Raw genomic sequence first — 245,057 nt, 5'->3', positions numbered from 1 at the left:
ATTTCAAACAGTCAATTTGAATCAATTTCCTTCCAAAAAATCCAACCACTAAATACAGGGAAACTGAGATCTTTAGACTACCTCAAATGAGATACTTTAGATTAAAGTGAACTACCTTTTCTTAACTATTCTCTACTCTTTAAAAACTAGTTTTCGCTTCTTCTTCTGCTTCTGTTTTTTTTTTCGGCTCAGCTTTCTCGCATACTCCACTATCCGCCTGTTAACTCGCAACTTCGACGCTGCCGTTTCTTGCACGCGTCCACACGGATCATTAGTCAAATGTCTGCAGTTGTGTATTGTAAAAAAAAACGAGAAAACGGAAGATGTGACTTTGACATTGAGATTGTAAGTGTGTACTCGACTTTGCTATTCCTGGCAGAGATACCAAAAGAAGTTCTGTAGCGATGTAATGGCGCCTATAAGGAATATCTCCATTGCCAGAAAATTCACATCCATAGCCGTTGCTTGTCGTACGATATTCATAGTCTCGCCATGCACACAGCTGCTCCAAAGCGAACGAATCGTCGGAAGCAGCGCTGTTCGCTAAGACGAAAATCCTTTCGACGAGAAACTCGTTCTACACCGATAGGCGTCGCATCGCAATGACGTCACTTCCGCCGACTCCGTCCGCTACCATTCATCTTTGTGTTTCCCTGAAGAGCAATTTAGCAACAAGGCGGTGGTTCAACTGAATGCCTCTATATGTTGATCCCGTATGTAAATTGTCCCTACTTTATGGAAGCTACTATTGCGCTCGCATCAACCATCTGCAAAAAAGATCTTCGACGAATAGGAAAATTGTGGTAACTAGGAAAAGGTGTCGGTAGTACTTTAGCCACCTTATTCCTCATTTCCACGCCCTTGAATTAATTTTTGACTAGTGAAAAAATTTAAATTTAATTTTAGTCAGAAAAAGCAATTAGAATTATTTAGTTGCTTTTTGTGACTAAAATTTGCACAACCCGTCCACTTTTTAACACCTAAATTAAGGACATAAAGTAAAATAGCCACAAAGAGCAGAAGAGAGGCGAATGACACGGGTCAATCACAGCTCAACTCCGCCTCTTTCACTGCGTAAGTGGTTTAAAGTGAAATTTTCAAAGGCTGTAATCAAATTTTCTGTACGTCCCGCGATGATTTCTTTTTTGATCCACATTTCTTGCATTCGCACATTTCCACGTGCTAAATGTGTTTTTCTCGGCGGTGGCACCTAACGCTTCCCACAGGCCAACTACTCAACTCAATTCACCTCCTATTAGCGGTGCGAAGGTTGATCTCTTCATCGGAAGGCGATCACTATCTCGGACAGCGCCACGCCGCCGCCGCCGCAGCCGCCTCCTTCACCGACTGCACGCGAACTCTCGACCATTACCGCTCATTTTATGGTGATCCATAATTAGTCATTTCTCTTATGTCTTGGTTTAGTGTCGCTTTTGATTGCCTTCAAATTCCTCAAATCGTTCTGTCCTGCTGTTGAACGCTACCCTAGTTTTTGCAGGATTTGACGAGGATTTTCGCCTTTTGCTCGTATCTTTGCACTTAAGCTGCATTCGAGCAGCTTTTTCCTTTAAACATTGATATCAAAAATCTCCAGTTGTTAACTTTTCAGTAAATTTTCCACTAACAAGATCGGCTACTACGATACTTTTAGCACCGATGTTCTTCTCCTGTCTATAGGCATGACGGATGCATCATTTTTGCATCATTCTTGAACTATCTCTGAAATAACGCCGGGTTCTTTCGGTCACATTCCACCCTTGAGCTGCATAGAGGAACGAGTTATGAGTGCAGTATTAGCATCACTTTAATGGCCTTACATTTCCTTTTGTTTCTTTCTGAATACGAGAACGATTCCAGCATTCCTATGACACTACCTTACGACTTTTACAGCATCTCTGACAGCATTTTTTCCCCTGCCACTCGCTATGATTTCTTACTACGTGCATAGGTTATAAATATTCTAACTTCAATGACGGATATAGCCTCCAATCGCATCTTGTGGACCTTCTTATTGCTGTAATAAACGAGTTCCGCCTGTGCGGAGCTTGATTTAAACTAATGAATTGAATTGTTCTTACAACGTTGTCGCATCATTATCGCATCATTCCTAACGCGGGACAAAAATCGGCAATGAAAGGTGAAATTGGGTGCGATTTTTGCGAATTTGTCAAACGATATAGTATAAACAAAGGATGTAGGATCTAAGTAAAAACGAAAAAATGTAGAAATGGAAAACCTTTATAAAACGGGGGGATCGGGAACAAATTTCGCCGTTTTTGATCTCTAAAAAATTAATGTCATTTTACAATGGAAACGGTTCCAAGAACACTCGAAAACTAACGTCACGCCAACACCACAACATTTTGCCGAGTTTTGCGCCAACTTCCTCTGAATGGCTCCATTTATCAAACAACAACGACCTTGAATCGTTATTAATTGTAGATTTTGAACCAGTTTGCAATGTTTGTGCTCTTCTGGTAACGGTAAGAATCACCTTTTGCTGCTTTATTTAGCAGAAAAGATTCCAGTTCCATTATATACCAGTTACTGGCAACTAAATCAAGTGTTTGAGAGATACGTATGTACAAGTTACTTGAAGTACAAGATACTTGAAAGCTCAACGATTTTTCCGAAGAGCTAAAATTTCACCAAAACAGGATCAAACAGTTTTAAATTTTCGCCGCTCTCTTCCGTGGGCGAGATAATTCTTCAAGGAGAAAGCACAGCACGCTTTTCGACATAATCGAATTTTCTTTCTTGGCACACGACTTTATTATGTACATACCCATTGTTTCTTGGCTATATCTCGGTAATTCTTTCACATCCATACATAGATCGCGAAAAGAATTTAGAACATTAAAAAAATGAAATCAGTTATAAATAAGTGTTCTGTTATGTTTAAAAAGTCTCTTAAAAAGTAAGTAAAAAAGGTCAGTCTGGAAACTTCAGTATTTTTCAAATTTTAAAGATTGGATTAGAATTAATTAAATTAGAATTTACTAGTGACTTTTACGATAAAAAATGGTTCTTGATTTACGTTTTGTTTCATTCTGACGAATGAACTGGAAATAAATCTAGTTTGCTGCAAAAGTGATTTGTTAGTTAAAATTAAGTTAATTAAATTTTTAACGGTTCTAGTATGATGTTTGTATAATTTGTTTCACTTTCACGGTCACCTCGTCCACTTGTTGGGAGTGTGAGGTCCGCAGAGGCAGAGATCACCTACCTTTAAACTCCTCGTTTGACCATCAAACTATTGGAATCAGACTCAATCAGAAATCAATCAGAAGAGACTGTTGTTACACTTCTTTGTTTAATTGGACGAATAACAGTATCTCCATTTCGCTGCTTCTTTCAGTTTATTAGCTACCTCATTCCATTTTTATTGTAACCACTTCACCTATGGACTTTTTAACATGATTTTTTACACAGAATACCTCTTATCCTAAAAGTTAACTTATTTTTCGACCACGCTTTAATGAGAAATGTTCTGAAAACTTGATTTCCTTTCCTTCCTTTGGGTTCTTCTAGATGACTTCTCTTATTCGTTCATCTTCGGTTGCAAATACCTAAGTTGTCCGGAAAAATAAGAGCTGAACGCGAAAATGATCTCTTGACGTGAAGTAAAAAGATCACTGGCTACCGATAGGACTGAACCTGCGGCTACCGCGATTACTAACGTCATTTTCGTGTTCCTCATCTAATTTTTCATCTTATCAAGGTATTTTTCACGTTACTTTCTGCCTTCGTATTCCCCTATCAGGACACTGCAAAAAATAGACCAGTAAATTAATGTTACCTGTACAATTTACGATGATCCAGGGATCTTATTCTAGGCAGTCACAGTCTTAGGTTAGGTTATGAATGACCAAAGGGAATGAAACCACGCACTCTTTTTAGGGTTTTGAATGTGATCGCTGTCTTTAAGTTGAACGAATTCTATTGTTTTTATATTTTTTATATATTTTATTTTTTATACTTATATTTTTTCTTTGTCTCTCTCTTGCTCCTCATTTGAAAAACTATGCATACTTGCTAGCTGTCCACTAATTTTATGGAATTTTAGAAAATGATTGTTTCCTTAACTGTTGCAAAAACTTTCTTTATTTCTTTTGAGATCCTTTGGAGATCTGTTGACATCAAACTACAAAAAATTCTTTAGTAAGATTTTAGTTCAGCGGAGATGCCTCTAAGAAATTCAGCGAATATTTCCAGGAGCACAAGGACTTCCACGCGGAAAAAAGCTTCCTATAATTGATTGACGAAATTAATTAAAACCCTGATTTGTTGGAGGTGCCATTTCATGTTTAGAATTGAATTCCCTCGGAGATACGTATTTAAAAAAAATTACCTGCAAATTTTTATAGATATAGAGAATATGTAGAGATGAGGAGAAAAAGAAATTCATCAACTCTAGATGGAGGTTTTCTTTTACTTTGCTGAGAATTTTCCTTCTTATTTACCTCGAAACCCCATAGATAAGTCCGCTTTCATTTTTTTGCGGAAAGATGCGGCTTTTTTTGTTATCCCCGCCTTTTTTTCCTATCTCCGCAGGTTTCAGGTGGAGTATTCGTATGCGGGGTCGTAGATTATGGAGAGGAGGGTGATTCCTCTATTTTTTCTTTATTCCCGTGAAAACGGCCCGGTAGATGTGGCTACAAGCGTTCCGGGGCTCTAATTTCGACAACAAGTTCGATTGGAGCGCGCCAGCTTTGTGCATGCACTACATCTTTCTTTTTTTACTGCAGTTAGGAATAAATGGGCGGAATCACCCTCCTTCCTATAACCTACGATCCCGTATAGGGATAACCCAGCTGAAACCCGCAGCACCCCAAATTCGTGGGGTGATGCCTTTAACAATGGTTTTCTAACAAGTTTCTTATTTTAAACAACTAAGGTAAACAGTTCACTGGTAGCGATAATGATACTGATAGCGCTCACATTGGGATTTCAGGGCAAATATTTTAGTTCATTTATTTTGGCAGATATAAATTTCTCCCCTTTCAGTCCCAGCTGTTGGAATTATTGACATGTCTTCTTTTTTTTTCTTTTTTATTCCGGTGATCTGGTAATAATGTAAGTTCCAATAATTTACCAAAGCATCCGAGTACAACTTCTCCGAATACTAACTATCTTGAACGACGAATGTATAGTTCTCTCATTTCTCTTTTTTCCTCCCCACCTTCCTTTCAGTCCATTAGTCGCACTCTCTCCTGTCAATCTTTTTCGCCGCGGGACTCATTAAGTGGTGGCGTCGATCGTCAGGTTTGATTATGGGCGGGCCCGCGGACTGGACCTGTTTGTTATTCTAGTAGTATGTCGCTCTATAAACATACCGTATAAGCAGATCATTAACGACTCGGCGCAGTGTTCGTATGAAATGACGTAACGAAAAAAATTCGACTGCCATGCGCGCGAGCGCCGCATAAAAGGATCGAGCGAGCGAGCGAGCGACGCGTCGTTGTCGTCTCGTATTTCTTGATGACCGATCCCTATCACCATTAATTATGTCAATTGTCATTCACTTTCCGCTATCACTTTATTTAGTAAATTTCTTGTGAAACGTGATGTTCGCGTTCAGTTTTGTCTACATTCATTCCAGATTCGTGGTATTCAAGGCTGGATTACCTGAGACGATTCGCACATTGTTTAGCTTCTGGGAGTGGAACTTTTTAGAAAATCGATAAGGATAAGGGATAAAGTCCTTGGTGTTGATCCGCTTGGGATGCGCCCCACGTTCACTTCAGTTCAGAATCGTTTGGCGTTCACGAACGTGTAACTGTCCCATACGTGTAACGTGTTCCATACAATGACTTGCGGGGCCAGCCGATCTGTCAACTCAGTGTTTTTATCCTCCCAGATAAGTCTGGTACCAAGTTATCGACCCCGGAGGGAGGAAAGGCTTAGTGAGCACTAGGCGGATTCGAACCTCCGATCGATCGTGCAGGAAGCGGAAGCTCTAACCGCTACACTACACTGGCCCCTTGAAAATCGACGAGTAAGTCAATGGTTATAGCATCATCTGAGAAATATTGCCGAAATGACGCCAAAGACACTTCAAGTTCTGCATAATCTGCTCGGTTCAATCTTAATGCTTTTAAGCAGATTGCTCACCTTGGGGATCCTTACTTACCTGACATTGTAAAAACAAGCAAATATTGTAGATTTTTCCCACATTATTTCATGCATTGTATGTATGTTTACATTTATTCGCTATCCTCAAAAATAGGAAAAGAAGACCTTATTTAAGCCCCATTCCTGTAGGAATTTCCTCAATCTTCCTTTCTACATATGTAACAAAAACCCTGACTATAAGGGTCATACTAATACTACCAATATTACCCTTATTACGAACATTTATTTGTTCAAATAATAATTTATGTTCATGGGTGAAAAAGGGCTATTCAGTTTAGTTATCAAGGAAAAACTAGGGAAAAAGGATTATATTTTCGGCTTCACATCTCGGAAATGCATAGAAAGGTCGTTAATTTTTGTCGAATATCTTTCATTTGTGTGGCCGTATTCATAGATGAATTTCTTTCCGAATAATGTTAACAACACCGCAATGATTAATTCTTCGTAATCGTAGGAACTGAGTCCAGTGAATGGTTTTATTTTTCTTCGAAGATTGCTTGAAATGATCATTATGGCCATTCGATAGAAATACGGTAGTGATGTGATGCAAATCCATGTATTTATATGGAAGGAAGCTAAGAAGATGGTAAGAGAAGTAATTTAGTCTCGGCCGACGAAGCAAGCACTTTTCCTTTTCGAGCAGAAAGAAAGGTTTTTTAGGGGAACCCCCCTGAGTTATTCTTCTCATTTTATGCGAGTAATCGATATTGGAATATCTTTATCTTCTTCGTTTTCTTTTTCCGGTGAAATTATTCAAAAACAATGAACTTCACGCGATATCTCTACGGTTTTTGTCGAATTCAAAAATTGCGTCTGTGCACTCCTTATTTCTTTGAATCATTTGACCGTAATGTTTGTGGTGAAATTTTTGGATTTTTCGTCATTCGTCGCTAAAGTAGGTGTGAAAATTATCATCATCATCATCATAAATTATCATTATTATAATTGAAATTATCTGCCTAGATCTTAATTACTTGTTGAAACAGTTTAGAAAACTTATGCATTGACAAGCAATGTAATGAATAAAAAGGAGTGAAACAAGTGCAAAAGTTTCTAAAAATAACAAACCTCAATTGAACGGTTTCTTCGAGGGATTATTTTTTCCAATAATAATATTTATATTCTCAACAAGCTTTGTTTTTCAGGAAAAAACTTTTTCTTTCGCTCACTTGCCCTTTCAATTCTCTTCTTGACTCGTTTCTTCTTGAGATAAATTTGGCTGCTCGATTTCGTCTCATCAGAAAAAAAATCCGGTATTTTAAGTGCTTGGACTGCAGATCTTGTCGAAATCCTCTTCAGAGCACTTGAAAACACGCGCTAATCTCTGTATCCGTTGTGTTTTCTTAGTGTCTGTATTCATTTGGATTTGCTCGAGGTTTCCACGGAGGAATCAGGAGGCATTCCTATCTTCATACTTCTTGTGAACCGGTTTTTTTGCAAATGGTGAAAATGTCTTTGTGTGATTAGGCAAGAGTGGGTTTTTCGACAGATATTTCCTGCAATTCTTGTTCTGTTTCCTAAAAAACTTAAAAAAAAAACTCATTTCTATATTTTTCTCTAATTTTCAATTCCCTTAGATAAATGACCTAGAATTTGCCTCCTTAGAAATGGAATTTATTTCGTCTAAATCAAAATTACATCACTATTTCTATACTAATGTAACACACTGCTTTACTCAATTAAACTTACAGGTTCTGCAGTGCATCTTTGTTTATTTTTTAAAAACCAAACGTTGTAGTTCAAGGAATTAGCCACAATTTTCGCCCACCTACACACCTCTGCGTACCTACAGACACGAAACAGTTAGACAGGTACGCAAGTGCCCTCGCACTACTCGTTCTAGTTAAGAAAAAGCCTGGGACACTGTCCTGCTTTCCTCCCCTTCCTCATCCTCCTCTTCTCTGCATTCTGATCTAAAACGTATCTATATGGAAGTATATAGTAGAATCTTATCTTCTAATTCAAATAAATCTAATAGAATGAGTCTATGCTACTTTGAAGGTTTCTTAAGTTTTAATTTTTCCGGAAAGCAAGCAGTGATCAAGCAGCAAGTCTTTTTGTTCTCCTTGCGACTAGGAACATGCATAGTGTCTAGAAGTCACACCCAACTATTCATCTGTCTGAAATAATTTGAATATCCTCCACTCTATTGTGTATTGTTTTTTTTTTCATGGCGATATATGTTTTGTTTCAATTCTTCTCATTTTTTCTCCCGTTCGTCATCGTCATATATCAGGTCCACAGCGGGAGCGAGGTTATGACAAGTTGAGGTATCATAGTTAGATCACTATGCATAAGTAGGTACTGTAGGTATGTGCATTCCAGTGGTTTCTTTCTCTTGAAATCTCCTCAGAATTTGCGTCGAGGGTGATTTCAGGTGCTAATAGCGTATATGACGTTTATTTTTCACTAAGACCAAGGATCGTAGTTATATCATAGCACCGAGTATCCTGGGTACTGTACCGAGATTGCGAATACTGAAACCGCATTAATTGATGATAGCATGCAAAGAAAATACCATAATTGTTGGCAGCGCGAGGCTCACGTTGTAGTTTGGTTGGTCCCTTATGCAAAATAGAGCTGGATACCCGTAATCGGATGCCGGCACTGCAAATGGTAGTCTACATAGGCATGGCCGGATCGAGCGAATTTCGGTGCAGCGGCTGCTCTCCGGTGCGGTGGAGCAACGCAGTTAGGATCGAAGGGACCCTCGCTCGCACCACTCAACGCTGCAGTTCACAACGGTCCCACCTCGATTCCAAATTCACCGCCAGATTATGCACCATTTCCGTTGACCTCCATGCTTCCTAATTTTGCGATTCACCGGTCCCATTTCATGTTTCAACTAATTTCTGTCTGCTTTTCTAATCCGCAAATTCTGTGACATTACTGACTGATGTAGTAATTTCAAGATCCTCAGCTTTTTCCACAATTCAGGAATCTTTATTAATTGTTTCTATTCATGGCTTCTAATATATATATTTGCCGTCGTCTTTGTCTTACGTCGTTGATTGATTGGTGCACGATTTTCGAGGTATATTCATTGCAGGCGATCGATAATGAAGTGATCAATCGTTTGTAGATGAGGAAATGGCGTTCGCCCCGCTAGGGACCGTAAAAATTATACCAGCCACTGCATTTAGGGATCAGCAGTTTTGGCATGACTTCGCTATGGCTCAGGTATTAATTTGTGATTTTTTTAAAAACTAGCTCATAGTTTTTCCCGAATAATTCCAGTTTGTGATGTCGATGTTTTGTCATTTTATCAGATGCGTTGGTCAAATATTAACATATTACCTTGAATGGAATAATATTATCATTGCAGGCTTGAAAAGAATACTATAGCTATGCTTGTTTCATTTCCTTCGTTTTTATACACGGCGGAGCCAATGCTGGGCTTCCTGTTACTGCCTTAATTGCCTTAATTTTTTTTCTTGTGGTTTCGGATTTCTTTGTAAACGTTGGACTACTCTTCGTAGCAATGATACACAGCTTATTTTATACACTATTGAGTTAATCAAATTAGACATTTTGAGTGAGTTATTAATAGGTTTTTAAGACTTCCTTTTCTTCAAAAAGTGCGTCAAGAATAAAATTTTAGCTGAATACCTAAATAGCAGCATGTGTTCTCGTGAAATATCCCCTCGATTTGAAGGTCCTTCGGTCCCACTTCATTGGCTAATAGTCTTCTGGACGTTTTTTAAAATGGATGATCTTTTTATTGGATCTACATCTTCACTCCTTCGTTATAACACTGTAGACTTTTACATGAAATTTCCTTTCTAGTTTCTCATATGTCTCTATATTATATGTGTTCATCTTTTTTTCTTCGTTTCTTCTTGACACTGCGTTACCCACCACATCTTCACCGACAGCAAACTTACCATGTTCCCAGGCTCACTTGCTTGGTCCTAGTTTCCTAGAAGGATTTTTAGAGGATCTATGCGATTGTTTTGCTGAACGTGGTGTTGAAGTCGAATAAGATTTAGCGAACTAAGTTCATCCTTTAGCCTTTTTCTCGCCATCAAACATGCACTTTCGGAATCGTCAGCTTTCGAAGAAAAGTTGCTCCCAGCATGGAATACTGCAGGTTATCACTATAGTATGTATTACACATATCGTTCCAACAAAATAGCGCTCTTTAATCCTTTCTACTTGACACTTATTCTCCTCCCTAGGTTTATTTTTCGACCTTCAGAATCCTTTGTTTGTTTTTTTTTTCAAATTTACAGGGTTTTTGTATTGTTTACAGCGCTAACAGACTTGCAGACTGTTGTCTTTTCTTTTCAAAAACTCCCTACTAGAACTCTTCACTTCTTTACCCAAAATCTACTGTTTTGAGTTGAGGCGAGCACAGGGTCGTTATAATCTTTCTAAAAAAAATCTGTTGTTACAATTTCTCTTCAAAAAAAAACGAAATCAAAAATGATTTTTCAGGACATAGAAAAAGAAAAGAGAATCCCGATAAAGAAAACCCCTAACCTACTTTTTGATCTCGTGACTAGAAATGGGAGCTTAAACCATAACATAGGATAAGAGGGTAAGAGGGTACGTACTACTGCCCTTACCAGATAACCGAGGTGAGGTGACTAAAGAATAAGGGACGAGGTGCACGGCGTTGATGAATCTCTGTGGGGATTCGCCTACACGTCCGACTTCAACTCAGAATCTTTGAGGTTTATAAACGTGTGTACAGTCTCAATGCCTCAGGGGGTAGCCGATGCATCAGGTCGGCGCTTGTGTCCTCCCAGACCAGTCTAGTACCAATTTATCAATCCCTAAAGGGATGAAGGCTTGGTTGGCACTAAAACGACTTCGAACCACCGACCGTGTGGCCACAACGGACCTCTTACCGATTGCGCCAAAACCGCCCTTCCCCGTCACACAAATACCTTCACCAAATTGTCGAATTTTACTGAGAATTCTGAAGTATCCAGAATTTAACAACAAAAGAAGTCCAATCACTTTGCGTAGCAATCCCCGCCGGAAATGCGACCCTCCAGAACCTAGCTAGCTATGGACCCCTGTCATATGCACCATAATCAGCGAACCCTTCGCTCATCGACTAGAATTTCTCTAAGCATCTCGACAAATTTTTTTCGAAGAAGTGCATCAAAAACGACCTTGAATGAGTCTATAATCCTCAGAATTATACATAGATTTTCATGCGAGTGTATAAACAAACGTGTGTGTCGTTAGTGATATTTCGATGTTAGTGGTTTCTGCTACGATTAATCCAGTTTCGCTTGAGTTAGCGTACGCTCAATTGAAGTTCGCGGTTAAAAACCTTTGTAATACCTTCGTACACAAATTTATGGGAAGTTAAAAGTACTAGTTAAAAGTTCTCTCGATGACTGCAACTTTTCTCGTCAAAGATGTAATTAATTTAATAAAATGGCACCTTCTCATCAACGGAACCTGCTTCTCTCCAGAAGTTACAGTGCTACAGTAAAAATTGAGATAGAGTTCCTGACCTGGCAGCTATCAATCTCCAACTTTCTCGTAGCTTTGAGAAGAACTCGACCATTGAACAACAGTTTGTTGTCCGAACACAGAAAAGGAATGGCAAGGCAAGGTGTGGGGTGCAGGAACCGAAAACTATTGCTTTTTATCCTCCATTCCTACAAATTTCAACTTCATACAACCATGGCGTGGCCTCATCGAAAAAAGAAAACCGAACACATAAACTGCCCCAGGGATGAAGGGGTTTAAGGTAGTTTCGAACCATATATCAATCGTAACGTAACAATGTCAATTCGAATCTTTTACCGCATCGCACATGTCCACGAGGTGAGATGACTGGTGCAGTGACATCTAATTCCTCAATATCTAAAAGCTTAGACGGTCTTAGCATGTTGGTCAAATCAAAGCAACAAGGTCATGGCAGTGTCTTCAATGATTTTCTTTTCCGAAAAATGAGAAGGAACAAAATTCTTGCGATTTATAAGCATATCTATGTTCTTCTATGTTCTAGATTTCCTTTGCATTTTTTGAAATTTTTCCTAGTGAACACAAAAAAGGAAATGTTACAAAGGAAAGTGAAAAGCCAGGTTTAACAACTGCGAGTTTATGCACAGTTAATCTTATATCTGTGAGTTTTTAGGAAATTGCTTAGGAAAGAAGTAGGAAAAAAGAGAATCTGGAATGTGATCTACTTGAGCTAATCACATCAGTCTTCATGCCTCTTCTAGAGGAAAAAAGACCATACGTTTCCGGCGGATTGGGAACCTGAAAACAGAAGAATCTTCAAAAACTTGATTAGTGCTGGAGAACAGGAAGAACGACGAAAATCTCCACAGCAAATTGTGGTCATTTCACTGTAATGATACTTAATAGTTCGTGTTTTGATATATGCACTATTCAATTCTATTTCTGGATTGCTTGTTCCTCGTTCCATTCTGAACGGTTACAAATGGAATCGGGACTATATGGGTATCCTAGTGATAACAAAGTCGTGGGACTTGAGAATCAGGTTTATTTTGATCGTCATTGATTTTCTAGCGTGTCCTTTTCTTCTTTAATTCACTTCCATAAAGTGGTAAGAAGGATATGCGTGGCTAGAATGCTGACTTCATTTCTTCCGTTTTGGGTTTTTTAACCTGTGTCGATTGAGGGGATATAGAATAAGGTTTTTAGTCAGATTCAATAAAAGTGGCTAGGAATCCAGAATTTGCCCAGCTGGTGAAGGTAACCAAAAACTGAAAGTGAAGAAAAATGGAGCGTTGGGAGTGCATTTTACGCACAACTTATACTTTTTTTGCGTACTTCGCCTAATTTATGCGTACCTAGCATATTCGCGCGTTTTGAGGCGAATTATTTTATCTGTGACGTTGACCATCTCCCGTCGAATGACGTCATCGAGATTAATTCTATGAAGAAGAAGAAATATTTATAGTGTAGTGACTTACCACATGAACGACAATATGACCTGAAAAGGAATATGGGTTATTGTGCCCTCTAGAGACAATATCCCCTATAGTGGGTCGTAGTGTAAAATAAATACACATTTTTCTTCCTTCATAAGACACTTTTTCGATATTTTTCGAAGAGAGTTCAGTTAGTTAGAATAAATTTCAATAATGCTATGGTAAGCGCTTGGAGCTGAAGGAGTAAATTTGACTCCGGATGAAAATGAGCGAAATCTTTTACGTCTAAACACGCCCTTTTCACAAAACCAGATGAGAATAATCCCTTGTACTTAGGTCGTAAACAAAAAAAGAACACCTTCTAGTCATTTTGTTAAATTCTGGGACTTTCAGGGGGCAGGTAGGAAATCACTTTGTAAATAGTTGCCTTTATTTAAGTATTGTTGTACCAGAATAAGGATAGGCTAGTTTTTATGGGGTCATTCATAGATCCTCTTTTTTGTCTTCTGTCGGAGAATTAGCGATTCTACTGTACATGCTTTCTCTATTTTTTCTAATGAAGAGGAACGAGACCTTTTTTCTGAAGTATACTCTCCTTCATTTACCTTCACCGGTAGTTGAACAACAATATTATTTTTACCGCATGACCAAGTACTGGCACTAAAGACAGGTCAATCCGTTCATCCCCAAGGTGCCAACTGCTCGTATTCTCAGAAAACCAAAACGTACTCCCTCGCTCTCGAACATTTTCGTTTGATTTTTTGTCGCCACCGTTGAGCTGTGTTGGTGGATTGGCCCCGGCCATTCGGCTGGCCGGTCGGACGGACGGACGGACTGGCAGACTCGACAAGGTCGTCACCGTCATCGGCTGAACAGAGTACACGCGCAATTTGTGCGCGCACACGCTTCTCTCACACACAGAGAAGCGCCGCCGCCGCCGTCGCCGCCACTATCTTACTACGCAGTAATACGCGCACAGCACTACGGTTCACACATAATTGTCGTATGTACGCATCGATGCACCCGGTTGATTGACCGCACACTACGTAGAGTTCATTGCGTTTTTCCCCTTTACTTTTTTTTCTGCTTTTACCTTGAGCTGTATAAGTTCTTTTGAGGTTTCTTTTCAAAGATTCATCCCCATTCATTTCGAATAAGTTTCTTTTTTCATGCAATAGGAAAGCACAGTTCCATCCAGAGGCGCATTACATGTGCTTCGTTTTCTTTCTTAGCTTTTTCTAGTCCTACTGTATCTGCTGAAAGCCTGCAATTGCGGCAATGCTAACTATTGTATTTACGTATCACATTTATCAGCCGTTCTATCCACACAACCCCGTTGTCGTTTGTTGTTTTTGGGCCTTTGTTTTACCTCTACAAAAATAAGAATTTCTTATCTATAAAAAACCGCTTAATAGATTTTTTCCTAGGTTTCATATCACCGAGCCGGAGAGTGCACTCTGTCACCTTTTTTGTTGTTAAATGTCTTCATCAACGTGAATCTTTCGAAAACAACAAAGCAAATAAAGCACTGTTCAGTCGCAACAAAAAAATTTATGATTTGTTCGGAGACATAATGAAAGTCAATAAGCGCCAATGCTGGTTTGGAAAATTTTCCAACGGTGATTTTGACTTGTCTGATAGCGTTCGAAGTGGACGCCCTGTTGACTTGGATAATGACGCATCTTAATCACTTATGGACACTGGCTCTTTTCTTTTTTGATTCTTTTCTGAACTTCAACTGAGCGTTCAGAAAATAGCAAAGACTCCTCAGTCTACTTGGTTCAAAAACATCTTCAAGAAATTGGAAAGGGCATACAGCTCCAATACATGGGAGCAATTTTTGTTCACCGAAAAAAGGGGTTATCAACGGGTGAATTCGTCATTGGTTAAAAACGAATAACCAAAACTGCCTTCACACTCTTTGAAGTGTGATTCAAGCAACCTCCGTAGAGTAAGAGTTGGTGCTTTCGTTTGTTCTGCGTAAATTATTATAGTATTCGCTGGTTTGTAAAATTTTGTGAAATTCCAAAATTTTAGAAATCTTACCAGGAAGATGGCAAATGATTACTTATAGGTACCCCTATTATATATAAATATTTCGAAGAGAAAATAACAGAATCATTTCTGTAGTTTTTGTTGTTTTGTGAAACTTATTCTCAACAGATGAACTCTTCACTGATCTCGCTTTCACAAAAACTGCTGAATCTGAAATTACTGCTTGCTCGTCATTCTTCAGCTAATTGCAGTTTTTTTTTCGTACACAACACAAATGTCTCGTTACGCTTTGGCAGCTTTTTCTCCTGGATTGAAGTCGGAAGGAAGGACGAAATCCTCGTTCTTGTCACCTTCTGAGCGCAATTAAATCCATAAAAACGACGAAAATGGGCATGTAATAAAACAAAGCAACTTCTTTTGAGGGCGCATGGCAGCTCGCCAGAAGCGAGGAGACAAACATGAAAAAGTTGCGCATGAAGAGATGGACGAAATCTATTCCTCTACATAATGCGTTGACCAATAGGTAACAGCTGATAGATAAATTGATCAAAGTGTCCCTTGTGACACTAACAGGAATCGGTTTTTCCATGTGAGAATGTGGATGATCATTTTTTTGGAGAATGGCTCTCTCGTGGTACCATAGGTGGGATAGCCCGAGCAAATCGCTAGCTCCACTTTCATTTTGACTGCCACTTTGGGAAAGACCTTCCCATTTCCCCGCCACTCAGATTCAGGTACTTACTGGGAAGCTGGAAGACACTTTCCCAGTAGGTGCCCGAACTCAGCAAGGATATCAACCATCGACTGCTCATTTGAAAACCTCATACGTTGTAGCTAGTTCGGGTAAACAGTTATTTATCATTTGTTCACTTATCAAATTATGTATTTATTTATTCACGTATGCCAAAGGCACACTGGAAAAAAGAGGAGAAGAATTTTATATCCAAAAAGAATATCCAAAAATTGAAATGTTTGATGATCAAGAGCTTCTTTTATTCCTCCTTTTTCGCCAATCTTTGTTTGACCCGTGAATTTCCCGTGAGATTTCCTTTAATTTCCATGCCGGTTCCACCTCTGCGCTTACGAGGTTCGGAAGTTCTCAGCGCATAGATCCCTAGAGGCTACAAATTGGACAAGAGAGTAATCAAAATACTCAACTTCATTTTTTCGAGAAGTGAGCACATCGCTGCATCATTTTTGTCCGTCCTACCGCTTTCAAGGCGGAGAGCTTCACTCCAGATTTATTGTCGTTCGATCCTGCACAACGAATTCGCTTCTGAGTGTGGAGAACTAGATTTTACTCAGTTAACGCTACAAATTCCCTAATGAGTTCTTCTCATCCATGAGATCCATAAATGTTTGGATATCATTCTCTTTCATAATCAGGGGGGCTATTTGCTTTGACAGCTGTTGAATCTGGGAAACGTGCGTGATAACTGTATTAAAAGCGGACAGAATTATTGGTTTTCTGGTGTATTCATTTATTCATATATTTATTTATGTATCTGTCTGATTACATGCATCGAAGGTGCACCGAAAAAGAAAACGACATTTTATAGACAAAATAGAGAAACTCCGCTTTTAATATTTTTCGTAGTAAAACGGGCGCAGTACTTCTCGTGACGGTCCGTTAACAGGCCATTCTCCTTCTACAGAAGGTAAAGATCCTCTTATTGTTTTCCTAATGCATTTCTTTGTTTCCAACATCCAACAATTTCTTGTTGTTGTTTATTTTACTGTTTTGCTTTGCTTATTGTGCAATTGCATCCAACAATTATCCCAGGCTCTTTTGTTGGTGTCTCCCTCTCTTCTAATCAGGAGTTACCACAATAGTCATTGTTTTCTGAAAAATTCATCTCGAGCACCACCCACCTTTCAAAAAAATGCGGAAGCATTTACAGAAAAATGAGCCTGGATGAACTCATGCCCTTCGGCGATTAGCTCTACTCGTTTCTGCAGGTACAGGAGGACAGGAGCGTCGACTAAATAAGATCTGGGTTTCTGTACTTATTAACGAATTCATCATTCGACATCGTAGGTCAATAATTCCGCACTCGCATCCAGCAAATCTCTTCGGATGAATTCGCTCTCTCGGAAAATTATGCTTATGATGAACGATCTACTGCTGTTTAATAAAAATTTGTATGCAAATTAACACATCACGCGGCGGAAACTCGTCTCCACTCGCTCTGGCAGTGGCGATGCTTCCGCCACAGATGGCTAGGTCCCACAGTGAAGTGTCGTTGCACCGAGTTTGCGCCAACAAACCAAAAGCAACATTGGGGAGCGCGATTGGAAAAAAAGCCGCTGATGGTTTCCTTTCCATCGTCTTTGTCGTCCTAAGAATAGGTACATGGGACCTGGGCCCTAAATGAGTTCTGCGCCGTGAAAGCGATAGAGGGAAGTGACGTCGTGGTGCGATGTGTCGCGAATATCGGTCAGAAGCTAAATGAAGTCAACTTTTTCGATTGCCCTCTCCTTCGGTTTGTGTATCCTGATGTCTGATGTTTATCGTTTGCATCATCACCAATCAGAATATTCGAATGAATACAAAAAAAGCTGTCCAAAGTTGAGCTGGGGTCGTGGCCATTCCATGGCGCTTCGATTTCTTTACGTTCCATATTATGGAGGAAAGGCGTACGTAGTGGTAGAAGACAGGAGCGGCCGATAGCTATCTGGTGCGTAGTTATAATAGTGTGGGCCAGGTTTTGAATTCTCACTCCTCAAATGTCCTATCCACGACCTACGACGTGCGCACATCTGGAACATTTTCGAAAGCAAAGCGGCAGACTACCAAAATTAAGGGTTTCCTTCGTTGAGATTTTTCAAATGTTTTTGCCCACTAATTAAAACTTGCATTTGGATCGTTCTCAATCTTCCTTTCTTATCAATATTTTGTTGAAATTTGCATTAAAAGAGTCAAGTTCATCTCCAATTTCAACTATCGGTAAACTGGTTTATAATTGCTTTCTTTGATTACTTTGATCATTCAATTTTGGACATAATTTTCTTAGGCATGGGAATCGACAAGCTACCATGATCCGTAGATGGATAGGAATTTCCGCGTTTATTCCATGAACTTCTGCTTTAATTAGCTAATTAACCAATTAATTGATGTGTTTTCATATCGAGTTTCTAACGCTTTATTTTATGCGCACCGTTTAAAATTTGCTTGTGGTCAGTCTTGAAACGATCAATTTCTTTAGATTAGACACGAATAGAGCCATCAATACTACGTGAACACTTACGCATAACGTCTGATTCTTACATTCCTTTCCATGACACATTATTACTCCTCCCACATGGCTAACAAATCCCATTATCATCTGAAAAAATAAATATTATTGGGAAATTGTAGACAAAATGAATGCAAACCATCAGCAAGTACATCGGATGCAGCATAGAACGACTAATTTTCTTGTTTTCTACAAAAAATCCTTGATTATTTTCGCTGCAAAATTCTAGGTGTATTTACATATTCATGAGAAAATAAATAAGAATAAGAGAAACGGATGACGATGAAGTTATTTCGAAAAATTTGCACATTCAAACGGAGCTTAAAGCGTTGCAGATGCATGAAGAAACGTTTGTCTTGCATTTCTATATGACTGCCAACGAATTTACATGTGTATGTACATTTAAATGTCCTAAATGTGTGCCATCTTTCATTATGGATCGTATAAATTATCTGTCGATGACTTCTGACATCAATGAATAACAACAGCGGAGAAACTACTACTAAAATCACACCGTAATATAATTCTCACGTGTTTGTCGTAATTTACAGACGCTTATCTCTAATAATTGATTAATTAGTTAAATTACTATTTCAAACAGAAAGTCCATAGAGTAAACGCACACATTCCTATTCCCCTACAGGTCACAGCAACTTGTTGATGTCCATGCCGAAGGAAATTATTTACAAAACCAGTCTGAATTTCCGGCTAAAGCCGGGCTTTAGACTTTCGGTGGTTTTAGCTTCGCCCCCTTCACTGATCAATGAAAGTTAATAGTAGCGGTGTTTTCTGTAAAATTAGATTTGTGTTTTTTTTAACAACACTTTCCTTCTCTTCTTTATATTATAAATTAAAGCGAAAGATTACGGAGTTTTCCTTCTAAACGCGTCAATTCTACATTTGGAGAATATTCCACCATCAGCTACAAACACTCCTTCGATGAAAGAATAATATAGATACAATTTGAAAACATTACTCGAAGTATGAGTATTCCTCCTGATTTCCCTCAATGGTTATCATAGAATGATGTTTTAACATAAAATTACGTGAAAGACATCATCCTACTGATAAAGATAACGTTCCACGTCAGATCACGTAATCATCTTGCTACTATTTAAGCAGCTGTTTGCATGAGTGTTTCCACTTTCTGAGAACGGCACGCTACAAACTTGAGGCGAACAAAGAAGGAAATATGCACACGGAGCAGTCATGACGGTGAAGAGCGGAGCGCCCAGTGGTCACGGTTTTGAAACGGCTGCACTATTTAGCTTTTACGTAATGCACCCTGAGTTATTGCGCACCAATGACCGGGTTCGCCGACGCCGGTGGATCCGTCGCACCTCATATTATGGATATCTAGCGCTGGCGCACCAATGTGATGCCGTTGGACCCGTCAAACCCCCTTCTATTGGTATCTGGCGCCGGTGGACACGTCGCATTCCCTCCTATAGGCATCTGGCGCCGGTGGACCCGTCGCACCCCCTCTATAGGTATCTGGCGCTGGCGCACCAATCTGGCGCCGGTGGACCCGTCGCACCCGCTTCTATAGGCATCTGGCGCCGGTGGATTCGTCGAACCCCTTCTATAGGTATCTGGCGCCCGTGGACCCGTCGCACCCCCTCTGTAGGTATCCGGCGCCGGCGCACCAATCTGGCGCTGGTGGACCCGTCGCACCAATCTGGCGCCGGTGGACCCGTCGCACCCCCTTCCATAGGCATCTGGCGCCGGTAGACCTGTCACACCCCATTTTATAGCCTTCTAGCGTCGAGGCACCAACTCGACGCCGGTGGATTCGTCGCACCCATATTATGGATATCTGGCGCCGGCGCACCAACTTGACGCCGTTGGACCCGCCGCGCCCCCCTTTTTGAATTTCGTGACTGACACACACACACGTTACAGAATAAGCCCGTTATTATATATCATGATCATGATAGAATAATCAAGTGTAATCAAAGAAGGCCATTCTGAACTAGTATGTATATCGATGGGTCGAACTAGGAATATAATACATTTAGATGTTATATTGCACTACAATGCAATTTCCACGAAAAGTAGTATGTATGCAGGGCTGAGAACGATCCCGATGCGAATTTTAATTACCGGACAAGTATATTCGCGAAAACCTCGAGGAAATCTCTTGACTTTGGTCGAGGGGTGTTTTGCATTCGAACCAATTTTGAATGTGCAAAGATCAGCATGGATAGGACTTGTGAAGTGTGGTAATCCGAAGCCTGAGTTACGCTTACGCTGTCATAAGCGGGGTCAACTGTGTAGTTGGGGACAAAACCCTCCCGGAAACGAACCCCACGAAAGTTCTCAGCGTGTACTTGACAACACAGTTTTACTCTTTCACTGTAATTACAGACTTCCAGTACTTCTATCCTACCGAAATTTTGTTTCTGCAGAATAAAAAAAAAGAACTACCGAGAAGAAAACTTTGCCGGTAACTTTCCAAAAAAAAACATATTATTACAGATATATTAACATATTGTGATACTATTAGATTAACGCGCGATTCCAAGATGATTTCAGCTACGAAGCTACTGACGTTGACTGGAAATGACTGCTATAATGGTTTTGTTAGATTCCTTGATCACCTTGGCTCCCGTTGATCTTCGAACTGGTCGAGCGGGCGCCAGTAATTCTTCCATTTGTCGCGTGCCAGAGTAGTCCAGTGGTTCCTCCTTTCGCGTGGGACACGAGGAGCATCATATTTTTCTTTGAAGGACTTCTTGAAGAAATCTGACCGGGTCGGCGGTCTTCCTGTAGTGCGCTTAGTATCGCGGGGAACCCAGTCGCCCACGGCTCCGGTCCAACTGTTGTCATTAAAGCGCATCACGTGTCCGGCCCACCTTATTTTACTTTCCTTGGCAAACGCGGCGGCGTCTCTAATCTTCGATCGCTGACGTAGGAGAGGACGTCGAATCCCGTCCCTCATTTGCGTGAAACGGGATACTCTTAGCATCACTCTCTCAATTGCGCGTTCAATGACGCTCACATCCGAGGAGGAGACCGCTCGTCTCCTCCTCGGAGGTCAGGTCGTTCATCATGTTCAGTTCCCGACCCAGATAAACGTAGCTGGTGCATTCGGATAAGTTCGTTCCGTTGAGCGTGAATGGGGCATCTGAGACCCATCCGTTCCGCATGAACATCGTCTTTTGTAGATTCAGCTGAAGACCGATGCATCCATATGTTTCGTCGAATTCTCAGCATTCGTTCCGCTTGGCTGATGCTAGGTGTTATCAGTACGATGTCATCAGCAAAGCACAAATGGTGTGGCTGCCGACCATCAACCTTCACTCCCATGTAGTCCCATTCCAACTTTCGCATTGCGTTCTCGAGGGTGGCTGTGAATATTTTGGATGGGATTGTATCACCCTGTCGGACCCCCTCTTCACGTCAATGATGATGTTCTTGTAGAATGGCGAAATTCCGGTCGTGAAGTTACTGTACAACTCTCGAAGTACCTTTATGTACTGAGTATGGACGCTTTGGTTGTCCAAGGCTTCCACGACCGCTTCCGTCTCAACTGAGTCGAAGGCCTTTTTCAAGTCGATGAAGGTGAGACAGAGCGGCATCTTGTACTCTCGTGATACCTCGATGAGTTTCGAAACAATGTGAATGTGGTCAATCGTGCTGAATCCTTTTCGAAACCCTGCTTGCTCGCATGGCTGTCCTTCATCCAAGACTTTTTCAATCCTATTAAGGATTACTCTTGTAAAGAGCTTGTAGATGACGGACAGTAAGCAGATTGGACGATAGTTGCTGATGTCATGTGGATCTCCTTTTTTATACAGCAACACGGTCTTGCTGGTCTTCCACTGTAGAGGAACCTTGCATTCCGACAGATAACGTGTAAAGAGTTGATTCGCTCGGGTGGTCACTCGCTAGGGTGTTGATGAGTACTGGCTGAAGGCTCTTCAGCTGTTCTGGTCTTATTCTGTCGGGACCGGGTGCCGTACGATTTCTTACTAACATGATAGTATGTCGCATTTCGGACGGGAGAACCTCTGGAATGACATGTCCGTCTTCCCTCAGATGGTGAGGAGGCAAGTGGACATGGCTGTCGAAGAGATCAGAGTAGAAGTCGTAGATGATTTTCTCCATCCCCCTTCTCGATGCAATGGATTCCGGAAAGCACTCATCCTCGTCTTGCGACTGGCGAAGTCTCGACGGGCACAGCGGATGCTTTTCCCCGCCTCTGCAGCTTCAGCCAGCACTTCTCTTCTCTATTTAAGGTCTTCCTTTATCGCCTCTCTGCAAAGCCTTGCGAGTTCGGACGTGAGTTCTTGGTTCCCTGCGGCTCGTGCTGCTCCACGCTGGCGTATCAGCTCAAGAGTTTCAAGAGACAGGCGCCTCTTGGTGGTCTTAAAACTCTCAGGCTTCTTCGCGCAGTCGTGAAGGTGTTCGACGAGCCGGTCACATTCCTCGTCGATGTTGTTAATTGCGGAATCTTCCCAAAAGCCGACTAGCGTAGTGAAGAGATCTCAGTTGATGGTAGTCCTGAGATTTCTCTCTCTGAACTTGGCGGCTTTCTCTGCTCTCCTTGTGAAGGGAAATCTTCCTCGGAGGAGGCGATGGTCCGATCCCACATAGAACTTTGGTACAACACCGACGTCCGTCAAGCAGAACCTTTTATTGACGATGATGTGGTCTATTTCATTACGGTACCCTCCACCGGGTGACTCCCACGTCCAGCGTAGAGAGGAGGGCTTCTGGAATTGCGAGTTCCCATGTATGGTCTTAGTCGTCATGATGAACTCGGAGAGCCTCTCCCCCTCGTCGTTCCATTGTAGGCCGTGGGTTCCCATGTGAAGTTCCTCCGGCGTTTTTCTTGGGCCAACTTTGGCATTGAAATCGCCAATTATGACCTTGTAGAAGGCATGATCTTCTCTTCTCCAGGTCCATATAGAAAGCTTCGACTTCTTCTTCTTCGTAGCTTGATGTTGGAGCGTGAGCGACGAAGATAGTCAAAGCTGGTGTTGGGCCACATCTTCTCATCCGCAGTCGTCCGACTCGGGTCGTAAGTTGTTCAAAAGAGTCGATGTTCTTTGCCATACTCGTGTTGACGAGGACGCCAACTCCACCAACACCTCTACTGCCGCATGTTCCTCAGAACAGTTCTTCTCCAGTTTCATATATGGCGTTGAGAGGGTGACGTCGTCTTGTCTCGGTCAGTCCGATGACGTCGTACTTGATCTTCTTGGCTTGCATCATCAGATCTTCGATGGCCGCTTCCGATGCAAGCGTACTTGCGTTATAAGTACAGATCACCATTCTAGTCCTTTTCCGTTTTGGTAGCTTATATAACTCCTGCAACCGCGTCCTACTTGGCCCTACCGTACCAGGCTTTCCTCCGGAATCAGGAGACTCTTTCCTACTACTGTGTTTTGCATAAAAATTTTAAAAACCCATGGGCAGGTTGCAAGCCTCTAATCCCATGAGTTTCTGGGAGAACTTTCGTTCTCCCGGAGTGGACATGTGGAGCTAATTTGTTGGAGGCGACTCCAAACCGCCTCCCTTGCACCTCCCAGTCACTTGATTGCAGGCTTTTGGCCGGACCGACATGCGGGATACAAGGATGTCATGAGTCAGTCCTGGCTCGCAGAAACAGGGAGTCCATCCCCTGAATCCACCTGCGTCTCCGGGCAAGCACAAGGTCGCTTTTGGTCCGCGATTAGCCCCCTATCCGCCACCCAGGACGCGCCTCGTAGCCTCGCGACTAACCGGCTGTGATCACTCTAGTGAGGGAGACCCGTGAACGTGTCATATTAACCAATAATAATCAACATCTTGAAATACCTTGTTGACCGCTAATAGGCGTGTGCTCTATTTATTTACCAGGAAATTCTTTCCATATTTCGGAGCTGCTGTGAATTTAATTTGTAGCTAGGTTTCGAAACTATCTCATTGATCGGCAGACTACATCAAAAAGTAAATACACTCTGTTTAAATGCTTCATTTCATTTCACAATCGCTATTGCAATTGGTTCACTCTAAATTCAGTACATTTTATTCCCGAAAGCTCCACAGAAAGCATCTATTCGTCACTGTTCCGCAGCGTTTGAGACTTGGCGACTTGCCGGCCATCGACACTGAGCGTTCCAGGTATCCTAAGAACGACAAAGTGAGGCAACTCGGAGTAACGAAATGGAGAGTTGTTACCAGGAATTCCACTCTCTCTGTTGACCCATTAGAGTTGTGTTGTGGCACCCTCCTTCAAAGTCTGGGTAAATTCTGCCTTATAACTAAGCGATGCCGTACGTGTTCAGAACACATGCTCAAACGTCTGATTACATTACGATTACATTTTGGTACAAGCAGAGCCATTGCGAACAGATGCAAATCGAACTCTTTTCCCTCTCCAATCTCTTTTCCAGTATTTAAAAAAGTTGTGTTTGACCACTTAAATTTATTCTCAATTTTTTGATGATCGATGTATTAGTTTGTAATGTTAAGTTAGTCAAGAGCTAATTAGTTTCTCTTGATTATTCAATTTTGTAAATAATTTTCTTTGGACATCAACAAAATGTTATCGTGACCCGGAGAAGAATAGGAATTTTTTGTTCATCTTTGAGATTTATTTTTGAACTCGTTAATTAACCAATTAACTGATAAGCATTCGTATCGAGTTTGCAACGTTTTATTTTATGGGTACCGTTTAACATTCGCTTCTGGTCCTGACGCTGTCGATGACTGTAGATTTCTAACGGTCGCCTAAATGCTACCCTTTACTAGACTGGGTCACATCTGACTCTAGCAGCTTACGATGATCATCTGTAGAACACCGAGCGCGAGAGTTTTTCTGTTAAAGAATTGTGAACAAAAGTGAACGCATATGTACCACCCGATGAACATTGTGGTATCCTACAACACGTCAGGTTTCTTCTAATTTTTTTTCTTGGCTGACTATCCAGAGCGAAACATAAATGGTAGCATTTAACTTCAAAATTTTTCCGTTCCTTTGAAAGTTATAGGATAGAGCTGCTAGGTTAGAGATGTGGTGGAATGCATCGGTGCATGGAATGCATTGTTCATTTTTAAGGACTCTTTGAACGCTAAGATTAACCGTTGGCCCATCCCGTTCTTACAGGTGCTAGCAATTCTCCAAACAGTTTTCATTCCTGCTTTCCAGTGCCACGGATCTTGAAAGGAAAATGGCTTAGGGTTTTTTCTCTTTTGCTCTATTGTTGAGTCCGCATCCTTGTCCGCGAAATGGCGGACATGAAATTTTGCATAAGCACAGATTCTTGGATTTTTTTTGATTTGGAATCCTTAAATTAAGGATTTTCTGTATAGTTACTAATTAGCCTTTCGGATGGCTTTGTAGTCCGTGGTTTTAGGAGTCCTCATCAACCTTGTCATCAATCAGATAGAATTATTTCAAAATGCATGATTTTTCCATGTGCTCGGAACGATTGGGTCTTTCCAGTTCTCCGCGACGAGCGAATTTCTTCGCCTAAAAACCATCGAGAATGTTGCAGTGCTGCTAGAGCGCACTTCTATTTTCTATCGGCCGCAGTTCTCGATGAACAGCTTGAACCACTGCATTGTTAAGATCGGTGAGATATGAGCAATGAGGATCCGTGGAGAGAATTTCTTTCTTGCTCATTCTGCAGATTCTCAATGGGGTTCATGTCCGGGTCATCCATACTAGAGGAGTCCTCGAGTGGATCCCGTCAATAGATTTAAAGCGCTTAATCACTTTTCAAGTGTTCGGAGGATTAGTGATGCACAAAAGCTCATTGGAAACCTGTTTGCCGAAAAAGAATTCGAAGTTCACATTGTTTCACATCGCACATCTCATTTCATTGCGTTGATCGTTCTCAGATGCAGAACGTGTGCGCCTTGTACTTTCGTCTCCTATTTGCATATTTTCCTAAACTGTAAAGTTTTCCAGAGCATTGGGCATTGCAGTTTTCCTATTTAAGCTTTGTACTCAAAATATGAGGGGCGGCTGTGGCGCAGTCGGATAGAGGCCCGCTGTGGTCCCAATGTGTAGTGAATCCCTCCCAGTGCTCAGCAAACCTTTCATCCCCCGGGATGGATAAATTGGTACCAGAATCGTCTGGGAGTATAAAAACACTGACTTGATCACCAGTTGGCCCCCACAAGTCATTGACTGGGACAACACGCGTTCCAAAAACCTCAATGATTACGAATTGCAGTAAAAGGCGTTGGCGCATCCCAAGTGGATTGATACGTCAGTGACTTTATCCTTTACTTCTATCCTTTATTCAAAATTGGAGTTCCTGTGGTGACTAAAAAACTCGTGGTGAAAAACTAGCAAAATTTGGCCTACTCAACAGAAAATGCTTAAACTGAGATCGAATTTAAGGGATCAACAGAAAATATCTCCTGCATTTATTGACCAGCAATTTCCACAATCCTTCCGTTTGATTTAATTTTGACTATTTATTCGAAGCTCAGGGTTAAACGAGACCCCTTATGTTTCCGGATGAAACGCTTTTCTGAACATTAGTAAATATTGCTTGCTAAACATCGATATAGTTCTCGTTGACTGCTGTAAAATTTCTGAGAAATGGTATCTAGAAATATATAAGGATGAATGTGGACGGTGTTCGGGACGTACATATTCCATTCGCTGTTCCATTTTTAGAACAAAATGTTCACTGCTGAAATTTTTAAAGTGTTTCGTCTTCCTCCTATCTCTGCTTCAACAACGTTTCTGTCCAAAATTCTACTATTTTCCACAAGTCCTAGAATATTTCCACTAGATCCTTGTTATGAAAGTTTGGATACAATTGGGTACCAGTTCTCGCAGTGTGAAGTTTGTTTCATTATTTGCTAGTGTCTCACGAACAAATATTGTTCGGCTGCTCTGGTGGTACTTACGAAAAGAATTGAACGGGTACTGTATTGTACTCGATGTACTGTATCGATAGTCCTTTCCAGGTCAGAAAGAGTAGAGCTGCTGTAACGTTGGCTGCAACTTTATCCGTTTAGAAACGTAACATCCATCTAAAAGGAAATAATGAAAAATTGGGAGAGGGCACGGAGGGGGCAGAACTTGGAAATATAGCGAAGGAAAAAAGTAGCTATCTTGTACAAGTCAAAAGTTAAAAAAGGATGAAGTCACTGGCGTACTGGCGGTGTATCAATCCACTTGGGATGCGCCAACGCGTTTTACTGCGATTCGTAATCGTTGAGGTTTTGGAACGCGTGTTGGCCTGCACAAGACTTGCGGGGCTAGCCGATGCATCAGGTCGGCGCTTGTATCCTCCCAGACCAGTCTAGTACCAGTTTATCGATCCCTGAAGGGATGAAGGCTTGGTTGGCACTACAGCGACTTCGAACCACCGGCCGTGTGGCCACAACGAACCTCTCACCGACTGCGCCACACCCGCCTAAGCCTAAAACTTATCATTAAAACAAAGCAAAACAACAAATTGGAAATTTTCAAAGGTTTATAGCACACTGATTATTTTAACATATTGATGATCAAGTGCTTTTTTACTTTTCGCGCCCTTGCGACTATATTTTTGATCTCTCGCGTCAAAATGCAATACGACAGGATCTGTACATCCGTCGTACTGTCCACAGTACCGGACGGCCTTTTCTGCATCAAGTATGTGCTTCATGTTTTTTTTCTTGTAGGTGTGAAAATTAGGTCATATTGTCGTCAACCTGCTGATTGGGATGTGTTCGCTTTATCATGTATTTTTCGAAAAAAAAGAGGGGAATGAGACAGGAGGACGTAGAACTAGTCTTTGTAGATGATTTTGAACCCGTTTTTTATTTTCCTCTTTATTCCGAAGTTTTTATTTCTTCCAACTCTACACTTTGTAATGTTTGTTTTGTTATAATCATTAGTTTATTCTCTACACCCATAGCTCCGTAACAGCTGCAATTTCTTCAAGTTCTCTTCTTCTTTCTTCTTTTCTCCAAGTTCTCCGCTTTCCAATCCATTTCCTCCAACATTTTTCATTATTTTTCAAAGTGGATATTATCCTCGAGCACATTATCGTGAGACGTAATAAAAGCCGTATATAATTCATGCTAACATAAAATCAGGGCAAAATTTATGAGACAGGAGTAAATAAAGCAATTTATGGCTACCCGCTCATTACTGCGTCCTATGTAGTGGCATCTTTTCTTTAATTCGTCTATTTTCTTCTCTTTTCGATTCGTAGTTCTTACTCTTTAAATTATTAATTATACTCTTTAAATTTATCTAAGCATAAACCTAAACGAAATCTTTGGTTTTACATCATAAATTAGAGATAGATAAATCTCAGCTTCGGCTTTGTGAAAGAAAAGACGATAGAAGCGTACAAGATTTTGCATTCTGTCAAGTTAAAGGCTGCATACCACGAAGCTGACAAGGTGAAGGAATCTGCGGGAAAACCCAGAGATGAGGTTGCAGACTGCGGAATCTCTCATGAATCAATTCTGCTCATCTCTGCTAATCGTCGCAAAGAAAACTTCAAACTTCAATCTTAAAGCTTAAAGTTCTTAATCTTAAATTAAAAAGCTTTAGTTCCTACGAAGTACTTTGAAGCGAGCCCACCGGTACACTCTCTGGTGCCCTCAGCAGCCTTTTCACCCGAATAGGCTTCGACCGCTCGCACGTGAACGCGGCGCGTGCATGAGGGTAGCGATCGTCGTAGCGATCGCGTAGAAGACGCCGTTTTTAGAGGAGACGATTGGGGAGAGATGAGCGGGACCACCCTGGATTCCATAATCTACAACCCCTTCGCTGGCTTTTCTCGCAGATTTCCTTACCACGGTATGCTGCCTTCAAGAAGGCGACATTGGAGTGAAAATCCATGAGATCCATCTCTGGATCATACCCTTTCTTGTTTCAAGAAAATTCGACGGTGACGCCAGCCAATGTCGACACTGGACACTTGATGTTAATCACCTTGGCACTTGGTTTACGGGTATATTGACATAGCTGCTCTGGCGCTGCGCGCTAGCGCCGGATCAGTTTGACCGCACACACACACGCTTGTTCAAAGCCTTTGGCGGTGTTTGACGCAAGCGCTTCTTCCAGCCACATAATTTCCGGTCTATTCACCTAAAGTGCTCCTTCACTCATTCACTCGTTCGTTCATTCATACGCTCATACGTTCAATGAATCAACCACTCATTTGTCTATCCATTCCTTTATTCGCTCATTCATTCATCCATTCGTTTATTCACTTATTAATTCAAACATTAATTTACTCTTTCATGAATCTCATTCCTTGCCACTCTCGAATTTCTCAATTTCCCACTCTCGAGTTAGTTGTCAAGGAAAGAATACGTCAGAAGAAACAGCACGTTTCTTCCATGAAATTTCCCTTCTTTTTTCCTGTCTGCGCTCTTAGTTGATTTCATAGGCTTTTCCGATCGTTCAGTTCTCTTCCTGGTCAGTGGCTTTGTGTCTGGAAAATGGGTAAGTTGGCGTCATCCTCGCAAAATGTAATTCAACTTGCGCACGTGGTTTCCAATGAACATGTTATTACGCATAGTTTAGTTATCTAGTCTTCTAAAGCAGAAATTCGCAACTTAGAAAGATTCTAAGGCTGATAATTATTTTCAATGCGAGATTTCGGCACTCTATCGTCCTAGGTATAAGTATCATGGATATTCTAGGAGAAATCCGGTGAACAATCTACAAAATGTCCCAGGAAATTCCTTCTTGAAACGCATACAAAAGGATCACACGATGCCTGAATTTGTTGACAAACGGTTCTTTTTTCTCTGAAAATAGTTCAAGGATCAGGGTCGGGAAAGGATTTGCTCATGTACACTATGCGACTTTACGATTTCAGTGAGACTTGAATCTTGTTCTGGATCTTGTTAGTATTGAAGTTGTCCTGGAATTTAAATGTGGAGGTTATTTGAGATGCGGATTAATACAAACTATCAGAGAGTCAATAAAACGCTTTCGAGAGGAAAGTAATGGAATCAAAATATGAGTTTACGAGCATGGCTTTTTCCTAAAAAGAAATACGTTTTCTTTTCTAAACCATGCAAATGATGAAGGACTTTCTTCTGAAGAGTTGCGGATTTGCATCGTTTGGAAAGATTATTGATAGGGTTTTCGTACTTGAGGAAGTCCAAACTCACTGTAGGACTGCTCACGCAACAGTAATTTTTTTGAAATTGTTGAGAAGAATTTGAAACTTCCTAAATCTTCTTCTTCATGCCTTCTTTATAGTTCACTACATATTTCTATGGATAATAATAATAATAATAATAATCATAAATTATTATTAACATCACTGTCATTCACTGGCAACTGAATACTCCTTGATTGGAAATAGAAGTAAATACATAAGAGACTGGAAAACGTTTTTGCCCTGATGGTTCTCCACCGCCGTCTATGTTTAGCCGAACCAATTGTTTCTGCTTCTAAGACTAGTTCGTGTTCAAACTTCTTTGACGATTTGAAAACTATATCACGACATGGAGCTGTTGGCCAATTCTGGAGAACACGATAAAATCGACAGCAGTACACGTAATGAGATAAGTTGGGGTATTTTCGAAGGTAAAAACTGTCCGAATTTGAGAAAATGATCTATGAGCAGAGAACTTTTGTAGAAAAGTCTGTTTTCAACTTTTTTTCTTCTTGACGTTAGAAAAGGTGTATCTTTTTTATTACAACGCTTTGCATGAACCCCTCAAATCGATTACAATTAATACAGAATTATGATCATTCGAAATTCTAGTAAACTCCGTTAAAATTCTTTGAAGCAGTGTACGTGGAGTTTGAATAAAGTCAGAATGTTTCTAAGTACAGCAAAATATCTTCATGTATCGTTCCAAGTAAAATTTCCCCGTCAATTTGTTGTCTTCTCTGGATTTGATCCTAATCCAAGATACTGTTGTTTTTGCGTGCTTTTTCGCCTGTATAATAGAGCCTTAGGATTTCTTAGCAATTTGTTTACTTCAGCATGCCGCTCATACTCCTTGCAACACCACCAATAGGCCTACGATATCGCGAAACGTCGCTTCCGCACGAGCTCACACCGCTGCTGGGAAATATCTTCTCTCCCTTCTTTCCTTTCGTCATATTTTCTCTTTTCTCTACACATTAAAGATGGATTCCTCAAGCCAAACTCTATTTGTCCTATCGCTCGCGTAACGTCAATGGGCGCGGACGCGTGCGTCCATTTGTTTGTGTTCTTGCTAAGTTCTCAACAAGCCACTTCACTATTGGCATCAGTTCACATATTATTCCCTTTACTATGACCGGACCTCATCGACTATTATCGACCGATTAGTTTCTTCTCGCCGTTGGTTCGATCTGAATCTTCGGCACTCACTTCGCAGTCACTTCAACGCTTGTTGTGCAGTTCTGCTGCTCGTCTGCTCCCCGTAATATTGAGGTGGACAGCGGCAGCAGGCAACAAATTATAGATTGTGCAGCTTTGTGCGGATTCAAGTGCTACTGGTCGCCTCTTTTCTACTTTTATTTCTGGGAAAAGTAAAAATAGCAGCGGTTCAACACACTTCTGGGCTTGTGGCAACCAGTCTCTCGCTCTGCTTTGGTTCGCCAAGTGGATTTCCAGTGCAGTTTTGTGATCTCTAGACTCCGAGTTAAATATCGGCCCATAACATTTATCCGCATCTCTGCTTAATTTCTGCCAGCTCTTTACACTGTACTGTGGTAGTGTAAAGAACTTACGAATTACGTTTTGTATGATTTTCGGGTCTTTCATTTTTCTCTCTGTACACTGGTATTCCTTCCTTTCTGCATGTCCAAATCTCACAATTTACAGAACGCTTATTTTCTACCTATTTTTATTGAATGGCTGGAGGTGTTCATTGACATATGGATAAATTGAATCTTAACCACGAGACGATTAATACGAACTGACGCTAATCAGTTGACGTCCATTCGGACAAGGAGTTCCCCTCCGAACGCATTGTATTTAATTAACCTCCTCCAATGTCCACTTGAATTTCGTTTGCCTACGCGCATTTCAACAATGCTTCGAGCTGCTGAGTCGAGTTCGTTAACGACACGAACACATTTATACTATAACTGCACTGAAATCACTAACCACTGTACGTACACGTGAACACTTCCATGCTACATTCTATTGCGATTCTATCCTTTCAATTTATTGCGTATCTGTAATTACACTCAAAGTGATTAGTATCACTGATCACTCTTCTTTGAAAATGGCAATTGATCACTCTTTACATTGGAAGCATATTCACTCTGACTAATTGACTTCTTCAGAACCTGAGGATAGTCATGACGGAATGAAACACAGTGCGAGAATAATCCTATGGAAATTAGTGTTTAGATTCATCCACTGAGCCAAGTTTACAGAATCACAACTCTGTGTAAATGCGACCGAAACCGTTATTTTCCGCCCTACATCTTCCGAATTTGTCGCTTAATTCCGAATTTTCTCTCCAAATATTCTAATTTTATCTGCACATTTCTTTTTCCTTCTGTCTTTGAATTGTTACTCATCTCATTCGAGTTGCTCCAAACACTCCAGTTAACTTTATTTTGATATTAGAATTTTTTTACATTAACGTGAAGTTATAGTTGAGCTACGTCCATACAAAACTTGGATTAGGCGAAAGCACTGGACGTAGTACTGAGCCAATGTTCTTTTAAGCATCTGATTTTGGAAAGGACACGATCGATCTATTGAAACCAATTCAAAGGACCAAATGATTTGATTCAGAGAACTATTAGGTAAATGTATAAGTTTCCTGCCACAACCATTTCGTAAACAGTTTAAAAACGGCCTTGAGATCAGAGGTGTGTATCATCCCCGTCTGACACTCGACGCCAACGCTAGCACAGCTTTTCGAATCCCTCCTCCCAAAAGGAGGAGGAGAGGACCTAAATTTGGCGTCGAGTGTTGAAAAATTTGGCGGGAAACCAAACCATCAACCAAATTCCTAAGTACGGTTGATCTCCTTCGCATGGTTTGCACTAAACGTGAAGCTGTGTGCTATTGAACTTACAGCTGGTTTTGTAGATTGTATTATTTTATTAAGGGCGGATGTGGTGTAGCGGTTAGAGGTTCCGCTTCCTGCACGATCAATCGGAGGTTCGAATCCGCCCTAGTGCTCACCAACCCTTTGATCCCTCCGGGGTCGATAAATTGGTACCAGACTTGTCTGGGAGGATAAAAACACTGAGTTGACAGATCGGCTGGCCCCGCAAGTCATTATGCAGGCCAGTTACACGTTCGTAAACCTCAAACGATTCTGAATTAAAGTGAGCGTGGGGGCGCATCCCAAGCGGATTGATTAACGCCAGACCCGTTATCTTTTTATCCTTATTATTTTATTAGTTTTAGAAAAAAATGTTCGGAATTTTGAGCATTTTCCATAGTTGGTGTATATTTATTACTGCAGTACATTAGAAGATCTTTATATATGTTTATTATCTGTCCATCTATTTTTTGTGACTGCTCTGCTCAATTTCTTTCTTCATTTCGTGTGAATTTCTGTTCTATTTTAATCATTACCAGTTTTCTATGTAGCTGTAGATAGCAGCACAATGACAGCATGAAAAGCGGAAGAGCATCTGTTTCTACTTATTAACAAGACTTTATCTGAGCGAAATGAAAAGGGAGCATTTTATGACCATTGCAATTAACTTATTTGTATTGTTTATATTAATAAATTGTGTATTACTCATCGCACTCTTACACTATTTGTATTATTTATTATTTGCTTGTTTTTATTTACCTAAATATTTGAAAATTTTAAAAGAATGAAAATGTTATATTAAGTGCCTTGAATTTGAACCTCGAAGAGGTCCAATAAAAAAATCGAAAAATAAATAGAGTGATAATCCTGCCCGTTTTCTCAAGCGAAAATCAAATCTCTTCGGTGGAAATTTAATAATACAAAAATTGGATCCTGTCTTCAAAAGTAGATGAAGATCTTTCGAAAAAAATCAATAACGGGGTTCAATGTCTATACAAATATTTAAATGATTAACGGTAGCTGCGATTAGCGTTATATCCAAAAAAAAAACTAACAGAAAAACTAGCTAAAGGACCTTTCGTTGCTTCCCCGATCAGTTGCTAATGGCCTGAAAAAAAGATGTGCCCATCTATATTTTGCCCACATGGAAATTGAAATTGCTCGATGAAAATCGCAGCACAATAGCGGTACAATAACAGCACATGCGTAGTTCGGGTATTCTACCATTTACATAGCACGGGCTCTCTGTAATCCACTTTAACTCCATTTATCTCGCTTGTTCAGACTATTCAGCCTCCTTCTACCAAGTAATGATTATTGACTTCACTACTTTTAATGGTTAAGCTGTTGAAAACACTAATACCTACGATGTACACCCATAAAAAATTTTCAGCTGCGGCAATTTCACGAGAATTTCCCTTTTTCGTCTTTAGATGCGTTGAATATGGCGAAATTTCTGTGAGAGTGCTGATCCCGCACCTTTCCCTCTTCGAACTTTGTGGCGGCGCTTCCCGCAGTCTCTTCCATGGCTGAACTCGTTCCCTTATCCGATTATCCTAAGCAGCATTTTTGGAAACTGTTCTTTGGCTCTGTCCAAGGGCGGCTCTATTGAGCTACCAATGTTTACATATCCTATCCTGAGACCGGATTAGTTTTGTCCCTCCGATGTCGGGTTGTGCAGTTGTTGGGGTGTGTGCGCGCGGGTTTTTTTTCGGCGGGGTGCGTCCAAGATGTCCTAAGAAGAGCACTTGGTGTCCACTAGATAGTGCTAGCTTAGGTTGCCAGTCCTCACTATTGACATATCCGCGAATTTTCCGCACATGAGGCCATTTCGGTTATTGATCCTATTGTCGTATCAGTTCGTCAGTCTTCGACCCACATAAGCACGGCTAGAGAATTTTTCTTCCCTAGAGTTCGCCCTTTTCTTTTCCTTCTACAGGCTGATCTGTTCAGTTCAGTCTATTGGTGGAAGCGCTTTAGAATTTTTACGAGTCCTTTGCAGATAAGAAAATACGAGATTGGAGACGAATATGATTAATGTGACCTTGCTGACTTTTTCTTCAGTGGACTTTTCGAGGTTGCTCTAGCACTTTCTATGGTGATGCCGTATTCTCTACTGGTAATATCCGTGTGTTTTCCAACAAATCTCCCAACAAAATCTACCCCTCCCTCGACGAAAAGAGTTTTATTTTTCTCTCACAGCTGTCTTTCTTCATGTAGTCATTTTCGTCCGTCAGTCATCCCACATTTATAACTGAGTGCAGCATTGGCGCTGAACTCTATCGAGTCGAATCGAGGCAATCTTTGGATATCCGTCGAATCACTCTAGTCGATCCTTCAAATAATAACACCAATTTTTTTCAATTGGCTACTTTTCTCTGAACATAAATAGATAGCGCTTGCGCATCTGTTCGTATCGTTTTCATCGTTTGGTTCGGTTTTCCTCTTTTTAAATCATTCTTTTTTCTCTCCCTTCCTATCTCACATTACGCATCTTCTGTGTGCATCCTTTGTAAACTACCTAAACTTCTCCACTTCATTTTCTCTTGTCCCCTTTTTTCTAACTGTTTGTCTGTCCTCTTTTTCAGAACTGCGTTTCGATCATCGTTTTTTTCTCTGTTCATCCAAATCCTCTTTTTTTGTTTGTTATTTCCTTTTTTTGCTGCTGGTTTTTCTTCTCTGTTGACCTTTTCTGTCCACTTTTCTGGCGATCCCGCTGTCCTGCTATTCTTCCTCATCTGCTCAATTGGGCCTCATTTTTCGTAACGTTTAGTGCCGATCCACATTCCCAACTTAGTCACTCACTTTTCTTTTTTTTTCAGTCACTCATTATTTTTATTTCGGCACTAATGCAGGTTTTCGGAAACTCTAACATTAAAGAAGGTGACAGTTTACGTCTGGATATGGGTCCGTTTTTGTCGTGACACCTCTTGAACTTAATGCAGTAATCTATCCCAGTATGATAAGCCGAGTCAAGATACAAATAAATATTTGGCTTGTGAGTAGATAGTAATTTTCATCTTTTACAATCCCTTTTTTACAGTCGCTATTGGCATTGAATGCTAAAACTAAAAAATAGTCGATTAATGAGTAAAGTATGGAGAATAAAGTGCACAGCGTTGATCAACCCTTGTAGGGATGCGACTATGCGTTCGACTTCCATTCAATTTCATTTTAATTTTTTTCGTTTCAATTTTTTTTCAATTGAGCAGCCTTTCAACGACTTACTTGTACTAGTCGATGTGTCAAGTCAGAGTATTTTCAAATCTGTGCAAGTGCAGCTGAACCTCTTCCACTGCCCGCTACACCAGCCCGATTAATAAATACCGTAATCAATACTATAGACCTATTAATGTTAATATAGCATACATTAACTCTGTGGGCGATCGATGGTTCAAAACCGCCTAGCGCCAACAAAACCGTTCCACCCTCTAGGATCGATAAATTGTTACTAGACTTGTCTGTGAGCATGAAAACGCCGAGTTTCTACATCGGATTGCCCTCGCAAGTCATTGTAGAGGCTGGCACTCATTCCTAAAACGCACATCTCACCGACTCCGAATCGCAGTTCAAAGCGTTAGAGCATCCCAAGCGGATTGGGCAGCCAGGTATTTTATTCAATATATTCAAAAATTATTATCAGAAGACCTCTCATGTTCTAGCAAATATACTTTCTGTTATGGGTGACCTTCAATGCGTTCCATTTTTGCTGTTGGTGCTTCTGGTGATGACTCGTCCGTAAATGTGGCCCGGGCTCTTTAAAAACCACCCGAAGTAGGCCCCTGGGTGAAGAAATGAGTGAATTGGCCGCAGAAATGCGTAAGTGGTGTAAATTTTCACTGGCAGACGACGTGCAGTCGTCTCATCACACAAAAGTCAACTGCCACACCCAATGTAAATACAGTATCCTTGGGAAGGGCGATGATCAGCGTTGATAGTGCTTCAATCGAATCACGTCACAGTTTATCCGGAGTGGATTTGTTCTGTACTATGGATATCACTTGTCATTGTTTAAGCAAATCTACGAATGAAGTTCTTTTCTAGAATTTTCTTCTCTTAAAAGATTTTTGCTCAAAACTCTTTCTTACAGATTTTTTTGAATGAAGTAATTTAGAAATTTCTGCTTAAAACTCTTTTTTACAGATTTTTTTTTTATGAAGTAAGTTAGAAAACTGAGCTGCAAGTAACCAAAATTGTAAGTGATTCGCCTTTAAAAATGCCTTTAAAAAAGTAAAAAAGGTGGCACGTTATCACAAACTTTAGAAACCTGTTCATTTTATACTGTTATTTACTCGAAATTTCGAGTTCTTTAGGTTGTTTTAAAATAATATTTGAACCCTTTCTGTTTGTTCACCTAATTACTTCCAAAGTATATTGCGTCTTATGTTTACTTTCATATCTTATCTCCAACGGTACTTTTTTGTTGCTTTTTTCAAATATATATATATATATTGTGGGTTTTTTGATACTATTATTTATTTTGTACAGGTTCAAGCCTTCCGGTGCCCAGGATTTGTAGAACTGCTATAGGATGAGTTCGGCTCATCCACGATTACTTAACATAACAGACTAGCTAAGCTAAGAAATGATTTTCGGCTGCATTGAAAACTGAGAAATGAAAAATGTGATGAATGGAGGTGTAAACGTTACGTTAGAAATAAGTTGTCAACACGCGACCAACAAAAATTCTAAATATATTCTTTTAAAAAGAGAGGGAAAGGTGGTGTAGTTCCTCGCTCTCTCGAAAATTTATTGAACCTCTAGGAAAATGTGTACTGGCGCTAGTTCTCCGTTTGGATTGCTCTTACTGACTTTTTCCTTTAGTACTTTCTTCCTTTAGTACTTTTTCCTTCTGAGTACTGCGTTAGTCATTGGAAGTACATACATACATGTACGCGATCCATCACTGTTACTTGCTAATGTTATTGCCCAATTTCAACAGCCGCTGTTTGTTCTTCTCTGATGTCAGATTCTATTTACTGCAGAGCTACTGCAAGTTCATATAAACTATTTCGCATTGTTACTAATTTTCTTAGAGCAGTTTAAAACTCTTTCCATGGGTGTCCTATTGTTAATTGTCGAGATAATTTTCTTTTTTTTCGCAACGAAATTAAATAGAAATTTCGCAAATGATTAATATTTCAAGTAGATACAAATAATGTGAAAAAATGTCTGTGTACGATAATGGCCTTAAAAGAAAATTTGAAACATCGCAAAAAGTTACCATGTTGAACAAATTACAACCCTAACTGCGCCAAACTCTCCTCGGAAAAGTCAATGCTTTCTTCCCTTCTCAAATCGTTTTTCTATTTTCTTTATAGATATCACACCTTCTCAGTTTCCGTACTTAAATTGTACTTTGTCGCGTTTCATCTGCCCAAGACGTGTACTTTCAGGATCCTTTTTGCGGGTACACGGCGCAACCGATCAACGCCGCCTACTATATGCCTGGCGTGTACAATGGCGGCTATAGTCATGAGCCGTACGGACAAAACGCTTACATAGGTTCAGGCTTCACTTCAGTTAATAATTGTTTTCCGAAAAAAGTTTAACAAATCTAAAATTTAGATGGCGCTTACGGCGATGCGCAACAATATCCGTACTATGGAGGTGGCTACACCTACACACCCTACTACGGTAATGGTCAGGCCTATCACAATCACGCCTATCAGCCAAGTAGTCAGGCTTATCCGGGCGCGTATGGGCCTTATCCCGGTGCATCCGGCGCTTACCGACCGTATCCGCAACCACAGCCTTCACCACCGCGACGGTCTCGGTGAGTTTCATCGCTTTTCACATGACTGGCTTTGGCTTCTTAGCCGTGTCGTTCTCGTTTTTGTGGCACACCCATGCTGTCCCAGATTGGATATCTGGCATTCATGTCGTACCGTCGCACAATAAATGCTGATATCAAACAATAAAAGGATAAAACTTCTGGCATTAATCAACCCGCTTGGGATGTGCGTCCACGTTCACTTCAACTCAGAATCGTTTGAGGTTTATGAACATGTAACTGGCCTCTACAATGATTTGCGGTAATGTATAGGCCGCCGATGTGTCAAGTCAGTGTTTTATCCTCCCAGGCAAGTCTGGTACCAATCTATCGACCCCAAAGGGATGGAAAGCCTGGTGAGCACTAGGGCGGATTCGGACCTCAGATGGAACCTCTAACTGCCACACTACACCCGCCCTCTCAAACAAACAAACGATATCAAACAATTGATGTCAATGATCTACTTATGAATAGAAATGCACAAGTTGATCTGTGAGCGAACATGGCGAAAGAGCGTGGGAATACAGTGATAGACGACCGAAAAAAAAGCGAGAAAGTGTTGAGGGCATTGCACTCTCAGTTGTGGCAATGTGCCAGAATTTCTAAGAAGAAAAACAGAGGGGCTTTCTTCAGCATTTTGAAACGATATTTTCGAACTGTGCTAACGACAGAACAAAAGTAGTGATTTTCTTGAAACTGCAATAGCGTTTTTTTTTCTGAATACCTGTCAGTTAATTAATTCATTTAAATTATTTTAGGACTGCACCCGGTCGTGCACCAGCCAATGTGCGAACAACAGCGACATCTAGGAAGTCGCGCGGAATATCCGCTGATCCATACGAAAAGCGACAATTTAAGGTAGCAACCGCTGGAATTTGCACTTAAAACATCTGTCTAAGCATTGGTTTTTTGAATAAATTTCATTTCTTAGAACTTGACGTCTTGCTTTTACTCTATTCTTTTTATTCTAATGCTGCTTAGATCAAATTCATGATGTTTAGTCTTAACTCACGAGTCTAAGTCGTTTTATATTTCATTATCAGTCGTCTTATCCTGGTGAAAAAATATCGTTTGAGGCATTCTCGGGTCCGACCAAGAAACCATCACCTGTATATAGAAAGAGTCGTGATCCTTACACATATCGAATATCACAGTATCAGGTATTTTTCTGGTATTTTTGCTTTCCTCCCTAAACAATTTACAAATGGTCGCCGCCTTGTTAGGAAACTGATTTTGGTGGAGCGCCACTCGACTACAACTCACAGTTTCAACGAGCTTACGTCAATGAGGTCAGGTGACAAAAAAAATTAAGTTATCTCACCCTTTTAACTCACGCGCGGCTTCTCTGAGTCCCCAAACACCTGGATTTCTCCAGGCCCCAACAACGTTACGACGGTTACGACCATTCTACGCACCATCCTACACCACCTATCCTCCGTCTACAATGTTACGAACGGATAAGAAGTTGGATACGAAAAAATATCCTATGTATGCACGAGTGGGGGTCAAAGCTGCGGAACTGGCAAGTGTTATTTATTTGTTGTTTTTCGTTTCGTATGATTTATTAGACGTTTGAAAATCTACGAAAGACCTTTGTTCCTAAATATTTCCTCAGATTTTTAGCACCGTTTCATCTACCATGTAGTGTCGGTTACGTCTTACTCCATTTAGAGCGCAAACATCTGGTCACGGTCACCACATCACCGCTGGGGACCTAACAGATGTCCTGCTGCTGGTAGGTCCCCATGGCGAAGTGGTGAGCTGGCAATTCCGTTGTGACTGAGCTCGGTCAAAGCTTTTGACTCACTGTTTTGCTTCGCTGCAACACCTTCGTTAAAGCTTGATTGAGGCGGGATACCAGGAAATTGACGATGTTTGGATCTCTGCACGAAAAGATAACATTTGCAGCGTAAAGCACTTTCACGCTCAAATCCTTCTATGTAATCGTCCTGAAAGAATCCGTGTGATTTTTTTTCTTTCTGTACGAATTCTCCTTCGAGGCCCTTACGCCCCTCCCCTCCCCTTGCACACGCATCAATCCTCCCAGCAGTGTGTCCACTGGTTTTGCTTGACCAAGCTGCTGGAGAAACCTCATTGATAATCCAGACGCGGCCCGCGTACAGAGGTGGATGCAGACATATCGTGGAAAAACTCGTAGAAAGTCGTACAGGAAGACTGTTTCCCACGTCGTTTCCCAGGACTTTCGTGGTGTACCCCCTTTGAGAAGTCTATTTAGAAAAGAAACTAGTGATGTAGCCAATAATAGGCGATTTTTTGACAAACTAGTCTACTCGTAACTCCTATTTCAGATCTTGGGAGCAGCTATATTAGGATTAGTGCTTGGTCCAATGCGAGGCACTTCATTCCATGATTTTGTGATCCGAACAAACACGGAATGGCAGGGTAATGTTAATGTTCCATGTGTTCGAACACGTATGATAGTAACACACTGAAGCGTCGAAGTATAAACGCGATGATTTTGTAGGAGCCGTTGTTGGAATAGTGGCAACGTGGGCGATATTCACTGCTGTACTGCTACTAACAAGTTTCTTAGCGAATACTGTGCATATGTGGCGAAAAGTTGTGAGTTCTTCTTGTTTGTCTACGATTTTTATTTGACTTTCACAAATGTGTGATGACTCATTCACTGAGCAAGTAAGAACGACACGTTCAGGATGCTCACGTGACATTGATCGCGATCCTAGCTTATTTATTAGCGTCGTGCTTGGAAGCATATTACGCGGCATGTTATCCACCGAACGGGCCTCGAATAAACTTAGTTTGTCACAGAGCCGAGTGGATCATAGCAACGGTGAGTGAAAGCCGAAATTTCCATCAGAGGTTTTTTTGTTGAGTCAAAATCCACGCATTCAACATAGAAATCAACACTCTATGCTTTGGTATCAGGATCGGGCGCAAGATTTTTTGAATCTACAACACGGAATGTAATGACCTCGTGCGCTAGAAATGATCAGAAAGGTAGTTCAGAGCAAAGTTGTAAGTCTAGCATTGGAAAAACTAAGCTTTTTTCATCAAGTCAGAAATCTAGTGTTTGAATTTTTCTCAAGAACACAAAGAACAAGTACATAGTTCAACGAGAGATTTTCCGAGTAACTTTCCTACCCACAAATAATGATAATGACGCATAGATTTGAAGATGACAATCAATAATAATCCGTACTTTTCTTACTTACTTTCGATGTAGCACTTTCGCCAACTTCCGAAGACAATGGATATCTCGTGGTACATGTGATGTTGGGTAGCAAAATGTTTCGAATGACTTCCTGATTATGAATACGTCAAATATTTGTCCAATTTTTGGGAAACAAATACAAAACCCAAGAATGTCGTTTTTGTTCATCGAAGATATTTCCGCGGGATACGCCAATGGTCGAGGTGTCAATCATAAGAGGAAATTCCGCCTGTTTTTAGGACACACTTGATAAAACAAAATTCTGTGAGCATATTCGAAACTAGCACTTTCTATGCTTTCGAACGATGTATTCAAAAATTCATTTCGTCCATTACTAAGAATTCTGACTGAGACCGGCGGATTAAAAAAAAACAGTAAAAAGTCGAAAACAGATTCTAGAGTACAAGATAGAGGCCATGTGCTGTGTATGTCTAACCTTACTGGGCGGAGAAATCCAAACTTCAAAGATTTTCCCCGACGGTTCTCTCAAGCAACTCGGACCTACATCACGCTATGTTTCATTCCCTCAAACTACTGAACTTATTTCAGATACTCTGCTTCATCAACACTGCCCTTTACGTTCTCGATTTTGCCATGTCATGGCTTTCTGGAGTGAATATGTTATAGGAATTTTGATATATATGTATATCTGCTGTTTCTTTGAGTCTCATGTAGTCATATCAAAATTCACGTTCCTCTCACTTCCCCGCCTTAATCGATATCTATACTTGTAATTATTCATTCACGAGGCAGTCTTTCCGTATATATCCTGCCGTAAGAAGAAAAGGAAAAATTGTTTTGTCTTCTCAATGTGCAATGTATATGTCCCGTTGACCATAGGTTCTATCTGTGATATAATCACTATTGATTTTTTAAAATGTGATTTTACCAAAGGCGACTACGAATTTATTGTATGCATACTGATCGGTGGACCACTTTTGTTGGGTGCTCAGCGTCTAGAGAGGATTCCTTTTGTTACTGTTCTGAATAAGATAAGATAGCGTGTGTCTAGATATTTTGGTTTGTTGCAAAGTTCTGAACTGTTAGAGATCCTGAACGTGAAGAAAAAGAAAAGATTGTGAACAAGAAGAATCCTCAGGATCTCTGATGAAGGAACTGAACAGCACGGCAAAGATCAGACTGGAAGCTAACGTTCGTGACAGCTCTAAATCCGAGATACAACTGGTTGCGGTTGTCTTTTTCGTTAATTTTTGATACCTTGGAGGGTTATTCTTTGAATAACCCGCTAAGGTTGAATGAATATAGTAATCGAATCGCCAACGTTGAGCTCCTACAGAAAAGCCCTCATTGCTCCACAGATATCAGTAACAAATCTAGCGATTGTTGCTATTTTTAAATCTAACCATAGTCATAGGGCAGAAGGTGTGTTACTTGGCTGCCTACGATCCTTCTGAAATTCTCGTAGAAACTCAGAGGAAGCCTTTATTTATGAAGGTGTATCAGCTAAGTTCCATTCCCTGGACTATGCAAAAAGCTTTAATCGAATCCGATTGCTTACTGGAGTAAGCGAAATTTGTGCCTTTATGGTCCCACAGTGAAGCCATTACATACTTAGCACTAACAAATGCTCAATTATTCTTCTTTTTGTTGTTCATGACAAAGTTCTATGTTATATTTAATTTTATGTATGGTTTAATAATGAAGCATTTATTCAAGAGTTGGTTGTTACATATCGAATCGATTCAGACTTCCACAAGCAAACCCTTGCGAACTTACTTACTTAGATACTTAGATGGCCCGTCTTCACTGGACGTGGCGGGCCCCTAGCCATTGTCATCCAAGATGTTCGCAAGTTTCGTGAGTGACGTTGACGAGGTCCTTGAGCCGTATCCAGCTGAGCTCTCAGCTGGTCCATCCGTCTAGCGAACACGTCACCCCATCTCGTTGGCGGTCTCCCTCGAGGGCGTTTAGTATCACTTGGGATCCACTCTAGCGTTCTTTTAGTCCATCTATCGTCGATTCTTCTCATGATGGAACCGGCCCATCCATGTTTTGCTTTCGATACATATTCTGCTGGGTCACGAAGACGGGACATTCCTCTTAAGTCGGAGCTGTGAAGATAGGCCGTAGCTTCCCTGACGACTGCGAATGCTGCCCATGATGCTCTCATTCTTCTATTCAGTTCTCCCTTCAAGTCGTTTTCCATGTTCATAGAACGTCCGAGGTATACGTATGACGAAGTTCCCACGATTTTTGAGCCATCAGGTTGTACTCCTCCGTCCTCGCAGTAGGCGTTCTTCATGAACTGTGTCTTCTTTCTGTTTATTCGCAGTTCTATTCTTTTCCCTACTTCGTTCAATTCGTTGAGCATCGTTTCTGCTTCACTGGTACTGCTCGAAAAGAGAACGATGTCGTCCGCGAAACGAAGGTTCGAAAGAAATCTTTCATCAACACGTATGCCCCTTTCTTCCCAAGAAAATGATTACGTTATCCATTCGATTGCATTAGATTGATTGAATAGCTTCGGCGATATGGTATCGCCTTGTCGTACCCCTTTTCCAATGGGTATGGTGAGAGGGCGGTGGAAAAGCTGTATCCTAGTCGTGCATCGATCGTAGCAATTGGCTAATGTCCTCACATACGACGCGTCCACGCCTTGATCGACCAGCGCTGACAGTATTTCATTCGTTTCTACGCTGTCAAAGGCTTTCTCAGAGTCGACGAAGCTTGAAAGGGGCAGGCGGTATTCCCGGAAACCTCTATGACTCTCGACACGGTGTGGATGTGGTCCAAGCAGCTGAACCCCTGACGGAATCCAGCTTGTTCTTGAAGCTGGGATTCATGAATACTTTGTATAACACGCTCAGCAAGCATGTCGGACAGTAGTTCCGAAGGTCCCCTCGGTCACCTTTCTTATGGATAAGAACGGTTTGCAAGGTCTTCCATGGTCTGAGATCCTTTCTTTCTGAAGGTAGATGTCATGTGCGCTGCTAAGATTACATGAAGTGGATGGCGACCAGCCCGAAGAAAGTGTGCTGATACAAAATCAGGTCTGGGGGATGTGCCAGGTTTCACGCTCTTGATAGCGACTCGTAATTCCGAAGGTAGAACCAGTGGTGGAAATTCACCAAAAGGGATGATCGGTCTTGACACAGGAGTTGATTAACGGAAAAGGTTCGAGAAGAACCTCTCCGCAATGATTTCCATCTCACGACGAGAAGACGTGCGAGTCCCGTCTTCGCTCAGCAAGGCTGCTAGCGGAATATTATATTCGCGGAGATCCCTGCGGCACTTCTTTAGACTCGTTCTTCTTTGTACTGCTCCCAGAATCTTCTTCTGCCTGTATTTCAAAAGATCCTCCTGCAACGCTTTTCAGTACTTGCTACTAACCGATCAATTTGCGATGCATTCGGATCAAACCTCAAAGTCATTCTTCTTTCCAACAATTCCTTGGTGGTCTTCGAAATTCGATCCAAGTTTGTCGTGTGCGGCTTTGAGGCACGCTCAGCACAGGCTCGTAATCCTCTGAGCAGCATATCGTAGTCCACGTTTGGGTACTCCTCGATGCTTCAGTCACCTTGGGACAAGGAGTCCTCGTGTACGCAATCGTCGTAGACGACTTCTTTTCTCCTTCGTTGCCGATAGCAGATGTTCTTTTCCATCGTGTGGCTAAGTCGTGTTTTCGCACGAAGGAGACGATGATCAGAACCACTACAAAAGGATGGTACTACTGAGACATCAAGTAGACACCACCTCCGGTTGCTGAGTATGTGGTCGATCTCCGCACGAGTCGACAACAGCCCCGCGAGACGATTGCCATTTTCATTCCGGTCCCCTAGTCCAAATCTTCCAATCCTGTATTCCTCTTCTGTAGCCTTTCCTAGTTTTGCGTTGAAGTCTCCGACAACGAATTTGTAGAAGGACTTCTCGTTGCGGATTACTTCCTCCAGCTCCTCGTAAAACGCGTTCATATCGGATTCATCAGCTGCTGATGTTGGTGAGTAGCAGTTGATGATACCGATGGGTTTTTGGCGCAGAGGGCGGAGGCGAAGAATAGCCAGACGAAGTGACAGGATCTCGTGAGAATCGACAAGATAGACGACAGATGGGTGCACAGCAAAACCAACACCGCCTACATTTCGCGACGGAACGAACGACCGGTGAGAGGCGATCAAATCTCAGGTTGCTCAGGACGTCATTGATTCTGGACCAAGGCGACACACGCATGGCTCGCCATGGAGGCTGTCTCAGACTGTGTACTTACAACGCGAGAACAGTGTCTACAGACGCTGACCTGCATGCCCTTCTCGGAGCTGCAGAGCGTATCAAATTTCACGTGATTGCTCTGCAGGAGACTAAGTGCAGAAGGAGCGACGAGCGACAGATGAATGACGGTACACTCGTCATTCGTGGAGAGAAAGTTGTAGGAGCTGGAGGAAGTAATCCGCAACGAGAAGTCCTTCTACAAATTCGTTGTCGGAGACTTCAACGCAAAACTAGGAAAGGCTACAGAAGAGGAATACAGGATTGGAAGATTTGGACTAGGGGACCGGAATGAAAATGGCAATCGTCTCGCGGGGCTGTTGTCGACTCGTGCGGAGATCGACCACATACTCACCAACCGGAGGTGGTGTCTACTTGACGTCTCCTTTTGTAGTGGTTCTGATCACCGTCTCCTTCGTGCGAAAACACGACTTAGCCACACGATGGAGAAGAACATCTGCTATGGGCAACGAAGGAGAAAAGAAGTCGTCTACGACGACTGCGTACTCGAGGACTCCTTGTCCCAAGGTGACTGAAGCATCGAGGAGGACCCAAACGTGGACTCAATGCAAAAATCTAAAATTCTATACGGGCAGGCATCCACGGAGTTCTCAGGCAGAGCGAAACTAGTTGCAGTTGATGATCTAGGGTTATAGAAGATTTGAACCTTCGGACGTTCGAAAAGAAACGGGATCCACAGGGGCTTCGCATTGAACCAATTATAACGGAGGGATATCAGCTCCGAATGTGCTAATTTTTTACGGGCTGGTACGAACGTTGCTGTGCGGGGATAGAACCCTCGACCATTCAACCAGCGACAGCAGTCACAAGCACAGCTCCATTCACCATAAATGTAATCTCATCCCAGTTACAAATGTACCAAGTTCTTATTTAAAAACGTATTTTTCTTCCTTTTTTTTCTTGCCATTGGTACAAAAATTCTGGGTTGAGAAACAGAGCCCTCAGTAACACGACCAGCTGCGGCAAAGAAAGACAGGTACTACGTCATGTGTCCATATGACTAGTTTACTATATCCAGTATCGATCCCGCTTAGAAGTGATTCCTCGACCACTGGTTCATAGTTCAGTTCACAGCCTTCACGGTCACTGGACAACGATTCCGCTGTGTTGATCTCGGGCAGAGGTAAATCAATTTTCCCTGCGTCGAAACAAAATTTTTAGCAAGAGGATCCATCGAGGACCACACGATTTTCAGCAGCGATCCCCTGCTATCCCCTGGGTTCCGTCATGACTGCGGCTCGATTCTGTTGACTTTCGGCAGCGGGAGTGAGCAGCCGAAAAGCCTTATCACAATCCCCAAGTTGTACAGCCGCATGTACATACAACGGAACACGGAAGCGAAGGCATCAGAGTCACCACACCCACTGGGCCATTCCAGCGGGTGTGACTTCTGCTGGCCGTCGTATATCATTGATCATTCTGGGATGCAAGTCCACGGCCGAAGTTACGGATGGATCTACAGAGCCGTGGGATTCCACTAATAGGTCCTGCACCGTATGTGGTAGACGACCAAGCCGTAGACCTGTACGGCTACGCCTACAAGGACATCTTCAGGTCGCGCTGAGCAAAACTCAAGAAAATGTAGCGCTGGTCAGCCTCCCTGTCATTTCTGCTACCATCTTCCACGTTCCACCAAAACCACACCTGTGAATAAACCTGTACCCAGCATTGGGTCGACCTCATCGGAAATCCCAGTATGTTAGGATGAGACTGAGTATTGAGATTAACAACGAGGGACGTCCACTCTTTCCTATTTATATTAGTTGTTTAGTTAGGATAACTGTGTTGATGACGCTGTCATTATCTTTAAATTCGACACTTCTTAAAGTCACAGCAGGTTTTGTGGTGAAGGTTCCTCAGTTCTCGTGAAAACAACGTATTTGATGGACTAAAACCAGACGAGAATCACGTGACTACCAGTTGCTTGTAGATGCTTTGCTACCATATTTGGAGAAAGCAAGGATTCCCTCTCAGAACCTTTCGTTGCCTTCTCCGTCCTAAGTCACTGCTCCACAACCAGCAGTTTTTATGTTCTTGTTCCGGACCGAATCTTTCCTCTTATTGCATCTGCGACCAACGTTTGAGTGTCCTCATTAGCCGGCTATGTTACCATCGTCAAGCTAAGTCTTGCACGTACAGGAACCTTTATCTTCTCAGTTCAGAACTTCTCAGCGAACCACCTATTTCCACAAACCTCCAGAATGGTCCACGATGAAACCGCCCACGTTACATCACGACATCATGTGATGGCAATCAACGCTTTCCAGTTTTCTCCACTGACAACTGTATCGTATATCATGCGAGTTATCTTTCCGTAATCATCTCCGGGATTTTTCACTATATGTTGTTTCCCCTTTGTTCTTATTTATGTAAGGGAGATTCCGCGCAACGTCAAGAGAAGAGTGGCAGGCAGGGTCAAGCGTGTGTTGAGAATTTCTCAACAGGGGGTCGTAAGAGGGGTGTTGGATCAGAGGGGGTCGTAAGAGGGGGGCGGAAAATTAAGAAAAAATTTAAGTAGGGGTTGGAAAATCAGAAAAAATAAAAGGAGCAAAGAGAAAGGGAAGACGGGGTTGTCGTTTTCAAACAAACGCATATTAAGGTGTACAAAATGAAATGTAATTTAGGTATGCGACATCCAGCAGAAAAACATGAGTGAAAACTGCTTCTTTTCAGACGTAATGCTGAAACTTGAAGGATGATGAGCAGTGAATGGCATGTTTTTATCGCATATCAGAAGATATTCACAACTGAAACGTATTCTAAGGCTTTTTTTCAGGTCCCCATATCTGCGACTAAAAAATGGAAGAGTTGTCTCAAAAAAGAAAAAACGTCAATAAAAATAAATTATATAGAATAAATAAATTTTTTTAATATCCGAATAAACGATTGAAGAAGACTCGCGGTTGCAGTTGAGGAAGACTATTGTAGCATAAAAAGTTAGGATAAAAAGAGGGTACACAAACCAAAAAATGATTTTTAAAAATTTATTCCTCATAATTCTAGTAATAAAACTACTGCGCTTTTCGAGCCAATCTTGAAGATGGACGATTAGCATTTTTTGCTGCTCTAACTGATGCTTGATGACGCTTCGGTGGCACAAACCAAAACAATTGAAATCTTGAATAGATGTGATGCATAATAAATAAAGTGATAATGTTGTGATGTGATAAAATGAGAAACCAATTATTTTAAATGCAATTAACTACCTGAAAGTCTTTGTTTTTTCAAAAATCGACTTTTTGCCAAGCCCATCAAGTCTAAGCACTACAAAATTACAGTTCTACAAAACAAAATTACAAAATTACAGTCTACACAACAAAATTGTGTGTTACTAATTTATATGAAAGAAATGAAACTAACCAGAGGTTACTTCGTATTGAGTACCATAAAAGGCAAACTTCATAGCTTGCACAGTGCTTTGGCACTCTTCGTCACAGCCAATTGAATATCAGAAGCTAACAGAAGTGTAAGAGCACTAAGTAAAAGTAGAAAGATAGCTGCAATGAAAAGCAAGTACGCTGGCTCAAGTTGGTAAGTATAATACAGACTTATTTATGCGTGATTACAAAGACTTCGATAAGGACATCTGTTAATTGGCCTTTACACGCTCTGTTGAAATAGGGCTGGTGCTGGTGATTTAGCAAGGTTGGATGGCTCAACGAGATGCCGCGGTGTTTTCATTGAGAAGGTCAGGGATCAATCCCTGCCGACGTGCTCTTTCTGCACTTGGCGTGAAAGAATTCAAAGAGCACATTTCTCATCCTACAGTGACGAACTTCTTACTTTCAGTCGAAAAAGCAATTCTGATGCTGCTACTGAGCGCAAAAAAAAACATCTACAGGCGTAATTAGGGTTAAAATTAGTACAAAGTGGGCTCCACGAGTTTCTGAATATCTACGCTCAAAGTGAATTTCATGCAATAAAGATGGCTGCGATCGGTAGAGAGAGATTTCTCCTATATTTCTACAAAGTTTGGTGCCTCTAGCTTTCCTAGTCTTTTTGAAACCTAGTTGAGAAAAATCCCAATTTTTGCCTCAAATTTTCGAGTTTTTCTCAACTAGCTTTTGAGAAAACCAGAACACTTACAGGGACCAAAATTTGCAGTTAAGGGTTCTCCTTGATGCTCTATCCAAATATGGAGTCGAATTTTTTAACGGCGCTACCGTATCCTCGCAACGGGAAAAAGAGCGAAATCTCGGATTTTCGGCAACGCGCCAAAATCTGTGTGACTTCAAACAAATTTCCATAACTCAGCTCATTGTTTATAAAAACGAATTCGGTTTGGAGTTTGTTGTAGAGGAAGATTTTTGCTATCACAGTTTTCTTTTACTTTTTTGCAGGTAGTTTTCGTCTTTAAAAAAGCTAGTTGAGAAAAAGTTGAGAAAAATGCCTAATTTCTCAACTTTTTCTCAACTAGGTTTCAAAAAAACCAGAGGGTCCCCGCAAAAGATTTTTTGACTATTTTGTAGCGCAAATCCTCCTCTACACAACGCAGCCAGCTACATTTTCTTATGTCTCTTCATTAGTGAGTTATTCATGTTTATTTCAAGGTAACGAAACCCGACCTGTCCAGCAGTAATTTCCAATTAAGACCTGGTTTTAATCGCTAAAATAACCTCTATATAACACTTGTATGTGGCAAACAGTGCTCTAAATACAATTTCAAAACATTGCTGGTGAAATGTTCTCCTTAGTGATTTTTTTTCGGTTTTGCAAAAATCTAGATTCCGGCGGGGATCGAACTCTTATCCGTTCATTTCCGTTGTCGATGAGTGGAATTGTTTGGTAATAGTCGGAAATAGTGTGAAAATTGTTTTAAAAGGTGTTCTCCTTCTTTTCCAGCAGTTTTTTCGTTTTGCAAAAATAATGGTTCCGGCGGGGATCGAACTTTTGTTTATTGTTTAAAACTTTTATTTTTCTTGACCTTCTTCTATCTGACACACGTCACGCGGCATCTTGAACATATAATTAACGTGAACATATAATTTCTAGTTATTATTTATTCCATTAATATCGCTGCATTACAATATGTATTTTGTTTTACTTGTAGCAATACTATTTTTTGAAATAACTTATTATTCGTTTATTACATCGTATTATTTTAATTTATTTATTAGGCGCTTATTTGTTTTTTAAATTTTTTTTATTATACCCGAATTTTGATTGCTCTGTGGGCAGCTATACTGGCAGGAACGAGATGAGGGGGTCGTTTTTGGGAGGGTCTGCGAAGGGGGGTCGTTTTTAGGAGGGATTTTTCCCAACTATACGCTTGACCCTGGTGGCGGGTGCGGTGATGAAATGCACCCAAAGCTGTTAGTTGATTTAATTGACGAACGTTTCGGCAAATCGTCTTCTCATGAGCCTGAAATAGGCGAATCAATCCACAAATTAAGCTCAGCAGGAGTTAATACATCACCTTACCATGTCGAGTTCGTCAAAAGTCGATCTTTCTAGCTTATTTCCGTTGATCCAACTGTAAAGCACAACCTTCTTTTCTTCTTATGCCCGCAAGATTTTGCTTGAGGTTTGAATCGATTCGACATAAAACAGCCAACTCTCGAGCAAATACTTCAGTATTAAACCATGAATAAAATTAAATTTAACATGGAATTTTGTCTGAACGTTGTTTGTTTGGAACAAAAAGATGAATAATGGAGCATCTTTTAGTGCTAAGCATATGACGGCCTCATTATCTTGGGATCACAAAGGCTTCGCTTACTCCAGTAAGCCATCGGATTCGGTGAAAGTTTTTTGCATACTCACTCGTTCCTTTTCTTCTGAATTTACGTAACTCCCACATAAATACGAGAACTGAAAAGGGAACAACAAGAACAAGATTATTTGTGAACTAACTAGCGTAATCGGTCAGTAACTTATTAGTGACTCTGCGCTGAATCCCATATGATTCATCTCGTTAACGTCAGAGAGGGGGTGTTATAAGAGAGATCGGAATACCAACTGTGAGCGTAAAAACGAAATGAAAATCATATTTTACGGAGAAAAAAATTGGAATCGGAAACATGAAATTCGGAAAAAGAATTTGTCATTCTGTAGCATACTGCCGAAGAAGAAGCATTTCAGATTGTTCTAAAGTAATAAATTCTACTTTTATGGTGAGAAAGAGAAACTATTCACAGAAAACAACTGAGCTTAAAGCATTGAAAAAATCCAGTTAATTATGACTCCAATGAAGAGCAACTAAACTAGAATTGTTTTTTTTTTTAAGTTAGAATTTTGGGCCTTTTATGAACACGATCAGGACGAGACGAGCTGTTTCCTGGATTTTCACGGCTTACATCGAGTAAATATCATTTCCGCCATAGATACTCAACTTTCTTGTTTCCATAGGAGCTCACCAATAACACTTGGTTGCTCTGCTGGCGCAAATTCGGTGCGATGGCATTTCGTAGTGGGACCAACCGCTCGCCGGGGCGACATTTTCAGTGGTAAACGCGTGGATAAACATAATCGCATTGCGTGGTGCATTTATCATTGGGACTTATTGTTATTGGATAGCACTAAAATCCAATCCAGGTCCATTTCTATGCCAGAGCAGGTTTATCCACTTAAGTAAACAATGCTTATGAATGTGGGCCCTCATCTAGACCACTACTCGCAACAGTACGGGCAGTATGGAAGGATGGAGGTTATGCTCCGAGTGCATTCCACTGAGGATTGTTTTCACCCAAGTTCCTCGCTCATTGACTAAACTGGATTTCAAAAAGAGACCCTAAATGAAACAGGTTTTTCTAATGTAAATGAGTGGAAGAAGAACCAGCTGGGCCGACAATGGACTGACACAACTCAATCAATTTGCCTCCGTGCCTCTTCATCTGGTCGTCTTGCTCCCTGTGTTCAATCATCTCGTCCACAAGAACAGCAGAAATGAACCGAAACACATGCGCAGACTTTGCTAGATTTATAATAAATAAATAAATAAGTAAAAGAGTATCTTACGTACCTTTTATGCGGACTTTTGCCGTTTCGAACACGTATGCGAGAAGTCAATTTTTAGGATGAAGTAGAACTCCTCTCTAGCTTTTAGAAAAGAAAAGAACTCGAAAAGCCTCGAAATTGATTGAAAAATTGAATTGACTTGAAATATTGATCTAAGCACCTCAAACTTCAGCTTCTAATTTGCACGAGAGTTGAACTCAATAAAATCACCTAAGTCGCGATTCATGTAAAAATTCGGGACGAGACTAGGCAAAGCACTTATTTTATTGCATGTAAAAAGTCGAGCACACATTTTCGGCAATTCAAGGTGGCGAGTAGTTACATACGCGTGACACATGACTCGTTTTTGAGCATTGCATAAGAAAAGGTTCTCAAGAAAGCTGCTGAGCCATGGAAGCGAAATTATCTCAATTTTATCTTTCAACAAAATTGGGATCCAGTCTGTACAGCCAAAACAACTATTCACTTCCTCGAGAGCAAAATCAGCTCTTTTTCGACGAAGGATTTGTGGCCTACAAACAGCCCGGTTCTCTATCGACAAGGCTTTGGCGATTTGTGGAAGAGCAACCAAGGAGTAGAGACGAAAAGAATTTAGTAGCTTAACCACTTCCGCCGCACCTCTGATTCGATAAAGAAACTAATGCCTGTCTCAAAGAATGGCGGCCACTTTGAAAATCTTTTGTGATTATAAAATCTTCAGAATGTTGTGGTTTGTTGTTGCATAAGAATAAGTTTTTAAGTACTTGCGTTGCAATAAGCGAAGCTTGAGCATCATGAAACATGCAATATTTCTCCACTCTGCGCATGCGTTTAGGAATAAAACAATTTTTCCTCCTTCCTCTTGAATTTTCTGATCGCTTAATTTTTGTGCACTTTCAAATGAAAATATATTATGTCACAAGAGAAAAAAAAACGAATTAGGAACAGAACATTATATTTTGAATCTAGAATTTCAGGTTCACTTAGTACTTCTTGAGGAAATCGAAAAGAAAATGGAAGTATAAATATGAGCGCGTTGGGTGTGGAATTATCGTCTGCAATGAATCGTTTCTGCATTGTTTTCCTGCTCGCCTACGTACAGTGGTGAGTTAATATGAGCATGGTAGACTACTTTATAACTATTAACAAAAGTGTGGACTGGTGTGCTTCATACATAGTGTATGCGTGTTCGATGGTTCAAAATCCCCTGGAGGCAACCAAGTTTTTTTCACTCTTTCGGGATGGGTGGTACAAAATGGTAGAGGCTTGTCTGTGACCATTTTATCTGCTTTGTGGGATGAACGCATTGAAAAGTTGGTTTTATACATTCATTAACCTCTACGATCATAAAAAGAGAACTGATCAAGGTGAACCACGTTATTCTTTTCAAAAAGTAAAATAAAACATATGAATTTTCCAAAAACTTCACCATAACGACGAGTTTGATGAGGCAGTGAGCTTTTTTGTTCCAGAATTTCCACTTCATGAAAGACGTGGAATAAGTATTACGTATGTTGATGTGTTCTCGCCATACACATGTTCCAATTATTGTAAATTCTCTGAATTCCTATAATATTATACATTATGGAATTTTGTATTAAATCATTAGGATATAAATTAAATATGTGGTTCTATACCTTAATTAAAGTCGTACAGAATGGAAATAATAAACTTAAACTATAAGTATGTATGTATCTCTGGGGTGATTTGAATCGAATACGTCTTCACGAAGAGCGAATTCGCTTCACGAAGAGAAGTAGGCTGCCCATGGATAAACCACACACAGTAATATATAATTTTGTAATTCAATCAATAAACTGAACATGCAGAACTTCAGGGGATGTTTTGCAACGGACTGTTACTTCTGCGTTAACCTCACAAAATCCTCCAAAATCAACTAAGCCATGCCGTAAGAATTTCTCGCAGACCTCCGCTGAAATCTGATTGGAAAAAACCAGGCACTGAGCCGCCGCAATCCTTTTGCCACAATCTATGGAAATGCATCCGGCTAAAAACATCCATCATCATGATACAAAAACACCAAATGAATGCGAACTCTATGTGAAAAGGTATCAGTAACAAACAATTATAAAAACCATAATTAAACCAGTATCAGGTGCAACGCAAGCTACCATGGCAATGGAAATGGAAATAATCACGGGCACAATCACAATCACAATCACAATGGATACGGACATGAATTTCGTGAGTTGTTCAATCCTTTATGCTTCAGTTGAATCCAGATCCAAATTGACATATTTTCTAAGAATTTCGGAGAACTGAAAACGAAATGGGTTTTGTGGATTCTCGTATGGTTCATCTGAATCGATACATGCCCCGAGCTAGCTATGAGTTACAAGAATCAAGAGATCAGCAGCAGAACCAAATGCTGAGTCAAATGCGCATACCGCGTGTAGCAGATTATTGAGTCATATAGATCCTCTACAGGAATCCATGTATAAATATGTTTAAAATCATAGCTAAATCTGCACTTACATCTACAAACATTATCAAAAATTGGGGTGGCTGTGGCGCAGGTAGGAGGCCCGGCTGTGACTGTAGAATGGATCGGGGGTTCGAACTAAGCCCTTCATACCTTCAGGCGTCGATAAATTGGTACTAGACTTGTCTGGGAGGATAAAAGACATAGACTTCACCCATCGGCTAGCCCCCGCAAGTCATTGTACAGTAAAGCAACACACATTCATAAACCTCAACAGTTCCGAATTGAAGTGAACGTGTTGGCGCATCCCTTGTGGATTGATATTCTGTTCACAAAAACATAGCTTAGTAGATAAGGTTGCCCGAAAAAATAATCACAAAATGTTCTTCCCACATTTTTTAAAAGAACGAGTTTAGAGGAAATTTGCACCATGAGCTCAGGAAAGGATCACCATTCTTGCTTTTTTTCAGCTGTTGCTCATATCCATGCGATAGCGGCGGCAGCCCCTCTGTACTATGCGGTGAGTTTTGGTGTTCCACGCAGAGACACCACTATCAACTTTACTCCTAAAGATGTGTTGAATAATGCTATTGTTGTACTATTTTCTTTCAAACACACAATATGATCTTCTGAATGGAGTGATTTTCACTGAAAGTGTATGTTCTATATCTTAACTACCCTTCTAACACATTATTTTTCAGTACGCGTTCCCGTTCTCCTATGGTAAGCACCTACTCCTTTATTTCACGCACCGATGCTCCTGTAACAACTGCTGCTTTCAGGACTTATCCCGTTCAAGAATCGCAAGAAGGCAGCCCATAAAAGAAAGAACACCCGCAAGCAGTAGGAGTGCCTCCCAACTCAGCGCTGACCTTAATCGCTTCCACTGTATTCCTCGACACCGTTCGTGCCTATTTAGTATGGTAGCCTGAATAAAGCTCTCTAGGATTATTTTATTAGACGATTCTAAGGATAAGAGCGGGACTTCCAAAGATCCCAAGTCTCAATCTCAACCATGGAAAGAGATTGTTTCAACCTTGCTAATCATTTACTTTACCTCCAATAAAATAGACGTCTCTAATCTTCTTTCTTATAGTTCATCTCATTTCTCTATAGTTTGCTTTTATTTCATTTTAGTGCTCCGCAGGGATTTTTTAAAACCTAAAAGGTCTTGAAGTACTCATTTCACAAATTGTTTTGAAGAGCAAGGAAACACAGTCAAAACAATTTTCGTGCTTTTATTAGGAGTAAGAAAAGAGCCCACGGATCTCCCTCACTAGAGAGATCACAGCCGGTTAGTCACGAGGCTACATGGCGCGTCCCCGGGTGGCGGATAGGGGGCTAATCGCTGAGCAAAAGCGACCTTGTGCCTGCCCAGAGACGCAGGTGGATTCAGGGGATAGACTCCCTGTTTCTGCTGAGCCAGGACTGACTCATGACATTCTTGCATCCCGCACGTCGGTCCGGCCAAAAGCCTGCAATCAAGTGACTGGGAGGTGCAAGGGAGGCGGTTTGGAGTCGCCTCCAACAAATAAGCTCCACATGTCCACTCCGGGAGAACGGAAGTTCTCCCAAAAACTCATGGGACTAGAGGCTTGCAACCTGCCCATGGGTTTTAAAATTTTAAGCAAAACACAGTAATAGAAAAGAGTTTCCTGATTCCGGTGGAAAGCCTGGTACGGTAGGGCCAAGTAGGACGCGGTTGCAGGAGTTATATAAGCTACCAAAACGGAAAAGGACTAGAATGGTGATCTGTACTTATAACGCACGTACGCTTGCATCGTGGAAGCGGCCATCGAAGATCTGATGATGCAAGCCAAGAAGATCAAGTACGACGTCATCGGACTGACCGAGACAAGACGACGTCACCCTCTCAACGCCATATATGAAACTGGAGAAGAGCTGTTCTTAGGAACATGTGACAGTAGAGGTGTTGGTGGAGTTGGCGTCCTCGTCAACACGAGTATGGCAAAGAACATCAACTCTTTCGAACAACTTACGACCCGAATCGGACGTCTGCGGATGAGAAGATGTGGTCCAACACCAGCTTTGACTATCATCGTCGCTTACGCTCCAACATCAAGCTACGATGAAGAAGAAGTCGAAGCTTTCTATATGGACCTGGAGAAGAGAAGATCATGCCTTCTACAAGGTCATAATTGGCGATTTCAACGCCAAAGTTGGCCCAAGAAAAACGCCGGAGGAACTTCACATCGGAACCCACGGCCTACAATGGAATGACCAGGGGGAGAGGCTCTCCGAGATCATCATGACGACTAAGACCATCCATGGGAACTCGCAATTCCAGAAGCCCTCCTCTCTACGCTGGAGGTGGGAGTACCGTAATGAAATAGACCACATCATCGTCAATAAAAGGTTCTGCCTGACGGACGTCGCTGTTGTACCAAAGTTCTATACGGGATCGGACCATCGCCTCCTCCGAGGAAGATTGTCTTTCACAAGGAGAGCAGAAAAAGCCGCCAAGTTCAGAGGGAGAAATCCCAGAACTGTCATCAACTGGGATCTCTTCACTACGCTAGTCGGCTTTTGGGAAGATTTCGCAATGGACAACATCGACGAGGAATGTGACCGGCTCGTTGAACACCTTCACGACTGCGCGAAGAAGGCTGAGAGTTTTAAGACCACCAAGAGGCGCCTGTCTCTTGAAACTCTTGAGCTGATACGCCAGCGTGGAGCAGCACGACCCGCAGGGAACCAAGAACTCACGTCCTTGCTCGCAAGGCTTTGCAGAGAGGCGATAAAGGAAGACCTTAAATAGAGAAGAGAAGTGCTGGCTGAAGCTGCAGAGGCGGGGAAAAGCATCCGCTGTGCCCGTCAAGACTTCGCCAGTCGCAAGACGAGGATGAGTGCTTTCCGGAACCCAAAAGGAACAGCCATTGCATCGAGAAGAAGATGGAGAAAATCATCTACGACTTCTACTCTGATATCTTCGACGGCCATGTCCACTTGCCTCCTCACCATCTGAGGGAAGACGGACATGTCATTCCAAAGGTTCTCCCGCCCGAAATGCGACATACTATCATGTTGGTAAGAAATCTAACGGCACCCGGTCCCGACAGAATAAGACCAGAACACCTGAAGAGCCTTCCGCCAGTACTCACCAACACACTGGCGAGGCTCTTTACACGTTATCTGTCGGAATGCAAGGTTCTTATACAGTGGAAGACCAGAAAGACCGTGTTGCTGTATAAAAAGGGAGATCCACATGACATCGGCAACTATCGCCCAATCTGCTTACTGTCCGTCATCTACAAGCTCTTCACAAGAGTGGTCCTTAATAGGATTGAAAAAGTCTTGGATGAAGGACAGCCATGTGAGCAAGCAGGGTTTCGAAAAGGATTCAGCACTATTGACTACATTCACACTGTTTCGAAACTCATCGAGGTATCACGAGAGTACAAGATGCCGCTCTGTCTCACCTCCATCAACTTAAAGAAGGCCTTCGACTCAGTTGAGACAGAAGCGGTCGTGGAAGCCTTGGACAACCAAGACGTCCCTACTCAGTACATAAAGGTACTTCGAGAGTTGTACAGTAACTTCACGACCGGAATTTCGCCATTCTACAAGAACATCATCATTGACGTGAAGAGGGGGATCCGACAGGGTGATACAATCCCACCCAAAATATTCACAGCCACCCTCGAGAAGGCAATGCGAAAGTTGGAATGAGACTACATGGGAGTGAAGGTTGATGGTCGGCAGCTACACCATTTGCGCTTTGCTGATGACATCGTACTGATAACACCTAGCATCAGCCAAGCGGAACGAATGCTGACCGAATTCGACGAAACATGTGGATGCATCGGTCTTCAGCTGAATCTACAAAAGAAGATGTTCATGCGGAACGGATGGGTCTCGGATGCCCCATTCACGCTCAGCGGAACGAACCTATCCGAATGCACCAGCTACGTTTATCTGGGTCGGGAACTGAACAAGATGAACGACCTGACCCCCGAGCTGGGCAGGAGGAAACGATCGGCTTGGGGAGCGTACAAGAGCATCGAGGATGTAGTGAAGAAGACCAGGAACACCTGGCTCCGTGCTCACCTCTTCAACACCACCGTACTTCCTGCTTTGACCTGTGCTTCGGAAACCTGGACATTTCGCAAGCAGGAAGAAAACGCAGTGAGCGTCATTGAACGCGCAGTTGAGAGAGTGATGCTAGGAGTATCCCGTTTCACGCAAGTGAGGGACGGGATTCGAAGTTCTCTCCTACGTCAGCGATCGAAGATTAGAAACGCCGCCGCGTTTGCCAAGGAAAGTAAAATAAGGTGGGCCGGACACGTGATGCGCTTTAATGACAACCGTTGGACCGGAGCTGTGAGCGACTGGGTTCCCCGCGATACTAAGCGCACTACAGGAAGACCGCCGACCCGATGGTCAGATTTCTTCACGAAGTCCTTCAAAGAAAAATATGATGCTCTTCGTGTCCCACGCGAAAGGAGGAACCACTGGGCTACTCTGGCACGCGACCGGGGCTAATGGAAGAATTACTGGCGCCCGAAGATCAACGGGAGTTAAGGTGGTCAAGGTGATCAAGAAAAGAGCGGAGTGATCCCTTAGTTCCTCTTCTTATGAAGATTCTTTTTCTGTGAACAGCCTTCTTCTTGTGAAGACTCTTGCGCATACGAGCAGCTGCCAGTTTTCGAGCTTTGAAAGGGAGTAGTATGTCCGAATCGGACATGTGACCCGTTTCTGTAAAATTTATAAGACTTCTGTATAAGTAAGGTAGAAGTTAGCAGAAACTCATTTTTGCACCTCTGTGGAAGGAGTACACATGATTGTAAACTTCGGCTGGGTGAATGATAGTGGTGATCATGCTGAAATGTACTACAGTCATTTAAAAAAATTCTCGAGAAGTTATTTAGGTCCCAACACCATGCAAGAGATGACCGAAATGGAACTCACCACTTCGTACTGGATAGCGGGGGCTGCTGCAATCACTGGAGCAGCCGCTAAAACGCGTTCATGATGTTCCACGGGGATTTCTGGAAAGTTGGCGAGTTATTATCGGTCGCATTGGCTCGCACTGAAGCTACTGGCGGGATAACAAAAAATCCAATTCCTTCAAGAAATCCCCAATTTATGGGAAACAAAGTCATTCTTTTTTTTTTTGAATAATACATGTTTCAATAGCAAATTTCGTTATCGCGGGCATGTTTTAGTGTTGAAATGGCACGAAGATTACGAAAAAATCTTTTTCAGTTTTGCGTAGATTTTAAAAATGAATGTTTGTACTAGGAATTCTTTCGACGGAACCAAAGTTCATCTTTATAGATACCAACGTTTTAAACCTAGAGACAGAATACGCTGCACGTAAACAATTGATATGGCGCTTCCTGAACGAGACTTCCCAAGTTCAGAACTCTGTTCTCAAAAAGAACCTGTTTCATCGTCGCCAAATGTAAAACTTCACAAGTTTCTGTCAGGTGCTACACAATGATCGCAACTCTTCCTCCTTCCAGTTTCTTTTTTCTTGGATTGTTAGAATTGTCATAAACCACTTTTAATCTCGGCACATATCACTAGTCGGAGAAAAACAAACCTTCAAATCCATGGAAATGATCCAAGCTGGCGTCGCACCTGAAATTCTACTTTATTACGTGAAAACTTACAATTAGCGTTAGTTTCCTCAGATACTTAGATTCAGTTGAAAGTGATGGTTACTGTATTAAAGATGAATACGGTATCAAACAATAAGAGTATGAAGTAATTTCTAACTTTCGCTATCGACCATTTCTACATGAGCAAATTCTAGAAATACCTGTAACCGAACACACGAAAGAGCACAAGGAAGGCGTAGGTTCTAGCCATGGTGGTTTGCTGGTGATGTTACTTCTCCGATGATCCCAACATTTATACAGTTACACCTGCTCCCCACCTTTTTTTACGAACATTCAAGAACTACAAACGAACTCGTAGTACTTGTAGTGTTTTGAAAGGGTGCTTAGCAGAGGTTTTTTCTGCGCAGAGATTGCTATGAAAATTGATGAACTTCACTCAGGGAGAAGCGTAGAAAATTATCAATAACTGAGGAATGTTCTGCTTGGAGTAGTTCCGCTTGGTCGAAATTAATCTCCAACTCCAACTCTTCGATGAGTTGGTATTAAGTTGGTTGTGCTGGACCTTATATAATAATGGATTTATATGTACTTACTATAATGTACTGTACTGCGCTATACTGTATCGTATAATGGAACAAATACTGTAAATTTGATGATACAATGCTACCTCAGGAGGAAATCGATTTTCGATCGCAGTCATCCCTTTCGAGCGTGTGAAAGTGAGAACTGATCTTTCGAGTCATAACTGACTCCGGAAATCATCCTCCCACCTTGACTTTCACCTCTACTTTTCAGTTCTAGCTTCCAAGCTGAACAAAGCAGAAGGATAATCCATTCAAAATCTATCACTGAACGATTGAATCAGAAGTTCAATAAGTATTTTTGTCCAACGTGTTGGCCATCAATTACTATTTCTGATCTAGATGGTTACATGTGCGCGAATACGCAGAGAGATTATTTCAGAAAAAAAATCAGGATGAGGAAAGAAGAAAAAGCGAGGATAAAACTGTATCAGTAACACATAGCAGCTGGAAGTACCACTAATAAACACACATGATCAAGCATAATGTAGACAATACCGGGAATGAGCATCTTCAATGAGCCACCTGAGAAAAAATCAAAGGACCTCTCTTTGAATTTTCAAATAGTTTTTACGTTAGGAGCAAGTGCTACCTTTTCGACCGCAAATTATGCAAACCGGGGTGGATCCAACTTTTTTGTGTTGTTTTGCCGAATTTGCAACCGAACACTCAGCAAATTTTTGAACAACACAACAACACCGGTGTCGAGATCAACACATCATGATTTCTCATCTCAGGGTTGGACTAACGTAAAAAACAACCCAGTAGTAAGTCCACAATACGAAGGATGATCTGGATACAGCTATGATTGGCCTGACACCGACCTACTAGATCGGAAGATCTGATCTATTATGAATATCCATGTACGTTTATTAGCTCAACAAGCATCTTTGTCTCCCAGGATACTCTCGTTTATTTATTTTTTGTTCCATTTTGTTCATTTCATCTGCAGGCAAAAATATCAGCAGCACTTTTCGTTTGTTTCAATATGTGGGGACGCAAAAATGACACGCGAAGCTTTTCCACGCAACGTCCAGCAAAATTCTGCAGAACCTGTTCTCTCTAATAGGAAGCACATGTCGTGACTGTAATTGCACAAAAGTACTGTGAAACTGCTAGAGATGAGTTAAGAGCACCAGATTCGCCCAACAAAGCTGCTCACTACACCCGTATGAGCGATGAAATCCATTGATATCATATTCACATCTTTCTTGAAAGGAATCATTACATCTTAGTAAATTAGGACAGTGATTTCACCGGTTTCTTGCCATCTTCGTAGGGAAGCAATTACGTATGAATTACTGGTCAGAGCATGTCTTTCGATGCCTTTCTCAGTGTCTCCATTATGGCTTGGCAATTTCACACTTTTTCACAGCAAAAAGTGCTTCAAATCGACCACAATCAATTTTCAACTACGCGCTAACAAACCATGCAGCCATCAACACCTTCTAGTTTACTTCGGGTTGTTTTGTGCAGTTATTTGCAAATAACATCGATGGCAGGAGTATAAATGGGGAGCTTGTGGAGCACAGGACATTTCGACACGACAATGCGCCTTTCCTACGTTCTCTTTGCACTACTTGTCTTCATCACTCTGAGGTATGAATCGTGCAGGTATTGAGACCTCTTTTGAATTAAAGCTCACAAACTTGGCACCTCAGCAATTGGAATCTTATGATCACAGAAGATTATTTTATGTCAAAATGTCAAAAATATCAAAATGTTCAGCTGAGACTACGCGCACGATTGTTTGGAATCTCCTCAAAACCAGTCAAGCATCTCATCTCCTCGGAGTTTACAAATTAGTGCCAGAGTTGTCCGGGGGGATAAGAGAGCACCGACTGGACCCACCGACACCACCCACCGACGTTGGCCAGCCTACGAAAGCCATTCTATAAGTCACACACCCATTCTTAACCACACTTGGTCCTGTACTGATTTCGAACGCGTTCCATTGATCTGATCTTAAGCGAGCTGATTCATGCCTGATTTTTTTTTATAATCATGATCATGATCATGATCATGATATATAATAACGAGCTTAGTCCGTGTGTGTGTGTGTGTGTGTGTGTGTGTGTGTGTGTGTGTGTGTGTGTGTGTGTGTGTGTGTGTGTGTGTGTGTGTGTGTGTGTGTGTGTGTGTGTGTGTGTGTGTGTGTGTGTGTGTGTGTGTGTGTGTGTGTGTGTGTGTGTGTGTGTGTGTGTGTGTGTGTGTGTGTGTGTGTGTGTGTGTGTGTGTGTGTGTGTGTGTGTGTGTGTGTGTGTGTGTGTGTGTGTGTGTGTGTGTGTGTGTGTGTGTGTGTGTGTGTGTGTGTGTGTGTGTGTGTGTGTGTGTGTGTGTGTGTGTGTGTGTGTGTGTGTGTGTGTGTGTGTGTGTGTGTGTGTGTGTGTGTGTGTGTGTGTGTGTGTGTGTGTGTGTGTGTGTGTGTGTGTGTGTGTGTGTGTGTGTGTGTGTGTGTGTGTGTGTGTGTGTGTGTGTGTGTGTGTGTGTGTGTGTGTGTGTGTGTGTGTGTGTGTGTGTGTGTGTGTGTGTGTGTGTGTGTGTGTGTGTGTGTGTGTGTGTGTGTGTGTGTGTGTGTGTGTGTGTGTGTGTGTGTGTGTGTGTGTGTGTGTGTGTGTGTGTGTGTGTGTGTGTGTGTGTGTTTGTGTGTGTGTCACGAAATTAGAAAAAGGGGAGGGACCCGGCGTCGATTGGATGGTCATATAGCTATAAAATGGGTTGCGACGGGTCCTGCGGTGTCGGATTGGTGCGCCGGCGCCAGATACCCATAGAAGAGGTGCGACGGGTCCACCGGCAGCCGATACCTATGGAAGGGGGTGCGACGGGTCCACTGGCGCCAGATACCTGTAGAAAGGGTGCGACCGGTCCACCGGCACCTTATAGCCATAATATGGGGTGCGACGGGTCCACCGGCGCCAGATACCCAGAGAAGGGGTGCGACGGGTCCACCGGCGCCAGATACCCATAATATGGGGTGAGACGGGTCCCGCGGAATCGAAATGGTGCGCAATAACTTCGCGTGCATGTCGCAAAAGATGAATGGTTAAAGCCGTTTCATAGCCGTGGCCATTGCGCGCGTTGCTTTTCACCTTAATGACTCCTCCGCGTATCTATTTCTTTCTTCGTTCGCCTCAGACTGGTAGCATGCCGTACTCAGAAAGTGGAAACGCGCATGAAAACGGCTGCTTAAATAGTAGCAGGATGTTTATGTGATCTGACGTGGAACGTTATCTTTATCAGTGGGAAGGTGTCTTTCACGACATTTTATGTTAAAACATTATTCTGTGATAACTATTGGGGGAAATCAAGAGGAATACCCATACTTCGAGTAATGCTTTCAAATCGTATCTATATTATTCTGGCATCGAAGGAGTGTTTGCAGCTGATGGTCGAATATTCTCCAAATGTAGAATTGACGCATTTAGAAGGAAAGCTCCGTAATCTTTAATCCGTAATTTATAATATAAAGAAGAGAAAATATAATTATATTTATAATATAAAGCGTTGTTAAAAGCAACGCAAATCTGATTTTACAGAAAACACCACTACTATCAACTTTCATTGATCAGTGAAGGGGAGCGAAGCTAAAACCAACGAAAATCTGAAGTCTAAAGTTTTATAATTAGACCAGTCTGAAGTCCGGCTTTAGCCGGACATTCAGACTGGTCTAATTATAAAAGAAGAACAAAAAATCCTCGAATGTTCAATTTTTAAACGGATTTCTAAAAAGCTTTGTAGTTACGATGATACTATCTAACTATTGAACCTGGTACTGTCTGAGAGGATACAAAGACTGACTTGATCCTCGGATGGCCCCCGCAAGTCATTGACTGGGCCAACAAGCAAACCAAAAACCTCAATAATTACGAATTGCAGTAAAACGCGTTGGCGCATCCCAAGTGGATTGATACGCCAGTGACTTTATCTTTATCCTTTTATCTAACTGTTTCCTTCCTTTGAGAGAGCAAATTTTTCAGAGTCGAGGCTAGCTTCTTCGGCCACCATCATCATGGATTCGGTTCGTAACATTATAATTTCTCAAATGAAAATGGTTAGATATTTTACTAGAATTGCAGACGAAAAACACTAACCATCCTTTCAAACAAAGTCATGTTTTTGAAATTATTCTTGCAATATAGCGCATATTCTGTCTTCTGTCTTCTATACTATCGCATAGAAAACTCTTCAAGGAATAATGCACTTATCTCCCGTGCATCAAAAATTTTATTTAAAAAATAAAATGCGCGATTAAAACAAGGATAGAACACTGCGGTATAGTTTAAAAAAAGGGACATAATCGATCACCTGAGAAGCTTCTGAGAGCTGTGTCAAAAAAAGCGAACGAATAAATGAAATTTTTCAGGATACTATCCAGTCATAGCTGCAGCAGCTCCTTTTTACTATGCAGTGAGTTTCACTTGTATCTGCAAGAGACTTTATTTTCCAAACTTTTTGTAAATGTGTTTTATACGTGATAATTCCAGCATTACCCTCTCTACTCCTACCACGGTAAGTGTTTGGGAAATCATTAAGATCGGTTCCCAATTTTTGCGTGCATCCACAAGAACCTTTTTTAGGATTTGGCTATGGCGGTTTGATTCCATTTAAGAATAGAAGGACAGCTGCTAAACACAGGAAACTTGAATAAGGAAAAAGAACAACTGCTCTCCCATACATTATGAGTATGGCACAATTGAGACGTGTACCGTACTTCACTTCCATGCCTGTCCTACCACTAGAAAATAAAGCTTTTGAAGCATTCGTACTATTTAAGCTGGACATCTTCACATCTCACCAAAGGAACATCTGAGAACTATAGTTGGGTGAAAACAAATGAAGCTCGGTTCAGTTAAGTAAGCGGCCACGCTCGAAGCAGCGCGGTACTAGCGGTTGGGACCGAGGAGCGAACCTCGCGAATCGCAGTCACAGACGAGTCGTGCTGCCAATGGTCTCCGCACGATAATAACCAGTATGCTCCTTAAGCGCTTCAAGCGCCGCAATGCATTTGCGCCGTGGGTTACGTCGCTTTCACCCAATTGTACTTCATTCTCTATGCTCTGTTTCTCCTTAGTCCGCCACAGAGTAATTGTAGCGAAGGCTCGCGCAAGGCTGAAGGTCTATGAGTCGATTTATGCTCTTAGTTCTTGACAAGTGATTTGAAGGAGGGGGGTTCGACGGGTCCACCGGCGTCGGATCGGTGCGCACTAACCTCGTGTGGATCTCGCGTAAGGTAAACCAGACGTTGCAACCGTTTCATATCCATGGTCACTACACGTGTTGCATTGCACCTCTATCAATCCTCCACATATCTATTTCCTTTCCACGTTTGCCTCAATTTGGTAGCATGCCTTCTTCAGAAAGTGGAAACACCCACACAACCGGCTGCTTAAGTAGTATCCAACTGTTTACATGATCTGATGTGGAACTTATCTTTATCAGTATGATGATATTGTTTTCGTCACTTTATGTTAAAACATCATTCTGTGACGACTGTTGGGGAAAATCAGGAGAAACACCCATACTTCAAGTAATGCTTTCAAATTGCACCTATATTATATTGGTACTGAAGGATTGTTTGAAGCTGATGGTTGAATATTCTCCAAATGTAGAGTGACGCGTTTAGGAGGAAAACTCTGTAATTTTTCGCCTTAATTTATAACAAAAAAAAGAGAAGGAAACCAGAAAACACAAATGTTTTTTGTGTTTTTAACAAAAACACAAATCTACAACACCGCTACTAACTCGTGTCCCAAAATCCGACGCCGACGGACTAATCCGTTGCAAACCGTCGGAATTCTTGGAAGTGGTCAAAATTAAATTTTGAAAGTACCATTCGAAAGTAAATGAGCTGCTCATTCCAAATATACTTCGAGAATTTACTTTTGACAAATGTGTGGCCTGAAAGCGGGCAAAGTTTCCTCAAGCCCCGTTAATTACTTTCACACCTCCGCAATCCTGCCATTGGCATATCCCGCGGATACATCACCATGGAAGGAAGGGGTGTTCATCGGATTTCCGCTTATTTCTCGAAATTGGACAAAATGTTTATTACATCCGTAATCAGGAGGTTATTTAGAGCATTTTGGTACCCCACATCATATGTTGGTTCGAAATTTCCATTCTCTTCAGAAATTCACGAAAGTGCTTCATCAAAGATTAATAAAAAGCCATACTTTCCAAGCTGTGAAAAATCTCCTCGGAAATTTATCAGCAAACAACTTGTACTTGACAATAGTTTATATTGTAAGTTTCTAGCTTTGAAAATGTCTAGTTTTTCCAGTGTCAAACTTACAACATTACTCTATTTCGCTATTTGGTCCAATTTTTGAACAGCTGTCAACAGCTTAGAATGAACGCTTAAGTCTCGCGATTCGGTACTTGCCTAGAACTCTCCTTCCCTTACGAGAAGTGAATAAAGCGCTAACTTTGGATGAGAGCTAGACGTGGTTTTCGAGTCACCAAATTGGAGAAAATTTCGTCTCTTTTCACAAAACAGAAATTTTTGCAGCCTCTATGAATTTTTTCAGTACCTCAAATACCCGGTTCTTCTCACAAAAGACGCTCTTTCGAATGATGTTGAATTCACTTTTATTTACAAACTTCAAAATTTCAACACTGACTCCGCCCTCTTATAGGACAGGCGATATTCTATAGCTGGAATGGTTATCGCGGCCCAGGCACGGTCTGCCAGGCATCTCACACCTTCGATAGGTGACTCTAGGTGAGGGTGAATTCTCGTCACCGTTCATTTATGTTGGAACATTATTGTCTTTCTGTGACGCCGAATCGCCAGAGGAGTCACCTAGCGAAGGTGGCAGATGCCTGGCAGACCGTGCCTGGGCCGCGATAACCATTCCAGCTATAGAATATCGCCTGCCTTATAAGAGGGCGGAGTCAGTGTTGAAATTCTGAAGTTTGTAAATAAAAGTAAATTCAACATCATTCGAAAGAGCGTCTTTTTGTGAGAAGAACCGGGTATTTGAGGTGCTGAAAAAATTCATAGAGGCTGCAAAAATTTCTGTTTTGTGAAAAGAGACGAAATTTTCTCCAATTTGGTGACTCGAAAACCACGTCTAGCTCTCATCCAAAGTTAGCGCCTTATTCACTTCTCGTAAGGGAAGGAGAGTTCTAGGCAAGTACCGAATCGCGAGACTTAAGCGTTCATTCTAAGCTGTTGACAGCTGTTCAAAAATTGGACCAAATAGCGAAATAGAGTAATGTTGTAAGTTTGACACTGGAAAAACTAGACATTTTCAAAGCTAGAAACTTACAATATAAACTATTGTCAAGTACAAGTTGTTTGCTGATAAATTTCGAAGATTTTTCACAGCTTGGAAAGTATGGCTTTTTATTAATCTTTGATGAAGCACTTTCGTGAATTTCTGAAGAGAATGGAAATTTCGAACCAACATATGATGTGGGGTACCAAAATGCTCTAAATAACCTCCTGATTACGGATGTAATAAACATTTTGTCCAATTTCGAGAAATAAGCGGAAATCCGATGAACACCCCTTCCTTCCATGGTGATTATCCGCGGGATATGCCAATGGCAGGATTGCGGAGGTGTGAAAGTAATTAACGGGGCTTGAGGAAACTTTGCCCGCTTTCAGGCCACACATTTGTCAAAAGTAAATTCTCGAAGTATATTTGGAATGAGCAGCTCATTTACTTTCGAATGGTACTTGCAAAATTTAATTTTGGCCACTTCCAAGAATTCCGACGGTTTGCGACGGATTAATCCGTCGGCGACGGATTTTGGGACACAAGTTAGTAGCGGTGTTGTAATTCTACAGAAAAAGCCACTACTATGAATTTTCTTCGATGAATTTATCAAGGGGAGCGAAGCGAACACCACAGAAAGTCTGAAGTACGGCTTTAGCCTTTTAGATAATATATAACATGTATTGATGTCGGTTAATGCCTATAATTGTTATCAAAAACGTTTTGCATCCAATCTAGTTGGAAAATCTTCGATAAGCTAAACGTTTCAAAAAAGTACTGCCGTAAGACAAACAAATTTGAGTTTCCTCAGAACTTTTTCTTTCTTATAAATTAGAAATTTACTAGAAGATTCGTAGACAGCTTCGAAGTGATTCTCGGTATCAATTCTCGTGAGTTCTTCACAGGAACAAAGTTGGATCGCAACAAAGCTGAGAGTGCGTGCATAATGTTGTCGCATGTCACATCGAATGTGAACGTACAACGAATAGCGGGCATACGTTTTGCGCTAATGCACAGAGTTATTCAAATATCTCAATTAGAAGACACCTAATATAATGGAAATCAGGTACAGTGCATACCAAAACGGAGTTCGATAAATTCGCTTGCATGCTTCGAGGCAACATAACACACAGGCGACGTCACTGTATCCTCGTAACATCTTCGACTTCTCGATGCTAACACGTGGTGTAAAGTGTAAATTGGCATAAACAACATTACTCTAACCAACCTCACCAGATGTTACAAAGGTTATGACCGGGATGTCACAACCATCAGGGAGATCAAGCATGGAGAACATAATCCGCTGAAAAGTTTACAGAGCAGAGCCTCTTGTCCACTAAATCATTCTTTTTAGACTACTTATACGCAACAATCACAGGACACGCAATTGGTTCAATCTCTGATGGAACTGAAATTTTTTCACAGCAAAAGAAAACTGTAAACAGCATTGAACACACCAACTACTCAACATTATCTAGTTTCTGCCGACATACACGTGATTTTAATGACGGCAACATGAACGACCAAACTGCTCAATTGGTGTGAATTTCGTTAGGTTGAGAAGAACGTAAACAGCCTCAATGTGTACTTTGGAGAAAAATTATCCTTTTCTCGACACAAGAAGGGTTATTCTACTTCAAAACTCTCAGACAATTCTCATGTAACTTTTGGAAGAATGGAAATGTTCTCAACAGTGACAATAAGAATTCTGACTGAGAAAATTTCTTCCTCCTCCCCACTACACAATGCTAGAAACCAGAAGTATGCAAAGTCTTGTCCAGAAGTCAAAATTTCAGAAAGTTCTCTTCTAGCAGGAGTTGAACGATTGAAATCAGCTAACATTTTTTGAATAATGGCTCAAGAAAACAAGCGTACACTTAAACCTTTACGTATGATTTGGTCTCCCACTTAATCTGGATCCAAGAAAATTCTTAGTAAAGTTTGCAATTTTTGTGAAACACGAGAAAAAATGCAGTAAATATAATGAAAATGACAAATATCAGATGCAAGGGGATCTGTTTCTCTGAGAATGCAAAATTCCGTAGTTTCGAACTCACTTCTGGGATCGACTCTTCTTGCAAGAATTGATCTCACTATAGATTTGTTGAAAGGGTTAAGTAGAGGGAAAATGGTTAAAAGAACTATAATTGAGTAGGCTTCCCAGTGTTTCATTAAATTCATAGAATCTGCAAAAGAAAAAAGGCATCACTCATCATTACAACTCTGGTTTATTTTTCTGTTCCATAATATCATCATATGTACATGATTACATCCTTATTTCAAACCCTTATTCTGAGTCTTAAATCTGAATCATGGAAGAAAAAGTTTTTTTTTAAATCTTAAATCTTGAAAATAATTTAGTAAAAGTTTCATTTTTAGGAATATATGTACATATTTGGATCGAAAAAGCACCGTGCTCTCAACTCTGTCCGATTATTTATTTTTTGGAGAAATCAGCAAGCGAGGAATAGCACTGGTGTCACGACACAAGCGAAATTTCCTAAGCAGATTATTCCAGAACCAAATCTATCTGCTCATTGCTCCTCGAACTGTTTTCCAGTTGATTTTTGTCCACTTCAGAATGAAAACGTATACCCACAAAATAAAAAATGACTTAGAGTGGGAAAATCACATATTAAATCTAGAATTTCAGGTTTTCCTATAACTTTTTGTAGGAAAAATTAGACAGAAAATGATTATGAGAAGGGAGTATAAATATGAGCTCATTTTGCATTCGAAGCCATCAAACTCACGATGAACCGCTTGTACATTCTTATTGCCGTACTACTCACCATTGCGCAGTGGTAGGTTGATGTGAAAAATATGAACTTTTGAATAGATGTTCACACAAATGCGTGCCTAACCTCTGGAGTGCTTGCCCTTCAAAACGCATGTACTTGTCATTTTATCTTACCCTTAATCCTCACCATCCATTTAGACATCATTCAGTCACTTATACTGAATCCACTGAATCAAAAATATTAAAGTTTCTAGGCTGGAATTTTATTGATGATTGACATCGGGTAAAGCTAGTATAATGAATTTCTTATTAATGTTATTATGATATAAATATTTGTCCAACAAGAGATTACAATAGCAAAATTTTTAAATATATTAACCTAGTGGTGTATACAAACGAATCGACCCGAACAAAATCTAAATACCTAACTGAATTTCTCACTAGAAATTCAAACTGAATTTCACGTGCTTCCGAGGGTCAAACCCCCTTATACGCAGCGTAGCTTCCACTTGAATAGACGACCCAAATGTCAATGTAATCCAGTGGAAAAGAAAATGATCATTTTGTAAATTACCAGGATGAGCCACTCAGTTCTCGTTTAGTGCATAAACCTTACATCTATGTCAAACGAAGTGAGTATTCCTTTAGCAATATAGTGGGAACTCAATGAAGATGTGATAGAAATAATTCTGTACTCTTCTTTTCTTTATTTTTTGGCCAGAAGAGCAAGTTGGATTAGTAGATCAAACCTCAATTCAAACGATAATAACATTCAGGACGACACAACAATTATTCACGCTTGGTACGAGCAATGTTACCTTGTTATGCAAACTTTAGTCGCACAGTCTCGTGAGCATTGCTGGCATATATCCGCGAGCATCCAAAAAAACCGTAAAAAGTTCAATGGTCTCAAATCAGATGTCCACAATGTAAAAAAGAAAATCCTTAAGAAGTTTCTTATTCAAGAGATTAAAACTCAGGTGCAAAGCAAGCAGTGAGAGTGAATTTGACCATGAACAGGAACACGGTGGACACGGAAACGGACATCACTTTCGTGAGTCGCAAAGTTTCATCTAAATCCATCACAATACTCATTTTCTTGGAATGCTGAAAGATGAAAGGAAAATAAAAAAAGTCACGCTCACAAACACATTGAGCAACTCAACAAAGAAGCAAAAATAGGTTCCGTTCCTCTTTTGTTACTCTTATCAACACACAATCTTTAGGGCTGCCAAAGGAATACTTTATGATAGAGTAACGCAAATCTATGCTCAAATCTGTTATGCGGCCTATCTTTGTGATACCTTGAGTTCTATGCTTTATAAGGAACAATAAGAACATCGTATCCCTGGTCATCATCGTTTTTCAGCTGCTAAACGTTTTCCCGCAGTGGCAGCAGCAGCTCCTCTGTTCTACTACGGGGTGAGCATTGGTATTCCATTCTGAGATCTCAGATCATAATAAGAATGTCGTTCTGACTTTTCTAACACAGCTTTTTTCAGTACGGGTACCCATACTACGGTGAGTGCATATTGCTTTATTTCAGCCTCGATACTAAAAATAAAACCATAAAATAAGTTCTGCTTTCAGGCTATGGTCTTATCCCATTTAAGAATCGCAAGAGGGCAGCACGCAGAAGGAAGGGCTCGCACAAGATTTAGGAGCACCTCCTACCTCAGTGGTGACACGAATCGCTTCTTAGACGTAAACAAATGCGTTTTCATGTCTGTCTGTCAATGTAGTCTTGAATGAAACTCCATTGAAATCGTGTGCTCACCTTTCCAACTCACTGAGTTATATGCTCGACTAGCAAGACTTGCATTCTCAGTTCCTTTCATATTCATATTTTTTTCATCCATTTTATTTGCCACATTTTCATATCATAATTTCATTCGTATTTCCTCATATTCGAAAAAGGATATCGGTGTCTGCTTCTTTCACCCCGCGCTCCTGCTCTATAACGCTGCTCCCAAAATGTGGACGAACCCAAATCTTACAAACCGCACCTGATCTCTGTAATAGTCATCATACAATTATGTCTAAGAGACTCTGCATCAGTGTTTTTATCCCAGATATTTCATTAGTAGTGAAACAAACATATTCGTGGCTTAGAAAGACTATTTCAATCAGAGAGTAAAAAATCTTCGATGCTCTCGAGTTACATGAACTGCAACATGAGATTGAGCAAGTGAGCCATTCTTTCGTTCCGACAAATTGAAAATGGAGCTGGTGCCATTCACTTTAATGCAAAAAAGTGCTAGTAAAAGAAACAAATCCAAGAAAGCGAGCTTCAAGGCGAACTGTTGTGCCGTTTCCTTCAGTTTCGTCTAACATGCTTGAAGAAAACCTTGCGGCGGATAACGTAGCAGGAACGTAAGGAATCTGACACATAAAACGCCGCTTTTACACTCATACAAACGGAAGTAACGGGAAAACGTCCTGCAAATAAACATCTGTCCAGTGCACTAAGTCGCTTCATTTTCATCCCACCATGTCAAATCGGACGGGACGTGATTGATGAAAAATCATCTTAGACAGTGTGAACAGTCGTTGGATACTTTATCATTCAATGAGTGCAGGATCTCACAATAGATAGAAGAAATCCTTCAGGTTACATTTTACTTCTCATCTAGAAACAAAAGAATATGATTTTAATATTTTATAGAGTCGAAAGCGACTAAAAGCCCAAGAAAACCAATTGCGTTGGCTTTAACTTTGTTTGAGTACCGCTGACACATTTCAATCAATTTCCCGATGATGAGCACCCAGTCAATAGTAGATCGGCCAGAACGACAACTAGCTTGCTCGTCTCGTGTGGTTTCTTCCCATGTTTGAATAACCTGTCCGGGATAATCCTCTTCTCCTCCAAAACGAAAGGAGTCAGGTATCCTTTCGTCTATCCATATCGAACGGATGATCTTCGTCATCCGTCATCTCACGAATACAAGACGGAAGAAGATATTTCAGCATTTCTGCGCTAATTCCGTCGCCCCCGCCAGATCTCAAAATTTTCGTCTTTAGATTCGGATCAGAACCTCCGACTCGGTCGCTGGTTACTCGTTAACCGCATATGTCGGTCTATTAACCTGGTAAAGTTGAGAAGCTCACAGCGCTTGCCGGTTCAACAAGGTCTTGAAATGATCCCTCGGACATGGGAGGGTTGGTCATCCATCGGCAGTTTGAGGACAGGAGAACATCTTTTCATCTTGCCGCTATACTGTTTCAGTAAGGCGTAGGCTTTCCGCCGGTTTTTGCCCACCCACGCCTTATTAAACTCCTTCGCTCTTGACGTCCAATTGTTTTGCGGTCTCTTTGCAGTTGTCGACGCAACTTATTTCTAAGACGCTTTTTTCTGCTCTAGTCGCCAGTACTGCGAGCGACACATAAAGAATTATATGTGGATTTTGTTTCCGCAGATACAAAGGCAAGCTTCTTTCGCGGCAATAGTACCTGGAGCGTTTCCCTTGCAGCGTTCTGGATCCACTTTGGAAGAAACCTGGTTTCCAAAGATTCTTTCTGGTCCGTATTTTAACACGAGCAGACACACGTTGGGGGAATTTCGTTGGATATCCTTCGTCTTTTAGACCTGCCATGTTGATTTTCGGTTGGAGAGGAATTCTTCGGTTTCTATAGTAGAACCGTATTCTGAAGATGAGAAGAAGTGGACGCTGGTTGGAGTCGGAAGCGACGTTCCAAGCAGCTCTAGATTTCCGAATATCTGACTGAGATATGTTCTTTGTCAGGACGTAGTTGAGCTGAAGTTCGAGAGTTCTCATCTTTTGCTTGTGCTGCTCTTTTGATAACACGTGTTGCGTCGATGATTGCTCTTAGATGATGATGTCCGTCTGTTCACATAGAGCGACCACTCAGTTACCGACGTGCGTTCCTCTGGACAGTCCCATTTTCCTAGCACATTGGACTCTCACTCAAATCCCATCTTCGCATTCTTGTCAGTTCTGACAATGACCACTTGTTTGCTGGGTATCTTAGACATCATTGAGTTCATCATAGAAAGCGTCCTTATTGTTGTTGTCAGCGGTTGTAGCTGCCTACGAACTCACGAACCGGAGTTCACGTCCTCTGCATGTGAACGGTTGCGGTGTAGTGTAACGGTTAGAGGTTCCGCTTCCTGTACGATCGATCGGAGGTTCGAATCCGTCCTAGTGCTCACCAAGCCCTTCATCCCTCCGGGTTCGATAAACTGGTACCAGACTTGTCTGAGAGGATAAAAACACTGACTTGACACATCGGCTAGCCACCGCAAGTCATTGTATAGGCCAGTCACACACCTCAAACAATTCTGAATTAAAGTGAACGTGGGGGCGTATCCAAAGCGGGTTGATTAAAGCCAGATACCCTTTATCCTTTCCATCGTTTAGAAGTACCACACAATTACGTTAAATAAGCGTCCGATGTCTCATATGTTCACCTGCTCGGGTACAAAACAACTTCGATTGATGCAGAGCGAACAAAAGATGAAGTACGTGCTGAAAAGAGAAAGAACGTATGTACCAAACGCATAACGTGTATCCGATTGAAATCACTCGAACCTGGCCGCCAATGAGATTCATTCCGCTGAGAAGAAAAGATATTAGGAGAGCCTAGGGATGTTATATTGCTATAAGTTACTGTTACTTGGCTTAAGACTATTTGAAGACTACTTATCAAACGGGTACTGATTTTATCTCCGGAGACCTCCATCGGTAAACAAAGATCTCCGATACAAAGCGGAAGAATCTCAAATTCCGCTGACGAACTCTGTTTGATTTCTTTTCCATATCCCTTCAAGTTTCATTGCCGTTAGTTTCATTTAATAACCCCATTGCCAAGGCTAAACTCTAAAAGAGATTTCAAAAAATGCTATCTCCATTCCGGTCTGCTCTATTATTTATTTCTGATCCCAAAGAGAAAACTATAGACGGATCCTTCATTTGAAAATGCAAACAAACATTTTCAGCGAGATTTTTTCGAACAACACCACTTCTGCTCTCTGTTCTTCGATGTGTTGTTCTCTTAATTTTTGTGCACTTTATGGCTAGAACTTATTTCGACACAATGAAAAGTGACTTATAATGAAGGCGTCATATTTTAAATCCAGAATTTCAGGTCTACTTAGGACTTTTTAAGGACCTCACCTTATAAATCGAAAATGAGGTGGAAGTATATATATGAGCGCATTGGGCAGAAGTCATCAAGTTCGTGATGAATCGCTTGTACATCCTTTTCGCCTTCCTATTCGCTTCTGCGCAGTGGTGAGTCAATGTGAAAAATATGGGACCTTGTTAAACTTTCATTAAGTCAGTTCGAGCAACCAGACTTATCGTTGCGCCTAAGTTTGATGAATGTGCAATGGATAGCCAACAGTGCAAGTTAAATTAGCAGACCAAACATGAACGGCTGGCTTCGCTCACACAATCGCAAAGCATTTGTAAACATTTGCAAGATACACAGATTCATACATCAGGTCCGAGGCGAGCAGTGAATTTTACCACGAACATGGACATGGTCACGGACACGGGCATGAATTTCGTGAGTGGATGCTTCATCTTAGTTCACAATAATATCTAGTGTTCAGAAAATGCCGAACCACAAAGGTTAATCTGAAAATAGAGACATCAATACAAAAAATGTAATACACACAAAATAAATTTCATGCATTGAGTAACTATTGTGTCTTCAAAGCGAACATATGCCCCTTTCTTTTGTTATTCCTACCAGCATATCATTTTTAAAATGATGTTATCGAAAAACACTGCTAGTGGAGAGAATCAACCCTTGGCTTGGATGTCTTTCTTTTCTCCTCTTTCTTCTTCCTTTTTTTTGTTTCGTGGACTATGTTTTGACAACAAGAAGAAATGCATCCTATCACTGATTGCTACCATTTTTCAGCTGGTGGGCATTTTCCTGCAGTTGCAGCGGCAGCTCCTCTATTCTATGGGGTGAGTTTTGGCGCTTCATTAAGAAAGCTCAAAATCCAACAAAAGTAGTGTTTCACATTCCTCTGACCTTTCTAATACACATTTTTCAGTACGGGTATCCATACGCCTACGGTGAGTGTGCACTGCTTTATTCTTAGTGCACTCGTAAGACAACTACTTTCAGGACTCATCCCATTCAAGAACCGCAAGAAGGCAGCGCAGAAGAAGAAGAGTTCTCACAAGGTCTAGGAGTTTCTCCTACTTCAAGGGTGACACGAGTAGCTCCTAACATATGTAGATACGCAAAAATACGCCAAGTTTTCATGTCCACTTATCATGTAGACTTAAATAAAGCTTTTGGATTTGCCTTGCAATCTTTTTACACTTCAGAACTGCATGTTCGACTTTTCACTGACATCTCTATTGGTATGAAAGTAGAAATTTTTCCAAGGATTTCAAAAATAGAATGTGTAAGAGAGAGCAACAAGGGCTTCCCAACACACGGTGCCACTCCTTGTATTTTTGAATTACATAAATTGCGAGATATATGTATGTGCTGTCTGGACTATAGAGACACCCCGGACACAAAATGAATCCCGGCGATCTCGTTTTAATGGGATCCATCTGTACCTATTCATGAATAATATTGCGTACTGTGCAGACCGCGGAAAAGAAAAAACACCGCAAATCTTGGCAAGAAATGAGTTCTATCGACCTTATCTCATCGTAATCTCATCGCAGTGTTCCACGAAACTCGAAATATGACAGGAAAATTGGATAAGCCTTCTAATGTGAAAGAAAAACTGGAAGATTCGTTTGGAATTTCGAAAACGTGGTAATAGTAATCGAGGATTTGAATTTTCGAAAATTCAAAAAATTCGGAAGTAGAACTCATGTATAAACTTGCAGAAATTATGCTTTTTATTTTTCTGTCTATCTATGTCTTGTTTCCTTCTTAAACTTATAAACTTTCTCAACCTAACGTCTGGAATGGTAAAGGACAAACATTTTTCATGAGATTTCATTACAGATGTGTCATTTCAACCATAACTAAAAAAGAGTCCTGACGGGGTCTTTACAGTCTCCACTATCTCAGAACACCTAGTGTTCATCAAGGACCGTTTCCCAGTAGAATTTTCAACTGCGAAAATTTCTTTTCCTTGAGATCCTAAAGCGAATTAGTGTCCTATGCCGAATTTTGCAGCGATCGATGAGAATTCATGCTGATCCCCGCTTGTCATTTTAACGCAAAGGCATAGCGGTACTTCGACTCTCATCATCTCTCTCATCTTTTATCTCTTCTTCTTTAATTTTTGTACAGAGCGCCCCCTCACTGTACTCATTCCACATATTAAACATAATTACCCTATAACTACCATAGTTGGAGATATATTATAATTATGAAATCAAGAATTGCTTTCGCATAACGTCATTCCCCTTCCTCATTTAAACGTTCCTACGGGATGGGGACTATGGAGCGGGGGTTCCTCCTTTTTTTTTATGTAAAAAATTAAATTAATCTGTTTTGCCAAAACAAATGAAGCCGTATTTCGCCTTTACTTACTGAATTAGACGTCCCGTATACGAATACTACACCTGAAATCCGTACCACCTCAGATTCGTGAAATGATGCCTTTAAACGTTCCTACACAGCGGTGAAATAAATTAATCTGTTTTGCGTGCGTACTCTGAACGTCCTCTGAATCTTAGAAAAAACGGCTGAAGCCCATCTGGGCTCGTCGAAGATCCTATTGTTCCCCGTTCTTGCGCAAAAACTACTGCATTGTGGTTCCGCAAAAACTACTGCACTGTGATTTTAATGAAGAAATGGAACTATTAGCATTGAGTGCTGCGATATTAGTGTAGAGATAAAAATTACTGCTTTCACATGCAACAGATAGCTTTCATTAACCATAAGTGCTTGGAAAAAGCCTAATAAATAAACGAAGGAATTTTCAGGAATGTCCAGATGATCTATCTCGAAAAGATCCCGCTTAACACAGTTTCCTGATAACAACCTCAAGAATCAAATTCACATGGCGTACAGACAAGATATTGCTGCACTCCTCGGTCAGCAAAACGGGATACTAACTAAAAACTGGATGCATGGATGTGTTTTTTCACACAAACTTTGGCACAAATGTTTTAAGAATGATACCGATGGCTACCCAAACGAACACACGTACGGTTACTGTAACATAATCGTTGAATTGTGGGATTCATTGCTAAAAAATGAACGGCACTCCAGTCGGGTTGCGGATCGTCAGCTTCTGGTGCTTGAAATAGAGAGCTGAATCGACTGTTGACCCCAACACTTGGTCACTCTTCTGAATCTCAGTCTTTGTCGAGAGAACATAGTCAATGTGCGGCGCACCAGCGGCGGAGGAGTACTGTAAATGGCACAGGTGCTCTATCCGTGCTCATGCTGCTTACATATCAGGCGTGTATGGACCGCTTCCAGCTAGTTCCTGAATGTGTCTCAAAATATCTCGGCTGGTCTTAAAGGCTTTGTTCTCGTCATTCTAACGCTTTTCCATCGATTATAAGAAAACGTTTTGAATGAGAATTATGTGAATCTGAAATTCCAGAACACAAAAAATTAATCGTCTTCTAAAGTAACATACGTCTCAAAGGTATCAAAAAGAATTATAGTGTTCAAATGTGCACTTTCTTTCTAGACATCCCATTATGACATGCCATTATTTTTTTCTCTTTAGCTAACAATTTATTTCTTTCTTGTTTTTAGACTTCAATCTTGGCAATTTTAATTTTTTCGACAAAGACAGCATCTCACGAACCTAACAAGATGAAAGAATTCGCGAGAAAAGCTAGAGATGGGGTTGTATATTGTAGGATTGGCTCCGCTGGTTCCGTTCCGATGGTTCCGCTTATGTCTCCTTGATCATCTTGAAAGAACGTTGTGGAAGCCACTTTTATTCCTACGACGTATGTTAGAACGCTCTTCTGTGTAAACGTTTCGGTCTGCTCAGCAGCTTATTCATTGGTTTTACTTAAATAACCGGAAGAAAAGACATTAGGATCTTCGACCAGTCGCATGTGGACGCGGCACGTGCCCAAGGGTGGCACGTTAAAGTGCAATCGTCGCTAGAAAAAACGTCGTCATCCACGCCGCTTATTACGACGATTAGGGAGAGATGAGAGGAACCACCTCAGACCCTACAATCTACAACCCCAACTCTACCTTTTCCCTCGGATTCATCACGTCAGATTTGTGGTATGCTACCTTTAGTTGTTGTCGCTAGGAAGTTACGCAATCGGGACAAAAATGAATAATTCACTCCGTCGGTGAGCTCCGAAGGAAAACACAAAGAACAATTTCTCAAGGAAGCTTTGAAAGAAAACTGTTGCAATCACACGTTTAATCTTATTTTAAAAGAATGTTACTGAAAACAGTTGAATAAGTCAAAATTCGAGTTCTGATCCAACTTTCCAAATAAATGCGAGCGAAGAATTTGATGATTAAAGGAAGATTTTGTCAAAGTTCTATGATCTGAAGACGAATTGGTCTTATACAGAATTGTTAATATATAGGTGACAGTACTTATGTTTGCTCGGACGACCGCTCGCGCATTCGATTAGAGTAGGACAGAAGATGGAGTGGGCACTGAAGGATGGAATTGCGCTTTTCCATGTCTGGTGACGGTCAAAAAATAGCACGCTTCAAAACTGTTCCACTCGGATAAAATATGTATTACTTACGAAATTCTATTTCGGTTTCTTATTCGTTTTGTCTTTTTATGTTATTACGTAGGTTTTCTGGAATGCGTCATTATTGCGTCGAGTGCGAATGAAATTTATGAGAAATACACTGTAATAGATTCAACAAAGAAGAATTACTTCTGGTACCGCACTCTCCCAATTCTATTAGGTGCTCTTTCTTCACGATGGAATACAGTGCGAATTCCGAAAAAAGATTCATCTCTTTTCAAGTTTAATATATAGCAAATATTGCCCTCTGGGGAGAAAAAAGACGATAACAGTTCCCGAACGATACATTTCTTCAGGTGCTGGGGCGCTCATAAGAACGGAAACCGTACAAATTTGAAAAATTCTTTCCTCTCAAAGATTTTCTATTACATTCCTAGCACTAGCTAACTGCTCGGCTGTCAGAATGGCTAGCAAGTGTTTTTCCTAAGTGTGCATATTTAACGAAGATTTCTTCAAACGAGCGAAGATACCTTTAAACGAGCCGTCCATGCACTTTCCGAGGTTGCGCAGTAGTCTGCTTTCGGTGCGAAATTGCATCACTTTTGCTGTTTGTCGTAAATCTGAGGGGAGAATTGCCCCTCTTGCCTAGTCTCGATACCGTACACCAAATGTTTGGCTCGTGGATGATGGTGGATTTTGGTTTGTCTTTAGTAACATTTCGAACCTTCTGAGACTTCACCTGCTGTGTCCGTTTTTTGGATTTCAGTAAAACAATATATGCATTAAATCTCCAAGTTTCCTAGATAGTATTAGATTTTCTTTAATTTTTTTGAGGGAGGAGTTCTTGATAAGATTTTTGTTAGAGCCTTATTCCTCCACCACATTAAAAGGTTTTCTTCAGATAGGTTTTTTTAGACGACAGCTAAATGGCTCGTTTTCCAATTTCTTCTATCAGATGGCACTCAATCCAAACGAGACTGTCGTGGAAAATTACCCTCGGAACTGTTAACTATCAAACTTTCAGCTATTTACCAGTATTTTCTGGTCGATTTTACCCTTATTCTCACCAGCATCTCCAGCAAAGGAAGAGAACATTCTGCTTCAAAGTGGGGCAATGCAATAAACTGTTCACGAACGAACAACACGAAGGAAGTCCTTAATGCTCGAAGCTAACGAGTTCCTCGTCTGTAGCCTGGCTATCATCGCGTAAAAGAACACCCAAAATCCTACACGCATTCATCCCATACCCAGCGCTGCTCATGTCCACACTTGTCACGCTCAGCTTCGAAAAAAAAGCTAAAAAGAATACCGCGAAACCCTCAATCCATAAGTGAGCCGGTGCCGTACGTGAGGCGCCAGCAGTATTTCCGTAATGTAATTCTAAGTGTCATTAATTCGTTAGAATATAAATTGGAGCGTTTCCAATCTCTCCCCGTCATTTCGTTTGCGATGCCGTGCTCTTTTCCCAGTAATCAGACCATTTTGAATAATTGATTGATTTGATTTTGAATAAACTAGTATAAAATCGGATCTTTTAGCTACTTTTCTCTAAGTGACTGAGTCGCTCTAGAGGATAAATAAGAAAATGTGCACATATTTGCAACATATAACACTACGTACATACACAATGCCACACTACCATACAATATACACACGTACTGCACAAATATTAAAAATGTGCACATACATATAACAAAAACGCAACGCGAATGCACACATAAAACCTGTTTTCACCACATTGCGTGCAATTTTTTCATCCTTCTTTTTGCCAATCGCCGATATGCCCTGTGCTTTTAAGGAATTAAACGACACGATTCTGCTTAAGAAGTGCGATTAGGAAAAAGGTGGATCCATACAACTCAGATCGCAGTTGGTCGCCTACGAAAACAAATCTTCGCTGCTTTACATTTCAACATTTTTCGTTTTACCATTGCTATCCATGGTCATCTCTTGAAATCCTTGCCGTCGTTAGAAACAACAACTCTTACCGTGATGCAAGGAGACGTAAGAACGTAGTTAGACTTGTTTCACAAAGATGATTTCGGTGTTCTCGACAAAGTTGTCCATTATTTCTTCTAGAATCGTTCGCAAATCTTCGCCAGTCTTGCGAAGAATAGCTGAAGAGCGGTAAAGAAAGAATTATTCCATTTAATCTAATTAATTACCTCAGCAAAAAAGATCTCATGAAACAAGCACCAAGCAAGATGCAGTAAGGATTACTTAGTGAGGACATCTATTTCCTATCTCTATCTCACTGCTATTTTTCGGCTTGGGAAAACGTTTCGATTTCTGAGCAAATTTCCGACTCAGTGAGTTACCCTTATATTTATTCACTGAACCTTATCAAAAAAAAAATCAAGCAACAAGCTCTTTAGGAAACCCATCAAACGCAAGAACTTAAGAGAAAAAGGACTTTATCCTTTCCAAGCATAATATTAGACTACGAAAGTAACCAGAAAGCTTAATGGGCACCTAATAGGTTCGATTATTAAAATTACAGCAAAACCACGTGCACATAGGCCCCGACAGACCCTAAAAATGTTGTGAGTTAAAAGTTTTCGGAATATGATGAGATCCATTAGAGGAGCTCTGCCTATATGTAGACGTCCCTGACTTCAATCGAAATTCTTTAACTTTTAACTTTTAACTCTTTAACTTTAATAAACATGAACTTTTAAGTTGTTAGCAGGTATAGCAGGGATACAGTGGAAAAGTGATTCAGCTGATTCTGCACAGTCGTTGGATCGAGACCGATTTGATAAAAGATGATGCGAGATTTCTTTGGGAGGTAAACAAAAAACTGAATTGCCACATCGCCTAGCCCTCGCAATTCATTGTCAACCTGCACACACGTTCATAAATTTTAAGCGATTCTAAATTGAAATAGAACGCATTAGAGCATCTCAAATAGATTGAACAACGCTGTGTACTCTGTCCTTCTTCAAAGCTGGCAGCCTTTGACACTAGGAGAAAACCTTCGAACAGGATTTCGAACCGCTTTCATTTCTCTGCCTTCTTCTTTTTCTTTTGTTATTTCTTTGGTCTTCCCCTTCTTTCCTTTCTATTTGCTTTTTAAATGTTTAAAGATCGATACCTCCTTCTGAAGAGATATTATCGTATTATGAGTTCAGGAACTCGTTCACAGGGATTCGACGTCGCGCGTATTCACGTCTCCGTCAAAATTGAAAATTGGTGGAATACTCGGGCAGTAAAGGGCATATTTCTTCTTTATCTGTATTTCCACTAAACATAAAAGTGCTACGCTTGCATTCTCATGAAATCACTGCCTCAAAAATATCCATCGCTCTTCTCCAATGTAAGAATAGTGTCGTGCTCCACATATTGCTCCCACTTTCAAGGAGTGGGTTAATGGGATTTCCCTACAAAAAACCTCAACATACTAAATTCGTGAACCAAAAAACTAAACAAACCAAAATTAACAACTCTCTCTGCATAGAGCTGATAAATAGTAAGTAGCGGAACCTGAGCAATTTCCTAAATGTTATTCAGTCACTAATTTAATTGACACTGACATTAACTCTTGATTAATCTGTTTTCCAACAGTGCTTTACTCTTATGCTGTTTTCTCAGATGCTCTTTTCTTCACTTTTTCACTTTTGTCTTACTCAAACTTGTTTCGTGTATCACATACCTGTCATAAATGAGCGCAAAAACAGTGGTAACTAAGAATGTTTCAAGGTAGCTTAATAGGATTAGTACTTCAGTAGAAATGAACGAAGTAAGTGAATTCAGTAGAAGTTCAGTAAGCTGAAATGACATTAAAGGGTTCGAACGCAATCACATCTACTTCTCTACCACATGCTTCCCTGGAAATTTTATAAACATAGGGATTTATACTGGATTGGCCTCAAGAGACCATTGGATTGTCTATGATAACTTCGTATCCTGTTCTCAAATAATAAATATGCCTTCTCTTTGTGTGCAAACGCGGCAGATATGTGTTAAAGTCTAAGAACCCCTTCTTCTGGCCATTTCCCAGCTGAGTTCCCGCTTTCTCAAATGTTCCTCGCTCTCATTTTCAGCTAGCAATTGACTACGGTTCTGTAATTGAGAAATTTCAGACGATAGTGCATAAAATACCCTCAGAAAAAGATGGTTCTTCAGAAATCTATGCAAAATTCATATTTCTCATTCAAAAGCTTTCCAACCTCTATATGACGTTTTTTAATGGCCTACTATAGATCAGTTTGCTGTACATGGTCAAAAGTTTATGAAGTAGGAGGCGAAATTACATCTGAACTATATCTACAATGAATAGGACACCCAACTTCTGTTCATATATCTAGGGGCTACTGCTTGCCACTTTAGATGAAATATTTGAAATACTCTTCTAGATTTTCTTACAGTAATCGCTCAAAGTTCTTGTTAATGTGAATATTTGCAATTAGCATAAGCACATAGAATATTTGATTAATAAGGAAGAAGGCCCAAGCACTCAAGCTGCACGGATTTCCCGTTTGTAGGAGTACTAGGAGTAAAATAATAATAAGAATAAGAAATACAACAGTATAATACAAGAAAAATGATTTCTTGTAAATGCAAGATAGAGATGAGCACAGAATTTTGAACAACATCCCTCTTCCGCTCCTTCTTTGCTTTGCATAACTTCTGATGGAGTACTGATAAACCGCATTTCGTTGCATTGTGATCACTCCATGGAGAAACACTTCTCATTTTACCGAAAAATATGTCAAAAGTGGGTGGAGCTGTACTGCGTGAATTCTATCATGTAGAAGCTAAACTGGGCGTGGTCACAGCCACAGCTCATACACGCACATTCACGTATCGATTCCAGAGCAAGCTCGAGCTCACACTCATTCCGAATGAAAGCCGGAGGAATGCTGGGCCTTTGGTCGGCCCTGCTCGCTCTGGTCGTCGCCGACGAAACGCAGTTGCTTATGCCTGGCGTCGTACCGCAGGTATGTGTCAGATTTTTCGTCATGAACTCTTCCACAACAAAGCTCAATTTTGAGCCCGCTTTTAAAAATGAAATGAAATGAAATGCATGTCTTCAATTTATCAGGAAGGCATTCGGCAAAACGCAAGCCATCCTGAAAATTTCGTTTCGTTAAAGCAGCAGCAATCAAAATAGCTAGTCGTTGTCAACATCACCGAGTTATTTTTTATTTTATGGAAATCAGCGCTGTGGACTCTCACTCATCTGCCTGAACAATCAGCTAATTAGGCTCCAAATAGCCATTCGTGTGAGAAACCTTTACCGTAGCCGTTTAAACTACCATAGTTCAATGAGATATATTCTTCAAAACACCTGCTGCAATCAAAGTACTTCGACTTCACCTCTATCTTTTCAGCTTTACTATGGTCCAAGGAGATCAAACTTTATTCAAAAAATATTCGACTGCTGACAATAAAAATTCTTTGGGAGCTCACTCAACTTTCTTAAATTTGTAAGAAGTCCAAACGTTCAATGTTTTCCGGTGATAGGTTGTGTATTAATAATCACAGAGCTGTATGGACCTCACTGGGTACTCTGTATGAGAATTCAGATGCACTGCGATACATCGAAATCGTGAGCCCATCCTCAGACTAGGGAATTGTTCCAAATTTACATTTCTGAAAAAATGGGTAGAGCAGGGCTCATTAGTTGTGGTGGATTTTTTCCAAACTCAAAATTTTCCTTCTAACTCTGCTTGTTCACTTAAAAACAGTTGTTTGCATAAAATAATCGGTTTTACTCCTGATTTGAAGGCTCATAACATGACCGCACCAATTGCTTTCTAGAAATCACTAGGGATTTCTGTGGCGAAGTGTTGGTCTCAGGACGATAGTGTTAGTCTCAGGAGATTGAGCAACATAGACAAAATTTCACCTCTAAATTTCGAACACAAGCTTTTTCTGCTCGACGTCGATTTGGTTGGTAGGCGCACTAAAATGCTTGCACTAAGATAGTTTCAAAGTCATTAGAAGTGTTGAATAGCTGTGATTGATGCCGATCTTTGTCAGAGAGCGGCGTAAGGACATTCTTGTATAAGGAAATAAATCACAAAAGTGAACGCTTATGTTTGCCGGTTCCAACGTTGCTACTTGTTTCTAAAAAGCTCACGTCTAGACGGTGACGGAACCCAAGCAAAGTATGATAATAAATATGCCTATAAAAATAAGCTAGAATATGCGTATGAGATTATGGTCTTCCTTCTTGACATTGTCTACGTAGGACTGAAGTAAACATTTCCGTTCAAATATATTTTCCTATTCCAAGAAAAAAAACTCATTTTCATTTTTTTCGGGATTGATTCGAAAATACATCAGAAGGAGTAATGCAACAAATCATTCTCTATCAGATTAAGAACCATGTGCACGTGCGATATTTCATAGCCTTCGGATCATTATGATGCCGCCTCACTCAAGACCATGACTGAGTTAATTTATCGTGACGTTTTACAAAGGTGTCTTCTTTGTTACTAGGAAGGGAGGATCAAAATATTTTGGAGACTGTGCGCTCCATTCCAGTAATTTCTAAACTGTCGACGACTTAGACTTCACAACAGATTTAATCTTGAAAGGAAACGAAAGTTGTGGCTGCGTGAAGCTCGTTACATAAATATTGGGGCATGTAACTGCAAATATATTAACTAGTGAAAAAAGCAACCGTATTTATATCCTTTGGTTTCGTGAGATTCAGTGTCTAAAAACCTAGAACAATCGTTAAATCTGTAGTGGTTTTGACGTAGTTCGAAATCTCAATCTAAATTTTCTCAATCTCACTAGCACTTTTAGAGCCAATTGTTTATCATTAAATAAAACTTCATTAGAACTACTATGAGAACTACTATGATCCAGATACAGCTTAGCTTAGAAGATTACATAAGCTTTTATATGACTTTGGCGACAGTTTTGAGATTTGTGCTAGTATGCGATCTTGTTACCTCTTACCATTTTCATTTCTAAAAAAAAGTGGGTACAAAGTCACTAATCTAAAATTTTTTTCCAAAGAATGATTTCCTTTACAGTATTTCTAAAAAATGCACTATTTTTGGATTACGAAAAAAGAAGGAAGGGATGATTAGGGGTCGCGCTCGGTTCCACTAATTAGACTGAGGATTATCCCACAGGTTATACAAATATTGGACAGCAGTATCTCAGGTTTTCTTAGTGAATGCACAGTATTGAGCTTCTGAAAATTCTTTACTTCTTCCCACTTTTACATAGCGTTGAGTTGAGAAATTCTCGCCTTTTTGAGAATCAACAGTTTTTTTCTTTCAGAAGAACAGAACCATCGCAAAATCAAGGGCAAAGTCCTCGATCTGCTGAAATTTCCCGAGCAACTTTTCTCTCTCATCAACAAAGTTGAGAAAGAAGTTTCTTTCCGGCTGTATGACTAACAGAGTTTTCATCGGGCGAGTCGGTCCAAGCGCTTAGGAGCTCCTTTAATGACCATGGGATTTTTTTATACGCTCAGCATTTTGGTTGAACGCATGACGTCATTTCGTGCACATTGATTTCGCTGTATCGATTTATTTACTGAAGCGCGCACTTTATAAAGTCGTCGAGAAAAATGCACATATACGACCATTCTCGTCTTTTTTCATCGGACGGTTTGCGCAAATGACCACATATCCACGGACATACTAGATGTTCTTTGTTCGTGTTTGCGCCACCTCTTCACGCTGGCGACATGGGACGTCCACTTCCCCACACAGATGCCGGATCGATGCACGTCATCTGTGAGGCTCATCCCCGGCGTCGAACTAATCGATGTGGCGCCACTTCTCCAACTGAGACGCTCACGTCATCTGTGTGCTTTCGACGTTGCCCTTTTCAGAGCCGGGGGCGGTGTTGACGTGCTGACAACGGGAGCACGTTCTTACTTGGCAATTATATGTGCTTACAGGGGTCTCGGTGAGCGTTTTCTGATACGTGTCAAAGAGGAAAAAACCAACGGAGTAAAGGAAGATTAACCAGCAGGCAGCAATCGACGACTCTAATAAGATCCATAAAGCCCTAGTCATTTCGTACGTGAATTCTGCTGCAATTTTGTTCGTTGTGCTGCGATTCGCATGTTCTTAGATATCGAATAAAGTCCATAGATTGTTTATAACAGTCTACGGAGGAAAACTTCATCAAAAAAAACTTGAAAACAGTCCCTCTGTCGTCTATTAGCACAATTATGGACACAAACAGTTTGAGTGTTTCAAATCAAAATCAAAGCTATCAAAAAACAATGACGCTGCCTGTCTAACCCATCCTCCGACTTCCTCTCAAAATCCAAACAGAAAAAATCGATCCTCGCATAGTACTGCTGTATCCGATTGTTTCGCCGTGGTGCGTCTTTCTTTCTTATCGGTTTTCTGCGAGAGCTTGCACGGAATCGTTCCGTCGCTATTCCATATCCTGCGAAACCTTATGTTTTAAAGGCATCACCCCATGCATCTGAGGTGGTACGGATTTCAGGTGGAGTACTCGTATACGGGATCGCAGATTATGGAGAGGGGGGGGAGGGGTGATTCCGTCCATTTTTTCCTAGTTGCCGTAAAAAACGGCTGGAAAATACGGCTGCGAGCGTTCCGGCGCACTATTTTCTACAACGAGTTCGACTGCAGCGCGCCACCTTTGTGTACGTGCCGCATCTTTCGGACCGTTTTTACGACAATTAGGAAGAAATGGACGGAATCACTCCCTCTCCATTATCTAATATCCCGTAAAAGCGTACTCCACCTGAAATCCGTACCACCTCAGATTCGTGGGGAGATGCCTTTAACTGAACTGGCTATCCGCGCCGAGTTTCCTCAGGTCCTCCTTCACCACCTCAGTCCAGAACTTCCGCTTTTTCTTCCACTTCCATGTGACCTCTTCCAGCTTGAACTCGACAAACTCCTCAAAACACGTTGAACAACGCGAACTGCTGGTCTCTTTGATGTCTGACGATTTTCTGTAACCACTTTCGATGGTGGTGCAAGATGTTGATATATTCCCGTGTCGTCCGGCGTTACACCAGATCGACTTCCGAGTAAAGCTCCTCATTGCGGCATGCCCTAGGCCAAAAGAAGCCGAGTATTCGTCTAAGCAGCTTCCTTTCTGTGCATTCGGACCCCTCCATCACCGTAGACAGTGCTGTCCAAGTCTCCGATCCGTACTTCGTAATAGGGCGAATTGCGGATAGGTAGGCTCGCAGCTCGTTAGTGATGGGGGTCAACCACAGGCATTTCGTTAACGAGTTGAATGCGGAGATGACCGTAGCGCATCTTTGCTGGCTATCTTTCTCGTAGCGGCCGTTGTTCCTCAGCGTACGGCCCAGGTAGCAGAACCATCGACAAGTTCAATTGGTTCTCCGTCCACTCTGATTCCCGTTCCAGGTCTCGAAGAGACGCACATCCACTTGCATTCATCAGTGCGTAGACGTAATCCATATGCTGCAGCCATCTTCGATACAAGGTTGGCAAAACGGTGAAGTTTTGTAGTGCTTTCCGCGAATATAACAACACTGGAGATGAGTCAAGGGGCACCGTGATGGTGCTAGGACGATGTCGGCAGGACACTAATCGATCAGGTCTTTGCATGATGTTGTTGATAGCGAAGTTGAACAGGAATGACCCTGCCACTGCCTTTTGTTTTACTCCAGTTACAACCGAATGGTGTTGTATACCCGCCTGGTGTTCGAACTGCAGCAGTTGTTCGTTGATTCATGTCATCAAGCAAGCGAAGGAACTTTCCTGGTACTCCGTTGAGAAGACAGCCTCAATGAGGGGAGTCGAAAGCGGATTGAAAGTCCAGAAAGGCTAGGTCAGGTAACCTTTCGTCTATATGTCGAACGGTGTCGATCTTCGTCGTTTCACGAACCCCAGACGGAAGAAAATATTTCAGCATTTCAGCGCTAATCCCGTCGTCTCTACCAGATTTTTCATTTCTCATCTCTTGGATACAGACCAGAACCTCCGACTCGGTCGGTGGTTCCTATAACTGTGGTCCGTTTAACCGCATATGTCAGTCTATGAACCTGCTCCACTTGAAGAGTTCACAGCGCTTGCCGGTTCAACAAGGTCTTGACGTGATCCCTTCCGTCAACTAAAAGGGTTGCTTCACCAACAACCTTTCCACTGGCAATGTCGAGGACTGGAGAACATCTTTTCATCTTGCCGCTGTACCGTTTGAGTAAGGCATAGGCTTTCCGCGGGTTCTTGTCCTCTCACGCCTTTTGAAACTCCTCCGCTCTCGGCGTCCTCTCGTTATAGCGGTCTTGTTGCAACTCAACTTCCTTCTCAGACGCTTTTCTCGTCTCTAGTCGCCAATGCTGCGAGCGGCGCATAAAGAATTATATGTGAATGTTGCTTCCGCAGATGCAAACGCAAACTTCTTTCGTGGCAATAGAACCTGGAGCGTTTCCCCTGCAGCGTTCTGCATGCACTTGTAAAGGAACCCACATCGGAAAGTTTCTTCCTGGTCCGTTCTCCAACATGAATAGACACACGTTGGCGGAAGTTCGTTCTGCATTCTTCGTCTATCAGACCTGCAATGTCGATTTTCGGTTGAGAAGGAACTCCTCGGTTTCTCTAGTGGAACTGTATCTTGAAGCTGTGAAGAACTGGGCGGAGGTCAGAGTCGAACGCAACGTCCCAAACAACTCTAGATTTTCGAATATTTGACTGAAGAATGTTTCTCGTCAGAACGTAGTCACGCTGACGTTTGCAGGCACGGCCAGAGAGATATAGTAGAAAAAGAAAAATTAAAATTTGGAAAAATTTCTGTTCGATTCGTAGCATTTTGCTACGTCACCATATACGTTTCTCTCTACAATCTTTAACGCTTCAATCACCAACAACCTGAGTCCTAGGCCAATCCTAGGCCGAATTAACAATCTACCACATCGCTGAACGAAGACTATTGACCATTCTGTTGACTGCATTGTTGATCTGAATATATTTATCGTTGAATTAAAAAATAAATAAATAAAAATATCAGAAAAGAAGAAAGCACAATTATGGGACAATCTAATGTACTGTATAACTATTGTTTATTATCTCCTGTTAATTTTTAAAAGAAAAAGAGCAGTCATAGGCAGGGTCAAGCGAGTGATGGGATTCTCCTATCAGACGGTCATAATGAGAGGGGATTGCAAGGGAAGAGAATCTTGAGAGAGTGTGCAGTAGGCAATAGTGAATGAAGGATAACATGATAACCAAGACGAAGTGTTACGTAGTATTAAATAATTACATCATGCTATCATGCTATATAATAACGCGCTTAGTCCGTGTGTGTATGTGTTTGTGTGTTTGCCTGTGTGACACGAAAATACTCCATAAAAATGCAAAAACTGTGCACCGGTGAAGTGCCAAACCATCGCCATGCACCTGATAGACGAGCATTCTACCTTGTCACCATTGTCCCAAACTGCCCAGCCATGTATGTTGGTTTTGATAAAGAAAGTTAGTTTCTCTCATATGTTAGTGAGGATAATAAACTTTAATGTTAATGTATACTTCCAAATTTGCTAGCTATAGCTGTATAATAAGGGCTTACTCTGTCGAGTGTGTGCATCTCTGTATGTGTGTATCTTAATCAAGAAATTCCAAAAAGAGAGGGAGACGAATACTATGGCGTCGGTTTGGTGCGCTGGAACCTCAACGCAGTAAAATTAGGTGAGACGGGTAATACGGCGAATTCGTGTCCCGGAGCCAGATAGCTGTAAAATGGGGTGGGTTGAAATGGTGCGCCGGTGCCAGAACGCTATAGAGTGGGGAGAGACGGGTTCCACTGCGTCGTTTTGGTGGGCGGGAGCCCCAACGCGGTAGAATGGGTTCCTATGGCCCTTTCGCATATCTATTTCCTAGCATATCTCATGATGCTGCGGACGTCCTTCAAAAAGAGGAAACACACGTGCGAACGTCCGATCAAATGCAATACATAGTAGCCAACAGTTTACGCGATCTGACGTAGGACGTTATTTTTATCACTACGATGGTGATATTCGCGTCATTCCATGTTAGCACATCATTCTTTGCTAATAGTTGAGAACGGAGGAGACCCATACTTTGAGTAATGTTTCCAAATTGTGGAGATTTAATTTTTGAAAAAAACATAGATGTAAAATAAGTTTGACTGTTCTCCAAATATAGAACTGACTCATTTAGGGGAAAACCATAAAATCTTTCATCTATGCTTAAATTTTCGGGTAAAAAAATTGAAGAGAGCGTCGATAGAAAAAGCAATTCTAATTTTACAAAAATGTCGCTAATGTTATTTCTTATTGATCGGTGAAAGCGAGCGAAGCGAACACCAATAGAAAAAATTCTTGAAGTCCGACTTTAGCCGGACATCCAGGCTGGTATAATCACCTTCACCTTGATCACCTTGACTCCCGTTGATCTTCGAACTGGTCGAGCGGGCGCCAGTAATTCTTCCACTTGTCCCGATCGCGTGCCAGAGTAGCCCAGTGGTTCCTCCTTTCGCAAAAAAATTGAAAGAAAAAAGCAATTATAATTTCCCAAAAAATGTCGCTACTGTTATTTCTGTTATTTCTTATTGATCGGTGAAGGCGAGCGAAACTAACATCAAAATGAAACACCAAAATAAGACTGAAGTCCGGCTTTAGCCGGACGTTCAGCTCGTAATTGGATGATGTATGTTCGACACGTCGCTGAATTAAACTTTTGCAAAAGAGCTAGAAACTTGGGACTCTTTCTAAAGAATGTGATTTTACGTAATGTTCATCCGTTTGAAGTGGATTTAAGGGCATGGGTGGTGGGGTTTCAGGTGGGTTATTCCTATACAGGGCCATAGATTGTGTGGAAGAGAATGGTTCCGTCCGTTTCTCCCAGTATCAGTGGAAACTAACGACACCGAAATGTTGTTTCTTATGACGTCTTATGTTGCAATGCGGAACATTTGCGCTCCGCCCAACCGAGCACCCCTTGCCATTCGTCGAAAGCCCATTCGGACGAATCGCAGGCTGAGGCAGCGCAAGGTTGGCGCGCTGCAATTGAGACGTCGTAGAGAACAGCGTTCCGGGGTTTTCCGTTTCCACAGTGAGAAATGAACGGAATCACCCCCTTCTGCATAATCTACGACCCTATATATATATATATATATATATATATATATATATATATATATATATATATATATATTTCAACAATATATATATATATATGTTATCATTCGTATCGTACTCTATATATATATATATATATATATATATATATATATATATATATAGTACGATACATAGATCGATACGAATGCTCCACCTGAAATCCGTATCACTTCAGATTCGTGACTACTTTAATCTGCTGTTGCTGTGCTTTAATCAGCATTTAAAAATATTTCATATATTCTAGTATAAGTAGAATGAAAATAGAAATATTTCAACAATATTTCAGCAAATTTTATGTTTATTCTACTTCTTGGTGTTTTTTCGCTTCTATCAGCTACCGAATTTCACATTTACCATTTGTTCCACGGCTAATTTTCGATTTTAGTTTATCGAAACACACGAACTTTCCAATATATTGAATTATTGGCGACAGCCGAGAACTGGCGCAGAAACGTTGCAAGAAGAGAAGTAGAAAAAAGAGGAGTATTCGAGAGGATTGTGTGCCACCACTCTTGACCCTGATACTAAGAGTTGTTGCCGATAGCGAGATGTAATAGCGCTAATTTCGGTCATTTCTAACAGGAATACCGTAGTGTGCTGGACATGATCAGCTCCTAGTAGTCAGTCTTCAACACTGTCATGGACAACCAGTAAGCGTACAATAAACGAACTAATGACAATGCCTGGGGCCACGTATACAAGTCTTCATGCTACTTGTTTGTGGTGGCCCTGCTTTAACTAAACGCAATCAGACGTACGAGTGTACGCATGGGGACCCATGAGCTATATAACCTGCACTGTTATATGGCAAAAGCATCCCATACATTGCAAAAAGGTGCTGTCATCCAGCACCATTCCAGAGCCCATGCCCTGACAGGTCGAATACCTGAGGTAGAAATGCGGTCTTTGGTGAAAAACATCCGTCTCGTTACACTGAACTGCCGTTCGCTGTCAAGTGAACTCCAACAGGCATCTATCCAGACTACTTCTGCGATATCTGCATGCACCGTTTGCTGCATCACAGGAAACACGCACCTGGGATCGTCCTCTCATCAGTATCGACAATTACACCATCAGTAGACGATATTAATGAGAGGACGATCCCTAATCCTGATGAAAGGAAAGTAGGAGGCTGCGCAATAGCAGTTATTAACGGTGGAGGAGTTTGGATTAACGTCGTCAAGATGCGCCTTTGTACAATTGCGGGGTCGCAGAGGACTCAAACTCTGGATTGTAAGTGCTCACGCACCTACGGAGACCGGAGAGGACCACAGCGAGGACACGTTTCATGAAGAACTCAATATGTTGATATCCAAGATTTCAAGCCAGCAGGCGGTAAATGTCGGAATTGATGCGGATGCAAAGATGGGACCTGAGCAACAATCCGATGTGATTGGAAAATAATTTTATCCCATGGAGCAGACATTGGACAACGGGAATCATCTGATAGACCTTTGCGAGCGAACGAATCATTGCACCCACGTTTAAGAGAAATTATCGACACTATCAGCTTACCTGGCAAGGGACAACCTCATTAACGCCAGAGGAGCAGCAAAAGCGGAAGACGCCAACTCTTAAGCTTAAGCTCAATTACGTTCTGACGAAGAACATACCTTTGTCAGATATCCGAAAATCTAGAGCTGTCTGGGACGTCGCATTCAATTCCGACCACCGCCCAGTTCCTCACAACTTTATGGTACGGTTCCAGAAAATGTATGGGGGAGCTCAACATCAGCCGAAGTTCGATTTGGCAGGTCTGAAAAACGAGGAATGCAGAAAGAAGTTCCGCCAACGCGTGTTTATCAATACTGGATAACGGAGCAGGAAGAGAGTGGACGACGCTGATTCTTTCACTAAATGCATTCAGGATGCTGCAAAAAAAAAACGCTCCGCTTTAAGCACCGAGAAGGAAGTTCGCCTTTGCACATGCGGAGACAATATCCACGTACGATTTTGTATGTGTTGCCCGTATTTCTGGTGACTTCAGCCAGGAAAAGCGTCTGAAAAGGAGGTTGCGTCGTCAGCTGAACGTGATCGTGAGAACAAATGAACGTCAGGAGCGAAGGAGTTTGAGAGAGTGTGGGAGGACAAGAACCCAAGAAAAGCCTACACTCTGCTAAGGCAGTATAGCGGCAAAATGAATTGGTGCTCGCCTGCCCTGAACGCAGCCTACAGAGTCACTGTCGGGGAGGCAACCGTGCCTATCTGAAGGGAGCATTTTAACACTTTGCTGAACCGACAAGCGCTGTCAGTCCCTGAACTCGTGCACACCCAAAGACAGAAATACACCAAAGACAAAACAAAAAGCCACCTACGGAGTCGGAGGTTTTAGTCTGCATTCGCGATTGCATTCTGCACTGCGAAGAGTGGAAAACCTGGCAGAGACGATGGAATTAGCGTAGAAATTCTGCAATCTCTTTCTCCTTCTGGGATTCGTGAGACGACGGATGACGAAGATCATCTGTTCAATATGGATTGACGAAAGGTTTCCTTACTCGTGGAAACACGCTTGTAATTTCTTTCCACAAGAAGCTATCCGGCAAGGAACGCAGTAATTACCGAGGAATAACACTGCTGATTGTTATGTACAAGATTTTGGAGCGGATCATCCTGGATCGATTAATAAGACATCGCGAAGAAACCACCCGTGACGAGCAAGCCGACTTTCGCTTCTTTGGACTTCGGAGCCGCTTTCGACTCTCCTCAAAAAGGCCGTTTTCTCACTGCGCTCCGCGAAGATAGAGTTCCAGGAAAATTCGTGCGCCTAATAAACGACATGAATAGAAGAACAGCTGCTGCGGTCTGAACACCAGCTGGATGTGTTTCACCGTTCTTGGAAGTGGAAACTGGAGTGAAACAAGGTCTGTTCAGCCTTGCCGTTGATGACATAATGCGGAGAACAGTTGAGCAGCGTCCCCCTGATGCCATTTTAACATCTTCTGCACGTCCCTTCGTGGATCTCGATTTCGCCAACGATGTATTGATATTCACTTCCTGCAGCGCAAAATTACAACATGTTGTTAACGTTGTATTGAAATTAGTTGCAGCCTACGGACTGCGACTCTGCCCTGATGAATGCAAGCAGATGTAGGTCTCCTCGAGACCCTCAACGGGAGTCAGGGTAGATGGCCAACCCATCGAACTCGTGGATGAGCCCTGTTTTTGTTTCTGAACTTTACTTGGAAGTGGACATGGTGCACCGACGGATGACACGTGGAAAAAGTCAAGATCTTGCCCGGCCTTCTGAATTACTCATGAAAAACCGTTTTCACTTCTTTGGTCAGGTTATGAGGAGACCGTCTAACCGTCTTGTCCAGGTAGTCCTGAGGATGCTTTCAGATCCTAATTGGAAAAGGCCTACTGGTCGTAAAAGAAAGTTCTGGAAGGAGCTGATGAAGGAAGATCTGAGGACACTTGGCGTTGACAGGCAGTTCAGTTGAGACGTGAAATTCCACCGTTTGTGGAATAGCGACGGACATGCGGACTCTAACTGAGGATTGAACAGCGTGGGCTCGGATACGTTCAGGGACACACATCCCGGCGAAGATGCGGATAGCCGCGTTAGGCAGGATACCAGCCCGCCGATTAAGTCAAGGCAATAACAATGACTGAAGTTGTTAGGTAAACGAAGAACGTACTATGGAATGCTACGGTCTCCTACTTGACTGCTCATTTTAACAACTTCATTTGATTTGCAATACTATCTTCTAATGATTTTCTCTCCTTTATAAAAAGAAATAAAGAGAGAGAGGAAGAGAGAGGGGTACAACGAAAGAAAGAAGCAAAGAAGTTAAATCACACCAAAAATTGTAGTAAAAGCCCAACCTTACTACCTTCACTCTCATTCTTCAGATTTCTCAAAACAAAATTTTTTTCTCGTCCTATACCAAAACGAAGTTCCTTTCAGACCGAGACCTATATCTGCACATCTGTACCGCTTGACCCCGAAGCTGAACATTACCTAAGTATGTTGACGTCCTTCAAAACATTGCAAATTTTACGAAGCAAATTGAATAATCTCAAAATTTTCTAGCCGGATACAAGGCTAATGTTGCATCTCACAACGCTCACCATATCTTGCTGTTCGGTTGTGAAGAACCCGGAAGTGACGATGAAGTTTGGTGCGTGCAATTCATTCATTCATTTACTCGGTTCAATTCCTTCATTCCGTCTTTTTTAAGGGATTGTGGAGAGATGACCGCGCCTAGCGATGGACTACAACGTGCTCCCACCTGCAAGACCAAGCCATCCATTCTCTACGCGTGGGCAAAGGAAGCACCCGAACTGAAGCTACCAAAAGGTGAGCCTGAACGAAATCAGTATATCGATTTGTTCTGCAGTGATTCGTTTAAGGTGTCGCATTCCGCGTTGGTGGAAATTCTGGCATCAACTATCTTGTTATGCAGGTAAGATCAAGCAACAGTTCTTAATGGAGATAATGCTCATAGTGGGGTTGAAAGGATCGCACACATCCCTTTTTTTATATTTTTCTTGAGTGAAATAACCTCACGGTTGCAAACAATGCAACTACATCTCTGGACATAATTCAAATTTTCGCACACTAATGGGAACTAACTCTCTCTAAATAACACAAATCAGCGTGTTTGCTGATTTTTTACGCCACTGCTGTAAAATAGCTGTGTCGCCGCCAGGCGGGCAAACATAAGTATCGAGACTATACAAATCTATACATGTATATCTATACATCTCTGGGTTTCTGGAGCTAGATTTTTAGAACTGTTTAGCCATTGTTCTCATTTTTCGACAAATACTTTTACTAGGTATTCGTCAAGGAACTCTAGTCCTCTGGATAAATATTCTATACTGTTGACTGTTAACTTTTCAAGAATTCATGACAATTCTACTGTTCCACGTATTAATATCCGCAGCCTCATTAATAGTGTCTTTCAAGATGTTTACGGCTCCAACAGCAGGAATCAACAGTAATCGAATCAATTAAGAGAGTTGAAAAAAGACTCGGAAAGAGATGATCAAGATAGAATCAGATCTATCAATTTTAGCAACGCTCGTTCTGAAACACATACCTATATTAAAACCGTTAACTAGTCCACTCCGTTCAAAACATATGTGATCTCACTTTGGCAGTCATTTTTGAGGGATCCGTTAATGTTGAGAAGTATACGGCCCTAATTTAGCCTAACCTACCAGATACAGAGATCTTCGGAGGAGTCATTTCCATGACTGTTTTTGTAAGCCGTATTCAGCATATCTTTTCATTAAACGAAAGCTACGTAAACACTACCTCCTGAATGTTGAACTGCTCTTATTTTATTATCCATGCGATAGATGATCACGGAACGCTGAGTTCAGCGTGAGGGATCCGAATTGTCTTTCCATCTTAAACGAATTTTTGCCATTGCTGTCCACTGAACAAATGCTAATGAACTCAGAAGAGTACATGATCTTAATAACATTCCAAAAAGAAAAGAAGTAAAGGATAGAGCAACACAACAGAATCCAGTGCTTGCCAGAGTATTATGAAACAGTGTTTAGCACAAAGGAGCTCTATTTAGGTTCATTATATGGAAGATCGTAATGAACTGGATCACAGCGGTATCACTATCCAACATACCGAAGAACCACAACCAAAGACCGCTGCTACCATGCTACTTGTGACTGGAGGGATATTGCCACCTAAGACTACCGGTAACGTAGTTTTTCTTACGGGACTTAGCTAGATAGTCGACGGCGAGAAGAATGTCTTAAAACACTAGGACTTCAATTTATTCCTCTAGAAAAGGACTCGATAAGTCAAAAGACTTTAAAGGCATCACCCCACAAATCTGGGATCTGAGATTTCAGGTGGGTTATACCTACACGGGGTCGTAGATTGTAAGGAAAAGCGTGAATCCGATCATCTCTCCCGGCATCACTGTAAACAGACGAGTTAGGAATGCGGTTCTTTACGACGTCCTCTATTGCAACGCGCCGCCTTTACACCCCGCCACCGCCTGCGATTCGTCGAAAGTCCACTTGGACGCCTCGAAAGGCAATTTATTCGATTTGCCGAATCGCAGGCGGAGCAGGACATAAAGGTGGCGTTGTAATAGAGGATGTCGTGAGAAACAACGTTCTGGGGTCGTCCATTTACACTGATGCACAGAGAAATGAGCGGAATCATCCTTTTCTCCACACGACGTCCTTACAACCCCGTATAGGTATAGGTATAACCCACTTGAAACTCCGCACCACCCCAGATTCGTGGGGTGATGCCTTTAAAGGGAGCAATAACACAGAAATATTTTTCGGTGGAGAGTCGTTTCTGCATAATTCATTCCTGTAATCAATAAAACAAATTTCTAACATGGAAGAGTCGTTTCATAGTTCGCTGTTGCCGGAATAAGTTGCCAACAAAATTTTCTTCGCTTTGGTCCACTTTGCTCTTGCATCGCATGTGATGCTCTGCCTCAGTTCAGAAACTGCCTGCGATCTTTTTTATATGGATCGAAACACTGGGAGGTTTAACTGATACGTCGTTGTTTTTTTTTTTCCTTTGTTTTTTTTTTCTTCTTTCCATTATTAACAACCTTTCACTTGAATAAGTGACTTCATCTGTTAAAATGCTTTTTGTCCCAAACATTAAATTGTTTCCTGGTTGTTTTGATGGAATTTGTGGCTGTCTTTGCATTAAGAGTTTCTTAAATTTCAGGAAAAAACATCTAATTGTCATCCATGCGCACATATAGATTGCAAACGATCTCGGCCGCCAAACCCACCTTTAGGGAGTCGTAATAGTATTTTGTAGCTCACATTTTTACTTTTTATTATACATATTTTTATATTCCGGATAACTCGGCAGTGTCCTGGTTGCGTTTTATAGGATGGGTGTGGAGCAGTTGGTTAGAGGTCCGTTGTACCCACACAGTCAATGGTTTGAAGTAGCCGTAGTGCACAACAATCCTTTCTTCCATCTGTGGTCGATAAATTGGTAGCAGACTTGTCTGGGAGGATAAAAATACTCACCGTATCTTCGGCTGGTCCCCGCAAGTCATTGTAAAGGGTAACACGCGTTCCAAATCCTCAACGATTACGAATTCCAGTAAAACGCGTTGGTGAATCCGAAGTGGATAGATACGCTAGTAAATCCTTCTATCATTTTATTCTTCTATCATTTTGTTTTATATTTTGGACTTTATTTAAGTTTTTTTAATGCTCGTATTAATATTAAAAACAATAGAAAAGCTGTTGCTTAAATTGTTGCACACTGCGCATTCAACGCTAATCTAGAGGCGCTTTACTGGAATTCGTAATCGTTGAGGATTTGGAAATTCAACGCTGATCTAGAGGCATTCTAAGCAATCTTAATTTCATCCCTGTTACTAGTACAAAATAAAATCAAACAATTTCTCGAGGGTAAGTGCTGCAATCAAGAAGAGATTACAGACAGCAAAAATAAGACTCGTTCGCATTAAAAGATCCTGCATCTTTAAAATTCCATGAAATCATAGTGTGCGAAGCATATATATGGCAGCATCACATGCGTTGTGCGGCAAATTTAAATAACTTATGGATTCCCAATTCCAGATCTGAAGGATAAAATAAGAGCAATCCTATAACGTCGCGGATTGATGGTGGAATAACCGGCTTTTGCTTGAGATATGTGTCATCGTGTGTCAACGGTGCATAATTAGTCGGTGGTCAAAAAAACTGGCAGTAAAACGCAACTTTGACACAACTTTTATGTAATCAAGTTTACGATAGTCAATTCAGTGTCGGTAAACTGAATTAAACATCCAGGCAGGAAAATGCCATCTGCGTGCGCTATGCAAAGGTCAATCAGACGTTTCTCCTGCAGTTCCTGAAACTCAATACAACACTACGAAATTGATAGCGTCGTTAAATGACAGTGGTGGATGGAGTCCCCTGGACAGGAAAAAACATCTGCAGCACTTTTATTTGTACATCTTAGCTGTAAGTAAAGTAATCATAGCCGTATATGTACTGGGTCGCCTCCTCCAGCCACAGTTCATATACATTTATAATGAGTGAATTTGTGCAACTATGAGTTAAACTGTTCGCAATTCATTTGCCACAAAAACTAAGCTCTAATTTCTTACAAAAGATGCAATGCATTCGTAGTATTGTGCAACACCAATTACAGTCGCCAAAGTTCATACCTTAAAATCAACTCCTTGCTGGTTTCTCTCTTGAGAACACTCAGATTTTATGATATAATTTTTTTTCTGACCATTAGTTTTGTAGAGATGAGCCGAAGAGGGGACTCACATCCTCTTCACCTCAGCTCTAAAAGACTCTAATGGTCAGAAAAAAAAATTCTAGAGCTGAGTTGAAGAGGGTACTAGAGCTCTTACTGCAATTATAAGAGACACGCTAGGAGTACGGTAGTAAGGATGAATGTACAGTTATCTGCATGTCACAAATAAAGCCACATCTGTGTTCAACTTGTTCAGTAGATCATTATTTATAGATTAACTGGAAGTAGAAGAGCTGCCATCGCCTAATGAGTCTCCCGAAATGCTTCATCAACCAACATCTCGTTTTAGAATCGTTTGAAACTGCATGCGTCATCGAAGAGGATGTGACGATTCACCCGTTCGCGTTCCGCACTCACGCCCATCGTCATGGTGTCGAGGTTTCTGGATGGGTCGTCAATGAAGTGAGTTCAGTAGGATCAGGCTAGAAACCGAGGGGATATGAAGCCTAAGGGCGGGATTGGGGATAACCAAAGGCAGTGTGAGAGATTTTTGCTCATATATAAGACCTCATCCACAGCGAGAATTTCCCTAACTAAACTATATAAATCCTGATTTTAGGATAAGAATGGTGATGACCAATGGTTCCTGATCGGAAGACGTGATCCACAACTCCCACAGATGTTCGCACCAGTTCAAAACTCATCACTTGTAGTTCGCCAAGGAGACATTCTGGCCGCTAGGTAAGCGATTGTATAAATTTATCAGATTGATAGAGCTACTGTAATAACGAGAACTAAGTATCTACAGATGCATTCTTAAGAACGACGAGAATCGTGTGATCAGAATGGGACCAACTGGAAACGATGAGATGTGCAATTTTTACATGATGTACTGGGCAGACGGTGATCAGGTAGTCAAGTCTAAAACTCTTTTCCTCTTGACTGAAGTCCAATTGCACTTTCTTTGCCAAATATTTGATCCTTGAACATAGAAATGCTTGTACACTCTTCCAAGCACTGAGTTAAGTTAGCAGCAAGTTTCGTTAACAGAAAAACAAAGAGTATTGTTTTCAATAAGTGCATCATTTGAGTTACCACACAAGATAATACGATAGACTAAACACATGATGTTCTCAGCACCTGTGACAGAATTACAACTAGTTGTTACTTCAGGTGCTCAAGGATAACACATGCTTCTCGCCGGGTGCTCCTCTTTATCACTGGAGCTCGGAAGCTGGCCTTAACCATATTCCAAAGTAAAGCTGCTATTTAACGTCACGACATCGTCGAATCGAGACGCGGGCTGAGATGAGTGGGTTGAGATCGAGGGGGCGTGTGAGAGACAGGGACAACAATCTATCATCTATCCGTTCTTTTGTATAAACATGTTGCACGTTACGCAAACAGCATTGCATCTTCATTGTTGATTATGGTAGAAACTATTACGGTATTAGCTTGAATGAATGGGTTTTTGCTGGGTTTGCAGTTAAATAATGAGAGACCTCCATCCTCAACAAAGGGGTGCGGGACAAGAGGAACCCGTGAAAACCGGCTGACCGCTCCTGTCCTCCCTTCGGCACCGCGCGCTTCCGCGTAATTACGGCTGCCGCTCCACCAGCTAGACATTCTCCACGACCGCCTGAGATCATCTACACTCCGCCTCCCTATTGCTCTCTAATCAACGCCGCGCGCGACGTTCGCGCCGCGACGAAGCGGTGGATAGTGCAAATTTTGAAGGGGAGAGTGAAGAACGAATTGCCGAGGCGAATTCTGATGTACGGATATAGTAAACTAAGCGCATATTATTGGGAATAAAGGAGGAGAATAAGTAAAAATTCAAAAATTCATAAAAGTTCAAAAAGATGCTCCAGGGAAAAGAATAACACGCATATATTTTCAAACATCTCATAATTTAACACATTTCATGCCCTAAGTTTTCTATATAAACTAGCAGTGCATAAGTATGTGTTTGTCACGATGTCATTCAACGAATTCGTGTTCAACTTTCAACTGCGGCAGTTATAATAACAGCAACTTTATGCGCTTATTACTTTGTATACATTCTTTAAACTCCTTTCTACATTTTACCTTTTCAAAATTTCACATAGATATAATGTTTATGTAGAACAAGTATTGAAATATGCCAATATTTGACATATTTCAATACTTGCTTGTACGTCTTATACAGTTTTATATAATAGAACTTTGTATGGCTATTCAAACTTCTTTCGTTTTGTCGCTCCATTTCTATCTATTCTCTGCATAAAATCAATATGACAGGTTAGCTGTATTAATGGCGAACAGAGACCTTTGTATCTTCGAGATATACCTTTAGGTACAGTGTATGTCTGCGAGGTATTATTCGCGCCCCATTAATCGTTGGATGCCAGTTTTACCCAGCTAGATAAACAAAAAGAAATCATTAGAGAAAAAAAAGTAAAAAAAATAGCAAAACACCGATCAGTTTGAAACATATCTCGCATTCCCAGAAATGGATGAGTGTTTTCCAACTAACAAGTCGAAACAGGATAATTTCATTTTCACTCGCATTTCTAAATGGCATATCACTTATACGAACCTATTTCATTCTTCCTCTCTTTTATATTAATTTACAAGCACACTTTATGTAGACCTTCAAACAACATCTAATACCAGGTACTTTCCTTTCCGCTCGTCTTTAAAAGGCATCATAAGAGCTGTAAGCGCGGCGGAAAAAAATCGTCGTAAGATTGGCAGACGCGGCGAAATGAGTGGAGAGGGTGGCGTGGGCGGGGCGTCTTGAAGACGTAACACAAAAGGAGCAACCAGGCTACTGTAGCGATCATGACGGTATCAGGAGACGCGCGGTGCAATTAATGACGCTCATTAGCCTCCTAGATACGCGGCGGCACATCATACGGGTACCTCTTGACCGTTCCCCTCAACAAAGTCACTACACGCACTTTCAGGAGAATACTGGGCAGAACGGCTTAACTGCTGGCATGAAAAAAACAGGGTTGAAATCAGCAATTGCTCTTTCTGGTCGCTCTATAGGTGAAAAAGAAAATTCATTAGGTTGTGTAGTAGCAAAGTTGCCTCTAGAAAGATCTAACTCTTCGAATGCATATAAAAAAGACCAAGTATTGCACGAGTAAGTGCCCTACAACATTGTTGTGGGCTACAATATCCGTTCTTTAGAGCTCTCGACTGAGATGAAGGGAGAAATCCGGGAAATAACCGAAGGACAAACTAAAATAAATTTATCAAAACCAAAGCTGAACCAAACGAAATCGAGTCGAGTAGAAGATATCTGAGAAATTGTCGAAACAGCAATTTCATGAAGCGAGAGGGATTTCTTCCACTTATCTACGAAAGTCGGCCACTAGAAACGCTGTTAACACAGTTACTGCTATGGTTGTTTGTTTATAAAGTGTCTTAAAGGCAGCATACCACGAATCTGAGGTGGTGCGGATTTCAGGTGGAGTATCTGTATATGGGGTCGTAGATTATGGAGACGGGGGTAGTTCCGCTCATCTTTCCCTGCATCATTGCAAAAAGCCGCTTCCAGAATGTTGTATTGCACGACGCCATCTATTGCAACGCTCCACCCCTTGCACCACCTCCACCCTGTGATTCGTCGAAAATCAATTCAATCTGCCCCGATGGGCAGTAAGGGACGCTACGCGTGCAAAGGTGGCGCGCTGCAACAGAAGGCATCGTACAAAACAGCATTCAGAGGCCGGCTGCTTGCAGTGATTCAGGGAGAGATGAGCGGAACCACCCGGTCTCCATAATCTACGACCTCGTATACGGATACTCTACCTGAAATTCGTACCACCCCAGATTCGTGGTATGCTGCCTTTAAATGGGAGTACTACAGGGGCCCGCTCAAGAAAATCGATGAACAATGGGCGCACAGATTTTAGAGGTTATAAGGCGCGTAAAAGGCTCCGAATAGCTCTGGTTTGCTTTAATCACACATTGCAAGCACCTAGCACATACTAAATACAAAAAACAATCGCTAATATTGTATCTTACAAACTATGGACCATACACATCGATATATCATATCTCACAGTAAGATATTCGAGACTATAGTAGGGTCAAAACGACATGAAAAATGTACGCAATTGCTTACGCGGGTTGTCTCGAGCGACGGTGCCATCTAAATCTACTTAAAGGTATCACCCCACGAATCTGAAGTGGTACGGATTTCAGGTGGAGTATTCGTATACGGGATCGCAGATTAAGGAAAGGGGGGGGGGGTGATTCCGTCCATTTCTTCCTAATTGCCGCCAAAAACGAATTCGAGCATTCCGGCGCACTGTTTTCTACAACGAGATCGACTGGAGCGCGCCAGCCGTGTGCACACGCCGCATCTTCCGGGGCGTTTTTTACGTCAGTTAGCAAGAAATGGACCGAATCCATAATCTACTATCCTGTATACGAATACTCCACCTGAAATCCCTACCACTCAGATTCGTGAGGCGATGCCTTTAAGTAGTCTTTATTTCTTGACATGTGTGGAGTTGATTTTGGCAGGAACGTTAGTGATTCGTGGCTTCTCCAACTCACGGCTGGCACAATCCTCTCTGTTAACGCATTCTTTATGTAGTTGAAAATTGGGTTTCTTTTACAAGGTGTAGCCATATGTCCCACACATTTCCAATGTTGTGACTTCTTTCTCACTTAAGTAGTCTTTATTTCTTGACATGGACTAGTATGACGGGATCACTCTTCTCTCCATAATCTAGGATCCCGTGCACAATCCACCTGAAATCCGTACCACCTCAGATTCGTGGGGTGATGCCTTTAAAACTAGAATAGGCGATGTAGCAGATATAGCGAAGGTAGAAGCTATCACTTTCACCTTTGACCACAGGTCGCATAGCTACGAGTGCCTTTTAACACTAAAGGCCCTCACGATTTGGCAGAAGTGGCATCGAGCCACCGCGCCGCGACGCGACCGCGCAGCCGTTTAAGTAGATTTAGATGAAACCGCGTGGCGGTCAGGAGCGTGGTGAAACCCTTGCTGCAGCACCCGTCGCTACAGTTTGGAACGGTCCCAACTCGGTCCCACTGTGCCGTTTTGAAAGCGTACGCAAATGCACCGCAACCACACTCGTGATCCATGCCGTTTTGACCCGACTCTACCTACCTATGCACAGACCACCGCGAACAGAAGTTTAGTTCTTTAGAAGGTAGTAGTAAAAACTGTACGACTTGCTGACTTGGATAAAACATCACCCTTACTCTATGGAGGCGAGAGACAGCGAGGGTCATATGCTGTGTTCATGCTTCCACAACAAGAAATGCAGATTCTAAGGGAAAATAGTGCAGGCGCAAGTACTTACGTTCGCCCGCACGCCCACAACCCAGAAGCAGAGAGAACGCAAGGGTTGCAAAGAATGTAAACGTTACGGTCACCTGCGAAAACATACGTATCGGCGCCTGTAAGAGTTTACTTCGATTCCTACTCATCAAAACAAGTTGTGCGTTTTGCAGCAAAACAAATTAACATTAAAAGTCGTGGAACTCGATATCTCCAAAGAACATTGCAGCGTAGAGAACAAATGCGAAAGGAAAACTAGTGTTGACACAAAATGTTTTTTTGTAATAATAAAAGGATAAAGTTTCTGGCGTTAATCAATCCGCTTGGGATGCGCCCCCACGTTCACTTCAATTCAGAATCGTTTGAGGTTTACGAACGTGTATCTGGCCCATACAATGACCTGCGGTGGCTAGCCGATGGATCAAGTCAGTGTTTTATCCTCCCAGACAAGTTTGGTACCAATTTATCGATCCCTGAGGGATGAAAGGCTTCGTGAGCACTAGGGCAGATTCGAATCTCCGATCGATCGTGCAGGAAACGGAACCTCTAATCACTACACCACACCCGCCCCTTTCGTAATAATATATTCATATAATATATTGAAGATCACATAAGTAACAGACAACTCAGTTGTGACCTTGAGTCGATACTTTCTGTGAACGTTGCGCCTGCTCGTGCAGAGCCTCACCACTGTGCTTTTTTGCAAGAAGGGAATGAGAGGGCTGTAGTTAAATGTTCTATATCCAAGCCAAAATTGTATAGCGGACTATTGGCAAAATTGTGGACAACCACAGCGAAGCAGATTTCAAACATCCTTGGAAATTTATGGGTGGTGGAAGCGTTCCAAAAATAAACGTGCTCATTAGCACTGTACTGTAAGCAAGTAGCACGAATTCCGTTAAGAAACCTCGTTAGGATCCTAAAACAGTATTTCCTCGAAAGCAAAGCAGTTCTCGCTGGTGCAGTCATCAAAAGTAGCTGTTCGATCTCAAAAAGCTTTCAATTTTTTTTTCATGTTTTCAAACTTCACTTACCTGAGGTGTAAAGAATATGAACAATTTAAATATAAAACAAAGATTTATGAGTATGGGTAGAATCGTTGAATGAAGAAGTGTCCCAGTAACTAGATATGTAACCACACATCGTTTCACGCAGATTTGACAAGTCAATTACAATTCAGATAAAATAATTTAAAAAGAAGAAAAACATGCACATCTGAATATCACTAATCAATGGGATGATTTGTACACAAAAGGTAGGTACAAATCCACCATTTGGATGACACGGAATTTCAAATCCCTTCCTCTCTCATAGCGATCAGAAGATCTAAGGCAACCTCAACATTTCCATCTGTTGACTCAAGCACAGATAGATTTGCCGCCTCGTCAGTGAACCCAAACTCGTTCAGCTGCACCAGCTGTGACGCAAAACGAGATCGCAATTGCAAAATATGGCCTGATGCTCCTGGATTTGGTGATTCCGAAGCGACGACTGGTACAGGAATAGGAACCGGCGGCGGTGTTGGAACCGAAGATGCAGGGTGAGAGCTGGTGCTCGCACCACTACGTCCAGATCCAGTAGGTACTGTACCGCCAAAAGCCAACGCCATCGCCTAAAAGTAAGAAGATGACGTTCATCTCTTTGTGGTGGAAAGGGATTAATTAACAAGAGTATTCAGCAAACAGCTCAAAACAAAACAAAGTTACATGAACTACAAATGCACCACTCCGAACGTCCGGCTAAAGCCGGACTTCAGACTTTTTGTGTTGTTCTTTTCACTTGTCTCCATCGATAAATAAAAATTAACAGTAGTGACACTTTCTGTGAAATTAAAATTGTTATTTTTTTATCAACGCCTTCTTCAATTCTTTTTTCTCAAAAATTTAGGTATAGATGAAAGACTTCATAGTTTTCTTTCTAAACACGTCAGTTCTACATCTGAAGACCAAACTTGATTGCACATGTATATTTCTTTGAAACTTCCACAATTTAGAAACATCATTCAAAGAATAAGTTTTCTTCTTCTTTCAAATTAATTAACTCAGGACGATGCCTAATATGAAAATGACATCAATATCTTTATCGTACTGATAGGGATAACGTTCTACGTCAGATCACGTAAACTGTTGGCTACTACTTAAGGTGCCGTTAGCATGTGTGTTTACACTTTCTGAAGAACGCATATTACCAACGCAAATGTGCAGGGAAGTAGATACGCGGAGAAGTCATAGATTTAAAACACAACACGTACAGTGCCCGTGGCTAAACAACGGACACGAATCACATGCAACTAGACCCGTCCCAACCCAACTTACCATTTTGCGGTGCAGGCGCACCAATCCCAAAGCGTGGGAGTAGTTCAAGACAATTTCATAGCTTTCTGGTGCCTATGCAACAATCCGATGGGACCAATCGCATCCTATTCGATGGCTTTCCGGCGCCGGGGCACCAATCCGACGCCCTGGGGCGTTTCTTTCTTCGTTTTTGGAATTTCGTGACTGACACACACACATGACAGAATAAGCCCGTTGTTATATGGTATGATAACGCCAAAAAATAACGAGTTTGATTTTAGCATAACTAAGATTTGAAAGACTTAAATTCATAGCATGTGAAAGCAGATACTTCAAGAACCTAGCACTTCTACAAATGCCATGAACACGCTTTTCAAATGCCAAGAGTTGGCCATTCTCGCGGAGAAACCTTAACAGTATTCAGCGAAGAACTATCTAAACGCCATAAGGTTAGAAAATTTGATTTATGATGTGCTACATGCCAAATACTTGCAGTGTATCATAAATCCAGAGCTTCTAACTGCTCGTGGACCAGTGCGTGCTCTGGTAAAAAATGAAGCCGCCAGTTGCTGACTTTCAGCGAGACGCAGTGGGGAGTTCGCAGATTTTTTCCAAATTATACACTGCGCATACACTCTGTAAGACCAAACAAACAGAAAAAGACAGAACTGAACAAAAATGTAAGCTAAAAATCACTTGTCTCAACATTTCCTGAGTAATTTGAGGTGGTTCGGCTGGCGAAGGCGACTCATCCGCATGAACTCTTGGAGTCCGCTAAAAAATACCACCAGAAATCAATATAAAATTCAAGGTCAACGAGTGAATGCAGCAAATAATTTCAACAGGAACTGACTTCACAAATACGAGAAGAGCTGATTTAAAGAAATAATATCAAAATATTAGACTGATACATAAGTTTTTTGGAGTTCCGAATTTCGGAGCTTGATAAGGTTCCTACTTGATCAAGTACTTCTTAATTCCGTTAAGCACTATTATCGACTACCAGATAGAGGGAATATACTACTGGAGAAGACTTCCATTGCAAAAAAATCACGTTAATGAGATAGATACCAGAGAATTTTCACTCTTAGGACAAGCAAAAAAGACGTGCAAAAGAGAAGCGCGAATGAAATATACCTGAGATGATCCTCGTCCTCTTTGTGCATTCTTTTTTAGCAACCAGTTAATCGCTGGCAACAAAACCGGGTGTTGCGCATGAAATTTTCGTAGCTGAAATGAAATAAGCAAATCAATCCAAACAAAATATTTATTTCAATTAACAGTTACCTTATCCAATGACCCCTCATCACTTGGCAACGTTACCATAGCTTTGAGTACATAATAATCATTGAGAATATGACATGCAATCGGATCTTTGCGAAGTTCGGGGAACATGTCGATGAATATTTTGAGATAATCCGGCATAGTGACGTCCGCAATTAAGCGGAGATGCATCTGCAACTATGCCGAATTTAAAAACGGGGAGAAACCTAGGTTCTAAACTAAGAAAATATTCTTCGACGCAAATGGTATTTATTGTGCTAGCCAAACACCGGTCAGACTCACATATCCAGATTCCTCCTTCTGCACGAAATCAAACAGCCGATCACATTCCCGAAGCAGTGTGTTGTCGCACGGCTAGAAGGTAATAGCAAAGATGGTACTAGGTATAAGCAGAAAAATGACAATTATTTTCAGGAACACCAGTATGACAATGAACAAAAATTACCTTGTTCACTTTAAGTTCGCCGTCGTTTTGTAGAATTCTTAGTATGTCGTTCTCATGGATGTTATGAGAGCTTAAAAGCTCGTCAGGAGTAAGAAATCTACCAGTATGTGAAAGTACTGTAATATGAATTGCAGAAAAACTGAATGTAAATAGTACAGTGATATGTGTATATATGCTGAGTCAGCAAAACAGTCAATTAATAGAAAGGGAGTAGACAAAAATGAAAATTAATGTCACAGTAGATTGAGGGAAAGAGAAGGGAGAAAACATGAAAGCTAGAAAGAAAAGAAAACGAAAAATACTGGAAAGAATTAACAATGAGGGATAGGTGAATAACAGGAACCTGAGCAGCATAGGTGACAGACTACACTGCAGAAAAAAAAAGAAACTTGTATGGTAAGAAAAAAGAAGAGGAGAAGAAGACAATTAGTGGGACTGCAAGTTTCTTCTAAGGAAAAGTTCTAAGTTTCTTCTAAGATCGAAAATGAGCAGAAATGATGTGACAAGATTGAGAATCAATGAAAAGATCAGTGACAAAATTGATACAGTTCTAGAATTTCTAGAATCTAAAAAACGGCCTCACTGCTTGCGCCAATTAATAATTCCAGTATAGTGATCGAATTTCTAGAAATAACTTGCGTTTAGAAAGTGAACCTGATCAATGGAATCCTCATCACCAGTGCCCCCTTGTCCACCGCTCATGGCGATGAAGTACTAGCAGCCAACCATTCAGGAAAAACCATTTCGTTCAAAGAGAAAAAAAAAACATATTGAAGATTTCGAAGGCAGAAGGGGTTAATGAAAGACAACGTGCATAGAGTATGAGGAAAGTAACCTAGCCAAAAAAGCTGAAATTCGGGGATAAATGGATAGACTCACACACTTAATGCGAAAGGAACGAAACAGAAAACCGAAGATGCAATACAAACCCGAACGATCCAGATCCTTGTGAACAATACTTTTAATAACATCTCGTGCGGTAAGCGACTTCAACTCATCGAGAGTGTACTCCGACACCTCTCTGCCGAAATAAACCTTGACCATCTAAAAGCTAACATTTGCATACTTTCGTGCCCACAGTAGGTGAACTATAACTGAGGTCTGCGAACCAGGAAACAATCGTGCAATTCAACTTCATTTGAATGCTTTCATTTTGAAAGGTTCTCCAATAAAAATGAATTGGTGTATGCCTAATATTATCACAAACATCATGAGAAGCATATACATCTATTGACAACTGACATCCTTCATACACACCGAGAAGAGAAATTTCTGATTTCAGATTTCACAGCACTCAACACTTACAAACAAACAATCGCATCATAAAAATAAATAATTACGAATTGCTTATTGGTGTTAAAGACCCGTTTATTTGGCGGAAAGTGCCATGAGTTTGGCGTTCAATGGGTTCTCAGGTGACTTCTGCCATTCTTTCTTGAGAAGCTGTTTCAGCTGAGAAAGTCGGTACGTTGGATGTTCCTGCTTCATTTTCGGCAGCATAGCTTCCTCGAAAGCCTATAAAATTCAGTTCGATAGTCAAAAATCAATCGAATTAACCGGAATAATGACTTCTGGAGCAACATATTTTCAATCTACAATGATATTAATTTGATAGATATCTTACAAATGCAATAAAAATCTTACTATAGCTAACTTTTTGACTTCAATAAAATGGGAAAGATACAGAGTTCAACAGTAATCGTCCTTAGCAGAAGGTAAAAACGAAAATTTGTTAAGACTCTCCCATCGTATTGAATCATATTCGAATTGTTACGTAAAGGAATAAAAGTTAAAATATAGAATTCATAAAGTGTGATTACTCACAAGGTAAGCGGCTCGCATTCGCTTTTCAGGGTGCTTATCAATCTCTTCATTGCTTCCTCCGAGTATTTGAATAGCTTCAGAAACTGTTCGAGCTGATTCCGTGCCCACCTCTAACTGGTTCAGGTTCTCTTCGAGATGGTCGACCACCTTTAAAACAAGTAATACTGAATCAATTACTGGATAAGGGCGATAGCCTGGGCGCACTGTAAAATACTGTGCAAGTGCGAAAGTTCGACCTTCCTTGAATCTTGGCATAGAGATTGCAACTTGTCAGTAGTCAAATTGAAGCAAGAGCCAAGATTGTTAGCGTGTAAATACAGTGGTCCAACAGTGGAAGACACCCTGGTTTAGAAAACCTAGTAGTAAAAACATATTAGTTCACCGTCTTTCCGCTCACTCTTAGAAAACTAAGAAATCATTTATTTTAGGTTACAACATTCATTGTCATTCTAGGTCGGAACATGTTTGGGACAGCCGTAAGGGTGACATCTGATGTCCAGGAGCGGATCGATGCGGTTAACGTAGCGCATCGGATCGCAACTTCTACTGGTTACATTGCTGATGTACCTCGAAGGCCAGGTCTTATTGCGCAGCGAGATTATGCCACAGTGGATGACTCAGAAAAGATCAATTTCTGCTTACCTTTCGTGACCGACGACGAAGGCGATAAGGGTCAGTCTGATTAGAAGTGGTCTCGATGACCAAGTTATAGTTGTAGAAATACCTCCCACAAATCTCAAGAAGAAGTTAGTCCGAAACAGAATGTACTATTACATTTGCCTGGCTCAAAGCTGTGTAATATGCCAATTTGGTGAGGCAGGCGACTGCATAGTCTCTGGTGTAGTTTATTTGATTTCGTGCAAAACATGCGGCGAGCAATATATTGGCGAAACAAGGCGACGTCTTTGTGTTCGTATTAAAGAACATCTATATGGGATGAAACATTCAAACGTAGCAACCCTCTCGGAACCCATCGCAGAAAACGTCATGAAAATGAAATGCTCCTTTCTGTATAGCTGCCACGATCCTATCTTACGAAACTGTGGCTCGCAGAACTTTGGAGGTGTTTTGGATAAGCCCTAAAAGTCTAAAAATGAATAGAAAGGAAGAGTGCATAGCCGTGACCAACGAGCTAGCTCTGTATCGAGACCTTTGCCGGTTTTGGTCCACAGGGTCATATGCAGGTGGCATCCTAATTAGTATTAATTCGCGTGATAAAATCACTCCGCAAATTAATATTAGCGGAGCCATTTTATCACCCGGAGGTCCGCTAATATCACGGCAACGCGGCTACCTAGGTGATTTAGACTCTTGGTTTCGATTTTGAATGCAGCATTTTAGGGAATGATGACTTGTTCTGGATTAGGATATGTTACATCGAGTATATATTAATGATCTGACTTTCCAGCCTCTGACGCCGAAACGTTAGCTGTAATAAAGTTTCTTAGCAATCACTCACTCTTGCTTCACTTTGACTATCGACGACTTCGCAAGTCCTTTGGAAAAAAAATTATGCTGGTCAGAGCGCAGATGCGATAGCCGGCGTCCCTTCAGTTATGGACAGTTGGCGAAGGGATCCCTTTATTTCTGGACGGTTGGTGAAAAGACCGCCTTCACATTTTAATGGTTGGCAAAGCGTTCCTTACCAAACTTCCTAAGCTTGATTTCTATATGAGAACGCCATTAACCAGAGTCGAGGGTCTATACAAAGGAAGTGGAACTAGATATGAACAAAAAGAACTTTGAGCGTTAGAAATGGCTACAAGTGGCAATTTAATTCGAAACCTATACAGAACAGCTGGCTAAAAAGGAGCACCTCAATTTTCTCTGCGGCGAGTTTCAGTCGCTTCTCCTCTTCCATCCGCAAACGAAGCTCAAGCTCCTTTCTCGAATCGATTGTAGCTCTGAACAAAACAAACCCTATTCCTGAAACTTAAAATTATTAAATTAAATTCCTGAAATTAAACTTATGGAGAGAGGATATCACAAAACAAAAATATCTAATACTTCGTACCTTGTAACCTTTTGAGGCTGAGACCCAGCTGCCTTCGAAGAAAGCTCGCTCATCTCCGCCTCAGCGAGTTTTCGGTTTTCTTCTTTGCGTCTCAATGCTTCCGCACGCTTCCTTTCCTCTTCATCCTGAAGAAGAAATCATAATGAATTGAAAAGAAATACGCATGAGATACGAAGTTACCAACTTTGCGCTGCAACTTTCTATTCACCAACTTGTCGTCGTCTGCCCAATATGCATCTTCAACTGCCTGAAAAGCAACAAATTCGATAAACAACAGAAACACTAGAAAAAACCACAGAACCTTTTGCTTCCGCTCTTGTTCGTCTTTTTTAGCTGCAGCTTTCCGTTCTCGGGCTGCCGTCGCCTTTGTGTTTTCGGTAGCGAACTTTTTAGGCATATCCAATGTCCTCGATCCTGTCTACGTTTTCTCTTTCCAAAAGCAGGAATCGTATCCAGACGGAAAAACAATTCCTACGTAGATAAAACGGTAGAATTAGAAATTCTATAGGAGTTCCGTGGCGGTAAAGTACTCTTTTGAAAAGCAGAAAGCAATACAAAACCCCTGCCGCAATGAGCTAATAACAAACAAAAGCTAAACGAATTTTGAAGCTACAACTCCTACAAAAGGAAGCGTCCTGAGAGAACGACAGAACCCACACAAGCTTATAGAATCCGCACCTGCGAAACTTCCGTTAAGAGGCGTCGAGTATGTTGTGAAGTGTGCAGACCACACACCACGCAATGACTTGCAAAATAAGAGTTCCTGATTTTACTGCCTGCGTCCATTTAGTATTAAGGATCAAGCAGGTTAGTTTTCTTTTTTTATGATTTCTATCGTTATGATTGCTTCATACATATTAGTGGTGTGCGATTACTGTTTTTTTATCCCGTTGTACAATTTGTTCTCTAATGCAAGCTAATACGCTGCGATAACAAGATGATTTAACCTCCCAAGCCGCCACCGTAGTCGCATTTAGGCGTCGAATAAAACGCCCCACGTGGGATTTGACGGCAAGGTGGATAATTCCTTACGCTTATCACGCTTATCATGCTACCAGCCTGAACGTTCGGCTAAAACCGGACTTCAGGCTTATTTTGGTGTTCACTTCGCTCGCTTTCACCGATCAGTAAGAAAAAAAAACAGTAGATTTTTTGGGAAATTAGAATTCCTTTTTTATCAACCCTTTCTTCAATTTTTTACCCGAAAATTTAAGCATAGATGTAAGATTTTATGGTTTTTCCCTAAATGCGCCGGTTCTATACTTAGAGAGCAATATAACTTATTATATAGCATGATTGTAAAGTTTATTTACTCCACTAACATATGAGAGAAACTAACATGCCTTATCAAAGCCAACATACAAAGTTATATAACTTCAGACAATGGTGAAAAGGTAGAGTGCTCGCCTATCAGATGCATGGCAATGACACACACACACACACACACACACACACACACACACACACACACACACACACACACACACACACACACACACACACACACACACACACACACACACACACACACACACACACACACACACACACACACACACACACACACACACACACACACACACACACACACACACACACACACACACACACACACACACACACACACACACACACACACACACACACACACACACACACACACACACACACACACACACACACACACACACACACACACACACACACACACACACACACACACACACACACACACACACACACACACACACACACACACACACACACACACACACACACACACACACACACACACAACGCGCGTTATTATATAGCATGATATAATAACGCGCGCGTGTATGTGTATGTATATGTATATGTATATATGTGTATGTATATGTACATCTATGTGTGTGTGACCACATAACAAAAATATATAGCTATGTATGTTAACCTTGATAAGGCAAGTTTGTTTCTCTCATATGTTAGTGAGGGTCAATATATACTTCCAAATTTGCATACTATAATGCTATGTAATAACGAGCTTATTTTGTCACGCGTTTGCGTCTGTGTATGCGTGTCTCAGTCAAGAAGTTCCAAAAAGAGGGAGACCGACACCGTGGCGTCGGTTTGGTGCGCTGGAGCCTCAACGCAGTAAAAATGGGTGAGACGGGTCCTGCGGCGTTGAATTCGTGCCCCTGAGTCAGATAGGTGTAAAATGGGGTTTGAAGGGACCCATGGGGTCGGAATGGTGTTTCTATGGTCCCTTCGCATATCTATATTTCCCAGTATGTCTCCTGATGCTGTTGGCATCCTTTCTTCAAAAAGAGAAAACACACGTGCGAACGCCTGATCAAATACAATTTATAGTAGCTAACAGTTCACGCGATCTGAGGTAGAACGTTACTTTTATCACTACGACAGTGATGTTCATATCATTCCATGTTAGCACATCATTCTGTGCTAATAGTTGAGAACGGAGGAGACCCATACTTTGAGTAATGTTTCCAAATTGTGGAGATTTAATTTTTGAAAAAACATAGATGTAAAATAAGTTTGACTGTTCTCCAAATATAGAACTGACTCATTTAGGGGAAAACCATAAAATCTTTCATCTGTGCTTAAATTTTCGGGTAAAAAAATTGAAGAGAGCGTCGATAGAAAAAAGCAATTCTAATTTTACAAAAATGTCGCTGCTGTTATTTCTTATTGATCGGTGAAAGCGAGCGAAGCGAACACCAAAGAAAAAATTCTTGAAGTCCGACTTTAGCCGGACGTCCAGGCTGGTATAATCACCTTCACCTTGATCACCTTGACTCCCGTTGATCTTCGAACTGGTCGAGCGGACGCCAGTAATTCTTCCATTAGCCCCGGTCGCGTGCCAGAGTAGCCCAGTGGTTCCTCCTTTCGCGTGGGACACGAAGAGCATCATATTTTTCTTTGAAGGACTTCGTGAAGAAATCTGACCATCGGGTCGGCGGTCTTCCTGTAGTGCGCTTAGTATCGCGGGGAACACAGTCGCTCACAGCTCCGGTCCAACGGTTGTCATTAAAGCGCATCACGTGTCCGGCCCACCTTATTTTACTTTCCTTGGCAAACGCGGCGGCGTCTCTAATCTTCGATCGCTGACGTAGGAGAGAACTTCGAATCCCGTCCCTCACTTGCGTGAAACGGGATACTCCTAGCATCACTCTCTCAACTGCGCGTTCAATGACGCTCACTGCGTTTTCTTTCTGCTTGCGAAATGCTCAGGTTTCCGAAGCATTGGTCAAAGCAGGAAGTACGGTGGTGTTGAAGAGGTGAGCACGGAGCCGGGTGTTCCTGGTCTTCTTCACTACATCCTCGATGCGCTTGTACGCTCCCCAAGCCGCTCGTCTGCTCAGGCTCGGGGGTCAGGTCGTTGATCATTTTCAATTCCCGACAGAGGTAAACATAGTTGGTGCATTCGGATATGTTCGTTCCGTTGAGCGTGAGTGGGGCATCCGAGACCCATCCGTTCCTCATGAACATCGTTTTTTGTAGATTCAGCTGAAGACCGATGCATCCACATGTTTCGTCGAATTCGGTCAGCATTCGTTCCGCTTGGCTGATGCTAGGTGTTATCAGTACGATGTCATCAACAAAGCGCAAATGGTGTAGACGGGCCGACCATCAACCTCCACTCCCATGTAGTCTCATTCCAACTTTCGCATTGCCTTCTCGAGGGTGGCTGTGAATATTTTGGGTGAGATTGTATCACCCTGTCGGATCCCCCTCTTCACGTCAATGATGATGTTCTTGTAGAATGGCGAAATTTCGGTCATGAAGTTACTGTACAACTCTCGAAGTACCTTTATGTACTGAGTAGGGACGCCTTGGTTGTCCAAGGCTTCCACGACCGCCTCCGTCTCAACTGAGTCGAAGGTCTTCTTTAAGTCGATGAAGGTGATACAGAGCGGCATCTTGTACTCTCGTGATACCTCGATGAGTTTCGAAACAGTGTGAATGTAGTCAATAGTGCTGAATCTTTTTCGAAACCCTGCTTGCTCACATGGCTGTCCTTCATCCAAGACTTTTTCAATCCTATTAAGGATTACTCTTGTAAAGAGCTTGTAGATGACGGACAGTAGGTAGATTGGACGATAGTTGCCGATGTCATGTGGATCTCCCTTTTTATACAACAACACGGTCTGGCTGGTCTTCCACTGCTTAGGAACCTTGCATTCCGACAGGTAACGTGTGAAGATCCTCGCCAGGGTGTTGATGAGTACTGGCGGAAGGTTCTTCAGGTGTTCTGGTTTTATTCTGTCGGAACCGGGTGCCGTTAGATTTCTTACCAACATGATAGTATGTCGTATTTCAGGCGGGAGAACCTTTGGAATGACATGTCCGTCTTCCCTCAGATGGTGAGGAGGCAAGTGGACATGGCTGTCGAAGAGATCAGAGTAGAAGTCGTAGATGATTTTTTCCATTCTCCTTCTCGATGCGATGGTTGTTCCCTTCCCGTTCCGGAGAGCAGTCATCCTCGTCTTGGGACTGGCGAAGTCTCGACAGGCTCAGCGGATGCTTTTTCCCGCCTCTGCAGCTTCAGCTAGCACTTCTGTTCTTCTCTCTTTAAAGTCTTCCTTTATCGCCTCTCTGCAAAGCGTTGCGAGCACGGACGTGAGTTCTTGGTTCCCTGCGACTCTCAGCCTTCTTCGCACAGTCGTGAAGGTGTTCAACGAGCCGGTCACATTCCTCGTCGATGTTGTCCATTGCGGAATCTTTCCAAAAGCCGGCTAGCGTAGCGAAGAGATCCCAGTTGCTAATAGTTCTGGGATTTCTCCCTCTGAACTTGGCGGCTTTTTCTGCTCTCCTTGTGAAGGGAAATCCTCCTCAGAGAAGGCGATGGTCCGATCCCGCATAGAACTTTGATAAAACAGCGACGTCCGTCAGGCAGTACCTTTTATTGACGATGATGTGGTCTATTTCATTACGGTACCCTCCACCGGGTGACTCCCACGTCCAGCGTAGAGAGGAGGGCTTCTGGAATTGCGAGTTCCCATGGATGGTCTTAGTCGTCATGATGATCTCGGAGAGCCTCTCCCCCTGGTCATTCCATTGTAGGCCGTGGGTCCCGATGTGAAGTTTCTCCGGCATTTTTCTTGGGCCAACCTTAGCGTTGAAATCGCCAATTATGACCTTGTAGAAGGCATGATCTTCTTGGTAGAACTTCTCCAGGTCCATATAGAAAGCTTCGACTTCTTCGTAGCTTGATGTTGGAGCGTAAGCGACGAAGATAGTCAAAGCTGGTATTGGGCCACATCTTCTCATCCGCAGACGTCCGATTCGGGTCGTAAGTTGTTCGAAAGAGTCGATGTTCTTTTCCATATTCGTGTTGACGAGGACGCCAACTCCACCAACACCTCTACTGTCACATGTTCCTAAGAACAGCTCTTCTCCAGTTTCATATATGGCGTTGAGAGGGGGACGTCGTCTCGTCGCTATGACGTCGTACTTGATCTTCTTGGCTTGCATCATCAGATCTTCGATGACCGCTTCCAATGCAATCGTAGGTGCCTTTTAAGTACAGATCGCCATCCTAGTCCTTTTCCGTTTCGGTAGCCTATATGATTCCTGCAACTCCGTCCTACCTGGCGCTACCGTGCCAAGCTTTCCTCCGAAATTAAGAGACGGTTTTCTATTACTGTGACATGCAAAAGAATTTCAAAACCCATGGGCAGATTGAAAGCCTCTAGCCCCATGAGTTTCCCGGAGTGGACATGTGGAGCTTATTTGTTGGAGGCGACTCCAAACCGCCTTCCTTGCACCTCGCAGAGGCTTTTGGCCGGACCGACATGCTGGATACAAGGATGTCGTGAGTCAGTCCTGGCTCAGCAGAAACAGGGACTCCATCCCCTGAATCCACCCGCTTCTCCGGGCAAGCACAAAGTCGCTTTTGGTCCGCGATTAGCCCCCTATCCGCCACCCGGGGACTCGCCACGTAGCCTCGCGACTAACCGGCTGTGATCCCTCTAGTGAGGGAGATCCGTGGCTGGTATAATAATGGTATAATATTACGCTTTTATGATATCCTTACCTAGCTTCTGACGTTTAATGACCGTTTTTCCTCTTCAGGGCGTTTGGATCTGAAATTTCTGGTTCTTTTCATTCATATGTATTTGTCACGTTTGCACGTACATTTATTACACAAAGTAACAAACACAACAAAGTACACAACAACTACAAGTCAACAACTTCACGAACTGAAATGACACCCTGAAACGTGCATAGTCAAAGACATCAGATAATAACCGTAAGAAATCATTGGTTTCACAGGTAGATGTTGTCGGCAACAACACGAAAAATCTGATAACTATAACTTGATAACAATTAGAGCAAAAATCACAACACTACAAAAACAACAATAGCTACATCATGAATCAGGCTGCAGTGAAATACTCCTTCTTTATATAGGCAGGAAAACCCCTCTCCTCTCCTCGTTTACAACAATTCAAAAAAAAAAAAAACTACAGCCGCTCAGTGCAACATTTTTAATGCTATTCTTGGTTGTTCTGATACTATAACTAAGAACAATATCAGAACAACAAAGAACAGCAGAGATAATACGGCAGGATCTGAGTGACATCATTAAAAAATACCCTGTGTTTTTGCAAGTACCTGTGCATAGTGTGATAAGATCATTAGTAAGTAAACCTCATGATAACCGCGAACAATCAGTAAAAACCAAACTGAACCTTTGTCATGAGCGGTGTGAAGAGAGAAGTCAGCTACCGCAGTTGCACAAGAGATTCCGTAAGGAATGTATACGGCAATGTCGTGACTCTCTAGACCAACTGTGTGCACTGACAAAATAAATGGAATGTAGATAAGATGTTCCTCCTCAAAATGCACCTAACAATAAACGAAGAGTGGAAACGGAATGAAAAGTTTTAACGTGCACATATGCGTGCCGCGTGCTTGTAGTTCATCACTCAAAATGTGGATATGCCACAAGCCAATTAAAAATCCGCCTTCGAAAATACAATATTTGTCATACATGTTTTGAAAACCATATTCTTCTGCGCTGAAAAAGCGAATGAAAACTGGTTTCTTTTTTTTTCATTTTTACTTCGTACGAATTCGCAGAAGGAAAACCCATGAGGACATCTCAACATATACTAGTCGAGTAAAAAGTAGAATAAAAGTGTGGTGAAAGGGAAAACCTTGGCGAAACCTTGATATGAGTCTAGTTGTTTGATCATAAAATAAAAAAGTAAAAGATACATACAAGATACAAATATAAAAGTAAAAGGTCGGAAGAACGACCTTTTACTTTTATCTTTGTAGCCAAACAACTTGCTATTTTATTTTAAGGAAAGGTGTTAATTTTTCGAATTCTGCCCTCAGAACAAGTACTTTTTTCACATGTAGTTGCTCTCAGTTCGAAAAAGCCATCGAAAAATTAAGGTTTAAACAGTCTTTGATGGTTAGCGTGACTTTATTTTCAAGAATTTTAATCATTTTTATTTTTAGCTCTAGTTTTTCAGTGATGATAATTGACTTGAATTGCTTAACTAACACAATTTACGACGTTGACTGAAGAAACCCAGAATCTGACAAAACAATGAGCTTCCTTCAAAAGAATGAAAAGAAAGTGGAACAACGATAACCAAGGACCACTATTCTCGATTCCTGAAGTAAAAATACCTAATAAAACACACTTGAGCTGTGCCAAGTTATCGCATTCGGTTCATTTGCCTGCTGGAATCGATCTCTTCAGAAGTATAGTTGGGTCAAAACGACATGAAGCACAGACCGTTACGTAAGCGACCGCAGTGCGGTCGAGAAGCGGTTGCAATCGAGGTGGGACCATGGCGAACAGCAGAGGTGAGTGGCGGCAGTGAGGGTCCTTACGCGATCCCAACCGTTACGCTCCACCGCTCCGCTTCGAGCGCAGCCGCTTGCGCAAATGTCCGTGCTTCATGTCGTATTGACCTGACTACAGTTATCCACCTTGCCGTCAAATCCCATGTGTAGGGGGGCACATTTTACTTGAGGCCTAAATGTGGTTCCGGTGGCGGCCTGGCGGGTTAAACGGCTGCACTGACGGTCGCGCAGTAGCCGCTCTAGTGGGTTTGGAGTGCGCTAGGTGGTGGCCGTTCTACCGCTTTTCTGGCTCTTTAGCGGACTTGGAGCTCCGCTTGGTTGAAGGCATGTGTGCGAATTCATTTTGATTTGAATGAAAATAATTTAGAACTTGAATAACGAACAGGGCATGACCGCTTCTGTTGTTTACTGTCACCTAGCACATCTTCATTAAGCTGTTGTTTCCAGAAGTACTTATTCCACTGTGAGCAAAGCTAGCGCGTCTGCACTAGCTGCTAACGTTCATCTAATAGTTTGCACTTTGCATTGTAAGTTACTTCTGGAGATATCTGTAAAGCTGACAGTGTTGGTTAGAACGTGACGTTATGACATGTGCTAGTGTGGATTTGGCAGGGACTTAGGTGACTCTTACTTCCGCAATTTTCAGCCTATCCCTTTTGCTACATCTAAAAGTTGTTTGCTCGCAGCTACCCCTTCAATCTCGGTCTTAGAAACACTTTTTTCTTGGGTTTCTTTTTCGTCTATCTTTTCAAAAATATGTGGACTTGGGTTGTGCAGACGTCTGAAAGATGCTTGCTGAACGGCTATCTGTGATATACTTTTATGGACAAACATGTCTCTTACGGCCTATAATGATTCGAGGGTGAATCATCTAAAACAAGCTGAATGAAAAAGATGGTGGGCGTTAACACAAATATGAAGGAAAACTTATTTAAAGTGGTCATCAGATAGTATCTGAAAAACAAAAATAAATGACTTGGTATTAGGATTTCAACGTCAAACACCAGTCAAGTCGTACGCTCTGTGAAGGTTCACGGAAATTAATCATGAGGATTTAGATACTTGAGAACAGGCAATAGAGATGAAGGCTTTCAGAGATTCTCGAACTTTTCCCTGGTTCTTAGCAGCGATATCCTTTTTTCGTTTTTCGTAAGCAAACATAACATGAGCAGGTGTTGGTAATTTCTATCCGCTTATGCTAGCATAGTACCTTTAGAAACATTCTTTCGTTTCATACTACCACCATTTTTTAATGTAGAGATCTGCTCTGTTGTCGAACTCACAAGTAGCAGAAGGAAGATTCCTTCGGTTGCCTTGATAGAAGTTAGAAGCCTTCTATATTCGAGACGATTTCACGACCAATTCTCGCAATCATAGGCTCTCAGCATGTGATGGAGCCGCAGATACATAAGAGCTAGCAGCGAGCAAGCCTGCCGCTACGCGATCGCCCGCGCAGCCGTTTAAGTCGATTTAGATGGGCCCTGGCGGGTTAAAGGCATCACCCCACGAACCTGAGGTGGTACGGATTTCAGGCGGAGTATTCGTATACAGCATAGTAGATTATGGAGAGGGGGTGATTCCGTCCATTTCTTCCTAATTGCCTTATAAAACGGCTCGGAAGATGCGGCGCGTGCACAAGGCTGGCACGCTCCAATCGAGTCGAACTCGTTGTAGAAAGTAGCACGCCGGAACGCTTGAAGCCGTATCTTCCGGGCTGTTTTTTACGGCAATTAGGAAGAGATGGACGGAATCACAATTCTCTCCATAGTCTGCGATCCCGTATACGAATATTCTACCTAAAATCCGTATCTCAGTTTCGCAGGGTGATACCTTTTAATAAACTTGTCACTGCGACATCCTATCTTCAATTCCACTTTTTCACGTTTCGTTTGACACAGTGTGCAGTAGCTTCTGTCATCCTTCGTTTGTGTCGCATGTACATAATTATGCGAACCATTGGATACTGCGGAAGAAACGATAACTCATGTGTTATACAAATTTTATACATATGCGCTTACAAACGTTGGTGTTAAGGCAGTTGAGTGGGACAGCCCTGCCGCGCTAGGATCTACCTGTGCTCGCGTAGACGCGCTGTACTTTTACGGAGTGCTAACTGACCATACAACAAGAAATCGTTTCTGAGCGGGAAATGGCTTTCCCGTTCGAAAAGCATTTGAGAAGGCATCATCAGTCGACAGATCATTACTTTAAATGAATGGCTCAGTCAGTCGGGGCCCTATGACCTCATGATTCTCATCACCACATTCGACATTTGTACCACAGCTATGACTGGAGTAATAACTTCGACAACACGGAGGCTACAGTGGAAGGTGATGACTATGCAAGCTAAGCGTCGCTACTGGTTATTCATGGTTATGAAACATTTTTTAGTCTTGACGTCGCTTGCAAACTGCGCCACTTATCCATACTCAGTCATTTTGCCACTCGGCAAAGATTCACCGAATTCCCCGCATTCGAAATTTCTTTTGATGAGTACCTACAACTCTCGAAGTACCTTTATGTACCGAGTAGAAACATAAAGGTATTTCGAGAGTGTCCATTGCTTCTATGACCACTTCCGCCTCAACTAAGTCCAGGGTCTTCTTTAAGTCGGTGAAGCATCAGCATGATTCATAGCCGCATCTTGTACTGTAGCGATTTCTCGATGACTTTTGAAACAACGTGAATGTGATCAGTGTCTAGCTTGTTTAAACAGGAATTGTAAATTTTGTGGGCATACATTGTTGATTGTACTTTGTTGATTGTTATATTTGATCCTACCGTTCTAAATAAAATCACACGAACTCTTGATCTCTGATGCTACTGTACGATCGTGCATGACTCTGATAAAAAGGTACATAGAAGTTTGACAAATGCATATAATCAAAAAACATAAAAAGTACCTGCAAACAAGTGGCAGCCCACATAACTGTGAAAGATAGGTGAGAAAAGCAAACAATAACCCAGAAAATCAGCAACCACTCCCAGGAATAATAAATTATTATTTTCCCGCTTTGCTGTGAAATTGCAAGTATTAACAGTGCACACATTTCACGCTTTAGCAAGCAACTACCTGTAGCGTGTACTGGAGGCCTCACCGCAGATTTCGTCACGTGGTGAAAAAAAAAACAAAGCCAGATATCGTAACTGTTGAATATCTCCGGAATTTGATGCGGAAGTGTTAAGCTTCAACTGGATATTCTGGTGCGACTGTAACTGTATGTAATTGGTCAGTAGGGAGATTTTGTAACTACCCTTGATTCTTTGACGAAGAATATGAAATGAACAGCAGAGGAATTGTTCTCGATGCAAAGCACTTTTAACCTTATAAACTGTTTGTAAACTTGCCACAACGATGACTTTCATTTCATGGATCTCGGCTGGTAGAATCTGCATCATGTTATCTTAGACCGCACTTTTGACGTAAATGTCGCACATAAATTATTAATAACTGATTTGTTTACGTATGTAATTGGGTTACTCACGCAGGTTCTGCAAAATAGCTCACAATATAGAGGATCCAAGATCTCTATATATCTATTAATGTTGGCGTATAATACTCCATTTGCTTGTAACGTTTTACTCGCTCTGTAGTTCATGATTTGCTCATGTTTCATTTGAAAGCTAGCTTAATGTTATCTTTCGGCCGATCTTACTCACATACCTAGATGGCCCGTCTTTACTCGACGTGATGGCCCTAGCATCTCTTCCACTTTGTTCCTTTGCCATTGTATTGTGCCATGTTCTCAAGTTTCATGAGTGACGCTGACGAGGTCCTTGAGCCCTATCCAGCTGAGCTCACAGCTGGTCCACCCGTGTATCGAACACATCACCCCATCTCGTCGGCGGTCTCCCTCGAGGGCATTTAGCATCTCTTTGTATCCACTCTAGCATTTTTATGGTCCATTTATCGTCGATACTTCTCAAAATATGACCGGCCCATCTATGCTTTGCTTTCGATATATATTCCGCTGGGTCGCGAAGGCGGGATATCGCTCGTAAGTCGGAGCTGCAAAGACCAGCTAGGTCAGGAACCGGTTTGAGCGCCGGTTAGACTTAAGAAGACATCTCTCAAGGTCTCTGTGAATAGTGAGTAGCTTCCTAGACCTGGCAGCGGTGTCTGAGCACGCTGCGTAACAGAGCGCTGGAAGAACTGTCGAGTCAAACAGATGGGCACGGAGATTTTGATCGGTCAGTTGGTCCGTGGCTTTCCCTATGGGTGCGAATGCTGCCCAAGCTGTTCCCGTCCTTCTATTCATTTCTTACTTCAAGTCGTTCTCCACATTCACAGAACGTCCGAGGTATACGTATTGCGATGTTTCCTCGATTTTCTTCAAGTTGAGTTGGGACCCTTCAAGTTGTACTCCTCCGTCCTCGCAGTACGCGTTTTTTATGAACTGTGTCTTCTTTCTTTTTATTCGCAGTCTTGTTCTCTTCAATGCTTCGTTCACTTCCTTGATCATCGTTTCTGCTTCATTGGTAGTTCTCGAAAGAAGAACGATGCAGTCTGCAAAATGGAGGTTGGAATGGAATCTTTCATCAACACGTATGCCCTTTTCTTCCCAAGAAAATGATTACATTATTCATTCGATTGCATTAGATTGATTGAATAGCTTCGGCGATATAGTATCGCCCTTTCCGGTGAGCGAGCGGTGGAAAAGCTGTATCTTAGTAGTGGATCGGTCGTAGCAATTGGTTAGTGTCCTCACATACGATCCGTCCAAGCCTTGACCGACCAGCGCTGACAGTATTGCATTCGTTTCTGCGCTTTCGAAAGCTTTCTCATAGTCGACGAAGCTTGAAAGGGGCAGGCGGTATTCCCGGAAACCTCTATGACCCTAGACACGGTGTGGATGCGGTCCAAGCAGCTGAACCCCTGACCGAATCCAGCTTATTCTTGAGGCTGGGCTTCATCCAGCGTCCTAGATATGGGCGTGGGGATGAGCTTGGTGAATACTTTGTACAACCCGCTCAGCAAGCATGTCGGACAGTAGTTCCGAAGGTTCCCTCGGTTACCTTTCTTATGGATAAGAACGGTTTGCAAGGTCTTCCACTGGTCTGAGATCCTTTCTTTCTGTTCGGAGATTCTTTTGACACAGGAGTTGATGAACGGAAAAGGTTCGAGAAGAACCTCTCCGCAATGATTTCCATCTCACGACGAGAAGAAGTGCAAGTCCCGTCTTCGCTCAGCAAGACTGCTAGCGGAATATTACTTTTGCGGAGATCCCTGCGGTACTCCTTTGGACTTGTTCTTCAATGTGCGATGCATTCGGATCAAAACTCAAAGTCCTACTTCTTTCCAACAATTCCCCGGTGGTCTTCGGAAATCGATCCAAGTTTGTCGTGCGTGGTTTCGAGGTACGTTCAGCACAGGCTCGTGATCCTCTGAGCAGCACTGCATAGTCTATGCTTGAGTCCTCCTCGATGTGTCAGTAACCTTGGAACAAGGAGTCCTCGAGTACGCAATCGTCGTAGACGACTTCTTTTCCCCTTCGTTGCCGATAGCAGACGTTGTTTTCTATCGTGTGGATGAGTCCTATTTTGGATTTTTTCAAAGGAGACGGTGATCAGAACCACTACAAAAGCCTGATACTACTAAGAAATCAAGCGCACACCACCTCCGGTTGGTGAGTATGTGGTCGATCTCCGCAGAGTCCCGCCATTGGGCGATTTTCATGTCCACCGACGCTGATCCTTCTTCATGAGAAGAGAATTTCCATGAAAGAGGCGAGCGACGGATAACAGCCTTGTGAGATGATTGCCATTTACATTCCAGTCTCCTATTCCAGATCTTCCGACCCCATATTTCTCTTCTGTAGCCTTTCTTAATTTTGCGTTGAAGTCCCCTTCAACGAATTTGTAGAAGGACTTTTCGTTGCGGATCATTTCCTCCTCATAAAACGCGTCCAATTTGGATTCATCAGCTGCTGAGGTTGCTGAGTAGCAGTTGATGATGCTGCTGGGTTTTAGGCGCGGAGGGCGAAGGCGAAGAATGGCCAAACGAGGTGACAGGATCTCGTGAGAATCGGCAAGATGGATGGGTGTACAACAAAACCAACACCGCCTACATTTCGCGACGGAATTTTCTCTCCACGAGTAACGAGTGTGCGGTCATTCATCTGTCGTACGTCGCTCCTTCTGCACTTGGTCTCCTGCAGAGGAATCACGTGAAACTTGGTAGCTCCGAGAAGAGCATGCAGGTCAGTGTCTGTGGACACTATTCTCGCGTTGTAAGTACATAGTCTGAGACAGTCTCCATGCCGAGTCGTGCGTGTGTCACCTTGGTCCGTCTTGGGCAACCTGAGATTTCATCGCCTCTCACCGGTCGCCTTACCGTCCGACGTCTGAGACGGCAGGGGCCAGTGTACAGGGTACTGAGGCAGTGATTTTGGTGGTGTGGCAAAAGACTTTTTTTCCAAACTAAGCAGCGTTGCCAGCTTTCACCACAGGTCATATGGATCAGGTAGCCACCCTGCGACATTCTGCTGAGACGGTGCTTAATCTTAGCAGTAGTTTTGCTCTAGCTAGGCTTCCGATTCGAAAGCCTACGTAAGAGTAAAGTCGGAATGTCGGATGTGTCGAACACAACTTTGGAGACGCTGCCGGATGACGAACCTCCGCTGTGCATCGTAGTTCGGCGCCCGTAGTCACCTGCACTATGAGGCAGTAAACCGTTGTGGAGGTCAGCTAGTCAGTGGTCTAGAAATACAACATAATCATTGACAGTAAGCTTCATCTACAGTAGGTAGTAGGCTCAAAACGACATGAAACACGACACATTTGCGTATACGGCTTCTCTCGAAGCTGTTCAATGGAGCCTAACGGTTATGAGCGTGCTGGAACCCTTGCTGGCACCACCCATAGCTGCAGTTTGCGGTGATCCCACATTGGTTCCAACTGCTGTCTCCACCGCACTGTTTAGAGCGCGTACGCAAATGCACCGTGCTTCATGTCGTTTTAACCCGACTATACCACAATTGGCTCCGCCTACTAACCTCATACATAGGACGCCAACTGCTCGCTGTAGATAGTTAGATTTCCATTATATATTTGCCGTAGTGCGTGCTTTCCTTATTCTATGATTTATTGTAAGGGCTACAATCACCAAAGTTTGAGGTGGCAAGAGGTCCTACGTGGCAACTTATCGAGGATCCCTAACGACCCAAATTAGGCAATCACCGGGGCTCTAGCCTACCTGCAGAAGAAGTTATTTTTCAACTTGGAGTCGCCATCAGGCGAACAAAGGGAGCAATGATATCATGAAAGAGACATGTGTACACTCGTCAAGCCATCGCCTTCCACACATTCTGAGGAGCAAGCAGGACCAGCATCTTCAAGTATGCAAGGGCCACTAAGCACAATCTCCTTTGTCCAAGGTCAACTCATATGCTCTAGATGTTTATGCTCGCCAGACCTCTACTAAATGTACGTGCTTAAGGACTTCTCACAAGCCTTACTAAAGTGTCTGGATATGGAATTTTTTCTCACCAAAAAGAATGGACTTTGATTCGAATGAGATCTACCTTCATTCAGTTGAACCGCTGTTTTTGTCATCATTTCTAGACAGTTACGATATTTTTGTTAATCACTAACTTGACTATGGGATTAGGTTTTGTATTCAATCTCGTGTGGCTGTTGTTGAGTATTCATTGAGTATTCAAAGAACTTATCTAGTAGCCCTTGTATCGTGAGCCTAGGAGTTTCTAAAAACCCCCACTTTAGTAGTATGTCAGCGGACTGTTTTGCTAGTTGACATTCCAACTATAGGGACAAATCTCTTAGTAGACTTACGTATTCTGCATTATAATTGCATTCGACCTATATAATGTCATCAGTCTGAACGTCCGGCTAAAGCCGGACTTCAGAGTTTCTGTGATGTTCGCTTCGCTCTGCTTCACTGATCAGTGAAACCTAATAGTAATGGCATTTTCTGTGAGATTAAATTCATGTTCTTCTAACAACGCTCTCTTCCTATTGTAAATAAAGGCGAAGGATTTCATAATTTTCTTACTAAACGCGTCAGTTCTACATTTGTAGTATATTCAAACTTCAGCTTCAAACACTCCTTTGATTCAAATATAATATAGATACAATTTGAAGGCATTACTCGAAGTATGAATGTTCCGCCTTATTTCCCCCAACAGATATCACAGAATGATGTTTTAACATAAAATGACGTGAACAACACGCGTACTAATAAAAATAAAATTTCATGTCGGGTCATGTGAACTACAGGTTACTATTTAATAAGCCGGTTTCATTCGTGTTTCCACTTTCTGAGAAAGGCATGCTACCAACCTGATGCAAACGTGGGAGGAATTAGAAGTCCGAAAAAGTCATAGAGGTGAAAAGCAACGCGGGGAGTGGCCATGTCTATGATATGATGCTACTGCGATACTATTGCGCTATGCCGCAGCAGTTCTACGCCGTGAGACCTGTCCCACTCCATTTTATTGCTTTCTGACGCTGGTGGACCCGTTGGACCTCCCTGGACCTCTTTGGAATTTCCATACGCACAAATACACACATACACACATACACACATACAAATACACACATGCACACACGTACACAGACATACACACACGCACACACACGCGACAGACTAGGCCCGTTATTATATAGCATGATTTCTCATGTTTTTTCATGATCATTGTCGTTATCAGTTTGTTGATAGATTTTTAGGTTTTTTACACAACTTAACTGCCATCGAAACAGGTGTCGGTGCAAACAAGCATAACTTAGGGAGCATCGGCTGGCAATCTAACACGAGCTATCCGCATGACAGGATCTACTACTAACCCGCTCGAATTACAGAAACTTCTAGAGAAGTTTGGGAAATGTCAGTCTTCTGATTTGCATTTCGATATGAGTTCTGCAATTAAGTGAACTACACATAGTGTAGCGCTCTATCTACAACCTTACACTGCAACTTCTCAGAAAAGGTCACTTCAATCCAATCTCTCCCAACTTATCTCAGCAACACTATGCCGACTTCACTTCGCATGCTGCTCAAAACGACAGAGGGACTCCTGAAAGACAGCATGGAGAATTTTCTTTTTGATATTATGGTAGTCAAGGAAAGCACCGGAAGAGCTTCTCTGTGGTTCTTTCTGTTATATGAACTGCCTATCTCAGTTACCAATATTCTTTTTTTTTACGGTTTTTAATCACCTATGGAGAAAACAGCAATGACCGCTGCCACAGACAAAAGCACAAAAGTTTTTGTGTCAAGTCTCACATTTACTGCATTGAGTGCCTACGAGTTCCAAAGTCAAGAAAACACATACCAAGCTGTGAAAATTTCCAGTGAAACCGACGACAAGCTAGTGCTCAGTTGCAACTACACAGTCATCAACAGACAACACAAGTCGTTTTTGGTGTACTCAATCTCATCTAATTGAAATCTTTCACACAAGAACAGTCGTGTATTTTTCCATGCTTTTTAAGCAAGCAAGCAGAATTCTCCGGCAAACAATGTTGACAAGGTTGCACTACCGGTTACAGTTTTTTTATTTCGTGAATCGACAGTACGTCGTTTCACGAAATGAAAAACTTGTGGATCTTGAACAAGTGATGGAACCGTAATGTAAGCGAACAAAATGTCAATATCCTGAAGTCCGAATTTCCTACTACTTCAGTAAAGTGCTCGTAACCTCATCTGGTTCTGTTCACAACTGCTGAGTAAACGAGTGTTTTTCTCTCTCCTACAGCACCAAGAGCTGTGTTTGTTTCTGAAATGAGTGAATATTTGGAGCATGCTTTTCAAAGAATTGGGCCTCGACAATCACTCAAAATAGAGGTGAGGGAAATTGGAGAAAGGGTCAGCGAAGAACTTACTTCAAATACAATGAGTTGGTAGCTTAGACAACTGAAGGTATTTTTGATTGACTTGGTTGAGCCGTAGCCAAAGTTGGTATTTTTTTTACTAACTAACAGCTAACATTTCAGCGTTATTGATCTGTGAGGCTTATCATAATTGATATTGGAGGCCCCGCAAATAGAATTTCCTGGCTGCTTAAAATAGTCCTAAGTCAGCTGCCCAGATATGTCCCTGCCCACCTCAGTACTTCAAACAGCTTCGCCAAACAACTTCGAGCGTGATTATGTCATAGTCATTTTACGTTACGTCGCTCTATGCGAATGCTTTAAACAATGTTGCGATGCAGGGTGTTTAAGAACTGCTCATACAGCACTAGGCTTCATCAAACTATACGGATTGAGCATTAGGCAGATAAACGAATCATAAAAATAGGTAATACGAATGACGCTGATAAACGAAAGCCTAAACTGCTCTACTTTTCGAATGCCGGGACAATAATATGGACAACTTGGACGCCTGGCCATGAGACGAAGGATGGCACCCATCCTCACCATTGTCTTTTTGTCGAAAATCAAAAAGCGTTTACTGGCCTGCAAACAATTGCTGTATTGTCGTTACATAGATGACTGTTGAATCGTTTGCCATAACTAACAGGCAGAATTAAACAAATGCTTCAGTCAACCTAACCAGCAGTATCCACACATCAAGTCCGAAAAGAAAAAACTAATGAATAAAAGCAGCACCAAAACTGGCTTTCTTGAATGTGCGCATCTATCTGTGGAATGGGATATGAAAGACGAAGTGGTATCGAAAACCCAGTAGCGAAAACATCCCGGTTCACTGTTTTTCAGCGCATCCCAGCAAAAACTCCCTTATTGTTACAACAAAAAGTACAGAACGGCGGCAAGGACTCCATCGAGCGGCCAAGAAAAAAAAACATGGTTAGTAAATCAGGCCCACAAAATGGCTATATCCAGTGGGTAACCGACTCCAGATGCTATGCAACCCCCTCTCTGCCACATGGACAAACCACGCAGCTGGGATCTGTGCAGTGTCTGTCATATGCACGACTGCGTACAAGCTGACATTTGAAGTTCGCTAGTGGGTATCTCCACAATCCTCCTGTAGATTCGCCTCATATAATCAGGTGTGTAAGGCAGACTAAGCAGCGGAATCCTTTCTGGAAATCGAAATTGGGCCTTCGGGGGCGGGGGGCATGCCTATCGAGTAACAGAGTCCCCAGTCGAGTACCCACTAGATATAGCCATTTTGTTTCCCAGATTTACTAGCCTTATTTTTTCCAAGCCGCTTGCGGCCGTTCTGTACGTGTTACCAAAAATGACTTTTCGTTTTGCTGGGATGAGCTGAGAAATAGTGGACTAGGACGTTTTCGCTACTGCGTTTTTGATACACATGAGTTGAAACTTCTTTGCACCACTGTGGTGAGCAGAACGCATTAGTCTGGCCTTCTCGCCTTCTTATTAAAAGAAATTTTCAAATGCATACGATTGCAAGGGAGAATCTGCAGCATTTTCTATACGCATATAAAGAGTCACCTAAGGAGGTATTGACGTTTTTCTCACATAGTTCCGATACAGTACTTAGTCATTGTATGAATCCGTGACAGATAACCAAGTTGTGTGCACTAGAAGTATCCACTAACACATCAAGCCAAACTGAGCTGAGTCAAAACGTCCGGAAAAGATGGCGTTCGGAGTCTCGAAAGGTTCAACGTTTACCTTCCCAACCCTTGAAGATTGGCAATTTTTTGGATTAAAAGAAACAGCAATTCTTGTGAACAAAATATTCATAATTGTCCCCTGATTCCCTATATAATTCAATTAATACACTTCTGCTTTGGAGAAAGACCGCTCTCAGAGAATCACAAAAACCGTTGGGTAGGCGTCGCTTTCCTTTAATCCGCAAACAAGGTGTTGTTTTGTCTGCAAGCACACATATCAACGGTCTTGAAAGTAGCGTGTGAATTAAACTAGTGGAAAAAAGCGGATTGTGGATCCATTATTTCTGTTCTGATTTCTTGCTAAAATCTAGGAAAAAGTAGGCGTCGCAATCGTAATAGAAAAGAGGATGCAAACAAAGTAATGAAGCATTTAAAACCGTTATTTAAGACCTTTTCGCGGGGTTAGGACTTTAATCTAATAGTACAATTGACATCATCTGACTATTACAGCAAAACGCCTCAAAAGCACTTCTTCCAGCCTGGTCTCCGACTGATCCACGACGCAAAACAAAGCCAAGCTCAACGCAAGGATCGTGAACACCAACATGCGTTGAAACATCTTCGCGCCGCTGTGGTAAGCAAAACGCATTAATCATTCGTGGCCTTCTGGCTCACAGTTTTTCTACACCATCGCTCACGGCTTCCAGGCCCTCGGTTTTTCCGCGACTTACCCTGCTGTGTCTCATTATTCCCGTTAACTACCGGGTTTTGTTTAAACTCATTAAGCTGCGATCGTAATCGCCCACTGACGTCCAATAGGCCTAATGGCCTGCTGCCATAAGTTCATCATTCCGATCTGTCATCACCGCTCGAATCAAAACACCTTTCAAGAACGGTCGATAAGCGTCATTTACATAGTGGAGACGTTTGAATCACAAACATGTCACACCTCCTCTCTGTCAGTTCTCGATAAATTTTGACGTTTTCAAGGATGATTACTATCTCTGCTCGTGGAGCGGCCAGCAACTTTGAAATCGACTGCCTACCAACTACAGTACACAGCGCAGAACCCTTCAAAGTCAATTTGGCAAGGGCAGCATTTGCACAGTGTTGTGTTACGAGGAGATGTTTGAACTCTGCTGTCGGCTGGCTTTGATCTCTTCATCGTTGCACCCTTGATTGCCCAGGTGTGTTGCTGATAGTGCACGCATAATTGACATAATTAGCCTGGTAAGGACCACATCAAGGCGTGGTCAACGTTAACCAAAAGCTGGTGAAAAGGGGCTTAGGATAGGGGAGCCAGAGAATTTTTACAAAGAAATTCCGGGAAATTGATGATGTTCAGCTAACGAGAAAAACATTACTAATTGATGTCTTAAGGAATTTTGAAGAAAAGAAGAATAGCAGTGAAGAAAGTCGAGGTCTGAATATGAGATTGAATTGGTCGGTTGAAATTATTTCATGTAGCAATAATGTAGCAACATCTATTCCGCACTTATTTTTTGAGGCACGAAGAAGAAAGAAAGATAAAGCTAACTATTATTTCCAGGAAAGAAAATGTTTTTACTTAAGTTTGTTCACTGTACAGACAAGCTTTCTTTTTCACAACCAAGCTCCGCTTTTCAAAATGAATTTCCAAGTTCTTCCACCGATTTGGTTGGCTTTTTAGTAACTGCCAGTTTGAAAGAAGTTACTTCAATTAGGCTCAAAATAAAAAAAAGGTTTGCTGCCTATGCTTGTTCAGAGGGATACTTGCTTTCTTCAAAAAGAAAGAAAAGCATTTAGAACATATGTGCAAAAAGGGCTTGCTGTTTAAAACAGTGTACATTGAAAGGTAGCAATCCTATCATATTACGCACTGATTTCTATACTAAAATAGAGGGTGGATTTTCCAGTAAATAACACCATTTTTTTGAGAACTAGAGCAAACCATCCGGTGCAACTTAATGTTTGCCAACCATTTCCCAACTGCTCCGATGCTCCATTTAACAGAACTTTTCTGAGTGATGATCTACGAGGCCGCCGTTTTTGCACGGAAATCAGTCAAAATTTTCGAATACTGCACATTTGAACACTATGAGCTGTTGCTTCGACGTGACGTATATGCATTTTTGTGTGTTTTGCACGTATTTGCTCGAAGCGTGTTGACGAATTAACACGCGATGTATTGTGTTGGTGACCAGAAATCGGTAACAACCACCACCGTTGTGTGGTCAAATACAAATGGTGACCCGAATAGTGTAACTCGCTAACGAACACGGCGGTTATTAGCGGATAACGGAAAAAGGGATCAGTGGGGGTAGTTGGCCATGTTAATGAGATGTTGACTGGTCGATAGGTCATGAAAAAATTATCTGAATAGGACACAGGAGATTTGTGGAAGGAAGACAGTTGAGTGGGAAGAACACAACACTCATCAGAATTCAGCGCATACTTTCACGCTTTGGCCCGATGTGTTAAAGATCAATTTGGGGAAAGCTCTAGTATTCCGGTAGCGATAGGTGTTGACTCTAGCAAAAAGTAGTTCAAAAGTTCTGAATTTCCTTTCAATTTCACAGATTCTGTTCCTAGAATCTGTGCAAAAATGTGTGTTCAGTTTCTACGCCCATATCCACGAGATTGACAACGAAACATTGTTCATGATAAAAATTTTGGCAATCGCACTGTCTTCACAACGATCAAGAAAAAAAGTTTGCTTGGAATAGCTCCAAGGTTATTCCTCAGAATAAAATACAACATAGTCGTTTTCACGTACTGCGTTCACGTAACGAAGTATTAATTACCGACGTATCGGCAACACATGACTGTTAGATGTTTTTAGACCGCGGTGGTGTCGGTGTTCCTGATTAACGATATATAGCTGATTATATAGCCACATCTTCAAAATCAACCTAGTACAATACCTCGATCACAGTGTTCTGATTAAGTCCTCCCGGATAACCTAACACAGGGACAAGGAGCATAATTTTTTGGCAAAAGCAAGTTTTGTGTGTTTTCCATTTGAAACTAAGTTAAGATCGTGAACGAGATATAACCATTTATTCGCTGAAACTTTCACGAAAAGAATTTCTACTTCAAAAACATATCTTTTAGAACTGTTCTGCAAGTTGTACATCTATGAAATCTACATTTGCGACCTCACAGAGTTCGATTTCTTGTTTCTTCTGCCATTTCATTTTTCCATTATATATTTGTTCATTAAATCGACCAAAACGATAAGAGGTACAATAATTTATTTCCTAATTGCAGCACCTCAAAGTCGCATTTGCCGTCCAAGCGAACTCTACGTATGATGGAGCACTGGAGGATGAGTCGCCGATACAGAAAAAGACTATCTCATTCAAAAAGGGCGATTTTCTTCATATTTACAGGGTACCTTGCAGTTTTTTTCTTTCTGGGAGTCTCGGCATGTATACACTAGATGGACGTTGGCTTTATGGTTGGCGATCAGGTGCTGATGTGAAGGCCATTCGTTCAAACAATAAGCGCAATCAAATATGTAATAATCAGATAAGCAACCATTGCTAGGATTAGACGGCGAACAAACATCTGTCCTCATTAACGCAAAGTGCACGATGAGCTGCTCCAGTGATGTAACAGATGATAAAAGCAAACAATGACGCTAATTGGAAGTATATTGAACACCAACAAACAGAAGGACGACTGCTAAACTGTGGGATATTACTTGCTGTTTTTAGCGTTACTCTTCTGACTGGTGGATTGGACGAGTTGTCGCCGCCGAGACGACAATCGGTTTCATACCGACGGCAAGAAGATTGGCTCGACTCATAGAACAGAACGAGGAAGAACAGGAAAAAGCTGCGACAGAAAAGAATGCGATCGTGTGCGGAAACTGTATTGTCATGATTGTGTAGCGCAGTTTACAGTAGGGTCAAAACGACATGAAGCAAGCACGTACTTGCGTACGCCGCTTCTCTCGAGGCGCTTCGGTGGAGCGTAGCAGCTAGGGGCGTGGTGAAACCCTTGCTGGCACCATCCATCCATGCAGTTCGCGATGGTCCCAACTCGGTTCCAACTGCTGCCTCCATCGCGCCGTTTCGAGCATGTCGTCTTGATCCGACCATACTTCGCGTGTGTAAAACTATGTGTACAGCGGTGATGCGGTCGCAAATCTTGCTTTTTGTTGCCTTTTTCGTCAACGATATTTTCTGACTAGAAAAAAAAAACTGAGCACTAATATTGCTCTATTTCCGCACGTTTCATTGTAATTCTGAGCAGCGCTGATGGAAACTCTTCTGGAAAGGTTTTTAGGCTTTTTCTAAAGCAAATTCAACAACATCTGCTCTGGGTCGGGCCTTTGCTTCACATGGGAATTCGTCGTCTGATCAGCGCATCAGCGCACGTTGCAGCTCTGACCTCAATGCACCCTTTTGTTCGTCACATCTGCTGTATTTTAATGAGCTCTTGAGTGGCTAGAAGGTTAACCGTTGAAGTGCATTCTGCATTATTCTATGATAGCAACCACACCTGAATCCTCGACTTGGGATATGTTATAGTAGATAGAGGGGGCGTGGGTAGGTGACGTCTGTGATTTTTTGTACTCTCAAAAGTCGAGAGATGCAGAACGTAGTGAAGATTATTTGTGTCAAAGCTTGTAAGGTAATTCAGAAAATGCAGTCAAACATTTCTTCACTTTTGAGCTTAAAATTTGAATACCAGTAAGATTCATAATTATCTGATTCCATCGCGTAGTTAACGTTCTTTCAAACAGTAGGTAACTTACACTAGAAATCGCTTCTGAATTGTCCCATAGCGTTTACATTTCAAATTATGAATAGTTTTTCGCTTTTGTCAATCATCTAACTCCAATTCTTTCCTCTTCCCATTTATTGTTAACTCTCTAAATTGACCAATGCGAAAACTTTGAAGAGGCAGAGTAAACTCCACCGACTATTCGCTACATTGCTGTATACAAAGCTACTCTCCTATGTGCTAGAATCTGCTGTATTATAACGTAGTATACAGTGCAACTGTACCTCTGTATGTAATGCGCTGAAGGAGCTATAATAGGCTTCTCCAGTACTTTAAGTGGTATATACCTTTCAGAACAAAACAAGCTGAAATCTGGGAGTACCCAAACCCGTATACAGTGGTCCCATCGACTCGTCCTATCATACTACTCGGTCCATGCTATCAATCGTCAAGACTTACACAATTGATGCATGCCGCTGTGCGGTGAGCCTACTCTAGACGCTCTAGATGCTTTTTTATTATAATTGTAGAGAAGTAGTACCTAAATCCGTAACGTTCACGCCTGGATGTTTTACACAACCGTACATTTTCATAGACCACAGTAAACAGTTTTCCAAGTTATTTAGTTCGGCGATAGTGAAGAAGTTCGGGAGTCGCGTGCGTCGACTGACTACTGATATCGGAGACAAAAGCTCGTCGAAACTGACATTCGGTATTCGATGATATATTTCAAACTGTAAGAGACGATTATGGGCCCAAATTTAGCAGGAACTGTATAGAAACATCATGACGATTGTTTTGATCGCCTTAGGTTTTCATGCAGGATAATCCTTCTACTTGAGATATCAACGAAAGAGAGCTTCGTCTCATAACGGCTATGACCGAAGATCTACATCTGGTTCTACTCGAATGCCCAAACATCAGCACACCGGCTGATGTTGCTCAGCTGAACATGGCTCCTATAATGTTTTTATTTCGGATAAGTAACAGAAAGGTGAGAATCTTAGGAGTATCGCTCCCGGTTCTTAGGAGTTCCGAAGCGACTCAGACAGAACTGCAATTTCAACTTGCATTACTTGCTTATGAGAGACTTATCGGCATTTTCAATAAAATAAATAAATAGCTGCGACAGCACCATTAAGAAAAGAAGGCGTCTTCTTAATATTCACCACTGTTTTTCTGTTCCTGAAATTAAGGACCGTGTTCTTCTGGAGTTTTATAAAATATGTGTGATTTATCTTATTTATTACCAGTCTGAACGTCCGGCTAAGGACTTCGGACTGGTAGTAAATAAAATAAATCATGTATATTAGATAAGTTAGATTTGTATTATTTAAACAACGCTTCGTTCCTCTTTTTTTTATAACAAGTAGGGGCGAAAGATTTCATAGTTTTCTTTCAAAGCCCGTCAGTTCTACATCTAGAGAACATTGAAACTCTTCAAACACTCCTTCGATGCCAATGTATAATAATATGGATACAGCTTGGAAGCATTACTCGAAGTATGGGTGCTTCTTCTGGTTTCCCCCAAACTGATAAAGAAAACGTTCCACGTCAGATCATGTAAACTGTTCGCTACTATTTAAGCGACCGTTTGCATGGGTGTTCCCAATTTTCGAAGAAAGCATGTCACCAAGATGAGACAGACCTGCAAGGAAATATTATAGATACGCGGAGGAGTCATGATATTTTGTAATTATTATCACTATAATTAAAATGATAATTATACTACCATTATAATTTGATTACTATCACCATTTTAATTATTATCATTTCATTTTTACATTTTTACACGAAAACCAGCACAAGTAGCAGAGCAGCACAATTGCAAAGGCTAGTGGACAAGTGAATCCGAAATTAATCATAACATGAATCCAACTCATTTCTCTACTCCGATATATTATGTTTGGAGACTTTAAGTTCACAGTGGAGAAAAGTGATTCAATGTATTTGTTACTGTTGATTTATTTAGATTTTGCTCAAACTACTTAAGAAAACAGGCATCAAAGGAGGGAACGCTGTAGCAGGTGCTGACGCACTCAATCAGCTGACACCGGATTTGGTGAATATCAATCCTTAAAATGCCTATGTAATCTGTAATACCTACAATTGATTGGTTTAAGGTGGATATTATCATCGAGGACAACGGTCTACACGAAGCCACAAAGAAAATCTTTAAATTCTTGGAAGCTTACTGGTTAGCTCTACATCCAACTACACCAATTCTGGAAGAGGAATATCTTGAAAAGGGAACGAACTTGAATGCTAATGAAGAGGCGCACTACAGGGAACACGGTTGTGGCTCAACAAAGCATTTTGATCGAAGTAACAAATAAATAGTCGTAAAGTGAGAAGTTTCCGTAAACGCACACGAGTTACACTCTATTGCCCTTTGTAGTCGGGTAAGAACGACACGAAGGACAGTGTAGTTGCGTAAGCGGCTACGCTCGAAGCGGTGCGGTGGAGGTAGCGGTTGGAAGCGAAGTGAGACCGCAGCGGACTGCAGCGATGGATGGTTCCACCAATGGTCCTAACTCGATGCTAACCGCGTCGCTTCGAGCGGAGGTGCTTACGCAACTGTACTGTGCTTCATGTCGTTTTGACCGTAGTGTATTTCCAGAAATGGTGAAGGCAGTTAGTATTTGCTTGAATATGAGTTTTCATTACAGTGTGTTACATTGACAGTGGTCTCAGAGCGAGGTAAGCTGGGAGCCAAAATGACTGGTTCCCAGCTTACCTCGCTCTGGGACTACGAAAGTTGGGGGCGCTCTGACGCCGGTGGACCCGTCGCACCCCCCTTTTTGAATTTCGTGACTGACACACACACAGACACACACACACACACACACGTGACAGAATGAGCCCGTTATTATATATCATGATCATGATTCTACCATCAGGGGCACGCCATCGATCTTGTTCCGAAAATGGGCGCATTGAGTCGTGGTTCTGGATTTATTTTAATTGATACATTGGTGTACCTGTTGGATACATCTACAGTTGAATCAATTGAAGTTTTATCGCATCATATAAAAGGCGCACTATTCCAACACAATCCCTGAATTTGCCGCTAGTCTACTATGTTACTCTACGTACTTTTTACCACTGCACTTCTGTGCTCCTCTGCCCAACTAAGTTTTGCGGAACAGGTCAGTATGGCATTTATATGAGTTCCCGAAAAACAAGGTGTTCTCATCCAAATATTATATCTCCAGTGTGTGGATTTGATACCAAAGTACTGCAAAGATTTTCTTCCTGAATATAAACCGGAGGTATGGTGTCAACAGAAGGTGAAGGAAGCGATCACGCCATATGGGAAGGAGAAACTGAGAAACTTAAAGAGGCGATGTTCAAAAACATGCAAATTTTGTTGATGGAAGAAGGATAAGGAAATAAATCTTCGTGAATTTCTCATGTACAAATCACTCCTTATTTACACGATTAACACAAAGGAAGTACTGATGAGGGTTCGACTGTCAAATAAGATCCAAAAGTTAAAACAGTCATGGATTATGGGTTCAAAATCCTCTGTCGTTTTTTTTTCGCAAACTTGAGCGAGTTTGAGAATTTCTGACCGGATTTTCGAGTAACTATAGAGGTCAAATTTCTGCAAGTCTACTTCCGACTCAGTTCGATTATATTGGTCAGAAGTATGATGGGATATGAAGCAAACTTCTCCTTTTAAGGGCTGTCTCCAAAGTTTTCAACCTGATTTTTTTCGCATGGATTCTGATAATTTTGACCCATTGAGAACTGTTACCAATCTCAAATCTATTAGAATGACATAATCAAGCTATGATTGCTTAAGTATGCATCACATGTGCAAACTCCTATCTGCTAGGAAGAATTTCTAGCAACGATCTTCACCACTTATACAAGATAATAAGCTTAAAAATAAACAGGTGAATAATAATGATTATAACACATCCCTTATTATTCAACGATGTATATGAAAAAAAAGCCTGAGGATTTTGTGTGGAGTAATAGGAACTTCAATGGTTCAAAGGATAAAGAGTTTGGCGTTAATCAATCCGCTTGGGATGCGCCACCACGTTCTCTTCAATTCAGAATCATTTGGGGTTCACGAGCATGATTCTGAATTGAAGAGAACGTGGTGGCGCATCCCAAGCGGATTTATTAACGCCAAGCTCTTTATCCTTTGAACCATTGAAGTTCCTATTACTCCACACAAAATCCTCCAGCTTTTTTTTCATATACATCGTTGAATAATAAGGATGTGTTATAATCATTATTATTCACCTGACCTGTTTATTTTTAAGCTTATTATCTTGTATAAGTGGTGAAGATCGTTGCTAGAAATTCTTCCTAGCAGATAGGAGTTTGCACATGTGATGCATACTTAAGCAATCATAGCTTGATTATGTCATTCTAATAGATTTGAGATTGGTAACAGTTCTCAATAGGTCAAAATTATCAGAATCCATGCGAAAAAAATCAGGTTGAAAACTTTGGAGACAGCCCTTAAAAGGGGAAGTTTGCTTCATATCCCATCATACTTCTGACCAATATAATCGAACTGAGTCGGAAGTAGACTTGCAGAAATTTGACCTCTATAGTTACTCGAAAATCCGGTCAGAAATTCTCAAACTCGCTCAAGTTTGCGAAAAAAAACGATACAGGATTTCGAACCCATAATCCATGACTGTTTTAGCTTTTGGATCTTATTTGACAGTCGAATCCTCATCAGTACTTCCTTTGTGTTAATCGTGTAAATAAGGAGTGATTTGTACATGAGAAATTCACGAAGATTTATTTCCTTATCCTTCTTCCATCAACAAAATTTGCATGTTTTTGAACATCGCCTCTTTAAGTTTCTCAGTTTCTCCTTCCCATATGGCGTGATCGCTTCCTTCACCTTCTGTTGACACCATACCTCCGGTTTATATTCAGGAAGAAAATCTTTGCAGTACTTTGGTATCAAATCCACACACTGGAGATATGATATTTGGATGAGAACACCTTGTTTTTCGGGAACTCATATAAATGCCATACTGACCTGTTTCGCAAAACTTAGTTGGGCAGAGGAGCACAGAAGTGCAGTGGCAAAAAGTACGTAGAGTAACATAGTAGACTAGCGGCAAATTCAGGGATTGTGTTGGAATAGTGCGCCTTTTATATGATGTGCTGCGATAAAACTTCAATTGATTCAACTGTAGACGTATCCAACAGGTACACCAATGTATCAATTAAAATAAATCCAGAACCACGACTCAATGCGCCCATTTTCGGAACAAGATCGATGATCATGATATATAATAACGAGCTCATTCTGTCACGTGTGTGTGTCTCTGTGTGTGTCAGTCACAAAATTCAAAAAGGGGGGTGCGACGGGTCCACCGGCGTCAGAGCGCCCCCAACTTTCGTAGTCCCAGAGCGAGGTAAGCTGGGAACCAGTCATTTTGGCTCCCAGCTTACCTCGCTCTGAGACCACTGACAATGTAACACACTGTAATGAAAACTCATATTCAAGCAAATACTAACTGCCTTCACCATTTCTGGAAATACACTACGGTCAAAACGACATGAAGCACAGTACAGTTGCGTAAGCACCTCCGCTCGAAGCGACGCGGTTAGCATCGAGTTAGGACCATTGGTGGAACCATCCATCGCTGCAGTCCGCTGCGGTCTCACTTCGCTTCCAACCGCTACCTCCACCGCACCGCTTCGAGCGTAGCCGCTTACGCAACTACACTGTCCTTCGTGTCGTTCTTACCCGACTACAAAGGGCAATAGAGTGTAACTCGTGTGCGTTTACGGAAACTTCTCACTTTACGACTATTTATTTGTTACTTCGATCAAAATGCTTTGTTGAGCCACAACCGTGTTCCCTGTAGTGCGCCTCTTCATTAGCATTCAAGTTCGTTCCCTTTTCAAGATATTCCTCTTCCAGAATTGGTGTAGTTGGATGTAGAGCTAACCAGTAAGCTTCCAAGAATTTAAAGATTTTCTTTGTGGCTTCGTGTAGACCGTTGTCCTCGATGATAATATCCACCTTAAACCAATCAATTGTAGGTATTACAGATTACATAGGCATTTTAAGGATTGATATTCACCAAATCCGGTGTCAACTGATTGAGTGCGTCAGCACCTGCTACAGCGTTCCCTCCTTTGATGCCTGTTTTCTTAAGTAGTTTGAGCAAAATCTAAATAAATCAACAGTAACAAATACATTGAATCACTTTTCTCCACTGTGAACTTAAAGTCTCCAAACATAATATATCGGAGTAGAGAAATGAGTTGGATTCATGTTATGATTAATTTCGGATTCACTTGTCCACTAGCCTCTGCAATTGTGCTGCTCTGCTACTTGTGCTGGTTTTCGTGTAAAAATGTAAAAATGAAATGATAATAATTAAAATGGTGATAGTAATCAAATTATAATGGTAGTATAATTATCATTTTAATTATAGTGATAATAATTACAAAATATCATGACTCCTCCGCGTATCTATAATATTTCCTTGCAGGTCTGTCTCATCTTGGTGACATGCTTTCTTCGAAAACTGGGAACACCCATGCAAACGGTCGCTTAAATAGTAGCGAACAGTTTACATGATCTGACGTGGAACGCTTTCTTTATCAGTTTGGGGGAAATCAAAAGAAGCACCCATACTTCGAGTAATGCTTCCAAGCTGTATCCATATTATTATACATTGGCATCGAAGGAGTGTTTGAAGAGTTTCAATGTTCTCTAGATGTAGAACTGACGCGCTTTGAAAGAAAACTATGAAATCTTTCGCCCCTACTTGTTATAAAAAAGAGGAACGAAGCGTTGTTTAAATAATACAAATCTAACTTATCTAATATATATGATTTATTTTATTTACTACCAGTCCAAAGTCCTTAGCCGGACGTTCAGACTGGTAATAAATAAGATAAATCACACATATTTTATAAAACTCCAGAAGAACACGGTCCTTAATTTCAGGAACAGAAAAACAGTGGTGAATATTAAGAAGACGCCTTCTTTTCTTAATGGTGCTGTCGCAGTTATTTATTTATTTTATTGAAAATGCTGATAAGTCTCTCATAAGCAAGTAATGCAAGTTGAAATTGCAGTTTTGTCTGAGTCGCTTCGGAACTCCTAAGAACCGGGAGCGATACTCCTAAGATTCTCACCTTTCTGTTACTTATCCGAAATAAAAACATTATAGGAGCCATGTTCAGCTGAGCAACATCAGCCGGTGTGCTGATGTTTGGGCATTCGAGTAGAACCAGATGTAGATCTTCGGTCATAGCCGTTATGAGACGAAGCTCTCTTTCGTTGATATCTCAAGTAGAAGGATTATCCTACATGAAAGCCTAAGGCGATCAAAACAATCGTCATGATGTTTCTATACAGTTCCTGCTAAATTTGGGCCCATAATCGTCTCTTACAGTTTGAAATATATCATCGAATACCGAATGTCAGTTTCGACGAGCCTTTGTCTCCGATATCAGTAGTCAGTCGACGCACGCGACTCCCGAACTTCTTCACTATCGCCGAACTAAATAACTTGGAAAACTGTTTACCGTGGTCTATGAAAATGTAGGGTTGTGTAAAACATCCAGGCGTGAACGTTACGGATTTAGGTACTACTTTTCTACAATTATAATAAAAAAGCATCTAGAGCGTCTAGAGTAGGCTCACCGCACAGCGGCATGCATCAATTGTGTAAGTCTTGACGATTGATAGCATGGACCGAGTAGTATGATAGGACGAGTCGATGGGACCACTGTATACGGGTTTGGGTACTCCCAGATTTCAGCTTGTTTTGTTCTGAAAGGTATATACCACTTAAAGTACTGGAGAAGCCTATCATAGCTCCTTCAGCGCATTACATACAGAGGTACAGTTGCACTGTACACTACGTTGTAATACAGCAGATTCTAGTACATAGGAGAGTAGCTTTGTATACAGCAATGTAGCGAATAGTCGGTGGAGTTTACTCTGCCTCTTCAAAGTTTTCGCATTGGTCAATTTAGAGAGTTAACAATAAATGGGAAGAGGAAAGAATTGGAGTTAGATGATTGACAAAAGCGAAAAACTATTCATAATTTGAGATGTAAACGCTATGGGACAATTCAGAAGCGATTTCTAGTGTAAGTTACCTACTGTTTGAAAGAACGTTAACTACGCGATGGAATCAGATAATTATGAATCTTACTGGTATTCAAATTTTAAGCTCAAAAGTGAAGAAATGTTTGACTGCATTTTCTGAATTACCTTCCAAGCTTTGACACAAATAATCTTCACTACGTTCTGCATTTCTCGACTTTTGAGAGTACAAAAAATCACAGACGTCACCTACCCACACCCCCTCTATCTACTATAACATATCCCAAGTCGAGGATTCAGGTGTGGTTGCTATCATAGAATAACGCAGAATGCACTTCAACGGTTAACCTTCTAGCCACTCAAGAGCTCATTAAAATACAGCAGATGTGACGAACAAAAGGGTGCATTGAGGTCAGAGCTGCAACATGCGCTGATGCGCTGATCAGACGACGAATTCCCATGTGAAGCAAAGGCACGACCCAGAGCAGATGTTGTTGAATTTGCTTTAGAAAAAGCCTAAAAACCGTAATTAGAAGAGTTTCCATCAGCACCGCTCAGAATTACAATGAAACGTGCGGAAATAGAGCAATATTAGTGCTCAGTTTTTCTTTTTCTAGTCAGAAAATATCGTTGACGAAGAAGGCAACAAAAAGCAAGATTTGCGACCGCATCACCGCTGTACACATAGTTTTACACACGCGAAGTATGGTCGGATCAAGACGACATGAATCACGAATGTAGTCGCGGTACATCTGCTTACCCGCTCGAAACGGGGCGATGGAGGCAGCAGTTGGAACCGAGTTGGGACCATCGCGAACTGCATGGATGGATGGTGCCAGCAAGGGTTTCACCACGCCCCTAGCTGCTACGCTCCACCGAAGCGCTTCGAGAGAAGCGGCGTACGCAAGTGCGCGCTTGCTTCATGTCGTTTTGACCCTACTGTAAACTGCGCTACACAATCATGACAATACAGTTTCCGCACACGATCGCATTCTTTTCTGTCGCAGCTTTTTCCTGTTCTTCCTCGTTCTGTTCTATGAGTCGAGCCAATCTTCTTGCTGTCGGTATGAAACCGATTGTCGTCTCGGCGGCGACAACTCGTCCAATCCACCAGTCAGAAGAGTAACGCTAAAAACAGCAAGTAATATCCCACAGTTTAGCAGTCGTCCTTCTGTTTGTTGGTGTTCAATATACTTCCAATTAGCGTCATTGTTTGCTTTTATCATCTGTTACATCACTGGAGCAGCTCATCGTGCACTTTGCGTTAATGAGGACAGATGTTTGTTCGCCGTCTAATCCTAGCAATGGGTGCTTATCTGATTATTACATATTTGATTGCGCTTATTGTTTGAACGAATGGCCTTCACATCAGCACCTGATCGCCTACCATAAAGCCAACGTCCATCTAGTGTATACATGCCGAGACTCCCAGAAAGAAAAAAACTGCAAGATACCCTGTAAATATGAAGAAAATCGCCCTTTTTGAATGAGATAGTCTTTTTCTGTATCGGCGACTCATCCTCCAGTGCTCCATCATACGTAGAGTTCGCTTGGACGGCAAATGCGACTTTGAGGTGCTGCAATTAGGAAATGAATTATTGTACCTCTTATCGTTTTGGTCGATTTAATGAACAAATATATAATGGAAAAATGAAATGGCAGAAGAAACAAGAAATCGAACTCTGTGAGGTCGCAAATGTAGATTTCATAGATGTACAACTTGCAGAACAGTTCTAAAAGATATGTTTTTGAAGCAGAAATTCTTTTCGTGAAAGTTTCAGCGAATAAATGGTTATATCTCGTTCACGATCTTAACTTAGTTTCAAATGGAAAACACACAAAACTTGCTTTTGCCAAAAAATTATGCTCCTTGTCCCTGTGTTAGGTTATCCGGGAGGACTTCATCAGAACACTCTGATCGAGGTATTGTACTAGGTTGATTTTGAAGATGTGGCTATATAATCAGTTATATATCGTTAATCAGGAACACCGACACCACCGCGGTCTAAAAACATCTAACAGTCATGTGTTGCCGATACGTCGGTAACTAATACTTCGTTACGTCAACGCAATACTTGAAAACGACTATGTTGTATTTTATTCTGAGGAATAACCTTGGAGCTATTCCAAGCAAACTTTTTTCTTGATCGTTGTGAAGACAGTGCGATTGCCAGAATTTTTATCATGAACAATGTTTCGTTGTCAATCTCGTGGATATGGGCGTAGAAACTGAACACACATTTTTGCACAGATTCTAGGAACAGAATCTGTGAAATTGAAAAGAAATTCAGAACTTTTGAACTACTTTTTGCTAGAGTCAGCACCTATCGCTACCCGAATACTAGAGCTTTCCCCAAATTGATCTTTAACACATCGGGCCAAAGCGTGAAAGTATGCGCTGAATTCTGATGAGTGTTGTGTTCGTCCCACTCAACTGTCTTCCTTCCACAAATCTCCTATGTTCTATTCAGATAATTTTTTCATGACCTATCGACCAGTCAACATCTCATTAACATGACCAACTATCCCCACTGATCCCTTTTTCCGTCATCCGCTAATAACCGCCGTGTTCGTTAGCGAGTTACACTATTCGGGTCACCATTTGTATTTGACCACACAACGGTGGTGGTTGTTACCGATTTCTGGTCACCAACACAATACATCGCGTGTTAATTCGTCAACACGCTTCGAGCAAATACGTGCAAAACACACAAAAATGCATATACGTCACGTCGAAGCAACAGCTCATAGTGTTCAAATGTGCAGTATTCGAAAATTTTGACTGATTTCCGTGCAAAAACGGCGGCCTCGTAGATCATCACTCAGAAAAGTTCTGTTAAATGGAGCATCGGAGCAGTTGGGAAATGGTTGGCAAACATTAAGTTGCACCGGATGGTTTGCTCTAGTTCTCAAAAAAATGGTGTTATTTACTGGAAAATCCACCCTCTATTTTAGTATAGAAATCAGTGCATAATATGATAGAATTGCTACCTTTCAATGTACACTGTTTTAAACAGCAAGCCCTTTTTGCACATATGTTCTAAATGCTTTTCTTTCTTTTTGAAGAAAGCAAGTATCCCTCTGAACAAGCATAGGCAGCAAACCTTTTTTTTATTTTGAGCCTAATTGAAGTAACTTCTTTCAAACTGGCAGTTACTAAAAAGCCAACCAAATCGGTGGAAGAACTTGGAAATTCATTTTGAAAAGCGGAGCTTGGTTGTGAAAAAGAAAGCTTGTCTGTACAGTGAACAAACTTAAGTAAAAACATTTTCTTTCCTGGAAATAATAGTTAGCTTTATCTTTCTTTCTTCTTCGTGCCTCAAAAAATAAGTGCGGAATAGATGTTGCTACATTATTGCTACATGAAATAATTTCAACCGACCAATTCAATCTCATATTCAGACCTCGACTTTCTTCACTGCTATTCTTCTTTTCTTCAAAATTCCTTAAGACATCAATTAGTAATGTTTTTCTCGTTAGCTGAACATCATCAATTTCCCGGAATTTCTTTGTAAAAATTCTCTGGCTCCCCCTATCCTAAGCCCCTTTTCACCAGCTTTTGGTTAACGTTGACCACGCCTTGATGTGGTCCTTACCAGGCTAATTATGTCAATTATGCGTGCACTATCAGCAACACACCTGGGCAATCAAGGGTGCAACGATGAAGAGATCAAAGCCAGCCGACAGCAGAGTTCAAACATTTCCTCGTAACACAACACTGTGCAAATGCTGCCCTTGCCAAATTGACTTTGAAGGGTTCTGCGCTGTGTACTGTAGTTGGTAGGCAGTCGATTTCAAAGTTGCTGGCCGCTCCACGAGCAGAGATAGTAATCATCCTTGAAAACGTCAAAATTTATCGAGAACTGACAGAGAGGAGGTGTGACATGTTTGTGATTCAAACGTCTCCACTATGTAAATGACGCTTATCGACCGTTCTTGAAAGGTGTTTTGATTCGAGCGGTGATGACAGATCGGAATGATGAACTTATGGCAGCAGGCCATTAGGCCTATTGGACGTCAGTGGGCGATTACGATCGCAGCTTAATGAGTTTAAACAAAACCCGGTAGTTAACGGGAATAATGAGACACAGCAGGGTAAGTCGCGGAAAAACCGAGGGCCTGGAAGCCGTGAGCGATGGTGTAGAAAAACTGTGAGCCAGAAGGCCACGAATGATTAATGCGTTTTGCTTACCACAGCGGCGCGAAGATGTTTCAACGCATGTTGGTGTTCACGATCCTTGCGTTGAGCTTGGCTTTGTTTTGCGTCGTGGATCAGTCGGAGACCAGGCTGGAAGAAGTGCTTTTGAGGCGTTTTGCTGTAATAGTCAGATGATGTCAATTGTAGATTACTATTAGATTAAAGTCCTAACCCCGCGAAAAGGTCAAATTGCTGTTTTAAATGCTTCATTACTTTGTTTGTATCCTCTTTTCTATTACGATTGCAACGCCTACTTTTTCCTAAATTTTAGCAAGAAATCAGAACAGAAATAATGGATCCACAATCCGCTTTTTTCCACTAGTTTAATTCACACGCTACTTTCAAGACCATTGATATGTGTGCTTGCAGACAAAACAACACCTTGTTTGCGGATTAAAGGAAAGCGACGCCTACCCAACGGTTTTTGTGATTCTCTGAGAGCAATCTTTCTCCAGAGCAGAGGTGTATTAATTGAATTATATAGTGAATCAGGGGATAATTATGAATATTTTGTTCACAAGAATTGCTGTTTCTTTTAATCGAAAAAATTGCCACTCTTCAAGAGTTGGGAAGGTAAACGTTGACCCTTTCGAGACTCCGAACGCCACCTTTTCCGGATGTTTCGACTCAGCTCAGTTTGGCTTGATGTGTTAGTGGATACTTCTAGTGCACACAACTTGGTTATCTGTCACGGATTCATACAATGACTAAGTACTGTATCGGAACTATGTGAGAAATACGTCAATACCTCCTTAGGTGACTCTTTATATGCGTATAGAAAATGCTGCAGATTCTCCCTTGCGATCGTATGCATTTGAAAATTTCTTTTCAGGGTTCGTTGTTCTCCTTCCGTTCCCGATGGGTGCTGCTGCAAACAAAGAGTTTGAGTTTCGTACGAGAAAAGATATGTTAGAGTCAATCCATCTTGTCCTACCTCTCGAAGCACTGCTGATCCTTAGGGATTTAAATGCGCAGGAATGTCATTGATTGCCGTCCACGTCGACAGACGACACCGGATGTCGGTTATGTGTTGTTTCCATCCTGGTTTAGGGTGGATTCACCATCGTGTTTGAATTGAGTTACCGCAATTTGTCGCACATTTGGTTGTTTCTGCTGTCGTTTCGCGAAAATGTAATCATTGCCGCTTTCAATGCAGTGTGCACCTAGAAATGAAAATAGCATAAGTATCAGAACGATTAGCTAGGTTTGGGCTGCAATATATACAGGAATCAATTATTATATTTTATGTGTAATTTCTTTTATTTTATTTGTTTGCATTTTATTCAATTACTTTTTTTTATATTTACTACATATTCGTTTTTGTCTTCATTTTATGTTCGTGTTTGTAACGTGTTTCATATATTAATTTTCCCGTTTAGTAATCAGTCCGAAGATTATTATACTCTTTTTATACATCCATCAAAGCAATCGCATCTCCTGTTACGTATTTTTCCTCTAAAAATATCCTCAGCATTTACCAGAAATCAAACGCTTCTAATTCTTACACATCCGATTCTTCACATTCATCAAACGTAGAATTTTCTACCTAGATTTGGTTTCCAGTTCTTACTGATCGCTGTTCCGATCGCGAAGTCTTTTTTTTCTTGTAGGGAATTGATAGTTTTAGAAACAAATGAGCGAATGCTTTATCCGTGCAAAATCTTCGCGTTGTTTGACGGGACATTTATTTTCCATAAAACTTGTGGGTGGGTTTGAGCCTCACCTCTCTATGTGAGGAATGTTTTCGCTTTCGAATCCCTTGAGAATACAGCAGTTTGAATCAACACTTATGATCCATTTTCTCCTGTAAAAAAAGTAGAATAGGTTGAATGAAATAAAATTTTTTTCTGAAATGTTCCTACATGTTGGGACACTAGCATTCTCAGCTCTTTATCTATCTAAAAACAAAATGTATGTCATTTTTGTCACCTCACAAATACGGGCATGTCATCAGGAGGTGAACAATGTGGTCTTTGTCATTACCACATTGACATGCGATTCATCATCGTCATCGCTCACTGACCCCAATGACGGCAGAACGCTTGTGGCCATTCAAAGGAGCACCTTCAGGAAGCTGAGAGATAGCTGTGACGTCATTCGATTGGGACTTTCTTTTCTCGGGAAAATTTCAATTGTTCTTCCATAGTCCATACAAGTACAATACTCCCTAGTATTTGTTACTACAAAGTTGCGGTTACCCCTCTCCATTTACTCAACTCAAAAACCCATTTTTTTGCCACTTGGAGAGGTCATGCTCTGAGAAGAACGTGGGTTCCCCTTGCATCTATAGAAAACTAGTGAACGCCTCGGAATATTGCAGAGGGAGTAATGAAAATTCTTTTTCTCGAGCTTCACTGACCTTCAAACCTGACCGAAACTTGGGCTGTACTTCGATGGCATCCAGAATTGAACAGTTAACGATTTGGAAGTCATGCACTTGAAAGTTGGAGAAAAAACAGCCGTAGAAACCTTTGGAGAATGCAGAGATAAAAATAAATTTGCTTATGTGACTGTTCATTCATCATACCTCCTGTTTCTTCTAGCTTCCAGTTGGAATAAGGTGTCAAGCATAAAAATGTTCAGGATTTTCTTTTCTATCACCAGCTATCTCTTTTTGTTCCACTCGTTTCAAGCATAATTGTCATTAATAATTCAGCTTAAGTTTAACAGAATTAACATACATTCCCACAGTTGAAACTACTCCTTAACGAAATTTACTTTATCCAGCCTGCTAACAAGCAACGTGATAGATGTCTTATGGTTTGCTGAACCCACAAGGTATTTCCATTAGTTTCACTAATTTGGACTGTTCCTGGAAAACTGTTGCAGAAATACTTCCATGACACACACCCGTGATAGGATCCGTTCAGGGTGTCGGAGCTGTAGCATACGGTTGTTATCTCTTCAGCTTAGTAATAATTTATTTGCTGCAGCTTTTTATGTGGACGTGATATCAGTGATAGTGACATAATTATTCCGTTACTTCCATGCCAATAGACTTTCCTATCAATCTCATTATCATTTTGCTTCCTTTAGCTTTATAGAATCTCCACTCTTCTCCCGACTGCATTTCTATGGCTTTTCTGGTTTTCACCTTTTTTCGTATCGGCGTTTATCCTGAACAGAGTGCCCTTTTTGAGAAGCTTGTCCATAATTCAACTGATCCCCAGATAACGCCGACTTTCAGCAGCTCATTTATCACGGGGATAGCCGGCCGTCGCGCAGATCTGCGCTTAAATCTAAGCCAGCCAACTCTTTAATTTATTCCGGTAGGGCTGGTGTTTGTCAGTGCAGAGAGCAACCGAGCTATTGACCCTCTATTTCTCGACTGACATTGACAGATGAGCCGAGGATGTGCGAATCACAGGGTCAGACGAAGGCATCTACACAACGTTAGACGAGCGTCAGCGCTAATTAACAGCCTTGCATTGCTTAAAGCCACTCAGCGGACATATTGCGCTGGTTGGCTATTTCTAATTAAAACAGAGTGGAATCTGCGAAATTTTTGGCTTCTTTTCGTGCAAATGATTCAATGGCATGATACGGAATTGAAAAATTCTTATTTTCAACCAGATCAACTATTGTAAAAAATTTTGAGAGATGTGGTGGGTGGGAAGGTAAGTAGCGTTTGTTGTGATAGGACATAGACACACCAAGATTTGGTTAAAAAAAATTGAACCTCAAATGTGGACCATTGTCTCGCTCTAAGAGATATTTTGTTGGATGTTTAGGGAAATTTGAAACTATTCGATGGTCCCATAGGTTTCTTTCTTAGTTTCCCAATATTTTAACTTTTTCTTCAACAGCAAAGATGTTCCAATTCACAAGATAGCCGGCAGATTATCGGTGGTCTTCGTCCAACGAAGTGATAGTTTGTTTATTCCTTCCCCTAGGGCTCAGGTTGTTCTGAATTAAGGTGTTTAGAATCATGGAAGGAAAGTTATAGGATAATAATTTGAACTTTCTGAGAATTTATAACCATTTTTGAATGATAGATATTTCTCAGAACGACTCTTACGGATCTTGTATGGCTTCTATTAATTTTGTTTGCTTCTGTTTGTTTTTCTAGCCATAATCTTGTCATTTAGAGGTAGTTATGTATATTCACGACGTCCTCCTCGCCCTTGAAACTCGCAGATGTGTAGCGATTTTAGTTTAACTTTCTCTTTCAGCTTCTCAAGCTATAATGCAGAAGTGCTACTATCTACTATGCAAACAAATTTCTTTCATACAGACTCTATTTAGTGCAAGATGATCACAATATACAGTATGTTATTTTTAATCGCCCTTAGCGCTCTGGAGATCGAATAGTATCCTAATCATTGCGTCATCGTTGCACTTATCGCTAATAGAAGTGTAGCATTGGCCAATTGGGAGGTCTTTTGTGAAAATGGTCATCTCAAAACAAGCAGGTTTCCACATGACTGGTTCAGGAGGAAGAGCGCTTACAGCCAAACAGGAAGGTTCGAAATGTTAATAATTTGTACGAAAAACCATGTGAAATTTGAGAAGAACACATTGAAAATTAAAGCAGTTTTGAAGGTCAACTTTGCTTCCTGCAGGACTCGTATGAATTGATTCACTGCATTTTCACTGCGAACTAAGAATTCGTTGTTCTCAGGAACTCGACATCGTATTTCTTATTCTGCGACTGTCGCCTTTTGATCCCCTCGGAAACTGGAACTCGATTTCTTTTTTCCTTTTTCTTATCTCTTCTCTTTTCTCTCTTCGATTATGGAAATACAACAAACACAAGCTGTAATTGATGATTGTACTGGTCAGTTGTTACTAGAGATAGCCGAGCCATAGTCTAGCTTTCCTTTAGTCATTTCAGATTGGCGTAATATGCCTTCTCTCTAGCTCCGCACTTGCAGACACCCTTGAAGCAATTGTCAGGATCTTATCTCGCAAAAAATATTACTTCCACCAGTTCCACGCGGGCAAAACCAAATAAGTGGTGAAGTGTACTCGTCGCAGGACTCCCGCACCGCACTGGCGAGTACTAGTGCGAAGTAGGGGTACTGAAGCGAACATGAGGTATGGACCTTACCTTGTTGGATGGAGCGTCCCACAACATTCGACACGGATGTTCCCCTATACAGGAAGGAGTGTTATTGTGTGAGTGTCAAACACGTAGCTTCTACGAAGAGCCTTATGAATACAGAAAACTCGTCCTCGATGCCGTTTGAACTCGTTAACATCTGTTCCTTTCGCTGCCACACACAGACACACAAACTCCACTCAGCACCCTTCAAAACGCGACGAGGTATGATTTTTCAAGAGGGGGCGTGGTGACCACGTCTGTCCGATTTTCAAACGCAAGCCGCAGCTGGTGTCGTATGTGTGCTTGCGTGCGTGTGTATGTATGCGTGTATGTGCGCGTTTGAGTCGAACGCAAAGGGGGCCAGATGGCGCGGCGCCGAGTCGTTTGAATTCGCCACGCCATTGCGGCCACGCCTCTCCACACGCTGAAGCGTCAATGAATGACCACAGCCGGACGAGAGACCATTTACTATCCGTTGACCTTCTGTTTGTACATCCGGCTTTTCCTGTTTATTGTACGTTACGTTGCGCTCGGCTCTGATCAGCTGCTAGCGGGGAAGGTGTTTGAATTTTCTGGCGAATCGAATTATTGTCGACGATCGACCGTTCCAGCTACGCAATCCGCGCCTTCTTCAGTGTGGTTCTATTCCCGTCTTATCATTTAATCACCTCCTCTTCAACTGTTTACATTCACACAATACCGTTGTTTTCATCGAGTTCGTCCCTGAAACTCAACGTTTCCTTGGAAATTGTCAAATTTTCTCGCTCTTTCTCTAGTCTAGTAAATAAATTCAAATTTCCCTTTAGTTTTCATCCTAGTTCTCGGCGGTGGAGATCACCACAGTGGAATTTAAGTTCGAAGAAGATCGAGAAATATTCCACGATCTTGTTTTGCCCGGCTCCCTGGTGTACTGCTAGGCCTCCTCTAGTTAAAGGCCCCATGAATCTGAGGTGGTACGGATTTCAGGTGGAGTATTCGTACACGGAAAAATTGTAGATTATAGAGAGGTGGATGATTCCGTACATTTCTTGCTAATTGGCGTAAAAAATGGCCCGGAAGATGCGGCGTGTGCACACGGCTGGCGCGCTCCAATCGGACTCGTTGTAGAAAATAGCGCGCCGGAACGCTCGAAGCCGCGTCTTCCGGGCCGTTTTTACGGCAATTAGGACAAAATGGACGGAATCACCCCCTCTCCTTAATCTACGATCCCGTATACGAATACTGCACCTGAACTTCAGATTTGTGGGGTGATGGCTTTAAGCTACAAAGCTCTGTGTTTCATCTTCAAAACTGATTTTCTCACATATTCCACAATCCTAAAAAAATATCCATATCACTGCTGAATTTCTCAGAAGGACGTAATATCTGTTTGTTCTACTCGAACCACAAGTGTCCTGTGGGTTAAAGCAAACTCCATGTCAACCCTTCCCAAGGAAATAAATGTCGGCTATTAGGCCATTTGAACTGAGCTGACCTAAACAACAGCAAGCATTATACCACTGAATGTAAGGAAAAGTCCTTGTATGGGAAGAATTCGCACTTTGCGGGAGGTCTGCAACCTCAGATAATGACTTGCTTGCAGGCTCACATGTTCTAACAAGATCTTACTTGTTTACGGGTATCATATCAGGTAAGAACGTTACAAGTAGGAGCATGTTAGAACGAGTAAGCGTGCAGGCAAGTCATCAGCTGTGGTTGCGGGACTTCCGCAAGGTGCGAATTCTCTACGCTTGTGTTGTACATATAACAGTAAATTTCATGTGGTCATAAATTTGTATAGTTAGGAATTTCTTTGCTTTTCGGAACTTTACCAAAGTGTCTTCTATCTGCTGATTGTAAAGTACCATCTGGATTTATCTTTACTTTATCAGCAACAAGAAAGATGATCTCCTTTTGGTTGGATCCCATTGAAATTCGTGCTGCTACATAAATTATAAGCATTCTGTTTCATTTCTAGAACCAGTGGCACATTATAGCTCAGAAAATGCTGAATCAAAGACAAAAAACCTCTAAGGGTCATCCAGAATTTCTGAAAAGCGCTTCTAAAGTAATCATCTACGAATGAAGAAAGTTTTAATTTTACCACAACTTTTAATTTCTCTTCCATGCTCTTCTGCTTCAACACACCAAAACTCTTCATGATTTCGTTGCTGCTGTTTCTTGGATATTCCTACTTTTTGGCTACTATACATAGACGGATTAATCCTACATACTACTTTTGGTTTTACTCTCAGTTCCCAGACCTTTCATCTGTAGGATTCTCCTATCCTTCTTCTTCTTTCGTCTACACTTCGGCAACGTTGTTTTTCGCGGGCGTGCAGTGAGAAGTTGTCGAATTCGAATTTTCTGGACAGCGGCCAACTTTCGGAGCATCGCGCCGAGCCAGTTACGCAATGATGTAGCACTGCGTGCTACATTGTCTCTGACGAGGCTATGGTCTTATTTTTAGAGCTCTGTGACCCTGTTAACTGCTCGAGATTCCACGATTTTCTCTGTAAAGACGGTGATGTTGCACTTATTCATCACATCGTTGTTTCGACCGGGCAGATTTAGGTTACGACAAAGCACTTCATCACACAGTTCAATCGATCAGTCGATCTCAACTCTCATATGACGTTGTCTTAATTGATGATCCAAAATAATGTATGCCGTTGGAGGGAACCATGATTCTGCTGGAACACTAATTCAAAAGACCACACTTTCGATTCATTATAGCGAAACAACTAGGTTCTGAAATTCAGAAGGATCTCGCTCAGTCCTGCACCAATCGATAGTATCCTTCATTCAACATGTTTTCGTTGAAAGCTTATCAGGATTACCCTCCCCACAAAGACGCCGACTGTGCCAGCTAGTCTCACCAAACCCCCTCATCTAAGAAAGGTCAGGACGGGCCATTTGAATTCTGCTAACGAGGGCTGAGCTCTTCGAGTACCCTCATTTAAAGCATAGAAACGATGGTTTGTTCTCTTAATATTTTTAATCTGGTCGAATAATTTTTAACTCTTAACTAGCTTCATAGTGCTTACCAACATTTCGACACTTGTGAAAAGAAGATAAATTTTTCGACGAGTCGCTCTTTTATGCCCGATCTCTGGTTTCATGAAATCCTGAGGTACGTACAGGACCAATAGGGGATTTCCGACAGGACCGTGTGGATCAATGAGTAGCCTTATCGTCACCTTAGATAGGACAGCTATAAAGAAGCAAATTTTTGGGGAAACCATTCTTACTGTTGCGATCATTTAAGAGACTATGAGAAAATGAGGGTTGCTTGGGACTCACCCGTTCTCTCTGATTTCCAGCTGATCGCTTAAGAAAACTAACAACAACTAAGTACTGTTTTTCATTTTACGTGCCTTAAGTTATTCATAAAGTACCCAGGTTATTAGGAAGTCTGCACACTCTACATTCTGTACTATTTTTTTCAAAGAAATTGCCCATTGCGGTTGGCCACGCACACTCTACCGTATCCCCAATTCGCGGTAATTTAGAGTGGGTACTGTACCTGTGGAATTGGCTATACTGGTCCAAAACGGAATTGTGGTTATTTTTGAAGGCGACCAGCTCTTTACAGCGAACAAAACCGTTGAGTTTACCCTCTCGAAAATTGCACCAATCCCGGCCCAGCACCTCGGCGTCGAACACCTCCTTTCTGTGTGCGACCGTATTCGACAGCTCCTCCTCCGCTGGTGTTCAGCTCTTGGGAGTTGATCTTAACTCGTGCTGACATGCCGCTGACGTTGTTTAGTAATGCTATAATCCTTTTCTGTGGTGCACTCAAGCGACGAGAGGGTCAGGTATTCGCCGCGATTGCGCAACCGCTCATTACTACTTCCTACTACTTCGCAACCATCACTTAAGCGTGTTGGAGGTCATCTCGTCTCAGGAAACCAACTGCTCATAACATTAGAGATGTTCTCCTCAAAATTTCGTTCAATTTTTTCTATATTCAACTTTAATTTATCTACCACTTGTTTCTAACAAAATGATGTAAAGAGCGATCGACTCAATTGGCAGCGATCTTCGCTGTACGTACGCAATTTCGCGTCCTTTGCCATTCGCACGGCGAGCGTATAATCGTGGGGTATCATCATTCACTTGACCCCGTTTGGTGTTCATTTAAAATGTGTTGGGGGTCACGTTCTTCCGCTCTTTTGACTCTATTCAATGTTGAGGACCTTTGTGGACACCACTTCTGACCTTGCCCCATCCTAATGGCTCTGTGAGTTGAGCAATAAAAATAAAAATGAAATGACTAGTACTTCCTGGATCATTCGTCAGATTGAACTGCGTTCAACTCGGTTCACTGAAAACCACGCAATTAGGTGTAGGGATTTCTGTGAAAATCCTTCAACTGGGCGATTTTCAATCCCAGAAGAGGAACATCCCCTACCGTAATTTCAAATTTCGCTACTCACCCCCCTATAATTTTGCAAATAGTTCTCTTAGCTTATCTTTAAGCTCTTAAATTTCGCTATAAATGATGAAATCTCTTCAGACTTCTGAGTTCATTAGGACTCGCTCATGAAGAAGACGTTTCTTCGTTATTTATCTTTGGTTGGGATCCTTCAAAATACTCAATACCGGAAAGTTTATGCTAGAAAACTTAAAACTGCCGATAATCCGTGGAAATTTACAGTGGATCGAGAATTCAGAAACTCTCAGCAAAAAAATCCCTAAAAGCGTCATTTTCTCGGTCGTTCTATCGCTTTCCCGCGTTCTCTGTGACCTTTTATCCGAATTATGCCAAAAACTAAGTGCCACCATGGGAAGAAAAGGAACCCGCCAATCATCCGGCGTATCGCCTCCGCAGTTCCTGACCACTTCCGTCGTCGCTCCGTCATCATTGCGCCTGGTCCACCACGATCGTTGGCCTGTCCCATTCTGTTGATGAATCTGTTCTGGTATCAGTTACGGTGGCCCTTTTAGCCTGTGGGTATCGGATTACGGGGCTCAACGTGGTGTCTCATTTACTGTTCTACCATACACATATCTACACGAGTTTGGATTCGCATTTTTTGGCGGGGATTTTAATCCGCTGATTCTAGGGTGTATACCAAAAAATGTGGAGCACCTGTAAAACAAAATCAAAAAACTTCTCTGTGTTTAGTAGATGCTCGAGAAATTCTTCCATTGCCCTCCGGCAGTTTTCCTCTATCGAGAATTACATTCTTTTCTACATATTCATCCCTTCCTATTCTACATGTCCTTCGTTTCTTTTCATATGTATTTTTTAAACTGTAGGAATCTTGTGCTGTGTAATATGCATCATGAAGTGAATTCGAGTAAGTTTTCCTTCTTTGAATTTCTTTTCTCGGTACCATCCAGTCAAGTTGTATAGATAGCGTCGTCTCGAAGAATCACAAAAATCTTTATCCAAATGGGTGTGCAGTGCTTCAGAATTCCCCATATTTTCGCTACTTTTCAACTTTGTGCTTCCCCTTCTTTGTGATTTTGCGGAAGTGCCCTGCATTTTCCTCTGAACATCTACACGTTATTACCTTTCTACAGAACCTTAGTGTAGCTAGCCCAACTCAACCTCTTGCAGCCTTTGCTCCGCCCAACACCATGCTGTGTTCGGATGCGAAAAGCATTTCTCCAAGAAATTCACCATTTGGGAGCGTTTTAGCAATACAAATCCTTATTTTGCTATTCCAATACTCATTTAGAATTTACTGTACCTTCTCCTTTGTTACCAATACCTTCCTCTAGGTCACATTTCCCATAAATTTTCGAAGATCTCTATTTTCAAATCCTTCCAGGTTCTACTCATTTTCGTAGCACAGACCTGATATTTGGTATTGCCTTTATCATTGAACTATTTCAGATAGGTTCTTTTGTCCTGACATAACTATGAAGTTCCTGACAACAAATAAAAGCACGATCTCTACAAACTAATTCCTGTAGGCTCTCGCGGCAAAATTTCTTCAGAAATTGCGAATTTACGGGACTTGTCCCTCGGGCTCTGGACGAGTTCTGCTAGCCATTAATGCTTCGTCTCTTTATCTGGGCGCGATTACTTAAACAAACAATAGAAAATTTCTAGACAAAAGCTGTCTATGACAAGTATGTGGCTAAATTCGGCATGTTTTGTTTCCTCTTCATTTTCCGATCCTTTGATGACTTTTCTCGTCCAGTCGTATCGATCGATAGTAGTGCAAGATCAGTCAGTGAATCAGGACAAGATGCAAGATTCGGAACTATAAACCCTAAAGTATCGATTTGTCACACTGTCCACGATCACAGATGGTTAGATTGTCATAACGCCCCGACGCCTCATCAATATGATCCGTGCGTACCTGAGGGTGTAATATCAAGTGCCATTAGCGCTGAAGGTTCGCCTTAAGGCGTCGTGTCTTGTCCTTCTACGATGAGAGGCGAAACCATTACCTCATCGCAATCACCGCCGCCACCCTCCCTACCTCAACACGTCAAACACTACACACGTCCTTCAGTTGGCGATTTTTTGTCGAATTTGTCGGTTCCTTTGTGAGATCCTCGAAGATATTGAAATTTCGATTGATTTGATGCGTCAGCCGTAATAACAGGCGAGTAACTCATTACGTTTGAAATCACATTCGGAGACAATGGAGATTCCTCTAGGAATTATCGAAGATAGATCTTGTTCATGCTTAGAATCTCCTGTTAGTAAGTTAGGAGCAAATTTAAACGAAGGACACGAGATTCATAACTACATTTTTAGATGAATTATTTATATTATTTTATGTGTAAGATATCCTATCCAACACTTTTCTTTCATTTACCTTGAAAAAGAGAAAACTGAAGATCTACTCCTATTCTTACTACCGCAGTAGCGACCATTCCTGAATTCTTGAAGCCAGGATTTTGACACAGAACCATACCACACATAACTTTTCTGCTATGGTCCAGCAGCAATTAAAGATTTATTCTCAGAATTATTCTTGGGTATTGTAATATTGCAAATTTTAGTATTACAGTGCTCACAATGTCTCAGGAATAATAACAGCGCTGTGAGCAAACATTGGAGTAAGTAATTTTGCATCATAACTACCATGTGATTCATATAAAATAGAATTTTCAAAGTTTTATAAGCTTGAAGCCTTCGAAAAGCCCCTGAAATGCCTTAGTGTGATCTGATGATTATTCAGATTGAATGCCATAAGACCCTTATGCAGCTCGCTTACCCAGAAATTTATTGTGTTTGCCAGGAATTTCCTACTCCACGCGAAATTGAACACATAGTGAATTTTTCATGGAAACTAGGTTACAAATGATGACACTTATTTTCCCGAAAATTAATTAGTAATTTATCCTTAGATTGCTACTAATTGCTCGTTAAGCTTATAAAGAAGCGCAACCTTGTAAACCTGCGTTCTGCGTCTAAGATCCAGCGAATAATCATTAATCAAGAGAGACTAGCGACCGGAGAGGGACAAACCGGGTGTGACCGCTCTATCTTTATTAAACAATTCTGGTTCGAACAAAGAGATTTTGAAGGAACTCAAGAAATATTCCTATCACTATCATTTTACACGTCTTACTCTTCTAATATTTCGTATCCTCGAAATTCTGAAGAGATTCCTGAGTCTTTCAGATCCTTTCTAGAAGAGTATAACAATCGTCCTATCCTTAACTTGATCATATTTCCCATCCATTTCTTTTATTATGGTCTTCTGAACCTGTCATTCGGAGTGTGAAAATTCGGTAGATTACGTCGAACAGTTGTTAAGTCCTCAATTTTTGAAAGTCAGCTTGATTTCTATGTTCTTCCGTGTAACTTCGACCAGAGTTTTCCATGTTCTTTTGACCAGTACGTAGAGATTAAATGAAGATGCACTCGCTTCGAACTCATTTATCTCTTAAAATGGGACATTTAGGTTGATTCTCGGATCCTCTTAACTGACTAGTGCGTCCGAATCTGTCTCGGTTGACTTGTTACGTATCTAAAAACTTCTAAGAGATAGTAGTTTTAAGCGAAACTCTCTCTACACTGTGTACTACTTTTTGAGCAGAACCAAGATTGCTATTTATCTTTATTCTGGCTAACGTTTCTGCGTCGTTGCCTTCTTCAGAGCCTGGAAAATCAAAGACTCTCTACACTGTCTTTTAAAAATCACTTCTTGATAATAATTCAGTAATTTTTAACTCCTCGAGATACCATGATTCCCAAGATTTAAGAAAGGTTCCCAGTGACTAGTTTACCTGAAAGTCTGTGTATGCATCTATTGCAATCGAAATTTGAATAAAAGAGGCGGACCCATCGGATGGCTGGCTGCATCGGAACTGATCTTATCGACGAGACCTATTGGTGCTCTGATCTGGCCTTCATTTTCCTTTCGTCCTCTTTTCGACGAACAAAATTGCAGCTGATAGATGGTACAAATATTAGTCTTCGTGGTCAATTGGAGCTAAGGACTGTTAGACCCTAGCCTTCTCACAGTCTACACAGTCTATAACTCCCTTTATTGGATATTAAGGATATTAAGGGTACTGTAGATTTTGTTGATATTTGGGACCCTAAAATCTATGACAACTGAACCATTCACAGAACTGTTCTGAAGTACTTGGCCAATAATGCCAATTAGTATTTCTTACAAACCGAGATTCATCCTATATTTTACCTTTGGAACCATGTTACGATCAAACTGAACATAGTCGCAGCTTTGCTCTTCGTTGTTGTCTTAAATCTTTCATCAAAGGGTTCGCTACTGATTACTGTTAGGTGACCAGTGCACCAGAATCCTTCTATTCTTCTTCTAATTACTCTTAACTAATTCTTCTATTGGTTTGTAAGTTATCAGCACCTACTTCGCTCCACAAAGATCGTAGTGCTTGAAAGTGTCATCTATTAGCTGTTTTTAGTTAATTGCCTGAAAATTGTGCATAGAAGCTTACCGTACCCTTCTTGACAGCAGCAGTCCGTTTGCCATTAACTGAAGGGAGTGGTTTAATACGTGGTGAGTTCAGCTCTAGATGCTTGTTGAGATGGGATCACCTCAACTACTTTTTATACTAGGTCGCAGGGGTTTTTCGCTAGGCTTAAGCACAATTCGTACACTTCGTGATCGCCTTGTAACTTCTTCACATCGCATCTATTCGCCAGTTTCTCCTCAGCATTTATGCCTCCTCCTACTGTGTTAGTTGTGTGTTTGTTATTCTTTGTACCTTTGACGGTGGCTCGGCATGCCGCCGTTTTTATGGCTCACCTAGGTGAATTTGCATGGGACCGGGGTCCCCGTACGCAGCATCAAACACCCGCCGATGTCGTGTTAACACAACAATTTCGCTCAGTGCAAACCAACAATGAAAGGAGAGAGCGACCCCATGGGTTCCCAATACTAACTGAGCACGGCACAGAAGGATTCCTATGTGGTGGTGCTGTACTGGTGGGGTGTTCGCTCTGCGCACGGGTTATTTGTCTTCTCTTTCGGTAGGCGGAGCCAGTCCATCTTCAGTCAGTCAGTCATTCAGTTCATCAAGGACATTTTCTCTAGTTCCTTTTCATCGTGTCAGCGTCATCAAAATTTCGACTTGGATCACGCAAACGGGCACTTGCTGTTGCATTTCCCATCCGTAATTTGTGTTTTTGTGCGTTTCACTGCTACTAAATGCGTCCTCCTCACCTCATATTTCGTATATTCTCGCCGATCACATAAACTCTCTCGAAATGTTCGTTTTTCGGAGGGTGAAATGCCGGCCGTCTGCCAACCGCACTGTGTCGTAATTTGATGAGCGCCACGCGAAAACGCCGCTACGACAAATTTCAAACGCCACGTGCGTCAAGGTCAGTCGCGATCGCGTTTGAACAGCCACCTTGTCGCTTAGCTTCGCAGGCCCTGCGCCCCGTGTCGATACGGTAGTACTGTAGAGCGGCGGACACGGGGCGGGACGCCGCGAAGTGACGGCGGCGGCGGCAGGGCAGACCGCAGATCGGCAGAGCGCCGCCATTGCAGCGCCGGGCAGAGACGCAGCGTTGGCAGGCGGCCGTCACCCGCCCGTACTCCTGTCCGAGCCGACGACCGACCGCTCAATGAACATTGCTATCATTAGGAGGTGGGCGATACGCTTCTGACAACGATCGCATTGCTTCCACCACAACGACGACGACGACGTCTTCTGAAGCGTTCCTGAATACGCGGCGATGGCGGACGAGGGCGCCGATGAGGTGAAAGTGTTTCGGCGGACCGACGCCGAAGACTTGGAAACGAATGCTCAGTCGAGTCATCAACTCGCCGAGGACAAGAAGGACGTCGTGCTCGAAACCGAGCTCGAATCGCGACCGAACGGCGATCCTTTAATAGGTGCGATTTTCATTTCACGAGTTTGTTTTCGTTACGCTTGTTTTTCGACTGGTTTATTCGCTCCAGAGCACGTTATTTTTTCATGTATTTCATTGCAATATGTTTACCTTCCAATTTTTATTGGCACTTCAGTCTTTCTTGCAAATATCTTTTTTTGGGTTATCGTTTGTGTTTTTTTCATCAGAAATGCTTATTGTCTCAGAAATCTTTCGTTTGCAGTTCTTCCTACCATGTTTTCACATGGTTCTAGCTTGCATCTTCAGAAAACACGAACTTTTTCGATTAAACTTCGGACTGAGGCGTTCCTTCCCTTGTCTTTATCTCTTGCATCTAAGTAGAACCAAATCTAATGTTGCATGATGAGGAAGAGAGCAATAAATCACTTTTTTTTTTAAAAAGAATTAGGCGTTTGTGCATAGTTCTCCCCTTTCTGAAAAGCTTCTAGATATGAATTACGATAGCACGAATCTGAAAGAGGTTTTCCTTCTATGCTGATTGAAACATCTAGACTTTCATGAGCTCATTAATCATTCGGGACGGAATTTGGTTCCGTTGAAGTTTTTTTGACGTCATGTGAAGGTTCTTGACTTCGAACAAGTTGAAATGAAGATGAGATGTGGTTTTAGAGACTGGCTTATCGTTGAGTTTTGAAAGAAGGTAATTCTTCCACAAAACGAGTGAAAACCTGGGCGCTCACTAAAAACTGCGTCGTCCACACTACCTTCCTCATAGAATATGCGCTTGTTTCTGTCCTTATAATCGAAAAGGGCACATTGATGGAATAGCACGTTTTCAACTTAGATTTGTAAAGTCGCAAATAAGAAATTTTCAGCCTTTTTGGAGACCTCTTTTGCGTAGACTTTTATTCTGTGAGTTGACATTAATATATGAATCCCCTCAAGAAGAATCCCCTCAAGAATTCTACACTTCATCACTTTTACGTGTTCCTCCCAGAGCATATTGATGTTGGGCAGATGCTGTTGTTCTTCTGGTTCATCTCCGTTTTTTTTGTATTCACTCCGCAGCGATTCCTTTGCTTCATTCGTCGATTTGTTCATCTTCAGGTGGACTGCGCGACGGATGCGCTTTTCGAATCGCACACATTTTTTTTCGTTTGTGAATGTGTCCGAGTTTGTCTAATCAGCGTAAGCGGTGCGCTCAAAGGAGAGTGTTCTTATCATCATCGGGGTCTAGGCATCGATTTCTTTTCTGATTGATTTCGGTCTCTCCTGCACCTACATCTATAAGTGTCTCACCGCACTTTCCGTCTGCAAAAGTAAAGTGTTAGGGAACGCCAGTGAATGTGCAGAATGATAAAGTTCATTTTCACATCCGAAAGTGACACTAGGGCACGAGAGCAACTTTAGCGCGTGTAGTTCTTACTGATTGCTACTTTTTCGGCGTTTATTCAAAATAAGAAAGAGCCCTAGTAGAGTTTTCCGCATGAAACAGTCAAACGGCTACATTCTCACTGCTAAAATGTGCAAGAAAGCGGCGCTTACTACCTTAATGGCACACATAAATGAGACCTCCGTTTGCTGTCGTGGTCAGAGAGGAAACGATCGTGCAACCTAGAAATCAACATTAACTAAGACGAATAAAATGAAAATTTCTGCTCATTTTTTGGTTATGCTTGAAAAAACTTACTGAAGTTTTCACTTGAATTCGGTTTAGGCCAATTTGATGCTCATTTTGAAGTTAAATGTTTCGTATTCTTCAATTCTTACCACCCTTTTAAAATTAAAATCAGATAATAGACAAAGGCATGATATTCCATGAATAAGGAACGTGTCAGAGGTTGCTAGTCTAGTATATTTGATAGTTCACACAGTTTCAGCAGATATTGTTCGTCAAGGGTATTGGTATCTAAATTCTTGAAGTTGCGTTTTAGTATCAACGAAATCTCATTGCTTGTAATAAATACTGGTAATACATACCATGTGGCTCCCATTCTGCACCTTTTGTCACTGTTTGGTCACAGATTGCTGTAGGCATACGACGCAATTAAGGCACCGAATTTTTTTTGGCGCTAAAACAAATGTGTCTGCATTATTGCGCATGATCTATCATTTACACCTTGTTACGAACACGGCATGTGTAATTATGCTTATAGATGAGACATCACTGGAAGCTGCAAAGTGTTTAATGAAACATTATTCGGAAATATTATGTGCTTTTTACAGCGAGCAATACTTTGTATAGTGACGCTTCTTGGATTTTATACTTCTTTGTTTTACTGTCGCACTACTCTAGCTACACGAGGTCCTTTCAAACCTTATTAGAGTTGCTTTGGTGATTGTAGTGACCATATCAGTGGGGAAATCAGTACTAAACTGAAGAAGACCGAGAAATCATAATATATAGGAGAAAAATCAGGCACGTTCTTCGGGAAATCACGTGACATATGGACGACTTTACGGCTCAGAGAATTGACCATCATCCGAGTTTAAAAGAAGCTTATTGTAGACTGGTTTGTTCGATTGAGATCTGCATCAACAGAACAGTTGTGATGTTGAGCAGTAGGCGATATTGATAAGTTCAAATGCTTTCGAATGATGTTTTTTTTTTCGTTGTGTTGCTAATGTCTAACGATACTTATAATCTCTTCTACAGTCTCAGCACCTTTCAAAAGCCATCCATTCGCCCGTCTGGTCGTGACGTCGGCGCTTCTTCTCTTATTTGAAACGTAATCCATGAGGCCAACGAGCAAGCAGCATGATTATCCACAAGGTCTAACAGGCCGTCGTTGCGATGTGCTCGTCTGACCGCGGCGTCGTCGTCTCAGAGCCCGCGGAGGTCTCATTTATGAGTGCCATTTGTGTGGTGTGCGCACGCCGTATAACAACCACCACCTGTCTAGGCGTGTCTCCTTGCCGCTCTTATCCTGGTAAAGATCAGCGTTGAAAAAAATACACGGGTGTGAATTGATTTTCCCCTCCATCCTGTGCCTCTCTGCATATTTGCTACTCGATAGTGGCATTTTGGCATTCTATGCCATTTCGCTTTTCCACATCACTTTAACTTTAATCACCAAAAGAAATGAGAAGTCGAATATCTCAGAGGGTGACTTGATGAACGATGATTGTCAAAAGTGTAGTATAAGGGCTATGAACGACGACGATGACACGCGCTGTCGCTGCTTGTCAGTTGTCATAGAAGTTTTTGTTTGTTGAAAGCTTCATGTTTCAAACAGCAAGCGCGATTATGTAGGAATGTGAGCGCTTTAGCAGCACACAGCACGCGGCAGTGAGTTTATTTCGACGAACTAGACACTGTCAAAAGAGATCAGATTACACATCCGGCAAGTTCAACATGTATGTTACACTTTCGAGCTTTCAGCAGAGGACGAAGATAGAGTTTTTAGCGTTGTATCTGTTAGTTAGATTTTGAGCACAGATTACTGTCATTACAGTTTACGCTGAATATTCTATGGAAACATGGATAATTCATAAATGATTCTGTCATAGATGGATATTTGAAGCTCTTCTCTGATAATTCCCGTTTTTTTAAGCTTTTAGTGTGAGTAAATAGGCGTGAGATCGCGGATAGTTTTAGTTTAGTGAAAGGGCACTGTGAGAAAAAAGGTAAAAGAATGGATATAAGGATGGAATTTTGTTTATGTGCATTACTGTCCCGTAGTTTTTTGAGATGTGCCGCTTCTTTCAAAAATGTCGTTTACAATAATTCCGTAGAGACAACAAAGGGTTCGCAAGAAAAGTAGATCAATGAAAAGTTAGGAGTGAACCGACAACACCTTCTATGCTTTGAGTGCTCCAGTTTTTCGGTTCGTTTCCTTGTTTCAGTTTGATATTCTGATGTGGTTTGAGGTTATGTAACCAAAATAGATTCTAAATTTATGATATTTCTTTTGGTTCTGAACATTTCAATCCTCAATTAGGGATCTGCTAGAACTTCTCTTTGATTTAAAAATTGCCCTCTGAATCTTTGCTTTTAAATGGAGTTGCCATGAAGCTATGTGTGGTGCAGTTGCAGGCATCCGCAAAAATGTCAATTTAGAAAGGACTTCGCTGACTTTGCTCTTCGATCCTTGACTGTTTTATCTTTTTACTAGATGGGCCCAAATTCGGATACTTTAAAATGAGTGAGTGCAGTGAGTTGAGTGCAACTCTTGGATTTCCTACGTAATCGACAGCAGCGTGGCAAATTGCCAAGATTGTGGAACCGATTACACGTCGGATTGTTGGAAAGTGAGCGGAAAAAAACTCACTAAATCAGTAGACGAAGACGTTCAGGGTCATAGTGTGTGGTGACGGTGGCGCTTGAAACGTTACGTGACTTTTAATATTTTGCAGCGGCGGAAGGATGGGCAATTCGGTAACACAATCCATTCAGGCTTCGTTTTTTTTTTGCTATTTAGATGGTTCAAATTTCACTCTAAGAAACCTCGAAAAAGTGTTGTTAAACTACCAGGGCGAACTTGTTAAGACAAAGATTTTCGTGCACTTTCAAGCGTGCTGTTTCGAAAGAATTCCTCTCGAAAAATGGGGTCGAATGATGGCTTGAAGTGGGTGGAATAATACCCGATTTTATGATCGAGGTTAAAGTTATGGACCATGATGTGTTTCATGTGGATTTATTAAATGCAAAAAAAGTTTTATTGAAAACGTCAGGTTTCTTCTTTTCCTTAAGTTGTATAGATCTGTTATGGAATTCCTTGAAGCAGAAACTTGTATTGTGATGCGTTTTTCCTTCCAACGGAGGGCCGTTGTATTCTTCAGAAATTGAAGGAAAACTGCTCAAAAAATACATGCGATAGTCGGAGCCGGTGCTCCGACACTCTTCACTTTTCGGCGGTTTCACGCTTGGCGAAGGGATCCTCATCAGTTGAACTGCACCCCCGTTGAATCAGTTGAACCAGACCCCCTTCACTTGAGTAGGGTCCTGCTCCTCCCTATGTACCTATGGCTCAAAATATGTTTGAGGACAAATTCTAAGAAGGATTTGTTATTGATGGCATGGACTCTGTTGCGATGAGAGTTCTATAAATCTTAACAATGGTGAGAGTGGTAATGAATTTGCTTTTTTTAGTGGAATTTTTTCTTTCTATAGTTTTGCTGTGGTCGTAAAGTGCGATCAAGAATGAGTCTTAAGCATTTTTTTCCCAAAGGTTAGCATTTGAATGCCAAAGTTTCATCATCGAGATTATCACGTTCAAAATTCTTCCTCATAGTATGAGTTAAAGCAGCACTTTTAATATTTATTTCTTCAAAAACCTAATGGTGTGCCTTAGGAATGACCTACAGAGGTATTTTACCAAATTGTGAAAAATTGTCACAAGCTCTACGTCGTTCTTTAAAACTGTCAAATTTATACCTCTACCGTAAATTTAAAGAAGTAGGGTTGGAGCGTTACGGATGCAAAGACCTATGATTAATGCCGAAGGCTCGAACGGTAATGGGTAGTTTGGTTAAGGTTCGCTGAGCTGGTGACGTTTAGGCGTTTAGAAATGTTTTAAAATTTCTAGATTTTGAAAATTCCAATAGCGTAATTTTCTGAGTACTTGTTCAGCGTTTGAATTCTATTGAGATTTAAAATTCACTGCTCTCCATCAATATCTACGAAATTGTTCCTGAGGACAAATCCATATTTTTGTGTCGTGTCTGGGGCTCGCAGATTCTCATACTCATTTTGTTTCGACCGTTGCTGCGTTGGCATGCGATTATTCGTGCTATACAGCCTTTTTTCCGCTGGGCTACGGTCCCATTAGAACGCGTCTTTTATGGTGCAACGGCCTCTGCGCACGTCCCGTCTCATGCTATTGTGTAAATGCTGCGCGGAGCTTTTGTTTTGTTATGGCTACCACCTAGGTAGGGACGATGATGACCAGGGAAAATTGTCAGAAAGTGCATGAATTGTCGATTTAAAGCAGGAATCTGTATGAGATTCAGGCTCAGGCGAAGTCAGGCTTCGGATCGAATATTGACGTACGATCGATTTACGAGTTTATTGAAAGTGTGATAATGAGACAATACACCACCGATTCGAGGGCGCTGTCATCGACCGTAATTCGGCGTAACGCGAAATTACGACGTTAATATACCTGTCAGGTGCTGCGCCAGAATTTGAACATTTGGCTTCCGGGGAAGCTGAAGGATTAACTAATAGAGGTCATTTATTGAAGAGGGAAGAAAAGTGATTTTCTAATAGTGTTTTTCGTGCGCTTTATTGCACTACGCCTCACCGGCTATGAAAGCCTCGGAAGATGTGAAAAAATCTAGGTTTTTCAAAGTTTTTTGGAGCTTCATCTGGGCAGTATACTGTAGCATTTTACCAGTTTTTTTTGGAAGCTAGGGAAAGACTTCAGCTTACAGTGTACTCTAGAGAACACTAGATTACTATGCTATTATTTTACCTATAAATAAATTATCTTGCACTCCTTGTTGATAGTCGAATTTAAGCAACAGCCAAGATTGTTAACAAAACAAATTTAACAAATTTCGCACTATCTTGCACTCCATTATTTTTATTCCAGATTCTTCTGGAACACTAAGGAGCTTTTGTCAAAAAGTAGAGTTTGTAAGATTACATTTTGCACATTTGTAACTTTCATACATTTTAAAGGAAACGTTTCGTATGTTTTTTGTAACCAATCATTGCCTGACCCTCGGATAAGTCCTGTTTACAGCGGTTAGTGATCGGTGGATTCTTTTAACAGTTTTGGTCTGCAGAAGTGAAAATAACTTCTCAAAAGAGACTCAGAAACAGTTCAAACTACGTTATTTCGGTTTATTGATGGGATTCTCTATTCGAAAGTATTTTCTGCAATTGCGTTCTACTGCGGAGTGGTCGCTTCTCTTTCTTCTTGTATATTTCAACCATTTATTATTTCCTAATGTCTTATGTCACGTATTTGGCTGGAATGTGGCAATACGACCCGTTGTTGAATGGATTATCTGAACCCTACACACCTGCAAATGCGCTCTCCACTGCTATCACTTTCAAGTGGCTCGTTCCTTCCCTCTGTTTATTAACACCGGCGAAGCACTCGTGGACGCTTCATCGAGATCACTGTTAACAGCTTGCTTTCGGCGAATGTCAAGTGTGTGTTTGCGCGCGCTCGCGCAGTATTAGAAGTGTCTGTATCGTTGTCAATTGACGATTGAGTGAGTGTGTTTGCTGATATTGGCAGGGGCTTGTAAATGACTCCCGTTAATGATATGCTTGATCTCGCTGCAAAACATTTTACCTATGGGAGTCATTTCCAGGAAATCCATCATTTGAGTGGGAGGAGATCTCACAACAATGTATGCAATAGTGAAAATTGGCTTGTAAGAACACAAGGTGGCCCTAAAGATGGAAAGTACGTGCGAACTTGTTATCTGTTATAGTCTGCGTTTATTGTTGCAGTACTGACACATCATAAAATTGACGATCTCATAGCGAATAAGTGTGAAGAGCTCGTCCTTGATAGCGTTAGGACAGAGGGAACAGCGCTAATATTGTGGAAGAATTGCTAAGAAGAGTTCTTTGAATGATTTTTAATAATGAACTTATTCGTCGGACAAGTATAAAGAGTTGAGAACCAATGTGTATTAGAAGTGTAATGAAGTAGAATCCATGTGGATGTCGTTAGTGTTCCTGTTCTTGTTTAATTACACTTCTTTTAAAAAGGCCACTAGACCTTCAGCTATTTTTTTTTTGAATTCTTTGAATCGTTATCAAACTTTGCTACTTTTTTAGCGCAAATTTTCCAAGTTTTGAAAAACTCTGGTTCTAATTATATCAAATGCGAATGAAGTTGCTGCTATTTATGGAGATCCTCACATTTGTGTTATGGGTCAGGAGATGTGTTGTGGTTGATGTAGAATTTTGTCGTTTTTAGTAAGCGTTATTGCTTGTACAAATATTTGAATGATTTGAAAGTTTAGCTCTTTGACTATTCGAATATTTTATTTCTTTTTTCCTTTTATGCAAAGTTTTGCAGCGTTTTCATTAGCAGTCCATTTTGTTAATGTTTTGGTATTGCACTCATTTTACATTGTTTTGCCTGCGCGCAACTTTTCGTTTTGTTAACAGAACTCTGGAAGAAATGTATGCCTTACAAAAATAACCAATAAAGAAATCATTTTTTGAAATTACAAAAGAAATCAGAGGAAAATTTTTATTCTTAAAATCGCTGGACTCCAGCAAATCTTTATTTTAGGCTCAAAGACTGGTGCCTTCGTGAAGCCCATTCCATCACCGAGCTTCTCGAATCTTGCGAATTTGCAAAATGCAGCTGCCTATAGTCCTAGCTTCGGTTTGCCGTTCATGATGCCATGGATTATGGGGGTACGTGATAAATTACAGTACTTAGCAATTTGTGTTTTTTAATATTGTCGACTTTTAGCAAAATTTCCTGGAAAATTATTTTTGATTGTCATGTTTTGTGCGCAGAACGTTTAGCGCCCTACTTCCGGTCGAAGCCATTGTCTTAGCTGTGCGTTATCGCGACGACAACACGCTCATTACGCAATTCATCTCGCCTCGCCGGACGTCACGCCTGAATCGTTGTCGAGTTTCTTTCCGTTCTCGACACTTCACTGACGCGGTTTAATTACACGAGAGTCTCACAACGGAACGATTGTCAAATTGCGACCACAATTTGTCGCGTGCGCATTGAGACGCACAACTGCACAAATGTCCCTTCCGACTTCAGATACGGTAGTCAAGACGATGATGACGACGGCGACGAAGAGGTGTGTCACGCGGCGACAATTCGCAGCGGGGCGCGCTTTGTAATTGCGTCGTCGTCTTTCTTTGCTACAAAGGGTCGTGTACATGCGAGTCATAGAGAGGATACGGTCAATTGTGTCGGAGAATATAATTTGTTTGTTCCCGGATGTGGCGGTCAAGTCCGGTGGAAAATCTACAGGTCTATTAGATCTGAAAAGAGATCTGTATGGAAGATGGATAGAGAGGATCTTGGTAGTCGTTAATAATGCCCACTCCTAAGGGAGGTTAGGAAAAAATTGATGGCGGTTAGAGTTGATATATTGGAAACATGCCATGAACAAGGAGTTTCAGCTAAGGAAATGTCCCAGGAGGAAGAGGAAGATCCAGAGGATAAAGAATAATTTTTAAACTTTTCTAGTAACGCATTTCTTTGCGAGTTGAATGAGAATAAGACAGAAAATAAAAACAATAAAACAAAACAATGACAACATAACATAGCAACAGACAAAAAATAATCTAAAACTCAAAATTTGAGGGGGTGGCTGTGAACACTTTCATCAGGATCAGTATTTTTTAAATTAATTAACTAATTAGTTGGTTAACTATTATTACTTTTATTTTCTAAAATTAATTTCATTTTTTTCTCTGTGTTAGGTATAACTTTAATCATGTGGACGTGTTTCTCAGACTGTGGTGGAATAGTACTTCTACGCTGTAATCTGCTGAAAGATTCAGTTCCTGTGATGTTCTTGTCAAGTGACTCGTCAAAGGAAATTCGTTGCTTCTATTACACTTAAAGCTGAAAACGTCAAATCTGACACAAGTCATTTGTTCATTGTAATTTTTAAAGTGGAATGATATGCGGGACGTTAGCACTGAATATTAGTCAGGGAATAGGACAATTAAGAAGAAAATTTTCAAAATTTGTTCGAATATCACCTGCTTATTCAAATATTTGAGAATTTACTCTGTGTTCATTTGTTCGCTATTTCTGAAAGGGTTTTTCCTAAAGAAGGTACCAGATTTCGCTGCATTTGAAATCTGCTAATAAACTTTTTCTGAGGAATGTATATCAAGCATATATAACGCTTGTCTTTGTGGAGGTCCAGTTTGTAACTGTTTGGCGCAAGGAACTGTAGAGCTATTCAGTAGAAGTGTGGGCCTTAATCTCATCACTTTTTGAAAGTGACTGTGGACACTCGGAGGGAGAATGAAGATGTGACAAAACTTAAAAAATTGGCATAATTACAGTGATTACAGTAATTACAAATCTTGTAATTGTGAAGGCCAATGAAAACAGGGAAAAGTTCACATATCTTAGTAATGTCTTCGAATTTTGTTAATGTCTTCGAATTTTACCGAATGGCTTTCATTGATTTTCTTTGAGCTGTAGCAAAAATGGTACTGGCCTTTATCAAAAGCTAACGTTTCGGCGTTATCGCCTTCGTCAGAGTCTGAGAAAATCAAAGCCACAGATGCCTTACCCTATCATTTGACCCCCATCCATAACTTTAACTATGAATACCAATATTCTTTTTTTTTCTTGCAGAAACTTCACCAATGCCTTATAAGAGAAATTGTGAAGAAAACTATGAAATCCACTTAGAACGTCTGCAGATGAATTTCTGAGGTGCCATATTCAGTTTTTAAAGGGTGGGCTGAGAGTGGCGAATTGTGCGCTGAGAAGGGATCAGTTCCTTTTTTATTAATTTGACAGCCTTTATCATATAGATAACTAAGGTTTGAAGGTTAATCACAAAGGCCAGTTTTGATATCACGATTTGAAGTCTCTTAGTTAAGCGTGTTTTTTTTTTCCAAAGTGACTCCGACTTTTTGTTAGAAAAATGTCTATAATAAAATGAAAATAAATGGAATTTGTAGTGAATAAATTTATTCTTTCTGGGGTGACTTTCTCCGATGGTCTACTACATAAAATGTTACATCGAAAAGTTGCTCCAACCGGCTGATGCCGTCTAGAAGCGTTGGAAGCGTTAACGTGGGAGCGCTCTCAGGCATAATCGCACAGAAGCTTCGTCATTGCCTGTTATGACGATTTATGCGTATGCGATAGGATACGATATGAAGGTGGTTTTCGAATAGGCTTCCTGTGCTCTTGGATGTACCGCTGTAGTTTTGAAGGGATTTTACAAACATGATCCTAGAAAGATTGGTACTTATGTACGCATCGGAAGATTCTCCACTGTCTTAGCAGTCATTTCTGAATATAAATTCAAAAGTGGTTTACCGACGATGCTCTCCTTATTCCAACAAATTTCAGCAACCGTATGGAATGGGCATGCGGGGGCCGATGTCTCCGTCGTTCGTTCCTTGCGTGATGCCAGCAGCATTAAGTCCACATAACGTGGAAATGTATCGACAAATGATGATGATGAACGGCCCATGCAGTCCCCTATACGGAAGCATGGCAGCTGCTGGTATGAAGATGGACGTTCCACTGGCAGCCAGCATGCGAACTTCGAATCCCCTTAACCAAGTGGGCTTTTATGAGGTTTTTACTGCAAAAACCGCTATAGTTCATTGCAAATTTGAGAAATACTGCCATTTTGAATTTGTAGATGAATCAAATGCGGTTACCTTTTGTGGGATCGCCGATAACCTCCATGGCTAATAATATGGCCCAGGATGGCTTACGACGAACGCGTGATGGGAAGGTGAAGAAGGTGAGATAAACTCTTCCTCACTTTTTGCTCTCGATTTTCTTTAGTATCATACTTTTATTTACAGGAGGAACATATAAAAAAACCATTGAATGCGTTTATGTGGTTTATGAAAGAGAACCGACCGAAACTGATGGAAGAACTAGGTTATAAGGAGAAACAAAGTGCCGAATTGAACAAAGAGCTCGGGAAACGGTGGCATGATCTGCCGAAGGAAGAACAACAAAAGTACGTACAGATTCCGTTGATGTAGAATTAATGGACGCCCAACCGGGACATTTTGCGTCCTTTTGCGTTTATCGTTTTGTTTCTACTCTAATTTTCAGCGAGTTTTTGAAATCAAAGCTCGTTCACAAACGTAGATGTTGTCATGCACTTAATTGAACATACTGTGCGATTCCCGAGTAATTACTCTGCTTAGGTGCTAGTATAGCACATGATAATTGCACAGCCTTTGCTTAATCAACAACATCTGGTGTGGTGTTTCGATTCTCAATGTAAGCTCAATGTGATTTAGTCGAGATTTTCACATACTGGGGCAGGACTAGTAGCCAGCTTAATATCGATTCATGGTTACTCCGATCTTCAAATATATTGGGTTTTGGTTCACTTGAGGTTGTCAAACTTGTTGTTACGCTAGGCAACCCGCCTAAACGTAGTGAAGCCTATTTTTCTTGATATTTGGGAACCCAAAGAGGTTACATATGTATAACTTTTGAATGTCGCGTATTATCAGGGACCTTCTTGCATGGTTCATCACAGTCATAGAAGCAGATGCAACAAACGATTGCTGTTTTTTGAAATTCTTTTTTCTCTTCTGAGAACAGGCTGTAGAAGTTCAATCTGGTGATGTTGCAGCAGTGGAATTACAAGAACCCTCGAAATATGCAATTTGACAGCAGAAAGGAGCATGTTTCTAAAAAAATAGAAGCATGATTCTAAAAGAACTCCATTTCCTTTTGCTTATCTCGATAACAAAGGTTACTCATTTCTATACGAACTGGAAATTTCTTTTGCAGGTACTTTGACATGGCTCGTTTGGATCGTGAACAACATAAGGCAAAATATCCTGGCTGGTCAGCCCGTGAAAATTACGCCATACACAAACGAAAGAAGAAGCGACGTGACAAGAGCGAAGGTATGTTGTTTTGAATTAAATTTGTAAACTTCTGGTGTCCTATATTCCCATTGCTTGAATCCGTCGAAGCCTGGCTTTTGTTCCGTTCTCGATGTTCGGTGGAAGTTGAAAGAAACAATGGGTGATGATAGTGTATCGCAAATGATCCAGCTAACAAACTCATCGCGTTCTTAGTATTCAAGTGTCGGTCGTCTAGTTGTCTGTGTGCTTTTGTTGCAACGAGATGTCATTAGCGCTGTACAGTACACCAATGGAGAGAGAAAGAGCGCGGAGCAAGGGCTGTTCGCCTCTCGGCCACTGTTAGATAAACACTGCACACCGGGAATGGGTACGGTAATTCCGGTGTTCGCACGATCATCAGCTATCTTGCTATTTGAATGGGGAACTTGGAGGAAAATAACAAAATCTTCTTGGTTAAAATCCGACAAGAAATACGGGACTTGTATGTTATATTAGTTACCAATATATATCTGATCCGTAGATGCTTACCTGCATGTGAGCAGCACAGAAAGAATACGTTTATTTGATTAACTCTTTTAAATATGCCAGGATTTCTCAGACGAAGAATTTGTTTACCATAGAATTAGCGTAGAAATCTCTGATATTAAGTTGGTATTGTTGTCGAGATTTTGCCTTGAGATCGTCTGCTAGTGTTGCATAGCTGAAAAGACGTTGGTTGTGACCTGCTCAAGAAGGGTGGTCCTGAATGGATAAAATCTCTATCACTAAATTCTTCCATTTTCGCTTACTAGTTAGTGTGGATCTGAGCATTTAAACCTTACGTTTATTAGCGCAGAAAGCCGATCAGGTTATCAGCAGATCGTGCGGGGCGTCATTTATTTTTTCTAATTTTCCGCTTAGATCTTTTAGATGTGTGATGCAACTGCTTGGATGAATGTAGTAGTCATATTAAAGCAGCTCTCCGTTGCTACTTTTCTTGGTGTACCGTCTTACAACGACAGCCATTTGCTGATGTAACGTCTTCTCTAATTTGTTCGATTAAACTTTAAGCTTCTTACAACTATGCGCCCAGAATACATTGTCCTAAGCTTTAATATTAACCAAACTCAAAAAAATAATACTCAGACTGTGCTTCCTTTCTTTTCATTTATTTTATCATAGGTGCTGAATTTCTAGACAAAGAAGCTCTTCACTATCCTCACCTTTTTTTTGCAAAGAGGAGCTGTAGGTGTCAGCCCGATTTGGTTTTATCTTTTTGATCGCTTTTACAAAGCAGTTCGTGTTAGTGCACTCATCAGTTCTGGTTATCGACTCGTGTGATTGTGTGATTGGAGAGAACAGTGTGGATGATAAAAGGGTCATTAATTTGGGACTATTGAATGTGTCTCGTTTGATATCGAGTGGTTTTCAGAAGTGACCGACATGAAGAAGTGCCGTGCCCGTTTCGGAATCGCGAACACCGATCAATGGTGCAAATTCTGTAAACGAAAGAAGAAGTGCATGTATTCGACGTACGATCCGACAGATACTATGTCCGAGGAGCATGGCGATCGAAGTGAGGGTTTTCCTGTACCTCTATAAATGCATAATGATTGGCTAAGGTTCACTATTTCCAATATTGTCCACATGGCGGAATAGCAAACTTTTTTGCCTTCCTTGTTTAAAATACAATACTAATGTACGTCACATTACATTTAATGTATACATATATAATCTGAGTATTCTACAAATTAGAAGAACTAGAATTTAAACGGTCCATCTGGAGTCACATTCTCCTTTACTGTCGTCGTTAAGTGCAAACCTGTAAATGATCTCATGTATGAAACTAGTGTTCTTTTTTTGGATATGTGACACGTAAGCTAGCTTATCCCAGAAAGTTATTGAAGTGTTTTTGCCTCATACTTTAGGTACTTTTGGGTATCAGCCACCGTATAGTTGGAGAAAATTTTGTTTGGGAATTGTTGTAACTCTCATATTTCTTTTTATTTTTAGATTTTTGTTGTGCATATTTACGCTTTCTAGACAATTCACAAATAGTGTTCACTATGCAGTGAAAAGATCACATCGGATTTAATCGGTCATGTATCTCAGTCCCTTCGAAGTATCACAGATTATGCGGCTGTACTTGTATAGTTTTTTTTACACATTTGACTTTTGCCTACTCACTGCTTTTTCAGCTTCCTCAGGGCCGTCACCGTTGACGTCATCTTTGGGACCGTCGCCACTTGGCGGTGTTGTTGATCATGACGCTTCTGACTCCGAATCCGAAGTGGACGAGGAGGACCGTACGTTGGTCGATATGGATATTCAAGAAGCGGCTATGCAGCAGCAGGCCATCACACGGGATAACGAATTAGCGGCGTTCTGAGCATCGCTTCATAGCAGCCATTCCCTGCTCTTTGAGTTCATCAGTTAGAGAGCATCGTTTTGTTTATTATAATTCATCCGGGTCATGTTTTACCGTACTGCCGCTCTGCCCTATACAACCTTTAGAAGTTCTCCCTTGTATAAGAAAGCAACAAACTTGCTCAGCAATCTATTACATGCACATCCACTCATACAAATACACGTGGTTGATCGGGTACTAGCTCTATTGTCCTCCCTTTTTGTATTTGGCACATTTGCGCTCAATTAGCGCGCGATAGTGTCGCGATAAGCGCGGTGTCGTGCGCCGACATTTCTCCCTCTCCTACAGGGTACACATACACAGCCCTTCTTTCACTCAGTCGCTTCGAAAGCATCTCAATTTTATTGTCTTGGAATTTTCTAACTTCATTTTTTGGATACACTGTTTCCTCATTTAATATCTTTGCTGATCATAATATGTTGATGTTGTTGTATGTGTTAATAGTGATTATAATAGGATAGTAATTAGCTTCATGTAATTAGCCTGCATTGAACAGGTGCTGTGAGAGATTTCGTCCATTCTACTGGCTCGTTTTTCGTGTTTCCTTCACATAGAAAGAACCTCACACTATCCCCCGGAAACGCTCACTTTCTCCCTCTCCATCTTGATTTCTCGTTTCCTCACGAAAATCAATCGATTTCCGAGTAAGTCGCGTATGTGCAATGATGAGGTATTAGGAATTCATGCGCGCGTAAAGTTTCTTGAATGTCATGTTTTATTCTCGAATCTGTTTGTTTGTGTGTACATATATGTCCTCTAGGACCTATTGTCTTGCGTATTCATGGACCGAAATTCGGTCATAAATGTGCTCTTATTAATTTGCAAATAATAAATATTGAAATACAAAAAGAAAAACTTCGATGGGTTTGTTGGAAAATTGCGGTGAAAAACATTACACCGCACTGCGGTAAACCTAAGCTTACACTCATGTGGTGACAATATTTAGAAAGAAAAACTCCAAAGCTCTCCAGCTCCAGTGAAGTAAAGCTTAGTACTCTCACAACTCAAGTAAAGTTCAAACTACCAATCTGGAGAGAAAAGAGTAAACGAAATGTGCAAATGTCGGAAGTTTAACTTCCTCTCAACTGTCTCGGTAGACGCGGTGATTCAAGCCCTGTAGGGTAGAACGTCTGTGAGGAACATTGAAATTAACCAGAAATCTTTATGCGGAGGAAATTAGGGCATCTGGGATTCCAAACCTAAAGTTCCGGAGATGAAGTGATATTCACCACTTTCTCTGCACCTTCGACATAAAAGATAATCTTAAAAGCTAATGAATCGTTCTCAGACAATCAACACTTGGAAGATTATCGACGATGCGCAGATCTTGGAAGGTTTTAGGATTGTTACTTGGTACCTTTTCTGCAATTAACAGTATATAACACATTAGATTGTTAGAAATTCAAATAATTGCATGATCCAACGGAAGGTTGCGAGAAAAAGAATGTTGAGGATGTGTAGCTTGTCTGGTTGGATATTAATGGTTGTAGTTCCATTGATCTCAAAACTGACGTTTAGCTAGCTTTTCGAAAGACTCAAAAGATCAAATAACTCTGCAAGCCATTCACGTCAACCAATTTCTACCAGCTAAGCTACAAGTAAACAGGAAAAAAGTCGCTGCAATTATTTTAACATTGCAGTTCTTACTCGTCCAGATCGAACAACTTAATTTTCAAATAATTGACATTTGGCGTCTTTTTGAATGTTGTTACGTAAGTAGTCTTATAACCGACATAAAGATAATAACTCACAAAATAACACAACACAAATAATTCCAACTGTCAAAATTTTCATTCCAAGATAGAACAGTGTATGAGAGACATAAAATATAGATGATAGTCGAAAAGACAGATACATAAGTACGAACAGACAGACAGAGGTGGATACCGGTAGATAGATGAAGGATTTCTGTATAAGACTAGGCGATAGGCGATGTAATGGTAGGACCTGTGTTCGGGAGCGCTAGGTGTACAGGGAGTGAGAGTTTCGAGCTAATTTAACAAGATAGAAAGAATTAAGTCTAAAAACACGAGACTATTTGAAGAGAACTTTGTTCAAAGCAAATGTCCCTTCCCTAGTCTGATATGCTCTGGTTTTTGTTGAACTTTTTGCTGTTTGCATAATGCTCATATTCTAAACAGATACAATTTTTTGTCTAAGACAATCGCAATAAATAATTTTTCTTTTCATAGAAGAAAACTTGGAGAACAATATTAAAAACATCTATTTGTTTGGCGCATATACGAATTCACAGACATGTAAAGCACAGAATAGATGACTAGAATGATATGATCACTAACCGGAATACAGGAAGTATCTTCCGTGAAGAATTACACATAGACGACGACCCACCTAACAATTAGTCAGCAGATCAAGATTAATCAGTTAATTAATAAGTCCTCACACGAATTTCCAGTGATTGGCAAACCACATGCACACGCATCAACTCGACACCGATACAGCAATGGTAGAGTAACAAGTGTATCCGGATCTTTGGCTAATGATAAGCAACCAAGTGTGCGGCACCAGCATGCACTACGAATTTGGCAAGTACAGAAGAAAACGATGCTTAATACTGTCGTGTACATGAAACACTCGACACGTAAAAGGGCCAGGATTTCTAATAACAACTCGAGGGGTTTGTGTGCACGCAAAATACTAGCCATTAATTCAACAATTAAATAACAAGACGTCGAAAGAGGCTGATAATTGACAGATATAGTGATAATTTGTAGTCAACTGTCCCGATATAATAACATATCAGACCCTAGACCCCTCCCAAGAAAAAAACAACATAAAACCAGCGCTACATCAACACGGAAAAATCGACGACTACTATACTTTAGCCGTTTTCTCCTTGAGTTTCTCTGCGTAACTTTTCCTTGGCTCAGGTTTTGCGTATCGCTTGCCAGCAGCGACGCAACTGTAAGGAAATTTTGGAAAGATGATCTTAGATGCGTCAAATGACTGAAAAGAAACTGAAACTTTTGCTACTTAGTTTTTGATTTTGGGGACGCTGCTCAATGAAAATAAATTATTTCTCGTAATTTCTTATCTAAAAAACCACCACATATCAATTAATGATCATTCTCATTACAGAGTATGAAAGGTGGTGCTCTTCATTTACGTCATTACGTTGGAAGAACTATTTTTCAGCATTCCAGAGCACTACTTTTTTCGAAACATTTTCAGAAAAATATACTAGAAGTAAGTCAAAATATCTGCTAAGGACAGGTCCCTTTTCTATTCCAATTGTAGTTTTCAAATCAAATTTGGCAAATACAAAATTTTTTAGAAAACATGACGCAAAAAGAAAAAAAGCATAAAATGCCAAAGAAAAGATACCTCCTTCATGAACTTAGTCTTCGAAATCTCCAATTTGTCAAGCATAGTTTTTTAAGTGTATGAAGGTAGTTTATTTTTTGTTTATAAGTTGAATCAACAAGGAGAATAAAGTGCTTTAAAAATAAACTGGAACACAAATGCAAAACAAGACGAAGATTGGCCTTGTTGATCGTTGTGAAGAATTACTGCACTACGTATGAAATTTGAAGAGTGCTACAAAAAGCACGAGTCATAGTTGCTGCAAAGAAACGGAGAACGTATTGCTCTATCATTATCACTTCCCTGCGCGTCCATTTTCCATGCGGAATACAACATTCCGACCACAGGTCATAACAGTGTTTCAAGGAAAATGACTTTAGTACTTTGATCAACATTAATTACTGAAACAATAAAATGACTTGATGAGAAAATCGGTGCCAAAACAAAAACAAAAAAGAAATAATAATTGAAAAAAGGAAACTAAAAGAATTAGCTACCTGAACGATGGCTTTTCAACCGGTTTTTTCGGTTCCGGTTTTGGCTCTGACAACGATGGGAATGCCCTCTCTTCAAAAGAATACGCAGAGCAACCACTTTGTGACGAAGCCTGAGAACAATTTTCGGTGAGGAATTGTGACACAGTGACATCAATGTATGTAAAAACGATTTTTTGGCGCGGAAACAAAATTTGCCCAGATTTATTTGCCAAGAGGAACTCTCAAACTTTTTAGCAAAATAGTAACATAAACTCAATAGTTTTGCATCACACTATTAATGGTTTTTTCACAGCTGAAGAGCAGGAGACGCATGTCTTTTTTCTTAAACTTGTATTAGAATCTTCGAGAGCTTTGAAAAAGAACGCTTGTTGATTTTTCTACGTTTTATAATACAAACAGCTTGCGTCCATTGTTCGTGTTACAAAGGTAACTGAAGTTTCGCAATCCATTACAAAGTATGAAAAACTAACTTCCAAGAACAATAAAGTTCCAGGACAAACTTGTCGACAAATAGAAAGATGTCAAATCATGGCTGTGCTGCAACATGTTATTTTCGATATAAAACAAAATCTCACATTGAGGTTGCAAAGAAAGATTCATTTGAAACTCGTACTCTCATTTATAAGTACCCGAGATGTAGTTAAATCTGATTGACTACCTGTCGGATTACATTAAACCTTATTTAAAAAAAAACCAGAGATGACGTTGATGTGCACGGAAAAGAAGAGATTATAATGACTATAAAGACCTTTCTTTCCGCATGTCCATCACTTCCATTCTCACTGTCCGCTTCCCAGCGTCTACCTTTTCCAGAGGATGTATTGGACGTGTCATTTGTGGATAAATGCTCGCTATCAGCATTCCTCTCGCGACGGAAGCTATTATACCGTGGTCTAGAACATAAATCAGAGAAAATGGAAGGGAGCAAAAAAGGTAAAATCAGCTACCTTTCAATTTGAAGGGTGTTTGAAGATCCAGCAGAAGCGGCGGAAGCAAGATTTCCCGTAGAGACGCTTAGCATGGACTCACCGCTATTCGTTGTACCACTACCACCACCACACCCCCCACCTCCACCATTGATGTAGTCGCTACGACGTCGGCCATCTTGATTTAATCCACCTCCGTTTCGGCGGCCTCCTTGGTGATAAGTGCGTTCGCCGTTTCCACGACGAGATGCTCCTCCAGCGGCTGAGCTTCTACCGCCCCTGGAATTTTGCTCGCGGTAACTTCGTCGTTCTATTCCTCCGTACTGAGACGTGGATGGTAGAATCCCATTGATTCCTGTTGAAGAGTGTGGTGGAACAGCGCCATTCGGATGCATTGGATAGCCATTTGCACCAGATGAGTATGTTCTGTTAGCTGAAAGGCGAATTAATAATTATATACGGTATAATAAAAAAGCATAAACCCCGACATCGTCCAGTATGAGAGTTCCTTTGATGCTGTGGTTGTCCGTGTCTGTTCATACGCTGCCGAGTTTCATCTTGCACGTGAACAACTGTGGCTCCTGGTCTAAACGTTGCCCGCGGTACATAGCCATAGCTGGCTAGCAACTGCCCTAACTCGTACAGTGGTGTATAAAGTTGCGGTTCGGCGGCAATTGGTTCTGGCATCTGAAAACAGACCTATCACTTCCTCTAAGCAAGAAAGAAAGGAGTGAAGATTTTCACAGAGAAAGAATAATGCATTCCTAAAATGGCCACTTTCAAAATTTTAAAATCATCTCATTCGACAACTTAATATTTTGTATGCGCAAAGATAATATGGAAAAGTGCTACAGTACCTAAAGGAGAAAGTGACGAGATTGCTCTCGAGTGGTAATTATAGCAAAGTAGTGGTATGGTGCAATGGTTAACGTTCCTAGGGTGCAGTAAATTATAGATTGGAAATCTGCCGCAGTCATGAGTGTTGCACAATTTTTTTACGTGTTTTCAGTACTTAAAGCGATGGGATAGATGCATCCCGGGCACACAAGAAATTAATACTGACACCATTTTCTCAAAGTCAAGAGATACCTCTCCGGTAAGGGTTAGTCGCTTACGTGTACGTTACGCGTCGGCGAGCTTTTGCAGACTCACTGGTCATATCACAATCAATCATGGTATAGTTAGACAGTAGTGTACTATTTGAGAAAGTAAAAATGTTTGGTTGTTAAACAGAATAAATGAAATAAATGAGACTCAGTGTCAAGATTTTTAACAGCAAAAAATATTAAATGAATAACAAAAGAATCAGGGGAAGCACTAAAGCTGTTCGCGATAACCAAAATTCGTCCAAGCATAACCAATCACAACAACTTCTAAGTAGAACTCACTTGAAATACATCTCTCGACTGATTCCTTTTCCCGTCATTCTAGAGATTTAAATGATGCAGTTCATTGCGAAGTTTGAGTCCTTTTACTCACGCGTAGTGATCAATACACTATACAATATTTAGCTTGCGTGTCCAGCCCCAAACATGCGAACAAGTGCCTAATCGTCGAAGGGTTAAAAGCAGTGTATCACGAAACTTACGACGTTGAGGTCTCTGTGAAAAAATATGGTTCGGGGTGTATATTGTGAGTATGAGCGTGTTCTCGTTCAATTCCCCCTAATTCCCTGTAAAACTGCAAACGGTATTTGTATCAACGAGGTACGCTAGAACGCACCTTCTTTCTGCACGCATCCACGAGCGAGGTATTGGAAGCTAATAGTGTGCCTGAACAGCCTATTCAAGTAAACCCAATGAATACGCAGCTGAGGGAACTGGAGCATGTACAAAGGTTGCGCGTTCTAACATACCTCGTAGGAACAAAGGCGGTTCGCACGTCGTTTTTCAAGACGATAACGAGGAATCAGACCGGTTTACGCTCATACTCGTAAAATACACTTCGAACTCTATATCTGTCCAAAGAAACCCCAACATGGTCAGTTTCGTGATACGCTGCTTTTGATATTTACATTCGCTTACATTTACAATCGAACAAGCAGTTTTTCATGCCTTTTTTCATGCGCATCTACTTAGCAAAAGGGCAAGACAATACAGCAATTTTTAATTGAAGATGAAGAACAAGAAGCATGATCATGCAGCACTTCTTACCCTTATTAGGCATCTTTTTTTTATAAACGCACAAGCAAAAGTTGGTCACTATTTCGGACACATGTAATTTTTTGTCATGAGCGAGTATTAGAAACTAAAAGCTACTGGTTGTCAAATAGAATGAATAAATGAAATGAATGAGAATCAATGCCAAAATTTTTAACAGCAAAAAATTACTTACTTCGTAAACGAACCATAAAACTAAATAAACTTATTAGCATTCAATAAACAGTTTGAAAAGAAAAAAAAACGGCAAAAGCGACCTATTAACAAAAAGACTGTGGTAACATCACACAAATGCCGCACAGTGGCAACCCAATGATTAATCCATGTTAACCAAACGTGGATTTTCATTTCCGAGTGACTGAGAGGAACACACAAGGTCTATAGATAAACAATTGCCAGTAACTTATTGAATGGTAATATTTACTACCAGCAGTAGCCTTCTTTATCGTCTCCAATATTTCGTCAAGTACTTCTTGTCACGTATAACCGCAACCCTCAACTATTTCTAATACTGAATGCTCCAGAAAGGATCTGAGTATTTCTTTTCTCCCCTTTTTCTTCGTCCCACAAAACTTTCTATTTATGTGGCATGTTTGCTAGACGTTCAGCACTACATTTTATCACTTAAAAACCACATGAAAACTTGAGAATTACACTGAATTGCTACTTTGCTAACAGATTGTCTAGCGCATTCCACTTCTATACAACGAAGTTAAGACCCTTTTATTTGGAGTTCAAGGCATCACCCCAGGAATCTGACATGATATGGATTTCCGATGGACAAACTCTATAGGTAGTCGTAGATTGCGGGATCAGGGGTGGTTCCGCTCATCTCTCCCTAATCGTAGTAAAAAAACCGGCGTGAAAGACTCCGTTATCCACGGCAGTTTCAGTTGCAACGCTCCACTTTCGTGCACGCGCTGCATCCAACTGCGCAGCGGTGGAAAACCAGTGACTTGGCCTCGACTGCCTATTCAAGTGAAATCTATGAATGGTTTGCTAAGGGGGCCAAAACGTATACATAAAGGAGCGTTCTAACGTTCTTCGTAGGGACGAAAGCTGTTCCTACGCCTTTTTTTAGGATGATTAGGGAGGTTGAGCGGAACCACCTCAGATCCCGCAACCTACAGCTCTATATTTAGCTCTTGCCATGGATTCGCTCACTACGTCAGATTCGTAGTATGCTGCTTTTAGGAGAGATTAGAGTTAGTTCATCGCAGCAAAAAGTTCCCGACAATTTTTTTCGAGTTTAAACTTCTAATCAGAAAAGGACGACGCACCACCTACACTGATACTCGCTGACAACAACAAGGAATTCTATTTAATCACCTGAGTTGGCATCCGATCGATTGGCGGTAAATCGCTAGGAGGGCCTCCGGCTTTAATGCGGGCCTAAACTACAAACAAATACAATCACGATCAATGCAGAGCTACAAATCTTACGGGTAGGTGAATGCTAGAAAAAAAATCAATTTGAGAAAGAAGCAAAGAAAATCCTCGAAGAACTGTTTAAAAAAGACAACAGAAAACAAAAATTGAAATACTCACACAAATCGGTTTGTTATTAAAGGTGATGTTCATATTCTGCAGGTGAAGATACGCTTGTTGAGTCGTCTCTTCATTGTCAAACGTTACATACCAGCTATTATTCAACCCGTACTTCAAATCAACGTACGACGGACCCCCAGCGAGCATTTTCTCCACTTCCTGTAAAAACCTAACTTAAGAATTTTCTACAGAAGCGCTCATCTCATAATGACAAACCTCTCTATGCTCTTCACTGATCTCCCTTAGAATAATGGTACATCGTCGGCATACAGAACGAACTTTTTCTCCGCGTTCATCCACCTCCACTTGGTTGGACTCTAAAAAAAAGACCAGAACTTCGTTACAGGTTTTAAGCTATTGAATCGGAACAAGACAGAGTACGACACATGAAATTCCATTTTGTAAAAAATACTAAAGGGGGAACAACAGGGAAAAGCATCAAATTTTTCTAAGACGAAAAAAGAGAGAATCTACCTCGCAAAACCTGCAAGATCAAATTGTAGTCATTGGTTAGCTGTACAATCTTCCGAAATCCAGCAATAATCGATATGGGCACAAACTGATCTGCATCCATTTGGCATCGCAAATATCGATCGGTTATTAGATTCTCCCTAGGAGATCAGATCATTCAAAAAACGAACCTGAATCAGCCACAAATAGTTTTTCTTTCACCTGCAACATAAATGCACTCTGAAGAACACTGATTACGCGAATACCAACATGAGTTTCGTATGGCTACGACAGAAAAGCTAGTTTGGAACAACTTTACATTGTTATTCTAGCATGGAAGATATTAAAGGCATCACCCCACGAATCTGAGGTGGTGCAGATTTCAGGTGGAGTATTCGTATACAGGATGGGAGACTACGGAGAGGGGGGTGATTCCGTCCATTTCTTCCTAATTGCGGTTAAAAAACGGCCCGGAAGATACGGCTTCAGGCGTTTTGGCGCACTATTTTCTACAGGGAGTTCGACTGGAGCGCGCCAGCCTTGTGCGGCGCCGCATCTTCTGGGCCGTTTTTTACGACAATTAGGAAGAAATGGACGGACTCACCCCCCTCGCCGTAGTCTCCCATCCCGCATACGAATACTCCACCTGAAATCTGCAGCACCTCAGATTCGTGTAGTGATGCCTTTAAGTGAGTCCAAAAGATGCAGAGCCAAAAACGAATAAATTACCTTCTTACCTACATGCGAGAAAGCAGAAACTACGCAGAAAACTCCTGCATAGATAGTAAGTGCGACGCAAACATCAATAATTCATATATTTCAGTTAGATTTTGATAAGTGCCTCATAACAAGGAGCAACATGCCATAATTCAACATTGCAGTGCATTTAGTTAAGGTACACATACTAACACGCTTGTATGACATTCTTTATGACCAAGTAACAAAAAAATCATCTCTTTTTTCTTTTTAAAACAAAAGTAGTTTTGTAAAGCAAGGACATAAAGCCAAGATACCAAAAATAAAACCTTTTTTTGTAGAAAAGCTATCTAACAATCCCACTTTCTAAGATATTTACTACTAAGTCCTTAAACGTTATCCGCATCACTTGCGAAGCGAAATGGCCTATGATACGTTCCCCATGAAATACTTTCCACAACTTTTCGATTTTCTACTTATGCAGACATCTAGAAAGTTCCTCCTATCCTACGCCGTTTAGCATAGAGAATGGAAGTTTCCAGGTCTTATGCTTACTTCTCGAATAAGGGAACAGTGTGAAGGAATCTTAAATGTGTCTCGAAAAATTTGGCCATATCAGGGTTTATAATTACTGCTAACTGCTTTCTATTGAAGTAATCGATGAAAATGACGCTTTGTCAAAGAATAGTAGAAGAATAGTGGCTGTTACTTGTCCAAATACGATCTACTTTGCAAATAAATCAACTAAGACGATGTATAATCATGAATAGTTACATGTGTAAGATGTGACAACTCATCAGCGCCCTACCTATTTGTGGAAGTACTGATTGATCGATGATAGAAATCAGATATCATTCCTTCAGTGCAGACTCCAACTAAGGCTGCAAATATCAAGAATACCTTAACCTTTGCAATCAAACTGAATAAGCATTTCTCCCAACCGCTCGTTATCATATATGTCATTTAGTCGCAATTTCCATATTCTGTGGTTTACCCCACCCAAGCATGGGTAGGTGGAAATTAGCGAAAAACATCCGCTATAGCCGCAATGGGCCCTCATTATCGACATGCGAACCTCTTGCTCATCGAGGAGTCTGTCTACTAACGAGAGACAGAGGAAATACGCCGAAATTAAATGAAAAACGAGCGCTCGTGGCTTCAATCGTGGCGGAGCTATTGAGCAACAGCATGTTGTCCAGCGACGCATAACAAGCAAAAGCGTACGAAAGTGATGAGTGTGACAGATTAGGAATGACAAAAAGCATATTGAGTGATAGCACAACTTCATTACCTCGAAAAATAGTACTCGAGTTGTGCTTTGAGCTGTTGCTTGAGGTCTGGCATCGGAAGAGGTGGGGGAATCGGGGAAGGGGCGCTCGGCACCGACATAGAGGGCACGTCGCAATTTACCAAGTTGTTACGACATTCAGTGGTGAACCTAAACCTCAATGAGATATGTAAAATAATAACCTAAGCCTCAAATGACTACAAGAAGTAAATGGAAAGCTAATAAAAGTGGGGGAGGAAGCGACAGAAATAAATACAAGAAAGCGAAAAACATGGCTCTACCAGTACGGCAATTGCGGGGCCGGTGGCGCGTCGATCGGAGGCGGCGGCGCCTTTTCTAGATCGCCGACCATTCGTTCGATTTGACTCCGATCTATTTGGATGGCCTGAAATGCGAACACTAGAAATGAAGGACAATGAGAAAAAAAAAACAACCTCACAGGAAATAGATGAAAATTGAGAATAATTTTGAAGGAGGGTAGCTGAAGAGTTACGAGTACGAGAAAGCAACATACAATGAAATTCCAAATAATAAAGCACTGGGCAAAGTTTCAAAATAATTATGTGAACTTGTGCATTAAATCAGTGTTAAAGACCGATGACTAACAAAAGCGTAAAAACAACGCAGAGCCAAGAATACAATCAGAATGTTCTCCTGGTTGAACATTTCGGTTCCAACTGTTTAGACACGTTCCATCTTCCATGGACCCATTTCTGTCTGTCTAGACGAGAAAGTGGAACAAAGAATATGTACCCAATATTTGAAAAAAAAAACTAGTTAAAAATCTACTTTACAAGGGCCACAATTAAAACCACATACCGAAATGAAAAGATGAATGAGGGATTTGCCAAATAATTCTTTTTACACAAATCGGTTGGAAGTGCCGTAAACTCTTTAGTCTGCTTATTTCGGGATAGAAATGTAGACATGAGCATACTTGCAGAACAAAAAACTTTGGAGAGAAAAAGAAGGCAATCGCTAAGAAGATAACAACAATGCATTCCAGTTAATAAGGTTGTTTTCATTTCGAGTACTGCTGATTACTCGTACGCATTCCTTTTCAATATAGGAATTTGCAGTGCGTGTCTACTAAGTACGGGGAAGGATACGCCAGAAGCGTTTACATTTTATTTGGTTGGATTTGGCGACTATGGCGGACAAACAAAGATTTCAGAAGCAGATTTCGTTTTTCTACCAGGCCTTTCCAAGAAAAAAAAGACAAATGACGCAAAGTCCCCTATGAACACGTGATCAATCATTCTGGAAAACAAGCAGACCTCCTTTGTCCTCAACTCGAGGTTCACATGTATTCCCACCGTTATCTGGGTTTAGCAAGCATAAAACGGGAAGAGGACAGTTCAAGAAAATGGCGATAATTTTACAATATATACAATTTACTTTGTGCCAATACATAAACAAAGTCAAAAAATCCACGTAATTCTCCCTCGTCCTTCAGAAGGCATTTCCATTGCTGGCATCAAATATCCCACAAGACGTAAGAAGGAAAGCCCATCGACCGGCCGTCAGTGAGATGCCGTCGATAGAATAATGCCTTTAGTGATGACGTCGAGAAAAGGCCGCTCGGAATTATTCATGCATCGACGCGAAGAAATTTTCTACTTAACTGCTGTAGAATTAGAGGAATAATGAGCATTTTAGCCTAGGTTTCCTATATTATTGTCCATTGTTTTTGTCTTTAGAAGCTGAAAATCTGCCTGGACCTTAATAACAACCAAGGCGTTGTTCGGCTTTATACCAACATTCGAAATTGTTAATGGAATGCCAACGCTAAGCGTGAATGACGTGATATAAAGCAAGTCGGACGTAATAGAATCTGAGAACCAGATTCTAAGGTGTGCCAACGCAAAAAAAATGTGCTGTTTAAGACGTAACTAATAGCTCTGGATTAGAATTACCAGTTGTTCTGGATCCAGAGCTAGTATTTTAACAAATGCAAACAATTTCTAACTCTAACGAAAGCCTATGCGATAACGTGAACAAGGAAAATATGATGATGGGACTTTGTTAAAAAAAAGAATACTAGACTTTTCTTTTTGAAAGTTGTCATACATGATAGAGAGGAAGGCATCACATTTAATCAAAAACCATTTGCGTAAAAGAGCAACATTCTTCGAATCTGGTGTTAACACTTCCTTCGCTTCTAAAGGCCTCTTGTTCTCATCAGCTTTTTCGAGCTACGCGTGAGACAAGTTTTTTGGGCAGGCTCATTATCATTATCGCTCATATAATAGTCGGTTCGTGGCGCTCGTCCATATGACTAGAGCGTACGCGTTCCTGTTATCTCGACAATGTAGCAATGTTAAGGATGTGCGACGTTAAACCTACATATTCCCACTGCATATACAATCAATACCAAAACCATATCGAATTTGTCAACTATTTACCGACTTCATCCGTTATTGTACAACTGCATATCCGATCAGATTACCAAAGTAACCAACTAGGTTCATATTACAGCCAAAAGGTGGTTACTACACATCAAAACATGGACATACCGTTACAAATTATTACAAACACATGTGTAATTAGGCGAACATCAACGATCAAAGTTACTGTTTGTAGAGCAATGTTAGCAAACACGAGAACATGAAACCAATCCACACAATTCGCAAACGGTATGTTTGAGAAAGGCTGAATTGGGATTCTTTGTACGCGGAACCCTTTTTATTTCATAGATTCATAGATTGTTGTTCTCAAGTTACACCTGGCTAGAAGATGGAGATGCATAGAATGTGGCGGTATGTCGTGTTGGACTAACACATTTTCCTCCCTTACTCTCCTTATTTACTTCCTGTAAAATTAGTTTCCTTCTCATTTGTTACACGGAAATTCAATCACGAGATCAAAAATCTTTTATTCCGAGACTCAGGAGAACATTACAACGATGCGTCCAAACATTTCTAGCAATCTCATATGTTGGCAGTTGGCCAACATATGAGATTGCTAGAAATGTTTGGACGTTCATTCGCTGCATTCATTCCTATTAGTTGAAAATTAGTTGTAGACAACTGAGAGTTAGAGTTAAAAACTATGGTAGGTTTTTACTACTATAATATTACTATTACTTACTAGTTAGTCAAAGAGTGGTAAGAGTTTCCACTGTGACTGCACGATCGATCGGTTAAAGAGCGGTAAGAGTTTCCACTGTGACTGCACGATCGATCGGTGGTTCGAAGCCGCTCCAATGCCAACCAAGCTCTAGACACTTTACCCTTCTATTAGTTAACTGCTGCAGACCATTTTGCTACCCTAAGTGCAGGAAGGAACCTTCCGCGTCCCAGAATCCAGAAAACGTTTTCGTGAAAATGACAGCAGTTTGTGAACAGAACAAATTTACATGTGCGTAAAAATCGTGAGAAAATAATAGTGAAAATAGCACCTACAGACCAAAAACTGCACCTTATTTTGTACGAAATCGTATATATTATAAAGTTTTCATTTCCGCAATCATCTCCTGTATAACTTCCACTTTTTCATTCCCAAAAAGGGGAAACATGACCAATTCCAAAAGGATGAGAGAGAAGGGCGAACAGAAAACGGAAGAATCTTTATTTCTCAAACAAATTTGGCAAGCAACCAGAGAATAACGCACCGAGAGGAGGCATTGCCTTGCATTTTTCAATTATATTAATATCAGAAGCAAGGAAGCCGCTATTCTACAGAACGGCAAACAAAATCTTTGATCAAAATCAAAACCGCCACTTTTCTGCTCATAAAAGACCACTTGTTTTCTCGAAAAATCAAATCATTATGGTTATCGGCCAGACTACTGCGAACTACTGCGGCATTGTTCCGTTAAAAAAATATATAATGCCGACTATGAAAGCATTGCATGATAAGTATCGGAATCACAATTTCTACAACCATCTTTGATTGGTGCTAAAGCTTCCTCAATCACCAGTATTCTGTGCTCACGTCAATCCTGTTGACAAGGGAGGTATGTTTAGGTAAGGCGTTCCAACGTAAGCGAATGACGAGTATTTGCACAGCTCCCGAGCCGTTGCGTAATTGCATGAACACTCAATTTTGCCTAATTCTATCCACTGACAAGAGAAGTCCGGCAACTTCTGCTACTTTTGCAGGGTAGTGATGTGGCAAGTAAAGCTGCACGAACGAGACAGAATATGTATAAAAAAAATAAAAACAACAGGTTGTGAGCCACACCTACTTTGTTTTCCTTTCTTACCGGCCAATTAAAGCACTTTATAATTTGCCCAAACTGCAAATTGTCATATTTGGTAAGCCGGCTGAACAGGGTAATGGAACGCAGAACAAAGGCAACTAATATACGAATATGTCGGATGATATAAGTTGGCTAGATCCCAAACATTTCACTCGAGTCTGAAATATGTGAAATTTTGCAGAATGCATCTCGAAAATGAAAGCTAGTTGAATTTGGCAAAAAAAAAATAGTGCAGTCCATAATTATCAAGCTGGATGCAAGCATTTGAGTTACTTCTGCAAAATCAATATATAGAACACATAGTTCAAAAAAACTATTTGAATGTACCCACCGATTGCCCTTTCACCTCTAACAGAAAGAAGCGATTTTACTGCAAAGAACCACAGAGATAGAAGAGAGGTAATTTACTGAATTATCGGATCAAATAAAGAAATGTTAGACTACTATTGATATATATTTCTGGTTAATTTCTGAAGTTTTCCGTTTATTTCATCATAAATTATACCATGAGTGCGGGTGTAGTGTAGCGGTTAGAGGTTCCGCTTCCTGCACGATCGATCGGAGGTTCGAATCCGCCCTAGAGCTCACCAAGCGTTTGATCCTTCCGGGGTCGATAAATTGGTACCATACTTGTCTGGGAGGATAAAAACACTGACTTGACACATCGGCTAGCCACCGCAAGTCATTGTGTAGGCCAGTTACACGTTCGTAATCCTCAAACGATTCGGAATTGAAGTGAACGTGGGGGCGCATCCCAAGCGGATTGATTAACGCCAGAAACTTTACTTTTATCCTTTAAATTATACCATAGTTCTTCAATATTATGCTGGTTTCGTAGTTCTGGATGCGACTGGGCCAAAGTTAGCTTACGCTAACATAGTTTTCATCATAATAGAAATGGTTGAACGAAAAATCTTTCTAAAAATTTCTACCACAGATCAAAAACGAAAGTGCGTCGAAATTCCGGGAGTTTTCGAGTAAAATGTGGGAGAGGGGGTGGGACACTCAGTGGTGCCCTTATTCCTGAAAGCAAATAACTAAATCGATTGGGGCATTAAGACCTAAGCATTAGTCTTAGAGGATCTATGACATGTAAGCTAAAGTTACTAAGAGAAAAGGGTCCAGAAATAAGAGCACCACTGAATGCCCCCTCCCATCACCAACTACATTTCCACGAGTTTTCTCTCTGACTCCTCCAATTTCCTGCTCCAATCGCCTTAACACGGATGAAGCATTTAATATAAGTTAAAAAGGCTGCGTGAAAGTGGTTCACGCTTCTGTAGTAGATGGAAGTGTGGTGATCAGTGAAAAGAACGTTTCTGCAAATATTATGTAAGTTAGGGCAGAAATCGCCGGCATGTATATCATCAGGTTACTCATAAAAACGATGACCTGAAAGTGGCTTGTTTGAACTGAAAGCAAATGTAAGTTACCTGCTTTAAAATCAAAAGGAATCAAACTTGATGATCTGATGTGATCTCTTATATTCCGAAGAAATGTGAGAAGTAAAATTTAGTTTCCTACAAATTATGTTATTACCTGGTCCACTATTTTACCCAAAATGTTCTATCACAGAAACTAAAAGCATGAAGCCGCCCGTTGTTTTTCCCATCTTCCGCACGAAACATGTACTTTTTTGAAAAAAAAGGGGAAAAATACTCGTTTACTTCAAAGTGCTTCATCGCCTACTCCAACTCTGAAACCAGGTGAAGGTGTTCAGGGAGAGTTAATCTTAGCTTAGAATAAGAACCATGAATGAGATAACAACCTTTTTCATTCGTTGATACTTACATTTCCCACGAAATCAAAGGGTGCCCGAAAGAAAAGACAAACACACAGCAGTAGAGTAGGTAAATCCTAATAGTTCGTCAAACCGTAGCTATGACTCATTCCTATGAGTTTGTTTGTCTGACAAAGCAAACTTTTTTTCGGTGCTGGGAATGAGTGACTATCTGAAGCATGACTCACACCACGTGAAATTATTGTTCTAAAGGAATAACGTTAATTCTTCAAAAAAAAAACCAAGAAGCTCTAATTTTATGGACTTATATAGCTCTCAAATAAACTTAATGGGAGCTACACATTATGAAAAGTAAAGAATAGAACAAATTGTGGGAATTTTCTGTCACAATCTCCTTATACTACATTCGCATAACCACAAATTACGTGGAAAAGGGAAACAGTCATCTCCGAGCTGCCGTCTCCAAGTATGAAGATTAAGGTAGAAATGTTGCATTTCAGCAAGATGAACAAGCCCGCTGAACGTGAAACATTGAGGAAAAAATAGAATGGCAATCCAAGCGTTCAAGTATTGTCTAAAACTCGTTTTAGACTCTTATCTTTATAGAATTTGTGAACAACCGACATCGAAAAACCGCGAAGTGAACGAGTTTCAAAGCAAATATGCGCACTCTTCCATCGTTAGAAGTACTTTGGTTTGTAGAAACATCCAAACAATCCCCATTATGCGGTTTCTGCCAAAATATTTCGGTGGAATCTGCTTGAGTGGAGCTGATTTCAAAAGACGTCCAGGTTCAATCGGAAACACTGACCAGTAATCAACTCCTAGTCAAACGAAAATCTCAAAAAAAAAAAAAATGTCGGTTTGCTTATTGTACTTGACGGTAAACCCATACATGTCAACATGTTTAGAGTTTGCACAGAATTCGAACGGTTCAAAAGCAACAGATAGCGAGCTACAGATATTTTTCTTTCGAATTTCATCAATTTCAACGAATTGGCTTCGTCGAGCTAACTTATTGAAAACAATGAAAATGTTGGCAATCGAAAATTGCCTCCATACCACCAAAACAATGTTCTAATAAGAATTCTGATGAAGCAAAAGGGTAGAGGAAAGAAACGAGAACTGTTTCAAACAGTCTTTATTGGAGTAGAACAAATTGATAGTTGACGGAAAGAGATCGTACTTCAGAAAGCCTACATTTTTACTCTACTCGTCCATTCAATATGTTGTCCTTTCCTTCATCCGTTGTCATCGAAGCATGTACCCTTCTTTAATAAAAGGAAGGGACAAACTTCGACGACAATGAACACATCAAAAGAGTCCATAAGCTAGGTGCACCCATTCGTCTTGAACTAGAACAAGTTTCATAATTTATTTCAACTTGAAGACATTTTATGGTTGTGAGAGCAGTTCACACTGAGAATCCTTCTTCTTCTGAATCTCTTTTCCCAGAGCTCAGACGCTTTATCGTTACAAATGTGACATATTTTACATCTTATTACACGTCTGACCATTTGTTTCCAATCATTTCCTTTCACTTTTCGTCAACCAATATGTCAAAAATAGTAGTAATTAAGTCAGAGACAGAAAGGAAGAGCAGAATTAAAAGGAACGTTCTATGAGCCGAAGAGCTCGATTGGTCAAAAATGTGGAACGCACGACACAGAATGCGGAACGAGACATGGAGACAGGTTACATTCGATTAGAACGCAAATTTTTAAACCAGTTTGTTTCGTTAGTTGTCGAAGAAAATATATATGTGTGCGTACGAGAACGAAAACAGAAAGTCATAAAACAGAACTTGCAAACAGTGGAAGAGAAAAACGAGCAAACACCAACCTTTTGGACGACGAAACAGCGTGGGGACATTTCAGTACAAATATAGAATGCATCATCGTCCAGTTCCAAAGAATTCATAGCTGACGCGTAGGTGGAGGATGGCGGAGTTACGGACAGACGCTGAATGATTGAGTGGGACCAAGGGACCACAATAACGACGACGACAGCGAGCAGTTCCCGCCGAACGTTGGTGGCGTGGAGCAGCTCGTGTGGCTGGAGACGAGCAGCAACAGCTGACGCAGCTCTTCTCCACAAGTCGCACCCCTCTGACTGCCTGCTGAGGACGAAGCGCTGAAGCTCTGAGGCGTGTCTCAGAGAGCTGTCATTGAATATATGAAGCTGGCGGGCAGCGTGTGCGCGAGCGGATAGCAGTGGCAGAGACGCAGCGTCGGAGGTCGGGGGTCGGCGTGCAGACGACGAGAGCCGAACGGGCCCTCGGGGAGGCCGCGGGCTGACTGAACGAATGACGTGGGCATCGTCGAGCACCGCCCACCTCAACGCAGCGAGCGGCTGATGACGTCGAGGCCTTCCGTAGGGCGGTTGCATATCGTCCGACCAGTCGCCGAACTCCCGACGACGATGTGCGTGTGGCCAGGGTGACTCATTGCGCACTGGACCCCTTTGCCGAGTCATAATAGCATCGCGGTTTTTCTGTTCTTCTAAAGTGGATGGTACGATGTAGGAGTCGTTCTCGCACTTTTTCAAACTGGCTGTGGGCGTGGCTTTTTTACACCATACGCAACGGTTTCATCGTCTCACAAATCTAGCTATGTAAATGGTTCTTCTAGTACGAGCTACGCGAATTCCTTGCTATGTAGGCTCATTGATGCATAGAATGCGCAAAAGCTCGACGATAGTTCTATCGTGCAGAAGGAAATGTGAAGTTCTCCTAGCCACTGCGACTGCCCCGTCTACAATCAATATCTATAGGAAGTGAAATCACCGACGGTGGTCATCACTGCCAACGACTACATAGTATGACCTGGAAAGTGCCTAAGCTTTTCAAAATTCCATTTCCTCAATGTTGTCAACCTGCAATTTCTTCTACGCATGCGTTAGTGCACACCTGTGATGACCTAGATGCTTCTGTTGGGAACATGCTCCAACGCGCTCGATTGTGGTTGTGAGGGCTAGCATAGATTAGAGTCAAAACGAAATGAATCACGAGTGTAGTTGCGGTGCATTTGCGTACGCGCTCGAAACGACGCGGTGGAGGCAGCAGTTGGAACCGAGGGGCCCGTCGTAAACTGCAGCGATGGGTGGTGTCAGCAAGGATTTTATCACGATCCTAGCCGCTCCACCGAAGTGCCTCGAGAGTAGCCACGTACGCATTTCGCAAGTGTCAATCCGCTTGGGATGCGCCCTCACGCCCACTTCAATTCAGAATCGTTTGAGGTTCACGAACGTGTAACTGGCCTATACAATGACTTGCGGTGGCTAGCCGATGTGTCAAGTCGCTTTTTTTTATCCTCCCAGACAAGTCTGGTACCAATTTATCGACCCCTTAGGGCTGAAAGGCTTAATGAGCACTAGGGCGGATTCAAAGCTCCGATCGTGCAGTAAGGGAAACCTCTAACCGCTACACTACTACACTCGCCCCCCGTATAGGTATAACCCACCTGAAATCTGCACCACCCCAGATTCGTTGGGGATGCCTTTAACTGTACCATTTGTTGAATTCATCACAGCTTTTAGGTAGACTCACCAAGTATAAGCACGTGTATATTGTACATTTTGAACTGTGTAGATGTTGCACTGCAACAGTCGTCATGTAACTTATAGCACATCATTGAAATACATCGATGTCACCCGCTAGTTCCACTGCGCCGCTTCGAGCGCAGCACCTCACGCAATTGCATTGAGCTTCAAGTCGTTTTGATCTGACTATATGTATAGGTAGCAGCTAAATCTTTTACTTCGACACCACCGGTGCTAAAATAATGAAGGGGAGAGCGAAGAGGGAGTGTGTGTCAAACAGAGAAAGAGGGTGAGTCGCGCTCGAAATTGCGCAGTTGAGGCAGCAGTTGGAACCGAGTTGGGAGCGTCGCAAACTGCAGCGATGGCTGGTGCCGACGAGGGTTGCACCACGCTTCTATCCGCTACGCTTCACTAAAGCGCCCCGAGAGAAGCCACTTGCGCAGTTGCGTACGTGTCGTTTTGACCCTACTATTTAGCATTGGATCCGAGCGGAAGCAGATTATAAGAGTCTGATCACACTCCGCAAGAAAAAGGAAGTTGTGCACCAAACTGTTGTTTTCATCTTGTGTTCATGCATGTTCATGAAGAGTCGGATCCAAATACATGAAGCTTGGTGCAGTTACACAAGCGGCGCAGTGAAGCCAACGGTCAGGAGCGAAGTGGGACCATCGCTAATTGCCACCACGAGTGGTGTTATTAGGGGTACCCACTCGATCGTAGCCGGTACGCTTCTCCACGATGCATCGAGCCCAACCGCCTACGTAACTGCACCGAGGTTCATGTCGTTTTTATCCGACTATAAGCTAGATTCATTGGTGACCTTTTGTACCACGTTCTTCTACAGTCTATCTAACGCAACTTGTTTACTTCTATTTCTCCATTTACTTAGTCGTTGAATAACTCCTTCAAACAGGTTCGTGTGCATTTCTATTATAACGAACTTGTTTCCTATTTTTCTTCACTCTGGGGATTGTGAAGGAATGTGCTTGGGAGCAATCTTCGTGAACCGATACTTGGACTTCTTTCAGCCTCAAGAACTCCACTTTTTTATGTCACTGGATGCGCTTGGATGAGTTGGTTAAGTTCTAATCGATAACGTACCGAAAACATGACGACTCTCATCCGACGGGTTCCTGATATAGAAAGGTTACAATTGTTCACTCTAATTTTAGAAAAAAGATCAGTTCTCTCTGCAACCTTCAAACCTCTAGGCACAATTAACGTACGGAAATCTCGTAATTAGCACAGTCATCCATAAGAGACATCATTGTATGTGAAGAAAGACAGCATGGTGAGATTGGCCTGCCAGCTGGGGTCAGTTTTAAAAGCGTTTTCTGCCTTTCATTATATTCATTATATGTTTTACCCAATCGAATACTCCATAAGTTGTTGTATGTGCATCGTTTGTTCTCAGTCCCATTTTTTCTTCTTTGTATTTTATTTCCCAATTTACTACGCGACATCTTTTTCGATCATCAAGTTGATTTGTGACGGATTATATTATGATCAGTATGCTCAACTACTTATGTCTTCAAACAACTGCATTCACAGAATTGAAGGAAAAAACACTGAAACACTCAACGAACGACGTAGAAACGAAATGTTCGAGTTGTTTCTTATTAAGAACTTGGCGAATTACATCTAGGAGCATGTATTTTTCACCGATAGTTTGATAAACTACCGAGACATAATGCTCAGAACTTTATCTTTTATTTTCACTTCTACTTATTATCATTACATGGTTTTTGGTCCCGCGGCTCATCACATCGTGGGTGAATGTTGCGGGCGCAGTGGCGCCAATTTGCTAATCGATATGGCACGTTCGAAACGCGATTGGCAAGTAGTAGCAAGTAGAATAACTACTGAACTTATTAAACATGAGAAAATCGCTCATAAAAACAATACAATACGTTCACATATCTTTTCTCGCATATGATTTAGCAGTGCAGTGGGACAGCAATTACGTATACCATAGGAGAGGAAGAGGGTTCTTTTTAATTGCAATGGACTACCCGAAAATCTTTTTTTTTTCGCGTGGTTGCTTTATTGCGGTCGTTGTACCTAGCTGCAGTGGCGTTATCGCGATGCGACGACCAAGGAGGCAGAATTTTTGGTGGTAACTGTACTTTCATATTTTGATGAATGTCAAACGAAGGTGACCTAGCTGTGTAGACATTATTTTTCCACAAACCTTTCTTTCTCCGTTTGTACGTGAAGTGTAGGAAGAGAGTTTGAGACTCATATACACATAGCTCTTATCTAACTCCTGTTAAAGGCGTTGCATGCGAATCAAAAAAATTGATAAGTACGGAGTGAAAAAAGTTCCTGAAAGAAACGTTTCGTCAAATAAAGTGCAGTTCACCATAATTTAAAATCAAGTTCAAATTTGAAAATATTGCGGTTGTCATTATGTCTCCGTCATGAAGAAAGCAAAACCAACCAGAACGAACAAGCCCAAAAGACGTAGGAAAGCGGTGGCAAGATGAAGGGAACTGGTTTGAAGATAATGATAATGCCCCTCTACGCTTCCGCGCTGCTCTTTAAGTTTGGAGTACAAAGAAACTCGACTTGGATTCGAATAATTATTAATTTAAAGGGAGCGTTAAGGTTGTGTTATGGGGTCCGGCTAGGTCAGGACGGGCCACCTAAATGATTTCTTCGAAGTATTGGATGTTGGCGGACACCTAGTAATAATAGGCTGCCATGTTGTCATGTGAATATGGTTCATTTTGCGTTAGAGCCAGGGTTTGAAGGCAGTATAACTGATGCCATATTTGACCTTTTTGAGCCGAAGCTCACTGCTCAAATGAAGCGGAAATAAGACGACGAAAGCTGCTATGCATGATTCATCTTCGGTTGACATAGTGTTAAATACGAGGAGGAAGACAACCATGCGGTAGTGATGTGTTCGCACAACAGTTGTACTTACGGAGAAGCAGTGCTGAGCGATCAGCTGTTTTCGATGTACTATGGTGAACAGCAGCGAAGCTAATCGGTCGCCGTTGCTCATCCGCCGCTGCACAAGCCGCGCGAACACGCCACCTTCGACTGTATGATTGTATATGTATGCATAGTCGGGTCAAAACGACATGAAGCACGGAGCATTTGCATAAGTGACTGCGTCCCAAGCGCCGCGTTCGAGCGAGCGGTTTGGGATCGAAGTGGACCACCTTGCGAACTGCAGCGATGAGAGGTGCTAGCATGAGTTTCCACTGGATCCTAACCGCTACGTTAAAGGCATCACCCCACGAATCTGAGGTGGTGCAGATTTCAGGTGGAGTATTCGTATACGGGATGGGAGACTACGGAGAGGGAGGTGATTCCGTCCATTTCTTGCTAATTGCCGTAAAAAACGGCCCGGAAGATGCGCGCCGCACAAGACTGGCGCGCTCCAATCGAACCCTTGTACAAAATGGTGCGCCAAAAGAATGAAGCCGTATTTTCCGGGCCGTTTTTTACGGCAATTAGGAAGAAATGGACGGAATCACCCCCCTCTCCGTAGTCTCCCATCCTATATACGAATACTCCACCTGAAATCTGCACCACCTCAGATTCGTGGGGTGATGCCTTTAAACCGCACCCGCTTACGCAACGGCACCGTGCTTCACGTCGTTTCGACCATACTATACAATGGCTGTAATTTGTGGTGGAGGAAATCTCATCTTTGATAACAGTTCTTCCGTTGTTACTGTTTTCGTTATGATAACACGTTTTATTTGCTTCTTTCACTACAATCATAGTAACAATCCAGCAGTAATTGCGGTAGTGACAGACACAAACATTAACAATAGCATGCAAACTCTTGATCATTAACGTCATGTCAGGAGAGGGAAATCAGAAGTCTACTTAACATATGTAAATGAAGCTAAGCATTCGAGGAAAACTCATCCGTTTCGTTTTCCTTGGAAGGAAACCTCAGAATTTTCACTGTCTTCACTCACAGTAGGATGGGTAACCTTACATCACATATTGCTGGTATCTAAGAGCAATGCTAGTGATGACAGAATCCAACATTTTTTTCACCTCTTTTCACATCCTACGCATTTCCTAAAGACCGCGACCTTAACCTCAGCGTAAGAACTGGTGGGACACAGCTGAATGATTGAATAGTGGGCGAATCTTTCATTTTGACGTGTAGTAGCGCGCAGTGTGTGCAGCGGCGGAGACCGCGGCAAAATTGGGAAAATGATGTAATATTTGGAAGATCTCGGTGGTTGATGCTCGTGGTGGGTGCTGTATGTTGTATCAGTGCTTTTTTGTGTACAGAATTTTCTTTTTATGAAAGAAGTATTGTCGTCTTATTACCAGTTGCTATTTTTTTTATCCTAGTCCTTCTATGTCGTCTTCTCTTTCATTGACGGTTTCGGCCTGTTTCATTGTTTCCTTGCAGAAGAAAAAACGCACAATCTGTCTTTAGAAAATCCAGTCATTACTTCTTTCTTTCGAATGTTATTGCTAACGTTCTTCTAGTCCAACGTATGCACTCGCCGAAAACTGCATCGTTGGTGATTCATTGTGTACTTATTTGTCTAAAGGAAAGGAAGTTGATGACGTCAACGAATGATCACTCTCTGTTCAAACAAAGTGGCAACTGGTAATTGATGTTCGCCCCAAATGCGGCTGCAGTGTTTTTTCTTGTGAGTACGCGCGAATTTCGTTCATTTGAACGAACTGCTGATGTCATTGGCCGTCATTGTGGTGATGACGTCATCAGCAGAAAAAGTGCATTGGCGAGAAATTGCGTGTCTGTAGAATGTTTCAATTTAGAATAGTAATGTTAAATTGAATTGCGCTTAGAGGGTCTTTTTTTATCAACCCCAGTCCTTCTCTTCCATGAATTTATTTTTTTCCCGAGTTTTGATATAACAAGGTGTTTATTTTTAGTACCGACACTGACAAGTTTCGATGTAGCTTTGCCACTCTTACTAAGTTGTGCCCAAACACTGTAAAAAATGAAAAAGAGCGGAGTAAGTTCATTGACCTGATGCCACCAACTCAGTTGATAATTCTTCTCAAGCCCATACTGAACTAAGTTGAGTCTGCTGATTACTCGCTTTTTTGTTCTAGACATCGGAGAGTGTATGTGGAAGACCTATCCATCACCTTCTAAAAGGTGATCGAAGGCTTATTCCTAACGTTTGAATACTTGTCAGACTTTATCGATTTTCTTCCTTTTTGGAGCTTCCGCAGGGTTGCTTTCAGGATGGCTGCTGTAAGGAAATGGAGCGCAGCTTTCAAGGAAATTCACGGAGAGTCTCCCAAAAAAAGCGACTACGGATTAGCACCGAGTCATGTAAGAGGTTGGTTTTTTTGCTTTTTCTTCTGTGATGCTGTCCTATGGTACCACTTCTAATCTTCTAAAACCCAGCATAGAAGAGGTGAGACAGCCAGTTCAATCATGCAACTTCGTTATCTGCAATTGTAAAGCATCCTCAAATTGGTATAAGATGTGTATGTCTTATTCGCACCGAACAGCTTTCCTCTTTTTTATGTTACAACTACCATGAGCTTTCACATTTCTTCGTCGACTTTATCTATTTCTATTTCCTTGTTCATTCAAAGACCTGAAATGCGATATTAGTAGTTTTTAGTAAGAAATAAAAGTAAGAAAGAGGGGTTTGGAACTACTTTGGAAAACGCGCACCAGAAGTTTGCGAGTTGGATGTGCGATTTCTCTTTGCGGGGACTTGAAAAACTGTTGTACTTGTGTAGCTATCCATCCTTACTTTTTGGTTTTAATGGAGTAATTCATCTAGAATGGAAATTATAATTTCGTTTTTTTTTTCTCCAGCTATCAGTCTTCAACGGTGAAAACAAAATTTTTGGACCTGTAGTTGGGTTTTTGCTTATTTTGAGATAAAAATGTCTTTTTATTCTGTGAATTAATTTAGAAAGCTTTAGTAGCAGTACGAGTTCTTCAAACCTACAAAAACACTGTTAAGTTAGAGGATTATGCAAAATATTGTAGTCGAACACTCATTTTGAAAATTTGTTCGATAATGGCGAGATATTACGTTATGGTTTCTACTAATGCGAAAGAAATGTATCCTTCGGAATACATCCGTGTAAAAAGCAGCGACATTTCAAGAACCATCTTTTTTCCGTAATTGATTTCTTTAATTGAGCCGGACACGAGGTTGTTAGCATCCTTCATTCGTGGCTAACGTTTCGGCAATATCGCCTTTTCCAAAGGCTCGAAGGGTGAAATTGAACGTGATTAATCCGATCAAACGCCTTATCCGCCTAACAAAGAAAGTCCTACGTTTGCTGTTGGGCCTCATAGCTACCAGTAGAAGAGAAAAGCGTGCCTTAGGATCAATTGACTATCCTGTCACTGCTAGATACCTGTTGTGAGGTGACTAGCGCAATCAAATATCGGGCTTAAATAGGGCGCGAGTTCCTGCGTAATACAGAGGTATTCCTCTTTGCGACTCATCTTTTTTTCCGGTTGCAGCCACTTTTCTATCCCGTTTCCTCAGCTGACCCTTTTTTCCTATAAGAAAACGTAGTGTAAGTGAACGGGTGGGGAAAGTTGTGCGAATTATATATATATATATATATATATATATTTATATATATATATATATGTATATATATATTTATTCATTTATTTATTTATTTATTTATTTATTTATTTATATCTCCTAATGGAACGCCATCAAATTGGAAGTGGTTTGTCACCTAAGTGGTCGACTTTTTATGCTACGAAATGCCTACCAGACTTTTTTTTGCTTCGAGAGGAGAACACTTTGAAGCTAGATTTGAAGAGTTAAACAATCCCACCTAAGATGGCTCGTCCTCTAAAACATCTACAGGGGTTTTTGACGAGCATTCATGATGAGGAATTATAGAAATTTATCCCTTCGAGATATCGGGAAATATCAGATAGTAGCTTCCGACGGGAGTACTTAAGATGACGTCACATTTTCAAAAAGGTAGATTTATTTTTTTAGAAAATACGTTAATTTTCCAAAATTCTATGTTTATTTGGACTTAGTACAATTCCTTTTCTTATCTGGTATTTGTTGACTTATTTTTCCAAGTGTGGTCAACATTTAGATTATTTTCTTTCCCTCTTGTCTTTCATGTTTTTTTATTGCACTGATTCTAGCAGCGAAAGTCACTTGAATAATTTTATTATTTCTGAATTTTGGTATTCAAATTATTATTGGAGAGCTTGCGCTGATTCTATGAGGATAAAAATCTGAATTTTGAAAGGTTGCTGTTGCACCGTTGCCCATCCAATTGCTGTAGTTTATGTCAGCCTTTGTTTATTTTGTTAACTGTTTATTTTTTGAGAAACGCACCCAAATTACTTATTCTTTAGGGATAACTTTCGACACATAGTGTTTTATGGATAGGAAATGAATTTTTGTATAACGAACATGGAGCAAACTAAAAGTTATTTTTATAAAAATTATTACATCACGCCTCAAAGAGTTTGGCGAACTCTATATTGACGTCAGTTTTCTGTATAGATGAGTGATTAAAGTTGTGCATCATTTAATCAGCACAGTCATCGTCAGGAATTCAAGAGGGTTAAATTTCGAGCTGAAATCAAAGAGATTTTTTTTTAGAAAAAAAGAAACACTAGTAGAAATTAATGGGATTACTTCATTATGGAACTTTTACCTATTGAGAAATGTGGTTTCTTTGTTTTATTCACTTACCAAACAGATTAACAGTTAATTTTAATCTCTCATAATCTTAGAATTATCTATTATCAGATACTAAGCTTGAGGAAAGATAAGACCAGAGGAGACGAATACGAATGCGAAGCACATCTGACGACAATTTATAAAACCTTGTAGGATATGTACGCTCCTCTGTCGTATCTTGGAAACGTGTTTCTGTGCGAGTGTTCGGCTGAATGTGATCTCATTAGCTATTGTTATTATTTTGTTTTTGTTATTCATCTTTACTTATTTTGGTAAAAGCTATCTTCGGAAATGTTGAAAATTCTGGGAATAATTCGATTTGTCGAGGAATCATTCACATAGGTACGATAGGGAGAAGCTAGACTTTCCTCAGGTGAATTGGGTTCAGCTCATGGGGTGCAGCTCAAGTGAAGGGGGTCCTTTCGCCAGCCGTCCAAAAGTGAAGGGGGTCAGAGCACCGGCTCCGACTATTGCATCTATGATCATTCACTGATCTCTTACTCTTTATCTTCCTCCAATATGACGAGGAAGTTAGTTGTAGAAGATTGCATAAAAGCATAAAATAGGAAACTTTTGGTCGCAAGTTAACGACAATAGAAACGTGCAAGATTATGGATTGAAGTAGTGGTTAATTTCAAAGAAAATAGAGATGATTCTTACCAAGAGCAGTATTGCAGAGGAGTACTTTGCGCAGTTTCCTCCAAGCCCAGTCAAAGAACCCATAACTCATCGAAAAGGAGGAGTTCGCCTGAAAAGACCTTTGGAAGACGAGAGTCCGCTGAAGCAGAGACCATCGAAGGCGCGTCGTCTATGCATTGATCAGAATGTTCGTGGAGTTGGAACTAACCCTGGAAAGAATCTACTCAAGCAGAGTCCATTTATATTTTCTCCAGTATGTCGATTTTTTTTTCGTCTCGATGTTGTGAAATTGGTGCTGAGACATGTTTCTCGAAGAAAAATAACGACAGCATTTGCTTAAGAGGTGTTGAATAAATTCTAGGTGAAGGTCTCTTTCACTCTTCCTGGCGCTCTTCGGACAAGGCGAGCAATAAAGGCGTTGGAGGAAATAAACGCGACGTCCATCCCATCTTCTTTTTTACCGAATAATTCCCAGGAAATGAGATCGCCAACTAAAAGAGTAACGGTAGTTGTTTCAAAAAGTACAATGCTCTGCGTTGATTTTTTTTCTAAATGATGGTAATTGTAACCGTTGGTTTTTTATTCCCTTAAAAATTTATTTGGAAAAAGTTACATCAGATAGCTTTCAACGAATTGTTTGCGAAAATGTGTTTCACATTGAAATTCATTTGCGAAAAATGGAGTTTGACAGCGGAAACCATTTACGTGAGCATTCACTCAATAATTGTATCATTGGGCTATACCTAGACCTAATGTAAAAAAAGGGACTTGAGAAATAAGCAAATTTTTTGGATAAGATATGAAATTCTATTTGAAAACTTTGGACAGGATCACGAATAAAATAAATGGAAAAATACCACTTTTTACAAATTCTCATTTCTGTGGTAAGGTGATAGGAAAACAGACTGATGTGAGCTCACATGAATTTTGTGATTTTTGCTGTGATTTTACATAAATTATTTTGATAGATTTGTTCTAGAATCTTTCATTTCGAAGTATGGTTTTGTTGAATTGTTGTAAATTTTGTTACAGAAAAGTAATTTATTTAATTTTGTTTGATTTTTTTTGCTCCTATTAGCTGTGTTTATAATATATGGTGCTGATTATTGGGTAATTCCAGCACCTGTCAGCTATTTATCTTAATATTGTTGTTCTTTCAGGGATTTTGTGGGTTTTCTTCGTTATTCGACACTCCGGAAAAAGGTTCGTTTGAGATCGGAAATGAGTCAATTGTTTGAAGGTTTTCGAGGTGGTGATAGGTAGTGTAGTCCTCGAAAGTCAAAAGAAATTGAAAAGAATTTACTCCATTCACTGCACTTCGTATTTGCGCCCGTGCACTTTTCCTAAATTAGAGCTCTACCTAGACATCAACTACAACAATGCAGCTACTTTCTCAGCATTCAGTTTGTGAATCTGCCTCAGTTCTGCTGAGGAATGAGGGGATAAAAGAGATTATTGAATGTGTTTGTCGAAGAGAATTTGCAAATAGGGAGATAGAATAGTTGTGATTAATTATGATTACCAAAAACTCAGTAGAATTGTCAGGTGTTTCTACTCTAAAGAATATTTGGTGATTACTTTATAACGACCCGTACTAATGGCTTATTTAAGGACAACCAACTTCGTGGGGTGATATTAGTCCTCAAAAGGTCATTGCTCCTCCAACAACACTTGGGATACCGATGCGCTCACCGAGGAAACCGATCGTTCATAAAGAGATCTTAGTGAAAGTGAGGCTTCTAATTGAGACTGTCGAAATATGCAGTATAGATTTGTGTTCCAGAATGTCGAGTGCCTACTGTTGCCTACACCAGAGAAGAGAAATCGGGAAGAGGAGTTGAAGCCTTTTGAACCAGAGGATATACCTTCGAAAAAGAAGACATTCATTGGACTGTAAGATTTTTCCGTTCTTTTTTTCGGGTGCTCCTGTGTTTCCTTTTGAACTGCCATGACAACTTTCATTTGAAGGTCTAAAAATGAAGTAGCTGCGGCTTTCGATCCGAAAACGGGGAAGATCCTCAAGAGAGCATTTAAAAGGTTAGTACGTAACTTTTTCTGTTTGACGCATGTAGTCTGGTTTCAGAAGTGTTTGTTGATTTCTTGAAATTATTCTCTTTTTTATTCTACTCCTTTTCCTTTGAGTTAGTTCAAACACTTGTAGCAAATTCGTCAAATGCATGTTTTGGTCCCTTCTGTTATTTTACCGCAGTTAGGCAAGTAATCACAACTCCGCATGGGTTAGTTTTCGCGCGATTGTCGACATTGTTGTCTGGTGAAAAGATAACAACACTCAGACTAATTTGTATGCTAGTTAATCAGACGCACTCACGTACGACAAAAAAAAAATTTTTTCTTTCCATAAGTTTAAATTCTTCCTTGATTGCTGGTTGCTCCTCATTTGTTTGTGCATTTCATAGCGCCAGTTCTGTCGTGCTCAAGTTAACCACTAATAACTGAACATCTTTATATGACAGACGCAGATCGGGGAATGGTAAAGAGGGTCCCGGCGGATTCTCCGCGAATTCCTCCGAGACATAACGTGCCCAGTGAATATGCCGGTGGATACGCGAACATACCTCGACGAGGTCACGCTCCAGTAGTTCATGAAGACGCAGACAACCGTCTTAGATGTTCTTCTAACCACAGAGACGCAGAAAACTGCGCAGTTACAAAGAAATATGCAAGGAAGAGTGGTGTGAGCTGTCAAAATGACTGAATAAGTCAAAGGATAATAGTTTTAGATAGAAGTACATGGAATTTTGCATGGTGTTCTAATAAAGAAAGGGAGTGAGTTTGTCTTCATTTCACCTTCAGAAAGTCTAGAAATCTTAACAAATTTGAACTCTTTTTCTTCCTGTAAGTTCCCAGAAGTCAGAGTTACAGAAAGAAAGAAACAAATAAATAAATTAGGCTACAAAAAAGCTTGGGAGTTACAGGATAACGATAATTCTCATTACTTTTGAGTTACTTTTGAGAGCTGGAATGTTCCGTTTTAACGAAAATTTTTATGCACGTAATTTGAAGCTATTAGATACATCCTTATCTCATACTTCACGTGAGGATTTCTCTTGCTTCTGATACGATTACTAAACTGAGATCACCTAACGTTACAAAATTGCAGTGAATGTGTCTGATTCTCCAGAACAATTCAACAGATAATGAATTATATCCTAGCCGGTGATGCAGCGTATGATTAGCGGTAGGTAAGCGGAGTCAGCTATTTAGGTGCCGACGAAAGTGAATCTCTTTAGGACACGCACCATCGCTAATTGCTCTGACGAGGTATGATCGGGACATGATCGAAATTCCGCCGGGACCCTCTTTACACGCACCCGATCAGCTATATACCTTATACCACTTTTTTCTCAAAAACTTCGAGTTCAAAACCCATCGAGGCAGTTTCCAAACCTGTCCCACGGCTTTCCACAGGCTCCTGGGAAAAAATAGCAGTGGTGCACCCAAACATTAGTTACTGAGAACTTCAAAGCTCTCATCTCCGATGACCAATATCAAAAATACGTGCAGCCTCCCCTGAAGATCTGCGTGGGTATGTATAGCTGATCCAGGCAAACGGAAGCTAAATATTCTAAATATAATATAAATATAATATAATAGCTAAAATATATGTCTCAATATCCTTTTGAATCAGATTATCTTATTGAAAATTTTGAAGTGGATGAAAATTGTTCGAAAATATGAGGAAACACATAATTGTTGCAAAACTTGCAGTTTTGCTAATGCTGCCATTGCAAATTTACCTGGATATAGTTGTTGGTGGAACACTGAGTTACGTCGACGGAGTGAGAGTTGCAACTACATGACTCTGTGTAGCGTGTTTCTGAAGAAATAGTTTCTCCGTGTTTCATTGAAAGGGACGCACCATATGGGTAGCTAACACGAGCAGAAAATAGAATCAATGCGATAGCGGTTGGAGTTTCCGCTGTGTGCGCGCTCGATCGGAGGTTCGAATCCGCCCTAGTGCTCACCAAGCCTTTCATCCCTCCGGGGTCGATAAATTGGTACCAGACTTGTCTGGGTAAATAAAAACACTGACTTGACACATCGGCTAGCCACAACAAGTCATTATATAGGCCAGTTACACGTTCGTAAACCTCAAACGATTCTGAATTGAAGTGAACGTGCTAATGTTTTGTGTGAAGTGCTTGAAACCCTCCTTCTCTTCTTTGAACCTATCAGAGTTCTTTTAGTTTTTCTTTGCTTCAAAAAATTGTTCTCACGGTGTCAGGGATTGGCAATAAGGTTATAAGCACTGACTAGATGAGAAACTGCCTTGTTTTTCTTGAAGAACGTGAGCAAAATTACGCTGCTTTAGATTTTTTCCATGAATCGTAGAAAAATAAAAAGATTTTTGGGAACCAGAGTAGCTCCAATAAGAAGTTACTAGAAATTGTGTTTGTCACCGTATTTTACGGCTGCGATGGTTTTGTCCGGATGTGGTCGCTTTGTATGACAATAAGATGTCCCCACTCTTCACGATATGGTATTTGAAGGAGATTGGCAGAGTTTACATTCGTGGTTAGTGTATGCAAGAACCTCTACTGGTAAGGTTTCAACAGACCCAGAGGTAGACTTATTAAAATATTTGTAATCAACATGCGCGATCATTGTATCCAACATATGCCAAATTCCATTCAACAGTATTTTAATCACCCTAAGCCTCTAAAAAAAGTGTACAACTGTCGTTAAAACGATTAACTCGGCGTTTTTGCTTGAAATGATTATTTTATTGAGACGAGCATAGGTAGAAAACTAGGTTGGTAAATTTCCACTGTCTTCATGGAAGAAGTAGGTTTAAATCAATGATGTTGCTGATTAGTTGCCTGAATTGTCCAATCACTATTTTCCTATTCTTTTCGGGCGTGTTTTTGTCACATTGCAGAAATTTTGAGTGGTAGACTGAGGCAAAAATGCCAAAACAAAAGAAATGGAATCGTAAATTGCCGCAAGTGGAGAATAGCGCCTTCGAACACTTTAGGGGCCAAGTCTCTTCCATTTCCAAATTTTACAGAAGGAGAAGTTCAATCATCGGTCCAAGCAACGTTTTGCTGCTTATCACAACTCATTACAACGCTGTTTAACACGTTCTTCACTTCTTCATCCTCCTCTCACACAGAGATGTAGAAAGCATAGAAATAAGAAAATAATAACCATTTTATTTGCTTGAGCCTCGTATTCAGATTGCCAAAGAATATCTGAGGAGTTAACCGCTGTATCTACCAGAAGAGATTTTCATTAGACAATACCTTTCAGGTCCGCTCCTGTAGCAACTCAAAAAAAGAAGAAAGTTGAAGGGAACTTTGTAAGAATTAACATGAAGAAGAAATCGTTCACGCGGGGGAAAGTATCGGCTGAGCAAAAGCGGAAACTCCGTCGGAAACAAAACTGGAGGAAACGGATTTCTGAAAGGGTGTAGGTTTGTTTGTATGTTCTTTCTTGTGTGAAATTCTCTGTTTTCTTATTTTATCTGCCTAGTAAAGTTATTTCTGCATGACATGGTGTTTAATTAATTGTACTTTTATTATTGCCAATGGATACTATTGAACTTCAACCTAGTGTGATAAGTACTTTTTCATGAGGATGTTGTTTAGCTCTATAATGGTCTAGCGGATTGTGATGCTCAGCATGTAGTTTTATTGTTGCACTTATCGGAATCAAATCAACATAAATAAACAGTGAATCTGACAAGTAAGAGAAGTTATGAACCAGTGAGTCGGAAGGCTCGATCTCAACTATGAATGAAATGAACGAAATGTATAAGCTCATTTTAAATACACAGATATAGATAGGCACGTACTATTCGATTTTTACTTTTCTAGATGAGGTTAAGTAATTTGTCTCTGTTTTTGCCTAAACAAGGTGATCATCACAATCGGCATTGGTGTACAAAATTATTTCTCAAGTAAAATCTGTTTTGGAAGAAGATTGACACTGCAAGCGACTGATTGCTGTTGAAATCGTCTAGAAATATAAGGCAATTGCTGGCTATTCTGAAAGCTTCTTTTTGAGGAAATTGGGGCGGGGCAGGATTTTCTTCACACGCACACAAACGTAACGGAATGGTAAAGAAATCGATAATCTTTGGCGGTCCCGCGATCAGCTGTTCCTAATTTTTGTGCAGATCGCGTACGACCAGTAATTCTCTGAGTGCAAAGTATCATGAATAACTAATTAAGTGGTTGCTTGTCAAGCCGCTCCTTGAACCCGTCCACATCCTCGAGCGTAGGAGCCTGGGGTCCCTCTGCATCCTAAAAATAAAAGTCGTTTAGGTGCGTTTTCTTTCGAAAAGCTGTCAATCAATATTTTTCTTACTTGGGCTTCATCCTCCAAAAATCTTCCCCACAAAGTAGCGATAATATCAGTAGTGATGATGTCGCCAGCGTTCTTAGAAATAAGATGAAGTATAAACACTCCATCGGCACGTAATGACCTTTGCACAAACTTATTTAGTGCACGGTGACCTAGGATTGATATTAATCATAGCCGGAGGAAGATATGAACGTGGGAATGTCGTTGAAGATCTCACTTGAAATATCCTCGTCGTTCACTAGACCGAGAAGTTTCAGGTACGAACCGACAAAGTTCGTCCGCTTCTCCTCGGGGAGCAGTAGGAGACACCAGTAGAAGAAGTTACCAATATTGTAGATGGCAACGCCGAGCAGCCAGAACCAGATGAAAAGGTAGACCTGCAAAATGGATTGCATGTCCGTGTCATTCCGTGGGACTACATAGGACGTAGAGTAGTAATTTGTCGAATAGTCTACGGCCATTTTTGAACTGGTTTGATGGTATGAATTCTCTCTTTCCAATACCGAAAATTAGCAGAATGGGTAGAGGCGAAAAGGAACATTTCAACAAGGAAAAGAGTCATCTGCAGGTAAATTCAGGGTTTCTTTAAATGCGCAATATAAAATAGCAAAAAATGAAAACGGAGGATTGGAGTCAAAAATGTTTTTAATTTAGTTATGAAATCTTTGTCTTTAAAGTAACTGTTCTATTCAAATAGTAATGAGTCAGTTTCATTTGAAAAGAAGAGTGATAATTGTCTGGAGGAAATCGTCCTTTTGACCAAAAAATCTCGTTCATAAGCAGTTAATGACACCCATATAGATTTTGGACGGAGAGGGCATGAACGTCTTGAAAATTAAAACACCTTAGTAGATTTTAGTCAACTTCGGTAGATTAAGTTATAAAATTTAAGTCAATTTATCTCCCTTTCAAGTCTACGCCTTTGTTCACCATGAAAATCTCAAACATCAGCGTTCATGTGCAAGCAGTGAATAGAGCAGCGAATCGTTCTCTAATTTTAAAATTGATTTTTTTGCTTTGTTGATCCTGGCTATTTTTTGGAACTTTTGTGTATTTCCATTAAAAAAAATTGTTAGCAGCCGTTGTGAGTTTCTAATAACGTTGTTATGGCAGCCCTCATACCGTTCTTCACATTAGAGGACTGGAAAGGTAAGGATAAAGAGGAAGAAAAGTAGAAAAGCGGTTCTATTATCTTCTATAATCTATAAAACTTCTATAAATCTTCTATAAATGTTATTTTTACCTTCTCATTGAACATGTTAATCATCAGCACGCACTGAACAGAGTGACGATGTTTGTTACCCAGTACTCGAACCTCAAAGTCGCACATGGTGACTCTAAAAGAAATTGTATTACAAAAAAAAAGACGTTATTTAAAATTAATGTAGATAGATAGTTAGCCAATTTGGACGCCAATTATTCCTGGAAGTTTCCTTCAGTTTATCTAAATTGATCATATCAGCCGGTTTATATAAAGCTGAAGGCATCACGTCTGGGTTTGAAGCTTGAATCTTTAAGGAAATGATATTGTTGTGGAAAACTTTCAGAAACAATATATATATATATATATATATATATATATATATATATATAAACACATCTTTTTCAGAATATTTCTTTTTGATTTGGTTTTATCATATCATCGCCTTAACTTTATTCTTTATTCTTTATTTATTGTACCTTTGTTTTATTGAATTTTGAATTGTGAAATGAGTAGAGGAGCAGTGGTCTCAATTGTACTATTTTTAAAACGTCTTTTTGTCGTTCCTTTTGTCCTCTATCCTCTGAGTTTATGCTCATATTGAACCTAAGGATTATCCCCTTCTAAAAATCTCTCCACAACGTTTTGCAAATCTTTCCTTCCACAATTAAAATTTTTTTTTTTTTTTTTTTTTTTTTTTTTCAAAATCTTTTTTTTTTTTCTCCTTCAAATTTTTCAAGCGTGAGACACTGCGTAGCAGATCGTAGATGCTGTAAGGGTTGAGCAAAACTTGTTTGGTTGGTGGTAAGGGTCCTGTTTAGGATGTGGTAAGAACCTATCGTGGAAGTGCGGTATGGTAAAGGAGCAGATACTCGGGGTGTGTAGTCTGATAGTGGGGTTTTTCTGTCAGCCTTGACTCATTGAAGTACTTTCTTGGATACTGTATCGAGTGAGCCTCGGAAAACTCCACTCCTGCAGTTCTCATCTAGAAGTTGTGGTTTCCTTGTAAACGCGAAGCGCCAGAATTATCAAAAGATATTCGTAAGTTCCAGTGATCCCTATAATTGAAGAGATTATAGATTTACCTCGACTGCACAGGGCACCCTCATCTTGACGGTAAATAAGAAGCTACGGGTGTGCTTCCAATGATGAACATTTTGTTCGTCGTGTTTTTAAGACCTGTGCGAATAAAGGTATTCGTTTGGGAACCGGTTAGCGTCCCATGCTTTCGGACAATGAAATTTGCACTGATGTAGAAATAAATCAGTAAATCAAATAAAGCGAAGGAATAAATAGATAATTAAGTGGTTCCCCGGAAAGCGCTATACCCTTCCTTTTCAGCTGACTGTCTATTTTCAATCGGCGCCCTACGGTATATCTTTGTCGGTATTTCGATTAATTACTCGCCTTTTATTGCCCCCTCGTCGATGCGACCATCGTTTGACCATACCGCTCTCACCGCTTTACACGATGAAAATAGGGGCAGCACCGTCATCACGCGTTCGAGTAAGGTCGTATGCCCCATTAAATCCAAAACCTATTATTTTGGCATAGAAATCAGCAGTTTCCATTGCGCAGGAACGAGAAGAATAACGACTTCTCCTCGTTTCCCACTGTACTGAGTACTGAGTTGGTCTTTAATCTGTGTTACTGAACAGGAACAAAACAAGAAAAATGGGAACGCTAGTGACAGCGAGTTTGTTTACGTAAACTCAATTGTGGGATACAACCATGAGTGGCATTTTTCGAACTAATTGGCTTGTTAGCCTTTCATGTATAGGAATGATTGAAGGAAAATTGAAGGTACTGAAGAAAGCAAGGGACACATCTGTCACATCTGTTTAGCATTTCTAGACAAGTTTGAAATAAAATTTCAAGTGCTCTTGATCTTTATTTCTTTTATTTCTTTACCAATCTGAACGTCTGGCAAAAGCTCGCTTTCACCCATCAATAATAAATAACAGTAGTGACTTTTTTTGTAAAATTATAATTGTTTTTTTCTTCTACCAACGACTTTTCAATTTTTTCCTTAAAAATTTAGGCATAGATAAGAGATTTCATGATTTTCTTCCCAAACACGTCAGTACTATGTTTGGAGATCAATCAAACTTGATTTTACATCTATGTTTCTCCCACACCTTTTCAATTTGGAAACATTATTCCAAGTATGAGTTTCCTCCGCTCTCAACTATTAGCAAAGAATGATGTGCTAACATGAAATGACGTGAGTATCATCATCGCAATTGCATGCGTTGGCTAGTATTGTACCCAAGCAGCCGTTTGTATGTGCATTTCCACTTTTTGAAGAAAGGATGTTAGCAGCATCAGGGAAATATGCTTGGAAATAGATACGCGATTGTGTCGTAGAAACCCATCCTACCATTGGGGCTCCCGCACACCATTCCGAAGCCATGGGACCCGTCTGTCCCCATTTTATAGCTATCTGACTCCGAGCAGAATTCGACGCCGTAGAAACCATTTTACCGTACTTTACCGCGTTGGGGCTCCCGCGCACCAATCCGACGCCATGGTACCCGTCCCCCTCTCTTTTTGGAATTTCGTGACTGAGACACACAAAGACGCACACACGTGACAGAATAAGCCCGTTATTATATAGCATGATAGTTTGCAAATTTGGAATTGTACATTCACATAAAGTTCATTTACCCTCACTAACAAATGACAGGAACTAACTTGGCCTATGAAAGCCTACATATACGTAGGTCTCTTGACAAGATGGAAAGGTAGAGTGTTCGCCGATCAGCTGCATGGGGATGGTTCGGCAGGCACCCCACCGGTGCAGAGTTTTGCATCATTATGCAGTATTTTCGTGACACACACACACACACACACACACACACACACACACACACACACACACACACACACACACACACACACACACACACACACACACACACACACACACACACACACACACACACACACACACACACACACACACACACACACACACACAAACGGACTAAGCGCGTTATTATATAGCATGATTCTTAATCAAATGATCCATCTCACTTCAGCTTTTTTGAGTGGTAAGCGAGGTCTAGGCGAGGTGAGAAAACGGCGGTAGCAAGTTAAGAGTTTGGAAAACTTCTAATCCTAATTACCTCATGTGTCTTCGTCGAAACTTCCAAGGACTTTAAAGTGCAAGATTTACCCACAGAGTCGTAAGTGTTCCCTTTTGAGCTTTAGCAATTTTTTCTGAATTTCCATAATTGTAATGTTTTCGACTCTTTTGAAATACCTTCCTGAAAATTGTCTCCTTCTTCTTCAAGAGTGTTTCTTGTGAATAGAATATTTTAGAATGCAGCAAAAAAAAAACTTATAGTAGTCGAACACTATAAACCAGTTATCAAAATATGAGTTTCTGTCACATGTGTGGGATAACGGATGAAAAAAGTGCGCGAATGAGCCTACGCGTTCGATTTCAGTTTAGAATCGTTTGGTGCTCGTGAACACTCTTGCAGCCTTACAATGACTTTCGGGAGCGAGCCGATATATCAGATAAGTGTTTTTGTTCTTTCAGACATGTCTAGTACCAATGTATTAGTCCCAGAAGAGTGATTTGTTTGGCACTTGGACGGCTTCGAACCGTCGATCGAGCAGTCACAGCCGAATCTCTGCCGGATTGTAGGACACCCGCCCTGTGCGTCGAATGGAGCGGTCTCATATGAAAAGGAATTACGTGGACATTCTTGGAATTGACAAAAAAAGTGCCTTACTGTGAACAGCGGATGTTTCTGATCGGATAGGACAGCTATGCCACCCACATTACTCTAAGGACTAAGCTTGTATCCGTACAGGATTAGTTTTTGTTGAGAAGAATCCATAAAAGGCGCGGAAATGGACACGCATGACCGGTTGCACAATCTGTTCGCGCGAACTGAAGTCGGTCCAGGAATCTAACTGGTGCTACATGGATTTTCCAGCAATGTTACTGTTTGTTTCACATCTCCAGTCTTACAGCATCCGCGCTCCACTTCTGCAGCCCAGGAACGGTAATGCCTGGCAAATGTGGTCGCCAATTTCTTAGCGAGGGAAATAAATTTCGTAGCTGGAGTTTGATTTTATAGTCGCCAATAATTATGTTTGATCGAGTAAGACTGCACCATGTAAGCCGCAAAGTAAACACTTTCTTTGTCCTTAATTCTCAGACACAGCCGCTTGTACAAATATACATGACAATATAAATAACATTATTCTGTATTATCTGCATTTACAAAATTGCTGGGCGCAGGAAAAGTTTTATGGGTATCAGTTTCTTGTAAGTTACCCAAATTTTGCCAGCAAACGAAAGATCTCAATGCATGTGTTTACATATCACTCTAAGCTTGTTTTTCAAAAGACGGAAACTATGTGTTATGGACGGAAGAACCACGAATGACTTCTTTAGAAGGGTGTTGACTCACCGCGGAAAATGTCCGCTTTCCTCCCATTCGCGCCCATGCATTAGGTCGTTGAGGATACCAAAACCCCACATTGTGTAGCTGGTTGAGAGGAAGCTAAATGCTATGCGAGCATAGAACAAATGTTGATCCAGTCAGCGAAAAACTATCACAAACCTGTTGAGAATTAAGAACTGGCCGAGAACTTGTAGTACGTAGAGCAGTTTGACGAATAGATATAAGCAGTTGAGGTACATACCGCGATGTACACATTCTGTGATACCCTCTGTAATGGTGGGAATCCAGGATAATCTCCTTTTTTATAAGCTGGTCATATAAGAATTTAGAAAAAAAACATCTCGTAAAAAGTTCAAAAATCTCCTGAATTCAACAATCAACCTTAGCTCCGGTAACAAATACGAATAAGTCCTAAATAGTGAAATAAATTTGTATGCTTTCCGAATTCAAGACGAAAGAAGGCGAGAACCTCTACAATTCGATTATATAAGCGATTATTATTGTTGCTAATTTGCGAGCAAACGAAAGCAAACAAAATAACCAATAATTATCATGAATTATTACTGATTATTATTATGCTACACAAGAACATAGTATTATTTATTCCTTCTTGGCAACTACACTATTAGATACTCAACTTTTTTTTTTGTTACATTCCTGATTTTTTCTATAATGAAGTCTAACAAGAATAATTCCTTCTTATTTGAGTAAAGGTGATTCAGAAGAAAATAATAGTAACAGTTTTCATGAAGTGGTTATCGGTGATTCGGTGAACGGTGGATCTCTCTTAATCCGAAATCGTCTCTAAATTTCTGATTTTTTTCGTTGTCAATTTAAAAAAGTCAAAAGTTTACTATAGCACTTTTTCATATCGATTGAATTAACTGTTAGCTCAGCTCAGCTTTATTTACTTGTGATTTATCCGAAAGAGCTATATTAAAGTAATATGTTCAGAAATTATTTGCGAAAATTCCTTCTGCTAGAGAAGTTGAAGCAGCTGATGTTCACACCAATATTTGTCGTTTCATTTTTCGTTCTTTTTTATGAAAGAGTTACAGTCCTACTTTTATTTTCATTTCACGTAAAACTGAAGCAGCTGAGTAGGGACTTTTTGAAGCGGTCAGCTCGCAGCTCTAAAAATCGCTACCCAGCCGAAATTCCCCGTCGGTCCCTCATTGTGTACGCGGGGATCACTCGACTCTGCGGCTGAACTGTCGCCAACTAATGTGATGGCAATTGACTTCGATTAGGAGCGGCGAGGCATCGCGCGGAGATGTTGCGAAGAAAGGCCGGTAAGGAAGTATGCATACCTAAGATACGCAGACACGTTTTGTTTGGATCACTGGATTCTTAGTTGGCTTTTAGTATTCTTAGACGAACCATGTGATTCTGGAAAGTCCTTGAAAACAGCGTTCCTATCTCCGAGTAGTCAAACACGGAGCTCCAATGCTTCAATGCTTCATTGACGCCATTTATAGTGGGAAGGTCGTAGAATTAGCGAAACGTGACAGAACATCCCGAATAGCATCATTCAACAGGTTTCCAGTGCGCTGCTCTGATCATAACAAAATTAATCCAAAGCGTCAGATTCCGATAACGGCCGTAGCGAGGTGCCAGCGGTTCAGACAAAGTAGCCGGTGGTTCATAGTTATTTTTAAGAGTATCATTATAAAGTGGTTTTCAAATGAGAAGAATTTGAGGCTGATTCTTCTCGAATCCAGTGTGCTGTTTCTGTCAGCACTCGATACTCGTAGTTCTTATATCGGTGGTAGCGCTGCTAGCGTTAAAGTATATGTAGGAGTGAAAGCACATTACTTATTTGGCTCTGTTAATCATATACTATTATTCTTTTCCCTCTTTTGTCTCATTGTTTCTAAAAATACTCTCCTTTTTTTGGGCTTCAAAAACATTTCATTGTAATTTTTATGACTAATTGATTTGTGGACACTACTCTATATTCAAATACACTGTCCCAAAGTGGCAAGGTCGAAAGAAGAATAGAAGGATCGCCTGGCTGGGGAGTGAGATGTCATGCTGACTTTTCCCAGGTAGGGAAAAGTACCTCGTCACAGAGGGAAGATTTCGAACATCACAAACTCAGGTGAATTTGATCTCATTCGAAAGATCATTTCTCTACCAACAAAATTTTCTACTTCTGACAGAAGTTTTCAATGGGAACCACGGAAATTGTGTTTTATCAAAAATCAGTCCAATTTTTTCCACTTTGGCCATTTGAAATTTGCCAACTGCCAGTGTGCTAATTCCTATGTCACATCATCGAGAGAGAGTTTTAAGTAAGTATCAAGGTGAAGAACTGAAAATTTTACTACATGCCGCTGACAGCTGTTTAGAAATTGCCCTACATAAATAAAGAAACAGAGCAAAATTGTGGATTTGATCTCCAATCGTAAATCCAAGTGTTTTCGAAGAAATAACTCTACAGGTAGGAATTTTGCCGACAATGACTAATCTTTTGAATAAATCCCTAAAAGTACTAGATCTTCTCCAGCTGGAAAAGTGCGTTCCTTAAAGGTATCACCTCACGAGTCTGGCTGGGGTGGTGCGGATTTCAGGTGGGTTATGTCTGTCGTAGATTATGGAGAGAAGGGTGATTCCGTCCATTTACCGTAAAAAAACAGTTAGGAAGATACGGCTTCGAGCGTTCTGTCGAGCTATTTTCTACAACAAGTCGAATTGGAGTGCCTTGTGCACGCGCCGCATCTTCCGGGCCGTTTCTTCTTCTGGAAATCTCAGGACTTAAAACTATGCCTATGAATAGGGTACCAAAATGTTCGTGTACCTTATGTATATGTATTTAGAGATTAACTTTTCTTACATTTCATTCGCATCAAATATTATTTATTCTCAGGCGAATTTTAAAGGAAGACCCACTAGTTTGTGGCCGCTGTTGATTTAGAAAGTGCTTTTGTAGACGTTCTCTGTGTTCAAAATAAGTTACATATGTGGAACTCGTCTTCATGAATCGATTGGTGTTTAACGATATGAAAAAAAAAGAATCAATCTACAGTTATCTAGTTTTTTTTTTGTTTTCTGGCAAAGAATTACCGTGACTGCTCTACCCGCACATTAATCGTTTCCCCTACAGTGAAATATTTTTTAAAGGTTTTTTTCAAAACAATTTCCTTTGGGAAATGTGTCGTTTCTCTTATACAATTAAGCGGCCATTGCCCTATAATCCGATTACGTTCATATCGATTATATTAACATCTACAAAAAGAAAAGGAAGAAAAAATGAGTTTCATGTTTCAGAATCGTTTAGGAGATTTGAAAGTGTACTGAGTTAATGTTATGTTAATGTTAATTGATTATATAGCATTCAAGTTTTTCTCACTAAGGTTCTAGCATGGCTAGTTTGGGTCTAGTGGATAATTATGGATTTCAACTTACCGTAAGCATCCTTAAATTTTGTTAAAAGTTCCAGACTGATTCGCGTGATTCATCGCGGGTACTCTGACCAAATGCCAGTCCAAATGTTTCAAGCATAACTCCAAAGCCTGTACGGTGCCATACAGATCGTAAAAATTGAAGGGAGTTACTGTGAAATTTGAATTTTGTTGGTTCAGCTTATGTATCGAAAATACACATGCTCTTCAAACCTGGACCGAGTTCAAAGTTTGACGAAAACATCGCCTTATTTCTTAGTGACATTTTTTGATCGAAATTGCGATCTCATTTTCGCCGGAAAGGTTAGGGCAATATGACCTGATTGAATGAATTATGAGTTGTTGAACGGAGCACTCATGATAATATTTTCTAAATGGCACAGTTCTATTATCATAACCAAATGGAATTGAAACGAAAAAGAAGTAGGGGCAAGACTTGCTCGAATAATTGCGCTCTCGAAATCAGTTAATTTTCGCTCTTGAAGGCATCACCCCACGAATCTGAGGTGGTGCAGATTTCAGGTGGAGTGTTCTTATAGGGGATAATAGATTATGGAGAGGAGGGTGATTCCGTCCTTTTCTTCCAAAATGCCGTAAAAAACGGCCCGGAAGATGCGGCGCCGCACAAGGCTGGCGCGCTCCAGTTGAACTCCTTGTAGAAAATAGTGCGCCAGAAGGCCCGAAGCCGTATCTTCCGGGCCGTTTTTTACGGCAATTGGGAAGAAATAGACGGAATCACCCTCCTTTCCGTAATCTACTATCCCTTATAAGAACACTCCACCTAAAATCTGCACCACCTCAGATTCGTGGGGTGATGCCTTTAAACTGTGACTTACTGCCTGAAGGCGATCGGCGGTGTGTTAGCGCGAGTATGAAACGCGAGATTTTAGAAAATTGAATCATTGAAGTAAAAAGAGGAAATTAGATTGTAGATGGTCATTATTTCCATTTTCTTGTTATGTCAACGACGTTTTGGTGAAACGTTAAAATTGGCTTGACTTCCTCTCTTCAAGCTGGCCAGTCTCACCGACTAGCGGGCTGGTGAGAGTAGTCAATTGCTTGTCGATCGCTAATAGTTTTATGCCGTTCGTAACTTTGTGAGCAATAAGATTGTCACGTATGCAACGTGCGGTCGTTTACGAGCCCCGCCCGTCCGTGAGACTGCTCAGTTTGTTTTCCTTTCAGAGCTTTTGTGTAATGCACTGGAAACGATATCGAGAAGGAGAGAGGAGTTTGACGGGTTATGCATGACATCAAAGACCTCACATCGTTTTCAGGATTTTGATAAAGGCGAGGAAAGTTAAAGTGAAAAAGCTTAACTATAACCTCTTTGCTATAACAAGAAAACGAAAGTATGGCTCCCGATGCCGAATTTTCAAGAGCAGAGGACTTGGAGAAGTCTTTACTGTTATCGTATCTCTTGCTCGACGAACAGCGATATTCTCGTCCCCTTTTTTCTAAGAATTCACTGTCCAAGTTTAAGTACTAACATTCTTTATATTTATATTTATTATATTATATTTTCGATTGGTACTAGTTCATCTGCACACATTATAAGTGGTACCCGCATAAGATACTTTCCAGTCCAAAAACTAATTAGCTGCCCGACTACGTTCCGGTGAAACCAGTAAAAGTGAGCGGTCTTGTGGTTTATGTTTGTAAACATTGTGCGAAAAAATGTATGTCTTCTCAAAACTGGCTTTGACACATGAGTCCTGCAATTACGTCAGCTGATCGTCATTCATGTGCACCTATCGATTGTTGGCAGTCTCAGCACTTTCCATTCTTGCATCAGTGTTTGAAACTACAGAGAAACTTTGAAAAAAACCTTCAAGTTCTTGTTACTCTCTCCTGTGGCAATTCTCAGCAGCCACAGGTTTCACGATTTGTCTATAGACAATAGTGTTAAACATCTTTTGACCGTGGGTGGTGCCATTAAATGATAGGGGCGAGAAAAATCTATGAAATCGCTACGGTTATTTTCTGTACAACGGAAATTACTCATGAATTCTTCGAGAACCTTATCTATAAGGGTTTAATGGTAAAATGCACAGCGTAGATCACTTCCTATGTGGATTCGCCTACGCTTTCGACAAAATTCAGAAATTCAAAATTCAGAGGTTTTATAAACACGTGTTAAGCCGTAAAATGACTTGCAGGGACGGAACGACATTTCAAGATAGCCTGCTAGACCAGTCCGATACCAATTTATCGACTACACAGACATGAAAGGCTTAGTTTTCACTGCGATGGTTTCGAACCATCAGCAAAGATCACAAGATCGACAGCCGAAACTCCCTTTTTGTAACGTATAAAAAACGTCGTTCCAGGGAAATGCTGCTTTTAAGCTGGAATGACATCGTTGAAGAGAATCACGGTATTTCATCGGATTACCATACTTCTCGCCTATGACGCCCATTTTCTCGTTCTCAACGGACCTGAATATTTTGGGTATCTTTGCGCCCCTTCTATTTTCTTCCGTATCTGGAAATAACAGATGATGATCAACCCTGAACAACTAGTTTCTGTGTCCCTAAAACTCTCGATCATACGAAGCGTTTTCAAAAGAACATTCGCAGGCAGGACCGTGAAATCACCTTTCAACCGTTCGCACGTTGCGTAGGTTAACAAGGGGAGTAACTGAAGGCGATAAGAATTGGAGAACAGAAGAGGGTGATGCAAGTCGCAATAACTTCCACTGAAAATGTTCCAATGCAAACAGTTCAGGAGAATAAAAAAAATCAAAATAAAGATAATTGGGATAAAAAATTGATGTTTGGAAAGGGTTTCTACTGCTTACTCTCTATTAGACAGATTTCACAAAAGAGGTAACATAAACTTTCAAAGTAAATGTGGAAGGTTTTTTCTCCAAAACCAAACTTTTTTGCTGTCGCTCATAGAAGCTTCTAGAAATCTAACATGAGCTCGCGTACGTAACTGACACTTATCTGACGGTTGAACAGAAACTCTGATCGTATCCAACCACTTACAACTAACGTATAGCATTAACAATGGTACCAATTATTGAATGATTACTTCGTTCTTTCTTTAATTTCAAAACGTTCCAGAACTACCATCTTGTCGGTTTCCTTCGATATTTTACTGGGGTAAAAACTGTAGTATTGATAGGACCTGAGAACGAAGTAACAAACCTGTTTTGTCAATCAATACTGAACAATTGTCTCAATTTTGAAATGGTAGTGATATAATGGCAGGTTGTGGGAGACTTATGGGTACAGAAAACGTTGAACGTGTCATGTGACTGCTTTTTCCGGAAAACTAGTACCCAGCATAAGGGGTTAGTCCGCAATTACACATCCAGTAAAAATGATGTCAAATTGAAAAAAAAAGCTTCTAGTACAGTTGCACAACATCTAGTGGCGTAAATGCCAATTTAGGGATGTTTATTTTGGTGGTTTGACCTACCGCATGTATCATCACTTTTTGTGATGATAATCTTTCTAATTTTTGAAAAAAAAAACACTTTTTCAGTACCGCAGGAGAATGATGAGAAAGTCGCCAAAAAAAAGCCAGATCTGAGTGAGCTTAAACCCCGAGGGACTACGAGAAGCTGTTTATAGGCAGGAAGACGTATCGTACAGCAAAGAAATAAGCATGTAACAAGGAAAAATTATTACCGGTTTTTTTTTTTGTGCTGCAGAACCACCGAAGAGGCAACAAGAAATTACTTAGGTGAAATATGTGCGTGCTCAGTTTGCTAACAGTCCAATTATGTAATGTAACTGATGCACATACAATAAAAAAAATAATTTGTCGCAAGGTTCAAACAGGGCTCTACTGATTGCTACTATCGGAGCGAAGTGAGTGAGTATAAAAAACCTTCTCCTTGTTTTATAGCATAATCCTAACGAAATTTTTATAACAACACTATTTTTCGCTACATTGTAGCGAGAAAATTGATCCAGTAAGAAAACACGGGAAGGAATTGAAAAAAAAGGAAAACGATTGGCAAATATCGAGTCACTACAACAAAATGCCATAAAAGCTCACTGTATTGAGAGATTTTCCTCTGTACACGAAGCGAATCATGTATATGAGCGCCTACCACCTAAATGAGAAAAAAAAGTTTAGAAAATAGTTCTTCTTCGACCCCAATGCAAGCCATTACCGCTACGGCTTCTCGCTTCCTCTCTGGTTGCATGTCAGTGGTTTCACGTGCCATTTTAACCAGCGATTTCACAGCCACTCCTGTAAAAGAAGTTTATTGAGTTCAAGGCCTGAGTGCATTTCTCGAAGTAGACTGTGAACCTGATTGCCAATTGAATAGCCTCCAGAATAAAGCTGGCAGATAGAAGAGGATCGCCTGTAGGCCAAGTATGAACGGAACCCACTGATAGTAGCCTAGAATATCGCATTTTTACTTTAGTTGTTTCAAAGTGGTGTCTAGTGATAATAGCTAGTAGCCGAACAGCATACCGACTTTAACAGCGAGGGAATTGTTTTTGAAAATTTATTTTTTGAGTTCATCATCTTTGTCTCTTTGTCTGCTTTCAGTTATTTCTTTTCAATCATTTGTCATTACTATCATCATTAATATTATGTTCTTTTAAATGCGATATTTACATAGAACCTGATTTCACTTCCATCTGCCTCATGAGAGTACTAAAATCCGGGTAGGGATTTGCTTTCATTCTCTATTGTGCTATTCCAAAGTTTTCGGTTTTTTCAAAATGCTAATGCTATCAAGCGGTAGGTGTGGCGCAGTCGGTTAGAGGTTACGAATTGGTTTACGGATTGCAGTAAAACGGGTTAGTGCATCGCAAGTGGATCCCATCCCAGTGACTTTATATTTGACCTTTTATGCTATTTGAAACCTACCAATCTCTGCATTTTCTCTGTCGATCACACTGTCCGGGATATAGCTGTCCGGTCGAACAAAGTACGTATTCTGTACGAAACAGTAGTTCTCGCTATATTGTTCCCATGCTCCTGAAATTATGCTGCTATTACAGTGCGTCCAAGAAATCTTTAATTCCCGGAATACTTTGGAGCAGGAATGAGTATAAACGAAGTCTAAAACATTAGACTAAAATATTTCTTTATTTTGGCATGATGATGCATATGACAGCGACAGTGACAGGTAATCCTAAAATGTTGCCTTATTAGTTTAGTTTAAAAAATCCACAATTCCTAAGCTTTTTCGCGTTCCTAAGCTTCCTTCTCGATCTGTCCTCCTCTCTCATTCTGATTATATTGCAGTTCACTAACATCATGCGACATTCCTGAAACTCCTTGGACCAGAATGCAAACCACAATTTTTCACAACATTCCTCTGAAAAAAACCCCTCGACCAAATATCACATCTCGGCGCGAGCGAGTCAGAGATTTCCAACGCTGATATCGATCGGAGTGATTTTCAGTCCAGTAACTAGAGATCACATGCAAATATCGTGGTTACTGTCGGCTTATCGCTCAGTGTCGATGCTAAACAGCATGGGCTTAGCCCGTCGTAATGTGATATTCAGTTTGAGAAGTTTTAAACTTCTTTAGCTGGATAATACTCTGTGGGAATGAACATAGCATAGCTAATCGCCCACCTGTGAATTGGGCTGGAATCCAGCACTGTATAGGTTGACCGACGTACCTGAAGTTAACTAATCATGAAATAGTTACGTATTGACGGATCACAGATATGTACATAGCCGCACGTATCGAAACCTTTGTTGTGAAAATAAACATGCCCCAGACCTCACTATTGTCGGGGTCATTTCTTCAAAAATTGCGTATATTCAAAAATTCGCATGCTGTTTTTGTGACAAGGGATCGAGAAGAATGGTTAGTAGAATTAATTTGTAGAAGGAATAGCATTTTTGTGAGCTTCAGAAAGGATCACTTCAGCTTCAGCATCATTTTTTATATTTTTGAGTTCATTTATCGCTTTCATTCCGTAACATAGTTCTCTTCACAATTAACGGAATTCTGAAGAAAATATTGAACAATCTCTTCAGTAACGGTCTTTTTTTCTAGTAACAGAACTGAAACTTAGTTGACTCGTTTTTTTTACTCATTATAGGAGGCATGGCGATCATCTGTTACTGATAGGATCAAGGTTATTTTTTAATAAGAAAAAAAGAAGCAAAGAACAGATAGAGACCACCAATATTATTTAGGAAGTCCAACCAAGTTTTGCGTCAAAAAGGAGAAAAAAAATCAAATTAAAAAAAATTAAGTGTGTTTGTGACGTGCATAACAGAAATATATTAATTAGATACTGCGTGTTATGAGAACAAATTGACATAATATTCTGTTTCTATTTTAATGCTGCTACTGTTTGAAATCATCAAAACAAACAATTTTTGCACCCAATCAATTGAAATATTTTATTAGAACAACGTTCTAGAATGTAATTGTTGACCTGATGGTATCTGGTTACAACCAAACAGGAGAATGCAATTATCCAGAAAATTCTCAGTGAAATTCTAGTTCGTTTTAATCCGCCGTTATGTAGTGAAGCGAGAAAATAGTTGCTACCAAGACCTACTACCTGACATGTATCTAAATATGACCAGTGAAGATCCCAAACGGGAAGATTTTCTTTCCCCGCACATCATACTTGCGACGGTCCCCTTCTTGCACTACAGGTAAAATTGCCTTCGTTGGTTACGGGAACGTGGAGTAAGGGAGCGCATAGGCAATCAGCGTATGATCGCCCTTGCTCGTATGACCTTTGACGGGACGTCTATGTGCGATGAGTTGCGCAGGGCCCCGTAACACAACTCTCACAAAATTTGCATCGAGATAATACCTCAGTTGTCGACAGGGTGGCAATTATTGCTTTGACCTTGGTTTACCCTTTCGTTAATGACTTACGTTAGTTGAGAAATGAATTAACGACTGAATAACTGCAATCAATTTTCCAAAATCAGCCAATGACTCACTGTTTAGCGCTTAGAGTCAACGAGAAGATCACAAATAACATTGGTGTGTAGTAGTAGTTCAGTCGATCGCATGAATCATCATCGTACTGAGGTTTGAGGCCCTTGAGGAACGCGTCCAAAAAGAACATCTCCTAGAAAGCGAATATTGACAAAAGTTATCACATTTCGAAGGACCATAGTCAAGAATCCCGCAGTTTGCAACAAAAAACGCTCGCTGCGACTAGTTTATCTCTTTGTTGCAAAGTGCATCAGACGCAAATCGAATACGACATAATGCAGACGCACGGAAAAATCAGCAAATACTTTCATGAAATGCAAGAAGATAAACTGTGAAAGACAGCAGATATAAAACAAGTATGGCGTACTTTCGGCTACCTAGCTATATCCGAGCAAGAGGGCGGCTGCGGCATCGCAAAAAAAAAAGAAGCGAACACAATGAAGGCGACATTTTAGAAAGATGAGATCATTCATCAAGACGCAGCGGAGATTTCGAATCGTTCTGATCCCGATGAATCTTCAGATATTCGGTTCAAAGATTTCAGAAGGTGAAGGTAATTTTAGAAGAAGATGACTGGTCCTCCACAAAAAGAAGAAGAAACTGCTAGAAAATATAAAATTTTTCAGGAATTATGCATATAGGATTATTTTAGATTGAAATTGAAACATAGATTTAGGATACATAACCAGATAAAGCTGGAAGACGACAAAAATCTCTTGTTTTTGATTAGAGGAGAGAAGAATTAGACAAAAACAAAACAACACTTTCTAAACCTGAGTTTTTTTTTCAAACATTTGGCTCTGCTCATGAATCAAGATGAAGCGGACGCTTATAGAGACAAGTCTTCAATATTTTCCCTGATCATTAAAGATTTTAAAAACCAAAACAAGGCGGGACCTGGACCCAGCTGACATTTAATCGGTAATTAAACAGAAGCTACGATCAAAGGCAATCGTAGGTCTAAGTCAATGTCAGGGCCTAGATGTCCCATAGCATCGCACGATGTGATGAAGCAGAAGGGGCAGCAGCACGTTTGAAAATCTTCTTGTAAACAGAAGACGTTTGCTATTAAAGGACACGTGACTGGAGCGCATTTTTCAAGTTGATGTATTAACAGGGTTTTTATGGTTTTTGTGAGATTGGAGAGAACGGAAAGTGGAGTTTACGTTCATTTTGGGTATACTCCTTTTCACCATCCATCTTCGCTGATGTATCTCTTCTTGAAATTGCAGGCATTCACAGAATCCTAATCGTTTCTATTCATTCTTTGCAAATTCACCTATCTGAGTTAATCGCTTTTCGTAACTCCCATTTCTGCGTGTTATCTCATAGTAGGACCAATGTTTGACGAGCTTTCAACATCTAAGAAAGAGAAGTACATACTTTCAGAATTGAGATTCTTTCTAAATGAGATTATAATTAAGTTTAAGTTAATATCTTACATATACGCTACGCGTCTTATGTTAAGATATATAGCACAAGTTCTGGAATATTAAAAAATGATAACGTTTAGAGATTATGAATGTACTTCGAAGGGATGATTTCCGTGAAGAGTAAGAACTAGCAGAAAATGAAACAAAGAATATTAAAAAGAGATTTTTTCTGCTAAAGTTGAACCCAGAAAAACCCCTCAATATTCCTGGTAAATAGATGCAAACAAAAATCAAGAAGGAAGAACAATTGGTCAGTAAAAGAACGCATACGAGAGTTCAGAAATTTATGAAAGTGAGAGGACGGACATAGGACTGACTCTCTTTTCCTTTCAAGAAAAATCTTTTCTGTATTTCTCGTGTAACAGGCTACATGATGACTATGTCATGAAGGCAACGACTGTATTTCCTGAAAACATAGGAACACTGATCAGAGCTTTCTTCTCGCAAAACAGTTGACATACTTGTCTTCTTGGGATTTTTTTTACTTGATTTTTTTTTCGTCATTCAAGCACCTGTGCTTGTATATACGCGATCGGAGAGTTTTCTTTTGGGTGAACTTTTACCGCCAGTTTTTACGAAGAGTCCAAAAATTGTTGAAGACGCACCGGCACTACTACACGATGGAGAACTCCCAGAACTCCAAGAACAATGGAGAAAAATTGCCTTCTATGCGCTTCCTTCAATGAGAAAATTAAAATTAAAGTCAATTATTTACAAAACAATCCTACCACCTGGGTGGATGTCAGTGAGGCAATCTTTCATAAGTTGTATAACTGTTGTGTACAGCATGTAGTTATGACTGATGTGATGATGAAAGGCGTACAAAGCGATGGCGTCATCAACCAAGGAAAAAAGCAGGACGGAGGCAGCTGAGACACAGTGAAAACACGAGAACAGCACGGTTCAATGGTAATGGAGGGATTCGATCGATATTTCGAGGACTCCGGAAAATCCTAGGAGAAGTCATTGGGCAAATTAAGAAAGATGTCAGGCTGAATAATGTCAGTTCGTAGTCAATAATAGTCTAAGAACACCGATCAATAAAGGGCTACTGTAGTACCGTGTCATCGAAAACGGGGAGATGCCGCCAGCCGCTCACCACTCGACGAGGTCGCAATGGAACAACCGCATTCCGTGATCGTCTGGTTGCTCTGCGTCTTCGTTCTCTCATCGATCTCGGCCCGCCTGCGTCTCCTATAATCCGCCCGTTTTTCAGGACTCTCTCGGCGATACAGTATCCTCGCTCCTCCCATTTTACTTGCTCTCTTTGGTCACATACGTGTCTTTCGGCACCCCTCCATTATCGTACTGTCTTGTCACGCTTCCAGCTGTCTGCGTCTCTCGTGAACGGTTAATGGTTCTTTAAAGTCGCTTGTGCATTGCTTGGCTTTTGTCCAACAAAACAAGGTATAATTTTTTCATTACGAATCCTGAATCTCAACATCTGCACACTATTTCCTCACTGGATTTGAAAGCTAGAATCTCTTTACATACAGAACACCATCTTGACAATGCCTAAAAATCCAATACGAACTATCACAAAATGGTCAGTAAATCAGTCGACAACGGCATAATTAAGCGGTAAGACAGGCAGAGTGTGACTCGTACAAATGTCGAAATTTCCAACAGAAATCGTCGGGAAGCTCTTGAAAGGCTCATTTATTAAGTGAAATTCGTGTTCGAGTGAAATTCGATAGTTTTCCCTGGTTTTTACTGCAGATGGATTAGTGTTTGATCTACAGGTCGGACTCGCTAATCTTCTTGTTGGCTACCAAAAGCGGTTCCGTATACGGTGGAGGGTGTTCACCGCGTTGTTTCACGAAATCCTCCCACAATGTCTTCAATAGCGCCAGCGTGACCATATCTCCTGAGTTTTCAGCTGAAATCGTGAGAAGATTCTGTTGATTCCCAAGCTCTACAGATACCGTAAAACTCACAAACAAGCCGCACTAAGAATACGCCATCGGTTTGTAACTTCTCGGAGACGAACTGCTGGAGAAGCGAGCGCTTGTGCAGGCTGCGTGCCACCGATGAGTCGATCTAAGTACAGTAGATTGGAAAAAATAAAACGGCGAGTTTTATATTTATTCGAGAAAATATTTACTTGTTGGATGTAGCTGTTCACCAGTGCTTTTCCAGTTACGCTGGTTGTTGCTGTAGCCACAGCCCATTTGATGAAGCTGTATACACTGAAGAAAAGAAGGAATAGTGCTGCACTTGTAACAGTGGTTTGATTGACCGTATTTCGAAAGCCTGGTGCTTTCAAAATGTAGTGGATCCTCCGAAATTGTTCAGTTAGTTATTCTGTAGGTCACACTGTCTGCCAAATACAAAAGTCCGAGGAATAACTAACGACATGTGCATATGTAGTGAGCGGAAACAGTGCAAAAGACCCTTCTATGAACTAAGCACCTGAATAGAAACCCTGTCACTTACCTCACAATCAGCATAACACACAGCCAATACCACAAAACCACGAAGATCTTCTCGTTGAACATGTTGATCATCAGCACACACTGTACGGTGTGTCTATGCAGGTTGCCGAGGACTCTTACATCATAGTCGCACATTGTTACTCTGGAATCAGTGGTCGGTTCTAGCACAGCATTAAACCAACATGCGACTAACGCACCTCGGAAAATTTCCTGTTTCTGGCCACTCGCGACCATTCCACAGGTCCATGGTAACGTCCCACCCCCAGGTGTAGGTATCCACACCGAGTACATTTTTCAAGAACATAAATTGGAAGATGGCGTTCACTGCGTAGAGGAACTTAACGGCCTATAAGGAACAGTGTGCGCAACATCAGGGGTAGTCGGCATATTGATAATTATTAGATCAACACGCTTTCGCTACTCCCGATGACACTATAACTTTTATTTAGGGTAGATTTAGGTACTCTTAGCAAAGAATTTCAAAAAATACAAACAGTGCCGTAGAGGTCATGCAAATATGCAGAAACGAAATTAAAAACAAGTAGCTAACCTAGTCATAAAGATGCACAAATTCTGCTTACCACATAGACAATAGTGATATAGCTACCGCTGGTGATCCTTCTGGCTCTTCCTGCTTTTACTACCGCTACAGCATGTTCCTAAAATCCTACGATCATCGACAGACGTCACATACATTTAGATGGCATCACGATTCACCTGAACAAGAAATGCAGCAATCGTCTTCATATTCTTCTGTCTGGTGCCCTCATCCATGTTTGCATGCATACTGCAGGTGTCGCAGATGGCTCGGACTTTGAAGCCTAGGGCAATGTTTCGATCAGTATCGACCAATAGGCATAATCGATGTGTGATTAGACTCTAACCTGAGCTTTCGTAGATTGAACGCCATATGACTACCGGGAGATAGAAGAGAATCGCTTGTGCGGCAAGTATAAACGGTACCCACTGGTAGTAACCTGCAATGCTCTCTCCATCATGTTACTCATCTGGTTTTCCTAATTTGCACTCACCAATCTGTCTCTCTTCGCGTTCGCTGTAATTTCTTGGAAGTTCCACCATGTGATTATTGAAATCGAAAGCGTTATGGACTTTAATGTCCGTCATGGGTACAAAATACGTATTTTGTACATAGCAGTAATCTAACGCATATTCCATCCACCATCCTGAAAGTTTTCGTATAGATCGATATTGATCGATGTGTTATAATAATCTCAAAAGATACAATAAGTGTATGGCTGTTTTTTGGTGAAAGATGGCGGCGGTTCGATAAAGCGCGATGCAAGAAAGCAGCAACGACAAAAACTGTGAGAAAATAGGTTTGAACAAGGAAGTAGGAGGAAGAGGGGGGACTTCTGAGGCTAACATTTGGTAAACGAAGTGATTTAACGCTGGAATTTAAAAGTTTCAACCCATCAGTTGATTCGTTTGCAACTGATACAACTGTGATTTTCAAAATTTTAAAATCTTTTCTGACTAATGCGGGTATTTTTCTCTTCATTTTAGCTTCAGCAGAATCCAACTAAGTTTTGTAGTGGTGAAAATGTGCCTGAAGAAATGGACAGAAGGAAGGAACAAAGAATCTTTCTGATTATGAAATGTTATTTCTTACTCCTTCCTTGTATTATTATACTTTTTAACAGTTATGTTTTATATTGCTATGTACCTGTATTCGTTTTTTTTTACAAGATAAGCTCGGATATAAACTCAAGAAGAAGATAAGAACCAATTGATTGGTTTCCTCTTGTCGCTGACCATCTCCTTCAGCTGTATGGGGAACGAAGGGCTTGGTGAGCACTAGGGCGGATTCGATCCTCCGATCGATCGTGTAGGAAGCGGAACCTCTAACCGCTACACTACACCCGCCTGTACAAATGTGAATACAAATAATTAATATTACTTGTAGCAAAAATGATGCTAAAAGAAGCTGCTAGAAATAGCTTCGGATGCACCACATCCGTACATGGATTCATGAAAGGATCTGTAGCAAGAGCTTTTTTCCTGGAATGAAGGACGAGTTTTCTCTTTTTTTTTTAGGAAATTCTCTACGTTTGATAGGCGTTGTCTCGAATAAAAAAGAAATTGTCTAAAAAAAACCGAGTATAGGTAAACAGAAAAAACCGGAAGAGTAGTAATTTTAAACCAATTAAAATGTTGAAAGTCTCAACTGAAATTAGTGTTCATTCTAGTAATAATAGTACTTTGTTCACAATTTGCACGAGAGACTCACCTTTGTAATAAGCCGGAAACCAGCATTGGATAGGTGAACCGACAAAGCTGCAATCGATGACTTTATAAACGGATGATTTGACTTCCACAGATCAATACCTCCATCCAGAAATGAACGCCGATGTCAACACTAAACCGACAGTGGTTGCACAATAGTTGAGACGGTCTGCAAAGTCACCATCGGAGAGTGGAGTAACAGCCGACAGCAAGCCTTGTACGACATTCATACTCGGCGCTACCTGGCGACAACTGGCGTTATCTGCAATTACACAACTAAGCATAGCGGAAAAAGTTGCAGCAAATAAATGCAATTTGATCGGGGTTTTAACAAGTACGCTAAACAAATTGCATAATTAGTTTCCGCTGCTCCTTTTGAGGAAAAAAAGGTGGAGCGAAGCTGTTCCCATATCGTTCTGTTCAGTGCCAATTACTATCTTGAAGAATTCCAGACATTGTTTGCATTGGTAGGTGTTTCGTCGTGGAGTAGGCAAACACGTGCATTAACCATGAATGGAATCGCGACATGAATAGACGCGAATAGCATTTGACGAAAACAAATACAATGTGATAATCGATTATTGATCGATCGGTGGTTGAAACGTTGAATCGATCAACGGATTGCACGAGGACGGTACGATCGGCGTCCGTGGTTGTCGGTGGTGTGGGCGGGAACGGCATGTATTCATGCCAGTCATGTCTCCGTCCGTCTGCGCTCTCTTGAGGATACCTCGAATTCCGGTGGTTTCTCGCCTGTAGTTTTGCAAATCTGCACTGTCTGCTTCTTCGCAGCTGTAGTCCCCAACTGGTAGGATTTAATTTTATTCACGAAACACCTGTGAATACGAGAATTACATTTCGGGTTTGTGACTCCCAGAAGGGAAAATGCATCGATATTTTCAGTCTTTTCGATTTAAGAAAAGAAATAGTGTCGTCTTTCCGTGATTTGAAGGATCTACCAGATTTTTGCATATGATATCAAGTAATAGCTCCTGAATCTGGTTTGGTGTGAATTAGCACAGAGGTAAGGAAGAACATGTGGCATGACTGTTTGTCTCCCTTAGAGAAGAAAGAAGGCGGGAGGAGGGACCCGTTGCGAAAAATCGCCAGACATAAGTCCGGGAACAAATGATGAAAAACTTGGCATAATGCCAACGTTTCGGTAACACCACCTAATCCTGAAACTCAAACTGAAGAGAATTGCCCATGAAAGGCTTAAGAGGCTTCACTGAACACTATCATTCGTCATTGAGAAGCATGTTGAGAAGGTTGTGTGTTTAAAGCGAGTTTTAATATATTGCAGGAATTATGCAAAAATATTTTATCACAAATGACATTCTACAGTATTTCGAAAGTACCGTACTTAATCAGTGCCAGAGTTCGTTCGTTCCGGGTCATCCCTTGAAATGTGATTCTTACAAGATTTTTTTTTCGAGAGATTATCCTTGCATTTACGATTTCTTAAATTTCGGTGTGCTCTTTCTGTGAATTACGAAAGAAAATTGTTGTTTTAATGAAAAATAGGACTTTTAGAATCACAAAGTAGTTATGAGCTGTTGTGTTGCTCAAATGCACTTCGAGCTGATAAAAAATTATTAATTTTTGAGCGGCTTCCTTAAGGCTAGTAAAAAAATTCAATTCTAGTCGAAACATCACTAAACGCTTCCTTATCCATTGGACCGGTTTGTAATGTTTTTTTAAAAATTAAACCGACCGCATTAATGAAGAATTTACGAAAGTGGGCCACTTTTTCTAGTAGACGATACAACGGATTTTCCTTTGCTCTCTATAAATACTGTGTTATCGGTTAAAGTTTGATAGCACAAGAAAAGTCGTTCTGGCTCTGCACCTTTTGAAAATAAGCCCCTTTCAGATGCGAATTGGGAGCTCAGAAGTTAAATTGGCAAGCCACAGCAAAAAGGAACAACAAAAGACAAAACAACTATTGCTACACGGAACGTCTGCCTTTTTCTTACTGTTTGCATAATTCTTGTATCGGTCTTATTTCGTTCATTACTACTAGGAAAAGTTATTTTAGTAGTGTTGGGCTGCACGCCAAGTTTTTCAACTGGCTATAACAGATTCGTCACTCAAAGGCAACAACCCACAGTTTGAACGAACTTTCAGTGATAGCTATTGGCAGCTAATGGTCATTAATAAAGCACTGTTGATTCATCGATTGATTGCGGATTTATTCAAAACATTCGTTGACACTACCGGCTTATTCACTCTGTAATGCACACGATGAAATGAGCTTTTTATAGCGAGTCACAGCAACATGGTGACGTTAAAAAAGCGGAGAAAATACCAAAAGCCCGATACTTGAAAAGGTTTTTCGGGGCCTTTTTCAAGAAGGGAAACATTTATTTTATGTATGTTATCAATATGATATCCATTATAAGCTAGGGCTTTACTAGGCTAGTGTCGCTGACGGTTTTACGACGCTATGGGTATCGGTAGAGGTGACAATTGTAAGGGTGGTGGGAGGAGATGGATGGATAGATGGAAGAGCCACCACCTCTCCTATGGAGAAGAAAAAAGAGAACTCGACTATCTTGGTGACCTTTTCACCTTTTATTCAAAATCCACAAAATTTACAATACTTGTAATCCAAAGACTAGACATACTACCCGCGTTAACCCTAGTTTTGAACCGTTTCTTAAAGCATGAGAACGATAATTCTAAGCTGGTTTAAAATCGTGGGACACATTTTGAAAGGCGTGATGGAAAGATCATTGGTCTTTTACCTAAATAAACCAGAATTATCGAAAAAGCTGCACTAAAACTACTTTTTCTCAGATTCTGAACTAGTAGTTTACTGTAACGTGACCTTGAAGACAACAGTGAAGCACAACATTATTTTGAAGCGAAGGCGAGTGCATAAGCCTTTTTTTGGATTATCAGGAGAAATTGAGCGTGATCACTCTCATACTCGTGAGAGCCGCCCCTGCCTATTCATGGAGAGGTTCCGAAATCGTCAATTTCGTCATGTGCCGCCTTCAAATCGTCTCTGTTTGCATCGGTTTTTGTAGCTATATAGATTTTTCACAAATTTCTTTTGCAAACTCCCACAGATTTGTTTGCTCTCTGAGGTGTTCGCACTTTTCAAAGGTCGGTGTGAAGGTCGACGAGATGATATCATGAACATGGCGCGCAGAGGGTGTCGATCAGTTGATGAACCCACTGATTAAGCACGACCCCACCTCGCATCTCATATGTTCATGTGACTGTGTTGCAGGCAGCTGTGTCGAACTCCCTTATCGTTCATCAGCTCAGAAGTGAAAATATTGACGAACAAAGTGAAAACTGCAGCTGCGCTGATGGATGGGAAAAGTAGGTGTTGGAGTGGAGATTGGAAAACACAGAAGGAGAAGGGAGACTACAGCTGTCATGTAGAGATAGTGTTACGAGGGTTCTCCTCGAGAAATTTTGAGACTTGGTCAGTGTGGTCATTCATGGGTCAATATCGAAAAAGATGATAAACTATTGCATTAATCATACTTCTCATCAAAATTCCGCATTTCTCCGGAACAGTCACGTGTGTGTGCCTAAGTCTTTTTTGTTTTGAAATTTGAGCAAATTTTCAACGTTTCTGGAGGACATCCGTGTGAGAACAGAATACATTGAGAACCTGCCTTGTACATACAAACTTCTCTGCAACTATTTCAAAAAATGAAAAAATTTTTGACAAGGAAATTAATAAATACAAGTACGGTGAAAGTGTCAGAGCGTTACGATTCAAAAATCAGGCAATTAATTGCACTGTCTTTTTCACCCTGCTTTTTATTTAAAAATGAAGTGTTAATCGCATTTCCGGCAATCCAATTCTATTCTTATTCTTAGCGGCATTGAATTACCGAATTCATTTTAGCTAGTTAGTTGTCTTTAGTTCAAAAAATCTTTTTTTTTGCATTGTGGTAGGATATGGACGAGAAATGTGTTTCTTGATTTAAGAGAAGAACATGCTTCTCCACTTCTGGTAATTCGCAAAAACAAAAAAAAAAAGGCTGAAATGATCGAGGGACATCTAAATCTCTTCACTTTCATCAGCTAAGCGTTGCGAAAGCCACGTTACTTCGCGTTTCTCAAGTGCGTTGGACTTGTACGTGATGCGTAAGTTGTACTTAGCTCACCTTTTAAGATGAAGTTTGTTTTTGAAGTTCTTAAGCAATTTTTTCCTGCCAATAAAAAAAATTGAAAATGGCGAATAAGGGGAAAAAGGCAGCATAATCTGGGGTGGTACGGATTTCAGGTAGAGTATCCGTATACAGGGTCGTAGATTATGGAGACGGGGGTGATTCCACTCATCGCTCCCTGAATCACTGCAAGCAGCCGGCCCCTGAATACTGTTTTGCACGATGCCTTCTATTGCAGCGCGCCACCCTTGCACGCGTAGCGTCCCTTACTGCCTATCGGGGCAGTCCGAATTGATTTTCGACGAATAGCAGGGCGGAGGCGGCGCAAGGGGTGTTGCTATAGACTGCATTAATCGACTTGGCTGCGCTAGGGCGGTTTCGAACAACCGATTGTGCAGACGCTGCGGAACCACTTACCTCCAAAACAAACGAATAAATCTATAAAAAAATAAAGCGAAAGCTGAATAAATTGCAAAGACATGAAACAACATCTCCGAATGTGATCTTCGAATTATTGACTCTTTATAAAAATACCACCATAATGAGTTTACTACCAATATTTGCGTCATTTTCTCCTGACTGAGGGTACCCGTAAAAATGTTGTTCTAGAAGATTGCGAGCGGCCATTAACTGGAGATGGGTTTCAAAATGCATTGAACTCATTAGAAGCTGGCTTTATGTCTCATTTACGCAAGTGAGTGGAACGATTTCGAAGAATATTCTAGATGCTAATGGGGTTGTTGAAGCAATTAGCAAATTCCACGGAGACCTACTAGAGGTTCCCGTTGTTTTGAAAGATCGACTCCTTGCATAATCTTGCATCGATCCTATTTGGTAGATTTCTCTTTTTTTAAATTCTAAACTCATATAAAGAGCACTCGTGTAGCTTATAATAGTAACCAAGTAGTCAATCTAATTGTGTTCTTGAGAAGGATGTGAAACCAATAAGCACGGCAAGAAATTTTTTTTAATTGTCATAATTTTATTCTGATAATCGCATGAAATAAAACTGTTAATAGAGCTGAGTTAAAACTACAGGGGTATTTTGCTACTGCCACCTTATTGCTGTTTCGCCCATATTTTCATTTGCTCCCGTCGGATGTGACCTCCTGCCCGAGGCGATGGGATTGCTGGAACCTAGATGTTGAGACGATTCTGATTTGTTACGAGTGATTGTTAAATATATATTTCTTGTGCAACAAGTGATAATAATTTCTTATGTCCTTTCCTTCGCTCTCTTTTCTTTATTCTTCCAACTCGTTAATAATAGCAATAGTAGTAATAAATAATAATTAATAATTAATTAAGTTAACAATAATAAATTCCAGTAAGTTTCGGTCTAAACTAGTTTTGTGAGATTTAGTATATTAAGTTCCCAAAAGTTTTCTCAAGATCCCAGTCTACTGTGAAAAAGTGAGTGTGAGATGTGGATCCGCATGAACGGCGATCAGTTAATCCCCAATGATACAGTTCTATCGAATATCGACTGGTCAGTTCTAGGGTTCTGTGATTATGTAGTAG

At 41.0% G+C, this 245,057-nt stretch overlaps 39 protein-coding genes across 52 annotated transcripts; 19 read left to right on the top strand and 20 right to left on the bottom strand.

Moving 5' to 3' along the window:
* Positions 1 to 11,866: 11,866 nt before the first annotated feature.
* Positions 11,867 to 20,886, bottom strand: RB195_005805 (uncharacterized protein; the record flags this gene model as incomplete). 2 transcript variants are annotated; one of them, XM_064178541.1, is made up of 4 exons in its annotated part: positions 11,867 to 11,964; positions 12,291 to 12,363; positions 18,245 to 18,322; positions 20,833 to 20,886. In XM_064178541.1, 4 exons carry the CDS (start codon positions 20,884 to 20,886, stop codon positions 11,867 to 11,869), a joined length of 303 nt encoding a protein of 100 aa, XP_064035577.1. The 2 variants fall into 2 exon arrangements, with proteins under 2 accessions (XP_064035577.1, XP_064035578.1); XM_064178542.1 differs by lacking the exon at positions 20,833 to 20,886.
* RB195_005804 (uncharacterized protein) lies at positions 20,829 to 21,200 on the bottom strand (the record flags this gene model as incomplete). The annotated part of the gene is made up of 1 exon (XM_064178540.1): positions 20,829 to 21,200. One exon carries the CDS (start codon positions 21,198 to 21,200, stop codon positions 20,829 to 20,831), a length of 372 nt encoding a protein of 123 aa, XP_064035576.1.
* A 29-nt stretch (positions 21,201 to 21,229) lies between these two features.
* RB195_005803 (uncharacterized protein) lies at positions 21,230 to 22,342 on the bottom strand (the record flags this gene model as incomplete). Of its 3 annotated transcripts, XM_064178538.1 has the most annotated exons (3): positions 21,230 to 21,613; positions 21,703 to 22,056; positions 22,142 to 22,342. In XM_064178538.1, 3 exons carry the CDS (start codon positions 22,340 to 22,342, stop codon positions 21,230 to 21,232), a joined length of 939 nt encoding a protein of 312 aa, XP_064035573.1. The 3 variants fall into 3 exon arrangements, with proteins under 3 accessions (XP_064035573.1, XP_064035575.1, XP_064035574.1); XM_064178537.1 differs by lacking the exons at positions 21,703 to 22,056; positions 22,142 to 22,342 and having other exon boundaries at positions 21,230 to 21,565; XM_064178536.1 differs by lacking the exon at positions 21,230 to 21,613 and having other exon boundaries at positions 22,025 to 22,342.
* A 636-nt stretch (positions 22,343 to 22,978) lies between these two features.
* Positions 22,979 to 23,293, bottom strand: RB195_005802 (uncharacterized protein; the record flags this gene model as incomplete). Its single annotated transcript, XM_013442251.2, has 1 exon — positions 22,979 to 23,293. The coding sequence occupies one exon, from the start codon at positions 23,291 to 23,293 to the stop codon at positions 22,979 to 22,981; it is 315 nt and encodes a 104-aa protein (XP_013297705.2).
* A 12,820-nt stretch (positions 23,294 to 36,113) lies between these two features.
* On the top strand, positions 36,114 to 42,747 carry RB195_005801 (uncharacterized protein; the record flags this gene model as incomplete). 2 transcript variants are annotated; one of them, XM_064178534.1, is made up of 11 exons in its annotated part: positions 36,114 to 36,152; positions 38,551 to 38,659; positions 38,723 to 38,930; positions 39,686 to 39,785; positions 40,004 to 40,087; positions 40,151 to 40,216; positions 40,303 to 40,449; positions 41,237 to 41,330; positions 41,413 to 41,510; positions 41,602 to 41,739; positions 42,670 to 42,747. In XM_064178534.1, the coding sequence occupies 11 exons, from the start codon at positions 36,114 to 36,116 to the stop codon at positions 42,745 to 42,747; spliced, it is 1,161 nt and encodes a 386-aa protein (XP_064035571.1). The 2 variants fall into 2 exon arrangements, with proteins under 2 accessions (XP_064035571.1, XP_064035572.1); XM_064178535.1 differs by lacking the exon at positions 36,114 to 36,152 and having other exon boundaries at positions 38,599 to 38,659.
* Positions 42,748 to 43,861: 1,114 nt separating this feature from the next.
* On the bottom strand, positions 43,862 to 44,452 carry RB195_005800 (uncharacterized protein; the record flags this gene model as incomplete). The annotated part of the gene is made up of 1 exon (XM_064178533.1): positions 43,862 to 44,452. The coding sequence occupies one exon, from the start codon at positions 44,450 to 44,452 to the stop codon at positions 43,862 to 43,864; it is 591 nt and encodes a 196-aa protein (XP_064035570.1).
* A 542-nt stretch (positions 44,453 to 44,994) lies between these two features.
* Positions 44,995 to 45,617, bottom strand: RB195_005799 (uncharacterized protein; the record flags this gene model as incomplete). The annotated part of the gene is made up of 3 exons (XM_064178532.1): positions 44,995 to 45,226; positions 45,269 to 45,421; positions 45,472 to 45,617. The coding sequence occupies 3 exons, from the start codon at positions 45,615 to 45,617 to the stop codon at positions 44,995 to 44,997; spliced, it is 531 nt and encodes a 176-aa protein (XP_064035569.1).
* A 33-nt stretch (positions 45,618 to 45,650) lies between these two features.
* RB195_005798 (uncharacterized protein) lies at positions 45,651 to 46,052 on the bottom strand (the record flags this gene model as incomplete). The annotated part of the gene is made up of 1 exon (XM_064178531.1): positions 45,651 to 46,052. One exon carries the CDS (start codon positions 46,050 to 46,052, stop codon positions 45,651 to 45,653), a length of 402 nt encoding a protein of 133 aa, XP_064035568.1.
* RB195_005796 (uncharacterized protein) lies at positions 45,651 to 51,789 on the bottom strand (the record flags this gene model as incomplete). The annotated part of the gene is made up of 4 exons (XM_064178529.1): positions 45,651 to 46,213; positions 47,375 to 47,503; positions 51,670 to 51,727; positions 51,787 to 51,789. 4 exons carry the CDS (start codon positions 51,787 to 51,789, stop codon positions 45,651 to 45,653), a joined length of 753 nt encoding a protein of 250 aa, XP_064035566.1.
* RB195_005797 (uncharacterized protein) lies at positions 46,187 to 46,639 on the top strand (the record flags this gene model as incomplete). Its single annotated transcript, XM_064178530.1, has 1 exon — positions 46,187 to 46,639. The coding sequence occupies one exon, from the start codon at positions 46,187 to 46,189 to the stop codon at positions 46,637 to 46,639; it is 453 nt and encodes a 150-aa protein (XP_064035567.1).
* A 2,539-nt stretch (positions 51,790 to 54,328) lies between the features above and the next one.
* Positions 54,329 to 56,591, top strand: RB195_005795 (uncharacterized protein; the record flags this gene model as incomplete). The annotated part of the gene is made up of 5 exons (XM_064178528.1): positions 54,329 to 54,405; positions 55,418 to 55,506; positions 56,215 to 56,264; positions 56,446 to 56,467; positions 56,527 to 56,591. The coding sequence occupies 5 exons, from the start codon at positions 54,329 to 54,331 to the stop codon at positions 56,589 to 56,591; spliced, it is 303 nt and encodes a 100-aa protein (XP_064035565.1).
* A 464-nt stretch (positions 56,592 to 57,055) lies between these two features.
* On the top strand, positions 57,056 to 57,385 carry RB195_005794 (uncharacterized protein; the record flags this gene model as incomplete). Its single annotated transcript, XM_064178527.1, has 1 exon — positions 57,056 to 57,385. One exon carries the CDS (start codon positions 57,056 to 57,058, stop codon positions 57,383 to 57,385), a length of 330 nt encoding a protein of 109 aa, XP_064035564.1.
* A 165-nt stretch (positions 57,386 to 57,550) lies between these two features.
* On the top strand, positions 57,551 to 57,985 carry RB195_005793 (uncharacterized protein; the record flags this gene model as incomplete). Its single annotated transcript, XM_064178524.1, has 1 exon — positions 57,551 to 57,985. The coding sequence occupies one exon, from the start codon at positions 57,551 to 57,553 to the stop codon at positions 57,983 to 57,985; it is 435 nt and encodes a 144-aa protein (XP_064035563.1).
* A 28-nt stretch (positions 57,986 to 58,013) lies between these two features.
* Positions 58,014 to 58,523, top strand: RB195_005792 (uncharacterized protein; the record flags this gene model as incomplete). Its single annotated transcript, XM_064178523.1, has 1 exon — positions 58,014 to 58,523. The coding sequence occupies one exon, from the start codon at positions 58,014 to 58,016 to the stop codon at positions 58,521 to 58,523; it is 510 nt and encodes a 169-aa protein (XP_064035562.1).
* Positions 58,524 to 58,657: 134 nt separating this feature from the next.
* On the top strand, positions 58,658 to 59,434 carry RB195_005791 (uncharacterized protein; the record flags this gene model as incomplete). Its single annotated transcript, XM_064178522.1, has 1 exon — positions 58,658 to 59,434. One exon carries the CDS (start codon positions 58,658 to 58,660, stop codon positions 59,432 to 59,434), a length of 777 nt encoding a protein of 258 aa, XP_064035561.1.
* A 99-nt stretch (positions 59,435 to 59,533) lies between these two features.
* On the top strand, positions 59,534 to 60,247 carry RB195_005790 (uncharacterized protein; the record flags this gene model as incomplete). The annotated part of the gene is made up of 1 exon (XM_064178521.1): positions 59,534 to 60,247. The coding sequence occupies one exon, from the start codon at positions 59,534 to 59,536 to the stop codon at positions 60,245 to 60,247; it is 714 nt and encodes a 237-aa protein (XP_064035560.1).
* Positions 60,248 to 60,324: 77 nt separating this feature from the next.
* Positions 60,325 to 63,135, bottom strand: RB195_005789 (uncharacterized protein; the record flags this gene model as incomplete). The annotated part of the gene is made up of 4 exons (XM_064178520.1): positions 60,325 to 60,460; positions 60,524 to 60,585; positions 60,674 to 60,753; positions 63,078 to 63,135. 4 exons carry the CDS (start codon positions 63,133 to 63,135, stop codon positions 60,325 to 60,327), a joined length of 336 nt encoding a protein of 111 aa, XP_064035559.1.
* A 285-nt stretch (positions 63,136 to 63,420) lies between these two features.
* On the top strand, positions 63,421 to 66,558 carry RB195_005788 (uncharacterized protein; the record flags this gene model as incomplete). Of its 2 annotated transcripts, XM_064178519.1 has the most annotated exons (5): positions 63,421 to 63,509; positions 65,888 to 65,928; positions 66,274 to 66,317; positions 66,395 to 66,419; positions 66,488 to 66,558. In XM_064178519.1, the coding sequence occupies 5 exons, from the start codon at positions 63,421 to 63,423 to the stop codon at positions 66,556 to 66,558; spliced, it is 270 nt and encodes an 89-aa protein (XP_064035557.1). The 2 variants fall into 2 exon arrangements, with proteins under 2 accessions (XP_064035557.1, XP_064035558.1); XM_064178518.1 differs by lacking the exon at positions 66,488 to 66,558 and having other exon boundaries at positions 66,395 to 66,442.
* Positions 66,559 to 71,887: 5,329 nt separating this feature from the next.
* Positions 71,888 to 73,534, top strand: RB195_005787 (uncharacterized protein; the record flags this gene model as incomplete). Its single annotated transcript, XM_013442254.2, has 5 exons — positions 71,888 to 71,937; positions 72,854 to 72,927; positions 73,243 to 73,295; positions 73,376 to 73,394; positions 73,464 to 73,534. 5 exons carry the CDS (start codon positions 71,888 to 71,890, stop codon positions 73,532 to 73,534), a joined length of 267 nt encoding a protein of 88 aa, XP_013297708.2.
* Positions 73,535 to 74,524: 990 nt separating this feature from the next.
* Positions 74,525 to 74,800, bottom strand: RB195_005786 (uncharacterized protein; the record flags this gene model as incomplete). Its single annotated transcript, XM_064178517.1, has 1 exon — positions 74,525 to 74,800. The coding sequence occupies one exon, from the start codon at positions 74,798 to 74,800 to the stop codon at positions 74,525 to 74,527; it is 276 nt and encodes a 91-aa protein (XP_064035556.1).
* A 2,275-nt stretch (positions 74,801 to 77,075) lies between these two features.
* Positions 77,076 to 78,040, top strand: RB195_005785 (uncharacterized protein; the record flags this gene model as incomplete). Its single annotated transcript, XM_064178516.1, has 5 exons — positions 77,076 to 77,125; positions 77,338 to 77,402; positions 77,763 to 77,812; positions 77,902 to 77,923; positions 77,976 to 78,040. 5 exons carry the CDS (start codon positions 77,076 to 77,078, stop codon positions 78,038 to 78,040), a joined length of 252 nt encoding a protein of 83 aa, XP_064035555.1.
* Positions 78,041 to 83,998: 5,958 nt separating this feature from the next.
* RB195_005784 (uncharacterized protein) lies at positions 83,999 to 103,965 on the top strand (the record flags this gene model as incomplete). 2 transcript variants are annotated; one of them, XM_064178515.1, is made up of 11 exons in its annotated part: positions 83,999 to 84,003; positions 86,277 to 86,400; positions 98,437 to 98,494; positions 98,563 to 98,650; positions 98,711 to 98,829; positions 98,883 to 98,935; positions 100,064 to 100,196; positions 103,055 to 103,167; positions 103,325 to 103,446; positions 103,514 to 103,616; positions 103,879 to 103,965. In XM_064178515.1, the coding sequence occupies 11 exons, from the start codon at positions 83,999 to 84,001 to the stop codon at positions 103,963 to 103,965; spliced, it is 1,005 nt and encodes a 334-aa protein (XP_064035554.1). The 2 variants fall into 2 exon arrangements, with proteins under 2 accessions (XP_064035554.1, XP_013297710.2); XM_013442256.2 differs by lacking the exon at positions 83,999 to 84,003 and having other exon boundaries at positions 86,305 to 86,400.
* A 5,342-nt stretch (positions 103,966 to 109,307) lies between these two features.
* RB195_005783 (uncharacterized protein) lies at positions 109,308 to 113,083 on the bottom strand (the record flags this gene model as incomplete). The annotated part of the gene is made up of 7 exons (XM_013442257.2): positions 109,308 to 109,628; positions 111,007 to 111,084; positions 111,448 to 111,540; positions 111,598 to 111,765; positions 111,877 to 111,948; positions 112,040 to 112,155; positions 112,969 to 113,083. 7 exons carry the CDS (start codon positions 113,081 to 113,083, stop codon positions 109,308 to 109,310), a joined length of 963 nt encoding a protein of 320 aa, XP_013297711.2.
* Positions 113,084 to 113,407: 324 nt separating this feature from the next.
* On the bottom strand, positions 113,408 to 116,274 carry RB195_005782 (uncharacterized protein; the record flags this gene model as incomplete). The annotated part of the gene is made up of 6 exons (XM_013442258.2): positions 113,408 to 113,554; positions 113,864 to 114,010; positions 115,680 to 115,767; positions 115,878 to 116,002; positions 116,062 to 116,124; positions 116,179 to 116,274. 6 exons carry the CDS (start codon positions 116,272 to 116,274, stop codon positions 113,408 to 113,410), a joined length of 666 nt encoding a protein of 221 aa, XP_013297712.2.
* A 2,446-nt stretch (positions 116,275 to 118,720) lies between these two features.
* On the bottom strand, positions 118,721 to 119,044 carry RB195_005781 (uncharacterized protein; the record flags this gene model as incomplete). The annotated part of the gene is made up of 1 exon (XM_064178514.1): positions 118,721 to 119,044. One exon carries the CDS (start codon positions 119,042 to 119,044, stop codon positions 118,721 to 118,723), a length of 324 nt encoding a protein of 107 aa, XP_064035553.1.
* A 19-nt stretch (positions 119,045 to 119,063) lies between these two features.
* RB195_005780 (uncharacterized protein) lies at positions 119,064 to 119,429 on the bottom strand (the record flags this gene model as incomplete). The annotated part of the gene is made up of 1 exon (XM_064178513.1): positions 119,064 to 119,429. The coding sequence occupies one exon, from the start codon at positions 119,427 to 119,429 to the stop codon at positions 119,064 to 119,066; it is 366 nt and encodes a 121-aa protein (XP_064035552.1).
* Positions 119,430 to 119,530: 101 nt separating this feature from the next.
* Positions 119,531 to 120,358, bottom strand: RB195_005779 (uncharacterized protein; the record flags this gene model as incomplete). The annotated part of the gene is made up of 1 exon (XM_064178512.1): positions 119,531 to 120,358. The coding sequence occupies one exon, from the start codon at positions 120,356 to 120,358 to the stop codon at positions 119,531 to 119,533; it is 828 nt and encodes a 275-aa protein (XP_064035551.1).
* Positions 120,359 to 120,449: 91 nt separating this feature from the next.
* Positions 120,450 to 121,355, bottom strand: RB195_005778 (uncharacterized protein; the record flags this gene model as incomplete). 2 transcript variants are annotated; one of them, XM_064178511.1, is made up of 2 exons in its annotated part: positions 120,450 to 120,663; positions 120,778 to 121,355. In XM_064178511.1, the coding sequence occupies 2 exons, from the start codon at positions 121,353 to 121,355 to the stop codon at positions 120,450 to 120,452; spliced, it is 792 nt and encodes a 263-aa protein (XP_064035549.1). The 2 variants fall into 2 exon arrangements, with proteins under 2 accessions (XP_064035549.1, XP_064035550.1); XM_064178510.1 differs by lacking the exon at positions 120,450 to 120,663 and having other exon boundaries at positions 120,711 to 121,355.
* Positions 121,356 to 121,550: 195 nt separating this feature from the next.
* RB195_005777 (uncharacterized protein) lies at positions 121,551 to 121,844 on the top strand (the record flags this gene model as incomplete). The annotated part of the gene is made up of 1 exon (XM_064178509.1): positions 121,551 to 121,844. One exon carries the CDS (start codon positions 121,551 to 121,553, stop codon positions 121,842 to 121,844), a length of 294 nt encoding a protein of 97 aa, XP_064035548.1.
* Positions 121,845 to 127,919: 6,075 nt separating this feature from the next.
* Positions 127,920 to 130,351, top strand: RB195_005776 (uncharacterized protein; the record flags this gene model as incomplete). Its single annotated transcript, XM_064178508.1, has 5 exons — positions 127,920 to 128,005; positions 128,493 to 128,740; positions 129,675 to 129,904; positions 129,953 to 130,075; positions 130,229 to 130,351. 5 exons carry the CDS (start codon positions 127,920 to 127,922, stop codon positions 130,349 to 130,351), a joined length of 810 nt encoding a protein of 269 aa, XP_064035547.1.
* A 623-nt stretch (positions 130,352 to 130,974) lies between these two features.
* RB195_005775 (uncharacterized protein) lies at positions 130,975 to 131,267 on the top strand (the record flags this gene model as incomplete). The annotated part of the gene is made up of 2 exons (XM_064178507.1): positions 130,975 to 131,080; positions 131,143 to 131,267. 2 exons carry the CDS (start codon positions 130,975 to 130,977, stop codon positions 131,265 to 131,267), a joined length of 231 nt encoding a protein of 76 aa, XP_064035546.1.
* Positions 131,268 to 134,521: 3,254 nt separating this feature from the next.
* RB195_005774 (uncharacterized protein) lies at positions 134,522 to 142,257 on the top strand (the record flags this gene model as incomplete). Its single annotated transcript, XM_064178506.1, has 8 exons — positions 134,522 to 134,628; positions 135,719 to 135,842; positions 138,907 to 139,052; positions 140,276 to 140,404; positions 140,548 to 140,633; positions 140,764 to 140,915; positions 141,894 to 141,983; positions 142,045 to 142,257. The coding sequence occupies 8 exons, from the start codon at positions 134,522 to 134,524 to the stop codon at positions 142,255 to 142,257; spliced, it is 1,047 nt and encodes a 348-aa protein (XP_064035545.1).
* Positions 142,258 to 143,001: 744 nt separating this feature from the next.
* Positions 143,002 to 143,295, top strand: RB195_005773 (uncharacterized protein; the record flags this gene model as incomplete). Its single annotated transcript, XM_013436480.2, has 2 exons — positions 143,002 to 143,070; positions 143,137 to 143,295. 2 exons carry the CDS (start codon positions 143,002 to 143,004, stop codon positions 143,293 to 143,295), a joined length of 228 nt encoding a protein of 75 aa, XP_013291934.2.
* Positions 143,296 to 144,713: 1,418 nt separating this feature from the next.
* RB195_005772 (uncharacterized protein) lies at positions 144,714 to 145,007 on the bottom strand (the record flags this gene model as incomplete). Its single annotated transcript, XM_064178502.1, has 2 exons — positions 144,714 to 144,872; positions 144,939 to 145,007. The coding sequence occupies 2 exons, from the start codon at positions 145,005 to 145,007 to the stop codon at positions 144,714 to 144,716; spliced, it is 228 nt and encodes a 75-aa protein (XP_064035544.1).
* Positions 145,008 to 145,721: 714 nt separating this feature from the next.
* Positions 145,722 to 160,952, bottom strand: RB195_005771 (uncharacterized protein; the record flags this gene model as incomplete). Of its 2 annotated transcripts, XM_064178501.1 has the most annotated exons (12): positions 145,722 to 145,934; positions 145,996 to 146,085; positions 147,062 to 147,213; positions 147,344 to 147,429; positions 147,573 to 147,701; positions 148,963 to 149,108; positions 152,173 to 152,268; positions 152,927 to 153,046; positions 153,113 to 153,132; positions 153,240 to 153,341; positions 157,229 to 157,272; positions 160,819 to 160,952. In XM_064178501.1, 12 exons carry the CDS (start codon positions 160,950 to 160,952, stop codon positions 145,722 to 145,724), a joined length of 1,332 nt encoding a protein of 443 aa, XP_064035542.1. The 2 variants fall into 2 exon arrangements, with proteins under 2 accessions (XP_064035542.1, XP_064035543.1); XM_064178500.1 differs by lacking the exon at positions 157,229 to 157,272 and having other exon boundaries at positions 160,853 to 160,952.
* Positions 160,953 to 167,345: 6,393 nt separating this feature from the next.
* On the top strand, positions 167,346 to 182,326 carry RB195_005770 (uncharacterized protein; the record flags this gene model as incomplete). Its single annotated transcript, XM_013436476.2, has 8 exons — positions 167,346 to 167,505; positions 175,670 to 175,797; positions 178,460 to 178,675; positions 178,758 to 178,862; positions 178,927 to 179,087; positions 179,879 to 179,997; positions 181,370 to 181,513; positions 182,136 to 182,326. The coding sequence occupies 8 exons, from the start codon at positions 167,346 to 167,348 to the stop codon at positions 182,324 to 182,326; spliced, it is 1,224 nt and encodes a 407-aa protein (XP_013291930.2).
* Positions 182,327 to 184,439: 2,113 nt separating this feature from the next.
* Positions 184,440 to 201,673, bottom strand: RB195_005769 (uncharacterized protein; the record flags this gene model as incomplete). Of its 2 annotated transcripts, XM_064178499.1 has the most annotated exons (14): positions 184,440 to 184,498; positions 184,666 to 184,717; positions 185,207 to 185,288; positions 186,187 to 186,296; positions 186,935 to 187,079; positions 187,134 to 187,545; positions 187,601 to 187,799; positions 190,601 to 190,663; positions 190,820 to 190,978; positions 191,036 to 191,136; positions 191,294 to 191,430; positions 193,257 to 193,403; positions 193,535 to 193,638; positions 201,041 to 201,673. In XM_064178499.1, the coding sequence occupies 14 exons, from the start codon at positions 201,671 to 201,673 to the stop codon at positions 184,440 to 184,442; spliced, it is 2,403 nt and encodes an 800-aa protein (XP_064035540.1). The 2 variants fall into 2 exon arrangements, with proteins under 2 accessions (XP_064035540.1, XP_064035541.1); XM_064178498.1 differs by lacking the exons at positions 184,440 to 184,498; positions 184,666 to 184,717 and having other exon boundaries at positions 185,201 to 185,288.
* Positions 201,674 to 203,313: 1,640 nt separating this feature from the next.
* On the top strand, positions 203,314 to 216,469 carry RB195_005768 (uncharacterized protein; the record flags this gene model as incomplete). Of its 3 annotated transcripts, XM_064178497.1 has the most annotated exons (12): positions 203,314 to 203,513; positions 203,767 to 203,811; positions 207,623 to 207,705; positions 207,806 to 207,851; positions 207,941 to 208,038; positions 211,074 to 211,288; positions 211,397 to 211,540; positions 212,196 to 212,238; positions 212,647 to 212,765; positions 212,819 to 212,928; positions 213,004 to 213,072; positions 216,307 to 216,469. In XM_064178497.1, the coding sequence occupies 12 exons, from the start codon at positions 203,314 to 203,316 to the stop codon at positions 216,467 to 216,469; spliced, it is 1,335 nt and encodes a 444-aa protein (XP_064035537.1). The 3 variants fall into 3 exon arrangements, with proteins under 3 accessions (XP_064035537.1, XP_064035538.1, XP_064035539.1); XM_064178495.1 differs by lacking the exons at positions 203,314 to 203,513; positions 203,767 to 203,811 and adding an exon at positions 207,217 to 207,332; XM_064178496.1 differs by lacking the exons at positions 203,314 to 203,513; positions 203,767 to 203,811; positions 207,623 to 207,705; positions 207,806 to 207,851 and adding an exon at positions 204,027 to 204,052.
* A 751-nt stretch (positions 216,470 to 217,220) lies between these two features.
* On the bottom strand, positions 217,221 to 240,081 carry RB195_005767 (uncharacterized protein; the record flags this gene model as incomplete). 3 transcript variants are annotated; one of them, XM_064178494.1, is made up of 24 exons in its annotated part: positions 217,221 to 217,301; positions 217,366 to 217,514; positions 217,580 to 217,739; positions 218,606 to 218,699; positions 222,994 to 223,086; positions 223,147 to 223,255; positions 230,403 to 230,460; positions 230,521 to 230,600; positions 230,661 to 230,753; positions 231,231 to 231,341; positions 231,950 to 231,996; positions 233,291 to 233,421; positions 236,494 to 236,600; positions 236,659 to 236,761; positions 236,826 to 236,910; positions 237,158 to 237,298; positions 237,354 to 237,502; positions 237,738 to 237,815; positions 237,874 to 237,977; positions 238,041 to 238,133; positions 238,188 to 238,340; positions 239,405 to 239,451; positions 239,503 to 239,662; positions 239,835 to 240,081. In XM_064178494.1, 24 exons carry the CDS (start codon positions 240,079 to 240,081, stop codon positions 217,221 to 217,223), a joined length of 2,673 nt encoding a protein of 890 aa, XP_064035534.1. The 3 variants fall into 3 exon arrangements, with proteins under 3 accessions (XP_064035534.1, XP_064035536.1, XP_064035535.1); XM_064178493.1 differs by lacking the exons at positions 236,494 to 236,600; positions 236,659 to 236,761; positions 236,826 to 236,910; ... (7 more) ...; positions 239,503 to 239,662; positions 239,835 to 240,081 and having other exon boundaries at positions 233,291 to 233,418; XM_064178492.1 differs by lacking the exons at positions 217,221 to 217,301; positions 217,366 to 217,514; positions 217,580 to 217,739; ... (8 more) ...; positions 233,291 to 233,421; positions 239,835 to 240,081 and having other exon boundaries at positions 236,458 to 236,600; positions 239,503 to 239,684.
* Positions 240,082 to 245,057: the final 4,976 nt, after the last annotated feature.

This window comes from Necator americanus, chromosome I (assembly GCF_031761385.1).
Source record: "Necator americanus strain Aroian chromosome I, whole genome shotgun sequence".
Classification (NCBI taxonomy): domain Eukaryota; kingdom Metazoa; phylum Nematoda; class Chromadorea; order Rhabditida; family Ancylostomatidae; genus Necator; species Necator americanus.
This window is presented reverse-complemented; position numbering and strand designations above follow the sequence as displayed.